The following is a 271,950-nucleotide window of genomic DNA, read 5'->3' on the forward strand; positions in this document are numbered from 1 at the left end:
ACAGGCTCCCCTTTGTCCCCTGGGAGTCACCACTTGGGCCAGGGAGCTCCACTCAGGGCTTGTTTCAGCACAGCCTGTGCCACGAATTTCAGAGATAAAGCAGCCGTTTCTTGGATGCTGTTTCCTAAGGAAAAGCCAACAAGACCTTGCCGTTCTCAGCGACTGCATTCTGCTGTTTGGTCTGTGAGTGAAGTCAGATATGTTCTTCCCATTTGGTGCTTTTCCTTCCCCTAATTTCTCTCTTAGCAGTCTCCTAAACTCAGTGGGATATCAGACAGAGATGGGAGGAACAATCCAGTTGTCAGGGCATTGCTCTGGTTCAACAGCATGATTCAAACTGCTCCTCTGCCAAACCTCACCTGTATGTTCCTGGAAAAGTCACTTGATCTCTCTGTCCTTCTGCTCCTCATCTGTAAAGCTGGGTTAAGTATCTATCCCAAAGACACTGTGTTCTCATAAAAGCGGTGGTCCAGACTCTGCAATAACACTGGAGCACTGGAAGTATCCTGGAGAAGGAGTCTCAGCCTGGCAGGATATTAGACTGACTAGCAAGATGTTTTGGGATTAAATGGGAGAAGGATGTCACTGCAGCCTCTCATGGCACCATGGCACGGGGTGAGACTGACTGGTTGTGGCAAATTGAATTGAAACTGCTGTAAAGTAAAGCCTGTATCCCATGGCAGGAGGGTCCTGCTTGTTTCTGCCTGTAATATCCAGTAAAGGGTGAAGCTCACAGTGAAAAAAAATGCTGCTCCTCTTTTTTTAAAATCCCCAAACTTTGTGTTCTCTGCACCTGTCATCTCACACCCTGTTTACTAACATTTAAAGAACAAAGCAGTTGTTTTTCAAAAGCCTTGGTATCCCTAGCAATGCCACAGGTTTTTTTGTACAGAGGTTCTTTGTCTTCTGGGCATCAGGAAGAACGAAAAGTACTGGAGGGATTTCCTACACTAAATGACAGAGGTGAGAATAGCAAGGGCTTTCAGTGGGAAAAGTAAGGATTCTAAAAATCAGCAAGGTGGGCCCTGCAGACTGGCTGGTGCATGTCTCATCTCTGCTTCCCTTGGTTATCATCTCCTTGTCCAGGTACTTGTCAGGCTCTCGGCTGGTGCCTTTGACAGCTGGGATTGAGATCAACCTTTTTAGCTGTGGGCAAGGTAGCCCCTTCTTCAGATAAGGGTCACATTCACAGTCTGTTTTAAAAATGCAACCAAAACATGAAACTGCTGCTTCATCTTTTCTTTCTTAGCTTCAACTCCTTGAGCCAGACTGTCTCATTTCTCCCAGCAGCACTGAGTCCATGCTGATGCCTGGAGAGATTTCTTTCTGCTGATGGCACATGGCTCTGACTCTGTGTGTCTCTTGCTCCTCATAGGTTTGTGGCAACAGTTTGTAGGTCACAGAAAACTTTCTCTTCTTCTTCAGAGTCCAGGGATATCCTCAGATTTATTGCCTCTTGCTTCTGGCTGGATCCATGATGGGAGCACTTGGCATGAAGGTGCTGCAGCAGCAAGAAGCAGCTCACCCTCACCTGGGAGGCTTCAACCTCTTTTCAGGAGAAGCCCAAAGGAGACTTCCCCTGGGACTGCTCTGGGTTTGCCTCAGTCCACACTCGGATTTCAAAAAAAGGACAAAATCCCTCAAAAAAGCTTGGGAAGGAGGAGAGGAATTGCACTTCTCTCTGTCCACACAGTGTGTCACCCTTACTCTGTGCCGTTGTGCACTCATATAACATTCCTGCAGGATCATAACTGACTTTTAGAGGAGCAAACTCACAGTCCGTAAGCTGGCACTGTGCAGGTGAAATGGGGATTTCACTGGTGACATCCTCAGCCTGCAGAAGGATTGAACCAGCAGCTCTTTCTGAAGTAATTGAGCCTTGAGTAATGAGCCCTTGAGGATTCCTGCCAGCACCAGTGGGTTGATGAGGGTGTTGCAAGGCCAAGAACTGCCTCTTCCTTCCCGGCATTATCCCAGAGCACTAAGGAAACCAGTTGTCCTTTCAGCCTTTCCTACAGGAAAGCTTCCTATTTCCACCTGTTACTTTTGGGAGCCAACGGTCCGGAACACCAACACTGACAGCAGAGGCTCTGCAAGGTTTGGCTGTGGCTTTCACATGTGTACTTCTGGGAACAATATCACTCCACTTTCCTGATGAAATGGTGGTGACAGTTCATGTGGATAACAGCAAGGTGCGGGATTTGAAAATTTCCAGGTCTCCCTTCCAAGGAGACAGGTAATTTTGTTGGAGGTGTACCTGTGGGGAGGTGATTCAGCACATCTCTCTGTTCCCCAGCTACGTTGGCTTTATTACTCCATTTCAGTAGGGTTTTGTTACTCTATTAGAGGCACACTGCAGTGGTCTGAGAAACTCCCTCACTTTCCCTGGGACTATTTCAGGGTGTAAGGGTCTGTTCAAAATGCATAAAGGTAGCAGAATCTGGTAGATGGAAACGGATGCAGAGATGTAACAAAGGGCATTTCAGAAGGTACTTTCTGCCAATTTTATGTGCTGTATTAAAATCTAATAGGCATGAAAACACTGAAGTTACATATAAATCTAACTCTGTTTTATAGAAATTTTTTTAAAAAGTATAAGCATTTTCTGTATTTTCTGTTAGTGCATATTGGCACAAACGTTAGATCTATGCTGCTCTACACTGTCTGTCTTTCTGTGCTGTAGAATGGAATAACAGAGGAGTTGTCTGCCATGGACTGCTGGAGTATGGCCACAAATTGTAGACTGAAATTTTTAGCCTGGGTTGAAACATTTAGCATTCTTCTAGAAGAGTTTTTCTTTTAACCTCATGAACATCAAAATAATGCTACAGTTTGGTGGCTGAATACTCACAGAATCATAAATTCACTGAATTGTCCAGGTTGGAAAAGACCTCTGGGCCCGTGGAGTCCAACTCTTCCCCAGCACTGCCCAACCACTAACCCGTGTCCCCAGCTGCCACATCCACACATCTTTTAAATCTCTCCAGGGGTGAGGACTCCACCCCTGCGCTGGGCAGCTGTGCCAGGGCTGGAAGGCCCTTTCCATAAAGAAATGTTACCAGTATCCAACCTGAACCTTCCCCAGTACAATCGGAGGCCATTTACTGGGAGCAGAGCCTGACCCCCCCCAGCTCCCTCCTCCTGTCAGGGAGTTGCAGAGCCAGAAGGTCCCCCCTGAGCCTCCTTTTCTCCAGGCTGAGCCCCCCCAGCTCCCTCAGCTGCTCCTGCTGCTCCAGCCCCCTCCCCAGCTCTGTTCCCTTCCCTGCACATGCTCCAGCCCCTCAGTGTCTGTCTTGGAATGAGGGGCCTAGAACTGACTCTTCCCTGCTGGCCACACTATTGCTGATACAAAATAACATAATGAAATAATAGCATCCTTAGGAAAATAATAGCAACCTTCAAATCCTTCACCTAGCCCTGGAAACCCAAGCTGAAGTTTAGATCTCCCTTTGACAAGTAATGTCATGACATTCTTACAGCTCAGATACTCAGTTCTGTGTGATTTGACTGTTTCTTCCTTATATCAAGAAAGTGACGCCCCTGGATGACAAGGAAAATATTCCAGGGTCAGCTGTTAATTCTTGCTTTTTGCCATCCAGTTTGGCAGTAGCTCATTACAAGTGTTGGCCTGAACAGCAATAGAGATTTTCCAATGGTTTGCAGTGTCATGGTGATAAGGAATTATTTATTGCTTCAATCTCAGAGCAGTGTTGATCTCACTCCTTCACCCCCTCCAAACAAAAAACAAGACAAGGGAAATGGTCTAGAAAAGGAGAGAAAGAATGGATCTCAGTTTAATAGTGAGTGTGCACTGAACACTTCCCCTGGGTGAGTCTCTTGGCTTCCTCCTTTCCACATCCCTCTGGCAGCCGCGATAGTTGCTTACACTGAAAATTCCTGTTGTTCAGTTATACTCTCAGCTTCTTTTAGTGCAATTTAGCAGCTGGAGATGAGGAGGAGAGCCAGGAGCAGGGGAGCAGCCAGCTCCCCATGTGCCTCCAGCATGGGGCTGCCACCATGGCTGCTCCGAGCACAAAGGCAGCAAATCCTCTCTTTGGCTGCCACATTCCTCCTACTTTTTGCACAGGAGGGGAAGAGAAGGAGGTTTAAGACCTGCTGGGTGCTTGCCTGCAGATGCTTGTGGAGAGAGGCAGGGCACATCTAAGGACACTAGTAAGGAATAAGACTCGGTCAGGAGCAGCACAAAGGAATGGGTGAGGGAGAAGCAGCTTCCAGTAATGTTCCCCATTTAGCACAAAAACATTTAAAAACATAAGATCATCCATAATATATCATGCCAAAGATTCATCTACTCCATCGTCCTGTCTGACAGTGGCTTAGATTGAAGACAGTTAAGAAGGCAGTGAAGAAATAGTCTTTTCCAGGATTAGTTTCCCAGCCTGGGACCATCTGGGCACATGCTGGCAGAGAGCTGCTGTATTTTTGCTTAATAATTCCTGGTGCCTTTGCTCTGACCTTACCACGCTCATCCTGAGGGCATGTGTATCTTTAATACCCACAGCAGTGTTTTCCATAGCCTGTCTGCAAGGTGCACACAGAAACGTCTCCTTTGGTTTTTCTCACCATGCCACCTGCTAGTTTCATTTGCTGCTCCCCAAGTTCCTTGGTGCAGCTCTTGTTGCCTCTTCACCTCCTTCAGTTTAAAGACCTAAATAATTCCCTGCCTCAGGTACCTATTTTTCAGATTGGAAACCCATAGTTTGCTTAGCCACTGTTGGCACTGAAGCTGTTCCACATCACCTTTTTTTTTAAAACTTTTTCCAATGGATCTGTTTCTAACGATGTTAATGAAAGAAGCAATAACTTCCTCTGCACCTATGGAACAAAAAACCCCAAGGAGTGATATGGAGAAGGTTTTGGCCCCTATAATATATTCCAGGTGAACTGCAGAGAGTTCCCCATGAGTCAAGAAAAAAATGGAAGCAGAGCAGAAAGCACTCTTGAAACTATTTGGGAAAAGTAGGGATTCATTCTGAGACAAATTTCCCAAGTGCTTGAGTCTATTTCTGTGCTCAGTTCTGGGTTTATTTTCACTCACACTCACGCTTTGTTCTGGCTTCTCACCAGGATACTTGGGGAAGGCCCCTGTGCATGACAGCCCCAAGCAAAGACCATAAACCCCTCATTCAGAACCACTATCTCCCCCAGCCCTGTGGAATTTCGTCTTCTTTCCTTTCCCTTCTTACAACTGACCTGGGCGACTTTTTGCCCCAATGGCAGTGATTTTAGGGTCCCTCTGTGCTCAGAAGCTCAACCTGAAGTGCCTTAGAGGGCAGTTAAAGAGAAAGGAACTGTTTATATCTTTCTTCTACACAGTCTCAAGATGAGCATGTAAATTCCCACAGGTAAATCCCAGCCACAGACTGGGATGAGCCTACAATCCTGATATGGGAATCATGAAGGATATCTGATAGTGCACTTGGCTGTGCTTTCTCTCTGTTTAATCCTATCACTGTTACCAAGGGCTATCTTGCCCTTTATTCTTGCATGATATGAGGGTTAAAAGGAATACTCCAAATGATTTGATCATTTCTCTTTTCAGCTGCCTGTGGTCTATTGCCACGTGTTGTCTCTGATGTGACAGAGGCCCCAAGAGCCATTATATAGGAAACTCCAGGGAAAATGGGAAAGCTGCATATTTTTCTTGGCATAAGGATGATTGTTCTGGCCAAACTGAGTCCAGTGTTGTGTGTGTTTATGTCACACATTATTATTTGCATGGCCAGTCCTGGGTTTCAGGGGCCGGTGGTTTTGTAATTTGTGCAGCCCTTGCTGCCTGCCTTTACTGTCCTCTGCTGGAGTTGGGGCTGTTTCCTTTTTTATTACCACTTCCTCCTGAGGGAGCAGTAATTTATGGTCAGAGGTTAACCTCATTTGCTGAAGTATCCAACTCCTATGCCAACAGATCTATAAAAATGGAGAACAGGGATGAAAAGATGGGAAATAAATAAAATAGATGTTCTTCAAATGACACATACAGCCATTCCTGTGGAGACACAGAAACAGAGGAATTTCTGTGATGGCTGAGATCAAGCTCAAATCCAGTGTTCTGCCTTTGTTGGTGGATTTGCTTCCCAAGCTAAGCGTGGTGGACACCTCAGAGCAAAACATCCCCTAATCATGACAGGTTTTTACCTGGTTCTGTGCAGCCCTGGGCCCTCCCCTTGTGCCTACAGCACTGCTGAGCTCTTGACTTGGATGACATTTTGTGGTAACGAGTTCCACAGATTACCTGGGCATAAAGATGTTTTTTTCCTTTGCACATCAATGGCAACTCAAACTTTCCCACTGTGATCTGTACCCACGGTTTCAAAAGGACCTGGGAAAAATGTGCTGTGGGACAGAAGCTGCTGTGAGGCTTCACACCAGTGTGAGGGAGAGGCCAGGGCTGGATGTGTTTGTGCTGTGAGACCTAGAGTCTCCTGGATCTGTCTGGGCAGCTCACACCAGCATGTGAGAGCTGAGCTGACTTCAGGGGTTACTGATTCTGGCAACTACCATGTGTTTCCTGTAAATGCCAAGCTCTTGGAATTAAGTGGATGTGCCAGGTGCTGATGCCAGGCTTTTGGATTTTTCCCAAGGTAGAGTCTTACTCTTATGTGTGTGTCTGTGCCTGTATGTCTGTGTGGGCCAAGAGAGTGCAAAACCAGAAGGCAAGTAATGAGATGTGGGGAATGGGATTCCTTTTCCTTCAAAAACATACTAGACTTTTATCACTGATATGGAAGGAGGTGGAATAAACACTTAATTCTTCCAGCTGTGATAGCAGCCACAGACTTTTTGGCCTTGCTTAAAATGAGATTTCGGTCTGTTGTACACAATACTCTGTCTCCTAGTTGGGAGGGGGACTGCTCCAGAGCATGGCCCCTGTGCAGGGTCTGTGTTACTGAAGGTGGACGGAGACCCATTAGTACTGAACCAACCACAGGCCTGGCCATGAAAAACTGCAGCACATCTGTGGAGGCCATAGGGTGTACTTTCTTTATTATTTAGTATTTTTAGATATTTATGTGTTATGTTTCTACTATATTTCTATAGTTGTTCTTTTTTATGTTTGTTTGTAGACATGAAACATGTCTGCAACACTCACTCAGTGCACACATGACTTCCAAGGCCTGTATTAAGCAAAAAAATACCAGCCTTTGACAGGATACTACAGGATTCATTTCCATTTACATGTTCTACCCTCCCTTTCCTGCCCCACAGTTATTTTTCATGACATTCCGCATTAATCATAAGCATGCAATGTTGGTGATGAAGCAATTACCCAAAAGCTCATCGAGTGCTGTCACTGGTTCCAGTGCAGGGTCTGTGTGCTGACTGACAGCTGTCAGAAGTGGTCTGTCCTGGGAGGTCCCTCACCCCTCACCCACCAACCCGCTCTGCTGTTTGGTCCTACTGCTCCCCATCAGCATTGTTCCCTCAGTTGTGGTCCTTCCCCAAGAGCAGGTGATCACCTTCCCTGCTGGTGGCTATTGCTTGTTGATTAGCAGATCAATTCCTGGAGTTAACTCAGGTGCACCAAACCAGCAGAAGGCTGCTCAGGCAGGGTGAGCAGAGCAGGGATAGCTCAGTTCCTTCACAGAATGGTGGCACTTGGGTGTCTCACTGACCCTCCTTCCCTTTTCCCATGGGGGTTCTCGGCCCCCGTGTGTCTCAGCCACCCCAGGCCTCAGCTCCCCTGGGGGTAACAAAGCTCCTTCTTTTTGGGGCAGCTCTGTCCTAATTTTAACCTCAGTGTAGATGATTCTGTTAGCACTTGCTACACTGAGCAGCTTATCAGCCCGGGCTGAGAGCTGGCCAGTTCTGCAATGTATAAATCACTCCATATGTCCCTAATTCTGTCCCCCAGAAATGAGCTGGAAGTGACAAGGCAGTAATTTTAGGTTGCAGGAGTCATGTTTGGCTAAGACGAGTTGGCAGCTTTTCTGAGACTGAAAGAAAATATTTAAATACAATAATGAGCACTATAAAGCCTGGCTTTAAATAAATATTAGGCTTTGACACGGACTGGAAGAAGCCAAATTTCCTGCTGCTGATAGGTTGCCCAGCTCCCAGGAATGTAATCTGAGGTATTTGACTCACTTCATCTCAGCAATTTAAAAATCATTTGAGCTGAAAAAGCCACAAAGTGTTGTCCATCAGAGTGATTTTGAACATAAGTTGGAATTGCCCAGGAAACTCCTCTAAGGCCGCGGACTAACCCGAGGCTGTTCTTTGCTGCACGGCCTGTGAATACCCTCACCCAGGCACCTTCTCCATCCTGCTCCAAACACGGCCCTGCCCTGTCTCAAGAGGCTCCCTAGGTCCTGGAATGGAGGGGGGACTGCAGACCATGAACACAGTCCTGTGCAAAATTGCCATGAAAAGCCTGTTTGGAGTTTACTCATGGCTGTGGTTGTTTTTTGGCAGGCCCTGTTTGGTAAACTGCCCTGTGTTCCGTGTTTACTGGTGGGAAGAGGGTGGGGATCACTGTTGCCCTGAGAGATTATAAATATATGCCTTTATATCCTTTCAGCAACGGATAAAGCAACTCCCCTGGTTTGAACTAAGGGACTTCAGCTCAACTTTCAGAGCACCCAAACTGCATCATCCATGGCCTGCAAGATTCCTTGGTGGCAGACAGAACATCCTGGAACAAAAAAAACAAAGCCTAAACAAAACAGCCTCCTGTGAAATAAATACAGGAAAAGCTTTTAATCTTGGATAGACAGTCGTAATTGTCCTGTCTTCCTCTCCCCTAAAAAAAAAAAAAAGAGAATCCTATAAAACACGTTTTACTACCCAAGACACTGCCTGATAATGGGAGAGGGGAAGTGGGAGAGGAGGGAGCACCCTGTGAAAGAATGAAATCCTAGGCTTGGATCTGGGACATTAATACAAAATATACCTCCTGCTTCCAGGATAAATTCCTCCAGGAAAAATGTAGATGAACAGCATAAATATTGCATTTAATTTTCTTTCCTCTGTTCCAGATAGTTGTTTTCCCAGAGATCAATGAACACTTTGGCTACTAGAAATCCCACCTCTGGCAGGAGAACAATGAACAGCATTAAAAATGTAAATCCCACTGAACTAAATGCACTGAGAAACGCCAGTTCAGCTCTACAGAGACCAGAGGGGGAAGCTCTGGGGCTCGTGTCCATGTGGAAGTTGTGCTCAGGCTACAGGTTATCCCTGGGGCATTTGGAAGATACTGGGTTCTTTTTGCTTCTCCATTCAGATCCCAGGCTGAGTAGAGCCTGGCCAACCTTGAGCCCTGAAGAGAAGTATCCAGCATCCTGTGGCATCTAATGTTATGTCCCAAATGTTTGTGTCATCCTTTCACACAGCCAGGCTTGTCCTGAGCCTCCTTCTCTGACCACCTGATGTAAGTCAGCTTATGACAATAAGCGAAAACCTCTTTATCCTGAATCCATCCCTGCTTAAGGAACAGGCAGGGGATTTAGTGGGGAGACTGTGTGGAGAGGAGAGCAGAGAGAAGACAGACCCCAAGTAAAAGCCTTATCATATTAATCTGTTATCATATGTTATCATATTAATCTGCTCTGTTATGGAAGAGTGTGAGTGTACCAATGACAGGAGCCCCGCACCACAGATTGGGAGAGACCCCCAGGAAAAGTCAGGGCTGTGTAGGAATAGGAGACACCCTAAACCTGCTGCTGTGCATGGGAGAACCCCCTGAGCAGCTGAACTGGCCCACCCTGCTGTGTCTGGGGAACTGGAGCAGTGGGGAGGGGTTGAGTTTGCCAAGCAGGTTGGTTTGTGCCAGATCCAAGGTGTGGTCAGGGTTGAACACTGGCTGTATTCAAAGAGCCAACAAAAAAGTCCTGTCAGCTTTCCTGTGGTTGGCATTCCTCTCCATGCCGATGGGACTGCTGGGCTCTGAGCTACAAGTCTGACTTGAGTGTCAGTTCCTGTGTGCTATAACAGCAAAATCCCCACTGAGGTCTACAGGAATAAACTCCATATTTTAGGAGTGTCTTTTTCCCCCTGTGAAATGTTTCCAGAGCAGCTTCACCAAGTGTCTGTGCATTACATTTCTTTCCAGGGCTTGCAGGGAATACCTGTGTGGCCTTTGATCTTGAATTTCAGGGCTTTTATTTGATCACACAACATTTCATTTCATTCTCAGGTTAAAACCTGGCTCTTGGGGTTGCCTCTCTCAGCTTCCTCCAGGTGTGTTTTGTGCACACAAGTCAAAGTGTCACACCCAGATCCTGATCTTAGTAACACTCACACATCCCTAAATGAATTTCTAGTGGCAACAGCAATGCCTCATTCTAGGACAAATGGAAGCAGATGTGGATGAACCTGAAGGAGAGTGTTTTGTGCCCCTTTTCCCAGCATGCTGAGCTGCCTCAAAGATGGAGCAGCAGAGCCATGCCATAAAGGAAATGCGTAAATACATGTGAGCTCTGCTCTGATGTACAAGAGCTGAATTACATCCTCTGTACCTCCAGTCTGCTTTCTGTCCCCATCCTTCCCTCTTGAAGTATTAATAGCTTTATGGTGAGATAGTTTCAGCTGTAAAAGGAGAAGAAAAAAAGAAAAAGTAGAACAAAACCCGGAGTTGGATCCTCACTTGAGGCAGCCCTCACAAAAGGAACCAAACCCACGTGTGCCCCAGAGTCTTTGTGTCTGTTTATCACCAAGGCAAAAGCTGCTATCACAGTGTTAAAACTTCTACAAGCAGAGACAGGCAACTGCTTTTTTGTCAGCTCCGTTGCTCCTTCATCCTAAATAAGTGCAGCACGTTCAGGACAGTTCTCACATCTAAATCTGAAGACAGAGTGTGAATCTTTATAAGCTTCAGGAGGGGTTTAAGCTTTCCCTTGATTTCTATTTTACCTCTTGTTACGTGTTCCATGGCAGCGTGGCAGGAACGACGCATCGGCCTTTTGCAATGCCTTTTATTTAATGACTTCAAAATGCTTTGAAACCATTTGGCATGTAATAAGAACTGGGTCAGTTCTGCCTTCCTCATTTTAGAGATGAGGACAAACAGGTAGAGAGGTTAAATGGTTTGCCCTGCAAAGAGGAAATGGATGTATAGTCGGTTCGGAAGAGCACCTAAAACTTTTGGCTCTGTTACCTCTGTACTTACCACAGGAATGGATTTCCTCCTTCTGGGACAATTACTTCCTCTGTGATCATTGGCAGTGAGGCTGCCAGCCAGAAAATTACAATTAAAGGCACCCCAAAGAAGATCAGCAGCCCAAAGCCGAGTTTGTCCCTCTACAACAAGCTGGAAGGACGAGTTAGGGGGAACTTTTAGAAGAGAACGGGACTGGCTCATGGGTGAAGTAATTGTAAAAAGTGTCAGGGCCTCCCAAAGCAGGTGCTGCCAAACAGCCCAGCCCAGTACCCTGGGAATGTGGGGCAGAACTGGGGCAAGACATCAAATTGCAGGGTATTTGCCCCATCAAATGCCTCTAGGAAACTGCAGAGCCAGGGAATAATCTGGCTGGCCAACAGGGCTTTATGTCTTCTCTCCATTTTCTGTTTGCTTTCATTGCTAACCCGACCCTGAGTATGGAACTCACTGGGAAGCACGTTGCTCTTGAGGCTCCCTTTTATGTAGGGTCTCCTGGTCGTTCCTGTTTTGCTGGCAGTGACAGTTCCTGCAGAGATGAGGTTCAGGAGGGTCTCAGTTTTCATGTAAGGGTGAAGTTTCCAGCCATCACAGTTGCAGGGAAAGCCCAGGTGACAGCTCGCAGAATACATACAGGCTTGAAAGGTCGATAGCAGGCCATCTACATCAAATCACCCTGAAACAGAATTGTCAGGGACTTCGGGGTGTTGTTTTATCACCTCCCAGAGGAATCGCAGGCTTAGGAAGCAGGAGCTGCTCTGGAGCAATGTAAGTGTCAGATTTATTCCCAATTTATGTGACGATAGAGTGGCAGGAGGTCAGATGCAACTGAATAGCATTTTAATAAATCTCAACAAAGTATCTCAGGAAGCTTAAAAAGAGAAAGATGTTGTGCTACAACATCTTAGAATTACAGAAGGAATAATTTGCATTTGTCTGCTTCCTATCCAAGGCTAATGTAGTCCCATGTAAACGGGAATGCCCTTCACAACCCCTGTCACGAAGTACCTGAGGATTTCCTGAGTGGAAAAGTTGCTTACTAAAAAGAATTCTATGGCAGTTCCTTGAGCAACCTCCCCCTTTGGCTTGAAATCTGCTTGTATTTACTTCCAGTTGTGTCTTTATCACATTTGCTTTTAATAACCAGGTTTTGACTTATGAAGGAAAATTTCCCAATCTAGTGATTCCCGTGGGACCATCTCAGTGCTCCTGCAATCAGCACAAAGTGCTCTTGATGGCAATACAAAATGTGCCATTCGGGCCTTCGATGAGAGTCCTCTGGCAGCTCAAGCACTCTCAGACTGAAGAGGAGCAAATCCAGCCCCCAGATATGTTGGGTTTGCCCCTGCAGGTTTTCTCCTTGCACATTTAAGCTGTGCCAAAGCTCCCAGTGGGACGACAAGGTCTGGTCAAGAGGGTGGTAAAAGGAGGGATCCATGAGCACTGGGTCAGCAGTGCTGGTCCTGGGGATCCTGAAGCTTCCCTAGATGAGAACCAACCTTCATCTTGTCACCAGCTGTGACCTCCAGCAAGGAGATGTCCCTGCTCCAACTGCATCTGCACATCTTGCTGCAGCCCAGCTGGATTATGTGCCCCTGGTGCTTCTCAAAGTGTTCCTTTTGGTAGGAAACATCCACATCACTGTGTTTGTTCTGTAGCAAGGCACAAAAACCTCAAACAGACCTGGCTCCAGGCTGTTATCTGAATTTTAAAGTATAACCCCTATGTGCATGAAACCCCAATTTCATTGTCCTGACAACTCTTCCTTCCTTCTTCATGGATCCTCACAGAGGAAGGGAGAAGACGAGGTCTCCAAAGACACAACAGAATTTCCAGCAGGAAGGGCAGCATGTTCTTATCTAAGACACTTACTGGAAGGGGAAGGATGGGAAATTCATCAGTTACTTTTGTGGAACAAATATTTTAAAAATTGCTACATTTGTGTGTTGTTTATAAATAATTGTATTTTTAAAAGCCATGTCAAGAGTAGGACTGTGCTGGGAATCACTGACAGGATCCTGGACAATCTGGAGACTTTGTGTGAAAACCAGCACCTTTTTTTAGTTATCTACAGAAATAAAGAGGGTGTGGGAGCACCTGGAGCCAAACAGATCAGGGACCAAGGAGTTATTTAGAGAAAGGGAATGGAAAACATTCATATATGAGCAGGGACCACAAGGTGTCCAGGGCTAGAAAAGCCAGCATGGCCAAAAGCAAGGACAGTCCCTTCTCACTCACTTGAAATATGGCAGGAGCTGATAGCAGCTGCAGGAATGATCTTTTCAAACAGAAATTGATTTTCCCAAGATTGCCAGTGGAGAAGAACAGCGCTTTGGCATTAACAGAGCACGTCCAAAACTCAGTGTTTGCGCCCCCTTCAAACAGACAAAGCATCAAGAATTTTGACAGTGAAGGACCTGAGCCTCTGAAAAGTAATTTTCGGTGAACCTGCAGATTCTCTTCCTGCAGGCTGAAGGACAAAAATAAGGATTCTTTCCCCTGTGACAGTTTACCAGATCCAGAGGACGGATCATGCCAGGTCAGCAGCTCAGGATGGATTCATTTCCCTGTGTTCAGTCACTAAATGCCCCCTGCAATGTTCTGGAGCTTTGCTTTGGGCCATATAATGATTATTTAAGGGCAATAACCATGTTTATTTAAAACTGCTGCATCTAAAACAGCAGCAGAAGATAGATTATATCTTTAAATCCCAATCTGGGCACAATTACTGTTGAATTAGCTCAGTATGTGTCAGCAAGACACAGCTCTTTGCTTCTTCCATTCTTTTCCTGTTACCAGGGATGGCAGAAGACGCTTTGCCTTTGCTCCTTGAGGCAAGTCCTTCCACAGCTTTACTTTTTAGGCTGTTGATGATTTTCGTGTCAAAAGCAACGAGATTTCAGGAGTCAAGCAGGGCTTGTCAGATGGTTCAGGATCTGGGCATTGAGAGACTGAATGCAAAATAATCCCTCACTTTGGGGGAGGTGGAAGGCAACGGAGAATCAGACAGAGCCCAAAATGATGTATTTCCCTGCTGACGCATCTGAGAGAACCCTGGGATGTCAAAATCAGAAAAAATTGTCCCCAGAGCTTCTGAAGTGCTGGCAAGTGTTCCAGCCAAGCACCCTGGGGTGCTGAAGCACAAGCAAGTGTGAGTGGAGATGGGCAGGGTGCACCCAGCCCCACGGCGGGTGGGCTCTGTCCCACGGACACAGAGGGGCTTTTTGGGGTGGAACTGGTCATTGAACAGCAGAATTTAGGCTGGGAGGGAGCTCAGCCAGGAGGTCATCTGGTTCAACCCTCCAAGGGCCAGCCCAGCTCCAGGGGAAATGTAATCATTTATTTTACAGAACTTTGACGAGTCCTCTTCTGGCAGTGAGTTGAAATCTGTCCTGCTGCACATCACCTGAGCCCCATCTGCTTGGGGGCTGCTTCTTTCTTTGTTTGGTAAATATTTTCTCCTTCCTTTTTTAAATAAACAAGAAATATTTCCTGGTTCAAAATGCGGGGGTGGATGTGGGGAGAAGAGCATGGGGAGGAGGAGGAAACCAGGAGCGTGGAGAGCAGGGAATCCTCTCCCCATCTGTGAAGAGAAGAGAGAGAAGGTGGAAAGACCACCAACATAAAATTCTTTAACAGGGCTGAGAATGTGTTATTTTACTTGCAATAACCAATGAAACCAGCTAATAAAAGAAAATTATATTTTTTAAGGCATATGAGAGGTAGTCAAGGAAACACAATATCTCCCCTTCTCTGCTGTCTAGCCTCAGGAAAAATACATCTCTGATACTGATGCCATCATGATAAAATCACATTTTAAAAGTATCTGTACCTGTGCTGCTAGTAGTGCCAGATTATTAAAATGATGAGAACTGTTCCCATTTGTCTGGCAATTTCCATCCCTGTGCCACTATTAAGTAGTGCCTCTCTGTCCACCGCCACAGGGGCAGCCTTGTCTGAAGGAACTGAGTGCTTAAGGACCACAGATTTCATTTAACAGCTGAGGCAATGACCTGAAGCACCATCAGAGATGGGAATAAATGGCAATATCTGTGCTGCTTTTGGAGGGGAGGACTGCATCTGTGCTGAAGTTCAGCTCCTGTGGTGAGAGAGGAGTGGTGGTGGGGAAACAGGAGCCTGGTGTGGACCTCTTCAGCTTTGGTGCTCCTTTTCCCAGCAGTGATATAGGATGGACCTGGCATTACATGCTGGCGGATGTGATGGTGGCTACAGCTGGCTGAGCTGTGGCCAAGAGCTGCCAACAGAACACTGGCACAGGCTCTGGGGATGAACTTAAGATCTAGGGATGAATTTAAGATCTGAGATTAGCTCAGCTGGTTAGAGCATGGTCACAGGTTTGGTCCCTGTAAGGGCCATTCACTTAAAAGTTAGACTCATCAAGAGAGGATCCCTGTGGATCCCTTCCAACTCAGAATGCTTTGTGACTCTACCTAGGTATGAATTTAAGATCTAGGTGTGCATTTAAGATCTAGGTATGACTCAGATCTAGGTATGAATTTAAGATCTAGGTATGACTCAGGTCTAGGTATGAATTTAAGATCTGACTCACCTTTGTTTCACCAACCAACATTTTCCTAATTTCTTCGTGGCTGAAGAAAGCACCTGGCCAGGGGGGCTTTGTTAGGCTTGTGCCTTACACACAGTTTTGGCTTGTGAGGGAAAATGCCCCTCACAAGCTGACAGCCCCAAAATCACGTCTGGATTGACTCAGAGAAGGTGAGGGAGGCAGTGTGGTCCCAAGCGTGGTGTGGGAACTGATCTCAGGTCATGTTTTAAGAGCAGTATTTACATGTCCGGGTCTGATAAAGGTTCCTTGTGACGCTGCCAGTTTCCTTCCAAGGGCTGAGGGACGGCTCCATCCCGGCTCCTGAGGAAACGGGGACGAGGTGGAGACGCCCAAAAATGTGTGGAATATTTTACAGATGAACTCGGGAGAATGTGGCGGGAAGCAAGGGCTGGGCAGGGTGGGAAGGGGAGTCTGCAGCACGCAGGCACAGGGCTCAGTCCTGGCTGACACTGCAGGGCAGCTGACCCTGCCAGGGAAGGGCAAAGGCAGGGATAACCGGGCAGGGAGGTGGATGGAGAGCACTCAGCAATAAAAGGCCAAGTTTCCTGAGCCTTTAAAGAGGAACAGAAAGGTCATCACCACCTCCCCCCTGAGCTGGGACTGCTCTTTGATGCCCTGCTGCCTTCACCCACCCTGCCCTGGCAGCACCACCACCCCCAGAGCACCTCCTCCCACAGACCAAGCAGCCAACGGAGGCTGAAGGGCAGGGTGTGCAAATCCAGGAGTGGCAGAGGCCTTGTGTTTCCACTGATAACGCACTTAGGCAGAGCCAGAGGCCTCGAGGCAGTTTTGTAATTTTTTCCTGACACTTATTAATGATTTTCTCCACTTTGAAGAGCTGTGTGAATGTTCACCCAGAGGATGACGACAACAGTGTGGGAACTCGGAGGAAGAGAGCAATAATGAGTGATTCTCAGTTATAATTACTCACGCTGAGCTCTGCAGACAGAGCTGTTTTCATTCCAAGTGATTCTCCTGCACTTGAGGCGCTGGCTGGGATGGTCCCTGTTCATGTGCTGCAGGAGCTGGGGCTGCAGCAGCAGAACTGATCCCTTCTCTGCACTTGCCTCTCGCTCTTGCACAGCCATTCTGTGCTAGGGAGGACCATTGGGAAACTGCTTGGAGCTCATCTTTCCCTCCTCAGCATCTGCCCTGCTCTCTCCTGACTGATGCCGGTCGTTGATAGTCCATCACAGTGCCTCGGAAATGACCCAGCCAGCAGGACATGGATCCAGCTATCCACAGTCAGCCGGGAGACCCCGCAGGGCTGGAGCCTCCGGTGCCTCCGTTTCCCCACCCCCGGGGGTAGAACACTGGGAATTACCCTGGAAGTGCTGTAGGGAAGCTGAGGTTTGCTGGGCAGCCACCAGCAGGACACAGCACTCTGGGGCTGAGCAGCTGGAATAAATCCCAGAACCTTCCTGTGCCAGGTGGTTCCTCAAAGCACCTGGTCCCACCTGCAAACCAGGCCCTGCTCAAGAGGAGCAAAGCAGACTGGAAAATACATCCGTCTCCGAGTGAGAAATGTGGGATTGCTGCCTGTCCCCTGCCATTGAATATTAATGATCCCTCCTGGGGAGCACAGAGGAGAGGGGGAGGAGAAATTGCAGTGTAAAAATGAGTTGCTGGAGGCAGTTTCTTGGCATTCTTTTTGGTTAGTTTTTCCAACCTAAACAAACAAATGTTAAAAAAAAAAAAAAAAGAGAGAGAAATAGAGAAAATGATGCTATTTCTTTTTTTTTTTTTAAATTTTAAATAATCAAATCAAATCACTAATGAAATCAGGCTTGATCATAAGCCATGTGACGTTGGATAAATGACACAGAAATTCTATTCCCAGTAACTCCAGGTGGGCAGTTTACAGGGAGTGCTTTAAATGAAATAGGGATTTTACTGGGGAATACTTGAATCTCAACCAGCTTTCTTGGGTCCCTCTTCCTTCCAGGGCTTTATCCCATGGGACTCCATGAAGCAAATCCAGGATAGAGAGCTTGCTGTGTGTCCTCCACCATTTCATGGTCACTTCATTTCCAGATAAAGTGGAATAGAAAATTGATGTGATAAAAGGAGAGATTAGTGACATGAACATTTTTTATGTGCCACACGGAAATAAACTGTATTTCATTAAATTATTCCTCCAGCTGAAGGAATAACATTTAAGCTCAATAAGATTAGGAATTTAAAAGACTTCATGAGAGCTTCATTTCTCAGAAAGCACATTCAGGGACATTCTGACATTTAATTCCTGAGGAGACTGTAAAGTGAAGCTACAAAATTGGCCACAGTTAACATTTGCTTAAAACGTGGACACAGTTTTGCACAGACTCAAACAACGCAACCGGAGTCAAATGAATCGTTTGCTCAGTGACTTTGCCTCTTTATTCCTGCTTACAAATGCTTTGTGAACAGCTTGTAGTTTTCTCAAACACACCCATTCTCTTCTGGGAGGTACAAGGTATTCATCAGATAAGTTTTATGAGTAATTCTCAGTCTTTCCTTGCTGGGGTCTATATTTAGATTTGTGCTGCAGTGGCTAATATTGAGGGGAGGCTTAGGTCACCCATTACTATTTCTATTCTCTGACTGAGTGCAAATACACAGAATTCTGAGCTCAGACTTCACTTCAAATGTCCTCTAATTTCAGTTAATAGACTCGTCCTCTCCAGCACTGGCCAGAAATGAATTTAAAAGGAAAGTGTACAAATATTAATCGACCTCAGCACCACTTTGAGCTGCTGTGGCAGATATTTGATGTGCTACTTTCTCGGTTCCAATTTCAAAAACATAGAACACAAGAAACTGAAGCAACATTCAGTAGAGGTGGTTGGAAACTGCTCTCAACCTGAACTTTGCTTTGCTATTGCCCTCTCTAGAGAGCAAGCTTAGATGACCAGCCTAGACCGAAAACCTCTTTTTTGAGATATCCAAATCTCTGTGAAATGAGTCCTGTTTGAAGTAAAAAAATACCCCAAAAATCTCAGCATTTTATGGAAGAAACAGCTTCTTATCAGAAAAAAAATAAAATCATTTTAGCAGACACATTTCTGTCTCTGGTATCTATTTTTGTGTCCCTGAAAACACACACTGACCCTCTATACTTTATATGGGCTCAACTGTACAATTTTGCTTAGAAGGTTTGCTCCCATTCCTCCTCTTTCAGCATGGGCCACAATGAGAGACACAAATATCCATTTATATTCTGATGAACCCAAATCAGACCCTCAGTGCACCCTTGCCTTTCTGTGGGCTACTAAAGAGCATCACTGCTGGATCTCCCTGCTGCTGCCACCCCCTTTTACAGCCAGTTTTGCTACAAATTATTAGGGGATGAATGGTGCATCATTTGAAGTGAAGATATTACTGCTCAGGAGGTTTGCTGATGCTATTCAGGGCTCCACGTGGAATGCCAGATCCATTCACACCATACTGGCAACGTCAGGTGCTGTGTGTCTCCACAGAGGTCCTCTGAATCTTCCCTTCTCTTACCCAGTTTCAATGCTTAAGTGTTTGATTCAAAAGTTAGCAAATAACGAGCACTCGGTACAGTTCTACACTGCATTAAAAAAGAAACCTCCTTTGAGCTGCAAAAAACAAAATAGTCTACAATTTTACCTTGGATTCTGCACCTGAAGGGAGATTTTGGTGAAGGATCTAGGCTATTTTTTTTGCAAGATGGTTGTGAGCAGACATTCAAATTGGCCTTGGCTGCAGGTTCTTTTACTCAGGGCCAGATCAGGCACCTACAGTTATGGTTTAGGTGCGTGTTTGACTAACTTGCAGGATGTGTTTTTGTCTGGGCTGTGCCATGTTTTTCTACAGAACTTAAAAGTTTTGAGACTCGTGGTTCCCTTTGTGCTGAGGCAGTGTGCTCAAAGCCCCGCTGGAGGGTGTTTCCAGCTCACTGCAGGGCTGTTCACCTGCACTGTGCTTGCTGTCCTGCTGTTTGTCTTTCTTTCCTCTTTTCTTGTAGCTTCCTCTAGTAGACCAAACCAGAGGTTTTTGCAAAAACTGTTTAAAGTGGCTGTGCTGTGGTTGTGTCAGAAAACCTGTGCGGGTGTTCCTGCGAAACAGTGGTTTTAGCTTTCTGAGCTGCCTGGCTGCTCAGTTTGGGCTTTAAGTTGTTCACTCTTTACAAGGAAGTTTCTTAACTCCCTGTTAGATAAAGATATGGAAATGTGAACAAATATCAGAGCATATCACAAAATCTCTCAGTATTCTGTAGGTTTAACTGCTCTGGACCATCTATTTTTATTGTGGTTATATGCTGGAAACTTTCAGAACAGGCCATGGTTATATGTTTGAGAATTTTGTCCAAGCAATATGGGGTGAGGTGAGTTCAGAAAAGAACAAACAAGCCTGAGATTAATGGATGGATTTAAAGGATGAGTAGGAGAACTAATGGTCGTGACTCACTGGCTAGGCCTGTTTTCCAGAGTATTTCTAAATCCAAGATGTGCAGGCTGAAGGAAGGTGATAACCAGCTCTGACCTCTGAACCACACTGTTAAATGACACACTTTAGAATCCCCACAGTTATCTCAGCAGGAGAACTGAATCCAGCTGCTGCTTCCAGGTCCTGCTCCCCAATTCAGACTCAAATCCAGAGCCTGGTCCATCTTTTCCAAGCTTTTTAGAAAAGAACAGGTGATGATGAGAAATGCAATGGCAACAGAATATGGTGCCACTTGTCAGCGGTGGATCAGAGCATAGGCCAAGGAGGAGAAAAGAGTTTCCTTTCCTTAAACAGAGAAACCAAGGGAGGTGCTGTTGGAACTGGAAAGCTGTGCTGGTTCGGAGGAAGGGAATTGCAGCTCACAATCATAACCTGAAATGACCATTGCCATAGAGCTGTAACCATGACTACCCCTCTTTGAAAAGCAGTGCAGTGAGATGTATAAAGCCAACTTTATTAGTGCCAAGCTGAATGACTGTCATACCCACTTGGAGCAAAACAACCCAGCCTCTAACATAGCTCTGGGGACAGCTCTGTTCCTGTTTTGCTGAGGAAATGCAGAGGGAAGGTGAGACCATGAAAAAAATGAAAAGACCTGCCATGATTCTAAGTTATATTTTAAGCTGATCCACATATGAGGGAAATACTAAAAAAAATGTGGCTAATATTAAAAAGAAATTCAGTCTGTTGCTACACTAAATAAACTGCAGAGTGGACTGTGTATAAACACACATAGGCAGCATGTGACCAAAAGAATTTTCAATTAGAGATGAGATTGCCTCATGGGCCACTCAGGTGTTCCAAGGAGAATGCAGAATTACCATTTTAAACCACTTTCTGCCCATAATTAAAATACTGTAAATCAGAACCAACCTTGCTGACTGGTTTCTCTTCACATGCCTTTGGGAATAAAAGTTTATTTATTTACCAGTCCATGGCAAGAAGTCCTCGTGTCCTGTTCTGAGAAATAAAGTGTGCTGAGAGCTTGAGAATTCCCAAGGGAATAGGCAATACATGCCTATAGAAAGGCAGGTCTTTCAATAAGTGAGTAAACCTTTGTAAGCTTCAAATGGATGTGAACAGAACAAAAAGATTTAGGTAGAAAGAAGGGGGCTTTTAGGAGCACAGTTATATATTTTGGGGTGTGTCCTTAAGCAAACTGAACTTAACACTTTTCAGAGGTCAGATATAAAGAGATTTACTTTCCCCCACACACACTGCTTTTGAGTCCTACATTTGTTTGCTGCAGGAGGTTGGTTGTTTCAGTGGCTGATTTGTATAATCAGCTGTTATGACGGGCAACCAAGGATGGAGAAAATAGTTAATAGTGCTCATTTTAATACAAAGTGGAGATGTGTGCTGCATGTCAGAGCCTGAGGTATTTGCTTTTTAATGCAGTACTGTCCACCCCAAACTTGTCCAGATCAGCTGTTTCACTTTCCTCCTCTCCAAAAATCGCGAAAGTGGCTTAAAAAAAGGAAGGTGAGCTCTTCACTAACAGGACAGTGAGCTGAAGGGCTCTGTGCTTTGTGGGTGATGTTGAAGGGAAGCTGCCTCAACGTGTGCGAAAGGCTGGAGCCCCAAACATGGCTTTACAGCCACCTCCCTACACGATGTGTCCCTTGCAGGGACAGGAGAGGATAGTGCCTTGGTCCTGTGTGCTGCATGAGAAGGGACCTACCAGGGATTGTTCTTTGCAGGCACTGCCATCTGGTTTTAGAAAATGTTGTGCTTTGGCTCTCACATTCAGTTGTCCCCAGGTCCAGCTTGCTGGGGTAAATCCTGCTGGCTGTGAGGTGGCCACTCAGGCACCTTGTGCATCTCCTGGCCCTTTTAGTTTCTCAGAAGTCAGTACAGCTTCCCTCAGAAACTGTCTGCGGCCAGTCTTCAGGCTTCTTTTTTTTTTTTTTCTTTTCTTCCCCTTTCTCTGTGGAACTGATTGAATCTGGGTTATGGCAAGTGGTGGAGACCCAATCTGCACCACCAAACTGAATCCCTGTTCAGTCCTTCTCCTTTGCCAGGTACATTTTTCAGTACTCACACAAGTGATCAAAACCTGTTGCTCTGGGTTGCTTTATTGCATGTGACTTTTCTTGCAATCCACGTGTTCTACACTTTGGCATAAACTGTGTGGCACAGTTCTCCTTCCAAGAAGAACCCAAAGGCTGACCAGCAGCTGCTTGTGAGGATGTCCTGGGTGAACCCAGCCTCGTTTGGTCCATCTTTTCCAAGGGGCAGATCCCTGCAGTTCCCCATGTCCAGGGGTCCCATGGGAGACAACCCTTTGCTCCTCTTTCAGCTGTGCAGGGCCACTTATGGGAACTACTTGACTGTTTTCATGATTTGAGGCACTGGTGACTAGAGGAAAAGGAGTCCTTCCAACCACATGTGTAATTATTCACTGTGATGAAAGAAAAGTGAGTAAATTCTCTGCAATGCATTAACTTTTGTCCTAATAATGAGTATCACTTGATTTGTCACTAATTCCTGGAAAACAGTGCTGCTACATCACAAAATCAATCTACATCTCTTGTTTTCACAATCGAATCTCTTTTCCTTGTATTATGCCCCACTTACTTTCTCTAGTAGATACATTGTCAGGTTTTATATTTTCTCAGCAGTTAAGAGTGAAAAAACTGAAGATCTTTCTTCAGAGAAGTTATGCTAGAACTCCTCTTGTGATCCATGCTGTGCTGTCTTATGCCTGACATGTACCATGAGTAATTGAGGAAATTCTTCTGCACCAATGACAGTAAATATTGGTGTCTGTCCTCTTCCACAGAAAATGATTTCTGTGCTTGTTTCTGAAACTGAAATGACTCTTGTTTCTTTGAAAGGAATTATCTTAAATTGCTGATGTAGCTGCATCACTTCTGTTGTCAGAATCACATTCAAGGACAGGATGTGTTTGGGTTTCTTTTAACAATTTAATAATACAGAGTTGTTTGGCTTTGACCTACAATAAAAATTGTGTGAACTGTTCTGCAGCACATTTGATCCCAAATAAGGTGGCTCAGGGCAGCTAAACAGTCTGCAGCAAATTAAGTTCATATGCAGCCACTCATAATCCTTCTCCCAGTAGTTCCCATTTACTTTGACTCACAGGTACTGTGGTGGAAGATATTGTGTGGGCTCAGAGTGACAAGTCTCCATCCCAGCTCTCCACTGCACTGCCTGAGGGAATCCTTTCGTCAGGGTCAGAGTCTTTATTTTTGTCCCAGACCCACAGCTGAGACCTGTCTCGAGCACAGGGGGATACTGGAGGTGCTGCTGCAGTGGGGGCTGCTGCAATGGAGCCTGGGATGGGCTCCATCCCTCATTTTCCAGACACTCCGTTACAACATCTCCAAAGGACGGTGATGCAGCAGTTCCCTCTCTCTGATGGCAGGAACATCTCTTCTCACAGAGAGGAGATTAAGCAGACAAAGTGCTTGGAAACAACATTCCAGAATTCTTGCTGTGACCACTAAGGCAGAGAAGAAGAACATGGAGCAAGCACAACATCTTGAAGTAGCAAAAGACCAAGTTTCCAACAGCCTCTCCAGGTAACTGAGTGTTGCCAGGCTGGAAGGGGCCTCTGAAGCTTGTCTTCTGTATCCTGCTGTTCAAAGCAGGACTGGCTTTAGCCACAGACTGGATTGCTCTGGGACATGAAGCCTCCGTGCATCTTGGTTTCTACTGCTGCCTATTGTTTGGAGTACCTCCAGCCTGGTGGGAAACTTTGGCTGCGGATATTGAAGATGACTTGCATTTTTTGCTTTCATAAATTCTTCTGTGACTTGGATTCTTTGAGGAAATAGTTCTTATGGACAGGTGTTTTAAAATGGCAAAGTTAAGGCATCTGCTGCTGTTGTGGCTGTTGTTGGTCTGAAGTGTCTATGCTGTACCTTTCACTTACCGTGGTCAGTAAAAATAGATGATCATTATATTTGGGTTCAACTTCTTCCTGTTCTTATCCATGTTCTCCATCAGACTCCCTCAGTGGCTCCCTGAAAAGTCTGAGGCCACAAACTCTTCCTCCCTGCCTCCATGGAATGGCTCATGGTTTTAGTGCTGTCACCAAAAGTGTGGGTTTTGTTATTGAAATCTGCTGTGCTGTAATGCTCCTTTAAAAGGGACTTTAGCTGCAGTCTCTGGCCAAACCTTAAATACTTATAGGCTGCATAAAGAGGGGTGCTCTGCATGACAGCTCATCTCTTAAAGACTAAAGACCTGAAAATTCCCAGCAGGCAGGATTTTGGTCTGCTGAGGGCTGGGTGTTGGGATGAAAGGGCACTGAGGGGTGTCTCCAGCTCTGTGTTGAGGTGCCTGTCTGGGCACAGCCCTGCACTACCCATGCTGTGCTGAGAACGTAGCGTGCGTTCTTCAGACATAGTGTGAGCCTCAGCTTATCCCTAATGGAGCTGCAGGGATGCAGGGAACTCTGCACTGCACAAGGTGGAAAGTCAAGTCTCTAAGAAGGAGGCAGCTCAGCTCCTGGTGTGGAGAGTAACACAGGGACAACACGGGTGCCCTGCCCAGCCCTGTGTGTGCTGGAAGTGCTGAGGGAGGGTTTCCCCACTGACTGCATGGGTTGGTATCTCCAAAGCCTGTATGAAGTCTTTAGTGCTCCACAGCAGGCCTGGTCCTAAAGGAAAACACCCCAAACTAAAGCAGTCAGAGTGGAGGGAGCAGAGCGGGAGCAGCTCCTCGGAGTCGAGCGCCGCGTCCTCTAAATGTTATGGGAACGTCTCAGGGAGATGCTCAACACACTCAAAAGGTCACCACTGCCCAGGCTTTCAGTAGAACAAAGGCCAACTATTTTTAACTTAATTTCAAGTGGGAAGCCTAAAGCCATAAGCTGGCCTGATTGCAGGAGGCCTTGGCTTCTCTGCTAATCAGAACTCAATGTATAACGTGTGCCTGCGTCTGACTATGCTGCATCCAAAATCTGCTCTGATCCTGCCCAGTGCCTGACACAGATGGGGCCCAGCCTCATGAAGTCCTGCAAGCACTGCACTAAAAATCCATTCCTCTTGGAGAGTTACTGTAAGAGACAGCCAGTTCATGAACCAAAGCTGAGGTTAACAGAGACATAACAGACAATTTGCATTATTTAGAAGTGGCCCCATCTGCAGCTGTTCACTACAAGAGAGTGAAAAAGCGGGAGGGATTGCCAGGCACATGGGACAGACACCATAAGATCCATAGCAAAGGGATCTTGTGTTCTGTTTGGAGAATCCAGGGCTCCTTAGGTGTGTCCTCTACAGGACACAAAGCTTTGACTCCAAGGCTACTTTTAAAAATTAATACATATATTTTCTTTTGAAGATCTGCAGAGATCCTGTTAATGTGCCTGCCAGCAGGAGTATAAGCATTGACAGGAGAAGGTCTGCATCTGTTTTGTATGGCTTTCTTCACCCTGGTGATAGAGCCAAGAGAAGCCAGGTTCTGGTCCCCAGTCACTTCCTAAAGTGCTGCTTCTGTGGGTCTCTGCTCATAGCTGTTTCTGGTATCAAACAAAAGCTACTGAGACTTCTCGGTGAACTTTATGAACCCAGCAGGATCTGAACATCATCTCGGATGGGTAAGCTGGGCCAGAGTTGCACTGCGCTTCCTGACAGTTCAGCCTGTCTTTCTGGTATGACAAAGCTGTGTCAAGAAGACAAAAAAGCAAGTTTAGGCCAGCCTTATTCCTCTTGAAACAGTATTTGCAGCAGGGCCTTTCTCAAATTTACAGCATACTTTTCTGGTTTCTGACCTGTCTGGGAGGGCAGGCCCTGTGCCCAGCGAGGCACATTTTCCACTGCAGTGACAGGTAAGACTGCACAGCTGGTTTTCCATGTGCTGGGAAACGGGATCACTCTCTGATTGTGGCACTCTGGGGGACCTGGGCAATGGGAAGAGCTTGTTTCTTAAGAATAAGCTTGAAAAGCTTTTAAGCAGAGGACCCGTTTGTTTCCTTGGTGGTGGCCACGGGCTGGGGACAGAGCAGGGCTGTGGTCCTGGAGCACCACCCTTGTCTTGGAGCACCTCTCTGGTCCTGGGGCTGGTCCTGGAGCACGGCTCTGGTCCTGAGGCTGGGCTTTGATCCTGAAGCTGATTCTGGAGCACAGCTCTGATCCCGGAGCTGGTCCCTTGGATTGACAGTTTGCAAACGAAGCTGGTCTGTGCCTTGGTGCTGCTGAGTGCACCCATGAGGGCACTGCCTGCACAGTGATGTAGATGAGGCTGGGAAGGTTTTGTAGCCAGATGTATAAATGCAGTGCAGCCCAGGCCTGCTCTTGGCTGTGTCTCCAGCAGCTCTGAGGGAGCAGTGACCAGCCTGACAGCCCCTCTGCAGCGTGGCGGTGTCACAGCAAATGGTGCCCATTCCCCAAAGAGTTTGATCCTATGGCTCCCATACCTCAGCTGCTGATCAAACACCTGCTCTTGCTTGTGCAGGTGATCCCACAGCTCAGTGCTCGAGTTGCCCTGGTATTTCAAGGGGAAGCTCTGCTGTTGCCGTGGTGGCTCTTTCCAAGGAGGTTTTTCCTGCCCTGAGCACAGGCAGGGATCATGCAAGGCTGCTGCTGTTTCTGGAGGCTTTGGTACCGTCAACCTGTTCCCTTTCCCAAGCAGCACAGAATGGTTTTCTACAGCACTGTGAGAGTTTGGAGCTGTGCTCAGTGTAAATCCCAGCTGTTGTTGTTCATCCCTTTGGATCTGATGAGTGTTCCAGACCTGAACATCTCCAGTGTAGTTCTCTCTTTAGTGCTCTGCACTGCCTCGTGCTTTTGAGGAAACCAGCATGTCCCCAGGATGTTAAAGTGCACTGAGAGCATGGATACACGTTCATCTTATTTGTAGGACTTCTCTGTGCTCCAGCTATCCCAAGTGCTGTGGAGGTCAATGAGTTTGGAGATCCCAAACTGCACCACATATGAGGCATTGCCCTCATTTTTCTATTGAGAGATAAAGATGTTGTGGGGTTTGTTAAGGTCATTATGGAGCTCTCAGCATGGGAGGTTCCTGCTCTCACTCTTCCAGAACTGAGACCTACCTGTGGCTCTCCCCTTGTGTGGAGCCTTTCCTGCATTTCCCCCATCCATCAGAAAGCACCACACTTGCTGTTTGTGCCCAACAGCCTCTCTCTGCTCTTTGGGAGAAGGGGAACAGCCTCACAAACCAAATCCAGGCTGCATCTCCATTGTGTCCTGCAGTGCCCCCTCGCTGGGCACTTCCCAGGGTTGGCCATGACAATTAGTAACAATTAAGAGCAGTGCAGAGCAGCAGGGCAGAGATGCCTGTCTCAGTTTCAAAGCTCTCACAGATTGCACGCCCCAGATCACAGGAGGGAGTTGATGCCATGGGTAAGGAGCACTGGTTAAAACAGCCCTGGCTGCTCCCCAGAGAGCTGAAGGACTAATTAGGGCCACAGAGAGTCAGCTAATTCAGACCTTAATGAGCCCTGAGGGTCTGTGAGATAACAAAAGCTCAGATGAGCACAGCCCTGGAGCAGTGCTGGGTTAGTAACAGGAGCCCTGACAAAAGACGGGCATCCTCCATGCCACTGGGAGGAAACTGTAGAAAAGGATTCTAAGGAATCTGGAGGCAGATCCTCCCTTCTCTAATGGCAGATTTCACCCCAAAAAAACCAAGATTTGAGTTGTCTGTTGTGAAAGCTGCAAAATGGGCTTGTTAGTTCTTGGGTTGCAAAGAGAAACTAAACCTGCCCAAAGACGAGACCAAAGTCTTCCTCTTGTTTTGAGGACTTGGATTGGATCTTAAATTTCTTCTCTAGGCAGTTATTTTTGGGGTTATTTTGGAAAAAAACTCCAAGAAAACCCATGGTACTTTTCCTCTCCTTCATTTTCTTGGGAAACACCTTTTGTAGGGTGCTTTTGTAGATCCTCCCCAATGAGGATCTTTGTGTGTGCAGGAGCAGGGCTGTGATCTGCCCTTGTCCCACCTGTGTGGAAACAGGGCTAACACCTCATGGGACATTTCTGTGCCCCTCAGGTATAAAACAGATGCAACGCAAAAAAAAAACAACAACAAAAAACCTCCCAACTGACATTGCAACCTCCCCCCAGAGGGTCCCCTGTACCTTTAATCCCTGCAGTCACTGGTACCTGGAGCCTTTGTGGTTCATGTCGTTCTGCGGTGACTTTTGTGGAGAGGTGGATTGGTAAAAGCAGCCTCCAGAACAGGTTCTTCATAATTTTCTGACAAGTATGAAACTATTTCATCTCTAGGGTCCGTGGTGTGACTTGGGGTATAGTGTGTGTCACTCCTCATTATTTCAGGCAGGGTTTTCTCACCTCCTCCACCCTGTTTTTCCATGGCTGCTCCCGCTGTGCCTCTGTGTGTGTGTGAAGGCATTTCTACCCCAGCCTTCCCACTGGGAGTGAAGGGCAGGATCTGGCCTTGACTCCCAGGTTTCCATGAGGGCTTGTGCCTGGCTGGCTGTAGCACCAATGATCTCTGCTTTTAGCCCACTGAGAAGTTTGGGACAATGGACACGATTTTGCTTCACAGCTCATTTTTCATGAATTAAATTTCAATTTAATTAACTGTTTCTCACACTTCTATACTTCTCCTCAGTAAGCTAAAATGCTGATTGTGGAGCAGACGAGCATGATGTCAAGTTTTCAAAGAGGGTTATGGAGAGGAGGAAATTTCTGCACACGTGATGGAACTTCCCCACCAAAGGAGCACCTGGGTTTGTTTCCCTTCACATTGGTCCAATTTTGTATACATGTATGACACTGTATGTGTCTGGGAATCCTCCTGGGGGGGTTGTAATTCTTTCTGTAAAAAAAAAAAAAAAAAAAAAAAAATGGTCTTTTTGACAGATTGCTTCAAACCTGATCTTACTGGGAGCTTGGCAATGCCTTCCCTGATGTGTTGCTCCCTCACCCCTGTGGTTCTAAGCCCATCCCACCATCCCATGTATCACTAATCCTTTCAAAATACGGATTAAAATACTGAAAAATATAATAATAATACTGATAAAAACTGATTAAATAATAATAATTATATTAATTTAAAATAAAACAGAAAAATAATACTAAACATAAATAATAATACTGATATTAAATAATAAAATAATACTGATATTAAATGAAAATAATACTGGAAAATAACACTAAAATAAATAATAATTATATTAAATAATAATGATATAAAATAATAATTATATTGAATAATAATATTAAATAAAAATAATACTGAAATAATACTAAAAAATGAATAATAATACTGAGAATATATACTGAGAATAATAATAATAATACTGAGAAAAGCTAATTTAAATATGGATTAAATGGTTTTATTTTTATTTTCTATTACATGTGTCAAAGCAGGCCTGTGCTAAACCTTAGAGTGTCAGCCCCGTTGAGAGACAGAGGCTGGGTGGGAGGTCACCTGGAATGGTCAGCTAGGCCAACGGTGAGAAAGACCAGGTCTGTTTCCCTGTAAAACAAAGGATGGTGCCTTGTTCCTTTGCCTTGTTTACCCAGCTCAGGAACAGCTCCTCGCTTTGCAAGGCAGGAACCGTACCCAGCTCGCTTTGTAAGGCGGGATCACGCCCTTCCTCTGCTGTCCCAGCGCGTTTCCTGACAAAGTACAACCTGTCTCCTCCATCTGCCACTGCGACCGAAATAGCCGGGGGAGCCGAGCCCTCCACCGGGGGAGGTGTCACTGCAGACACCGGCCCCTGGTGCTGCCCGACGGCCCCGAACACGGGGCTGCAGCTTCCCGAGGGCCCGGGCTGTGCTGCTGCGGGATAACGCTCTGCTGGGCACGGCCGCACAGAGCTGGGAGGGGGCGTGCGACACGGGCTGGGAGAGAGGGGACAGGAGTCAGTGCGGGATGGGCTGGGATAGGGGGGACAGGAGTGGGTGTGTGACAGGGGCTGGGTTGGATGGGATGGGAGTCAGTGTGTGACACAGGCTGGGTTGGATGGAGCAGGAGTGGGTGTGTGACAAGGGATGGAATAGATGGGATGGGAGTCACTGTGGGGCACAGGATGGGATGGATGGGATGGGGGTTGGCATGTGACACAGAGTGGGTTGGATGGGATGGGAGTCGGTGTGTGACATGGGCTGGGATAGATGGGAGAGGAGTTGGTGTGGGACGGGCTGGGTTGGATGGGATGGGAGTTGATGTGTGACACACTTGTGTCAGATGCTCCATGAAGGTTCCAGGCAGCCCCAAAAGCTGGTGCACAGTGTGTCCAAAGCACTGAGCACAGTCCTGTTGTGACTGCAGGTGGTCAGCACTTCCCCCTGTCTGTCCCACAGCCTCTCTTTTGCATCCTGACTGTGTGATATCCTCGTTGTACTACATTTTACTATTCATAGCTGTGGCTATGTGCTGCCTTTTGCATCATGCCAGTATTAACAGCTTGCACCCCTTAAATATCCCAGCCAGGCAGATGTGTTGTCTGTGACCACCCTCCTCTTCCTGTGCTGCCAAGGGCAGTATGTGTCCCCCACCCACAGCTCCCCTCCCTTTACCATATGGGCAGTGATTTTCTGGTGCTCTGGCTTTTCATACTACTGCAAATAGAAATGGCTGCAGCATGAACAAGGAAAAAGTCTTTATTTTTGGCCTTCTGAACTTAGTACCACAAAATAATGGGATATGTTGCAAATTGTGACCTTTTAAGCATTATTTCTGGCATGAAATCCTGATGTTCTTTTTGCTAATATTCTTGATATATGAACCTTTGAGGTTTTGTTTTGCAGTCTAAGATCCCAAGAAGAACGTAAAACAGTGCAAGGTTGGCAAGAGCTGGAGGATTTAGAAGACAATTGCAGGCGTTTTCCTTGTCATGGAGTGAGTTTGTCTCATTTGCTTTTCTTTAGGAAGCATTTTAGAGCAGGTATGTTCTTGCTAACCCTTGTGCTACAATAACATGAGGGTATTTGATTTTCTTCTTGTTATTTTATGTGAAACCCACTATGCAGATTTTTCAATCAAAATTCCCCAGTGACACTTCATCTGAGTCATCATCTTTTAGGAAGCAGCTACTGGAAGTCTCATCTCCCCCCTTCCCAGCTTCCAAACCACTTAAAAGAACTGTGATAGAAATGGGAAAAGCCTTAATCAGCGATGGAGAAATTAAGCACCGCTGAACTCTGCTCATCCCCCTTTTCCCTTCCCCGTAGCCACTCCCACACCCTTCTGCTCTGCCTCCTACCTCTCCCAGATCAGCTCCTGGCTCCCTCTGGGTTTGGCACTCAGCAAAAGTGGAGACCTGAGGGCAATTCCTGGATGGAGAAGGGAATTCCTACACTTTTATCCTTGGGGATAGTCTGATCCTCGACTCTGGGATGGACAAAGGTGGTGTGTTGTTGCTGCGAAGGTTATGTGTATATTCTGAGGGTCTCTGCAGCTGCCACTGACTCTTGGGAGTGTCTCACTCAAGGCCCCAGAGAGAATGCCCTTCCTGTCTGTGTGGGAACAGATACGATGTGTGTCCTCTGAAGTGAACACAATGGCACGCAGTGAAATCCTCTGCATTCCTTGCATCTTACTTCCAGCTGAGATACATTTGTGGATGCTCCACTGGGTGAGTTCGATCAGGGCATCTAGATGGAAACAGCTCTCTTCTAAGCATTTAAATATTTTTTATTTATTTATTTTAAATCATAACTATGGGAAGAAAAATCTCCCTGCTCCCAGCAAACCCTGAACCCACATGAATGTAAGAACCACAAAGCAACAACCTCCTGTCTGAGTCTGATTTCCTGGTCCCACTGCTCACCCCAGCAGGGAAATACATGGAGAATCAAATGGAAAGTGAAGAGAAATATGATTCACCAGATATTTTGCAGCCCTGTCATTAGAAAACTGAATAGGTGGAAGAGTTGGCTTGGATTAGGAATTCCTCAGCCCGCCTTGTGCTCTTTTCCCTTCTCCTTGTTCACCTTTGGCTTACTCAATGTAGAATTCATTAATATGGCAATGATATTTTAGGAGAGCACTGGGCAGATACTTTGCCTCTGCTCCCAAGTCAATCCTCCTTCCTTGCCTCCTGCTCCTCGGTTGCTTTCTTCAACAGCATCTATGATCCCACATTTTGGGCAATAACAGGGCCCAGAAGGGCTCTGGTTTATTGGTTCCCATCTGGAATCCCTTTTCCCTGGGTTTTGCCAAGTGTCTCATACACATGGGGAATAAGCCCTATGTGGTACTTTCCCTCGTCACTGGCTGGTGACATTTCCTGGGACAGCAACATAGGAAAAATAATTAGCAAAGCTCCCAGCAATAACAAACCGTGAAAATCTTTGCCCTTCAATGTGGTTGTTTGGCATTATCAAGGAGAAGAAATGTGAAATGGTAACACTCTTTAATTCATTAATGTGTTAATTGATTTCACAAAATTAGTTTGCAGGCACTAAAAGCAGTCTCTCTTATCTGCTTTTTATGAACTGCAAGTACAAAGCCAAAGCAGGGAAGGCAAGGCTGCCACTTGCACAAATAAATAGAAATGCTGATATACCACAAGTTGCCTGAAAGCAAAAAGCAAATTCTCTCCTGCTGAATTTGGTATGCATCAAAAATACAAACTTCCTGCATTTCCAGTACTCTGGAGAAGAAAAGGGCAATGTTTTGTTCCCCATTAAGAACAAGGGGCAATCAGAACAAAGTAACAGGGAGCAACTCAATTCAGTGAATTTATTTTATTGTCAAGAAACCCCTCATCAATCTATTGCCACAGATCACTGCTTGTGAGAGAACTGGGGCATAGAAGTGAAATGGAGTTGTCGTCATACCAAGTGTGTCTCCCTTCAAAAACACACTTCCAGTAGTATTTATTTTCTGTGTTGATTTCAAGAGGCTCTGGCTACAATACAGCTCCTCCTCCGGTGTAAATCCTCCTCTGGAGAATGTCTTCCAGGTGTTTTTTCTGAACACAGATGTATAGTTGAGAAATCAAATCAGCAATGCAGCAGACAAAGGGAATGGCTTCAAAGGTTAACCTTGGAGTGGTTAATGGTTTGGCATCACTTTCTCAGCATCTTTGCCTGGACATCTTAAGCCTCCATTGCTGTCAGGGGAGAAGAGCTCTTCTCTCCCTGCTTTCTCTCTAGAAGTTTAACCCACATCCAGAAGTTAAAAATGACTCTCTTAGAAAGAGAAAAAAAAAAAAAAAGCAGATTTCTCACTTTGAAAGAAAACAATTTTTTTTCTTCCCATTTTAAGTGAAGATGGGCTTTAGTGAAAAAGAGTTGCTGGGTAGGAAGGGATGTGTCCTGATGGATGAGTAGGCCCAGCACTGACAGGAAACAGGTGTTGCCCTCACTGCAATGAAATCTAAATTTACCTTGCATGGGTGTTCTCCCCACTGCATCCCCAGGGATGTTTTCTGGACACCTGTCAACTCCCTGGCCAGTTTGGGTCACCTCCATGTCAAGCTTGGATTTTGGAAATCAGTTTGAGGCTGAAATGGGGCTGCATTCAGGGTGTTAAAGGTCTGAGCATAATGAAAATGGTTGCCATGAACCCTGGCCCAGGGTTGTTTCTTCCCATGGCTTTCCAACCTGTGTTTCTGTGAGTGCTGTTGGAGAACAACCTGCACTGGTGAGGGCGGAAGGACTGAAGGGCTGGCACTTGTGAGTAGTGCTACTGTGAAGCTTCCAACTGCTTGGGGTTTAGGAAAAGTTCAGGCATCTGAAAGTGCATTATCCCAACATTTGGCACGATGAAAATCTGGAGGAGAGAGTATTAGAAATGTAGTGTTCATTAACACGAGCTAATCAAATCATTTAGCCAGCACTCTCCGTACTGAAGCAACCACGTTCTATTTTGAGCTTTCACTTTTTCTGCCAAGTTCTGGTCTCCAGACCAGCTTTATTTTTGAGTGGGAACTAAGGACTTTTGCACAATGTCAAGCATCGTGCACTGGATCTGCTCATTTGTGGCTGGATTGTGCAATTCTTACCCAGCCAGTGGGACTAATTTTGGATGTGCCTCGAGTATGGGATGGCTTTGGTTAAGGACAGGCTGGAGGAACAGCCTTGAGCTCAGAGTTCAATTGTATAAGAACCCAGCACAACCATGAGTAAGACTCATATGATGGAGCCCTTTCTTTCAATTCTCAGCTTTGTTGTAGTCAAGAGTTTCCTAAGAATATTATTTATAATACACTCAGTTCCTAACAGCCTTTTATTTCTCAGTAACAGAACCTCACCCCTTCTGTGGTTTCAGCCCACAGTCTGGAAAAAGGGAGTTTCTCCTGTTTTGTTGTGGATTCATCTCTTTGCCGTTATCCTTCTCACATCTTTGTTGGGTGTAGACTTCGTTTTCCTTTAATAAACTTATTTTTAGCTCAGGAAAGTGCACTTGAGATACCATCCTTCCTGAGCCATGCTGCTGCCTAAGCAACCTTGTTCTTTCTGGAGCATTTAGTGTAAGGTATGTTTCCCCCCTAGGATTTAGTAAAGCTGCACTGAAGTACCTGTGGTGCTTGAACAGGAGTTTTATTTCCTGGGAAAGGCTGAAGTCCTGAAAGTCAAGAGTGAAACCCTGATTGACTCCAAAGAAGTGAGGATGAAGGGGGAGTAGCTGATATATCACCTTGATAAAACTGGGAATATGTGGATGTCCAGCAAGGACAAAACCCTGGCACAGTTCTACTTCTCAACAGCCTCAGGAGCCCAACCAGTGCTCTACTTTCCAGCTCTGAGGGAAGGATGGGCTGCCCAGAGGTGAGAGTTGGTCTGTCCCTTTGTACCCCAGGGTTTGCAGACACTGAAGAGAGCCTGGTGAAAGGAAAATCTGCAGTGAAATCTGAGAAGAGACTTAGTGCTGGGATGACTCGTGCAGACGAGTCAAAAAATTGAAAGCGGAGTTCAGAATGTGGACAAAAGTACTGAGATTACATCCTGATGTTGACCTGATTAACTCATTCATTCCCATGTAATTCAGTGGGCTTTGGAGAAGGCTCTTCCTGTGCTGCTGCTGCAGATTTGGCTCAGTTCAGCTTCACTGGGGTTTGCCTGGTGGGAATAAAGCTCCAGCAGCTTCCCCAAAGGTGTGACTGGGCCCTCCCTCCTGTGGCCAGCCAGGGATCCTGTTTAATGCACAGCATTTCCCTCGGGCCACAGGACCTGCAGCTGGCTGTGCACTGCTGCTGACAGGCACCTTCCATGGAAGAAACGGGGGGAAACCATTGCTGCAGGCCAGGGAACGAGGAGAGATGGGCCAGGGCCACGAGTTTGCTCTTAAAGGTCTCTTCCAACCCAAGTGATTCTGACTGCTGATTTGTGTCTGTCTGGTTCTCAACAGCTCATGGAGGAGGTTTGCTCAGTCTCTTCCCTTCCATTAAAATAGTTTTCCTCTGGGGATTCCTCCTTGCTGTCTAGTTTGAGATCCACCTTTTTCTCTCTCTGCTGTAATTTTGTTTTCATCACTCCTACCTGGTTGTTCACTCACTGCACCAGAACTCAGGTTTTATTTATTTTAGATATTATTTAAATAATTATTTTATTTTATGATCAGGAGCTTACGAGTGTCTTTTGCCAAGTGCCACATGCATGAGCAGCTCGGCACCACCAGGGTCTGGAAAAGGTGCCTTTTCCCACCACCAGCAATAGCAGCTTTAACCTTGTGCCTGGTTCACTGCTAATTTGCAGTGCTCAGAACACAACTATGCCTGCCTGGGACTGCTTAATGGAAACTTGGGAGAGGAAGAGAGAGAGAGAAAATGCTCAGGAGGCAAAGCAGGAGAGATAACGGCCTCTGTATCATGGCTAGAGATGGTTTTTAAGGAGGGAACTTTGCAGATGTTAATGGAAACCTGCCCCATGTGCACAGGCAAATGCTTGAGAACTGGATGCTGGGGATGCACCAGTTGGAAATGGAGAAGGACAATGATTAATGCAGAATCCAAGATGATATCCAGCAGGGAGTGGGCTGGAAAGGAGTTTGCAGGTGAAAGCCAAGAGCCCTGCAAGCCAAAGGGCCCCTTATCTCCCAAATTTCTGCAGCGAGAGAGGGGGAAATGAGGAGTCTGTGGAGCAGGCCTGGCACTGCCTGGCCAGGTGATGAGGTGCTCCCTGCACCTGCCCTGGCTGCTGGCAGGAGAATGAAAGCAGTGGAAGAAACAAATTATTAAATGCAAACAGAAATTATTAAACCCAACAGAAGTGGAGAAAGGGCTGCTGTGCTCTTGGCTTGGCCCTTGCTCCCAAGGCATTTCAGAATGCCCTGGCTAACTGGGATCTGGGCTCCAGCAGAGACTAATTCTGGATTTATAAGAGTTACAATTATGCCCTTTACTGCTGTTTGAATTGAAACATTAGACCCAAATAACTGAATTTAGGGGTGTCCTTAATCCAGTCTTCAGGTACAACCTCAACAGCTCCTAATCCAGCACTGGGCAGTGGGTGAGGAGAGGTAAGGGGGGAAGTAAGAAGGGAATTAAGTTGCAGTCGCTGTGCCAGGCAGGGTCAGGACACCCCTCAGCCACTGGGGTGCTGATTTTTCTCATTACCAGAATGAAAGAGGGGTGTGTGTGTGTGTGCAACTCAAGCAGTGCTTTCCCAGTCTGTGCTGGGCTTTAGGCACCGCTACCCGAATAACAAGAAATAATGTCAATTGGAAGAAATGCTACAGTTTAAACGACTCACTCATGGTTTGTTTGAGCTGCTACATCGCAGAACTAATGGCCAATCACCAACATTACAGCACCCTCCTTGTCACAAATGAATGCACACAATGAGCCTTGTTTCTGTAATGTCACCGCCTGGCAAGTAATGAGAAAGAAGAATTTTTGCCTGTAAATTGGAGCACATGTTAAAAACCAGAAGTAGAAAGCAGAGGAGCTTGTGAACCACCTCAGTAATCAAGAATTTACAACCCTCAGTGCTGGTCATAGCAGGGAAACATGGGGTGATGACAGAACAAGGGTGTTTTCTGAACAAGCTGTACAAGCAGGATGTATCTGGGAAGCAAGAAAGCCGTGAATTAAATGCAAAAGGAAATTTTATAAAAGCAGAGGTGAAAGGAAAGGAAGAAAGGAAGGGAAATGAGAGAGGGGGAAAAGAAAGGAATTAAAGGAATAAATAGAAAGAAGGCAAATAAGAAAGGAAGGGGGCTTGGATGAGTCCGCTCAGGCACGGGGTGACCAGCAGGAGGGAGCAGGTGGAGGGGTGTGAGACAAGGAAGGAAAGCAGGTGGAGAACATGGATCTAGCCTCTCCCCAGCCTGTGGGGCAGGAGGAGTGAGCTGGCAGCCCAGGGGACAGGCTGGCTGGGGACACATGGTTGGGCTCTTTGGGGCTGTCTGCGTGTGTCTCTCTCCAGGACCATGTGGCTGGGAATGTTTATTGCTGCTTCAGAGAGGGCTGTGTCCTTACAAATGTCCTGTGGGCAGTTTGACCTGGCCCTTAGGGACACCCAGGGGGTAATGAGGCATAAAGGGGCTTTCCCCTATGCTGTGGGGGGTCCCCAGGTGCCCTCCCTGGCTGCAGAGGACACTGATCTGTGCACAGGCTCCCTTTGATCACTGTCTGTGTTCGTTTCATAAGCCCCGGACCTCTCTGTTCCTTTACATTTTCCTGAAATGCCTGACACCAGCACACCTGAAATGATGTCCCCTGATACACCACCCTCTTCCCACCACCTCAGTCTCCCACTGTATCCTTCACTAATCCCAGTACTGAGCTCTGTTCTTAGGAGCCAAAGAGAAACAACACTTCAAGAGCAGCTTTTAATTCGTTATGAGCCACCAGTCAAGAGGGGGGAAAAGAAATCTATATATTTTACCTAGACAAGTGTTACCATGTCATTAATAGTGCCTTCATTGCTAAGCCTCTTTACAGTCCACTTGTCCTGCCATCTGCCTGGTTTGCTCTGAGTGCTCTGCTGGACCAGGCTGGGACAGAACCACGGCTGGCTTTGTTGCTGGTTCCTTACGCTCAGTTCCACTTGAAGGATCTCTGCTGCACTATTTGGATGGAAACACTGCAGAGATGTTGTTATTTATCTAAACCATCTGTTTCCGTTGGCACAAAGGGAGCCCATCACAGTGTTTCTGTTGGTTTCAAGCTCTTTGCACACCTGGCAGAGGCCATGCACGTGAGCAGGTCCAAGTGAACAGGGTTGTCACCAACAGGTCATGATAGTTTGGGGTGGGTATAAATAATGCCTGACACTGAAGACAATGCTCTTTTTCTGCTGCCCTCTTGGAATTTCTCATCCTCCAGCCCGGGAATAGTAGAGGAATAACTTGGGGGGGGGGGGGGGGAAGGGGGTGTTGGAATTCAAACTGGCATTTCTGCAGCACTTTCTATCAGCTTTTCTCTTCCAGCAAAAGCTTTTGTTTGTGTTTGGTACATGACTGGCTATTACTAATATGCCTTTTCATGAAAAACCCAAAGAATTACAGAGTTAGGACAAAAACCAGCACTGAGCAGGTTTTCGCCCTCTCCCAGGGATGTTATCTCTGGATTTCAGGGGACTGGTTATTCCTTAAGTGTAAATTAGCTCTGCTTCCAGTGTCTAACTCAAACTGGATCTGGCTGGGGAGTGTGAATGAACTGGCTCTGCCTCTTGGGTGCATGCTCCGATTTCTTTTTCACTCCCCAGGAGACTACATGAACACAGCCCCTGCCACCTCAAGTTACACAGTCTGGTTTCTCATGCACTGGTAAATCAGCAAGGTCAGTGTGCCCAAGGTGCAAGAAGTGGGTGTGAGAACACAACCACCCATTTCCCTTTGCCAGGTAAGTGTTGTTACCACCTGTTCCAGCATAAAACCACCTTGTATCCACACACAACCACCACCTTGCTGCTCCCTGTCCAGGGGTGTCTTTAGCGGAGCCCCTAAATGATGTGTGAGGCTGAAACCACTCTGTAATCAGGCAGCAAAATCAAACTTGTTTAATGGTACATCCAGACAGTAAAACTCAGGCCCGTGTGGCTGTGCTGACAGCACCAGGAAGGACAGCAGGACACGTCCTGGATGGCAGTGGCAGCCCCAGGCCTTGTGCCATCACACGTTCCTTGCTTCTCTCCATCCATTTCCTTCTGCCCCCCCATGATCCTGCCCACTTGTGAGTCCCAGAGCTGGAATTCTGGCCGGGGCAGGTGCAGCAGGTGGGATACATACCTTGGTGTCACAGCCCCTGTGCAGTCACTTCACTGTCCACAGCAAGCAGCAGGTGCCTTCAGGTGGTGATTTGGTGGCTTTGTGTGGAACCTGCATACTCCGAGTCCTCAGGGAAGGGGCACAAACCATCCTGGGAGCAGAACCAGAGACCACGACACCCGTCTGGGCTCCCACCACAGCTACGGGTATTTATTGTATTTGCTGCTATTTTCTTTTCGTGGTCCAAAGATTCGGGATTTCCTTTGTATAGCATGAAACCACCGCAGCAGCAGGGCTGGCCAGGGACTCCTCTCTTGCTGCCCTGGATCTGTGGGGGAGTGAAACTTTGAGGAAATCAGTGCGTTGGTCACAGATTCCCTGAAAAACCAGCCTGTGGGATAAGGGTTTGTTATGGCAGGTGACAACATGGTTACAGCTCCCCTTGACATGATGAGAGAAAAACCCTCCCAGTTCCTGACCCACCTTGGGTGTCCACACAGCCCCACCTGTGTAACGGTACCAGTGTCTCTGGTGGAGCAGGGAGGGCTCTTGGTGGCTCTCCCAGGCTTTTGTGTTACCTGGGTGATCCTTGGGAATGTGAGGGCCCTCCACAGCTGGAGGACATGGACATCATGGACACCAACACAACAGAGCCTTGGCTCCAGCCAAAGCAAAAAAATAAATCACAGAATACGAATGATGTGGTTTGGGTTGGATAAGGCAGCAAGTGACAGTTTTTTACAATGGCACCATTAGTGCAATTTGCCCATTTCATCCTTTGCTGGTTTTGGGTCCGCGAGACGGTCAAAACCACACACTTCCATGTCACCTGAGCTTTGGAGGGGGAGCTATGGGAGTGTGCTGAAAGGCTGCTCTTTTTTTGGCTCAGTCAAAGCACTAGTCTGGCTGCTGAGGAATTAAAATACAGGAAATGGCACTTCTTTGCATTTATCCAGCTTCCAAACAGGCAACAAAGAACCAGTGAGATGGCTCAAATAGGTGGAAAACAATTCCACTTTCATACATGCTAACATACCTTTGACTCAACACTCCCTGTGGTCTGGGCTGCACAGGAGTGACTGATGATGGAAAAGCCATCAAATATCCAGGTCAGCAAGAATAAAATGAATATTAAAATGACCTGGGCAATCCAGCTCAACAGAGCTCTGCTCAGACCATTCATCTGGAGAGGGCAGCTCTTGCTGGGATGAAGAAACAGCCAGTGACAAAGGAGTTTCTGAGATAACAGCAGTGACTTCACTTCTGTAAATGACTTATTTGTTCAGACCTGCTGCTCTCTTCACACGTCTGCAGTGTTCTGAATGTGACAGAGCATCAGCCCAGCCTGTATAAAACCTGCCTTTAAAATCACTGTCTTTAGGAGGAGGAGATGCTTCCTCTTCAGTCTCTGAGCTAAACCATTTCCACCCAGGGCAGACTGTGCTGTGTGCAAGGGGCAGCTGCTCTCTGTTTTCCTACGAACCTGCAAAGGCTTGAATGCACAGACACACCCTCCTTCATGAATAAAAGCTTCACAGCCTTTGTAAAGGTGAGCTAAGAAGAGAAGCAAATTTACCAATAGATCTTCTTATTGCTTCTCCAGATGAAAAAAAGAATGAAACTTCTCTTCTGAAGCCAACTTCGCTCACTTCCAGGGCCAGCCAGGAAGACAGCACCGACTCTCTTGGAGCCTGAATTCTCAGATGTTATTTATAAGCCAATTTAGTGCCATGATTTATTGTGAAAAACCCAGATCCTGGCAAAAATGTGTCCCTGCTCCAATGCAGATGTACAAGGGGTGCAAGAGTCAGGCAGGCTCTAGCTGTGTATTTTGTGGCTCTCTGCTCTCACAGGCAGTGTATGTGTCCAGATCTGTGTGTGCCCAGCCCCATCTCCACCCAAAAGGGGATGGCCAGCTCCCCGGGACTGCAGAGGCAGCCAGAGGTAAAACGCACTCTACAAGATGCCCCAGACCCGAGCACTGCTTCAAGCACTGACGTTTTCTTCATGAGACAAGTGTTTCTGCAAGGGTTTAACTTTTTAACACACTCTGCTAAACAAAAAATAAGCCCTCACACTGTTCCCATCTTGCAGAGGTTTTGTTGCTGCAGTGACCAGAACGGAAAGAAGAGGAAAGTGCTCCATGTCCCCCAGACAATGCACTGGCCACCACTGTCTTTGGCTGGGAGTGGAGAGAGGTGCTGGAGGGAGGTCTGGAGATGGGCCCTTCTGGAACAGGGAAACACTTTGGAGCCATCGCTGCTGCACGGCCCAACCTGTGGAAAAGGCTGAGCACAGAGACCCTGTCTGACCTGACAGAGGTGACAAACTACTGTGGCTCTGAAATGAGTAGGTGCAAGTCTTCACCAGGAGGCATTTTGCCTTGACAGAGCTGGAAGAAAAAAGGATGTGAACATTACAAGCATTTAAGAAATACCTTGTATCTCTTTTCCATAGCAAAGATAAGAGATGTAGACAGTTTTACAATTTGTTCCTGCAGTTTGGGATTACATTTGCAGTTTAACAGCTCCTGTCCTTCCTTAGCTGAGAAACCCTCAGTGGACAGGTCTTACAAACACTCTCAAAGTGCCAGTTATTCCTGCTGCATCCCCAGCAACATGCAATTCCAGTTGTTCTTTATGAACCTGCACAGATAGAGCATTACATGCCTCGGAGGATGCAGACCTGCCAGTGGATTTAGTGCAGAACCCAGTGCTGCTTCTTAGCTACAGAATAACAAGACAATGTATTGTTTGGGGTGGATTGAGATGTGCAATCCCTGCACCATCATTCCGATTGGAAGTCTGATTCCTTAAAAAGCAAAAGCTCTTCTGTAATTCCATGGATATACACACACAGATAAACCAGAGATGGCTTTGACGTGCAAAGTCATTCATACAACATTCCTGGCATGTCACAAACATATCAGCCTAAGAGCTTCACCCATTCCATTCCATTCCCAAGCAGAGTCCATGGAGGCTGACAGCTCTACACAATGTCCCTGTGCCTTCGGGTGGGGCAGCACAACAGACCACGGGGTGTCCTAGGAACACGGCCCAACCCCCCCAGCCCCCAGCAAGGGAAAGGGATTTCAAACGGGTTTCTTTGGTTTTTGTTTTTGTTTCATGCAAGCAGAGTTCACAGTAGCTGGCTGGATGCTGGGTGGGTGGAGAAAGCTAAAAACAAACAAATCCTGTCACCAAATAAAATTCAGAAGTCGACTACCAGCTACAGGCTGCAGCAGCATTCCCAGTCATGGAGTGCTCTTCTCAGTGCCAGGAAAGCAAGCCAGGGTGGGAGCAGGCTACAGGGCATGGAGGTCCTTTGTTTAAAGCTCCCAGTGCACAGGCTGGGTGACCGGGTTTCCTCCCCACTCCCCCTTTGTCAGGGATTTTTTGGGTACATTACAGACCTTGAGCACCGCATCCGGCTCATGCCCTCCCTGAGCACCCCCTCCTTCCCCACAGCTCCCACCTGCCAACTCGGACCGCAAAATCCTGGCAAACAACTCTTTTGGCCGGCAAAGGCAGTGGCGAGGGTACGAGAGGAGTTCTCCGAGAGGAGGTTTGATCTGTAACTGCACTTTGGGTCTGCTCTCCCCTGCAGAACTCCCTGGGAACAGCGCTGTGCCTCTGCTCCCGAGAGCTCCAGCTACGAACGAAACAGGATCATCTGGAGAGCTGAACCCCAGCACAGCACCAACGGCCTCTTCATTGCAAGCAATAATGGAAGCAAGAGAAAAAAAGCTTGGCTGGAAGCAGGAGGCAGATGTGAAGCTGTGATGTTTGAGTTCTGGGTGAGCCTGCTCCTGAACCTGCTCAAACGCTGGCCCCGCAGCCTTGCCTCTCTTTCTCTCAGAGCAGAGCTCCTTGCTTCTTGCATTTTTGGAACCTTGTCTGACTGGTTTCCTCATCTGTGTGGGCTGAGATGTGGTTGGTCTGTGTGCCAGCACCTTGGCCATCCCTCACCCCGACAGGGCAGAGGAAAGAGCAGAAAATCAGTGCAAATTGACTGCAAAGGCAGCAACTGGGCTGCAGTTCTTTACAGCACCGAGGTCCTTGTGCCTGAGTGCTTCTCCCCGTGACAACAGACACCACTTGCTACCACAACTGGGCCATGCTGTGATAACCCTGCTTTGTTTGGTTAGAATTGTATTTTTAGGCTATCTAGACGTACATGACTCAACTGTCTTACCTGCAAAATGCCACTGAGTGTCTGGAGAGAGCACTTGGCCTTTCAGGGATAAAGTTCCTTCTCCCAGGGCAGGAACCTGCTCATTGCCTGTGTCCAGCCCTCTGCAGCAGGGCAGTGCAGGGCCAGGCTCCTTCCCTTGGAAAACCCACCCCCTGTTCTACTTCCACACGCTCCAAAATGGTTCTTGGGTTGCTCACAGCATATTTTGCTGATATCTGTCCGGAGAGCTCGGCTGTCTTCATATCTCGGCTGGAGCTGAGCAAAGTGCAGGAACAAAAAGCATTTTAAACCCATGTCTTGCAGACTCGATCCCAGCTCCACTCGGAGCAGCCCCTGCCAGTGCTGGCAGGGCGGGATGCTGGCAGTGCTCAACCTCCAGCTACTCATTAATCACTTCACTCAGTTCACAGGGAGGACACAGAGCAAGGGGAGGTTGGATATTTCCAGAACATTCCTACTTTTTGGTGGCATATGACTGTCTCAGTGTCCACTTTGCTGCCAGGCTGGGGCCCCACCCCAGCGACTCGTGCTCAGCCTTGGGGGAAGGTGAGACCGCTCTGAGGAAAATGAGTTAAAATGCCTTCAGATGCCTTTTCACTTCTTTTTATTTAATTCCATAAATATTTTCATAAGGCTCAGTGTCTTTACAACACTTTTTTTAAACACTTTTTTTGTTTTATACACACAACTTTGACACTTGTTTGACAGGGTCAAACAGTCCAATATAAACAAAATAATAAAACTGGCAAGTGCGGATCAGCTGGGTTACCAAAATCCTTTTTTTTTCTTTTTTTTTTTCTTTTTTTTTTTCTTTTTTTTTTCTCTTACTTTTAAAACCCCAAAAGCACTAAAATATCAGTATTTGGCTTCAAACTAGAATTTTAAAAACCTTTTTTTTTTTTTTTTTTTTAATTCTCTGCTACAAGTCCCTGTCGTCATAGTGCCTTTAAACTCCTACAGACTCTTCTTTTCTTCTTAAGGAAAAATAAGCTTGGTGATGCCATGCAGAACTTACAATAGCTACTAAATATACATGTTCCCTGAAATGTAGCTGCAATGAAAAGATGACAGAGCATAAAGAGAACAAAACCAGAAACCCAAAGCACCACAGTGTACTATCAATAACATTGCAATGGATGGCTGGTGCCCATCCAGAAACTGAAACAAATTTCAAATATATTTCTCTATGTATTATTTTCTATTTACAACTGTTAGATGCACCTAGGTTGGTTCTTGTTTGACTTTTTGGAGAGGGTGGGGAGGCGAAAGTCTTGAATTTAGATCCTCTGTTCTAGTGTCTAGGTCAAGGGGTAATGCATGTCATTTACCTAGGGAAGAAGGTATCTTTATTTTATATATATATATATATGTATAGATTCAGCCAGAGAAATACCGTAAACATTTAAGTTTGTTACAACTCTCTTGTTTCTGCACATGGAATGGTAAGTGGGTTCCTCCTGTCTGGCATTGAAATGAAAGTCTGTTATCAGATGCTCAGTCAAATCACCCAATCTGTATCCGTGCCGCTCCCGCCGCGCGCGGCAGCCCAGCCCTGCTCCCTACTGGGAAAGCCACAGGAGGTGGGAAAGTGGGACCCAGTGCTGGTTCTTCTTTGTGCCAATGCTCCATCTCCTGCAGCACCTCTGGCAATTTATGGAGGGGAAGAGCTTTCCCGGATGCCATTGCCTGAGAGCCAAGCCCCTCTTCCCTCTGGAACACGCGCCTGCAGCTGCTCTGCTCGGGCAGTGCTGGCTCGGGTGGGCTTCCCACTTAAGAAAGAAGCTGCGAGTCCAACAAGTGGCCTTGTCAGATCAAGCGAGTCTTGACTTATGATGCAAATAATGGTGTGGCGGTGGTGTTTCTTTTTTCCTAGTGCTGAATATTTAGGAAGCATCTTCTCATAAAAATTATGGATGTCTCATTCTCACTCTCTGAGGCACAAAACAGTAAATGAACAGGCTTAACTAATGTGTTTGTTACTTTTTTTTTCCCCTAAGCAATTAAAAAGGCAAAGGAATAAGTGAAATTTTCATCATGTTGACAACATTTTGGAATCTCTCTCTCTCTCTTTCTCTCTCTCTCTCTCTCTGCATCTCTCCAGCCATTCAGAAAGAGTAAAACATTCCAGTTAACTGCTGAGAACCCATCTCATTCACTTCGTTAAATACCCATTCTGTTAAAGAAACAAAATAATATTTGCTACGTATCCCGTATTAAAATCTGACCATAAAAATGCAAAGATACAAAAGAGCATAAAAATAATTTCTGATATAAAATTGGGTTGCTTCCTATTTGGGATTCCTGGTGTTTGGCTGCTGCCTGTCACAGAGGGGCCACTTTTCCACTCTAAAACACTAATCTGGCTTTGCTGGTTATTGATAGTTTCTAGATTAGTCAAAAGTATACGAGAGATTATTTTTTGACTTAGATAAAAATAATGCCACCCTTGCAATATGCCCTGAAATAAAACAGGCTCCATGGAAATAATGAAATCACGCTCTCTGCTCTTCCCATTGTATTTCTTAGAGGCAAAAAAAAAAAAAAATGTATCTCCACACTCGCTGGCCCGGGGTGCTTATGTGGTGTATCAGATTCAAAGGAAAATGACAAATACCGTGATCAATCACTTTATCCCACATTTTCAAAGGAGTTTGCAGAATGGCTCTGAAAAGGTTTTAAATTCATCTTCTAAATCTGGTTAAACAGTCTCATTTGCCCTAGGAAAAAAAAAATCATCCTCGTCCACAATGGTTTGTTTTACAAGCTTAACATAAGCTTTTGCACTTGCAAACAAATGTACTTAAGGTTGAAATTGTAGGACGTGTCTAAAAACAGAGCTGTGAATCTCCAGAGGGAGAAAAAGAGAGAGAAAGAGACCTGGAGTTTAGCTGAATGACTCCAGAGCCCGCGGACACTGATACACCTCTGCGAGCCACAGATGGCCTGGGGGGTGAGCTGAGCACTGCTCTGGATCGGGACACACAACCATGGCTACACCTCTCAGGGCACATCCAGATCTGTCCTGAAAGGCAGCTCTCAGCTCCTCTGCAGCTCGGGGGCTTTACCCAGTAGGTGAACCCCTCTAGGGATCCTTCCACTAACGGGTCACTACCGGCAGCTCATGGGTGTTGGGAGCCAGGGATCTGGGATGCCCGGAGTGGAGCAGGCAGTGAGTGCAGTAAGTCCCCACTTTTGGGACCACTGCTCCTGCAAATGGCAATTAGTGGTTCATTAACCAGGACTGTGCAGGCTGAGTGTGGTCAAGGATGGGACCTTAGTTCCTGAAGATGGAAAACTGGCCATTTGTCAGAGCCTCGTAGCCAATTTTCCTCCAGTTGTGATGGAGGCATGAAGCCATCAGTTTTTAAGCTTTTATCTTTGCACGGAACACAAAGATAGGAGTGGGCTTTTCAGAGTTGTGTCTCAGCTTGAAAAGCAAATAAAATCAAAGATAACCCCAGAGAAACAAAGCTCAATGAGAAAGAAAGAAAAGCCCCTGATATTCTTTTCTCAGTCTTACTCCTAGTGTGAACAAATCACACTGAATTGAGAAAAAGACAGTGCTTAAAAATATGCAAAAAAATTAACTGAGGAAAACCCATCTCTCACTTCCTAAATAGCTGCTTCCCCTTCTGCTGGGTTTCACCTGCCCACAACAAAACAGTTAAAGCCAGAGAAATACTGCGCAGCGGAGCGGGAGCACAGGGAGCACATCCAAACAGGCACAAGTCAGACCAGGGAATGCAGGACAGGGAATGGGGCCATGTCTTCAGTGGGATGGGGACTCTGGGGACAGTCAAGGGAGGGACGGAGAGGGCGGGAGAGGGAGCAGAGACCTCCCAGCACTCCAAAAAACAAACAACCCCCCCATAAATAAAATCAAAGAAAATATACACCAATGTAGTCCATGAGGAACTTCCATGACGGAGTCACACAAGCGAGAAAGCATTCTGGGATGCCAAGGACGACCAGGATGAAAATGAAGAAAAACAGGAAAAAAACCAAACAAACAGATGTCCGACCAATGGAATAAAATAAAACAGGTCACATGGTTAGAAATCATTGGTGCTTCCTAGTATCTAGTAGCAGATTACTTCCCAAAAACAACAAAAAAAGTTTTTGGTCCTTCTATATATATACATATATGTATATATTATTATTTTTTAAATGTGTGTATACATATATATATGTATATATATTTAGTTGCAACAGTGCTTCTCCGAAAAAAGGTCCATCTATAAATATAATTTTATTTATTTTTATTTTTAAATTTTAGTTCTTTTAAGTTAAAATTCTCCATCTCTCTAGGTATTATTTTTTGAATGGTGTTAACCTGCTGAAGTTTTGCCAGAATGGTGCCTGGCTGCGTCTGGGTTCGGTGAACTCGAAGACCTGGGACTGGGATATGCCATCTGTCACCATGTATTGTCCCTGATTTAATGGATCCTGGGGTGGTGGGTAGGCTGGAGGAACCGACTTGGAGTAGCTCACACCTGCATCGATGATTGGGGGGAAAAAGAAACAGATCAGTCAAAGAGCAATTGGGTCAGTCGTCTTTCTTTGTCACGCTATCGCCTCTTATCACTCATAACCAGGGTCCCAAACACCGGGGAGACGTGCGAGAGACACAAATCTACGGAGCAACCAGCGCTGCCTGACCTCTCAGCTCCGAGGCTGCCTGTGCTGCACCAAGGCCTGAAGATTTGGGAAAGATCCATTACTTTTGTATCGGCAGAGTTCTGCCCGCCCTCATGGAAAAGTCCTTTGTGACCGAAGGAGCACGGCCACGTGCACTGTCCTGCTCAGATGGAGCCCAATGACCACAGCGTTCAACCCACTCCACTTCAACACCTGCTGCTTCCAAGCTCGTTTTTCCCCTCCCTCCCAGCTTGACCTGGAACACAGCTGTGCCCACACGCCCTGCTGACCAGCCCCGAGCAGCGCGACCCCCCCGGGGACTGCCCGCACAGCTCCCATGCCGGGGCGGAGCAGAGCTGCTCTGCAGGAAGGCTGTGCTCATCTGCCTACCAAAGGGAGCTCGTTATCTTCTCTAGGAAGGTTTTAGGACTTTTCCATAGGGTTCTTTTTGAATTCACCAGTCTGGTTTCAGCCCAAAACAGCTGCACACAATGCAGAAAAAGCTGACTCTGCTCAAGCCAAACTGGTAGCAATGGATACACTGGGAAGCCTATACTTTGGGATCTGGATGTCTGATTCCCACACAGGTGAGCCACAGCTCCTGTGCAGGAATAGGGTGAGGGGATGCTGCCCTTACAGCTTTCCCATGGAAAGGGGGGGCTTCAGCAAGCTGGGGCCTGTTGTAAAGGATGGTGTGGAAAGTACGGCTCTGGGTGACTGGAAGTGAAACAGAAGGGATGTGTATCACCACCAAAGCACAGACTACAGGGCACAGTGACACAGTCTGCATGTCCTTCCCCTCAACACCGCTGATGAGGGATAACCCCTCCTTCAGCCTCAGGGCAGCGTGACTGTGACCGGCTGGAAACCACAACTCCAGAGAAGGGCAGGAAGGAGAGAGGAGCAGGGCTCTGGAGCAGGCTGCTGTAAGCTCTGGCCATCTCTGGATCCCCTCTGCTGCATGCAGAACTGCTCTTCCTTCTGCGGGGTGTAGGCATCACGAGGGCCATCCCGAGGCCGCCGCCTGCCCCGGTTTTAACCGCAGGAGCCAAGGTGACTCTGCCCAAGCAGCTCAGGGTCCTCATCTGGAAAAGCGGGATGGCAGCACCCACCTACCTCACAGGAGGGATGTGAAGCTAAATTAATTAATGTTTGTAAAACACTTTGAGATCCTCGGCTGGGAAGGTGCTAGAGAAGGCAAAATACGGTGATTAGCACCCAGGTACCACAGCAAGGTGTGCACAAGAAATGCGTTCGCAGTCCTACCCACACACAGACACACCGGGGCCGGGCTGGCCGGGCACAGGACGGCTGCACACGGGTGGCACTTACACACAGGGGAGAAGCCTCACAAGGGGCACTCACGGAGCTCACCACACAACTTTTGACATGGTGCTGCACTGTCCTTTTGGATACAAGCTAAGGCTTTAGTGTGTCTTTAGGAAAGAGGATCAATTCGCTTCCCCTTGCTATAGAATTTAGGAATCAAGGGTTAAAATCCTCAAAAGGCTCAGACCGAAAGATGTCATCTTGACTATGTTTAACTCATTTCTCCTTCTTTACTATCTCTGTCCACTGCAGGGAGTAACCAAGATCTATTCTTGCAGTGAACAAAAACTGCTCCATGATTCATCCTTATGAACCTTTAACAAATTCATCACAGTTAGTATTTCAAACTTATTTGAAAAGATCAACCTGGAGATGTTCTGCATTTGTATCTACATGATGGAATAGTTACTCATCGGGGAGTTTTCTACTCTGTCTTCCCAAGCTCCTGTTTCCCACAGAAAGCCTGCAGAGCAGAGGGCAGCCCCAGAGCCCTTGCTGTCCTGGGGTCACAGCTGGGCAGGGGCAGTTCTGGGATACCTGACACAACTTCTGTACCATGCTGGTTGGCAGGTCCCAAACAGCAGTTTGAATTTCTCACACCATGTGACTGAAGCAGATGATGTCCCACAGGGGCAGAGCACGAGCTTGAGCTCATTTCTACCATTCCATCTCTTCTTCTGCCACTGTCCTGCTTGGAGCTGCCTTGCTCCAGGCAGGTCAATGTGGGGACAGTGAGACCAACTGCAGAGTCTGCTCTGGAGGACAAACTCTAACCCTGAACCCACACAGTGTCGACATCCTCCTGGAGTGTCGACATCCTCCTGGAGGCCACCAGCCCTTGGTGCCTTGGCCAATTTTCCCAGCAGAGACTGGTGAGGGATTTTAGGGTCTGTGGGAAGGTTAGGATTTGCTACAGGTCCCTTACATGGCTAGAGCTGGAAAATAAATCTTCTGGTTTGGTCGACCCAGGGGACCAGGAATTACTTCAAAGGCAAATAGTCCTTGTGCCACCAAAATTAACGTTCTACAACAGAACAGAGCTACTAAGGGGGATTCAGCACTTGTTTTTAGCTTTGGAAGACATTAACCCCACATTAATGACATGGCCCAATGGCTTTGGCATCCTGTGGCTGCAGAGTAGCAGTCAGCCCTGTGCTGCAGCCGAGCTGGGCTGAGCTCTTTACTGTCCCTAAACCAATTTGTGGAGGATGAACTAATGTATTTTAATGATCATACAGAAATGCTAAAAAATGTCCTGGATCAGCAGAATGTTATGCACTTGGAAGGCTGAAGAAGAAGAGAAAGGACAGTCTGGCTGACATCCTCTGACATTGATGGAGTTACACTGCAAAGAATGGAATCCATAGTCCGTCTTCTCTAAGAGAAAAAAGGCAGACTCCCCTGGCCAGATCACTAGCAAACCCCATTCAGTTCTTTCCCAAAACAGCCTTTTTGGTCAAAACTCCTGAAAAACGTCTATCCTTGCTTGAAACAGACCCATGCACACACTGCCACTTCCCTCAGTAAAGCAGCTCAGACTCCTCTCCTCACAGTTGTATGTGTGGCCCTGTGTGAGGATCTGGGCTACTGGCATTAACATCTGGGCTGGGTGAATGCCAAAAGCTCCTGGTTGGTTCTACTTGCATAAGCAGCTGAAGGTTTGCATATTTATCATATTTATCAAGTGGCCTAAACAATCAAAGCTGTGGATCTCAATGACATGCATCATCACTGGGGGGGGGGGGGGTGCAGATAAAACCACTGTGCTCTGGCAAATCAGGCTGATAATTCCAGAATGCACTTCCTTGTGCAACTGTGAGACAGCACTTTGCAATAGCTTGAGGTGCCCCAAGAATGGCTTTTAAATATTTTTTTGAACAAACCCATGTTCTTGACAATGTGGAACACAGAAATTGGGGGCTGGGAGGCAGAAAGATCCATCTAATCTGCACATCTTCAAATACTGAGAAAGAGCACTAGCAATTCTGGGAAAAAGGCAGGTAGGTATTTTTCTCTTCTGCTCTAAAATGGTTTGTTCCCTCATCAGAACTTGGGGCTGTTGTGCAAAACTGTCTCTTGAGGGATATCTTTTTAATATTCGAAGCCATAACTCCACTGCAATTGAACAGAAAGAAATGAGCAAAGCTCTTTTCCAAGACAATTTTGGGCTGTGTGGCAGACAGAATTCAAAGCACAAAGGGAAAGAATCGATAGATAAGTAATGATTTCTAGGCACAGCTGTGTCAGAACGCAGCTCTGCCCCCATGACCAGACCTGGAGCTCCTTCTGCTGGCTCATGCATAATTCTGCACTGTGGCTGCAGCTGCACAGCAGGGTTGTGGGGAGCTGCTCAGAATGAGAACAAGAAAACTCCCAGATTTATAATTTGGCTAGACAAAACTGGTAAGAGAGACGCTGCTCTGTCAGTTGAAATCATGTCTTTTTTTAGCACTAGGCAGCGTCTCTTGGAGTCTTTCGGATTTCTCAGCTCAGAAGAAGACAATTAAAAAGACTTAAAACTGTCTCTTTTTTTCCCTTCTAGGTTTTGTTTTGTTTTTGTTTTCCAAAGTGTCTCTTCTACTTGAGGTTACAACATGATTTCAGTAGCACTTGAAGATTGAGGAGCATGCTGTTAACTCACAGGCAATGCACGGACACGTGCAGACGGATCATACAGCAGGACACGACACGGCACCCTCCCAGAGCTCACACAAACATACACAGAGTGCACACAGATCTCCTCCACATAACCATGGAAATAGCCTTACAAGCTGCTTATTCCATCCTCAACCTGTAAGATTTTAGCTTACACTTCGATAAGGAGCTGTTTCACTTTTCCTCTACCCAGCTGTCCAGGTGTCACACTGTCCATTAGCCAGAGTGGGGGACAATGCCATGATCAACACTTGGGTTCTGCACTGCCTGAGGGGGGGCTGCTGGGAGGAAAGGGAGCAGTGCTGCACTGAGGAACCTTCCAGCTCCCTCTGAGCTCAAGGGCAGCTCAGCCAACTTGCATCTTTCAGAAGCCATGCTCAAAGATCCCATAAATTCTGTTTTCTCCTGAAGAGTGTAACATGGGGAAGCCAGGGACATGCCTCAAGAGCACTAATTGTTGTGTTAATTAATCCTGCAATAGCAACAAGTTTAAGGTAAAGAAACAAGCAGTACTGGCCGAGTGGGTACAGCCCTTTGTCCTTCTGCAGCACATTTCAACAGAGGATCTCAAAGCACGATTCACCAGGTCCCTGTTAGGTTTAGGGCTGGTAAACTGTGATGTGTCTGTTATTAGTTCTCCCTGATTGCAGCCCTACAGAAGGAGGGTTGGGTGGCAGCTGTGAACAGGATCTATCCTGAGCAGCTGTGGACTGGTTTACACCTCCTGCTGAACCACCCAACTCACTTTTCGACATATCTGCCCATCTCAAGAGGAATTTGGGTGGTGCCTTAGCCATGGCTCTTCACACAGCTGGGGATTTTACTTAACAGTCTGGCCCAGGCAGGTATTAATGGGATGGTACCAGTGAGGAGAACATGCCTCAGCTCCCTTTTCTAACCACTGACCTCACGTCTCTGTTCAGGAGGAAGAGGGAGGGAAAAGGACTGACTGCAGCTTGAGAAATCCAACAGAGGAAACAGTCATCTCGTGTCCTGGATATTCCCGAGCCAACCACAGTATCTACCTACACACACTGAGGTAACTCGACCTCCTGAGTCTATTTATCCAGTCTGTTACTGCAGCCTGATGTCATTAGAGCAGACAGTAAGATAATGATTCCTCATGTGATAAGAAAAGCTAATCGAGGCAAGACAAGAATGATATGGGGGCTTTATCAATCAAAGCCAGGTGAAAACTAATTTATCCCATCCTGTGTTTATACAGCCTCCCTCTCCTGCAGCACTCTGCAGGCTGATCACAAAGATCACCCCATGGGTTTCACTGACAGGAGGAAATCAGTTCAGCCAGGAAAATCCTGAAAAGCTGCCTCTTCTGGGAAGCATCACTGCCCCTCCCCTGAAACCCTCACCAAGGTGAAGTGCAGGAGTACTTGGGCTGACAAACTTATTTCAGTTGGAACCTCAACGTGTCATTGATGTTGACACCTGGTCTCTTCAAACAAGTACCACTAACACCTCACCAAAAATCTGCCCTGCAGCATGTGCTCAGCAGAGTCACTGGACCATACTCAGAGGTCTACCAGCCAAGAATTTACTCTCAATTTGCCTTAGCTTGTAGATCTGATGTTCTCAGAAGATATTACTGCCTCCAGACTGGGTTCCTGATGCCTGCAGCAAGCAACACACTCTCTGTACTGCTGTGAGATGGTGCTTGTGGACCCACAACATGAGCACTGCAGTGAGCAGGGTCTGGGTTTTACAAGAAATGGGGTAAACTCTGAGATTCCCCTGAATCTGTGGGGAAATCCCACTGAGAACACGATTAGCTCCATTCTTTCACCTACTGTGCTGTAAAAACTGGAAGTGACCCTGATTATCCGAAAATGCAAATGCCCCTCTTTGTTTCCAAGGGTTATTCTGTGCTTGCTCAGGCTCCTGTAATCCCCCGAGGCTGTGCCTATGTGCGTGAATAGGATGGGGAAACATGGCAGGGCCATGTCAATCTTGTCAGCAAGATGCAGTAAAACAGGTTTCAACACTCCAGAGAACCACGGGAGGCACCAGCAGTTCCTGTTCCCTGGTCAGCCCTGCCCCTGCCAGCTGGCACAGGAGCACTGACGGGCAGCCCCTGCTCTGCTGGGTGCACATGCTGGGAGAGCTTCAGGTGCTGAAGGATGAGAAGTCAGAAAGAAGCTGTTGCATGTTTTCATGACATAGTTTGCTGTGAGCTCAAGTGATCGGGCAGGAATAAATTAGCAGGAAAATCCAGTGATTCAGAGGGTGTTTCATGACAGGCCAAAGCAGCTCATGCTGGCTGATGATTTAACCCCTGCTGGGCGTGCACAGCTGAGTATTCATGGCCATGTTTGGTGCCAGCACCCTTCTCAGCTCAGGGACGGGGTGATCCTGAGTAAATCTATGCGTCCCTCCTTCTAAAGGCTTGTCTGGGCTGAAGGCATCTGCTTTGGGGAAGCTATGCACAGTGCAGAGGGGAATACACAGGGCAGGGAGAAGGGCATGAAGGAGCTGGCTCACAGTGTGGGGCTGAAGAGCTCTCCTGGAGTGGGAAATCCTCCCAGCTCACACTAAGGTCACTTCTCTAAATCTGAGCAGATATTTTATTTTCCAAAGTGAAAACATCACTGGGAAATGGTGCATTAAGAATGGAGTCTCCTTCCTGGGAGAACCTCTCATTCCCTGACACCCCTGGCTGGCAGTTTCTAGGAATATAAGCAAATATCCCTGTCCTGCATGGGACCAGATCTGGACAGAACTGGGGATCAGGAAGGTATCAGGAAGGGAACTGAATGTTCCTGCAGGCTGCAAACACTAATTCTTGGGGGGAGACGACAAGTGGCCTAATGGAGAGAGGCACTCCAGGAGCCATCTGTTTCTACATGCTTAGAAATGGAAAAAGTACCCTGGATTAACCTGTGGCTAAGGATGGACTGGAGATCCACAAGAGACCTGTTTTCAAGGGAACTTTAGACCTGTTTCCACTGCTCTAATCGATAACAAGCACAGTGCTGGAAGCACAACCCAATGCCATCATCCCTCTGCCGTGTCAGCATAGGCAGTGGAAGTTCTCAGTGGGACCTGGACTATCTGCAAAGATCCTGCACACTTGGCTGCCTGTGGCCTGCAAAGGGCTGCGGGGGTTTGTGTTGTTTTTGTTAAGTCAAGACAAATAAAATTCTCTTGTTACTTTACTACTTCTAGGACACACCACACTGAATTCTATTCCCAGTTCCCACACTGACACTGAAGGAAGCTAAAGGGCAACAACCAAGAGGCAAAATCTTGAACAATCAATGAAAAAGGAAAACAACAGCAACCAGCCCTTTTCTGTCTGTGAGGTGCAGAGCCAGCGGTACCCATTTACTGTATAGCTAATGGACTTAAAGAAGGCCAGAAATTGGTTTAATGCTGTCTTAAGGCACCTGATCTAATGACATTATGTTTTGCCCAATCCAATAAGTAGTGCAAATCCTGGGCTGTTGCTGAAATCTGCCCTCGTGCACCATTAACTGGGTCTGGCAGGGAGTCTGGCCCTGCACACATCGTGTGCAGCCATGAGGGTCAGGAGGGGCTGCTGCCAGGGGACCCCACAGAGGACCCTCAGGTGCGGATCAAAAACTTCTCAAAAGGTTGTGCTCTCAGTCACCTGGATAAAGGTTCTGTTAGTTTAAAAAGCAGAGTTTTAAGGCTCCTGCTGCTGCTCTCAGCTACCCCCAGTGCCTCTCCCTCGCCTGCTGCAGCCAGCAGCGGTTTAAATGCCTCCTCTTCAAACACATGCCAGCCAGCTCGAGAGCAATACTTCTGGGAGGTATGGTACAACAGTGCATGAAATAAGCAGCAGTTTATACTATTTGAAAAATGTTTTTCTGCTTCACCTCTAACAAAGTTGATTGCATTTTCCATTTCACCTCCTTCACGGCTTTTCTCTCTTCCTTAAGTGTTCTGTGACAGGGGAATTACCATGGTTTCCCATTTAAGAGGTGGAGGAAACAGCTGAGATAATCCAGGAACAAGTCGGTAATAGGCACCCACTGACACGGGAGCAGAGCTCGCGACACGTCGGGCCAGGCTGTGGAGCTGTCAAGCCCTGCCGTAGCCACTGAGACCATCCTGCAAAGCCTGCATTTAAGTGAATTAATAGTTCCATTGAAGTATTCCCTCTCCTGAAGGGCTTCACTGCTTTCCAGGTATAACTGATGCTCCAAAACCCACCTAAAGCTCTTTCTGATGCTTCTGTCATGCCGTGGGAGGGCAGAGGCAGCAACCCCTGGCACAGGCACACCTCTCTGCCTGCTCCCAAGCCTGAGCCCTAAGTGTCTGCCAAGGTCTTGGCAAAAAAAATGTTGTCAATATCTGTAAAATGCGTATGGCAAGATTCAAAAAATCAGTCACTAAAAGCCAGCTCTCAGGTATTTCCTCCTACCTCCCCCTTCTGAGCAGTGCCAGCAGCTCCCTGCTCCAGCAGCCTCTAGGCCTGGGCACAAGACAAATCACAGAGTAACAAAACGAAGGGTTTTCAGCAAAACCTTCAGTGTCAATACTTAATTAATCTGAGTGAGACTGGGCTACGATCACCACAGTGCAGGACAAAGCAAACAGAGCTACTGTTTTAACGACCCTATTTCTTGTTTTTTAGATTCTGTGTCTTAAAAACAACCAGGCTGTGCTTAACTTGGTGCTGGGATGTGACTGAACTTCTGTCTGACTCGAGGACTTAATCTCATAAAAAGAACTGCCAGTGCTACAGCCTAAGCTCGTTCTTCACTAAAGAAATGCTGACTGGTGCTTTAGGAGCTAATGAGTTTTATAGTCCAAGAAGCCTAAGATAACAACCCCTCTTTTTTCATCTCAGAGAGAAAGAGAGAGAAAGACAAAGAGAGAAGACAGAGAGCAATTGCTGTGTAAGACATAAGTCCTGTTGGGCATATTGTATTTGTCAGGATGCAAGTCCAGTGATTTACGTGGGAGTAACGAAAGGCATGCTCAGGCACCTCTGAACTGTGTTCCTTAATGGCTGATCAGTACAATTATTAATTAATACCTTAATTAATTAATAATATAATTAACTGAACAGCAAGTAATAATTTAAACTGGTTTTGTCATGGCAATCATACAAGTCTGATTCTCTAATTTCCCAGTTGCCACAACCCCTGTGATTGGTTCCGTGCTGAGGGATGAACATGCAGGTGGTGAGGGGGACTCTGTGACCACGAGCTGGTGACAATGGCCACTCCTGCCTGAAGCACAGGTACCCTGTGTGACGTACCTGGGCCTGGTTTTGGGGTGTGCACACTCTGAGCTCAGAAAATCTGGCCAGGAGAGTTTTTAGAGAACATCTTAGAAGACGACATAGAAAGTTAGTAGAGAGGAGAAGACTAATGACAATGGAGAGACACAGCAAACCAAGGAGTTTACAGCTGGCCTGGCAAACCACTCCTGGACCAGCAAAGCCAGTACACAACAACAGGTGAGGCAGAAAGCAAAGAGCTCCTTCAACTTCTGAAAAAAAATCCCACTGCCTGCGCACAGTGGGGACAAACCTGCCTGGGGCTGACTCGAGCCCAAGCAGTGACAAGTTCTCTCAACACGCATTTATAGGCCTAGTTGTGCCATGGAACTTTAGTACTGAATCGATATGTCTATGACATAGTGAAGCTTTGGAGAACTTGAAAGATGACCTCTCTGACTTTCCCTCTGTGTTCAGTATTTCCAAACCTGTAGCTGCAAGAGTTATTGCCAGAGATAATAAACGCTGGCCTTTGCCAGTTGTGATTCTGCCTAATGCCTGGCATGGCATTGATTAGTTGGCTGTACCCTGCCTGGGTGGGGAAATGAATCTGACACTCAAGAAATATAATGTCTTTACTAAAACACTTTATTTCCTAGAGCTGATACTACTGTGCTGTCCTTAAAAAGTTACAGGCAGCCCCAGGAAACAAGAGTGTCCCCTTTCCAGAAGCAGGAAAGGGGTAGCTCCCTCCCCAGTTCCAGCATTTTAGTCATCCTTCTTTTTTTGCTTAATGAGAGACTTTGGGAATTAGCAGAACCCCTACACACCTCCGCACTCACTCTCGTTTCCGCCTGAGATAAAACAACTGAGATAGATTTCTGCCCCCAGGGACAGCTTCTGGACATCAGACTGGAGACACGAGATCAAATTCATCTCTGGTGCCATTCCACTGGCTTCAAGCACATTCGACCAGAGATTAATTTGGCCCACAGATACATTAAGAAAGGATACAAAGCACAAACGGTATTTTATAAAAAAAGAGCAGGGGAGGGGGAAGTTCAAGGGGACGCTGGATCCTAACCCAGCAGGATTCAGCCCAGCCCGCTCCACCCTCACATCACCAGGCACAGAGCATGTTGCCGGTTACCTTTTTGCTTACTGACTTTCTTTACTGTCATTGCCGCTTGCCGCTTTTGATTTTCAGAAATTTCAAAGCCTGGAAAAGGGAACACGGCAAACACAATTCAGAAGGTTGCTTACAAAGCCTCAGGGGTTTTTTTGGGGGTGGGGGGATGCCCTGCACTGTTGGGCAAACACAGAATGCCCCAAGCGGGCAAGGATGGCCCGGTGAACTGAGGGTACGGGTGTGTTCTACTGAAAAGCAGCTCTTCCTTGAAGGACAGGCCTCTTTATAATCTCACTTGTGCAGGGGCTGTATGAAAAGTAAGATTAGACCCATTATTATTTATACAGTAGCATAAATATGCCCAGTGCTTTACAGCTGAGCACCAAACTGAGCCTGAACTGTCACTGGTTACAGTCAATGGACGGGCTGATGAGAGGGGAGGGCACGGCTGGGAAGTCACTGACTCTGCTGCCCCCCCACACTGCACGAGATATAATCAGAGCAGAATGGTGCAGCCAGGAGACACTGAAGTCAGATGGCCAAAGACTTCCTTCTCCCATATACTTATGGAGGTCCAGGCTTGAAGCTATGGGCAGAATTTATTTATTGAGGGCCAAAAATAACAGTAGCTGAATTGGAAAGAGACCTGTTTATGACTATGAGAGCAACCAAGGACATTTGAGTAAGACTGAACTGTAATTCTACTACATAAAAATGTCAGCTTCTCCACCCATTGGGGCTAAGTTAAACATCACCAACAATCTCCTTTCAGATTCATTTCCATATTCCTCACCTATCTTTTCATCTTCTTTTACCATCTTCCTTTCTTCTCTGAAAGCTCTAAGCCATCGTAACTTCTCCTCCAGTTTCTTGGCAAAGAATAAGTGCATTTCCTCAGTCTCCTTGTTATGAAGTTTGAAGGCATTCTTCATGCTGACATTGAAGTCATCATCTCTCCCATCGTCTATATCCACCACTTCATATTTATCCATGTCTATGCGCCCTTTGTAATACAGAATATCTCTTCTTATCAGATCCTACAGAGACAAAAGGAGAAAGGGTTGATTGTAGGATGCTTATAGAGCCTGAGCTCAGCAGGAAATTCCTGGGAGAGCTGAAGAAAACAAAGAAATAATGGTGCAACCTGGCCAGGTTCTTCAAGCCTCACCTGTTGTGAACACATTTCTTGCAAACAGGGTAGATCACAGGCAGAGAAGAACAAACTACACCTCCTTGTGCTGCAAAATTCAGCTTGTGGGCATGAAGAAATGCCTCTGAGTAGGAAACACGCTTCCATCATTTCCCATGATGGGAGGCTCTGTTCCATGGGACGAGAACCATAAGACACAGGCCACTGGCCTGACGGAATTCCTGTGCTGCCAGCCAGGTGTACAAACAGAATGCAGCCATGTTTGGCAGTGCAGACTGGGTAGTTTTCCAAACACATTCCCAGAGCCAGGGGAGACAGGTCTCAGCCCTTTCTCCTTGGAACCTATTTCCCATTCGCACACAGCTCACTGGTGAGAAATCAACCCGATCCTCAGGCCAAAGCACTCCTAACCTATCTCTGTCTCATTACACCTTGGATTTAACCTCTTGATCCAGCTTAATATTTTCTTTTTCCCTCCTTGATATTTATAACCTTTTCAACCAAACCTGTTCATGTTCATCTCCTTCCTCAGTTGGCTACTCCTTTTTGTTGAGCAGCAGCTTATTTCTCTATGTCAGGAAGGGAAAAGTAAATTTTGTACTGCCTTTACTAGAACTACTCTTGATTTACACTGATTTAAGAGGAGAATTGGCCCCACATCTCTATGTCTTTACAGGAGAAGATAACAAAAGATGATCCTCAGAAAAAAATGTTAATTCTATAGTCATGACCACACAAAGTCATTCAAGTTTCAAGGCACACATATTTAGAACACCAAACTCAGCAACACACAATCAAGATTTCCCTCCTCTAACCACTCTCAAAAGCCAATATTTAACCTAAGTACCTTTGGATTTTTGAGATAAAGATAAATATAAAGATGAAAGTATGTCAAAGGATTCATTTAAGAAGAAAAATTAAATCAATGTACAGCATTTATTTACTCAATATTTAGCAGCGAGGTTTTTTAAAGATAGGCAGTAGGTATAACTTTAAAAAAATTAATCTTGAAAAATAAACTCTACACCATAATTTATTTAGCAAACTTGCACCTTGCTCATGGATCTGCCAGACAGTATTAATTCTCATTAGACAGGGCACTGGCGAGAAGCTTTAGATCCTGACTCCTTCCCCTGGAATGTTCTGGGCAGGGGGGAAATTCCATTAACAAATCTCTAGTAGAAACACCTTCCTCTAGTGCAGGCTCTGAGCAGTGATGCTGTCCAATACACAAAAAAAGGTATTTCAGGCTGAATAGGCAACAGAATATCTTTTCTGTTTTGTCCTAACTTGGGAAATTGCTTCTTTCCCTCTGTGCCTGGGAAAGGCTGTAAGCGTCACACAGGACCTGATCAATCCAATCGATACCACACACTGTGTTTAATGTGAGTCTGGGGCTCATCTGTAGAAATAACATTTATCTCCACCACACTCTCAAAAAAACCTGATCCCAAATCTCACAGGAACCAAGATGTGCTCCTTAAATTAGCTGTACAACAGCCACTCTCCTTCCCACTGATCCTGAGGACTTGCAGAACACCACCTGAACAGACCATGCTCGTGATGGCACGGGTGAAGAGGAATCCACAGAACTTTTCCAGGCAACTCTCATGATTGTGTAGATTTGTTCATGAAGGTATTACAAGAATAAAGAATCACAATCTTCCTTCTCATCAGGCTCTGTGTGTTGGCCTTTTCCCTACACACACTCAATACATTTTTCCCCTTTTATCTCTCTGATTTTGACTCAGAAAACATTATGAGCTATTTTTAACAGCTAATGCCAAGTGAATGCTTTAACAGCTTTGCGCAGAGGACAGTCCCTGGGTTTGGAGGTGTCTGCCTGAGCTGCTCCATACGTTTCCTCTCCCAGGCTGAGGCTCTTGCAGAGCATCTCCAAGGCTCCTGAGCTCCGCAGGTGCTGCTGAGCACTGGATGTGAAGGTAACGGCGCTGCCTGGGAGGTACTGCAGGAGCAGTGAGGAGATACCGGAATCCTGCAAGGGCTTCTGGAAAAAAAATGGCCCCACAGAATATTATGGTTGGTGAAATGCAATAGTTCAGCTGCTGAGCCTGCAGAGACCGCGAGGAAGAAACGCTGTGGTTTGCCCTTGAGCGCTGAGCAAGCACAGGGGAAAGGAGGGAAAGACAACAAGCACAAAGCTCTTGTCTGCCACTTTACTGCCATTGGAGGAGAAGGCTCAATAATGACTCTAGAAGAAATGGATCATCTCTTCTCCCATCACCCTCCCGATACCCCACAGCGCATTTTCTTCCTACTTCCACAAAGAAGGACATTCCTCACTCACTGACCACAAACTCCAGCAGTGGTACCCTGAATTTATAAGAGACCCTTTACTTCTCCCTGAGTGGTGGAGCACATAATCATCTCCGTGAGCAGCACATGCCTGCTCATGGAAGACACTTTGTACATACCTGGTTCCAGAAAGTTCAGTCCATAGAGCAGATTAACAACTGTAACTGGATAATGTAATTTTTAATATCTGGGCATTTCTATTATCACTTCTCCTTCTCCTTGCCACTCGATAAATGGATATTATTTCCCAACTGACTAAATTTTAATACCCATAGTACGGGATGCATAATAATTATTTGATCCATGGATATTTTACCACTTATGTTCCTACAGCTCTTAAAGAATAACAGATATTACTTAGCTCCTTAGTGAACCATGAGCCTCTTCAAATGGCTTACACTGTAATTGAGTTCAATAAAATTTAGGTATTCATCTGGGCTATGTGAGAGACAGCAAACAAGGCCAAAGACTTGTTTTAAGGAGCTTTTTATGCATGTACACAAGAGAATAGGAATTCAGGGAACACACAGGCCATGAAATGATGCTGCTTGTGTGCTCTCTGCCATGTGCAGCCAGGAACCTGGAGCAGTGCTGAGAAATGATCCCGGTGCTCCTCACACTGTTTTGTCCAGCACAGGACTATCCTTTCTCCCAGCACGTCCGTGGAGACAAACAAGCAAACAGAAGATAAAGGAAAGTAGCTGTGTGGCCGAGGAGCAAAATGGATCGTTCAACCAGCCCAGTGTAAGAGCTGCATGGCAGGAGAACAGAGCAGACAGTACACACAAAATGAGATTCATCTGCTATGGAAGCAGCCACACTGTGGAAAGGAGCTCTGGCTTTGTGGGGCATAGAAATGGCAGCTGGGCAGGCTGCTGCTCCTGCTCCTGATTATACCAGGGATAACATATTAAGAAGAAATAATTAAGCTCTAAAATGTACCTTCATGTACATGCTGGCTGTATTAGTATGGTATTGCCTGTTATCCTGCCCACAGTTCAGTCAGCATGACGACTGGCTGGTTTGCACTGCCCAGTTCTGAATGTCACACGAAATTATTTCTTGTAGTTAAATCAGGCAAGAGCAAGAAAACATAAAAAGACAAAAAAAGACCAAAAAAAGGACTCTCAACACCTCATCAGTGGGGAAAGGACACAGAAATGGAGTTGTTTAATCTAGAAAGATAATAACTAATAACTAAAAAGGAATGTGCTGTTAGTATTCCAGTAGGTGAAAGCTGCTGCTCTTCTACGGAGCCTGGTGATCAATTATTCTCCATTTTGATTGTGGTTTGGCTCAATTTACCACCAGGGAGAACAGCATTAGAATCTTGGGACAAAAATCTTTCTAGCTATAAGAGTAGTTAAACTCTAGAACAGACAAAATAGGGAAGTCTTGGGATGGCATTCCTGGGGGATTTTCAAAAGAAGGTTAGAAAAACATCCATCAGAGATGATCTGAGTATACTTAATCCTGCGAAGGGAATAGCTGATCTCTTGGGGTCCTTCCCAGCTCTGCATTTTGATGGTGTCTGAGAGGAAGGTGACAGATGGAGGAGGGATGGGTGAGAGCAGGTGGGATTACACGGACTGGAGGGGCGGTGTGGGAGAGCCCCAAGGCAGCAGGAGCTGCAGCGACACAGACCTGCAGTCTCTGCAGAGCATCCAGACTGCCTTGCCTGGCTCTGAAGGCAATTGATGCATTTGGGTCATTTGCACTTATTTGTCTAAATATGATCTGTTTTTACCCTACAGCTTCTATGATTTCCTTTTCTTTCCCTCACTGAGGTTAATTAAGCTCTACTGAATAATGCTCTGCAGTCTGTTCACGTAATCTGTACTAAGGATTCACAAGGAAAAGATGAAGCCAAAAAAAGTGGTGTTTGATGGGAGCACAAAACAAAGTTCTGACATATTATGTAAGCTCCCCCCCCCCCTCAGTTCTGCTCTCCGAGGGCTGTGTTGGTGTTTGCAGCTCGAGCAGCTTGTGCTGAGCTCGGGGCTGGACCTGCCTGTGGGACCTGCCTGGGCCATTCCCTCCTGCTCCCACACCCTGCCCCTCTCTGAAGGGGGGGAGGTCACTTCAGAAGAAAAAAATCTGCTTTGTGACCATCAGAAGGAAACCAAGGTGGAGCTCTGCTGGAAAACTTGGAGATCTGAATCTGGGATGTGGCTTCCACAATGAATTACACACTTATTGAAGTGGATATAGGTACCTGCAGAAAGGACTGCACCCGTAAATCAGAGTGTTCAGTGGCTCTTACTATTGCATTGACTTCTACTTGTCTTCAGTACTGCTTCCTCCTGCTCTCTAGCTTTAGTCCATCACATTTTTCTGCCACAGCTGCCCAAGCCAGGCACAGCCTTTGCACGCTGTGGGTGTGCAAGACCCCGTACGAGTCACACCTCTGCAGGAGAAAGAACATTCATCACAAAGAGAGCAACCTGCAGTCACTTGTGCAATGTGACATCAGAGCTGAAAGCTATTAAAGGGTTTAAGTAGCACAGGGCACATAAGGAGGAAATTACCCCCTGTCAGAGGGCACAGGCGAGGCCCTGCCCTGGTCCCAGTCACTCTTTCCCACGAGCTCCGCATGCAGCATCCATTCCTCCTATTAATTGCTTGGTGCAAGGGTGGATGGGGAGGCCTTAAGCAAGGGCTGTGATTTTAGGATGGTGCATTTTTTCAAGGGCTGTGGTTTATTCTGTGCTGGGTCACACTCGACTTCTCACGCGTAAAACAAATCATTTGAGAAACACAAATGGAGGGAGAGCCATTTGCAGCCGTGAGTCATTAGATCCCTCTTATGAGCTGACAGGCGAGGAGATGCCAACCACAGAATAATCCATGACAAGGTTCTCATTGCATATGTAGGTTATTGGTCCTCCTGGTTACCAAACCCCTGCATATTCCAATGGCAAAGGAGGTTCAAACTGACCTGGGGAGGGGTGATGTGCTCTGAGCACAGGGATCAGCCAGGCTGTGTGAGTGCAGCCCCCAGGGCTGGCAGGGGTTGGCTGGGGGCCTCGGGGTGAAGTGACATTTCTCCCTCAGCCCTTCCCCAGCTCTACCAGGGGATAATGACATTTGCTTATTGTACAGAGCAACAAGGAGCTGTAAGTAATTGGTGAGAGACACACTGGCAGCCTCTGATGGTGGATCTCTAACAGCTCAGAGCCACGTAAGAACAGCTCAGCCTTATCCACGCTTCGGGATCAGAGCTGGCAGAGCCCAGCGAGGCAGAGAGACCACTGGAGAATGGGCAGCCGAGGATGAGGCTGGAGAGATGCCACTACAGCCAAGTGCCACCCCTTGGTGAACAGCTGACACTGGAAGAGTTGATGAACAGTGAACGGTTGATGCTGAAATTGGGCAAAGACTAAACCAGGGTCCATAACAACTGCACCCAAACACGAACCCACGATTTGGGAAAGGCAGAAGTTTGGAAAAGGCTGAGTTGCCTTTTGCACTGAGGTGTGGGGCTCAGACCCCTCTCTGATGATTTCTTGCTGGCCTGGGCAGTGCCTGTAGAGCAGAGGGAGTGAGCAGGGTTTTTTAGTGTACTCTTGAAATTTGTCCTGATTTTCCTGCCTGCTTGCTCTCTATCTTCACTCTGCCCAGCCTGCCGTAAGCAATGAGAGCATGGCACACTGCCACTTCGCCATGTCTTTGGGTATCTTTAGTCATAAGGGCTTTCAACGTCCTTTGGCTTTTTAAAAAAGTATTTGGAGCCTACATTTTTAAAATCTAATTTACCTTAAGGACACCCTTTGATGAAAGCAGCCCAGTCTGCTTTTCATGAATACCAAGGGGGCAGCTTTCTGTAGCATTTGTTCATGTACCTTAACCCTCCTGTGGGCTGAGTTTGAGATGAGGCAGTGACACACGGATCTCATCGACCAGCCCAGAGCTGTGAGTGCATCATCCAACCAGGCCCTTCCTCGGTCCAAATGAGAACCAAAGACTCAATGAACCCTTGTGAATGGTTTTGTCCTAAATATTCTTGATACCAGAAAACAAATCTAAGCCCTGCTAAGTGTTTGGAGGCCAGAGGCTGTGAGCCCTGGTATCAGCTTGTCAGACACAGCAGCTGGGACTGAGCCAGCCTGTAGGAGCAGGGAGATGGGGCCTGCACAGCACAGCCTGAAATGTGGTGAGGGATGGACTGTATTAGGAACAGGGGGATGTAACACCACCTCCCCAACACCACCCCCAACAAACCTCCTGGGACGGGCCAAAGAGCCTCCCAGGGGAGCCTAAACCTCTCTCAGTTTACATAACTCCTCTTGCACAAGGACAGCTGTGCTGGGGAGGTCGGCAGACTCCAGCCAAATTATTCAGCACTGTCTGTCTCCTGAGTTTGGGAAGAGACGTTTGATTCATCCTCGCCAGCTCCATGGAGCTGCAGTGTGGGATCCGAGAGGGGGAGGATTGGAGCTGAAAGCATTTATGTGGAAATGCTGTTTTGGTTCCATGTATTTAGTGGAACATCAGTGGCATTTTGATGCCTTGTTCCACCCTGAGCCCAATCACTTTGGCTGCGAAGCTGCGGGGTGAGGGCGAGTGCCTTTCCAAAGAACCAATAGCAGGAAGAGATGGGAAACCCTTCTGCACCCACATCACTCGGCTCTTCTGGTCTTTCCAACTTGCTCTCAGGGGCTTCAAATTGTGCTGATGAAAAGCCACAGCAGGAAGAGGGGTAGATTTTCAGCTCTGGAGGTTTTGTTTGTGGACCAAATTTACACCCACTGCAATTATGGGAGTGAAAAATTAGGCACAGAGTATATTGCAGAGCATCCTGCAAATCTGTATGACCACAGGAGAGACACCTGATCCCTGTCCAGCCAAGCAACACAGACTGTGAAGGACTCTTAATTCAGCCCTTTTTGGATTTTAACACTGAATTAGCAACTAACAACTTAAAGCCTTCCCTTGCCCTCCTCCCACTGTCTCCTCTGGATCCCTCTGGCTCCCACTCTTCCCTCTCTGCTCCCTCAGAGCCAGTGGATCACCAGCAAGTGTGGCAGGTGCTGGCTCAGGTCAGTGCAGCCCCTCAGCACGAACCCTCCTGTGCAGCCGTGCGAGGGCACGTGGCTGGCACCTGTACAGCCCTGCCCGAGGGTCACCGGGCACTCCGGGCTCTGGGCTGTCAAAAGGAATGTTTTCTTTCCCTGAGCACACCGGTCTGAAAGCTGAAGGACTGTTTCATAACTGATTTTAAACTATATCCCATCAATTGCTGGACTTGCCTTCATGTCCAGCTCTCTGCTGGAAATAGGAGGATGTCTAGCTCTCTGCTGGACAGGAGGATCCAACTTCCCTGCTATGCTCTAAGGACCCACAAAAACCTCTTGCCTGCAGACAGCACTGACTGATCATCTGGGCATGAGCACAGGGGTCTGGCAGTGGGGCTGTGGAAACATTGGTCTCTAAAAACTTCATTTCACACTTTGTTCTGGGGCTGTGACCAAGCCAGTGTGTTCTCTTTGGTCACCTCCATGCCTATCTCATAGAATCATAAAATATCTTGAGTTGGAAGGGACCCACAGGATCATCGAGGTCCAGCTCCTGGCCCTGCTCAGGACAGCCCCAGGAATCACCAGCAATCTCACCAGGTCCAGCAGCAGCAGGCCCTGCCTGTCAGGGCAGCACCGAGTCTCTCCTGAGCTGCTGGTTTCAGCAGCTCTCCTGAGCCTGACCCATTTGCCCACTCTGCTGCAGGCTGGGCCCAGGCCTGACCCAAAACAGGGCATTTTGGGGAGATCTGTGTTACTGGGAGAAAAAGAGAAGGGATGGGTGGTGCTGCAGAAGTCAAAGAGTGCTCTTTGTGGGTCAGAAAACCACTTCAGAGTAGTAAGAATTGTCCCAGGGCTGCTCTGTGTTTGCAAACAAGATTTTGGGCTGGTCCTGTGAGACCTGGTTAGCCTGTAATAAAAGCAGGGCCGTTGTTTTGGTGCAGAGATTACTTCAGTGATTCCAGCAGAAGTGATATGGGAACTAGACCTTCTTACACTAAAAGGGCTCAGCAATGTCTCTTTTATCTTACCACTTGGAAACCTGAACTGCAATGGAGGCTGACAGGATTATTTTATTTACTCCATCTCCTGTAGCACAGCTATTTCTGGCTGGCTGTCTGGCTACTGCTATTAAACTGGTCTCATTTTGCTTCTCATCCAACCTGCTTTGCTCAGGGAGCTTAAGGGAAGACAGCAATAGCAATAAACCACAAGCTGGAGCCTGCGTTGCCTCTTGATTACAAGAGACACATAAAAAGCACAAATGAAAACTAAATGTGTTTCATGCAGTCACTGATCTTTCTGCACTGTCAGAAAACACCAACCACGGAGCCCCATCAAGGACTGCTTGGCTATTGAGGAAGGAGAAGTGGAATTTGGTGCAGAAACTCAGTTAACCCTTCACACTTCATGCTGTCATTCCCAGCCCAATGCCACAGCGCCCTGGAGCCCATTGGGGGAATCCAAACTATCAGCCAGAACAGATAAGGGAAGATCCTCCTCTACTGAGTGCCTCCAGCATCCCCAACGTAACAGGCTGTGATCACAATTAATGCTGTGTGTCACAGGCCTGGATGTTAAGTACCATGATTTGCAAATCTAAAGCATCTCTGTGTCAAACTCTCTCAACTTCAGGGTGATGAGGAAAGTGGACCCTGTGCCTTTAAGGCAACATCTTTTAATGCTGCCATCATCCAGGATTGCCTTCATTTCTTGGTAATTATGGTCAGCATGCTGGAATATGCATTCCTCTCCTATTATACACATAGGGCAAGGCGCAGTGAGGCCAGTGCTTGCTTCCTGCTCAGTGTATTCCCTTCTGCCTTCCCAAAAGGCAACTCTGCATTAGGGCATCCAATCAACAGTCGCTTCGGAGAAGCCACCACTTTGTCCTCAGGCACATGGCAATGTCCCACCCTCTGGTTCAGGAGACAGGGACAGAAAATTCATTGGGAGACTTTGACATTAATCCAACAGCTGAAAGTTACCTGGCTTTGCAAAGAAAACCTGAATCCTGAGTTCTCCCAGAGGCTCTGGATCAGAAACTGTGGCATACAAACTGGTATTTCAGCATTCAGTTTATTGAAGACTGAAATAGTTGACATGGCCATTTCATCTAATTAAACTCCTCACTTCCTGGCACCAGGAAATAATCCAGTGGTGATGTTAGGAAGTGACCAGCGCTGTCTCTGATGGCCAAATCTAAACCAAAGAGATTTATCTGTAAAGCTCAGAAACAGCTTTTGTTAAAATTATCCCACACAAGTTGCTTTGCAAGATGTTTGCCAGCAGTGAGAGCTGCCTGCCACGGTGCATGCTGCATGCAGCCCTTAGAAATCTTAGTGCAGGTTTCCTGCTTGGAAGAAAGACCTAAAGATACCCCCACTGGTGGAAATAACACCTACCAAGCACAGTTGAATGCAGCCCTTGGTAATTACACATCTTCACAACCCAGGTCTCTGAAGACCTATGCTCATGGTGCTCATGGAAATGTGTTTGGGAATTCTGCCAGACGCAGTAGATCTTAGGCAGCCAGGGAAGGGGCTGAGCTTGGCCACTGGATCCCACCAGTGCCACTACTCCTCTCCTGACAGCTGAACTATATTAATGACCAGTTTATGACAGTCACATTGACACAGAGAGTTCAACACAGTCACGTCAATGACCACACCAATACCTGGATCTTCACACCCAAACAAACTGTCACCAACTGCTTTGAAAGGACAAACCTTGGATCAGCTCACACTGCAAAAGCCCTTGGAAAACTCCTAGGACACACAGCCAGTGGGAAGACAACAAGGACGTTCAGGTTCAAGGAGCTGCTCCCACCGGCAGCTCTCAGCCCAATCCACCCACCTGTATGAGACCAGAGAGCAGTGGGATACAAGGCATGGTCCCAACCTGCAGGGATCTGTGGACAACCACGATTTCCAAAGGCCAGGCAGATGCTGAAGCCTTGCTTGAAATATTTGGGAACAACCAATAAACACAATGAATGCTGATCAGCAAGCTCCTGGCTGTCAGAGGGCTGAGTTGGCACTACTGATGGGCTTGCAGGTGTATCAGGCAGGGAACAACCAGGTGACAATGTCAGGAAGAATCACATGAGAGTTATCCTCCCTCACAGAATGTCTTGGCCAAGTGTCCAACAAAAAAAAGGCTCCATAACCTTGAAACATTCTTAGACAACAGCAGAAAGGGATGGCAAAGTCTCTGGAAAGCAGGGCATGAGCAAAGCAGATGGGGTTATTTGGAAATATGTTACCTGCTGCTGAAAGCAGTAGCTGGACGCTGGAAATACCTCCACAGCCAACAGACCATGTCCCTTAGACACAGGCAACAGTGGACGGATCAGTGGGAAAAGAAACATGGTAAATTCTGGTAGCACACAACAGGAGATGAAACCTTCCTGGGCCAGCTGCCGCTGGAGCCGCTGGACCAAACCCAAGCCAGCAGGAGAATGGTACAAACAAGATGGTTTTTGAGAATGTGTACTGTGCCTTGTCCATGTAGCCACAGAGAGGACACCAAGAGGTTGAACCAGAGCAATCTTTGCTGTTCACTGACAGCAAAACTGCTGTGAAGAAACCCAAACTTCCATGAGGGTGGGGGACACGTCACTTTGCACAGAGCACCCACCTGAAATAAGGGGCACAGAATGAGTTGTTACCTTGGCTACAGAAAGAATTTTTTATCACTCTGCTTGAGTGCAGCAGCAATCCAGCAGTGCAGAGCAGTACAGCCACCCAGGGGACCAGCAGCAGTAGAAACACAGCGAGAGTCACAGTGGGTTCTCCTGGGACTGACACCCAGCACTCTGGAGGGCTGGGACCAGAATGCTGCCCAAATTTCTGCAGCAAAAGAAAAACTGACTTTCACTGGCTCTCTTCCATATAGTGCAGGAATTCATATTCCATCTTCCTGGACTACTGGTATATCAGCAAACACCAACACCTCACCCTGGCCTACAGGAGGGACGCTGATTCCAGCCAGGTTTGCCACGTAAGATTTCCTCATCTTCCACTGCACAAACCGTGAGCAGGAACCTGCCAGCCTGTGCACTATGAGCCCACTGTGGAACCACGTTCGGAGATAATGGAGTTCAAAGGGAAGGACAGAGAATACCAACATCCAAAACTGTCACAGAGCTTAGGATACAGAACTGTGTTCCATCAGGAACTCATGAATCACTCTTTGCAACCATGGGATCCATGTGCATTCCCAGGGGATGCAAGAGCACAGAGCTGTTGCAGCTGCAAACATCTGCCAAGGAGACCATAGGTAATGAAGGTGAGGATGATGTGCAGGTAACTGCAAGGAAGATCTGGAGGAGTGGGGGATCTTATTGAAATATGTGCTTGTCTTCTAGAGCCTCTCAGGATATCTAGCAAACCTCATCAAACTGAAGCATCTGTGGCATATTTAAATAAGGAATTAGTTTTAGTTCCTTATTTCTATTAAAAATCTCTTTTGACCGATAAAGAGATAAAATTCAACCACTATAATTTAAAAAAAAGTATTCTCATATAGATTGTGTCATGATGAAGGATGTATCATACCTACTGATTTATTATATCTGAAAAAAACCACAAATGCAGAAAATCTTCTGAAGAGGAAGATTCACTGAGATGTGCCGTCCTAAGTGGTACCAAAGCTGCTCTGGAGGATGTGGGTCATATTTCATATCCCTCAGAGGATAATTTCAAAGCTCCAACTTCCCACACCATGAGGTAAATGGTGCCTCATTAAAAAAGCCCCAAGACACAGTGCTCTGGCTCTAAAGCAGAGGTCATCCTGCCTGTTGGGATCTGTGCAGCAAAGCCTGACACAAGGGTGAAGGCAACATAGGCTACAAATCATTCAGATTTATTTTATATGGGATTCATGATCCCAAAATGTGAGCTAACACTCCTCTGGACCCATACGGACAATTATTCTCAATAAAGTTCAAGGAAAGCATTATCACGGGGGAGTACAGCTGTAACCTTATCTCCCCTCCTGCCCCAACACTGAAAAGTGACTGCAGTTTGCTGCTGGAAAAAAGGGATGCAGAAGAAGAACCTACAGCGAGGTCTGAGCTCCGTGCCCATGACATCGGGGTCACCACAGGAGTTCCCACCCTCTGCCCTGTCACCCCAAAGCTCAGGGCACACACACTGTCCCAAAGACCTTGGCTGGTGGCAGCAGGGCTGCCAGATCCTGGCACAGTCTCTCTTCCAGGAAGGCCCAGGCCCCACGTTCTAATCTGCCGGGTGTTTCCCTGTGCAGCACCTCCTGCAGCACCACGTCCCTCAAAGGGCCTTCTGCGTGCAGAAAGGAGGAGGGCAGTGTCCCACTAGTGCTGTTTGCATACTGCTGGAACCTGCCAGGCTCCCACAGCCCACTGCGAATTGCTGAACACTCTCCACACATGCTGATGACCACGGAAATCCCAGCCATGGTTTTCCCGGAGTTACAGGAGCGCTCGATACCTCTCTGGACCAGATCCAGTGTCTGGATGCCAAGCTGGATGCTGCCTTGTGAATTGGCAATTCGGGTCACAATCAAAGTGTGGGAGGTCAAGATTAAAACTGAAACCAGCTGTGCACCTCCAGACTCATTATGCCAGCTCTGACCCTCGGACCTGGTTATTGTTGCTCTGTGGTTATTTTTGTGCAGAGCCAGGCCAGGAGTAAAAGGCACAGCGGTGAGGAGGGGAAAAACAAGCACATGCATTCCAGAAGGCAAAATTTCAGTCAACCATGACTCAGGAGAAGAAAGTGCCACCCACTGCACTGCACAGGCCGCGAGCAGGCAGTGATGCCGCGGTGAGTCAGGAGCCTCCCACGCCTCCTCCCTCGCTGCTTCCTGCAGTGCCAGGGCCCTGGCACATGGAGTGGGGCTGGCTCAGCCTGTCCTGAGCCCTGAGGCTGTAACAGGAGCACAGCTCCCTGTCTGCACTTCCCACTGAAGCCAGACGTGGGGACTCCCCCTGCACAGTTCTCTGTGTGGCTGCACTGAATGTCACTGAATCCCAGGCTGTCACACACGAGACTGATGTGCTCTGTCCCTTCACGTAGCACAGCTGGGATGGCAGTGAGCTGGGATCACCTTAGTGGGATACAGCAGTACAGCTGTGATGCTGCTGCTGCTGCATAGAGCTGCTCTGAAACACAGTTCACCTGCTGCTATTAACACTTCAGCACATCAACACCAGCATCCTGCACTGCCTTCCTACCTTCTTGATGGGTTTCATGGCAGAGACGTGCCCTGTAAAACCCAGCACAGCAGAGACATCAGGATGAGGCTTAAAATGCCTCTGCCCAAGTGCCAGCATAGACACCCCGCACAGACTGAGCTGCTGATCATTGTCTCAATGCAGCCACTGAGCTGCCAGCCCAAGTGCCAGGCTCTGCAGTTCATGCAGGAATTCTAGGGCTATCTAATCCCAGATCATATGCTGCAGCCAAAACCTAAAAGGAGAAATGAGGCAACAAGCCAAACAAGGGGCACATGAGAAAAAGGCATTAAGTGAAAAAGTGGAGGCTGGATTTGCTATGAGCATAAAAATCCCTCTATCCCAGTATGCTCACTATCCCACAAATCAGTATTCTGAGCATGTGGATTGCCCCTCCTCAAGTGCTATCCACATCCTCTTCTGCACGTGCAGCAAAGAGCCACCTTGCCCTAAAAACCACTTTGGACTGGCAAGCCTGTCTGCAGCATGCCCTTAGCCATGTCCTTACCTTCTTGCAGAGAACCATCTGGTGATCAAAGAGAAAGAAAACTCGCTGCTGGTTCCGTCCATAAGGCTGGTAAATCCAGGACATTTCCCCCGTGTAGATCAGCTCCGAGCTGCGATCCAAGATATCGTCTCCCTGGAGGGCAGAGAGAACGAGGTCGAGTGAGCCACTGCTCCCAGCCAGGGCAGTGGACACGTCTGTCTTTGCAGGATGGGGAGAGGCAATCATTAAGTAAGATTTTGGCCTTCCAGCAGCTCCCAAAGCCACCCCATCTGACTTTGGACCAGAAACTGGGGTTAGGGAATAATTTTGAAGGAAGGAGAATAAATGAAGTAAGTGTGGGCACTCAAAGCACAGTCACTGCAGTTCACATTGCAACGGGGAAAGAGCTGCTCCAAACACTTTACCCACTCCTCTCTCCAGGTACCCCCAGACCCTAATCTCGCTGCAGGTGCTGGTGGCATCAGGCAACCAAAGCCCTTTCCTGCTGCCCAGCACAGCCACTTCGTATTCAGGGTAACCAATCCCCTGCACCTTCCCCCTTTAAAACAGCATCCCAAAGCCTTTTTGGTCCTGAAATGTCAGGCCAGCCATCTCAAATCTCAAAGCCATCAACACTGAGCTATCAGTTCCCCACCCATGACGCTGCCAGAACTCACCCCTCTGGAGTGTTGCTTCTCTTCCCACTCACCCAGGCAATGACAGTCCTTTCTCCCATAGCTCATTAGAGCTCCCCATCTCCAAAAACCTGTCAGGACCACCCCAGCCCCTCTGGCAGCCTCGGGCCCTCCCAGCTGGCCAGGCCTCCCTGGCTGGCTGCTGGAGTGCCCTCACCCTTCCCTGCCTCCGGCTAACGCTTGTTTTCCTCTCTGGTTTTTTTTTAAGGATTCACGAGCAGATGGTCTTGAAAACACAGAGCTCTCTCTCCCACTCTCTGAGAGAACAAATGCAGTCACCCTCCACTAATTGGAATGAGCTGGACTTTTTAAAAAAGTTAATTAAAATCTATTTATTAAAAATGGGTGAATTCACCACCACCTGCCCTATGGGCATCTCGGTGGAACACCGCAGAAGGAAGCGGGATGACTCCAGCTGAAAGGTAAGGAGCAGAATTCAGGAGCAAGTAAAAGAAGAGCTTTTTTTTTGTCTTTTTGGCTCTTAAACTACTGCAGTTCTGGCTTTGACGCCAAACTGGAACCGATTTCTGGGACAAGACCATCCCAAAATCTCAGCAAACAGCTTGTAAAGGTTCAGCCAGCTATGGGGGGGATCTAGATAGACACATGCTTCTGGTGCTGCTCACAGCTGCAGGTGCCAAAGCAGCCAAGAGTCACCCCCACTCCTCCTTTCTTGGTGAGGATTTCAGACTGCTGCTCAGGTAAATGTGTAATTAACCTCTCAGCATTGATTGGAAGCGACCGCCTGTGTCCCTGGGCCCTGTGACAACAGCAACTTCATTAAGTCACTGCATCACCATCCTGCAGCACAGACTAGCCAGGGGTTTATCCTCCTCTCAGTCTCACTTCTCTGGCTGTGGTATCCCAAGGTTTAATGAGGGTTAACTTCCCAGGGACACAGAGGGTCACTCCCCGGAGGGATGGGCTGTGCATCACATCACATGTGCATCACATGGTGTCTCAGCAGGATGCTGACACCTCCTGCCCAGAACCCAGGGACCCGTGTGCTGCTGCCACAGCTCAGGTGGGCACAAGCCCTCGAACAAGAAGTCTCTGAAGAATACACACTGGCTCCAGAAATTATGGGCTTTCCTGGCTAAACACGAGCTTCTATGAAGAAGATTCCCACAAGCCTATGGATGGGAGCTTTAGGAGAGGGGGCGAGCTTAGGAGAGGCTGGCTGCTAAAAATAGAAAGCCAGTTTTGTCTTTTACTCCTGTGGTAGCATCTGAAGCCTGAGGACACACAGAGGACTCTGTAAGCACTTCTACTTGACTAGCTGAATCCAAACTGGGTAGTCCCTGCAAGCTACATAACCCCAAAACATTCGGATCTGAAATGATGGGATTTGTATACCATTTCTTATGTTGGGAAAACAATTTATATATACAGTCTATAGGCTAGAAATAGCTGATTTCCCATGCTGGGTTAGCAAATTGGAAAATACATATTGCAAATACTTTGGGACTAGCACATGGCTGGCCACGAGCAGCATGTCCAGAGCCCTGCCTGCTCCTCCAGCCCCGGCTGCTGTGCCAATTCACCAGCCAGAGCCTCCCAGCAGAACCACTGAACCTTGAAAGGCTGTTCTTTTCCTGACAGTTCTACACCTCTGAACAGCACCAACTGTCCCCTTCAGGGGGGGTGTCCCTTCTGGGGGCTCAGGTGTCAGTTGCAGGATGGGAGCAAGAAGGGACATGTTGGTTTTTCAGCTCTACTGCCACTGTGGCTCCCCCAGCACACCTTCATCCATGGGCCTGACTCCAGGCAGGCTTTCCCAAATGCCTCTCCCAGTCCCAGCCCTGGATCCCTCCAATCCTGTACTGAACTAGGAAAAAATTTCCTTTTTCTTTTCAATTTTCTTCCAACTCCTAGAGAAGCTGGATCATCAATATCCTTATGTAAATTAGGAGAAACCCTGCAAAAAAAGGAAGAGGCTGAACTTTTAGTTCCACTGAACAGGCAGATTTCTACTGACTTCAGCCGAGCACAGCAGCAGAATGGCCAAGAGGAGAGTGGCTGACTTCCTGAGGCCTTGTCCAACCTGAGTTATGTCCCATAAGCCTCTAACGAAACCCTCAGCCCTCCCCAGCTGCACCAAGGGTTTTCAGTGCACATCCTGACACATCCTCCCTGCACATCCTGCTGCATCCAAAGGGCAGCCGACAGAAAGCTGACTCCTCTCTTCTCCGTGCAGTCACAGCAGAGCTCCTTTGTGAGCAGTAATGGGAGCAGAAGGTCACCCAGATCTGGGTTGGATGAGTGTTTCATGCTCCCTCGAGCCTGCAGTTGACACACACAGTCCCAGGGCTACTCCTGACTGTGACAGCACAGGGTCAGCTCTGCTGCTGCTGCGTCGGAAAGACGTGGATCCCCAACTCCCCAGTTGTGCTGCAGCGACCACCACGCTCTGCAAGGAGCAACTAGCAGGGACCAGAAGGGTTGGAACAGTGCCATGGAATAAAGGATGTTGGGAGCACCCACGCAGCGAGGATGGGCAGGGCACTGTGAGCTGTTCCACCTCTCACAAGCCAGCCCTGAGCAGACACTTCCCTGGGCTTGGGAATGCTCAGGAATGCTCAGGAGCCCACCAGACCCACCCCCTAGCGCCCAAGCCCACCCTGACATAGCCCTTTTGCTGCCACTGCTGGGCACAGTGAGGAGATTCTGTGCCCTTGCCCAGCTCCCAGGCAGTTAGCAGGGCTCTCTCCTGCCTGACACTGCTGTTCTGCAATTAGAGACTGACAGGTTGATTAGCACCTGGGGCTACACAGAGATCAGAAAAGGAACATGAGGGAGATGTTGTCCTTTTCAACAGGCTCAGTTTTGATACCTTCTGTTGGGGGGGGGGGGGGGGCAAGAAGAAGAAGAAAAAAGAAGGCTGTATTTCAGTCCCTGACATGATTTTTCTCCCAGAAGGATTTCTCATCAGGCTGTCCCTGCTTGCCAAGCAGCACATTGGTTACATGCAGCTTTCTTTCATGTCACTCTTGGTTTCACTAACATAATATTAGGCTGAGGCCAACAATTATGGATTACATAATTAAGGGCAGCAACTCTTGATTTAAAGGACCCGTAAATAACAAGAATGGGAAGACATTTAAAAGGACAGTGCTCATTATATGTCTCAATTACATATATTTTTCCCTTCATGTAAATTTAACACTCTTGAAACCTGCCATAGTGGCAATCCATGGGAATCTTCGGTAGAAATATCCAGACAGCTGCATAAAGTAATCTGTTTAAATAGCAAGTTAAAACCAATCCAGGCTGATCAGCAAGGCTCTGTCCTGTGCCAAACATCCTGCCAGTGGCTCAGGGACTCCACAGATTCATCAGATTCCCTCCTAGGGAATGGGAGCCACATCATATCCCTATTCTGAGAGAAACCTGGGCTGAAAGGGAGGAAAGGGTTGCTGGAAGCTGCCATGAGGGCAGGGACTGCTGCAGGATTGCTGCTTCATTTTGTTTTGATGTGGTTCAAGAGCTGTTCAAAAGGCATGAAAAGGAGCAATTCTGAGGTGTGTTGAAGCATAGACCTGTTTTCCACCTCCACAAGGCACTCTGTGAGGGTGCAGTGGCCCCTGAGGCTGTGGTGGGCACGGGGCTCATGCCAATGGAAATGGCAAATCCTGCCCAGCAGCAGAGCCAGAGGGAGCTGGGCAGAGTGGCACACAGGTCTCCACGGCTCCACAGGCTCATAGGATCCACAGAGAGGGCAGGAGAGAGGTGAACATGCTCCTGCCACGGCACAGGAGAAGAGAGGAAGCAAGGCAGGGATGTACCATTGCCTCAGCTTTGTGGTGTAAATACAGCCCTGCCCAAACTGGGACTGGCAAGGACTTGGACATGATGACGGGCTTTGTGGAAATGTCTTTCTGACATTGCTGTGTGTGTATCTCTCCAGCTATAGCCCACTAAACTGGGAGATGTGCAGCTCTCAGAGGGCAGGAGCAGCAGAAAGGACCGAGCAGGAAAGGCTACCCAGGATGGGCCCTATTTGAAGTCTGCTCTGAACCTGCTCCACCACCTTGTGTGCTGTTTTGCCTCACTGCTTTTAAATGCCACTGTTTTGATCTGAGGGTATTTAACTACGAACAAGGGGATGATGCTGAGTGCAGGGAAACAGAGGCTGAGCATCAGGAAACACTTCATAACACCGAGAGCTCTCAGGCAGCAAAAGGGCTCGGCAGGAGGTGGTGGAAACCCCACATTCTGCACCATTAACAGCTCAAAGCACAAAAGGCACGGCAGGACTGGTGTAGGCAGGGGCAGCACCTCTCTGTGTCTGTTCATATCCTGGAAATTCAGGCTACAAAATAAAGCAGTGAGTCATACGTGGCAACAGACCAAGCTGGGCTTTTCGGTCAAGCCCACATTCCCACAAATTTTACAGGAACACATTTCAAAGTGATTGGGATTATTTCTAATTTATAGCAGTCAGTGAGATCAGAATCTTCCCTTAAGATTTTGCTCAGTCATTACTTGTCTAAAGCTGCCAAAGCTGCCAATAATTCCTTAAGACTTCAGGCCTTGGCTGCCAAAGCTTATTGACTGCCCCTCACATCAGGCCACCCTTTCCTGATCCCAATGGCAATTTAAACCATCAGATCCTGCTTGCATGATTTCTTGGGAAAAACCTCTGCCCTTGGTTAACTCAAGGATATTTGCAGTTTCCAAATGCTCATCCCGAAATTCACTTTCCCAGGACATGTAAAAAGTCTTGAGGGATAAAAGTGATTCCTGAAACACACAGGCACAACTCCATGGGATTCAGTAAAATCCCTCTGCTTAAATCAGCTTGGATATGCCCCTACTCTACCCGTTTGCTTTAGGATCAGCAATATGTATGCATTCCCAAACACACCCTCTCCTTGCAAGAAAACACGTACACACACTTGGTACACAAGAACATTTCAAATATTCACTCGCTAAATATTTGTGGTTTGGTTTGGATTTTTTCTTCTTTTTAAAAAAACACTTTTTTCTATCTCATCACAAAACATGAGTAAATTTAGACAAGAAAAAGCACTTTCAAATCAGATAATCAACCTCGTTAGTCTCCAGATATTGAGGAAAACCAGACATTTCTCCAAATGAGAGATTTCAACGTGCTGAGACATTTAAGCCACTGAAATAAATCACCAGGTGCCACATGCAGTGGGAATTCAGGATTAGCTCTGTCTTGTGCCTGGCTGGATATTTGGGGAAAAAAAGTCTGAACTGATAATTTTTTCTCCTGATTGTTTTCTTGTTTCCCTGCTTTTTTTTGAGTGCTGTTTTCATGTGTCTCAGGAAGGCTGAGCTGTGCACCCCGGGTGATGCTCCACTGCTCGCTCTGTGTGACACCATGAGGGACAGAAAGCTTTGGTTTGGGGTACAGTCACTAATCAGAGCAGGAACAGGGCCTCGGAAAGCTGGGGAGTGTTTTGTGGGTTTCTCTTCCTGCCTCAGGGAGCACTTCCCACAGTGGGGAAGTGGGAGCACAGCACTGACAGTGGGGCCCTCCCTTGGCTGAGGGTCCTCCAGCAAAGACCAGCTGGAGTTGTGGTCTCCTCAGACTGGAAATGCCCACTGCCCACAGCCTGGCAGGGGCTGGGGACACACACCAGGAGGTCCCTTAAGTGGCCAAGCACAGAGGATGAGTGAATCCTCATGGACTGGGTAAGGAACCAGCCCCAATGTCCTGAGTCCTGGGGGACGTGCCCCACAGCTGAGTGGGGCTTGCGGTTTGCAGTGGGGGCTGCAGTGCCCAAGGAGAGCATCTGCACAGATCTAGGGTGGATCCAAGCATCTGGTACCGCTTTTGATTTCTCCCACTCCCTTCCTGCATTGCACAATGGTTCACTTCTGGGTATTTTGGGTTTCTGTGCATCCTTCTGGCCATTCCGTGGACAGCTGGGAAGTGGGGGCTGGATCCGGTGATTCAGAATTACTTCAGAGGGAAGAATCAAGCCGTGAAATCCTCTGCTGGGTCCAGCTCTCATCCTCTACTGTTCTCATCAAAACTCTATGCCTCCTCTTAATCCAAAAGACAGACTGAAAAAGGCAAGAAGGGTGTTTTCCTTTGACCTGGGGCAGCACTGTATTCCCAGAGGATCTCTCAGCAGTACCAACTGCAGGCTTTGCTATATTATGAGAAGTTGAAGGATGGTGCTGCAATAATGTGCTCAAAATTTGGACTAGTTGAAAAAAGCCTGGAAGAATGAGTTGGCAAATTCCTGAGGATAGGATGGAGATAAAGAATGGGTACTGCTAAGCAGGAATGAATTATCAAGGATATGGCTAAATAAAAATGAATTATCAACTGAGCTAATGGAAGAGAAAAAGAAACTGCTATTCCATAGATCCTATGTGGGGTCACCTTGGCTTTCCACTCACACATGAATATTCACTGACTTGGAATTCATCTGCCCTTAATCGAGATTTATTTGCAGAGAGGGGCTCCACATTTCTTACAAAAGACTCCCATCAGCTCATCCCATGGCACACTCTGAAGGCTGAAGATGGAGCTGATGGTCCTGTGCCTCCTTGAGAGCAGTTTTCCTCATTCTCAAAATGAGCATGTGTGTCAGTGAGAGCTGTGAGAGATGTTCCTCCACAGTAAACAACAGTAAAACAATCAAACACATCGTCTGCGCTCTCTGCTCTCCCAGCCAGCCACAATCCCATACCCAGCTCTGACTGCTGCATTTATGTGCTTTATCACGAGATCCAGGGTTGAACCCAACCTTCATTACAGCAATGAAACTTAATTCAGTCAGGGAGGACACGCAGTCAGAAGGTGATGCACCTGTATTTCTCTCCCTCTCTCCCCAGCCTTCACAGATCTTTTCCAGGAAAAAAAAATAAAATTAAAGGATTAACACCTCTTCCCATACACTAATTTACATAGCATGATCCCAATGACTGGAATGTGGAGTTATTTCAGATCTTCCCAACTGTGAGGAAAAAGAAAGGCTGCTCCATCACTCTATCAACTTGCTGAACACATGGACCAATGACAACGTTGGGAGGAATTACAGCAACATTTGCCCTCCATCTGCTTCCAAACCCTATTTACAGATTACTTGCATACAATGACTTAAAAAAACCCCAGGGACAAAAGGAAAAGGAGAACATAATTTTAGTTGTTTTTTTTTTTTTTTTTTTTTAAAACACATGGTACAAATGTAGAGACTGAAGGCCTGCTGGTGAGGAATCCTTCTGCTGACTCTGCCTTCCCTGTGCCTCTCAGCTCTCTAATTACACCATCACTACACCTGGGGCTGGTTCAGAAATATCTTTAAGTGTAAAGTCATTTATAAAATTCAAATACCATCTCTAACTCCAGCTTAACAGTTTGGCTTGCAATCACAAGGCAACCACTAGAAGGATTTTCTCCATTTTCTTAACCTGTCACAATTTCCAGGGCTCTTTCCCGACTTCCTCCCCAGTGACACAGCATAGAGCCAGAATGCACACGGGGTTTGATCCAAACCTCACCTACTACCAGCACTGCAATCACAACAGTTACTCCAGGTTTCTACTGATGAAATTGGAACTGGACCCTAGATTTTCTTTAGGGTCATTAATGTTTAAGTCCCACTCAGAAGTCTGTGGATGTGTCTTCCTTGTCCCAGGAATCCCAAGACTGGGCTGCGTGATATGAACTATAGGGTGTTAGATAATGCAACAACTGCGTGGAATTTGCTTTTCCCAGGTTCCCAGCACCATGTTACTGTACCTCCCAGTCCAAGACAGAGGCCTGCCACTGAGCTATCTTGTCAATGTTCTCCAACCTCCGCTTCCGCTCGTTGATCTGGAGAGTCACGTTCCTCATGACGGCGAGGGCAGCGGCCACATACCTGTAGTCACTGCAGAGAACATACACGGGGAGGCCATGAAACAGGCACAGGAGTCTATCAACCCCCAGTAGCAGCACAATCCCACCATTCCCCACAAGGACACACGGGAAGGGTTTGCCACTCAGCGCTGTGACGGCATATTTTGTATTTTTTCCACTGGCAATGTCTGGAGCATCACAACGGAGCAGCTTCATTGGAATTGGAACTGGGAGCCAGCCCAGCTCCTCAGCTGCTTCCATGGGTGCAGTGAGCACAGCCTGGCCTCTACCAACCCAACAGCTCAGCTAAAGGGCATCACCCTAAAAGACAGTCTGAACATTTATACAGCCTGGGCCTTTGGGTCTGGATTTTTCCATTTTTAAAATGAACATCAGAAAATATTTTTCGTTTGGACAGTGAACGAAGCACCTCCCAAGCCATAAGGCGGCTCCAAGACTGCCCCAGAGCACTTATCCCATGGAATTCACTCTTACTGCAGATTTCAGGCGAGCAAATCAAGGCAAAATCTTCCTTTTTCCTCATATGGGCCTATGAATGCAGCAACACAGAGTGAGAATAGGCTCCTGCCACGGCCAGCGAGGATGATGATCAGTCTTTTCAAAAAGTGATGCTGAAATCAATGCTATTGATTTCTGCCCTGTGCCTCCTTTTCCATTCCAAGGAGCTGTAATGTTCATTTCAATTGGGAAGACAGGCAAGGCCAGCTACCACAATGCCACCATAATGTATTATTAACTTAAGGGCTGCTATTGATTGCTGACTAATGAGAAAAACTGCCATCTTGGGCAGCTGCAGGGGGAATGGCTGTATTGATTATTGCTAAGGATTGCACTGGTGACAGCTAAAATGGGGGTGAATGCTGGGAATTAGATGCCTTCTCCATGTGATCCCAACAGGATAAATATTAAGAAGCAATCACACTGTGACAGACAATAGAAGATTACTTGCTGTTTTGCTTGGATGAAAACTTGGGATGAGTTTTTAATTTTTCTTCAGTTCTAATGTCAAAATTCTAGCTGAGGTTAAAAAAAATCTCACAAATTCCAGAACAGCAGGACTGGTCCTTCAGTAAAGGAGAACAGAGGATGGGCTGCCTGACATATCCATTGCAGAATGCCAGGATGCTTTGGGTTGGAAGGGACCTTAAAGCCCATCTCATTCCATGCCCTGCCCTGGGCAGGGACACCTTCCAGATTGCTCCAAGCCCCGTCCAATGTGGCCTTGGACACTTCCAGGGATGGCAATGGTCATGATACACAATGAACTTCTTGTGCCTCCCTTTGTGGGCCATCTGTGTGAAGGGAGCATTGGTTGTGCATGGGAGGAATGAAGCTACGTCAGGGTGATCTGCAAAATGCCCATGAGCCCTTGCAGGGAAACAGGAAAATCACTATGGCCAGAAAGGATGTGTAGAGGCAGGCAGAGGTGCAGGGTTTACAGACAGTCACTCATAATCTCCTAGCAATTATGCCCAGGCAAGGAAGGGAGGGTAATGACAGTGACTCCTCAGCAGAGTCTCCTCACAGAACACGTTCCTACACTCTTAACTTCAGCTCAGTTCTGCAGTGGGAATGCTCAGGACACCAGCAAGCTGCACTTAGGACCTTCATATATTTAATTCATATTAAGCTGGAGTAAATCTTTAAGAGGTGAACAGATGTGGCTTTGTGAAAAATTCAAATGAATCAGTCTCAAAAGAAGAAGCAACTGAAGGGAGCCAGGCTCTGAGCACCCCTGTCCCGCCTCCACACGGAGTGGGCCGGTGCCAGCCAAGCCAGGTTTATCCTGGGAACGCTAATTCCCTAATTCCGATGAGAAAACCCCATGCACGTTTTTCTTTCACGCTGTAATGAAGAAAGAGTCAGGACTGCACTTTTTGGGCTTCCAGCCCATGTCTGTGGCAGAGCTGGCAAAAACTTAAAAGAAAAAATAACAGAAGCAAAGCATTTGGCCAGTGAATTAATAATAATATACCGTTAACTACGAAATGAAGGTAAATAAGTGGTTTGTCAATTCCACTGGGGCTGCAGTGACCATTTTCCAGTGCTCAATCTGAATGCAAGTCTAGATTCTTGCCAGATATCATGTGCAAACTCGGGGGAGAATGGTCAGGTTTCTCATTTAGGTGCTACTGTCCTGACCTGGTGCAGGGAAGATCCACAGCTCTGCAGGTACAGTGTCAGGGAAAAGGAAGAAAAAAAAAAGAAAGAGACTGCACGTCTCTCTGTTAGGTGAAGCTCCCGGGGAATCCTGGGCCTCTGTGAGTTTTGCCTTCCTCCAGGGTAGGGATCCAGCACAGGGCTCTGTGCAGCCTGGGGTTTCATACCTGTGCTGTCTTACAGCTTCAGGGGGGGGTTACTCCTTCTAATCAAGGGGAGCAAACATCACCCTGCTTTCCCTTTTCAGAACACGGAGAAACAAGAAAGGAAATGTCAATGGCTGTGTCCTGTCATGGACACAATCCACTGAAATAGAGCTCTCGGTCTAAATCAACTGACTGCTGCTTAACCACAAGGGAGCCCCAAGTCTCCTCAGAATGTGACTGTATGTGATGACATAACAAGATGGTGAATTTAAAACATCCCAAAGGGAACGGGAATGCACTCCCAAAATAATCCAACCCTTGTGTGATCACACTGTCCACATCCCCTTTGGTATGGCCACCAAATAACTCAAACACAGAGCTCCCCTCTCTGAGGTTGCTCGTGTCCTCCCATTGTGAAGCCACTTCTGAGCTCCCAGCAGTGCTGTGGGTCATCACATGGCTGCTGAGGAAAAAACCCACAACCTCTGGGACCCCAGAGCTGCTTTCTGATACCCTAAGGTTCCCACGACTCCACTCCAAGTTTGTTTTGGTCTCGTTATGAAGTGAAAACCAGGAATTGTATCAGGAGCCAAAGGCATGACCAAACTGGTGATTCAGCGAGCCTGAATCACTCAGACTCATGGATGCAAGTCAACACATCTCTGCTCATATCACATCTCCGCTCTTCTAGAGATGTGTTTGGGGAAAAACAAAGAGGTGTTTCTGAAACATTTGTGGTCTTTTTTTCAGAAGCACCTACTTTTAAATGAGTTTTGGAAAAAGAAAGAAAATTGGCAAGGTGGGAGTAAATCTACTCTTAGAGGGCCTGATTCTTCTTTCACCTTATTTTTACAGCAGTAAGTCACAAATGATATCACAGGTACTATTCCTGATTTACGCTGTCAGGGAGTCAGGCTGATTGCCCTCAGCAGCAGCAAAAGAGATCCTGGAAATTTTGGGAAGTAATCAAACTGCAGCTGCTCCTCTGAGCCCAAACCCCAGGGTAAAATGAGAGATGGGATCAGGCTGAAAAGCAAAGCAGGTTTTGAGTTCTGCCCAAATCTGAGCATGTTCAGGCTGGAGTTGCAGATCCTGGCCCTCCACTTGCTGTGTGCTAAGGTCCTCCTTGGGAGAAGGGAATGAGCCTTTTGGACCACTGAATGCTAATTAGGTAATTTTTCTAGTGTAACTGGTAGCATCAGAAAAGTACATCCAAGGGTAATTAGTTCATGTCTGATTATAACAGAGATGAGTCTTGCTCCATCGAGAATTGGTGCTTTGAGAAGCTTTAACTGTCTGCTGAACCTTTGCCCTGCTTCCATTTATAAAGGATGTCACCGAGAGAGGAGCTGGGCAGAAAACCCCAAGCCCTGTGTGTGGAAAGGAGCACTGGCAGCCCCCCGGTGCCCTGGGCTGGTGTTACCTGTGCTCCTGGGCCGTGTACTTGAGCAGCTCTGCCAGCTGCAGGGGGTACTTGCAGATCTTCTGCACGGGCGTGAGCAGGAAGCCGTCGATGGCAATGTCGATCATCTGCTGCAGCAGGCGACACGCCTCGAAGAAGTGCTGGTACCTGCTGTCCTTCATCAGCTTGGAGAGCTCCATGCACGCATCCAGATGGTTGTTACAGTACTCTGAATAGATCCAGAATCCATCTTGCTGTGGAGGAACAGGGACACATCAGGCAGGTGACCCAGCTGGCCAACAACACATCCCAGCTAGAGAAGGGCAGGGTGAGATGGGAGACTGGGGAGAAATCCTTCCCTGTGAGGGTGGGGAGGCCCTGGCACAGGTTGCCCAGAGAAGCTGTGGCTGCCCCATCCCCGGAAGTGTCCAAGGCCAGGTTGGACGGGGTTTGGAGCAACATGCGATAGTGGAAGGTGTCCCTGCCCATGGCAGGGGGTGGAACGAGATGAGCTTTAAGGTCCCTTCCAACCCAAACCATTCTGGGACTCTAAGAAAGCACACCCCACACAGGAGGAAGGACAGATCCCAGAGTACTTTTCCTGCTTAGAGGAGGTGCTGATTGCTGTGGGGGAAAAGGGAGGCAGAGAGGGCCCTGCACGCTGACACATGGCTGAGATCCTGTAGGTGCAGGTGTGTTAATGTGAACCCTGTAGCTGTTCTCAGTTTCAAATTGTGCCGTGGGGTTTTCATTAGAAAAGGTAAAGGCAGAACCAAGATCTCTAGACTTTGCTAAGACAAGATGACAACCTTTCTAGAGCTCTTTTCCTGAAAGATCACGAAGCATCTGGCAAGTGTTTTAGGAGCTGGGTATGTTTGAAATTCTCTTTACCAACAGGGACCCTGAGGCACCAACCACTGTGGAGATTTCCTCAGGGCCAGAGAGCCAGAAAACACCAAAGAATGGAAAAACAAAGAAAAAACCCACTCATGCATGTGCCCCCCTCCACCTTTTGCACTGGTCTAACAACTCTTTTGGTGCCAATTTTGTTGGAATTTCCTTTTTCTGCCATCACTGACCACAGATCTGCCATCACCCTTAACTCAGGCTTGATTCATCCGGGCCACACAGACAAGGCAATGGAAGGTCAAAGAAAGATTTCACTGGAAGAGAGATGGACACAACCTGACTGCCTGGCATCCCAAATTAAAGTGCAGTTGAGACAGCCCAGCTAAAGCCCAGGTGTTGTAGGCCAGCCTGAGATGCTCCATCTGGTTGTGGCTAATGCCCTACAAACTACAGAAAGGACAGACTGAACAGGGATAATTTATCAGGAGTTTATCAGCCAGCTTTCAGCCCCTGTCTGGTGACAGGCAAGTCTCAGATCTTCCTCCAAATAACAGCAGCAATTCTTACTATTGTCACTATCAATGACTTGACAGCACAGCCTCAAGTCATGACGTTTTAGCTACTGATTCTCACCAAGATTTTGTACATCTTCTCGGCACAGAGGCGGAATGTGATGCTGCTTTGGAAGGAGCAGCAGAGATTGCAGCCACGTTAACGCCTCATGCACCTGGCTCAGAAGGAAACTTGCCTTCAGCGAGAGGACCAGTGATGCCTAAGAGGCACTCTGAACCTCTTTAGGGATGCCCTGCTGAAGTTTCAGGAATGTCTGTCAGGAATTTCTCTAGTAGGAAATGAACTGCTGCCAGCTCAGCCCTGACCCAGCACAGGACCTGCAGCCCAGGAGCACCTGTGAGCTCTGATACCACCCTTCATTCTGCCTCAAGGAAAGCAGGGCTGTCATTTTCTTGACATTTCCTGACATATTTCCAACACTGGCCAATTTATCAGCTTCTGCAGTAGGTGGCTATGGAACGGGATGATGGGCTGGGCCACTGAAGATGTGTGGGTGTTTCATACCTTCCAAGTGCATCTGAGTGCCCCAGAAAACAGCCCAGGCACCTGCTCTCCTCTACTTTTCTTGTGTAATGCATAATTAAGGCCTCTTTTTACCTCTCTGGACGTTCTTACCTCCTCCAACCTTCTGCTCACCCATGACCTGACTAGGAGGCCTATGAGTGGGTTTAAGACACATTCTAAAGGTGGGGAGCAGGTGAGACATCACACCTATATAATATGATTAAGGGTAGATGTGAAAAAGTGCTAGGATTCAGATGTACTGGAGGCTATCCAACTGTATGCTCCAAGTTCTCCCTCCTCTGTATCTCACAAGGTAGAACCATGGAGTAGTCCCTGATATGTTACTAAAACACTACGACTCACAAAAATTACCCTGAGTGGTTCCTGCCTCCTGACTTTTTCTCCTCCCGCCCCGACACACAGCCCCCCATTCCCTAACCAACCCCAAAAGTCCCAAACAAAAATGCCAAAAGCACTCACGTGTTCCAGGAAGCATGGTCCAATCTCACTGAGATGGGGGTCCTCATTGTTGTACTGTTTCTCCAAGTCCCGGACAAAGCCCATCTGAAATCTGTAGATGTCTTCGATGTTCCCAAAGATGATTTTTAGCTGTTCATCACTGAACATGTCCCTCCTCTTCCGGCACTGCTTTAAGTAACCCTGCAAGGAGCAAGAAAGAACAATTTGCGGAGAACAGCAAAATCTGGCTGACAGCTCCAAAGAGGTGTGTTCCAGTGTTGTAGGCCTCTTCCTTCCAAACCCACTGTCTTCCAACACCTTATATCCAGGACAGCTCCTACACACATTGCTGCTTCCACGTCCTCTTCAGTGGCACATGGTGTTACAGAGAAAGCTGCAAGGGGCTGTTTGAGCACGCACCCAACTCTGATTTCTCCTTTTAGCCACAGTAATCAGGACAAGGAAGCTGTTTAATATCTTTATCAAGTTCTGTTTAATATCTTTACAACGATCTGGATGAGGGGATTCAGTGCACCCTCAGTAAGTTTGCAGAACACCAAGCTGGGCAGGAGAGTTGATGTGCTGGAGGGTGGGAAGGTTCTACAGACACTGAGCAAATCACTTCATCCTCCTGTGCTTCACCTGTGTGGATGACTAACATGGAATCATAGAATTGTTAAGACCGGAAACAGCTTCTAAGACCATCAAGTCCCACCACAATGATTTAGACCAGAAACTTTGCAAGGCCAAGCCTCATGTGCTGTAACTGGCCTGGTCCGTTCTGCGGCCTCTTGACTGAAAAGAAGTAACATGGGGGTCATCAGGAGATGACTTTGCTTACTTTGCTTGCCTTTATTATATAGGAAGGGAAAAAAAAAGGAAAGGAAAGGAAGAAACTGCCAGCAGCTCCAGCGGAATGGCTATATTTGGGAAGTCAGGATGCTTAGTCACACAGCCACACTGCCAGCTGGTGACACGCAGCTGCTGGGCCACAATGAACCATTGGAACACTGTAATAAACTGTCCCTCAGCCTCACCATGTGGTTCTTGGGAGGGAGAACTTCAAACACATGAATGAGAAATGCAACTTTGGCTGACCTGGTCAGGACCCAACCTCTGTGATATCCAGCTTAGCTCGGAGGATGCCGCTACCCTGAGCTTCCTGGCTTTTTCAGCTTGGGTTACAGAATACCTTCTGCATTTCCTAATCCAGGTCTCTCTTCCTGCAGGAGCTCCTTGATGAGTCATTTCCCTGGGCTTCCCTCTCTCATTTTTCCAGGCCAGGAGGAATGGGAGCAGGCTGGTTCCTATGTTGCCGGACAGTCGCGGGGCAAACTAGAACTCAAAACTCAGGAGAAACGATGCAGAGCAGCTCTCCGTGCTGCTGCTCATGCTTACCTGCTTATCTCAGAAGAGCTTTGCAAACACCCAAGGAAAAAGCTGTGCCCTGCCACGAGGCCAGGCTGTCCCTGGCAGGGCTCCAGTGCCAGCGGTGCCGGCAATGCCCATGAGCCGCCTATGCCGGGACTTGTGCCTGCTCCGGGCTGCCTGCAGGCAGCAGCCTCCCCTCCCACTCTGCTCGGTGACATCCCTCCCTGCCTGATTCCTGAGAACATCTCTCAGCCTTGCGGTTGTCACCGGCTGTGACTCCTGTCCTGACTATTCCCATCCTTCCCTGACTATTCCCATACTTCCCTATTCCCATCATCCTCGCACTGGTTCATCACTTTGCTGGAGTCACGTGTTTGCACATTTCTGCACAGGCATCTATAAAAGCACAGGGAAAATACAGGAACATGTGGAGTTCCCAAGCCTTATTCCCTCTATCCAGCCAGTGCCTTTGGATGGGTGGTTTCCAGCACAAGCAGGAAAAGGGAGACTGAAGATTAATACGTAACACGCAGTAAGAGGCAGCTAGAAGGCTGCTGCAGAGTTTTTCCACTAAATTTACTTCTGTTACATAAAACAGTGTCATCTTCCTTCTGCTCATCCCATCAGGTTTGCTCAGAGAAGGGATAGCTGACTGATGAGCAGATGTTGGAGAGTGTTTTGCTCAATGAATACCTAAAAATAGCTGCCAAACTGTCTCTCTTTAAAGTACTTTTCCATGTAGTCCCTGAAGTATAGGCCAAAGTTGGAAAGTATTTGCAGGAGGTTAAGTGCTAAGTTTTCTTCACCCAAAAGTGGATTTAGAGACAGTCAGGAGAGCTGGACCATCCATCCATCCATCCATCCATCCATGCTGCCTGCCTGAGAGCAGGGTGAAGGAGAGAATGAGGAGGTAACAGCCACTGCAGGCTGTAACTTCAAAGGCAGCTCTGATGATATTCCAGTTTCTTTCTTCTCTGAGCTGTTTTGGGGCTGTCTACAGCATTGTAAGCATGCTGTAAGCATTCCTCAGCTTGGCCCAGTACCATTTGGGCTATAAAACACTGTGCAGGTGAGTGTGGTACTGATATGCACATACCCAGAATAAGCATAAGAGCAAAGCTGAAACTGTTTGAACTGAAGAGGCAAACCAGAGCCACGTTTGGTGGCAGGATTCTACAGCACTTACTCAAATACCTGTTACAGCCACCACTGAATGTCGGGCACTGTGATTGCACTAAAATATAGAACAAGTCTTGGAGGAACACAAGCCTGCTCCTCAACAGGGCAACGATCAGCCAGCTCCAAAGCAGAAAAACAAGGTGTGCACAAGCAGGATGTGAAAGACAGCTACAGGCTGCAGAGATATGCAGTACAGACCCAAAGAGCTCTCTGCAGTCACTCTGCAGTCTGGTATCCATGGAGGACAGACTGGGCACACCAAGGAAGCAGCTCCTCAGTCCTGGGCCTCTGAAGGAGGGCACCACTGCTGCCAAGCAGGTTTTATGCTGCTTCGCTATGAGGCAGCACAAGAAAGTGCTTTTCATCCATCTCTGAGGATGAGTCAGGCTAAAGGACTCAGACCACGTGGGGACTTGCCTCGTCAGCTCTGCACAGCGGCCCCGGCCTGACATGCTGAGCTGCAACCAGGATGTTTTCCATGCGGCACTCAGAGCTGTCCTGGCACCAAGGCAAGGCTTAGGTGGAATCCAGTTGACTTTATTAAAAAATAAATTCAAAGTGAAATTACTTGGAAAAGAGTAGAATGCAGCACTGGAAGTTGGCTGCCCTTTCCCACCTCCCACCTCCCAGTGGCTTGTAACATGGAGGATTCCTTTGATCTCTCAATTGCCTTGCTGTTCCCATCCAAGCCCTGTCACTTCTGCCTCTAACGCCTCCTTAAATTGAGCTGTGTCTTCCTAATTCCTCTGCTGGTCCAAATCCCGCCCATTTCTCAAAGCCTGGCACCCTGCTCTTTCTTCTGCCTCTGGTTCTTCCACCTGCGCTCCCCAAACCAAACCCCCTCCCTGCCCCTCTGCTCCCCCTGAGGCTCCTGTCCTGCCCTGGACAGACCCTGTGCCCTCCCGGGATCAAACCCCAGGGGCAGCAGGTTTCTTTTCAAGCCCAGAGATGGTCATGCATCCAGAAAATCATGGAATCACAGAACCACTAAGGTTGGAAAAGCCCTCTAGGATCATCAAGTCCAGCACCACCACCTTGTTCACCACCTTGTTCACTGCTAAAACACGTCCTCAAGTGCCACATCCAGGTGTTTGTTTAACGTTTCCAGAGATGGTGACTCCACTACTGCCCTGGTCAGTCTGTTCCAAGGCTTTACAGCCCTTTCCATGAAGAAATTTTTCCTAATATCCAACCTAACCCTCCCCTGGCACAACTTGAGGCCATTTCCTCTCGTCCTGTCACCTGTTACCTGGGAGGAGGATGTGGTGCTTCACAGTACAGGGCTGAGCAGCACTGCCTGACAGTAAGGCTGGCTACTGCTACCCATCCTAAAAACCTAGTTTTCAGTACTTTATTACTTTTCTAAGCATTAAGTGCTAACCCTGACATTCCTATTTCCTTAAGGCTCAAGTCTTTATTCTTTCTTTTCATGGAATCATCATGGAATCACAGAATGGTTTGGGTTGCAAAGGACCTTAAAGATCATCCAGTCCCACCCCCTGCCATGGGTAGAGACACCTCCTACCAGCCCAGGTTGCTCCAAGCCCCATCCAACCTGGCCTTGGACACTTCCAGGGATGGGGCAGCCACAGCTTTTCTGGGCAGCCTGTGCCAGGGCCTCCCCACCCTCACAGGGAAGGATTTCTTCCCAATATCCCATCTAACCCTGCTCCCTCTCAGTTTCTTGCAGGCTCCCTTCAGGTCCTGGAAGGCCCCAGTTAGGTCACTCCAAAGTTTCTCTTCTCCAGGCTGAACGATCCCAATTTTTCCCTTTGGTGATATTTCAGAATAATGATCCATCCACTCCTGATAATGCAATCCAAGCAAAACTCCACATTTTACCCCCAGTACAAATCTCCACAGGAGTGTTTCTCCCAGCAGCAGTTCAGTCTTTCATGCCCTAAGTGAGGGCACAGCACCACCCATGGGGGCAGTGGGGCTTTGCTGGGATGGGCAATTCCCTTCAGGCAGCTGCTTCCCACAGGCCTTGGCTTGCACAGGTTATTTCCACCCTAGTATTTGCCAGCTCCTGAGCTCCTGGCTTGGCCAGACTCATGCCAGGGGTGTTATGAGTAATAACATGGTGTATAATAATACAGCATGATGCTCCAAAGGGCCACAGCAGACCTCGAGGATCAGGACGGGATCTACATCCGATACCGTACTGATGGAAGCCTTTTCAACCTAAGGCGACTGAAGGCCCACACCAAGACCTTAAACCATCTTGTCCGGGAGCTGCTTTATGCTGATGATGCTGCCCTTGTCGCTCACACAGAAGCAGCTCTGCAGCGTTTAACATCCTGCTGTGCTGAGGCTGCTGAGCTCTTTGGGCTGGAAGTCAGCTTAAAGAAGACAGAAGTTCTCCATCAACCGGCACCTCAGGAAGCCCCCCATCATCCCCACATCACCATTGGCAATCAGAGCTCAAATCAGTCCAGCAGTTTAATTACCTAGGCAGCCTCATCTCCTCAGGTGGTAAGATTGATGGGGAGATAGACAACAGGTTAGCAGAGGCATATAGTGCCTTCAGAAAACTCCATAAAAGACTATGGCGTAATAAACACTTGAAGAAAAGTACCAAGATCAGTGTTTACAGAGCCATAGTGCTGTCTACACTCTCATATGGATCTGAATCATGGGTCATCCACCGCCACCACCTGCGACTCCTGGAGCGCTTCCATCAACGCTGCCAACGTACAATCCTAAACATCCCCTGGTCAGATTACGTGACCAATCCATCTGTTCTAGAACAGGCAGCAGTCACAAGCATTGAGGCCATGTTGCTGAGAACACAGCTGGGCTGGGCAGGGCACGTCTCCAGGATGAAGGACCAACCACCGCCTCCCTGAGATCCTGCTTTATGGTGAACTTGCCACCGGCTGCTGCAAGAGAGGAGCCCCAAAGAGGAGACACAAGGACTCCCTGAAACAACATCTCAGCCTCGGCCATATTGATCACCATAACTGGTCTACTCTGGCCTCCAATCGGGAGGCCTGGAGACACACCATCTATAACGCTGCTGATGCCTTTGAGAACGCAGCAGGATCACCCTTGAGGAGAAAAGACAATGCAGAAAGAATCGTGCCTTGCAGAATATACCACCTAAGGAGTCTTTCTGCTGTGCCTTTTGCAATCAGACATGTCTATCTCGTATTGGCCTCATAAGCCACCAGTGTGCTTGTAACAAACGTGAGTAGAGCCCTCCTAAATCTTCGTTCGCGAAGCCCGGCCATGATGAGGTATTGGAAATACATTGTGAAGCAGAAGAGAGAAATGGAAAGGCTCTTAATCACTGTTCTCAGTAACAACCACATATCCTAAAGTGCCTCCCTGGTATTAGGATTTGTTATTCATTACAGCTCAGCAACAAAGACTATGACCACACACTGCTAAATTCAGCACTAAATCAGGCTCAAGCTTTGCCACCCAGCCAGAGCCCCTCTGCCACCCCCCTCCAGTGCCTCACATCGCTGCCGTTCCGCCTGACACCCTAAAACAAGGAGCCAAGGGAAGCAGGGAATTTGCCACTGTCAGAGCACTCGTGCAGCTCATGGGGGTTTGTGCTCATCCTGAGGCACAAATCACACCTCTGTTATCCATCAGGGGCACTGGGAGCTCCAGTCAGCCACTCTCTCCATCTCCAGTCATGCTGTGCCCAAATGCCCAAACCTTCTCCAGGCAGAGAGATTGCTCTGATTAAACTGAGCACAATGAGGCTCTCTCCAGCAAGGCACAGCCCATCATTTCACAGATGAGAATGCCCATCTCAGTCCTCCTCCTTCCTCAGCAGAAGCAGCTGAATCATTTCCTGGTGCTCTACCTGGAGGTAAGATTTATCCCCTCAATACCATTTTGTATCACACAGAGCAAAGAAAGAGTTTTCCAGATCTCTCTCCTATCTGGGACATAGCATTGGGTGCAGTAAATCCATGTCACCCCATGGATGTCAATGCAGCTGTATCTGGCTGTACCTCCTGAGAATCCCACTTGGCAGAAGCACAGTGACATGGCTGGAGGTGCAAGTTAAGGTTTATTTAATTTTTCAATGGAAAAGTGCAAATGCAGAAAAAGAAACAGTATGTGGAAAAGTGCCTGCAGTTCTTCCCTTCTCCAATGCAAAGCTCTCTGACCAAAATAGCACAGTGAAATTAAGCTCATTTGTTTGCAAATTGAAATCCCAAGACTCTTCCATATTTGAAAAGCGTCATAGATGCTTTTTGGATGGCTGCTCTGCCTCAAGAGACAAGCAGCAAGTAGGAAGGGAGGAAGACATTCTTCTAAGCAGAATCCACAAGGGGCTTCACCACATTGACTGGGCACAGGCTCACTAAATCCTAAACATTCCAAGGGATGAGCTGAAAGGCATCCATGGGCTTTGATTTCAGTGCTAGCAAACTTCTGCCTCTCAGAGATAAGTACATGCTCTACACAGAATGCCCAAGCTGTCCTGCTGCCCTCTCCAGTGCAACTCTGCACTCCCCTTCCTACATGCTCTGCACGCCAGGCTCAGCTCAGGGCACTAATCCTGTGTGTAAGGGGTTGTAGAGGTTAATTGTAACATCATGAAGAAGAATCAAATTGGGGATAAGTGGGGTCATTTGTTTGCTGGTTTCCTTCCACTGGATAAACCTAATGTACTTCATTTCTCACGGTGCAAACATTTTTCCATCAGTCTCACCATAAGCAAAGGCAACTGGGGGCCATCCTGAGCCAGGGGAAATTGTGAACCGGATATGAAAGGCACAGATGACATGGGTAACTGATTGGTTTAATTACAACCTCATTTCCTCAATCACAAGTTCAAAAGTAGATGGCACTGGGTTTTAATTAAGAGGACTGCTTGAAGGTTCTCAACCTCATCATGTTTCAGTCAAAGAGGTATGGAATAAAGGGCCGGAAACTGTACTTTTAGTTAATACAAACTGAAGGAATTATAAGATCCAGCAGAAAATTCTCAGAACTATCAATACTTATCAACAGATGCTGCTCCTCTATAGACACACCACTCAAACACACTGTGGCTTTTTCACAAATAACTCATGGACAAACCTCTCCTGACAGCCCACTGTGTCCTGCTGAGTTCCCAGGGTCACAGCCCATGGACAAACCTCAGCTTATGGACAAACCCTCAACCCATGGACAAACCCTCAGCTCTGGACAGCCCACCATGTCCTGCTGAGCCCCAGGGTCACAGCCCATGGACGAACCCTCAGCTCTGGACAGCCCACCATGTCCTGCTGAGCCACAGGGTCACAGCCCATGGACGAACCCTCAGCTCTGGACAGCCCACCATGTCCTGCTGAGCCACAGGGTCCCAGCCCATGGACGAACCCTCCCTGTGGACAGCCCCCAGGGTCCCAGCCCCATACCTCGCAGATGTCCTTGAGGTGTTTGATGTAGTGGCGCTCGGTGCTCATGATCTCGTTGATGACGTTGGCTCTCATCTGGTCGCGGTTCTGCACGGTCCTACCCAGGCACAGGCAGTCGGCGCTGGGATCCAAGTGGCCGTTCTGCACATCGCTGGTCCCCTCCTCTACCCCATCCTCCTGGTTTACCCACAGCTGTGAGGAGCAGAGGGGAGAGCAAAGGGCTTATTCACAGCAGCATCAGGAGCCAACGAGTCAGGATTGCCTGGTTTTTGGGAGATCCACTCCCTCCTCACACCCACAGAGGTCACCGGGGTGTCCACATGGCTCACAGCCCACACAGTCCATTTCTGTGGTTGCCCAAAGGTTGCCCACACACTGCCCAGCTCTGCCCATAAGTGAGGAGTTGCAAGTGTTGTCTGTTTTGATCCCAAATACAAAATAATCACGTGAAAGGGTGACCGAGTCCTGGATGCTACCAAGTGCTCCGAACCATGGACAAGTATAAAACAGACCAATCTAAGGAGAACTGCAGGTACTGGTGCAAAGCACTGCTGTGCCAGTTCCTGCCCACCTCCAGCTGGGGTCTGTCTGAACAGGAAGATCCTATGGAAGGAGGGATAAGCCCCTTCCAGGTGACTGATTTAAGGTCAAGATGCGCCTGGTTCAGAGATGTGAATGAATGCGCACATGGGCACTGGGCTGTGTTCCTGGGGTTTCTGTAACAGCCCAGGCCAGAGTTTGTGAGTGAGCATTGATTTCATTTCACAGCAGATTTCCTCATCAGTTCACATGAACAGCCTTTCTGACTCAGGCAAATCCCCCATCTCAGCATCCCGAGATTGCGATCCCCAACCCACAGGGACAGCACTGAGTAAGTCTCCTAAAACCTGGGGGCTGAGGGCAGCTCGGAATGGGGTGACAAGCACTGGGCACTGAATACTCTACACTGGAATAATTACAAAAAGCAATGAAAAAGTACCACTCTGTTTTCAGCACACTGAAGTTTCTTTCCATCATCAAATAAAAAACCTACACTGAAATTGCAAACTAAAAGATTATACTCTCTCTAATCTGTGTCTGAACAAGCCTGCACTCTGCACGCAACATACGGATCAAGGGCCTCCTTCTGTCACCTTTTCCCCCAAATAAAACCTGCCTAAAATAACTCTGATTGACTCAAACTGGGCTCAGGGTAGTTTGTAAACAAGCATTAAATAACACTTAAAGCTGACAGAAACATCCCCATCTTACACAGATCACCTCAGCTATGATGGAAATCAAGCAACTTCTCTCCTCAGCATTTAAAGCCCAAATACTGAGGACTTTCAGACCTAAAAATTCATGTACCTGTGAGCAGTGGAAGAGTCCACACACATAGCACATGGGGAACTAACGGCATCATTAACCCGATCTTCAGGCTTCCCTTCAGTGGTAATAGTTTTTCATACATTCCTATTATTCAGCTTATATTAGGCTTTAAACAGATTGTAAAGGGCAGTGTTCCTGTAAATTAGTGAAGTAAAAACCCCCAAACTTGCTCGGGCTCCTTCCCTGCTTTCCCAACCAACATCGTGTTCTGCTAAACCACCTCCTGCAGCTCCCACATTTTGCCATCCTACTGTGAGTTCTAAAGGCCATAAAACCCCCGAACCCATCTCTTCTCTAGCAGAATGTTACTGCTGCTGCAAACTTGGGGGATAAAACAACCCCAAAACAATAAAAAGCCAAACTTGTCACCCTGCTCCCAAGTGGGCCCAGGGTCTGAAGCTGTCAGGGATTGGACAGGAGGGTGTAGGGCAGCAGTGCCCATTTAAATACCAAGATGCCTCTTCCCTGGGCCACCAGCCCTACCTTGAGCTGCTGCCCCTGGGCTGTGCTCAAGCAGTGCCAGGTACATCCCAGGGCAGCCCATGTGCCCGAGTGAGCCAGTGGCAGAGCTGGGATGGATCCAGCATCCTGCCTGCTCTGCCCACATGGAGCCCTGCCTGTCCCCCCCCGCCCCTGCCCTGGTATGTGAAACCTCCTTTGGCACATCAGGAGACCGGACGGATATGTCAAAGCCTTCACAGAGGCCAAACCAGGGCTGGAGCTGAGGAAGAGAGCAGGTCAGTGACCCCAGCCAGGCCCAGCTGTGCCAGTTTGGAGACACGGAACCCCTGGGAGCTGCAGCACCCCTGGGAGCAGCTCTGTGGGCCTTTCCCCAGGACCTTCCCTCAGGATGGGCTTCTCCATCGTGGCATCTGCTGCAAAGACAGACTAGGTCCTGCTGTCTCCCAGTTATGGGGCTACACATGGATCTCTGAAAGGGGTTTTGTACAATTTCTATCAGCACTGGAAGGCCTGGCTGAGCCACTGAAAGGGAAGGCACGGATCTAATCCCACTCAAATATAGGGGGATCCAGCATGGAAAACCTCTCCTGGCACACTGAAACAAATGTCAGAAGTATGTCTCTTGTTCAGAGAAACAACCCAAAAGCTGGTTAGGAAACATGGCTCTTCCCAGCAACCCCTCTCTGCTCTGGAAGAGGTTTTGGGTACACCGAGGCAGAGCAACACTCCCTGTGTGGGTTATGCTGAAAAATAAATGCCCAAGTGCTGCTGCTGAGTTCTGGCCACGTTGATGTAAGTGACCTCAGGGGACAATCTACTGGTATCAGTGACACCTACTGCTCTGCTGAGAAAACCTGGGGGCACCCTGGGGGCACCAGAAGGGAAAATGGGACCTGGAAGGACAGAATGCCATGGGATGCCATGAGGGGTATGTCCTCATGGCGCTTCACTGGCATTCCAAACCAAACAAATGTTGAAAATCAAGCAGGACTAATGTAGGTATTAATTCCTGTTGGTTGAAGTTTAAAATAACTTCCCACCCTACCCTCCTGCTCCTATGAAAAGGAATTTTGCAGCTTTCCCAAACCCAACTGGAACAGCCTGTCACCAAGTTTTACGACACTGCTGCCAGTCTGGCAACAGAGCACACTTCTAAAGCTCTACTTCCTCGAGTCAGGTGAGCATGAGAAAAAATTCAATTTTTATTTAAAACATAAAGGAGGAAAGATCTAATCATAACAACTATGTGCATGTAAGCTTGAATCATGAATCCTAAGACTTTGAAACTCCAAGGCAAACAGCAAGCTTGCAAACTTCCATGATTTCTCAGATTCTGTCTGCCTTTTGTGAATGGCAGGAACACTCCCTCCTTCCTCATTTGGGAACCTCAGGAGTCCTGATTTTTTCCTTAATGAAATTTTTGCTCCTTCCTGCCAGGATTCATGTTCCCAAAAGGACAGAAACCACAGTTCTAGTCTAGACGACTTCTGCCTTAGATTAAAAACAAATGCAACAGTTTTATCGGGCCCAGAGGAAGCTGAAGGTGCCTCCTACCCTATGCTCTCCAGCCTCAGCTGCTGGAAGGATGAATCCCACTGTGCTGCTCAAACACTCCTGCTTTCTGCCTTAGCCTCTAAAGCTCTCTGAAATTCCAGTCTGGGTCATTCTTCCAGGGTATCGTTTGAAGTTTGGACCATGACTCACCAAAGCTGAGGCACACTGGCAGCTCTGCCACTGACCTTGGGCCAGTCACTGAAACTAGAGGAGGCTTTCCCCACCTAAAACCAGGGATAATCACAGACAAACCCAGGCAGACATTAAATATGGACTTAAATGCATCTTGTGGGCTCCCCAAGCTCTTGTACTTATCCATGAGCATCAACCTGGTTAGACAGACCTGGGGTCTGATACTGGTTTCGCACCTCCAGCCCTCAAATCCTGGGGAGAAGTTGGGACATGCAGGGATATGAGGAGGTGGCACTTAAAGAGTTAACTGTGTCTTGTGTCCCAGAGCCACCACCCCAAGCTGGATCCTCTCTGCTTCACTGACCCGCTCGCTCCGACCGAAGCGCCGGCACTGCCGGTGACAGCCAGCTGGAACAGCAAACGGGGGTGATGCTGGCTTTGCCCAGAAACTTATTAAATGTCATATTTAGTTGATTTAGAAAGCGCTGCAGCATTCCTATTTTAGCCCAGTCACCTGTAAGGAGGGTGTTCACTATGTTTCAGACACATGTGACTCTCCCAAAAATGCTCTCCTGCCTGAAATGCCAGACCTCCTTCCTGTGGAGAACAGCTGAGATCCCACTGATGGGAAAAGGTCCATCTCCTCCCCATCTTTCCAATGTGCACTGGACACAAACACACAGATGTACCCTCTTCCCAGTGCAAATACCCCTATTTTTTATAAAAGAAACTTCATAACTCTAGTTTTCTCCCAGTTTCACACCATCTCCCCAGCCTTTCCAGCTCAGGATGGGTGGCTGCCACTCCTGGGAAGCTCCTGTGGGGCTTTCCACGGAGCAGAGATGGGATGTCAGTTCCCTGGCAGCTCGTCAGCTCTGCTGCTCACTTGGATTTCAAGAAGCCTCTCCAGGCTCCTGTCCTGTCCTCCTCAGCACTCCAGGGCTGTGGCTTGGCACAGACAGGGGGTTAGGACACCAGACTAAATTACTGCATCCATTGCCACTGGGTTTTTAAAAATAAATAACAACAGCTGTTCACCAACCATCAACAACCCTACAACAATAAATCAGCCTTCAGTGTCCCTTTAAACACCTCTGCAATGCAAGACATCCCAGGCTGTGAAATAACACAGCACTGTGTGGGTTCCCCCCATGCCATGAAAAACGCTTGGCATCAAAACAACAAAAGTCTGCCCCAAGAGCCATTTCAAACGCTTTGTGTCAAGAATTAATTAAAAGAAACCAACAAAAACTACAGAGGGAAAAAATTCAAGTTGCATAATGCTCATCCTATGTGATGTTTCCCATCGAAAGGCCACAGTACACATGGAGAGGAACAGGTTTATCATGAGGCTCCCAGTCCTATTTCAAAATTCAACCCTAATTGGGAAGTCATGACCAGCTCCTGCGTAATGGAATAACTTGCAGAGGCAGATGAAAGGAAAACAGTGACATAAAAAAGCCCCTTTTCCCTAAGGACCAGCTCTGGGAGCCAGGGACAGCTGATCATTGCATTGTGCTAGTTTATGCTCTGTGTGATTGATATCCTAAAAAGGGAAAAAAGGAAGACCCAGGGAGCTACAGGCCAGTCAGGCTCACCTCGGTGCCCAGCAAGATCATGGAGCAGATCCTCTTGGAAAACAAGCTAAGGCACATGGAAAACAAGAAGGTGACTCATGAGAGTCAACGTGGCTGCACTGAGGGAAAATTGTGCCTGGTAAATTTAGTGATCTTTGACAAGGTGGTTACAGAACTGAGAGCCCCTTCCAGGGCCTAAAGGGGCTTCAGGAGAGCCTGAGAGGGATCTGGGACAAGGGCCTGGAGGGACAGGACAAGGGGGAATGGTTTCCCACTGCCAGAGGGCAGGGTTAGATGGGATATTGGGAAGGATTTTTTCCCTGTGAGGGTGGGGAGGCCCTGGCCCAGAGAAGCTGTGGCTGCCCCATCCCTGGAAGTGTCCAAGGCCAGGTTGGATGGGGCTTGGAGCAACCTGGGCTAGTGAGAGGTGGCCCTGCCCATGGCAGGGGCTGGGACTGGATGATCTTTAAGGTCCCTTCCAACCCAAACCATTCTGTGATTCTATGATATAAAATTCTATAAATCTGATTCATCAATTTGCAGCTATACCCAATGGTGCATAAATTCACCCAAGGGCACTGGTCCAGCATGAGCTGACCTGCAATTATTGCATATTGAACCTGCTGAGTGCATGCACTGTATGTAGAGGACATTTTACTTGAATAGGCACTGAGGACTGATCATCTCATGCTAATCAGAAACCACAATAAAACAAACATTTTACCAGCCATCTGGATTATTAATCTCCATTCAGTGGATACTCACAAGGACAAAACTAGCAGATAATGTGCCATTCCGGATCCCAGCTCACAATTAAATAACGTGGCAGATTAATGACACATGGAGATCTTTCCAGAGAGCTGTTGCCATTCCAGGGAATCTGCTCACCAGTGATTTTATAACCAGCACCAGTGTGAGCAGCCCAGCCTTCACCAACACCTGGTACCGACAGTGGATTACAGTGTCACTGGCCCTACAACTGCTCAGCAGTGTCAGAGGCTCCAATACCCTCCAGGAATCTGCTGCACCACAGGACTATTTCCCACCTGGCCACGCTGCCCTGCTCGGCAGGATTTGCCCCTTTCCCTCCCCCCCCGAGCTGGTTGTTGCTGGTGCTGTGCCTCGTTTGCAGCCATGGGCCCTGTGTCACATTCCCGCTCCGCTGGACTGACACTGGATTAAGAAGATCACTTACTTATTTGCAATCAAGGAGGGCTCACGGTGCAGAGCTTTGCATAAGTAAAGCATCATCAGTCTCCTGGTGTCACTCCAGTGGTCCAGGCACAGCCTCTCCCTGCCCTCAGGAGGGAGCACAGCCTGGCCTGGGCTCTGCAGAGGTGTTTCCCCTTCCCTGCCTCCAGAGAGGAGTGAGGACCTGAGTGTCCTCCCCTGGCCAGCCCTAGCCCCCTGCCCTGCTGCAGGACTGTGGGTGGGATGCTGTTTGCTGGAAAACTAGCCCACCTCCCTGTATCCTCTTCCAGGACAAGGAACAGGACGTCTGTCAGTAGAAGGAAAAGTAGTTGAAGCAAGTTGCTCTTTTTCCTCCCGTGGTCCCACCACTATTTTCTTCTGCAGCCTGAATTTCTCCCTGTGTAATCTGCCTCCAGCCTCACCATCCTTCGCTTTCCTCCAGTTCACAGGCTCCTGGATATCCTCTCTTTCCTTCCTGCAAAACCACTTCCAGTTCTTGCTCTCCCCTCTAAAACTCTCTGTTCCCAGCCTCAGAAATTCCCTTTACCCAAGGTGCGAAATACCCTTATTTCTGGAAGAGGAAAGAGTAGGGGATTCTATAGGGCCAGCTTCAGGCTCTGCATCCATGAAAGGTGAACAAAAATAGCTCCAAGGAACTGGCCCTGTGCTTACTCCCTGTTTCCTGCATTCCAAATGCACAGACTCCCGGGGGTTGGAGCTCCACCATGTAGCAAAAATGTCTTGGACACTGCAATAAAGTGGATGTGCTTTGTTTTATCCATCGTAATACTGGGAATTAGGGCTCAGCCCTCCCCATTTCCCCAAAACCAAAAGCCCCTACTGTGTGATGGTACAAGGGACAGGAATGAAAGCTCTGAGCTCACTGCAGACCCCTGCGAAGGGGAAGGCTCTTCCCTCATGACCCCCTTGGCAGGGGACAGGGAAGGCAGGCTGTGAAGATTTGTGCGTGGTTTGCCTGACTCAAAGAATGGCCTCAAAACTCTGGTTTTGCACCCGCAAGGCAGCTTGTAGAGGGCAAAGTGCCAGTGCCTGCCCTTGTGGGGACCCGAGGGATGGGACCTGTCTGGGTGGCACGAGCTGTGCGGTCCCGGTGGCTGCAGCAGCACAGGCAGCACTTGGGGCTCAAATGCTGCTTGACTTTAAAAAACCCCAAACTTCTTCAGCCCATCCTGTCTCTGTGCTGTGCCCAGACCTCCACCAGAGCTATTTTTACGCTGGATTTGCCACGGGAGAATAAAATCTCCTTTAGAAGGCAGTGACTGCAGCAGGCACTGCAGCACATCCCACTCTGCATGTCCAACAGGTGATGCCACCTCAGCACCACCCTCTTTCCTCTGCAAATCTCATCTTGGTGCCACTGCCACCTATGCTAAGGGAATGCTAATGCAGGGACTGCAGCAAAGAGAAGAGCAGGTGAGTGATGAGCTGCTGTATCAAGATATAATCAGATTTTAAAGGCAAAAAGCAGCAGATGTGGCTGGCTCTTGGAATTACACCTGCAGTACAGAGCAGTCACAACTCCTACAATAAAAACGAAAACCACGTACCCAATAAAGATACGAGCTGCCAGGCCCTGGGACAAGGCTCTGAGTTTAGAGTCTCCTCCTCCACAGCACCTTAAAAGCTCATTCCAATTTATCCAGCACTTCTCCTTTAGCAGCAGAAAATAAAGTGGGTCAAAGGCAGCTTTTCGGCAGGAAAATCAATCTAAAATTACAACACTTGAGGGAACCAAGGCAATGGTGAGAGAGAACATGGTGCTGCCCTCCTCCACCCCTGCATCTTCTCTTGGAAGAGGTACAGCACACAAAGAATTCAGACATCCTCCCTGCTCAGGCCTTGGGAGGACCCTTCATTTCTGCACAACAACTCAGGCACTGCATGAAGCTGCAGTAAAACCTCCTCAGCTCCAGCTTTGCTCTTTACCTTGGCTTCCTAACATAAGGAAGGTAGACTCACTGCTGATGAGTTGAGAAGAAATACATTCTGGAAACTCAGTCTGCCTCTTGGATCCAAGAAGACTAAAGAGAGCTTTACAGAGGAATAAATCCCCCCCTCTGCCCAGGACAGGTACACTCTGCCACATCTCTGCAGGAAGATTCCACTGCACTAAACGTTCATGAGCTTCACTTGTTTTATTTCTTTTTCAGTGGAAATATATCAGAGCCCAAACACAAAGCCATTTGACTTCCTGTGCTTGGAGTGCCTCACCTGGGCCCTTTGGGATGATGATGTGGGGCTCTGCAAGCAAAATTTTGGTTTGAGACTTACTGTGTTTTCTAAAGAAGACCTCAAGGTACAACAATGGATCCATGTGCAGCACTGTTACTCTGTACTGTAAATCCCTCCCTACCAACACTAAGCCTATTTTTTTGAGCACATGTCAATGCTGGATGTGCTGCTATGCAAATATATATATATATATATATATATATAATACTTGTATTAACAATTTTAAGAATCCTGTGCTTCCCAGAAATAGGAGTTTTAGTTGGTACACTGTATGTAAGTGATATCAACCCAGTTAGTTACCTTAATGAATTAGTGATGAATCAAGTTTAACTTCATTTCTAATCTTTTCAGAGGGTACAGACCAGTAAATTCAACTCTACAACTTAGGATATGGGGGTTTTGTCCTCCACAGTTTTAAACGGGAAGTTTAAAATTCCTGTTTAAAATTCCTGCTGGTTTTTCCAGTTGCACCTCCCAACCTTCCAGACCACTTGAAGTTCACAGGACGTTCAAATACAACATGCAGTAATCATGGGGTTGACGGCTGCACCCTGTGGGTGCCCAGGATCCCTGGATAATGTGCACTAAAATACACACAGATACCTTCACTTGTCCTAAACAGCTCATTACTGAGCCTTAAATTTAGTTCTGGAGTTCTTATCCCCCTTTCTGACTCATGGGTTTTCATAACCTTCTCCTTGAGTGCAGCAGTTCCCTGCAGAAACCAATGACCATTCCCTACTAACTCCAAATTTTGCTTCTCCTATGTTGTGCTTTTTCTTTTCCCCAAAAAGCACTGCTTTATCATCCACTTTCTCCTTGAGAGTTGTTGTGCTCCCAAAACTCTATGGTTTTCCTCTCTCCCCCTTTCTTCCAGCCAAGTCTCAAGCTACGAGAGGATTACTGCAGGTGTGAGCATGGAGACAACAACTCCTGCATGCGCAGGGAATTTTTGTGTGCCACCCCCTGACTCTGTGTGGAAAGAAGGCCAAGGGAATCAGCAGGTTCCTGTTTTCCTCTCCACTTCCAAATGTGAAGTTTCCTGCTATGAGATTTCGTGAGTGCCAAGTGCTTTGCCAAAGGTTTTCAGATGATCTGGCTGGAGAGCAAGAAGCGTCAGACATCTCATTGCAAACTAGGTTTGCGGCCCAGTTTTGTCCTCAGAAGTGATCCAAAGGACTTTCAGAGGAACCCAACTGGGCAGTGATCTTCTGCTGCAGTCACTGTTAGTACTTACAAGAGTCCTGAAGTCTAAAATATCCTAAAATTATTCCTATTTGTTTTTATACCTGCCTAGTCTGTCTGACATCCTTCACTTGTATGCTATTCCTATTCTGCTATTCAACATGCTGTTGTTCTCTTTTCCTCCTGGTACTTGCATAAGAGAAATATAAAGAAAAGCAATTATTTTGCAAGTAAAACTAGAACCACCCAGGCTAAATCAGGCAGTTTTCTGGCATCATGGCTCAAAATAAAACAGAGAAAAACCCAGCCTCCTCATGATGAAAGAGAGATCAGCTGCTCTTCTCTCAGTTCTTTTAGTTCTTATTCAGCTGCTTTGGAAACCCGGGGGGCAAATCTTCCCCTCCAGCCTCCCTTGAAGACCTGTGGACAAAATGGGCCAAAGCTCTTATTTTTAAATATTATTCTCACTCAGGGCAGCAGAGCCAGGCAGTGCTCCCCTTCAGGGGTGCATCAGTCTGTCTCAGGGCAGCGGCTGGTCCCAGACCACCCTCAGCAAGTGTCTCCTACATGGAATAGCCAAGCCAGCCCCTGGCAGAGCTGACGGAAGGATTGATCTCACTGGAGAAAAGTGAAGCCACAGGGTTGTGACTTTAGACAGAAGGAGCAAGAAACCTGCCTGGCAAGGCCACCGTGATGCTCAGCACCAAGGGTTGCTCCAGGACGTCGATCATACACTTGTATACAACAGTCTGAGATTCACTCATTCGTCTCCTTTGTTTTTCTCAGTTTCTAAACCCATCCTCCCAGCCTTTGAAAAGTGTAGGGAGAGATGGAGAGTTCAGCCAAGTCGAATGATCCATGGGTTTGGGACTTGCTCATTCAGCTGCTCATTCAATATTCAAAATAATTTTGGGACTTGCTCATTCAGTGTGGTGTTTTCAGAAAACAGGGCAGTGCAAAAGCAGACTATTCTCAAACCTCCTGCGAACAGGATGTTTATGACATCACACAAAAAGGCGGGGTAAATCTTCTCCCCAGAATCACAAAGAAAACAGCAATGGTCAATGCACTGAGAAGTTAAACTGGCCCAGAACATTTAGTCTCTAAATCAAGCAAAAATAATGAGACAGATTGTTCTTGTTCAGCCTTTCCAGTTGCAGCAGAGGAGATGTGTTAGGGACACAGGTGGGAGTGTTTCTGCAGGAAGGTTTTCACCTCCATCACACCTGATACAAATCCATTTTCCAGACTTGTTGCCTCCACTGGCTGCAGGGCCAGACTCACAAAATTGTTATTATTCTGGGAAAGAATAACAGCATAAACTTTTTCAGGCAGCCCAGGCTCCAGTTCCAGCCACTGATCTCTTGCTCTTGGCACTGGCCGGTCCTGGGAGAGACCCAAGAGCTGCACCCTGACTATCACAGGGGACAAAATTGTGTGCTGGGGAGGCAGCAGCAAGCAAAGGTCTGAGTTCCTCGTTGGTGGTCACTGTAACACCAGAGGAAAAACCACATTATACATTTTTACCCAATTTTCCTAATCCCCGCGGCTATTTCCCAGGTGAAGTGATCAATGACACAGAGATGCTGACGATTCAGGGATGCCCAGAAGAGGGAGGGTTCAGAGAAGAAGGTGAGACAGGCAGAGAACCAAAGCAAACACAGAATCTCCTTGGGATGCAGAATGTCTTCAGTGCATGTTTGAGGGAGAACAGTCCTCCCCTTGCCACTACCAAGCTCGTCAAATGGCCTGGAAGGGTGGGAAAGAGTCACATCTCACACAATCTTACAAGGCAAAAGAAATCTTTGTGATTTCTTAGCCACCCCTGGAGTGCTGTGTCCAGCTCTGGGCCCTCAGCTCAGGAAGGACATGGAGGGGCTGTAGCAGCTCTAGAGAAGAGTAGCGAGGTTGGGGAAGGGAGTGGAGCACAAGTGCTGTGAGGAGAGGCTGAGGGAGCTGGGGTTGTTGAGCCTGGAGAAGAGGAGGTTCAGGGGAGACCTCCTCACTCTCTGCAACTCCCTGACAGGAGGGGGGAGCCAGGTGGGGGTCGGGCTCTTCTCCCAGGAAGCAGCAGTAGGCCAAGAGGGCTGGGTCTTCAGCTGTGCCAGAGGAGGTTTAGGTTGGATATTGTGAAGGAATTTTTTATGGAGAGAGGGATCAGACACTGGAATGGGCTGCCCAGGGAGGGAGTGGAGCCACCGTCCCTGGAGGTGTTTAAGTTGAGACTGGATGTGGCATCAGTGCCATGGGCTGGGAACCACGGCGGGGTTGGATCAAGGGTTGGACTGGATGATCTCAGGGGTCTTTTCCAACCCGGCTGATTCTGTGATTCATTTTTTGGACCGTATTTCCTAAGCTTCTAAAGGAATTAAATCTCTGATCCTGCCTCTTGAACCCTCGGCAGAAGAGAGAGGACAGAGAACTGCAGTAGGTCAAAGGTGACATCTTGACTCCCTGAGGAAGGCTCAGGAGCACCCAAATAAATGTGATAGGAGCTGACTATAGCAGAAAGGGCATCTTCTTAACCCTTTGCACTTTTATCACATAGTGAGCAAAAAAAACCCATTAAATGCTCAAATCCTCCTTATTTCTAAAAGGTTGGATCATCACTGGGGATGGCTGGGACAGAAAACCTACTACAGCAGAAAAACAGAGACAAAATGGTTATCTCCTTAAAAAAATAACCAGAGCTGGTCACAGACTAACTGGTGAAGTAATTTTACATCCAAAACTGCTGAAGAGTCAAAATGCAGCAGCGCTTTGGAAAAGGGGAGGGCTGACACCTCCCTGTGCCACACAAAGCTCATCTAGATGACAGAATCATGGAATGGTTTGGGTTTAAAGGGACTTTAAAGCTCACCTTGTTCCACCCCCTGCCGTGAGCAGGGACATGTTCTACTAGACCAGGTTGCTCCAAGTCCAGCCTGGCCCTGAACATTTCCAAGGGCATCCCCTGTAGCCTGGTGAACTTCTAAGCCCCACCAAACCATATACTTGCAGGCACCACAAAACTGAACTGGTTTTACAAAGAACTGCTTAAGAAGAAAGGCTACAATAGACACATAGCAAAGGCCACTTCATATCCCAAGAGCATAGAAAACCAGAGCCAACACCTATTCCAGCCTCCCTCTACCCCTCTAATTTCTTTTGAAACCTTCCTTGCTCCCCATTTTTTGACAGAAGACAGACACAGTGGAATTAAGCAGAACAAACACAGCAACAACTCAGTTCCTTGATGCTCTAATCAGCAGTGATTCATTACAGCAGGAAAAAGAGGAAAGTCACTCACCCTCACGAAGCTGGCTGGAAACCATCCTTCTTCATCATCGATCTGACCCCACCACCAGTCCTTGTTGGAAGCATCCAGGACCTTGATAACGTCTCCTGCTTTAAACGCCAACTCCCGGTTGGCCATGGTGACGTGATCCCATACTGCCTCAGCACTTACAATGGAACCACCACTGATCAGCTTGGGAAACAGAAAACCATAGTCAATGCATGCCCTGATCCCCAGCACTCTCACGTGCACAGCACAGACACAGCAAAGCACTCAGCAAAACGGCAAACAGTTGCCCTCATCCCAATCCATGGTAATGCCACCCTCACACCGTGTGCTCCACAGCCCACCATCCTGCTCCCCACCGGGCAATGTCCCAGCTCCTGGGACAGCAGCACCACCTCCTTCCCACCACCACGCTGTGTTAGGAGCATGCACATCTGGCAGGGACATGGCTTCCAGGGACAGTTCCACCAGCAGAATACACAGTTCCCAAAAATGGAACAAAACCAAGCGATAGTGTCCTCCTGCAAAGGAATTCTCACTTCAGAGCAAGTTTGCTCGGTCGGAATGTCAGAGGCTCAGGAGGCTTTCCATGCAAATCCAAGGAAAGGCAGCACATGTAACTAGAAGAACACTTTTTTTTTAAAGTGGAAGTTCCCCATTTTAGTGCTGGTGATGTACTGACATCCCTTGTTTTTGACATCCTCCAGCTCTCCAGCAGCTCAGAAGAGCACAGTGGCACCTCGATGACCTGCTCCAGACCTGGCCTGGGGCACAGCCAGCTCAGGGAAACCTGCTGGCACTGGCTGTGCTGACAGTGCAGAGACCTGCCCGCTGGAAACTGTACTGAGCCCACCTTGGTGTCTGACAGAACCTACGGAACACCCCTCCATGTCGAGCCTCAGAGCTGGGCCAGCACCATGGCACTGAGAGCCACCGAGTTTCACAGAATCACACGCAACCACAGAACGTGCTGAGCTGGAAGGGCCCCACAAGGGTCATCGAGTCCAGCCCTCAGCCCTGCACAGGACCATCCCCAAGAGTCACACTGTGCCCCAGAGTATCACCCAAACCCTTCTTGAGCTCTGTCAGCCTCAGTGCTGTGATAGATATGAAACTCCTGCTGAATGCTGGCAGGAGGGACTGATCCGAACGCTGCTGCTTGTGCTTCCACAGAAACCATCCATCCATGCCCGGGACACCCACTGCTCCTCTGAATGGCAGTTGAGTATTTTTTAACAGAATAGTAAATTGTGTTTGTGTTTTGCCCACTGCAGGAACTCTGCACTGAGCAGTGAGGCTGCCTCAGCAAACACACACTTCACCCATATGCTTATTAGCCTGTCAGGGCCATCCTGAACCTCGCTCATTAATTCTGCCACTGAGACGCCCTGAACACGGACTTGGGTTTGCCTCCAAGTCACAGTTTCAGCTCACAGGGACAGAGCTCAGCACTGGACTATTACAGACCATTATAGACCTTCCACGTGGTGAAGTTTTTCCAGCCACAGTGTCCTGTCAGCTCAGGCAGGGAACACAAAGCACACAAGCCCATCACAGAGGTTATGCAACTGTAGAAGCAACGGTTACAGAGCTCTTAATGGCTTTTTCCTAAGTCTGGCTTTCCAAAACACCTGCTAATCACTACCTGCACACTGAGAGCTTGCTAGAAAGGAACCTTCTAGCACTGCTTGAGGGTTCTTGGCATAAAAAGAGAAGGACATTCGTGTCCTACAGGCAATCCAGTCAACAGATTAAAAGACCTGATTTACCATTTGCCTTGAACTGGCTTTCCTTTAAGAAATCAAGCTCCTTGGGTTTGGGACAATCAGAGCTGCACTTCCAGCTCTTCAGTTATTAGTCAGTTGTACATAATGCAGCAAGATCTACAAGGCTTAACTTTCGTCCTCAAAACCCAGACAGACCTAGGCAGTGGGCCCCTCTTGTTCCTGTAGCAAAGTAAAATAATATTCCTCCAACTTCCATTTTGACAAATCATCCTTTTTTAATTCAAAATCAGCTGTAAAAGAAACATGGCTGTATCACACAGGGGACTTGTACACCTGAGCCTCACAAGATCTCCTGACATCAGACAGCAAACACACACACAGGTCAGTGACAAGCTCTCACTGAAGAGTCAAGCAATGGACCCAGCTCACGGTTGAAGTCATGGCAGAGGCATCTCCTGCTTTAGCATGGGGTTATCCTGTGCCTGGGCTTTGGACACAGAGCTGGAAACAGCTGGGCACCAGAGGGTCCCATCCCAATGAGCGGCACCTGGAGTCAGATGGTGATGGACCCCCAGTTCCCCCCGTGCTGGGCCCTGGCTCAGCAAAGCAGGGTAACTACACCTGGAGAAACAACAGTTATAGAGATTGATTTCTGATTCCAGTGCTACATCTGAGTGCTCAGATCAAGGTAGTGCCATGTTTCTGTGCTTCCTCACCACCCCTTGCTCTGCTCTAGATCGAGGGTTCTGTATTTATGGACCCTGTCCAAGTGTGGTTATCCAGGTTAAGCAAGTTTTGCCCTTCCAGCCCTGTCCTGGTCCAGAGCTCTTCCTTCCCCACTGGCATTCCACCAGCCCTTTCAGGCATCCAGGTACTTTCCCTGCATCTTCCCTGAACACAGATGACCAGAACTGTAAATACTATTCCCAAAGAGACCTTACCAGAGATCTGTGAAACAGCATGAAAAATTTATTCCAGCGTCACAGAAATCCTGCAGTAATACCTCACATGTCCCCCTTTGCCCTTGGCCACCTTCCACCCGTGGCTCACTGGGATCTTGTATTCAGCTTATCTAAGTAAATGCAGCAGGGTACATTCTCTTTGGCTGGAAAATCAGTTTTCTTGTCAAAAAATGACTCGGGTTGGCCTGACACTTGCTCCTTTTGTTAATGCCATTGGGTATTTTAGTCCGTTTTGCAGTGATGAGGAACCAGGAATGGAGCTGTTATGCAGGAGCCCTGTTCCTGCTGTTTCTGCTTCAGCTGACATAGACTTTGCTGTCACTTCACACACAGGCAGTTCTGGGCACAAACTGCCACAGAAACGTCACCGAAACCAAACTTCAGAGGGACTGTGTTTTAAACCCTCCTTGCCTACTCGGCAAAAACGCATTTCCGAGCCCGAGGCACAAAATCCCAGCTCTGAGGGCTGGCAGGGACTGCAGAGGGACAGACAGGGATGAGGGGGTGACACCTCGGCCTTTTTCTGCTGTCAACACAGAGCTCTGAAAGGTGCTTTCAGGGGATGTCAGAAGCTGGGGTGGCTTTGCAAGGTGCTTCTTGATCTCAAGGAGGAAGGCTCTAAGGCCTTGGTTCTCAGTGCCTCGTGCCAGCCACAGAAGAAAGGTCCCTCTGGCTGTTCCCTCCTAGCCCCTGGTCCTTATTGTTGGCCCAAGGAGGGATCCACGTGCCAGGAATCCTGCAAGCAAGCCTGAGCCTTTCAGAATGGAAACACAGCTCAGCCTGTAAAAAAAGGATGGTGGTGGGATGGCAGAACTGGAGTTCCAGCCCTCACGTGCTAAGTCCATTGAGAGAATCCAGTTTAATTTATCTTGCCAGACATCTTGCTGCATCTGTGGAGCTGTCCAGCTCTCTCAGGGCAGGGATATGGAGACAGGACCTGACATCTGCAGCAGCAGGAGATGATGAACTGGAGAAAGGTCAGAATGAAATATTATTTTCTGAGAGAATTCAACACAGGAGCTCTTCACTCCAAAAAGTTCACGTCTCTCGGTTTCAAAGCCAGGTCTTAGTGCTGCGGTCAGAGCCAAAAGACCTTGAAAGGAACTTTTCTCCCACAGTGTTACCACACAGCAGGTCAGACCACTCATCTGGACTCCTTTTTAACCAGTGAAGAGACACGTACGGAGTGGGATTCATCTGGGCTATCTCAGCCATCCGCCTTCCAGTCAGGTGAATCATGCCCTAGAAATTACAATTCTCTGTGTTTAACTGGCTGATGCAGAAGTTTGCACTTCCAACATCTTACATTCGTCCCAGCTACAATTTGTCCATTGCTAAAACGGGGTAACAAAGACCTGCATTTAACCATAATAATCACAACAGGAATAGTCAAATATTAAACAGCACTCTTCCAGACCCAGCAGTTTTCTGTGTGGTGAAGGTTGCTGTAAATAGAGTTATGTTCTCTGTGGCCACCAGGACAATTCACAAAATCTCAGCCTTGAAAATTTACAATGAGGACACAGATACTTGGGCAAAGTGTCCTACCCAGGAGAAGAGGGAGGCACTGAGAAGAAATGCAGGAGGTGACAAGTACATTCAGTCTGACATACCCTGAACACGGTTTGTCTTCCAGGTGAAAGTCCTAGCTCCTATTAAAATCAATTATTCTTGTCAGTTGGTTGTTCAAACCAAAGAGCCCAAGGAGAAAATTCCTTGGCACTTTCACCATGTAACATCAGTGCAGAAACGGCCAGGAGCATTTTGGAACAACAGACCTGAGAATAATGTTGCCAGTTTTACAGGAGACACCAGAGCACTTTCTGGGGTGGAGAAAAAACTTTCTCAGTGGGCGGAAAACCAGATTAACTACTGAGAAAGTCACTGCTTACCTTGGGCCCTTCCTCACCTCCCAGCAAACACCTGGGAATGGGTAAAGGTAAGTTCCAGGACAGACAGGAGAGGGGCCACTTCCATGTCCCAGCACCACAAATGAATTGACTTAATGAGGAAAAGAAAAAAGGGAAAAGGGACAATGTTCCCTTTAATTATGGCACATTTCTGGAACACACTAAGAACAAGGGGTGTTATCCCTGTATCACCAGGATGACACACACTTCAACCTTCCCAGGGAATTTCCCCACAGGTTTCCAAAGCCCCCTGCAAACCTCCAACAATTCAGTCACAAACCCTTCCTCTAGAGATGCTTATTTAAGACACTCCCACCACTCAGCTACAACAGGTGAGTGCTTTACAACAGTGAGCAAAGTCAGTGGGAAGGAATTAAATCATTCCTACTTCAGGTCCATGAGGATTTTGCTTTCTCTTCTAGTCTAGTGTCATTTCCAGGATGGAACGTGGCCACTGGAAATACTGAATTACATTAAGGGGTGCTGCCAAAATAAAATGACAACAACAACAAACAGTAAATAAAGTGTCTCAGAGGACTCCGCAAGTCGCGGGCAGTGCCAGCCCAGCCCAGCAGGGCAGGTCATGGGAGGGATACTGCAGAGTGTCCCCACCAGCACCGGGAAAGTTCAGAAAGGCCCATCTGGTTGATGATCCCAACTGTTTCCTTCTTCCCTCGCGCTTTCCAAAGCCAAAGGAGAAAGATTGTCATTAATGCCTCAGGGGGAGCTTCCAAGGAATATAAGGAAGGAGTTCAAAAGTGGTAGTTTGACTCAGGATTTTGCATTTTCTCTTCTGGTCATGCCTTGGTGGCACTGCTATCAAGATAAAATAACTCCCTGTTGAAGTTAAGCAGGAAAATAAAAACTAGAAGGAATAACTGGAACAACTCCCTGTTACAGGACCTGGTGGAATCACTCTGCCTAACCCTGTTACTAGAGCAGGTCTGGAGCCAAAGGAGAGGAGGACAAGGGGGGTGCCTGGAAAGACCCACCTGCAGCAGCAGATCCCCCACACCACGTCCCCTCCTATCTCACAGTCCATATCCATAGCACATCCGGATCAAAAAAGCCCAGGATCCCTACCCAGGATGGTTTCCTAAAGCACATTTACAAAGGGACCTCTGAACTAAGGGTTACAACTCCCAGGCAGGGTTTAAATCTGTGAGCCACGAACCCACTGTGACCCTGCAAAAGGACTTTGCTCCAGCTCTTCAAGATGGGACCAACTGTAAGACTATTTTGGGGGATGGTTGAGCCTCTACCTCCGATGCATCTGGTGCATTTTCCCTGACTTTGCCCACTTCCCAAGCCAGGACACACAGTTGGAGGAGAACAGCTGCTCCCCCTCACAGCCCCTGCCTACAGTGAGGTAGCCGAGAATTAAACACGTTTGAGTGAAATCAGCCACTACTGCAAAATTTTGCTAAATGTTTTCAACTAATCAGCACTTACTGGCTTCTTATGGGCCAACTTGAAAAAGGAATCGGAGACTTAGTGGTCCCTGGAGACTGAAGGGAGCACAAACTGGTCACTTAAACCACTCTTACCTGTCCATACTCTTCCAGGGATAAATGATCATCGTTAGCCCACGAGATTCTGCACTGAGTTTCCAGTACAGAGTTTCCCACTAGTCCAAAATGCATTTAATGAAGAGCTACCTTCCCAAAAAAACCCCCAAAAGATATCTACCATCAGTTACTATCTCCTTAGGAAATTTTAGGTACCTCAAAGTTTTCAGGACTATGGCCTCTAGAAATATGAATAATCTTAAGACAGGGAAATATCTCTCTGTTACATCATTTATTTCCACATCAATAGAGTTCTAACATTAGAAAGTAAAAGCTCTGGGTAGTTCCCTTTCAAATCAACGTTATATAAACTGTGTACTCCTCCACAGGAGAGGGATGCAGGAACAGGAGCAGGCTGTGAGGGGAGATGGAGAAACATGGTGAGTCGATGCCATTTGTTCACACCGTTCTTGTACAGACATGCCCTTTATTCAGCCAACATAAAAGCACCGTAAAATAACAATAGAATTTCCCACTGTATTCACCAGGCCCTTCCAGAACCAAAACATCTTCAAACAAGGATATACAAAGAGCTGGTGTTCAAAGAAATGAGCGCTCAGAGGAACCCCAGCAGGACAGGGAGCAAGGAGGGGAGTGGAGTAGTGGGTTCTGTACCTTGTGTTTCAGTCCAACACCTCACTGTGGTTTTCCCCACAGGGTCACTCAGCTGAAGGAGCAGACAAAAGGAAGTGTACAAGAAAACATCCCCCCACCCCATCACGTTGCACTTCGCTCTTGCATAATCTCCTAACAGTCCCTCTGATTGTGGATCTATTTTTAAACCTCTCTTCAGAAATTATACAAAGTGAATAATGCCAAATCTTAGTGGGTCTCTGCATGGCTCATTCACCAAACAAATGGTAGTTCCACTTGATTTGCTTATTCTCTGAAGAGGTGCAATCACCCAAAGGTTAAGCACAAGTAAAAGAATTTCCCTTTCTGCTTTCAAGCCCTTTGATGAATTTAACCAATGGCTGGATTTCAGCTGAAAGAGGCTGATTGGAGCAAGAGCCTGTGATAGCCCCATATTCTGGGAAGGCTGTCACACTTGGTTGGAAGCTTTATATAGATTAAAGGTAGAGAGTTGGTACAGATGTAAAGGTTCATTAGGACTGGGTTGTTCTGTTTTTCATTGGTTCACATTTTCTTGAAGAGGTATCACCTGGCAGGCAGGAGATCACCTGGCCTCAGACAGGGCACAGCAGCAGACCCCAGGGGATGGGATTAGTCTGATTTTCCACCTTATTATGGTTATTGCCCATGTCATTCCTATTAATAACAACAGCTGGAACGCAGATCCACTGGAGAGCTGAAAGTGCCTATAAAGCCATGGCAGCATTGAGGAGAAGGCCTGGTACCAAGGCAGAGTGTCCCCAGTAAAGCACTGGCCATGCAGGTTTGAGTTGGCTTTGGAGCACCAGCGAGCCCTGGCTCTGATGGCACATATGTTCCCGTAACTGCTTCCCAATCCCTTCTGTGTGCAGGGCACATCAAGCCTCCTCTTGCCTCATGGCATATCTTTCACGTAGAGTAATTACAAATAACCACTAACCATAATCTTTTAGCTCAGATAAATAATGAGGTTGGGTCTGGAATTCAAAATTTAAACTGCTTGGGGGGAAAACAGCACCTTTGTCCTGCAGAGCCAGAGCAGCTTCTGGCGCCTTGGACTCGGGGCCAACAGCACAGATCCCTCATTACAGCACAGCACACAAATGCCTAAACACTCTTCAAGATCCAAACCTAAAATACCCATGCAAATCCCAGTCTCCCGCTCCCAGAAGGGACTCCTCACATTCTGTACCTGCCTCAAAGACCTGCAGTTGTGCTGAAATCCTTCCTGACCAGAGGGCCAGAGCTGGGCTTTGATTTACACCCAGTTCAGTCTCCCTGGCTGAGCCTGCACTGTGCTATGGGGGTGGGAAAGCAGTCAAGCTTCCTAAGCTGTGTTCCCAGGGTCCACAAAGCCCCAGTCCAGTCTGCTGCTCAGCACGCACCGGGCCCTATAACATCAGGGCATTGTGTACAGCCCACGGGGCACGAGGGACACAGCTGTCTCTCAGTTATCCAAGGAGCAGAAAAATGCAGAGAAGCAAACTGGATATTACAAAATGTATATAAACTAGGCTCTGAGAATGTACAGTGAGGGGCAAGAGGCTGCTGGGGAGCCCTGAGCCCTGGACTAAGGGACCCAGTGCAGAGGCACAGCACAGAGATAATCCAGAGCATCCCCATGCCTGTGGCGCCGTGATGCACAACATCACGGATTTTCACCATAGATAAGTAAGACTTGACTGGAAATGTCAGCAATGCCACATCTAGATTCATTTTACTCAAAAGCCTGTCCTTACTGAAAGTGGAAAGCAAAAGACTTGTCTCTCGCAGAGCACACTGTAGGCAAAGTGAGTTCATCTGAGCAACTGAATGGTTTTTGCAGGGAGAGGAGACAAAATTGTCCTTGCTCTGAGGAAGGCAAGAGTGCTCGATGCTTTAGAGGGTATTTATTTTAAAATGTACATCACCTGTTACTCTGGGGCATGGGCGTTTCCAAAGCAAAAAGGAATTAAGGAGAAAATCACACAAATGACTCCCAGTGGATTGCATTATTTAACACAGCACAGCTCCTCACAAAGGGAAAAGCACACGGATCTGCTCATCCCAGACGTGGGGTGTGCATCCCTGAAGCTGCAGAACTGCCACCAGCCACCCCAAAGCTGGTGACACACAGATGAAGGGACGCGGACACACGGCTGCACCCGGGCACACCCACCAGTGACTTCCCTCACCCAGAACCAGGAATTCACAGGGAAATTAGTAAATTGACAGGACTAGAACCCATGAAAGTCTGTCCTAAAAAAGCTGACACAGTTGACCAGGGTTTAAAAATCATGAAAGGAAATTATTTCAAATATAGGGCTATTAATACAAACCAGAAACATTACTCCTGGATGGCCAAGTACAAGGAACCCTTTCTGACTGAGGCACTGCAAAGTGTTCTGAAACACCTTTTAAAAAGGAAGCACAACCCTGGACTGTGTCATGTTAGACCACAATCTGTTAAACACATCTTCAGGAATAGACTCAATAACGCATAACTCTCATTTATCAGTATCGTGGTAAGAGGCCAAAATTGTATTTAAAAAGAAGGTATTTTCAGTGCTGAGAGCTTGGAACTTCAAACATGGCGGCTGTTATTATTGCAAATCAATGCCCTGGCTGGATTAATGTCCAGATTAATGTATTATAAATTCACCACTCAGGCTCCTTATTTGCTGTTCTGATCTCCTGATTTCTCAAGGTAAGTCGGCAACCACATCTCACACTCACATCTCACCTTCCATCCACATCAACTCCTGACAGGGCAGACAGGCAGCACTCAAAGGAGATAAAGCCCAGAGTAAGAGTAAAGCAACTTCTCTCCTTGAGATGCTTGTTGAGCCAAAGCCTGTGGTATTCCCTGGCTCTCTGAGCTCACTGCCTATGGTACTCAGAGCCCTGGCTTGGCCCAAGATCATCTTGCCTTCTGCACTGCATCACCACAAACCTGGCAAGCACTGCACACTGGTGGTGCCAACCCTGCCTGCCTGCACTTGGCGAGGCCGTGCCTGGGGCAGGGCAAGGCAGAGAAGTGGCACCGTGGGGCTGCACCACAGCACCCACCTCTGCCCCCCTGGGTTTCACCACTGAGGTACCAGGGGGTATCTGGATTGCTGCTCTTATTCCCATCCGATTGATTTGTGTTACCATGGCTTTTCCCCACTCAAAACCCAGGGACAGGCTGGATGGACAGGCTGTCTCATCAGGAAGGTAATGAATGGATGCTCGTTAAATGCACAGAACTCTCCCCAGATTGCCATCAGAGCCTGTAAGCCTATTACAGGGATTGGCCAGATCAGCACAGGGATATGCAGCCTTCCACTCCTAAGCTGCTTTTCTCAAGTCAGACCAGGAATGACTGAGAGTCACTGCCTGATGGCTTCTCAGATTTTATGGAAAATTGCCACAGCCGAAATGTTTCCTTTAACAGGAGTAATTCAAGGCAGACACTTGCTACAATCTTCTCCCTCAGCTGGACCGCAGCTTGGACCAACGCCCCTCAGCTCCAGTTAAACAGGGTGGAAAGGCTGCAACATCAGGTCTTTTTTCAAGCCATCACCAGCTGTTGTGAAACAGGAGTTACCCCAGCAGCACTCAGGGGCACAGGGAGAGCAGCCATGAGCATCCACGTGGTCCTGCTCCCATCTCCATCCCCTCAGCTGCTGCACTGCCCCTACACCCGAGAGCTCAGAGCCCTGGCAGGAGCTCCAAAAGCCCGGAGCAGGTAACATGAGCTCCACCCAAGCACCTGCTAAGAGTGAGCCAAGCTGGCTGTGTTGTTTCTCACCTCAGCTTGAGCAAACTGCTGCTGCCTGAGGGCAGGGAAGGGTAGAGTGGGATGAGGGAAGGCTCCACCACTGTTACCTCATCCATTGTGTAACTGTCCCCTTCCCCCCTCTCCAGGTCATGCTGCACAGAACACACGCAAGCACCGTCCCCGTCCCTCTGTCCCACTTCTCCTGCTCATGGGGCCACATTTCCTGCCTAGTATAAGGAAATTATCACCTGGGTGGTGCTGGAGAAAACAGTTACACACCAAGATAATTCTATTCGAAGTCTAGAGGGCAAAGCTGTCACAAATGAAGTATCTTTGTCTATTATCTGTTGGGAAACACGGGACAGAATGGCAGCCACTCAGCTTAATGCCTGGCATTCCAGCTCCTTCAAATGAGCCCATGCCGCTGTATGTAATCACAGGATATATTTAAAAGCATAATTTCCATCCAAAAGGACCATAGCTGGGGCAGTATGACTCATACAACTCCCTGTGCATCAGAAAACATGTCAGGAAGACTGGGAATTTGTGAGCACGCTGCCATCTGTGTACAAATTTGGCTGTGGACACGATTCCTCAAAGCAGTCCATGGCAAATTCCTCTCACATCAATGGCAGTTTGGAGGCCGCTGAGTCCCAAAAGTCAGGTCCTTTGCCTCTGCACTTAAGGGATCAAGAACACTTCCTGAAGCTGCACAGGAAGTAAAGGGATACAAATACTACAGAGAAAGGCAACGGAATTAAAAGGCATCTCTCCCCATATACCTATTCCAGCACTCCGGAGCTCAGCAGTTAGAGCTGCAAACTCAGCTTCATTCCTGCCATAACAAAACCATCTCCACAGCATAATTAGTGTGTTCTTGTTAAAATGGGTCCAAGCGCATGGAAAGAGGCATCCAAATATGAATTGTTTTTCAAGACAACATGATGTTTTCCCTGTCTAATAGATTCAATTCATTAAGGAACACCAAGAGCCAAGCAAACCACTTGCAGCAAACCTTGCTGATTTTAGCAGCCTTTCATCCTCGGTGAATTCTCCATCAGCAGACTGGTTTGCACATTATTATTTTTTACCTGCTATGAACTTGACAAGCTTTTTTAGTCTGACTTGCCTACACATGGCTTACAAACTATCTGTTCTGTAACTACTGCTCAAAATAGTGCTTATTCCTAATTTCCTTAATGGGTCAATTAAGTCCCCTGGCATTGTTCTGCTCCAGGACTTGGTGACTGTCACATCCACACACAATTTTCAAGATAGCTGGGTCGAACGTTTGTGTGAGCAGATATTTTCACGAGGATTTGCAACACTATCTCAGGGCAAACATCTGAGTTGTCTGAAGGGGTTTTGAATGAATATTTTTCTGCGTTGTTCACCTACCTCTAGAAATAACGCTCCATCTGTTCATGGAACACTTCCCTTCTCTTCCTTAGGTGGAGTGAAGGTCACACAAGGGAAAGAAAAATTTGCATATCCCCAACGTCCTACAACTCCACCACGCACGCACCTGGCCAAGGTCACCAACCAGTCAAGGGAAGAAATACAGCTGTCAGGTTAAGGGTGGTGAGTAATCACCTAGTGCATCATTGCTGCGACAAGCACCCCAGGACACAGGCCAGAGTCACAACATGTCCTTTGCAATTAATCACTAATCAGGACGTGCTACAACAAGGAAGTCAAATGGCAACTCTAAAGGTGAACCAAAATGTTACTTTTAAAACACCTACGCTTAAAAAAGCCAAACAAAACCAACCAGGAAAAACTCAGCTCTCCATTCTGAGGGGAAAGGCAAATGGAAGGTGGACAAAATCTCTACCAGCTTCTGGGTGAAAAACAGCCAGCTCCTACTGGGACTGATTCACCCCAGGAGAACTGGCAGCAGGAGAGCTCATGTGAATCTGGTTTGGGAGACCTTTCCCTCACCTGTCCCATGTCCCTGGAGGGAGCACTACCTGATTTCTATGAAAATAACAGGACTTGTCCTCCCTGGATCCCCACACTGAGCTCCTGCCGGGTATCTCTCTTACCTATGTGTTTGGGACAGCCATGGGCAACCCAGTCCTCTACAGCAGTACGATAACCCTCAAGCCTTGTACTGAGCACTTACAATCACGCAGTCACAGAATCGTTAAGGTTGGCAAAGATCTCCAAGATCATCAAGTCCAACCTTTGAGTGAACACCACCATTCCCAGTAAACTGTATAACAAAGTGCCATGAAGGAGCAGGTTAAATGCTCCGGCTTCAGCTCAGAAATGATCCTCCAGAGGACAGACACCTGGACTCGTACGCTGAAAAAATGCAAACAACTTCCCTCTCTGTCAGACCTCCAAACCATCTAAACTCTTCCTCTAGTGGAAGGATGCATCCAGGAACAGCACTGGGATGGGCAGCTGTAGCTCTTGGATGGAGATGATGCATTTTAGGGCGGGAGCAGCATGGATCTGATCCATTCCCAGGACTGCCAAAACTGCAAGAGGTTCTTGCTGCTCCCTGTGTGGCCGGGACTGGAAAAGGCTGGGATTGCCCTGCAATCCTATTCCCCCCACCTGAGCACAGCCAATGTGGGGCCCTGTCCTTAGTGAGCAGTGACACCAAAGTCCATGGGAACACCTACAGGCTAGGATTTCAATGCTGCTTTCCATCTGTAGAGCAAAACCAATGTAAAATCTGACTGACAGTCCGGGGAGGTTGGTACACCCAGATTTGAGAGCTCACAGTGACAGCCCAACTTGGGTCTGGATTGAATCTTGTCCAAATAGATGGACTCAGCCCAGAGGAATTCTCATCCAAGGACCCACTCAGGCTCAGCTTCAGCCATACTATATGTTGTTTACCTGGCATGCAGTCCACACTCAGTTATATCCAGGAAATAAATACTGCTCATTTTGGAAATAGGGTTTCCCTACTCAGAACGTTTAAAGGATGCCTTAAAGGACTGGTACTTCCGGAATAAGAATTTTCAGAAAAGAGACCATATAGTGAAGGTGGGAGATTCTGACCTAAAGGGAAATCTCCAACTTCTCTCACAGTGGTTTGTTTTCAGCTAAAAAGCAGAAGTTGAGTGTGTGGCCTTCCCTCGGACGTACCACCTGTCCAATCCACTACGGATTGGACAAGCATGGCAAGATCCACCCAGGGAATTCACAGGGATTTTGCAATGAATGGTGCCACAAGAGATAACATTAATTGATAGTGAAATATGCCCAAATCTCTGAAATAAAACTTCAGTTAGAGCTGTTTTGACTAATTGCTGAAAACCAGAGCACGTACCCTCGCTGCTCTGCACCTCTTCCATTTCTCTTTCCATCACAGGACCAATTTCCAAATATTCCCAAGGCTTTAAGAATGCTGTGCCAAGCCCTGTCCCACTATCTAATCTACCATCATTAAGAATTGATACTGTTTTTTGAAAGCATCCAAGATGGTACTTGGATAAGTACCCTCCTGAAGACATCTGTAAGGAATTTTTACTACTGGCCTAGATATTTACTCCACCTGGAAGAATTAAGTGGCTCTAAGGAGCTTTTAGTTGAAGTAAATCCTCATTTAAACAAGCCCTAAGAAAATGGATAGGAGCTCCAATTGTCTCATTCACTTTTTTTTTATGACCCACTCAGAAGAAAAAGAACCAGGCAGGATGTAATGTGATCTGTCTCTCCCAGGTTTCCCTTGTTACTCCATGCTTCACTCCTCAGTGCTTTTCCCTCCTACAGCACTGCCATGGAAACAATAAATTATCCTACTCACAAATTTTCACAATAATTTTTATAGCCAGAGTTGCTCAAGAAGGAGCTGCCTTCCTTCAAAACTGCCCCAGCTGGAGCAGCCAGGAAGCATATCCAAAGGGAAGGAGTATGGAAAAGAACTGCCACAGTGCAGAAATCTGCTCACAGTGGCCAAAGACATGGCCAAAGGGTGAGATGAGCAACACTGCAAGTGGCACCGTGGTCAGGTACGATGGGAAAACAACCCTTCTCCTTGTTATTTCATCTGTGATAGGAATCAGGGAGAACCTGGACATCTCAAACCCATGGAGAGATTTTTCCTTGCGTTTATGTTTGGACAAAGTGTGCTGGGGTGGTTTCACAGCTCAAGTCCTGTTTTTTTCCAGAGCTAACATCAATAGAAGAGGCTGTCCCAAATCTTCTGCTGCCTCGCAGTAGATGGTGTCATTTCCACACTAACATGATGGAAAAAAGGATAATCTCCCCTCCAATTCAGCTGCAGTCTTTGATCAGTTAGCCCCTGGATCACAGACTGAGTCTGCTGTCACACAGTTTTCGGGATCCCACGATGTAGCACAAAGCAAGAAAAAACAAGGGCAACAAACCAGCCCCAGCATTTCTTGTGGTCTTTGACACCTTTACATCTCCCCTGCAATGTGGAAGAGGTGATGTCATTCACTAACATTCTCTGAGGAAAACCTTGGGAATGTATCAGAGAACGGAGAAATAGAGCTAATGAACGGGAAGCAAACTCATTCCAAACCCATGTTCAATGGGAGAGATGTCACAGGGCAAGGAATGGCAGGAGCGATGGTGGCAGGGAATCAGAGGAGTCTGAAATGCACTGAAATGAAAGCAAGATCCATGAGAGGCTGTAACAGTCCCTCCTTCATGGCTTGTTCTGCACGAAGCAACTCATTCCAGACAGATATCGACAGCGTGGGAGGGATTCAGAGAAAAGCAACAAATTTTATCAGAGGTTCTGGAAGGATTAATACCCAGAAAGAGATTAAACCTGTTAAAAGCTCAGCTAAACTACCATTTCAGAGCCTGCTAACACAGTTTAAATAGTTACAGAGAGGTATTAGTTATGTATAATGGGGAGAGCTGGGAGTCTGAAATGGAGAAAGGCTCCATTTTACCTATCTAAAAGGAAAACACTGACAAAGGATTTAAAACAGAGGATCTACAAGGTGAGGAACAAAAACAAAACGAAGCACTTTTCCCAAGGCAGCCCAGGAAGGCAGGAGGGAGCAGAGACCGGGCACGAGCACGTGAAGCTGTGGCCAAGAGCCTGGTGGGATGGGACAGAGCCTTCCCTCTGCAGCAGCAACCAGCCCTGAACCTCTCAAACCATGACCAGCTCGGGGGTGGATGTCTATCATCTGGAAAAAGTTTCTCCAAGGCCAGACTGGCAGGAGCAGACTGTGGATGTAGCCTAATGCAGTTACACCAGGTGAGCTGGGCTGAGCACATTAACAGGCTCTTTGATGGCTTTGCAGTCCAAGGATAGGCCAGTGAAAGTCTCCTTGGTGATGCAACGCAAGGACCAACCCACCCGTGGTGTTTACAGTGGGCGCCAGGATGGCCTAAAGAACACTGATGTACTTGGGAGTGTGTCCATTGCACAGGCACTGCCATGAGCTGAGCTGGGACAGTAAGAGGATCATGTCACTGCAGCACAACAGCAGTGCTGCCACGGCACTGACGTCTGCTCACAGATTTCAAACAAGAAAGCACTCTGACAGTGCCTCGTTCTCCAGACCTGCTCTTAAACTCATCTCTTTTTGGAGAACTCAAATGGTCCTCCCTTCTAAACTGCAGCACAGGGAGTGGGGCAGGGGGGTCTCTGTTCCCAGGCTATAGTTGCAGAGGAGATGCCACGATCCTGGAGCCCCACACCTGCCCCCAGCAGCCCCAGTCTCCTTGCTGCAAGTAACACAGGTCTGCCAAAATCTCCTGGCAATGTGCCACAAGAATTCCCTTGAATTCTTCCACCTTGCTGTGCCAAAGGGCCTGTGGCTCTTTGGGTGTGCAGCCTCACCTTTTCCTCACCATTCTGAGGACTTACTTGTCCCAGAAGGCCTGTAAATACTTGGAGACATCCTCTTTCTCCTCTTAAAAAGGCAAAAATAATAATCCCATCTCTGTTATTATTTACATTCCTCAGAAATGCAGTTCCTCAAACAACTTCTAACAACTCAAGTCAGCAGCCAGTAAAGGTCGAGAGGAGATTTGTGGATATTCCAAAACAGGTCATTTCAGTGCCCCAAACAGCCTTAATTAAGTAAGAATATATATAAATACTACAAAACATCTCCATAAAAGTGTCTGAACTATCACTAGTGGCAACATACAGCATTGTTTGCACCGTACAAAGCTCCCCAGGCCCTTCTTCCTGGGGTCACTCAGTGCTAGAGGGGGAACTGGGGATATTTTTTCTGCACTTTAACTGAGCTGGAGGAATTAAACCCCAGATTGGATGTTGGCATCAGGTTTTTTCAGGTAGCGGCAGCTATCCAGGGGAAAGGAAGGTGTTCCTGGATGCAACATGGCTGTTTCACAGGGCAGTCATGGAAAGGGAAAACACACACAGTAACTATTCTGTGAGCTTTGGACACTGGAGACACATTTTCAAGGCATTCATGTGTCCACCTGAAGCCGCTGTCTCAGCACCGGACCAAAGGGTGCTGTCACCTGGCAAAGGTACCTAAGGACAGTTTTCCCCAGGGAGCACAGATTTGTCACAAGGAAAGGCACAGCCTCGTAGTGCCCAGTGCTGCCAGAAAGCAGGAGAAGCTGAAATCTCACAGGAGAATCTCCTCTAGTCTCTCAGCCTATCTGCCCTTTCGCAAGCGAGGGGAAAGGCGGATGCCTTGGGATGGCAGGATCCCAGGGCTCCCCAGCCACTATTCCCACTCAGTCGCTGCTCTCCAGCCAAGGGCATGCATCACAGCAGCCAAAACTGTACACACTCTGAAAAATCTGATCCTCCTGATGGCAGCCCAAGTGCTGCTGTGACAGCCCCAGTTCCAGTGCCACAACTGCTCTGTCCTGGAGCCACGTGCTCTGCACAGTCCCAGGGGAGACCTCTCATTCCCCACTTGGAAGTGGTTTAACCCTCCCAGCAGACTGAGACCCCGGGCCTCCTGGTGCTGAAGGCAGAAGAAAGTTTGGGTGTGGCTGGGCAGACCGGCCCAGCAGTTCCCCACAGCAGCCATACCCTCTGGACCTCACAGCTGCCTCCATCCACGGCTGCTCCCAAGAGGACAGAGGGACCAAGAGCAGCAGGACTGTACAACCTCCCATCTCTCTGCTCCCTTCTGCAACAACACAGCCATGACAGCAGCATTTCAGTGCTCCCCCAGCCCTACAGGACCCCGGGAGGGGGATCCAGACTCTGCCAGTTTAAAGGCTCTGTCCGGGGTACAGTGGGTTCACAGGGCAGCTCACTGGCAGTTCTGCAGACCCAGCTCCCAGCATGGAACCCTCACTTCCAAAGGGAAATCACAGAATCACACCATCAACAAGGCTGGAAAAGACCTCTGAGATCATCGAGTCCAACCTCTGACCCGACCCCACCTTGTCACCCAGCCCATGGCACTGATGCCACATCCAGTCTCAACTTCAACACCTCCAGGGACGGTGACTCCACTCCCTCCCTGGGCAGCCCATTCCAATGCTCAATCACTCTCTCTATGAAAAATTTCTTCCTAATATCCAAACTAAACCTCCTCTGGCACAGCTGAAGACCCAGCCCTCTTGGCCTACTGCTGCTTCCTGGGAGAAGAGCCCGACCCCCACCTGGCTCCCCCCTCCTGTCAGGGAGTTGCAGAGAGTGAGGAGGTCTCCCCTGAGCCTCCTCTTCTCCAGGCTGAGCCCCCCCAGCTCCCTCAGCCTCTCCTCACAGCACTTGTGCTCCACTCCCTTCCCCAGCCCCGCTGCTCTTCTCTAGAGCTGCTACAGCCCCTCCATGTCCTTCCTGAGCTGAGGGCCCAGAGCTGGACACAGCACTCCAGGGGTGGCCTCACCAGTGCTGATGCAGGGGCAGAATCACTTCCCTGGTCCTGCTTCCACACTATTCCTGATCCAGGAATAAATAGCCCTAAACTATGGTCATTATTTCCCTAACATTCCTCTCCATGTAGGTAATTGCTGCAGTCCCAACAGGATGGGGGCAGTCCCAGCATCACTCCCAGGATGACCAGTCTCTACCAAACTCCTGGTAGGTTGTGGTCACCACCACACAGAAGCTGGTGAGCCACAGCTCAGGGGGTGGAGGACTCAGGAAGGCTGAGGACAATCACCCAAGGAAGAATTCAGCCAGGACACTGTGACTTGACCTCCTGCCTTGTGCACAAAGTGCTGAAGGAGTTTAATTGATGGGAATCCACACCCTGAGTCACACCCAGCACCCAGCACAGAGGGGATGCTTTTCCCACTCCTGATTTGCTCCAGGATAATGCCATTGCTCTGGCATCAGAGCCACGCTGGGAAGGGGCAGTTGGTTCTCTTCTGAATTTCAAAACACCAAATTGGATCCATGGTTTCCATTTGGGCCCATATCTAACAGCTACTGCTGGTTCCAAGGTGTACTGCCAAGGGAACCAGAGCAAGAGGGTGGAATCTGGGAGGAGTCATCAGGAATTGTTTTGTTTATGACACAAAATAGTGCAGTTTTTAAATGTGAATTTTCTGATTCTTTCATGCATTTAACTTCTCAAATTGACCTGGGTTTTATTTAATCTTTTAAACACCAAAAAAAAAGTGAGTTAAAATGTTGTACGAGGAAAAAAAAAAAGGAACAAAAGAGCATAACCATTTCAGTTATGCTCTTAGACATTTGTCAGGATAATTTCATTCCTTCTGAAACACAAACTCTTTCCAAACTGTGAGCAAGGTTTCAGGTTGAATGCTGCAAGGTCAGAACAACACAGATTTTCCCTTTCTGGAGCAACACATGCTCCCATCCCCACGTTCAACCTTCAGAGTGGCTATTCAGGACTCTTCTTCCTGTAACAATCTTGTCAAATTAATTCACCATTAAGGACAGATTTTTTTCCCTCACTACTGTGTGTTAATTAGCGAAAGGGTTGCCATGGAAACCCAGCAACACTCGTTAACACCACAGAATTCACCATGTTGGCAAAACGTGGGCTTAGAGCCCCGCAACAGGCGCAACGACAGGCACCAGTGCTGGGGACGTGTTGGAGCCAGATTGGCTCCCTTCATGGAGGCTTTGACATCTTTTACTCAATAAAAGTTGGAAAAACTTCTAAAAACCTGGATATTGCAAGGATCTGTAGTGACAGAACAAGGGGGAACAGCATTAAGCTAAAGAAGGGTAGAGTTAGATTGGATATTAGGAAGAAATTCCTCCCTGTGAGGGTGGTGAGGCCCTGGCACAGGTTGCAGAGAGAAGCTGTGGCTGCCCCAGCCCTGGAAGTGTCCAAGGCCAGGTTGGACGGGGCTTGGAGCAACCTGGGCAAGTGGAAGGTGTCCCTTCCCATGGCAGGGGGTGGACTGGGTGGGCTTTAAGGTCCCTTCCAACCCAAACCAGTCTGGGATTCTATGACATCAGGACTGTCATATCACTGTTATTCTGTGGATCGATCTGAGGGCAGGCTCCCATTTTCCTGATGTTTTAGTAAATACAATAGAGAACACTGACAGGAACCAAAATAAAGCAAAAGAGGTTGAGCTGAGTGTGTATGAACAAAGTTCAGGCATGTGCTCAGCCCCAGGCACTCACCGCCAGTAATTACCCATGGCCAGCTTAGAGCCTGTGGCCACCAACTGCTGACACCACAGTGGTGGTGAAGGTGCACTGGAGGGGTCCCCAACGCCCCCTCCAGCTGCCATGACTGCCTGGAGGGATCTCTGCTCTCAAGCCTCGAGGGTTTGCAGCCCTATAACACCCTAAGGGAGGTTTCCCCACCACCACGCTCCTGCCTGATCAGAAACTGCCTCCTGAGAGCCTGTATTTGCTGTGATCATCCAATAACTGCTCCTTCTATCACCTGAGGCAGTTCTACTCAGCAGCTCTTCGTCCTCAGAGCATTTGGAGAGCAGCTCCTGCTTTGTCGCTGCTCTGCCAGGCCAGCCAAGGCACTCTGCAGCTCACCTTCATGGACAGATCCTCCATCCCCTCAGCCCTTGTCCCTGTTCCAGCTCAAATACATTCCTGTTGAGTACTGGCAATCCAACAGTCTGCTCTAGCCCAAGTGAGCTCCACTCTCTGGTACAGCAGCATTAATCTCTACTGGAAATTCATCTCCTAATCCATCCTTGGATCATACCTTGCTTTTTTATGGCCATGTCACACTGTGAGCTCTCCATCAGCCTCTGATCACCCTGATGGAGCCCAGCCTTTGTCCTGCATGCACAGTGGAAGCTGCAGCAGGCACTGCTCTCCCAGGGAGCCACACGCTGCTCTCCGCTGCCGTGTGCTGCCAGTGACCTCAGCCCTCTGCCTGGTTATCTGGTTACCCTGGCAATATTCCATCTCCTCCTTTGCAGAAAAAGTCAAGGCTTCAACCACCTCTTTAAACAGTCAGTTCTCACTATCTGTGTAAAATGAGATGCAAGTCTCAGCACCAGATTAATGCAGGTATTTCAGGACCAGAACAAAATCCCAGGTTCCCCCAGCAAACAAAACCTCGAATAAGGCAGGGATTTGTCCATCCCTCGCTGAGCCAGCTCCTGAGGAACACAACGCCCAGTGCTCACCAGCAGGTCGCCTCAGTGTATCAGACCAAGGGAAGTACCCCTCTCCTACGCTTACTGGAAGAGAAACAATTTTGGCTCTTCCATCCTGTGAAACACCAGCAAACTCAGGTAGAGCCCCCCACCCTGAGCACCCTGCTGGGGATACCCACCTGTCCACTGCCCCTGCAAATGCTTCATAAGAAGGAGGAGCCAGGTAGGACTTTTTTAACCCTTCTCCCCTTCTTGCTCTTCCGAGGGATACACATGGCTCACATCAAAAGCCAACCCAGGAAACAGGGAGCCAGCCCTGACCCTGCCTGTGCAGAAGGTCACAACAACCTCTCTTCCAAACACCTCCTCCTGCTCCAGGACAGGGTTGCTTCCCACTCCAGCAGATCCTCCCCTACTCACACCACAGCTCAGCACAGCTGTGTGAGGAGAACCAACTTACACACCTCTTGCATTTTAAGGAGAAGACATTCAGGTTCACAAGAGCAGGATATATGAGGAAGTTCAGCTTCTCCACAAGTATCCACATTAAGACAATTTAATTTGACAAAACCATTAAAGAAATCAAGCTAAAAAAGATCCCTGCTGCCAAGTTTCTCCAGCCCTTTACATCATTCCAGCAATCCACCCAAAGGAATTTTTCTCATCTCAAATAAATAGTTATTTTTGCACTTAAGGAAAGATGAAAACATTTTCTATACTTTCAAACTTTCTCTGGCATCCCCATCAAGCTCAAATCCCTCCTCAAAATACCCTCCAAACTCTGGGGAAAAACATTTGCGGCTTTTGCTAAAAGCTCCAGAAAGTTTCTTTCACAGGCTGATGTTTCTGCAGTGACTCGCTTTCCTGTTACATAATTCAAGGGCCCAAAAAAGACATAAAGGAACAGAAATACTAAACCAAGGCTGGTCTCCAAATGGGAAATCTGAAACACGAAAGAGCTTCTGGGAAAACAACCTTTTGACAGTCCAGAGCATCTCCCACGCCTCAGTGCCTGTTGCTCTACCTCAGGTCAGACGAACACGAAGCTTTCATGTTGTGCAGTCCAAGTGGAGAGAGCCTTCCTCAAAACTGGGGCACTAATTATATTAATCAAGGCTTTGGGTCAGTACATCCCATCAAGCCCAAATTGCTGTTTCCTGAATTAATAGTTCTCAGACCAGTTTCAAGCAGACAGGAATCCAGCAGAATTGGGAAATCAATGTCAATACACTGAATCCAATAGATTTTATTTTTAGTTTCTGTTAGCATGAATGAGAGCAGGATTGGGTCTTCTTGTACCAGAGTAGGATTAGGTTACCTACTCCTGCAAAATTTCTGGTAAAGGGAAGAATATTAGGGCATATCAAAAATTAAGGGAAATGAAGAAAGTAGACAGGTCACCCAAAATTGAGGAAAGGTACGGTTATACTTGGATAATTCTCAGGCATTTCTGTGAGTATCCAAGTCAAATTTGATAATAAAAGAAGAAAATTCATGTGTAGTATTCCACACTGAAAAAAACCCAGCAATAAATAATAATCATGCACAAACAGCCCAAGGGCCACAGACATGCACTACCAAACCTGTAGAGCCCCATGAAAAGGTACTGGAACACTCCACACAAAGACACCCAAACACTGCCTGTATCCAGGTGCTTCAGACCATATAATTCCTCACACAAAGTAGGGCTTATGGACTTCCTAGTACGTCTGTCATACGGAGAGTACCGACAAACTTTTACAAAACTGCTCAGTGGTCCCTGTGCGTGTGTGGTTCTGCCTCTCAAAGCCAACCCTGGATTAACCCAGGGGCCAATAAAACTCTGCTCTGGACACACTCCACCGCCATCCTTGGAGCCAATCCTTTGTCTCATCCACAGAGCAGTTAGCCCAGATGTAACTGCTGTGACTGAGGGCAGGACCTGGCCCTAAGGAAGGGACAGGGAAAGGCAGGCAAAGGTTAAAACAGAGACACAACATGTGAGGAGGACGGCAGGAGCTAGAGGGGCCTTCAGTTTTGATTCACCAGTCGCTGGGATCAAGTGACCTGACACTGCACAGCTGCTCTGGGTCCTCAGCAGAGATCTGAGGATCTGCATCTGAACACAAACCTTCCTCCCTTCTGCAACCCACTGAATAGCTGGTGAGTGCCTTTGTTTCCAGGCCAGCTTGGGCTCCTGCAGCTCTGGAACACATGGGAATTGGGGGAAGCCCTGTGACCTGCCATTCACTTCTACGGGAGTGATTTTTGCTCCTGTGTCTAACCTGAAAACACAAAATTATCACCAAAACTAAGCAACCCTAGGGGAGACAAGGGACATGCTTGGGGAGAGAGCACTGAAAAGCAGCACAGCAAACCCAGCCACATGGCCTGAATCCCTTCCCTGCAGCCCTTCCCAGCACTGCCTCAACCATTACTGCGGCTTCCGTGTCTCTCTGGGGTTACTGAGCGTGTCTATCAACTTCCACGTGCCTCCACTGCAAACCTCCTAGATAAGAACAGAAAAATGCTCCTGATCCTTCCCTCCAGGATTTAACCCCCTTTATTTGCCCAGATTGGATGCTGTGCCAGTTATTCCCTCCCCACAAGCCCCCCATCTCGGGCAGGTGCAGCCATGAGACCCCTCAAGCTGGGACCACGGTTCAGATACTCTCCTTATCTCCCCTCTCTGCTCACAGCTCTTCCTATGTTTTTTCTCCAGCAGCTTTAATTCCAGCACTGCCTTGCACTAGGAGCTGCAGTGCTCCTGTTGTCAGAGCTTTACAGGGAAACTCAGATTTATCCTGATGCATGCAAATGATCCAGGCGGGCAGGAACTTGCTTCGGACAGAGCCGGAAGTTTGCTGTGGGAGGCTGCTCTGGAAATGTCACTGTGGAGGATCTAAACTTGGCTGGAATATTCACTTTCCCGCCTCCTGGAGGTCCTCACTCCCAAAGCCACCAAGGTGTGTGCAATACTACCTTCACCTGGATGAAAAGACTCAACAAAAGAATCCATCCATCTATCCATCCATCCACTCATCTATCCATCCACCCATCCCTCAGATCTTACAGGCTCACAGTGAACGTCCCAGACACGAGGCTATGTCTGGCCTCCCCCAGGGCTGCAAAGCATCACTCAGCATCACTGGTCTATGGTTTCCCCCCCAAATTTCTCCAAGTGCTGCAGAGGTGGGTGCACAGCTCTCCAGCTCGCACATGTAAGAACTGCTACCAACCCTGCATTTTCAGCTTCTGGGTATCTTACAGCCTCTCCTCCCAAATTCCTTGCTTCAACCAGGACAGAAACTCCTTTTTTTCTAGCAGCTTGGATTTTTAACTGAAATTATCTCAACACAATATAACCCCTCTAAACTTGCGTTTTTCACACTACAACCCCAGTGCGAGAAGGGCTTATGAGCACAAGACAAGCCTAAGAATATGAACAAAAAATCCTGAAACTGAATTCAAACTAAAGAAAAATGAAACTGAAAACTGGGTTCCCCCAGCTGGACACCAAGGAAAGCACCTGTTGTTCATGGGGAAAGCTGCCATGCCTATGCAATTCCCTCCCTGCAGTGCCAGAGGAAGGACCAGGAGTTTTTAAATCACTGTTATCTCAACCATCCTCTTTTGCAGAGGGGAGGTTTCTTCCTGTTATTTTTAAACTCTGCTGCCCGGTACCTTACAGATGACAACCTTTGCAGAGCAGCTGGCAGCCCCTCAGCTCCCCACCAACGGGCTGGTGCCCGTGAGAAGGCGCCAGAGCCGTTCCCGGAGCCATCACGATGCTGGGCCTCCTGCGGCAGAGCTCAGCAGCTCCAGATGAAAAGGTGCTTTATTTGCTGTGGCTCTGCTTCCCATCCTCAGTGCTGGAAATAATTCCAGACTGAGAGGGACCCAAGGGATATTTTGCAGAGAAAACCGTGGGCAGCTGAGACATTGGAGTAATTCTGGAACTGAAACCTGGAGGGACTTCCCTTCATTTTTGCTTTTTTGAGTGTTTTTTTTAGTGTCCTGCACGAAATTCTCTCTTTCAGTGGTGATTCCGGAAAATTAGCAACATAGCTTTGCTCTGAGTTTTTAAGCTTCTGTCTGCGTTAATTTGCAAACACTGATATGTTTTTTTGCCTGTGTGTGCGTGCCTTTGTTCTGAACGACCACGAGTGGGATGAAGGTACCGCGACAGCGATTCCTCAGTCCTCATCCATCCACTGTTTAGGAGTTTCACATGGAAGGGCCCAAAGAAAGGGTGCACACACCTCCAAAATCTCTCCCCCACCCAGATCTACCACCTCAGAGTTTTCTTGCTTCTGTGTTGATGACACAGAAAGGAATCACCTTCTTTCTGCAGCAGCCACAGACAACAGCCACACGCCTGGTGAGGGGACTAGGGCAGCCTCCCAGAGGACTAACATATTAATGACCTCAGAGCACACCAAGCTCAAACCTGGGAGGAGGAAGGACAAGCAGATAGTCAGGGTGGATGGCTGGTCTCCTTGCCTGTCAGAAATGCTGGTGTTGTGGCGGTTGTGGTGAGGGCCAGGCCAGGCTGAGAGACACATCCTCCACCAAAGGAAGAGCATGGGGCCTGGCCAGGGCTCACTGCAAGCTCGCATTGATCTTTCTCAGCCTCCATCACCCACAGGATCTCACAGTGTGGTTACAACACTGATGGGAAGAGCAACTCACCTCAGTCAGGCCCCTCTGCCCCCAAACAACCTGGGCAGTAGGTTCTGCTTGGTTGTTTGGGTTTATAAAAAATGTCATTTAATCCCTGTTTCCAAACCAAAGCACAGCTCCCTGGGATTGTGTTGCTGACTCTGAAGCACATGGATAAATGCCAGGGCCTGCACGGATGAGTCCAGCTGTGAGCAAGGAAGACACTGGGGTTTGCAAGAGCATCAGCATCCACCCCCTCTCGGCCTGGCAGATCCCTTCCTCTCAGGAAGGCAATCCTGCCCTAACAAGCTTCAGACCAAGCCACTTCCTTTGCCACTGCCTTCTAAACCTTGATACCCAGGATCATGGATGTCAACACCATCTTTGATGGGTAAGGTGAGCGGTGCCACTGCATTTCCTACCCATGTCCTTCTGTGGGCAGCCCCACAGCATTCCAGGGAATACCAGTACCTGGCCAAGCAGCTTTCAGATAATCACATACCTGACCTGAGGTGGAAATCACTCTCCCTTCTTCCATGTATCAAGATACCTCTTGAATTCCTTTGGTTTAAACACTCACCAGTCCTGAGTAGTAACTATTAGAGTCCGAAGCCACTCTGTGGCTTTGCAAGGGACCAGCCTCAGGGGCAGAGGGTTTGGAGGAAGAAAGCATTATAGTAATGAATTCTCAGCTCAGACTCTACTCATCAGTCAGGAAACACTGAAAAGAGGGAGGTGCCATGGGATCCCTAAAGGAACTCGCCATCTGCATCAAACAGCAAAGAATTATTCATCAATTAGAGAAAGGTTAAAGACCAAAAGCCCCCATGGCACGTGGAAAGCTCCTGTGGCACACTGTCCTCCAGCCTCTGAAAGCTCACTGGAGCCTCCTGCAGAAGGGCAGCCACATCCTTATTCCACCTTAGGGAATACTATGTATCAAGGAAATGCAGAAGTATTTATTCTGCCTACTCTTCCAAAGTGCCACTGTCAGATACGAGGAAGGAAATGGAGCCACAGTACCTGCATCCTCTGACTGGTGCAGCAAACTGGGCAAAGTTAATTTAGACATGAAGAAAAAACAAGATAAAAGACAGACCTGGCATCCCAGAGGAGATAAAATCACAGTGCCACAGAATTCTGAAGTGCACCACCTCTTAGCTTAAACAGGTGCTTCGGATTTTCAGGCATACAGGATTCAAAATTCCAGCTACAAACATCTGTGCTGCTGGATTTCAGGCCTGGAGCTGGCATGGGCTTGGGTCTTCCCTTTGGGCCTGGTGCAAACACACTGCCACCCCTGAGACATCAGGGAACATCAGCTGCCAACAACTGGTAAGTCTCCTCTTTATCCGCTGGGGTTTGTACTCCCTGAAACTCCCAAATAACAGTATATCTTGTTATAATGGCCAAAAATAACCTTGAAAATATGCAAAGACTGACGATGTCTGACATTCAAAATAATGTAGTTGTGACATTTCACTTTGTTATTCCAGCCATGGACAAATGGTTCTGCTGAAATATCTGTCACAAGCTAGTCCCTTATGCCCAGACTACAACAATCTTTTTTAGCAACTAAAAGGTTCTGTTAAACCATTATGAACTTAACTCCAGTCAGGAAAGAAATGGAAGAGCTGGAGCACCAAGGTAGCAGCTATTCTTGTTAAATTGGTCTCAATTTTTCAAGGATCCTGTTGAACATTATAGAGGTCATACCCTGCGCTGCTGTGGAAACCTAAGAAGTCTCTAAAACCCATGGAGTTTAATAAGAAATGCTATATTCCCAAATTGCCTCAAATGTTTTACAGGGTATTATGACTTTCAGCTTTATAGGTCCAAACCACTAACCAAATAAAAAGTCTATTTCTTCCAGATTTTCAAGGTTCAATTTTTAAAAGGCCAGAGGCACAGACTGTTTCTGTGAACCAGGGAGGTCTCAGCCATCAGTTCCTATCAGAGATCCAACCGTCCTTCCCAGCTCCCAGGGTTTGTGCTCCCTGTGCACAAGGGTTCATCTGTTCCCATATTAACCTGGTGCCATTTACTTTTTTCAGCTTTCCTAATCATAGAATCCCAGAATGGTTTGGGCTGGGAGCAACCTTAAAGCCCATCCAGTCCCACCCCTGCCATGGGCAGGGACACCTTCCAGTATGCCAGGTTGCTCCAAGCCTTGAACACTTCCAGGGCTGGGGCAGCCACAGCTCCTCTGGGTAACACTGCTCTAAGCTCTAATGTTCTAAGCTCTTTTTGTATTCTTGAGATAAAACTTCTCCTGAAAAGCCAAAATAACCTGTCATAGGACACTTCAGGCTGAGCAGCATCAGAGGATAAACCTCAGCATCCTGTGGGATCACGCTGCCAACATCCTTGGCTGTACATTTTCCATAAATCTCCTACATCTAGGTTCCTATTTCCCATGAAGCATGGTCTGAATGGACCGAAGTGGTTTATCGTGCCTTTTTCTCCCTCCTCCTGCCCTCGCAGACACACTGTTGTTCTGCTGACAGGACTGAAGCCCTGACCAAGGCTGTGCCACTCCAATTTACTGATGGATACCACAGTGTTCCTGGGGCTCCAGGCAGCTCAGTCTGTGGCCTTGGCAACTGTGTCTTCAAGCAGGGACATGAATTATGGCAGTGGTGGTGCTGGTGGGGTCTGTCCAGCTGGACTGAAGCCGCGACTTTCCTTGGGGTCACAGTGGCTTTCCAGGCACTGCCAACTGGGGCTGGATTTACACTTTTCATTTACTGTATGTTGGGGTTGTAAAATTTCATCTTTCTTTCCATGCTGCCCTTCCCTTCTAGATTAATTTTATTACCAGCTCTTTTTACGGGCACTATAAACCACTGTTCCACATTTGGGCCTCGTTTAAGAAGATAAATTTCTATACAGACCATCTGGTATCTGAGGGCAACTCTTGAAGCACGCTCCTTGTTTCCCTTGTTTTCCTCACTGGACTCACATCCTCTTTATCCCCTTCAGAGGAGGTCAAACCAATAACACAACTAGTCAAGTACTGAAATATCGCAGCTGGTTTCTCTGGGGGGCAGATATTGCACATTCGCACTCCCAAAACACAAGCAAGGACACTGAGGACACTTCAGGTCCCTTGGGTCAGCTCAAATCGGCTGCTGGGAAACATAAGCAAATGCTGCTTTTTTTGGGATTTACCCTTTACTTTCCCCACTCATGTTTCACAAATAAAAACCAACATCTTGTTTCTCACTGAATGACAACACTGCAGTTCAGCAAATTAATAAACTCATTCACAGCTCTGTGCCTTGATTACTCCCTCTCTTTTATTACGAAGGAAAATGTCAAATCCTTTAATTTGAGTCTTTCAGGAGCATTTTAGCAGCTGATCAGCAGTTCCTCACCTCTGAAAAAACTGGCTCACAGGGGCTGCTCCACGCACAGCCTCAAATCTGATTTCTGATCCCACCCCTGCAATCCAAATCCTGCCAGGCTGACTCCCAGTTTACAGCAGTGAGGCCGAATCTCCACTGCCTGGAACTGGAATTGCTATCAGATAGGGAGACTTTAGGCTGGATTTTCATTTTGATGCTGAACTGCAAACACCAGCCTGGCTAAGCTGAGCACAGGGCCATCATCCAGAGCCATCCACCCAGCTCAGGTGGTCAGGGGGTATCGGTCACTGCCGGCCCAGGTGCCACAGCCTGCAGCTCAGATTAACATGTCAGCACAGGGCAGCCCTAAGCACCTGCCTCTCTGCTAATATTATAGTCTCCCTACATGTTTTGCTCTCTCTGATCCAGCCTGGCCCACCCTGCTCCTCTCCCTGGTGTTCCCAGAAGGCTGCGGGCTGCTCTGTGTCTCCAGCTGAGCATATTCATGAACTTTTGATGGAGTGCTCCACTCCTGCCAAGCCCCAGAGGATGTTTCACAGCGAGCAAGCGAGCCCACGCTGGGGGCTGGGGGCTGCAGCCCAGACCTGGTGCTTCGCCCTGCACTCACAGCCGTGCCAAGAACCCAGAGCTGGCAGCACCGTCCTGGCAGCGCCACTGCCTCCATCCAGTGATCCTCAGATTCTCCAGTGATCTTTTATATGGATGAAGTGCTGCTCCTCTCCTTGCTCCCCAAGCACTGTTTCACTGAGGCATTGCGTGTTTGCTCCCTAACACATCCATGTACGCCGATAAATGTTGAGCGTCTCGCTCTCTCCTCCTCCTCTCCCTCGGAATTTTTCCTCCCTTGTTTCAGCCAATCACGCAGGGGAAAATTCCAGCCTGAGCTTCATTAGTATAGGATGTAAAAATAGAAGTACGTTATCTTTTGTAGTTCCCTCAGTTGATTCAACAGTGGCACGAAGGTAAAATAATTAAATGTTTGTCTAGTGAAAAAACAAGCCCACGAGAGAGACTGGGTTGGGCTTTTCTGGAACCCGAGTGTGGAGATTTGGGGGTTCTTGTGCTGCACAGACTTCACCCTCCCCACTCTCCATAGCTACCAAAATGATGATGATTCCTCCTTCCCTCCTTTCCTCCTCCTCAGCTCAAAAATAAACACATGATGGAAACTTCAGGAGAAGCTGGCAAATGTCTCTGCTGCAAAGCACAGACCTCCAGCAAGAACTTTCACTGAAATTTCCCCAAATGCTGCCTGGCAATTCCCTCGGCACCTTCAGGAGCTCTCCCAGAGACAAGAGAGCCAGAGGAGCGGGCGGGTGTCTGCGTGGACCAAGGTCAACACAGGAGAGGTTCAAAAAATATTAGTGAGTTGACTTGATCCTTCATCAAAATACTTTTTGCTTTTCCTTCCTAACACTTCACTGCCCACGACGTGCCAGGCTGAGCCGATGTGACAAACTGTCGAAACACATTTTTTTAACAGAAAAAAATTAAACCTAGACTTTAAAGGTAAAACTGGCCTCTCTGAGTCCCTCTATCATATGTGACATTCCTGCTGGAAAAAAAACCCAACAAGGGCTCTGAGAGCAACTTGCTGGGAAAAGGCTACAACGAGTGGTTAGAGCTCCAGTCTGCAGTGATCTCCTGGGCTTCACCTTGTTTTTTAAGCTCACCTTAGTTAATAAAATAACCACAGAGGTGCAAAATCACCTGAGCATTTATCAATCCCCAGACATAAAACCTATAAGAAGATGCTGTTCACTGATTCCATAAAGTAACAAGCAAAAGTATCCCCTAGATAATTCTGCTGGCTAATAATATCAGCTACCAAAGGGAAAGGACCACAAACACCACTGTTTCTCACTCTCTGAACTCCCATTTCGTGGTTTGTTACTGCTGTTGCATTGGTAATGACCTATTTACCACAAGGCTTTGGAGGGTGTCAAATCTTAACCACCTTCGTGTTCCCTGCTGGAGTCTGAGATTCCTATTGATGAGCTCCGTGGCTTGATGTAAAGGAAATGAGCTGAGTTTAAGGGTTGCTGGCACTCTCTCTGGAGAAATGCCAGGGAATTTTTAGACAGAGTCCTCAGCACAACAATAAAATGCCATGGCTGTGAGTCACAGTGGGCAGCACCTCCGTGTGAGTCCAGGAGCAGCAGAGCTCTGTCTGTACATGTGAGAAAATAATAAAAAAACCAATAACCCAGAAGAGCCCCACATGTCCAAATTCACATGCAGGAATGGGCACTTATTCGGGTCTCTGAAGCTCCACGCAAATCAACATTCCTTGCAAGCACAGAGGGTCACCTTTCCACTGCTCTGGGATTCCACAGAGTCACACCAGCTCTGCAGGTAATTCCTGATGTGTGGAGCTGCAAATCAATGTCTTGCTGCACACTGTGTGTGTCTGAGTGTGCAACAGCCTATAGACTTTTTATATTCTGCGCTTATAAATACATTAGGTATTAAAAAACAGTCTTTCCTTGGGGTTAGATGGGCAGTGAGTTTGTAAAAAGCACCTTACAAATGTCTGGCCATATTCATTAATACAGACTCCAAAGAGACTTTATGTTTCTCTCCAAAAACTGGTTGCATATTTACTGTTATTTCAAAATTATTCTCCTGGAAGTGAGGTGGACAGGTTTGAATTACTGACATATTATGTCAATGCATGATAGTCTAGGACAAAAAAAAAATTAAAGCCTGAGAGCTACAAAAAATCTTGTGATTTCCTATCAAATTGGAAAGCTCTGAAGCCTTAGCTGACCAGGAATGTGGTTCATTGTTTTGGAGGTCTTGGACTCATGTCCAAACTCTCAGAATCCCACCCCAGCATTCTCCCCATTAGGTCCATCAGGATGAGCAAGATCCCTGGAGTTCCAGCCCATAGACATTTTAAAATGGCTGGAGCTACTGCAGGAAAAGAAAATGGGGGTAAATGTTCTATATTTATGCATCAATGTAAAGTGGGGAGAGTTTCTGAGTAAACAGCACAGGATGGAACAGAATTATTTAAGAATTAAGGCTTTTTTGTATGTTAGAAGAACTCAGTGCTCTTGGTAATGAATACAGGAGCCTTTTTAAAAATAAGACATTGAAGCTGCTGGACACAGATAAGACTCCACGGCTTTGTCTCTGCAGCACCCCAGCTCACCAAACACTGCTTGTGCTTTCTAAGGTCACCCATAAATCCAGAGGACTTCTGGCTACAGAGATCAGGGAGGTCTGGAATAGGCTATTGAACTGCCAAGATAAATCCTGTTCTTGCAGCCAACTCCACCTCTATCAATCTTCCAAAAGCAGGAATCAAAACACTGATTCCAGCATTTGCAATATCTCACTTACTTGCTGCTGCTACTGCTTCTTCTTTAGGATCAGTGCCAAAACCAAGACTTACTTGCAGCTCCTGGCACCTGTAAGCACAGTCTACACCAAATCACCACCTAATCAAACCTGGACCTTTCCATCCAGCAGTCCTTCCAGGTTCCCAAAGCACTGGTGGACGGGCTGACTGGCTCACACGTCTCCACCTCCCAGCTTTCCAGCACAGGCAAACTGGCAAATCCTCCCCCCTGTTAAAGGCTTGAATCCACTCCAGGTAATAAGAGTAAAACACTCCCTTCCTCTGCTCCAGCTTTACCAACTGCCCATTTCTAGAGCCCTCCTACTCCTGAATCCATCTGTCCTGGGGAGCTCTGCTGCTCCTCTCTGCACTTACCATCACAATAAACTCTATTTTAGGCAGATCCTGCTGGCGCTGCCCCTCCATTAAGTTGTGCCCAGAGGTGCCTGCATGTGAGGAAACACCATGCTCCTTGTAATTTGGGGGGTTCGGGGTTCCAAAAACCAGCTTTTAATCACCTATTCTGCCCAGATCCAAAAGAATACTGTCCCCTTGAGATCCCATTCTGGTATTTTCTCTAATCCCAGGAGAACTGCCCCACGCGAAGGTACATCAGCTGTTTTCCAGAAATACAAACCATGGCCTAGTGGAACACATTTTCTGCATGTTCTACTTTGTCCTGATCTCCAGTCCCAGATTTCCCTTTATAACACACTCCTCTATTCTTAGTTTTACCTCCTGCATCGTATCCTTCTCCCTCTTTTATCTGCACTCTCTGGATTTGAAAAAGCCTGCATCTTCCCTTTCCTTGCCTCCATCCCAGACCACAGATGATTCCTCTGCGATGCTACCTCTCCAGATTCATCCCAATTTGAAGGATGAATCTCATCCTAACCTACTGCAAGCTCTGTTCCCATTTCTCTCTGTTGCTTTAAGCCAATTATCTAAATGTGAATGCATTTAACACCCTGCAGTGACAGTCTGAGACATGGGGAGGGGACAGGCTTGGAAGAGAGGAGGGAGGTCAGAGGAGATATTGCAAACTTGGAGCTGACTGCTCGTGTTCTGGTCCATTCTGCTGGGAATCTCAGTGTCTGGCTGTCAGCAAAGGCAGACATTTCCTTGGATTCCTGTCTCAAACCCTCACCTGTCTGCAAATGTGATGTCTGATCTTTGAGGAGCCTGCCTGGCCTCCTGGGTTACCTTCTTCTCGCCTCACTGCTTCAGTCCATCTCCCAGGACTGCATCCAGGCAGGACAAGGGGCAGGAGGAGACCAAGGGACACTCTGGAAGCAGTGAGTGGGCAGCTCCTCGAGCCCCCAGTGCGCCCAGCAGAGACACTCAGTCAGCAGCCACACAATGCAGAGCGTGTGCTGGGAAAGCAACAACTCCTGCAAGGCCAAGGCAGCAGAGCCTCCACCCTCCCAGGAGCAGAGGGATGCTCATCCAGCACTTAGCTCTGCCCATGCACATCCTCTGCCTGGCACTTGCCAAGAACTGGATTCAACACAAGGCACTGTCAGCAGCCCTGAATGCTGAGGATGGACAAGGAACAAGAAACCTCCTTCACAAATGCCACCAAATACAAGAGAAATGTCACACTGGCCTTTCAGGAGACTGCTGGGAATGACACTGATGACATCTGTTAGATTCAGGACTTAATTCTGCCAAGTCAAAATAGCAGAAGCCTTGAACACTGATGGACTTCACCCAGTCTCTTAAACAGGCTGAGGACATGTCCGGGGAGAGGGAACTTCCAGGTGATCAGGCAGCTCTAATGCCTGTGCTGCACAACCTGATCTCCGGATTAAAAAGATCAGAGTAAATAGCACAGTATGGTCCCAGCTCTGCCACTCACACAGGATTATTGACTAAGGAAAATTCCCCGTGTGTGGACAACAGCCCACCCTGACCACCTCAGCCCAGCCTGGGAGACAGAGCATGGTCCTCTCCAAAGAGGGGTGATCCTACAGAAACCCTGCGGCTTCCACCTTCCAATTCCCTGTGCTCACCACCACAGCCACCTCATGCTGTTCCTCTAGAGATAACAAGAGGGAAATGCAGAGCAGAATACCCCAGGACATCCCACTTACTGCCCACCTGCCACACATCCAGCGGGGAACCTCTCCATGGCCACTGCAAGGAAGGAGGGATTCAAATGAACTGTGGGAGGAAGCTGAAAATAAAAATCCAGAAAGCTCAAACATCTGCAAGACCAATGCTTTGCTCTACAATTCTGCATTGATTTCTTGCCTCAAATAGATTTCTAGATGGATTGCAATTTAAATGAGTTACACAATGCTGTAAAAACGTTACTCATTTCCGTTTCAGATTTTATTTTTGCATCTTTGCTTTCTAGATCCTTTTGCATTTCAACAGCCACCCCATGGATCTTAACTATCTTTTTCTTTCCACTCTTCTTCTGGCCAAACTGCTCTGCATCCATTTTTCCCTTTCCTTACTCCAAGGATGATGCTCGTGGTGGCTGACACAGCCTTGTAACAGCGCCCTGGGAAGGGCTGGTCAATGGTGAAAATCCCCACTGTGAGCTCTGACTGCAGCTGCTGAGAAAGCCCCCGAAACCTCTGAGCATTTACCAGAGCTAATTCTTCTGTGAGCCACCCTGAACCCTCGGGATACCCTTGTCACATGCCTCCAGGACAGCAATTTCCATCTCTTGTCCTGACTCTTCCTCAGAAGCCACAGGGAGGGAGGATAACAGTGAGGAAGGCTGGACTACAGGAAAAGAGATCTACTTTTCTGAAAACCTTGTAAAGCCAGCCCAGCTACCACTGAAAAGGGCACTGCTGCCATTAGCCCCGTTCCAGACCTTTGCTGCACCAGGATGGACATGAAAACATGATAAAACACGGAATTTCCAGCCAGGCCAGCAGTAGGAATGTCAGACACCAAGCCCAGCCCTCCAGAGCATCAGGGTTGAGTTTTACAGATGAATGGGGCTCTTACAAGAGCCTAGAGAGAGACACAAGGTTTGGATGAGATACTGAGGAGAAACTTTGGGCTGTGAGGGTGGGAAGGCCCTGGCACAGGTTGCCCAGAGAAGCTGTGGCTGCCCCTGGATCCCTGGAAGTGTCCAAGGCCAAGTTGGACGGGGCTTGGAACAACCTGGGCTAGTGGAAGGTGTCCCTGCCCATGGCAGGGGGTGGAGTGAGGTGATCTGTAAGGTCCCTTCCAACCCAAACCATTCCATGATTCTGGGATTCCATGATTACGAGTACAGCAGTCCCTTTGCACTGACCCAATACAACCTCAGTCTTGAGCTGCTGTGGATAATACAGAAGACTGCTGGTATTCCCAACCCTTTGATCTTCCTTTGACTTCTGAGGGTTTTCAGGCACCGTCTTCATTTTAAAATAAAAAAGTACTCAAGTATTTATGTAGCACAAAAGCTTTAAAGGCTTTAAAACTTCAGAAAAGATTTTTAAGATGCCAGAATGAAAAATGTCACGTACTATTATTGCTTAAATTTCAACCTGAGTTGGAAAAACCCTGCAAAGTTAAAACCATAGAAACAGAAAGGGCAGTAAAACCTAAACCCACTGGAGTGATGGAGAGATGTTTTCAGCTGTGGGAGACCTGTTCACAGGAAAGAGGGGAAGTCTTCCATGGCCAGCTGAGAATAACCACTACAGACATCTACCACCAGGTTTGACAAAACAGGAGGGAACATGCCCCAGGCAACAACCTTTCTTTTGGGGAGAGGATGGACAAACACAGGAGCTCTGAAAGGAATGAACTGGGAAGTAAGATGTGAGCTTGTGTCACTCAGCCAGAGACAGCACGTCTCTAGGAGACAGCATTTCCAGGCAATCCCAGCATCCAGAGCAGGGCTGGGCTGCCTTGGATGGTTTTTGTGCCCCTCAAGCCTCTCCTGGCCCTCACTGCTGGCTCAGAGACCAGGATTATGGTTACCTGGTTATGGTTCTGCCCTGGAACTTGTGCCATGAAAGGCTGAACAGCTACTACTCCAAAGCTACTATTTTTACTTAGGTATTTCTACTTAATGCAGATTAATTTCTTAACATCACAGAAATACCACAAAAGGCTTAGAGAAACAAAAAAGCCTCATTCGGATCAATTAATAACGCAGAGCAAGTATATTATTAATGAGTAACAATTGAAGGCTCTAAGGAGGTGCAGAGCCCTTCTCTAGCTGAGTGCTGGAAGAACAGGGGCAATAATAAGGCTGTGATCTGGTGCTGCACATGCAAAATATTTGAGGCCAAATTAATCTTTGGTGGAGCCCTGCTGACATCACTGTTGGGATCTCGGGTGGAATGCAAGATGTTGTTTTATACTGAAGGAGGGAGCAGCCTGGGTGGGAGCTCAGCTCTGCCAGGGACCCTGGCAAAGCCCCTGTCCCCCCTCCCCTTTGCCACAGAGAGGGAGAGGCATTTTCCAGAGTCTGTTGCAATCCCACCTGCCTTCAGTACAGCTCTTTCCACCCTCAGCTGTCAAACCCTTGAACACAAAAGGGCAATTTCCTTCCATGTGTTTTACAGAAAGAGAAATAAAGATGTACGAAGATGAAACAGCCTCTGCAGCATCACCCACGGGGCTGTTGAGAGGTGGGAATGGGGGGCAGCTCCCCAAATCCCAGCCCTGGGAGCATCCCATCATTCCCCAACTGCTCCAAACTCTGGGCAGACACACAGCTCAAACCAGGCTTTCAAATAAAACATGGAGAGCCCTGATGGATGGTGGATGGAAGAGCACACCCCCTGTGCTGAGCTCATGAGAATTTCTGGTTACAACAGAGATTTCTGTGGTTTTAAAAATACAGAGGATTTAAATTCTCTTGTCTCCAAACATCAGAAATTCGAGAGCTAATGGAGGTGAACACAGAGTGCTCTGGATAAACAGGTTATTCTGTCACCATCAATTATTGCGTCTCTCTCCATTTGCTCTCCAGCGTGTGCCTCAGACACCATCCCAGACAGGGCACAGAGCTGCCTGCACTCCTGCTTTCAGCCAGCATGGCAATTTACTGCCTCCTTGGGAAGGTTTTGATATTGGAAAACCACAACAGAGCTTTCTCTTCACTTGAAAGGCACCCATGGGCTCAGGCACAGCAGAAGTGTTTGCAGTGCCCTAGGAGATGAAAGCAGTTCAGAACCTTTCGCTTTTATTGGGCAAATTAAAAACAAACAAGTCCTTTCCTTTCTTTCTTTTCACTCTGCTAATGCCCATTGCCCTCCTAGGCTTTTGAGGCATCCTGCTGAAATACAGGGATTCAGAACAGCCTGGAATTCAGTCTGGCATTGGAGATGGAGACACAGAGAGCACTGTACAGAGGATAGGAACACCCAGCACTGCACAGGGCTCCGTGCCCACTGCTCCCCGGCCCTACGTGGATGTGGGGTGGAGCTCAGGGTGGAGGATTCAACCCCCTGATGTTACTGCTGTCTGACTTCCAGATCCATCTTCCTTAGCTTTTCGTTTGCACTCCTCTGTCTCTCCATAATTCATGCTGCTCCCCCCTCCCTCCTCCGTGCATACGGAGCGTGTCCGCCCTCACCCCTGATGTGAAGGCACATGATACCCCGGGCACCGACTGCACCAGACAAGGGCTCATCCAGCTGCAGAAGCCTTAAAATGGTGTTGAACCCCCTCCAAATGTCCCCCTGTGTGGGTACAGCTGGCACAGCGAGGGAGGGGGCGAGCAGAGGAGCAGGAGCCCAGGGCTAAAAGTGGCTGTTGACTTCACTCTCCCAGTTGGGTGTAGGTGGGGGAGGTGGGTGGCTGTGAGCAGCGGGAGGCGGAGGGGGCAGCAGCTATTTCCAGCTGCACTCATGTGCCATTTCTCTCCATGCTGAGATTTTATAGAAAACAGCAGGAGGTGGGAAGTGGGGGGAACCAAAAAGGAAAATCACAGAGTCTTTGCAGGAAAAACATGTTAAGGAACAGGGGAAAAGTTGTTACCATCATCACAGCCCTGAGATTCTGCTCTTGAAACAGAGGGGTTTAAAAATATAACAGAACCCAAGGCTACTGGGACTACTTTCCTGCAATGGACACAACAGCGTAGGATGGGAAATGAGGCCACTCGACCAAGGGGCACTGAAATGATGGTAAAAGCTGCTGTTTGCAGAAAGCCTCCTTCCTAATAAACTGCAAGGTTTTCTTCACTCCCAGAGATTATGTAATGTGTTCTTGCCTGCTGCTGACTCATATTTTCCAAAATATATCTGGGAAGGAAAACATATGCACGTGTTTTAATGCATAGGTTTCCCTGCCCGTGTAAAAAGAAGAGAGGAAGGTGCAGCCCTGCACACGCATGTGCACGTTGCCGTGTGCAAGGATGAGAGAGAGGGACAGTCGGGAATCTGCTCGACAAACACAGAGATTAAAGCAACACCGTTTTCTGGAGCAAAACACAGCAATTCTGGAACACAGTGTAGGAGGGGAACAAGGAACTGGGAAGCTACGGGGGGAGATGGCAAAGTAAGAAGCACCGAGCACGTGCTACGGACAACCTCCAGCCAAACCTGGGCTCTGGGCATGAAACACAGTCTCGTCCTGAGCTTCAAATCCAGCTGGGAAAATGGGGTTTGTGGCACTTGGAGCCACTGTGGCAATATGCAAATAGCAGTGGGCTGAGAGCACCACGGGGGTGGCCCAGCAGTGGCTCAGCAGCGCCCACCCCTGCAGAGGGGTGCTGGGGCAGCAGCACCAGCACTTCCCCAACTCCGTAAATCCACAGTCTCACTCCTGTGAATGCCTGTGAATACACGCCGGGTATGCACCGAAGAAGCCAGGCTTCTCCAGATTGAAGATTCATAATTCTAAGGCAGCCAGTAAGTCTTAAGCATATTTGTTCCCAGTCTGCAGGTTTGGGAGGTTTAGTTTCTTTGCTCTGTGTGTGTGTGCAGTTTTAATTCTTTAGGAAAGGCTTTCTGACACTTCTGCAAAACCCTCAGTACCCAGGAGATGGGATCGATCTGCTGCCGGGCATCAGATGAGAGATCCAGCTCCCCTGGACCAGAGGAGACTGAAAATCTATCCAGATGTCAACTCCTGATCATGAAATCAAGGCAGACAGTCTCCACCGACGACAGCTGAGTTTCCTTGCACTGCCTCCTCCTTGTGCCTGTGTGTTTGGGCAAAAGCAGGACACAATTCCCCAGTGCAGCTCCTTGTGCAGCAGAGACAGGCCCTCTCCTTCAGCATCAGTACACATATACACACATCCCAATACATGGGCACTATTGACATTCCCTGGCTTATTCATCCAGCTTTCCATATGTACAGCACCAGGGTAAGACAATTCAATTTTAACACCTAAAACCTCATCAGAGCCAACTGCCAGTTAAAGGATGCTCTTTCTTGTTTCACAACAACTTTAAAACGTTTCATCTGGATTCAAAACCTGTTCTGTAATTGCTACTTTTTAACTAAATTCATCTAGAACTTCACAAAAGACCAAAGAACATCCAGCCTGCCTAAAAGGCTTTGGAATAAAGCTTAAAAACAAACATTAAGGATTGATCGCGCTTTTCCAAGATTGTACTAAAACTGACTGAAGCTCAACTAGATAAGGAAAGAGAGTTGCATTAAATTAATCAGCACCTTATCAAGCCAGGAAGAAAGAACTGCAGATAACAAGCCTTCCCTAAATTTGGTATGAGAACAGGAACTTCAGCGCACGACGTACTGAGCAAACCTTGTCAGATATCCTGAATACAATGCAGGGGAGTGGAGCAGCAGAAATAGCAGGGGAATGTGGTCCAAAGAAATCCTTTGAAAAAATCTGTTTTCTGATAATGCCAGCAAGAGCCTGATGCTTTTGTCAAACGGAACAATTTTACTTGACTAAACTTTTCTACAGATATGCCCAGCAAATTAACCCACTGCTTATTGGGGTAAAAGACTGATCCTTAGGGGTTTGCTCTCAATTTCTACTTGTGTAGTTGAGGTCACATTGCATTTTGTCGATAACAAGAAAACAGTTCTGGACACAGTTCGGATCTTTGTTGCTTTGAAAGCCCTTAGAGTTTGACCAATTCCTCTCCTGGAATCCTTCAGGGTGAGCTGCAGCCACTCTCACCACTCTGAGCTCCCTTGTAGGGCCTTAAAAATCCAAAAGCTGGCACCAGGAGCAGCTTAGCCCTTGGAAAACAGACACTTCGGGGCAAACATCCCAACTCTGGAGAGGGAACTGATGTGAACAAACCCAGTTGGCAACATACAGGGATTTTTAGGGCCTGCCCGTGAGGCTGTGGGTTCTGTGGCACAGGGCACAGCCCAGATGCTCACGTCCCCATCACTCCAGGGAGGTCACCAGAGGAGGCAGGTGGGGAGCAGGGCTGGGGACAGCGGCCACTGCCTTGGGAGGCCATGGGATAGCTAGGCATGCTGCCTTCCCACCAGGAGCAGTGGGAAGGACACTCCAGCTTCAGTTCCCCCCTGGCAAAAGCACAGTCCCCCCAGGCATGCCCAGGCAGGGTGGTGACAGCACAGCAGCTTTCCCAGAGAAGGACAGGACGCCAGAGCACAGAGCTGTGCTGGGGCAGGGAGGTAATCAAACAAAAAATGAGCAGTCTAGAAATCAACTTTGGGCTTCAGCCAAAAAAAAATAAAAGGGAAAACAAAGGGCCAGGCTGCCTCACCCTGTGCCATGGCAATGGGGTGACTGCTCTGCCTTCGTGGCCGTGGCCCCCGGGCGGGGCTGCTGGCTGTCCCCGGCACCGGGGGGGTCGAGCTCTGTGCCCTGCCCGCCCTGGGCGGTCCCGGAGGGGGACAGCACCTCCTGGACCGGACCCGGCCGGCCGAGCAGAGCGCTTCGCAGTGCGGCCCCAGCCCCGCTCAGCCGCGGCTGCTGCCGAAAATAGCCCCGCGCTCGCTGCCAGCAGCCCATACTTGTGTTATATATGTCTCAGCTGATGCAAAGGAAGGGGCAGGCGCTGAACCACATGGGCCCTTCACATGGGCACGGGCACGCTGGGCTGCTCCCGGTGCCTGCTATGCCTGGGGCTCCCAAATCCTCCAGGGCAGATCCCCCACGACACCGGAGCAGCTCAGCCCACGGCCCCAGTGCCAGCCTGTCCCTCTGACACTGCCACACGGCAAGCTCTGGGTAAAACTGTACAAGCCAGAATGCAAACATCATGGCATGCCTTCCCTGCCTCCCCCACAGCCCCTGTGCCCTGCTCCTGCTCCCAGCCCCACAAACCCGTCTCACCACACATCTCTCCAACCTCCCGGCACTGTGAGGGCAGCAGGAGTAGCTCTCAAAGTAGCACATTTCTGTGAAATTTTCTGTAGGGATAAACCAGAGTCGGTTGAAATCCAGACCTATTTCTTTAAATACCTTCCTGCACATGCTCCCTTTGCCCCCTAAAACTCTTTAGTTCAGGTGGTGAAGCTTTTAGGCCTGCCCAATGTGTTCATTAACAGCAGAGCTCTGGGGGCTTCCTGCCCTGAGCTCAGATGCCGTTGTGAACACACCATCTGAAAATAAGGGAGTAATACTCTACGAAAACTGGGAATAAGGAGTGAAGGCTGCATGGCCCTTTGGTGGTGAGGAGGCCAGCAGGGTTAGAGCCAACCTGGCCCTCTGTGGGTACTTGCAGATTAAAACTCATTTCCACTCAGGAAAGAAATCCAACCACAACTAATGAAATAAAGAAAATAAATCATGGTTCCTCCAGCAGCTCTTCCTCCAGGAGCATCTATTTTTAGTGAGAAGCATCAATCACTACAGTTTGCTGTCTACGACAGCTCCAACAGGCAAAATCTAGCTAGGCTGGGCCAACGTGGGCACACACACGTTGCCCACCTGTCCTGCCATTCCCCCACCGACCAGCCAGAACACCACCACAGAAAGGGGAGAAACAGGAGTCCATTGGTCTTGGCTGCTCCAAGGTACTGGATGATGTTCCTTTTCCCCATGTGGGAAAGAGGAGGCACAAGGCAACAAAGGAACGTGCCCAAGGCCATACAGTAAGTCAGTGGCAAAGCCAGGACCAGGCAGAATTATCCTCTGTAACCCCTGAACAAGCGCTCTCTTCAAACAGGCCAATTCTTACACAACTATTAACATGTGGGAGTTTTCCTCAAGCTTCCCAACTTCTGGTCACTGGAGACTCCGCAGCTAAGAGACAAATCGCTGTGTTCTACCAAAATAGCTCTGCCAGCATTTCACTGGGAGAAACGGATTGAACACGATTATCACACCCAGCTAAGAAAATACACATTGCAAATACAAAATCCAGGACCCCCCTCCCCGACAGACAGAGATGCATCATCACAGCACAGAGCACAAGGATACAACACAGCATTGCACACACACACATGCACCAGGCTCCACGGAGCACAACCAGCATTCCCTGAACGCACAAACCAAGGACCACAACGAAATGAAATGACAATACAGAGAGGAGTTCTAGTCACAAATTAAAATAAAACCAACCAAAAAAAAAAAAAACCAAAACAAAAACACCAACAAACTTACATGGATTTTTGGCAATTTTCCTTCAGACATTATACACAGCAGCTGGGCTGTGTACTGAATACCTGATCCGAAAAGAAATATAACCACATTATGCAAACAGATGGGGGTAGAAGTCAGGTGAACATGCAGCTCAACAACACTCATCTATGGGCTGAGAAAGCACCTCTGCATTCCCACAGAAGGGCTCAGATCGGGGCAGATCTTCATTCACTACAAAGCAAGTGCTGTGCTGCTGCCATCCTGGGGAAAATCCAAATGGCAGGACACAGCAGAGCCATCGCGTCAGAGACCTCTGAGCGGTCCCGTCCCCTTTAACTTGTCATGCGAGCTTTAACACAGAGGTGGGAAATATCCAGGGTGGGGGAGGAAGCCTTTAGAAACCCAAAAGGAAGCCCTTTATCAGCCCTAAAGAAAGAGCATTAAAATCACTGTGCAGGCAGGACCAGCCGAGATCATCCCAACACGTCAGCTTGCCGGGAAGCACCCAAAGAGGGGGACATCACCCACATCACCCTTTCCCCGTGGTGAGGGGGGTGTTTGAACCTTTAAGACGGTGGACTGCCGTTCAGGAGGAACGGACTTTTTATGGACTGTGGGAAACAGGGTTGCTATGATACAGGCAGAGGCGTTTTCATGAATCCTGTGGCAAATAACATTGAATCCTGCTTAAGCAGACAAACAGCAAGGCAGGTCTCCCCTCACCCAGTCTCAGCAAACACACAGCAGCAAGCACTGAAAGAGATTTTATGCATTATAAATATGCTATTTGCAGACAAATGATTATTTTTTTTCTTTGGGGCCACATTTTCCAGAGGGTCAGTGCTTTGGTTCCTTAAAGGGAACGATCCTTCTTCCTCATCCCTGGGCTTGAGTGTCCTCACAAATGGGAAGAACTCAGTGTTCACAAACCCAGGGGGAGTCACAGGGGTAAACTACTTCCAGGAACCCGACTGTGACCAGCCACGGGCATGACCCGGATTGTCCCACAGAGCTCAGGGAGAAGGGAAGCTCCACTGCATGGAGATGTTTCACAGCGTGCAAATGACACCCTGAATTTTGCAAGCACAGTCACTTACGAGCACGGGGGATCTACCACAAGCCACTGGGACTGCTGTCACCCCAAAAAGCTCCTAACGCAGGATGTCACAGACGGAGCTGCTCCTGAAAAGCATGGCAAGACGGAGTTGTTTCAGTGGCTCCTCGCTCCTGCAAAGCCAGTGCTCCCAGGCTCCGCTGCAGCCCCGGGAAACGCCAGGCTGCAGGGGCAACACCACCCAGTGGGGCTGGGGCACGTGGCTCAAGGCCCACTTGAGGAGGTAGTCACTGAGGCCTGGGGTGGGAAACGGAGATCAAACCAAACAAGCACCAAGCTCAGCCCTTGCTCGCTCTTTAATTTCCTCTCTTTCCCTCAAAATTCCAACGGGAAGCCTGAAATGACAGGAACGGTGCTGCTACAACAGCAAAGTTTTGCTGCGCCCAACTTTCACATTGCTCTACATTAACTTTTGTTCTTTAACTCCACCAGCCTTTGGGAGAATAAAAGGCAAAAAGTTGTAATAAAATTAATAAGTTGTAATAAATTAATTCTCTCAAGCATGTTCCACAACGGGAAAAACTCGTCTCGCAGCGATCCCTCCCCAGCAGCTGAGCATGCACGGCCCCTCGTCCTCCCCATGCACCCCACAGATCCCACACAACTCCATGATGGAACCAGAGGGGTTGGCAGGGATGAGCCGCTGGACACGGCAGTCCCAGCACATCCACACACTTCCCAAAGATCTCCCCACAAGTACAAGCTCTGGATCAAGGAATGCACTGGGCACTAGGAAACCGTGCCAGGTATGGAGCATTCCTTGTAGAAATCATATTGAAAGGTAAACCTTCATGCCAGAGAGCCAGCCCTGAGAAAATAAACATTCAGGCACAGCCACAGCCCATTGGAACTCACTCGTTAGTTTTGGGGTTGGTTTGTTTCTCTCATTTTTCCAAACTTACTCCTCAAATTCCTATGTCACTTAAAGCTGTTCCCCTGAAAGGATGTTTTTGGCGGCTGTTTGATCGATTCCCTCTCCATGGCGATCTCAGCTCATTTATTACATTTCTAGGAGATTCTGCAACCTATAAAACTAATGACAGAGGATGGCTAACAGGCAAATAAAGCAAATTTGAGCTGTTTAATGACCCAAACCATCCTCAGCATCAATTTTATTTATTTTGTTTTTTTTTTAAAGAAGATTGACTCAGTCTCCTGTGAAGTGCTTGAAGCCAGTACCTCTTGCAGACAGCTACAAGTGAAGAGGGGGAAACGGAGCCAGCAGGCACCAGAGCATCTTCCTGGGCTTGTATCCCTGGATCCTAGTTTTTCTCCCCATTAAAATGGGCTACTGCCCCTGAACACTTCTGGTCATCTTTGGGGGCCAGTTGTTACCACCCCAGGACCCAGGGAAAAATTTTTTTCTCTTTTATTTACAACTAAAACCACTTTGAAATTGCCAGATTTGGAGGATTTAACTCAATTTTCCAGCCAGTCAAAAAGCAATTGGCTCCCGAGCCCAGCTCAGCATTTAACTCACAGCAGACAGACCCTCACAGGGAAATAACTCCACATCTCCATCTACTAGCTCCAGCTTTGTCTTTATGGATCAGTTACATGATTTTTTTTTTTCCTCCCAATTAGTAGAGGACATCAGATAAATAACAGACAGCTGGAATTAGCACAAACTAGTTAAATTATCAAGGCAGTAAAATTTCAGTGATCATCAGCAAGAGATGAAAACATTTTCAAACTGATTTTTTTTATTTGTTTGTTTTGAGAAATTCTGATTTTTCTGGAGGGGAAAGTAATATATAGAAAAAATCCTTAACACTTCTAACAGAAGCACGGTACAGAGACATATTTTCAAGAGGAAAAGACGTTACTCTTTTCAGACATCTCTTTCATATTCTCTCCAAACTTCACATGCTGTCACTGGAGCCTCCAGCCAGCCCTGCTTCCAAGCTGTAAACATTGCAATTTTGGTCTAGAAGCACCTCTAACTAGTGGACACCTCTCCAGCAAGCCTATAATATACAACTTAACACTTCATTTTCAAGAAAAATCAATGTAAATAAAGTCACGCACAACAACCCATCTCAAAAGCTCGTTATCCTGGAGGTGCTCAAAGATTTTTCTTACATACATTCCCAAAAATTATATATAAATATATATATATACATATATATACAGTCACACATGAAAGAAAAGAAAGGCAAAATCAGATTTCTAGAAAATCAAAGCCAAATCCAACCCTTCCGTATCTGTTGCTTTAGCAAAGAATAACACAGCTTGCATTCCCCTTTTCCCCTTTGATCCCTCCTTCCCAATTTGCAGAGACAGAAACCACATACAACCAAAATAAAAACCCAGCAGGTTATGTTTTGGTCCCTCTCACATCTTTAAAGAAAGGAGCTGGGTTACATCAGTGTGGATGTAGAATTTGGAGGCTTTAGGGCTGAATACTGAGAAATCAAGTCAGATCATCAAGGCAACGCAGATAAATACAGTAAGTAGAATTTCTCTTTTTTTTTTTTTTTTTTTTTTTTTTTTTTTTTGTGGCTGAATTTTTTTTAAGCAAAGATTTAATCCTTTAATAGGATTTCTCACCCCACCCCCCCCCCCCCCCCCCTTTAAAAATGTCCAGAGCTCAATTCCATTGCACACACCACCATCTCTCACCTGGCACCTACACGGTTACTCTCACAGACATTGCACATTAACTGCTTGCTAGAAATTGCACACAAAATGACTTATTATTAACTTGAGCCTCTATTTCAAAGAAAGCAAAACAACACAGCCATTGCTCACCACAGACAGATATTTCCACTCTGCTTCTACCTAAATAAGTAGAGCCCTATCTCACCAGCACAGCACCAGAGCAGAATGGATCACTGTTATTATTTATCACATTTAAAACCCAGGCAAAAGCAGCTACACTTACAGGCATACTTAAAAGACAAGACATGACAAAAGATTTAGGGAGAGATAATATACCAACGTCATACATATCACAGCGAGGCCATGTTGAAGCTCAACGCGTTTCCCCCCTCAGTAAGAAATCTCTCTCTCTCTTTCTGTCTCTCTCGTCTTTCTCTCTCTCTCTCTCCCGCTCGTGCTCTCTTGTTGAATTGCTAGTGGTAGTAGTAGCCCCCAACAGCTCAGGAGAAAAAATCCATTTAACGAGTGCCCAGGAAGAACATGAGTATGACATTCACAAGCAATAGCACCACAATCACTGCAAAAACGACCACCGTTTGAACATCCAAGGTCATGGTGCAATGCAGAACACTGTAGTGTTCGAGGTGTGGGGCTGGCAGATTTGGAGAAGTCAACCTCTGCTCTGTAAGACTGTCCATACATCCACCATGCTAGAATAGAGGAGAAAACTGTTCCTGGTTTTGGGTTGGCTCGTAATGCTTTGTGCTCTGCCTTAATTTCTCCCCTATCTGCTGTCTCTAGCTCATTCTGAGCCCGCTAAGTGAAGCATCATCACAACCAGTGAGCACTTGGGATGTAAAAATCCTTCCTTTAGGAAAAGAGCGAGCGCTGTCTGCAAGCTTCTCTGTCTGTCTCGTCCCCCCTGTCTCTCCCGGTCTCTCTCTCGCTGGCTGGCTGGCTTTTTAATTCAAGCCAGTGCAGATACGGCGCCCGTGTGAGTGTGACAGCTCCGCGAGCGGCTGCGGCTGCATCCCTCGGAGCGAGGCGGACCCTGGCGCATACTAATCAGCTCCAGTGACCAGGCAGCGAAGGGATCCTGGCTGTCACTCAAACGCAGGAGGAAGCGCTGGCTCCATAAATACGCGAGGCTTCCGCCCGCCGTGCCAGCGAGCGCCACGCAGACATGTCTCTGTCTCTGTCTCTGTCTCTGTCTCTGCCCTGCGCTGCGGGCGGGCAGCGCCGCGCGGGGCCGATGCGGAGCTCCGGGAAGGCGCTCCCAGCTTCCCGTGCCGCGCACAGCCCGCTCCTCGCCGCCTTTGTACGGCGGGGCCGCGGCCGCACCGCCTGCGCCGAGCTTCCGATGGGAAACTTGAACACCCGAGCTGCTGGGAGCCTGCTCAGAGCGGGGAGGGGAGCGAGAGCGGGGAGAAAAGCAGCCAATGTAACAAATAGGCAACCCTTGGTAACCTGGAAATTCAGTGTGAGCCTGAAATGCGGGGATTTGGTAGGGGGAATCACGTTTTAGCTCTGTACAGAATCACTGAATCTCAGAGTCAACCAGGCTGGAAAAGACCTCTGAGATCATTGAGTCCAACCTGTGACCCAACCCCACCTTGTCACCCAGACCATGGCACTGATGCCACATCCAGTCTGCCCTTAAACAACTCCAGGGATGGTGACTCCACCATGGACAGCCCATTCCAGCTGGGCAGCCCATTCCAATTCCCAATCACACTCTCTGTAAAGAATTTCTTCCTAATATCTAACCTAAACCTCCCCTGGTGCAGCTTAAGTCTGTGCCCTCTTGTCCTACTGCTGGTTGCCTGGGAGAAGAAACTGAATCCCCCAGCTACAATCTCCTGTCAGGGAGCTGTAGAAAGTGAGAAGGTCTCCCCTGAGCCTCCTCTTCTCCAGGCTTAGCCCCCCCAGCTCCCTCAGCCTCTCCTCACAGGGCTCCAGAACAGTACTACGCACATCACCCCATCACAAATCCATACAGTCTCTCCCCTCAGCACTGCACTGGGTGTCTCCACGCTAAGAGTTAAACTGAATTCGGAGATCTATAAAAGGGGGGAGGACAGATGGAGGATCTTTATTCCTTCTATAGCAGCCAGAAAAGCTCATTCCTACATTACAATCACACACACTCAGTTTATAGTCCAGGTGCCAGGTGCTATCCCAAACCTCAGTCTTAGATCCCAGCACCAGCAGTTACCTTGGAGAGGCATCACAATACACACAAAACAGATACATTCAGCTGGAAAAAGCAAATGATTTTCCAGACAAAGACAAATATAGAAATGCTGCCAATGCATATGCATAAAGCACTAAAATGCGCAGCCGGGGGTTGAGCACAGCACCTTCCAGGAAACCTGCGCCTCCCAACTCCCTGGCACTTCACACACAGACACGGGGCCAATGTGCACCAAACAGCCACTGAACTTGTTCTCCAGCAGCAAACTAAAGTCTGGAAGGACTTTAATGTTTAAACGTGGACAGGGAATGGGGTCGGCTCCAACGAGAGGCAGCCTGTCCTTCCAGGGCACCAGCATTCGGGGAAGGGACAGGGAGGTTATGCTCATACCCCACCTCACCACTCAAACCAACACTAAATCCATCTGTTCACTGCAAGGCTTAGCTTTATTTTATTTCCTTTGCTAGTTGGGTTGCCGGAGGGCTCACTTAAAAGGAGGAGGCTCCTATATCCACCTCAAACACCATGGAGGGAGAGCATGTCATGTGGGCGAGGACTGGGCCTCCATGGAGCCTCCCTCCTCGGCCTCCACTCAGACCTGTGCAAGACCTACACTCCTCAGCCCCATTCTCCTCTTCTCTGACCAGCTCTGTAGCACACGTGGGCCATGATGTGTTCACAGATGCTGAAGGTGAGCTGTGTTGAGCACAGTGGAAATAAGAACACTTTGGTTCCATCAGATGGTTTCTTCTCCTCTCTTTTTTATTTTGTGGGAGAAGTACCAGCCAGAGGTTGTCTCGAGCACCTGAGCCCCCTGCTCTGTTCAAGCAGAGAGTTTCTTATTCAGGAGGACAGTTAAAGGTCATTTTTCACCTGCATATTTACAAAGAAGTTACTTTAAAGCTGCCCTGTTAGCACATGTGCCAGGCTGTATCCAGGTCACCAGCTTCCAGACCTGCATTCCCTATCAAGTATCCAGTTTTAGGACAGTCACTCTGTCTGATGCAATTTTAGACTAACCAGAATAGCAAACAGAGAATCACAGAATGGTTTGCGTTGGAAGGGACTCTGGAGATCATTTAGTTACAACATGTAACAGATATGGAATATTTACTATTGCTACCATCCTTTCCCAAAACAATATATGCAATTTTCCGAAACCCAAACCTGAACTCACCCTAACATCCAGAAAATTCCAGTTTCTGTCTCAGAAATAAGTGACCTCTCCAAAACATACAACCAGCCCAGATTTAGAGGCATCTTTACAGCCAGTTAATGTTTTCCTCTAAACTGTGATGAGAGCAGAGGGAGCCTGGGTCTGGAACCCAGCTCAGGCTCAGCCTTACTGTTAGAGGAAGCCCAGTGGAGATGTTCTACTGATCCACACAGCCCCGAGGGCTTGCAGACCCTCTGCAGATACAGCCCATCCTTTGCTCTGTGTGTCCTCTCATTGCCCAGAACGGGAGGCAACGAGTGCAGTTCCAAGGCAGACTCCTCTGAGCCTTTGCACACAGCTAGGGGAGCAGAATCGGGGCAGGTACGAGCACGGAGGCCTAAGAAATATCCAGAACAAAGGTGCAGCGATCACACATGCTCACAAGCTACTTCCGTAGCTGAAAGGGAGGGTTTCATTGCGAGCACTGCCAGGCAGGGCTCGGGCAGTCCCTCAGCACGAGCTGAGCCACTCACAGCGCATGGGAGGGCAGAGATGCTAAAGACAGGCTTTACAAAGCCAGCCCCTCCTGGGGCCGTCTACCAGCCGCGGGCAGGGGGTCCCCAAAACCCCCTCCCCAGTACAGCCTGAGCATCGCGAGCAGCTGCAGGTGAGGGGCGAGCTCAGTGCTGGGCTCCTGCCTGCAGGGGCTGGGGGGCTGCTCCAACCACAGCATCCCTGTTCCCCAGGTCACACTCCAGAGCAAACACCCCAGCAGATCAGGCAGGAAAGCACCAGGTGCCTCACCTCACACAGGTACAGATACTGGGCTCCAGTGGAAGCTATGTGTGTAACAACCACTGAGAGTGAGCAGCACAAACAGATTTACTGCAGAGAAGCTTCTACTTAAATGATATTCACAGTATTCCCAATAGTACTTGCTGCTTTATATAATTTCCTATGCCTCCTGCGTGCACTAAATGTTAATTTTACTACAAAAGTGGATGATACCGTCTCTTGGAAGCCTCTCTGAAAAAGAACACCTACACAGCAGGGGTTTATATAAAACCACCGCAGAGTTTAACTTCATGTAATGCTTTCTGGGAAGTTTAGTCTAACCTCCTGCACAGAGTGAAACCGAGGAACGAGATGATAAGATCTGTACTAGTTATACAAAACACCACGTCCCTCACAGTACAGCACATGCCCTGACACTACAGGAGATTTGGGGAGCACAATTTGTAATGCAAGTTGAGCGAGGGCTCTGCTGTAAGAGAAAGGAGATTTTAACTTCAGCACCTCTCCAGCGGGATAGCGATCGGGGAGGAGGCACGGCTCCCACTCACACATCACACCCGCACATCTCTACGTAAGCATAAATCACAAATCTGATAGACAAATATGTAGGGATAGCGCATTCTGGACACCCAAATAACAGACAGATCAGAGGGGCCCTCCACTAACATTAATTACAATATGGTAATTTTGGGGCAAGCCTATGAAGCAGATGATGCCAAATCCTTCCGAGCGTAACACATCGGGCTCAGCCTTGTGACCACGTCTCCCTCCAATGGATGTCTCCGGCAATTAGCACATCCCACTCCTTCCAGCTCAATAAATACAGCTCTAACTCAGCAGCCAGGATTTGCAACTGGAATGCTGACAGGTCCTGCATCCCACTCCCAATGACAGCTACATGATCTGGCAGGGCAGTCCAGGGGCGTGTGGCAGTCCAGGGTTTCAGTTCCTGTGCAGATAAACAACCTTCAGTTTTGGACATGCAGAGGCATCTATGTTTTCCCAACACATCAGCTCCACCTTCCATTAACTTCAAAAATGAGCCACTCAATGAAGATCCAGAGTATTCCAAGCATACCGCCGTAGGAAGTGGTGTGGCCAAGCTCCGGGATTTGGCATGAGGACCCCAACTCTGCCCATCACTTGGCCAAGTCTCTTGGTGAATTTGGGAGAATTTCAAACAAATCACAGGGTGGTTCATGATTCTGAGTGGGTCTGGACAGATGAAACCCGTGGACATAGGGAAAACAGCTGCCATCAATCATCAGTCCAGAACTGCATCGGCTTGTTTATGTTCCCTCTTGGAGCAAAAGCCTCACCCCAGACCTATATGGCAACATGAAGGAAGTTTAAACTTTTAATTTGAATTAATACTGCCCCCAAAAAGGAACAGACAGCAACAGTACTCAGGGATATGTGGGCAGGAGACAGGCTCCTCCATTCCCAGTCTCCTGTGCTGGGCACTCATGGCCTGCGGCCGTGACATCAATGGGGGTGTGAGTGCTGGCCTCCATTAGAGATTATGAGAAGACCATTAAATTAAGTTGGTTTCTTTCTAAATCTAGGCAGGAATTAAGCTGGGGGGTTGAGAGATTAAAGGCCAGTGAGATTATGATTTGCTGCTTCCAAAAAGGAGGATTTCCTTAAGCTGGGAGTTGCCTCTTTTTCCCTTCTCTTCACAGTGAGTGTGACAGAGCCCCCTTCTCCATCCTTTGCCAGAATCTCCATAATCTTGTACGTTTATGGAATGGCTTCCTGGGAAGCTTTAAAAAGTTCCAAATGCCTAAAATTCCTTATCCAAACTGCAAAATGGGAGGAATATCTGTAAAGACTTGGACTCAGGGATTGGATTTTTGTGGTTAAAAATTACCTTTCCCGTCACCCCAGTTCCTTGCCTGTCCACTCCATCCCTCAAATGGAAAGCTTCCTCACTGTACGTGAACTTGGAACTTTTTCCAATAACTTCCTCCTTCTAAACTGCCTAAGAAAAGGCTGAGTTGAGAGCCAGCAAAGCAGTGAAATGGGAGAGAAGGTGGATGTGGGAGAGAGCAGAGTAAGACCCCTTAAGCAAGCTGGGAGTAGCAAGGTTGGGAGTGCTGGCAAAGAGAATAAGTTAATTTTCTAAGCCCACTTCTGTTTGGGGAACACAAGGCACTGCCAGAGGTTGAGTTTGCCACATGGCTTAACCTGCATGACCACCTGGCCAAGAGCTCAAAGACCACGGGGACAGACCTGAACATTTCCCTGTCACTGCTCTAAGTATTCCATGAAAAAGAAAAACAAGGATTTCACCAAAAGATGGGAAGCATCACATTGATCTCCACAGCTTGACCCTTGAAAGACACACCATTTAGAGACACATGGAGCTCAGGCAAGTTGTCATAGGTGAACCCTTTCCCATTCTTCACCAGTTCGAATTTTATCTCAGAAAACAAGAAGTGATACACAACAGAATTATGTCCCCAGTGTAGAGATTGATTTATTTATAACAGTTTCATTTCATACTAACAGCCAGACACCAACCAAGTCAGGGGGGTTGTGATGTACTAGTGCACCAGCCCCATAACAACCCTCTATAAAAGTAACCACGTGCCAGATGAACAGGTCTTTGAATGTAAGGCAGTAGTGACACAGAATCATCACAGAATCCCAGAATGGTTTGTCTTAGAAAGGAGCTTAAAGCTCATCTTGGTCCATGGGCAAGGACACTTTCCACTAGACCAGGTTGCTCCAAGGCCATCCAGTCTGGCTTTGGACACTTCCCGGGATGGGGCAATGTCAGATACTAACCAAGGCTGGTTACAGTCACATCTGAAGACCTCAGTTAATCCTGGTTCCTCCTCCAAACAGAGCCAGCACCTGAGCAGATGTTGCTCTTCCTTCAGGTGAAGAACTAAAGCACTTGCGTGGTGCAGGGAGGGGGGAGATAGAACCAAAGCCTTGTCACTGTTGTCTTATGAGGTGCCCAGGTGCTTCTTCCAGAGCACCCTGGCCAGTTGTCACCTGCATTCTAGGACAGTTCACTGTGTCCCTGCCAACATCCTGCCCTCACCTGCAGGGCTGCACCAGCTTGGGCTGTGCTACATGTCCCAATGGAATCAGTGCTCAGAGCTCTTGTAACACTATTTAAAACATGTTGAAACAGCCCTGAGAGTCTGTCTGGGGGGAAGGGGGGGGTGTCCATTGTGCTTCTCTGGATTGCAGTGAGAACAACACATATTCTATTTTTAAGTTTATTTGAACTTAAAGCATTAAGACAGACTAAAATCTCCTGCCCCTGGCAATCGTGTTGCAAGTGCTTTCTCTTCTCCTTGCATCTGCTCCATACCCCAGACTGTAGTCTAGAAGCATCCTCAGATTCCCAGTGTTGAAAAAGAAAAGAAAAACCCCTCAAATCCAACAGAAATCTGATGTGGTAACACCAATTACCCTGGTCACAGAGAAAGACTTGAGGGGCTGAGAAAGTTCAGTTTAAAAGGACCTATCCAATTCAGATGCTCATTTCAGCCTTACGTAAGATGTCCTCGTCTGCAATAAAAAAATCCCACTGGCATAAAAGAACACACAGAACTTTACTCCTTAATTTTACTTCTCAGGCTTCTGGGCTCGCAGCTGACCCTGGAAACAAAGCAGAGAAGGCAAAGCCCAAACCGCAGAAAAATCCAAGCCAAATCCCTTTCTTGGGGGAATATAAGTGCTCCCTCCAGGCACTGACAGGAGCTCCAGTGCTCCTGCTCTCACTTCTGACATTAAATAGCAGAATCTTCATATCAACACATGGCAGGACAAAGTGGTAAATGGGAAAAAAAAATTGTCACCCTCTAGAAACTACAACAAACCCCTACTAAATCCAGGGTCAGTGTCCCCAGAGGGGGTCCCTGCGAAATTCAGCTGCACAGGCACAGAGAAACTCTTCGTCATGAATATCAAAGGGTGCATTTCAGCTTTGCCACAACACAGGAAGGTCCTTTGAAATCCAAGGCACCACAATTCCTATGCAGTAAAAAAGGTAATCTAACAGAGTATTTCCCTCTGCCCAAGCTGGTGGAGGTCTGGCAATAGTAGTGCGAGGTGCTGGGCAGAAGAGGAACAGTGTGATCCATGATGCACACACCAAACAGTAACGTTAGGAACCAGAGAGAAACCAGAGGAAGAGGAGAAGTTTTGGTTTTGCTTTGTGCCTTTATTGCCTGGCCCTGCAGAAGATATGGGTTAAGGAGCAGCTCTCCTGCAACAGGATGCTCCCCCTGAACAGGTCACCATCATCTCTGCTTGTGGGCAAGGCTGAGTCAGGCCCTGCCCAGGGCACCAGGAAAAGACAAAGGCTCTTGGATTTCCAAGTCCTGATGCTTGTTATTCAACACTTCACTGCTGCCCTGCGACCCGAGCTCACTCTGGGGGAATCTGGAATCCCCCACCATGTACATATCAGGCAGGCTGAGCCAGGCACAGCCCCTGACTCAGTGAGAGCCGTGGCACAGGAGCAGGAGCCACAGCCCTGCTTGGAATACGGGAATGAGGATGAAAAGAGCCCTCCCCACATCCCTCCTGTGACACTTGGCTCCAGCTTCCCTGGGTTTCTCCTCATCAAGACACTGAGTAAAGAAAAAACTATCTCATTAAGAAGTTGACCCAGGGGTCTCATGTTCTTCACACAGATTAACCCAGAGAATTAGATTTGCTTCATAGAAATAATTTTCTCCCCCTCTCTCTGCCTCCCAAAAAAAGAAGAGGGAAGAGCCTATTGAATCTGGCACTCTTTTAATGAAGGAAACGATGCAAGCCAAGCTAATGAAGTAGGAATTCCAGATGGATAGCAGTAGGTGTATGAATAGTACACGGAACGCTCGTTTTTATCAGCAATATAAGCATTAAAAAGGAAAAAGAAGTTTTTAGCTTTTTTCTTTCATTTTTTTTCCTTTCTCCAAATGAGGCCAGTAGGGTTTCATTCCCTGTCCCACCCTGGCCCAGCAGGATTGCTCACAGTGAGAGGGAGCAGAGGCTGCTGCCTTCCAGGAACAGGAAGCTCTGCCCTCCCCACTGCTCCTGACACTGTGTGAGTGCAGAGAGCCAAGGGGACCCCGGCTGTGTGAGATCACACAAACAAACTCCTCTGCTGTGGGACACAGCCACACACAGTGACCACAGGAAGGAGCCTGGGGTGGAACTGGCTTCTCCCAGAAGCACAAACTGCACTTCTGCATCATTCATCAGCAAGGACAACAAGTAAATCCAGTGGGATAGAGCTGAGGTTTGCTGTGCGCCCCAAAACACGGCACTGCAGGAGTTTTGGGAGCTTCGGCTTCGGCTGTGGCCTGGAAACAACTATGGCACAGAAGGTGTGGTGCCATTTACTGCAAGCCCAACATTATCTTGGGTTACCTCCAAGTAATTCTGCAGCATGGGGAGACAGAGGTTGGGATCCCCACAGAACAGGCACTTCTGTACACTGACACAGGAATTTGGGTTCAGGGGGAGTGACCAGAACTCCGGACAAGGAACTCTCTACTTCTCACCCATCCCCTCCTACCAGACTAAGTTGGAGATTTCACAGCCTGAAATTGGCTCCCAGATATGACACTCTGAGATACGACACTCCAGCCATTCCCTAACAAACCTCATCTCTCCCCTCCCTGCCCACATTACATAATAAGCATCTTTATTTATTCTTTTTTTCGTAAGTCATCTTTTCATAACAATAGAAACTACTGAAGACCGAGATAACTTGATGAATTTTTCCTATTATCTAAGAGCTTAGTCACTCAGGGAATTAGTCATGTTCAAAATAACAGCCAGGCTCAAAGAGATTCAGAGCAACCATTCTGGAGCAGAAGCAGCTAATGTCATAAATACATTAAGATGTCAGCTTGAAGCATTTCAGAGATTTTTCAAGAAGTGTTTAAAAAAAGAAAAACCGTTTGACTAGATATAAAGGAAATCAGGTTCTCAGCAGTTAGAACTGTGGTTTACAAAGCCCGTGGTGCTCAAACACTGAAAGCCTGAGCAGGAAGGACAGATGGACATGGTGACCACGTGGTGCATGTAGTTTCCCAGCGAGCACAGCCTGCTCGATGTTCCACATGGCACCCTCCCAGCACTGCTCTCACAGGGTTTTCCAGACATCCCTGATGCATCATGAAGACATGTCTCAGGAGACAGAGAAGTTATTGGCATGTCCAATATCCAGCAGGTAGGAACAGGGGTACAGAGCCACGGGACCAGAGCCAGGTCTCCCCCTAGCCACACGTGGGACTGACACAAGGGCAATCCTCAGCATATTTCAGGGGTTTATCCAAATATTTTTGTTTACCACAATGTCAACTCTTTCTTAACCAGGCCATTTATCATATACTCTTATAGTAGCACTAGTCAGAGGCTATAACTGAAAGATTAAAGGAGCCCCAAACTGTGAGTGAAATGAAAAACTGAACAGGTACTTTATGAGTAAGAAAAATCCCACAAAAACATGCATTTGGTAGGATGGGTTTCAGGCTCTGGGAGCTCCGTGGCACTGCAGCACACACGGAATTCTCCAGCACCTGCAGAGCTCAGTCAACCCAAGTATCAACCTCCAGCGACAGCAGATTCCAGGGTGAACAGGAACAAACGTCCAATAAGCCGCTGTGCTGTGGAAAAAGCCCTCCCTGCTGAGGTCCCAGGGTGTGGAGCGGTTGGACCTGACAGCATCCTCTGCAGGACACCCAAACTGCTCAGCACGTCACTGGGCTTCCTGGGAGCTTCACTGGAGCTGAGTGCTCCCTGTTCCCTTTGATCTCTGCAGGACTCTGAGAGCTCTGGGCCTCTTCAGTCCCATTTTCCCTAATGCCTGGATACTGCAAGATCCTTCTTCCATCCCATCCCGGCCTGGCTTCTCTCCACCAACTGCATTTGCTTATCCAAACTTTCAAAAATGAAAGTCAAACCAAAACTGCTTTTTTCCTCTTCTCTGTTCCTGACTTCACATTGAGCTTTTCAGGATTACAGACTGCAGAGAGTCTTTGTACTTTCAATATCCTGTGATCTGCAGACTGACAAGTGGAGAAGGATCACTAAGGAAAAATGTAAGCAAGATCCTGGCTGCTGACCTGCCCTGTTCATGGATATCTCCACCACTTGCAGTGTTTGGTCTTTTGATTCACTGAATTCCTTATCACCACACTTTTAAGCTGTGATGATTTACAAGAGCCTACTTTTTGTTTAGGAGAGAAATGGAAAATATCAAGCACAGCTTGATTTTAAGTATTTGAACAACTGGCATAGCAGCCTAGGGAAAAACATGACTGTATATGCCTGAAAAAGAGAAAAGACTGGGACTGTACCTATGGAAGGTAATGGCTGCACTCACTTGGACTGTCACAGGCACAATACTAAGCCCAGAAGGAGACTCTATGTGAGGAAATACCAAAGAAGATTCACACTTGTAATACAGTCAAAGGCCTGGGAAAAAAATGTGCCCTTGGCAGATAAAAAGCTATCCCAGAAAAGGCCTGATTTAATCCAACATTTGATTACCATGCTGGATCAATACTCTCTGAAGAATCCCAAACCAAATAATCATCATCCTCACACGCCAGTCAGAGGTGTAGATTGATCCTCATCACTACCAATGACAATTAGTTTCATCTTTCTGGGTTAGAAACAGATACCAGAGAGTTTAGCAACTTGGTACCAATGAAGCATGTAAAGCATCCCCGTGGGATGCCAGCATAATTGGCAAAAGATTAATTGTTTAAAAAATGGGAAGCAGCATATGCAAAGGAGGAAAAAAACAAGCCCCGACAGCTTAATATTATGGAATAATAGTGAGGTTTAAGGGGCTGATTTAGAAATAAAGAGCCACCTGCCATGAGAACAAAAGCTACTATCACTTGGAAAACATTAGTGACAGGCTTTCTAAAGATGAGTAACTCTGAAGGGAAGCGGGTCTGAGTCTTTAACCCAAGCTGAGAACAGAAAACAGCACTTTGAATAAATCAATGCTGTGCAGAACTTGGCAGAAATCAGTCTAAAATCTGGGTTTTGACCAACATGCCTGAGCAGAACCAAGTCAAGAGATGATGGCCAAAATAAATGTATATTGCTGTTCTTTAGTAGGTGCACAGAAAACAGTATCAGAGTAAAAAAGACAGCTGAAAAACCCTAACAGGGGCTCGGTGTTCATGAAAATTGGTCCAGTGATGCTCTGGGTGAAAGGCTGAGGTTCTCCACGGCATGGAAGGCAGTGAGAACAGGGCAGCCAGCCTTCACTCAGGAGTCAACAGAGCCATTTGATAGTTCTGTAGCACAGTTTAATCAGCAGACTGAGATAATAATATTCCCACTGACTTGCTGAAATGCAGCTCCTTCTGGTTTGGAACAACTCGTTTGTTTAGCAGCACACACCAATATGATCCACATCTGAAGTGCTAAAAATTAAATTAACTTACCAATGGGGGCAGCAGGCAAAATCTGCATTACAGGGAATATCACTATCTGCACTGGCACTTGGCCAGGACATCTGGACTAACATGCCTTGTCTTGCCAGAAGAGCAGAATTTGGAGGGCCCAAGCATCGGCAGGACCTTGGTTCCACAGCACAGCCAAGAGAGCACTCCCAGCATCCCTGGGATTCCAAGGGCAGGAGCCCACTGAACCCGTTGGACCACAGCCACCCATCCCCAGGGAAACAGGCTCCTCACTCACAGGGGACTGCAAAGATCCCTGCTGGATTTATCTTATTAGGGTCAGTTCTACTTTGTTGGTTTGTAATCATTTTTTATTTCTAGATACCTGGGGATATGTGGAATATCTCCAAATACTGCTGAGGCTGTTAAACTGCTGTATCAAATAAAGAAACCACAGTTCTCTCTTTCGTTTTTCCCTTTTGAGACAGGCGATACTGGGAAACTCCCTCTTCAAAATCAATCACTGGAGTTTTACTTTCCCCCAAAATATCACATATCACAGGCTATCCAGCAACCCCTATAATTCCTCTCAAAGAGAAGGCAAAGATTAGACTAATGAGAACAAAATAACAAAGTCTCCCTGGCCGCCGGCAGCAAGGAAGGAAGCTGGGAAGGTGAGAGGGTGAGAAAGTGTCAAGTCTTATGCTGTGTCAATTAAAAAAGCAGTTTGTCCTGCACCACATCCAGCCCCTCCCCACCCGAGCTCAGCAGTCACCTGGGAGGAGAGGAAAAAGGATGCAAGAGCCACGTCCAGCTTGCCAGCACCACTTTTCTGCACCGTACTTATCCCTGACAACGTAAACCGGCAAACGGCGATTTGCGTTGCTTGGACACCGGCGGAGAGCGGCAAAGTGATCCTCGGGCTGCGAGCGGGTCCAGGGGGCACAGGGAAGAAATCCCGCCCCCTCGGGATGCTCAGAGGGTGGGAGGTGGCAGCAAACCCCCCAAACCGCTGCGGGGTGGTAGACAAACCTTAAACAGGACCTAAACAAATGTGGAACCTAATGCAGGCTGCTGTCTACAGCCGCATCACACCGAGCCTTCCAGGAGCACAAAGCACTCCGCCCCAATCTGTGCGAGTATCCGAGAGGGGCCGAAGGGCAGAAGGAGCCGCACAAGGGCGGCACAGAGCTGGTGGCTGGGCACCAGGAGAGCGCGGGCAGTGATCTCTGCGCTGGCTCCAAAAGCCTCCTCACTGCCAGCGGCATCTGCCGGTGCCCCCGCGGAGCCGGAATGCGGAGGCTGAGCCAGGTGACGCCAGAGCCTGCTCGGCCCGAGCCAGCCAGACACCGGGAGCAGCCCGCAGGGATCCCCCGAGGCTCCCCGCAGGAGGGAGAACGCCCAGGGAAGGGCAAAACCCAAAACCACCTGCAAAGCCCAGCCCAGCACAGAGGGAAATTGCCGTTGCAAAGCCAAGCTGTGCAAGGAGGGAGAGATGGGGGGGAGGAGGATCTCAATAACAACCGCATCGCTTCACGGGGAAGTTTCTGAATGAGGCAGAGGGACCCTGCTGAGCTGGGGGAACTTCCCCGCTTCCCCCCCCCCCGGCACACACAGCCCCTACGAGCCGCACTCCGGGCTCAGCGAGGGCATCTGCAAATCGGCAGGATTTTGTCTCACTGAGCAGAGCTGTCAGTGTTTAACCCGCTTTCCTGAAGCCTCTCCACTCCCGAGGAGTGTGACAGCCTGATGCAAGCGCAGGCAGGGACTCTTCAGCTCAGCAGCACATTCGGCTCCCCCCGCACCGCAACTCATCATCCGGCGGAGGGGCAGATCTGACAGGTCCCGGCGGCTGCCGCCAGCCAGCATCCTTGTGCCGGCACTCCTCTCCTCCCAGTCTCTCCCCCAGCTCGCACACCACACAACCCATCTTCGGGAACCGGGAAAACCCTCTGCTTCCCCCATAGTCCCCCCGGTTCACCCTACCGAAACCCCCTCTCCAGCCCTGCCGAGCGCCGCTCCCCCTCCCACGCCCCAATGCGTGCCCACCCTCCTTCCTCTCTTTTAATTTCTTCTTTCGCTCAGCAGTTTGGGAATGCAGAGTCCATAAAATGGCTACAGAGTGATCAATGGTTTCAAGGACAGGGAGTAAAGGAGGAGTCAGGAGATAGGACGGAGGTTCATTTCCCTGTCAAAGTACTGCAATAAGAGGAAAAGAGAAAGACATAGCTACCTGAACTCACCATTCCTGTTCCATCCCTTAGCCACTGCATCTTGCTTCTGATGATGTCCTTATTATCAGGGAGGGGAAGGAAAAAAAATCCCTACTGCCTGGCGAGAGCTGGCAGGAAAAAAAAGAAGCCCCCCACCCCCACCCTAGCCCAGAGCTTTCAGTCAGCCATCCCTCAGCCCGGCAATCCCGTGCCTGTCAGGAGCACGTTACTAGCAGCCTCCTCACTACCTGGGATTGTGCTTATTTATTTCAGTCACGGACCGAGGGATTTGAGGGGAGGGGGATGTCCTTTTTTTTTCCCTTGCCGTGCTTTGAAACTCTGCAGGAGGGGAGGGGAGGAGAGCAGAGGGGAGGGAGGGGGGACCTATACAAACTTGGGGAGGGTCCCCGCAGTCGCCCAGCAGCCCGGGCACCCCCTGCCCTCCTGCCCTGGCCGGTCACCCTCGCCCCCAGCGCTGCAGGACTCCGAAACTGCAGAGCCAGCACATGGCTCCACGCTCAGCAATGGGCTGGGGCTTTTGCTGACGTTCAAAGGGCAGTAGTTTCTCACTCCGCTTTCCACATGCAGGATAAGTCCCCTTCCCACTGAAACCAAAGCCCCCAGCCCAGCCAAGCGCTGCCCCTGCTGCCCGGGGTTATCCTCCTCACAGCACCCGCACCCCACTCCCCCCTCAGGCCTTTAATCCCCTGCTCGCTCCCCTTGTGAGGGAGCTTTATCCCGACTTTCTGGTCACGGCAAGGAAAGTACAGCCCGCTGCAGAGTTGAGAAGAGAATCCACTCGTTAAGCATTCCCCATTGCCACGGCCACCCACCACACCGAGGGAGAGGAGATCGCTCTGTCTGGCGCTGGAGAGGAGAGGCGGCGGCAGCATATGGGATGTGTAGAGCCAACTGGAGACAGGGCTGAATCCTCCCGAGTCCTCCAGCTGGGACACGCATGTTGACATGGTTCTCCCCATTTTTCAGAGAAGACATGGAGATCGCAGGAGTTGGCCAAGGCCATTCACAGAGGCGGCTACGCCATCCCAGGGCTCGCTGCCCACAGGAAGGGGCAGCCCGGAGCAGGGACTGACACACCCCTGAGAACAGGCAAAATGCCCCCCCAACACTCCCCAAATCTCCTCTCTGGCAACCAAGGTCTGCAGCTGGTTTCAGAGCCAGGAGGGCAGGTAGGAATTGTGGAGACAAAGTGGGAAATGGCTGACGTCCTGCTCAGATGGGCACAGACACCCACAGCCAGGATATACATGCACTGGGTACACTGGACATACTGGATCCTCATACAGGATATACTGCAAAACCTCTGGAGAAGCTACAGTCTCCTCAGTTACACTTGCAGAGGATTTAGGGTTGTGTTTGAGTGGGGTTTTATCCATGCACTCAAGGGCAGAAGGGCACTTGGATCTCCTGCTCCTGGCCTCCAGAGGAGTCAACGTTTTTCCTGTAGCTGAAGATTCTGAGTCAGGAAACAACATGCAGCTCCTCATGACTGCCACTTTGTGCTGGTCCTGTGCCACTCAGCAGGATCAGAGCCTAGGTGTCTTCACTTATTTGTTGAACTGGGACAGACCAGGAGAGCAAGCAGGAGCGAAGGGATGCTGCCCAGCATCTCTGCATCTTGTTGCGGCCCCACGTTAACCTGCTCCAGTTACATCAAGCCATATTCCATCACTTTTTCTACAGGCACTGACAGCCATCATTATTGCCAGAGATGGCTGACAAAAGAGTGAGTCAGGAGACAAATGCTTATAGCTGTCCAAACTCTGGAATTCTACCTAAGTTTCCTATGTTAAGTGACAGAAACTCCAGGTAAGTTATTTACATCCATAGGAGGACTCTGGTTGGAAAATCCCACCTCTGGCAACCATTCTGGTGTTGTCAATCAGGGTCTGCTCCTCATCAGGTACAAAACCTATTTGGGATGTCAGACAGATCCAGCACAACCTCACCAACTGATTTAAAAGCTGCAGGGATTGGGGAGAGCCAGGACAGCAGAACTGACAGACAGACGGACATCCTGAATGCATGGGCATTGCTCCTTCAGAAACCTGAACTAAAAAGAGAGCAATGATGAGGTTATCTGTAATTGAAGGTAAATGTTTTTCTACCGGGAAATATTGAATGAGATCTGCATTGTTGTCAGCACACACAGACAATACAAGAATGACCCTCTTAAGCACAAGATCATCTTTAAACCATACACTGCCTCATCCCAGTAACTCCACTCACTCCAGTCCAAGTTACACCCATCCTAACCTGGCAGTGCAAATGGAGTGGGTATTTGTCTGGCACATCCCACCCAACTGTTCCAATTGGTAATGTGGATCTGGAGAAGGAGGAGGACAATTGTTGTGGAAGTTTGTTGCACACGAGAAGAAATTATCCCTGTTTTGCTCCTCCTGTCAGCTGTTAATCAGACCTGTCAATAAGGCTCATATTCCCGTTTCACATTCTATCCCTTGTTTACACTAAACTGATCTGAGAAGCAAAGCAAGAGTTGCCAGGTTAATTCTTGCTCCCTGCAAAGGTAAGGAAAGGCAGGAAAGCCCAGAGATCAGCCAAACCCCTGAATGAGCATCAGCCTGCACACAAATCCCATCCTGCTCAGAGCAGTGGGGCAGCCATTCTCTTTGGCACATGCAACCACAGAGAGAACCCAGCTGCCTCTTCCCTGCCAAGAAAATGCACCTCTGCTGCCTCATTGTCTATGCAAAGCGTTCTGCAGGCAGCCAGCAGGCAGGGGACCAAACCCAGCATCCCTGCCAGAGCAGGGGGAGCAGGGAGGAGCTACCTGTGAGCTTCTGGTTGGTCCTGTGCTGGGCCAGGAGCTGGACTAGGATGATTTTTGTGGGTCCCTTCCAGCTCAGGATATTCTATGCTTCTGCTCTACGATTCTCCACCTTCCCACACTGGAGCAAAGCACCTGCCTTCCAGGAAAGGGCACCACATCTGGGCCCCTTTGCCAGGCATTCCAAGGGGATGTTACAGCCCACACATCTGAAGACACAATGGGTTGCCCACCCAGCACACCCCAGACATGGGGCATTTCAAACAACACACGCGAGCTGTGAGTCACAGAGCACCGTGGAGCAGTGCCAGGGCATTGCACTGGTAGGAAAACCCACAGTGCCCACAGGGAAAGGGAGCCAACTTTCAGTGTGGGGTGTCTGGGCAGAGTCTGCACTGCAGGCTCCTGCCCTGGGACTTAGCGTAGAAAAAATGGGATTTCTACTACCTGAGCACATCCCACTGGGGAGGCAGGGACGAGGTTTTGCCCAGGTGAGCAGGCAGAGTCCCTGGTTTGCCTGGGGGATTGCTCTGGAAGAACTCGTGTATTGCTCATCCATAACACAACGTCCCAGTAATTCTCAGCAGAGCTGTGCTCTGGTCACATTTTACCGGATGTCTCCTTCCCTCCAGAATGAGGAGGGAAGGAGAAAAACGAGCTGATGTGCTTCACCCTCAGATGGCCGCTGCCCTTCAAAGGCCAGTCCCGTTTGGGGTCTACTTCTGACTGCCAAGTGATATTCATAATGGGCAATAGCCTCACTGGTGAGCAGAGATGGGAAGGAAGGGACAGGGTTTACCTGGACACTGCTCTGTAGTAGCAGTTGTGACTAATAAAGGGACTATAATGATTAGATTTATGCCACTTTTCCATGTGTAATTTATTTTCTCCTAATTCCTTGCATCTGGAGAGCGACTCAGAAGCCAAGCAATTTGGTATCAGCAGGACAGTCACTATCGCATCACACTCTGAAACAGCAATAAGTAATCTCCATCCTTGTACCTCATCCAATACATCTGGAGCCATGGAAGTGACACACACGACTTTAACAACATTCCCACTGCAATCTGCTATCCAATCCAATACACACAGACACCCACCCTGCTCTCCCAGCCACTATTTGTGGTATCGCTGTGCAGCTTTTGGGTGCAGATCCCTCGTTTCAGACCTCCAAAACACAGCAGTGGGATTCCAAACATGATGGTTCATTTTCCTGCAACCTGTGAGAGCAGCAGAGCAGCAGAGCAGCACTGCAGGACTTCACCTGCCTCTCATCTCTTTTCTTTATTGTATTACCACATCACCACTGAAATCTCCTTTAGATCTCCAAAGCCTCCTTTCTTTAATCCCACCATAAGAATACTGCTATAAACCTCTCTCTGGATGTGGGAACTTTTTCCAAGGTGCTCCTCTCCCTGCCCTGCTGCTGCTGCCTTCACGCAGGGATTTCCCTTCCTCTGCTTTTCATCCACTCTTCCCTCCCCTACGATGCGAGAACATCCCCCAGCCAACACCTCCCTATTGAAATTCCAGCCCGGAATTGCCTCATCCAGGCAGAAGCCCGACAGTGCCCTTTGGAGAGCCCAGGCACATGACAGTATTTCACTGCTGCAGAAGGCAGATGTTCTTCATTCCATATCAGAGAGCACAAATATGTCCCTGCAGTCATTGTCTCTACTGAACTGCAAAGAACAGGCACCAAATCCTACAGGTTAATTAATGAGAAAGGAGGAGAATTTGTCTAACCTCTACTAGGAATTATCCAGCCTGGCTTTATAAACCAATCAGCCACGCTACACAGCTATGAAACACGTACCTTCCTGCAGGAAAAAAAACCCAAACCCCATGGAATACTTTCATAATGGCCCAGTGCCTCTCTGATTAGCACAGCAATAACACAGCGCTCCGGGCTCTTGCAAAGTATTATTATTATTTATGGTACATTACAAGAGAATTTGTTTGTTCTTTAATAGGAGATGACATATTCAGAAGCCCCAGATAGGAGTGTCCTCCTGAACTAACTCTGACACAAAGATAGTTTCAGTCATAAATTATAGAATCACAGAACCACAGGACTGGAACAAGTGCATAAACATCACTTGCTCTGATGGCTGTGGTTGGGATCTGGCTGTTTACCACAGGAAGGGAGAAAAATCATTACCTGCAAACCTGCACAGGGCACAGGGGCTTCCCCTGACTGCCCAAGGTTACACATCAAACACTGGCAGGGACAGACAGGGGAGCCCAAACCTGTCTCCCTCTGCTCCAAACCCCTTCTCCAATCCTCATTAGCTACTTGTACGTACACTCTGTATGCTGGTACAAACTAGAGTAATTTAATTCTAATCTAATTACATACATGAGGCATTGTTAATTATTTGGTATATTTATATTTAGCAGTCACAGTGCAAACAGACCCCAGTGTGGCTCCAAGCAGTGTCACACAGCCTGCTCCACGCTAAAGGAGGGAAGGGATGGAAAGGGCCACGGCCACACTCTCACAGACTTTCCCCAAAGGACTTTTTGGATTTTACTAACAAAATTACAGCTTCAGTTTTCGAGAGGACCAAAACAAACTGTAATTTTTATGCAACCCGAGTGGGAAACCACAGTTGGAAACCTGTTTTAAAAAGTAGGTTTTTTATTAAGTAAAAACTATTTTGTTGCCAGCACACGATCCCCCAGACACACAGAGGTTCCTGCTGCTCCTCTCCAGGCCATCCTGTGGGATAGATGGGGCCCTTGGGAAGGCAGGGAAACAGGCAAATCCCAGACCTGCCTCCTTCCAGAACTGATCCTTCAAGTTCCCTTCATGTTTTGCACCTTGTTTACTATTCCTTCTCCTTGCCATCCTCACCTGACTGACAAGACTCATGCCTCGGCCCATTTGATTTGCTAATATCTTTCAACTTTTTCCAACAGTGGCATTTTGAAGCCTCCCACTGCTGCTTTAATGAACCAAGGAGTCTGTTGCCAAGGAACACTCTCTGTTGCCAAGACCTCTGCTTTAGAGGTGAAAATTAAAAACCTGCAGGCAAATTAAACTCTTAGGGTGATGAGGAAAGCACCCCAGTTCAGATCCCCAAGCCCAGTAAAGGCTCTCCAGCATCCAAGTCTTCTTTATGTCCATCTGTCACTAGCACTGCCCTAGTTCTGCTTATTTAGGGAAAATCCTATGGAGATTAAAAAGAGGAATAAAACTAAATTTGAAACTGAAAGGGCTTTACAAGTAGCACAGTGCTTATATATAAATTCATTTCATTTGTGTACTAAGAGATCTGCAGTCAAAAAAGAGATTTTTTTTTTTTTTTTTTTTTTAAAGAAAACTAGAGCTTAGTATTGCTATTCACGAGAAGATCTGCGGGGAAACAATAAATGCTGCCCCAGGTCGTGTGTTTTGAGGTCAGAAGGGACTGACAAAGCCGTACATCCTGCAGGCATGATCCTCCCTCGTGCCTGGAGGGATGTTCCCATGCTGGAGCTGGGGAAGGAGCCTCCAAGGCCCACAGCATGGCCACATCTCATGGCGTGGGGGCTCTTGCAGCCCTCCTCTGTCACACCAACAGGCAGACTCACATCTGAGCTCCTGCCTGGCCCCTCTCCACCACCCAAACCCAGCAGAGATCCCACTGGAGCTGGGTGCCTTTGGAGGAGGCATCCCAACCTGGTCCTACACCCACAAATACGCACAAAACCCTGGGACAGAAATGCTTTCCCTGCCATGTTAATCCCTGCACCTGCAGAGAGCAGCACTGCAATGGTAGGGTGTGATCCACCTATGGCACAGCTCCCACCCACATCCACGGGATTCCTGCCTGAGTAACAGTGTCAGGGCTTGGCTCTTGGGAAGCAAAGCAGAAGGCAAGGAGATTGGTCCCCCAAGACCTCACATCTCTGTCAGGAGGTGAAGGCTTAACGAGCAGGTCATGTTTATGAGGTGATGGCCACAGTTCATCAGGATGCACAGAGCGATGTGGAGGAGCCTTTCAAACTCACTCGTCACTCTCCTCACTCTATTATTCAGTTCAAGCTGTGACCTGTGGCCCTGGAAGCTGAGCTTAAGCAGCTCAGCTCACAGCCCTGTTCTCATGGCCTCAGTTAGTCTGAGTTGCCACAGGACGTGTTAGGACAGCCTTGGCCAAGCCAGGCGTGCAGGGAGGAGCAACACACCGGAGCAGGGAGGGCTCTCGGAGCAGCCCAACCTCAGCCCTACAAGTATGGGGTGTCCAGTGATGGACACCCAGGACAACAAGGGATGTTTTGACCACCTTCCCCACAATGATGTATGTTTAGTCCTTACATGCATATTTTCCCAATGTAGTTGGGTAAAGTTAATCCCAAGGTTTCTAGTGCCTTCCTGCAGATTTCCCTCCCTGCTTATCTCATGCCTGCCATCAGCTGTGCCAACCAGGGTACATCTGGGAAAGAGAAACAGTTAGGGAAAGGAACAGCTGGGACCAGCCCCAGCCTCACCAGAACTTCCTGAGCTGGAGCGTCATCTGCAGCTCCCATCAGCCTAAGGAAACCTCTTTGCTGAGTCTCTCTATTAAGTGGAACTACCGACTTTCAGAGTGAGGAACATTTCCCAGAGAGATGCTCTCCTTCAGCACTTTGGGCTGCTAAAGCATCGTGAGGTTTCCCTTTTGAGAGAGCCCTACCTTGAGTCACCATCTGGAGCCCAAAGAAAGGCAGAAAGACTCTCTCTTCCCCATCCACCATCTGCAGAGGGATGTAAATTCTCCTGGTCAACAGCACTGCAGACTGAAGGCTGCAGCCCTCCAAACCCACTGAACATGCTGCTTTCATCCCCAGCTACTTTTCAAGATCCCTGCAAGTCCCACAGTCCCCTCATCAGGCTTCCAGGGGTCTTCCCCACTGAGCTCAATCTGCAAAGGAAAGTTTCAATCTTGTTTCACTTTCAAAAGTCTATCGAATTCCCTTTCTGACACTGTCTTCTCAAAGCTCCCACCCCAGTTCTCTCCTTTGAACCCATAACTCCTTGCTGGTGTCCTTTGAAATCGTTAAAACTCATCTGCCTACAATAATTACTAACTCAATGGTTTAATTTCAAATGAAATGAGATCCCTCTTGGGCTTGTTTTATTCTTGCAGAGGAAACAGGCCATGGGCTCCAGGAGTCTCTGGTTTATCAGGAAGGAAGTGTGGGGCGGGGGGGTCGGTGTCCCGCGGCGCCCACGCCGTCCACGCCCGCAGTGCCCGCTGTCCCTCCCGCTGCAGCACTGCACTGGGCTGTGCAGTAACACGAGCAGACAGGCACACCCAGCAGGAGCCACGCGTTTCCCCCCATGGAAGCCATTTCACAGCAGGGATGCTCGACAGCAAATACAGGGTGTAAAACATGGACAAGGATCATCTAACATCCTCCAGAACTGTTAGAATTTGAGGTCGTAAACCAACCGAGGTCTACAGGGGTCAAATCTCAGGAGCAGTTGTGAAACTGTGGCCAGATAAATAAAGGGGTTAAACCCAGCTATTGGACTGCCTGGCAAGCCTTGCTGCAGGAAAGCAATTCCCTTATTGAACACATCCCCACGCACAAATGGAGCCATAAATATGTGGCATTCTCTCCCTCTAGTGGCTGGAGGCTTGGAAATGAAGAGGATGGAACGTGACCCTGCAGTTTCTGGAAACAAATGGAGTTGTCCCAGTGTGCCTGTCCCCCAGAGCCCCAGGGAGACAGCAAGGACCCCAGCAGGTCCTGAGCCCAGAGAAGGGATCACACCCGTCAGTCCCCATCAGCAGGGGTAGAACAGGACACCACGAGCGGGGCTCTGAGGCTCACCTTGCGTTCACCAGAGCCTGGACTACTGCACCAGAGCCACTTCCCACATGCTCTGCCTTTGTGTGCTTTCCTGCTCTGCAGTGGTCCCCCTCACAAGACTGATCCTTATTAATGCACCACTGCCAAGAACATCCCTATTATTGTCAAGGTGTCACGCCACAGCAGTCAGGCTGCCGGGTCTGCTCACACCTTACAACGTGAGTATGCTTGTAATAAAGCACAAGACATAAAAAAATCCCCCTGAGGTGTTCTGACCTCACCAAGAGAGCACTATTGAGAGAAACCAAGTGTGTAACTTGAGATGACACAATAGGAAAAGCTCCTCAATTAACTGTTTCTGAATATACTGATCTTAGTCAGTATTGCTCAAGGATTTTAAAGATCATAAAACACTGAGCTCTGCACCACACTTCAGGTTCCCAGATGTGGTGACATGGTTTCTTCACTTACAGGAGTGCTGGGACTTGCTTCCACATAAGCCTCACTCATCCTCTAAGGACAACCAGCAGGGTCTATGATCTTCATTTTAAATAATGAGCACCGTTCAGGATGGCAGCATTCTTGGAAGGAAGACAACATGGTAAAACCAGTTCAACACAGCTCCCTTCCACTAACAACAATACAGCTCTACCATTGCATTTATTTTAGGTAAAAAAACCCAGACTCACTATCAGTAACAGGCATTGTTACATTACCACAAAATTTGTGTGTGGGTGTGAATTCTGGATGAGCATCCTCAACAACAGCAGAAATGTCCTTACAAAAGCCTAAGAAAAAGGGAAGAAAGAGGTGAGGGGTGCTATCCAAGTGGGTTGGTGGGTTTGTTTCAAAGACCACACTTGCAAATGTTCTTTGCAGTTTTTCCAGGCTTGCATGGCAATGAGCACACCTGAGTCTTTTCCACAGCCTTGGGGAAAATGGTGAGTTTGAAGTGGGAAGGTCTCAAGCTTGACCCAACCAGGAAAAAAATCCAGAAGGGAAAAAAACATACAGAAGGAAAACCTGTTTTGAACTCAGTTGGGAAAGGTTAACAGAGCTTCCCATGACCCCTCTGGCTCTCTGGCCGTGTCCCAGGCACCTCTCTCCCACTGCCCCACAGGGCTGAGCTGTGACAAGCCTGCAGGGACTTCTGCAACATCGACCTGCTTGTGTGACCACAGCCAGTCAAGTGTGATTTTTGAAGAAGTGGATGCAAACCTCAAACCATCCACCCAAGCAGCACCTGCATGAACCAGTGAGGCAGGCAGGCATTAAAAACACAATTATGCCCAGATCCCATTAAACCATTTTTAATCCAAATCCCATTAAACTGCGTCAGCCTTTTCCTGCACCACCTTCCCTGCTACTCATGATTCATAAGTCAGGTCCATCCTCTGCCTTCCAAAACCATCCTTCTCCATTTGGTACTTGGATTGGCAGTGGAGCTTGTAATTAGGTCCCAAATGTGCCACCACATCACTGCTGAGTACAAGGGATTATACAGAGGTAAAGACTTCAAGAGTCCATGTGATGTGAAGTCTGAACACCATCCATCGCCTTCTGGAGTGCTAAATATACCCATATTTTACTATTTACTTGCCTGCTAAACTATCTCAGGAGCAGTCTGTATCAGTCCCTAAAGAAGGCAGTTTGCTATTTATATGTAATGTGCTTAGCAATTTTTGTCACTGAAGTTGCACAGTTATATCCCACATGGAGCTTTTCATCCTTATGAACTTCAACATGAGAAAAATCTATGCTACGAACTAATCTTCCCAAGTTCTTAGAAAGGGATGTTGGCAGGCAGGATGAGTGTCCTGACACTTCCAAGACTGTAATTCCTGTAAACTGCCAATTTTAGCAATGTTAAGAATATGGCATGAGAAATAAGTAATACAGGCAGCCATCGAAAAATCTTCCTGTATTCCATCCATGAGAATAGAAGATTTTGTGCATTACCCTAAATTTTCACTAAATACAGGTGGACATCCTTCCTCAAGGAAGGAATCACCACGATTACTTGCATAAGCCAGCTGAGGCTGCAAGATCACGTTTTCAAAGTCTGCCCCAAATCTAAAGCTTTTGGAAACACAACAAGCTCGTCTGGCTGAAGACAATCCCCGAGACTCCTTAAAATCTCAGCTGTGAAAAAAAAACAAGACGGAACAAAGACACAGGGCTGAGATAAAAGCTGGAGGTGCAGCCCTTGCCTGCTCAGCTCTGTCAGATGGGCCCTAGAATGGCACTTGAAATACATGAAATGCACAACAAGGTTCAACCAAGCTGCACCCGAGGCTGTAAATGCAGCCAGAAAATTCCTCTGGCGGGTGCTGATCCAAGCACTCTGCTGCCATTTACCACCTGGATCTTGCTGGGGTGGGTTTATTTTGGAAGGGAGTGGGTTTGAAATGCATAGGATTGTTTATAAAACACAACTTGTCTTAATTAAGCCACGTTGGGAGGGTATAAAAATAGCCTGTTGGAGATAGCAGACTAACTGTAGAAGCCTCACAAAAATATCCTGTGGGAAGTGAAAGGTGTGAATACATATTCTTAAAAAGGAACATGTGGCTTATGCTTTACTCTGCTTCCACTATGCAGCCATATGTTGGCTGCTGGGTTCTATTAATAAACCCTGTGCTCTGTGTTATCCCACATGTGTCTGGATAAGCACAGTTTGGAGCACACAAATCCTTAATGCCAGTACCTCCAGCGGGCAGGAATGCTTGGGTGTCAGCTCTGCCAGAAAGGGAATTTGATTAGGTCTCCTGCAAACCGCTCTAAGAACACAATGATCCCACTCAATTCATGGATAGGAAGGAGAGATGGGCTTCCTCCGTGCCTCTAAATGACTCTAATCCCTCACTGATATATGGGCCTTTTCGTCATAAACACACATAAACCCCATACAGAATTTCCTCCAGCTTTGAATCGCAGCCTGGGTAGAACATCCCAGCTCCCAGTTGGCACAAAGCAACAGGAACACGGGAATTACCAGGACACCTGAGGGATGCATCCCATGGGCAAAGAGCAGCTGGCTCCCATGCCAGACACTGCATAATTACTCCGCCAAGTTCTTCTTCCAAAGGCAAACACCCCTGTTAGATGGCAGCTCACTACTCTCATTTCCAGCTGCCCCAAAACCACCGGCCAGGGGATCAACATCACACATGAACCCAGAAGACAAACAGGGTTGGCAAGATCTTCCTGTCTTGCTTGGGACTAACTGTATTTAAAAGATGCCTTTACAGCACTTGGTGACATAGCCAGGCTAGTCATGAACTCTCCAAGTGGGACGTGGAGATGCATCAGCAGGTTCTTCGCTGCCTGTCCACAGATGCAAAGTGGATTTTCATGTGGGAACTGCTCAAAACCACCAACCACAGGGGTTTGAAGTCTGAGCACATGCTGCAGTCCAAGGAAGGTGTTCTCCCAGGATGGCAAAACCTGCGTCTCTTTGGGTGTTTTCTCTTCACCCAAAGGCTGGAGCTGTGACCTAGTTTTACCTAAATCTATATATATTCTTTACATGGAGATAAAATGCTTGAAGGCATTACAAGGTGATATAAATTACTAGTTATTGGTTGATGATTTTTCCATGGTGGTAAAACAACCATCTCTCATGTTGGAGAGAATATGGCTTATTGCAAAAGGTGGGGAATTTAACAGAGATATTGATAAGCCACAAGAGTCCAGTGTGCACACTTAGTGTCAGAGACGCAAAGAGATGATGGATCCTTTCTTGGATGAAATATACTGAATAACTTTGATTTTCCTCCTAGAAATTACACACATTTGTCCCAAGCAGGACCAGCAAGGGCAGAATGCTGTCACAGCATCCTTCTAACCCCATTTCTCACGAACTAGAGACCAGAAATAAAACAGTTTTTTTCCGTAAGGAGAGAGATTTTGTTTAATCCAAAGAGGAAAGAGGGAATTAACTTTTCCAACTCAACTACAGTAGACAGTCTTCCAGCCACGTGCTGGTTCCACCAGCAGCTCCAACCCATGCTCAGTGTTATTTGGTTACACTTCGCAAGTGCTTTGAGCTTGTACAGCTTTCATGGAAATCAATGAAAAACTGGATTTTGGCAAAGATTCCCAGAATTGCTGCTTATTAGAGAATATTTTGTTAAATCATTTGCTTCGATACCTACAGTTCCAGCTGGAAATCAGAAAACCATTTTGCTGAGACCCAGCCCTGAAGAACTATTCATCGGGAATCTTCTCTTTTCTCCAAAGCACCCAGCAGTGATCCAGACTTACCCCTCTGACTTTAAGGTTTGAAAAGAAGAACAATGGGAAACCTCTTTAAAAAATCAATTAACTTCAAAAACAAAGAAACAAACAAAAACCAAAAAAACACCAACAAAAATATGGAATAAGCACTTCTTGCCCTGTATGCCTCACAGAATAGCAAGCCTGGATCTGACATATTTAAGCACCACAGTCTATCTGCCCAACCCTTCTGCTCTTCCAGTTGTTGTTCCATTCACAGCTCACACTCTTTCATTGCTTACTCGGTGCTCAGGCTCTATTTTCTGGTGATACATAACCCTCCCAGAATATTCTGGACTTGGTGGCTGCAGTAACTGCATGGAGAGAGAAAATGGCTCATTAGGATCCCCCCCCTCCAAATTTTTCCTTTTTTTTTTTTTTTTATTTTTCTTCGTTCCTTCATTTTTCTTGTATTTCAATGTTATTTTTACCATCATTAACAGCTCTGGTCCCCCTCCCTGATGGGGCCACCCCCTGGGTTACCCCAGGAGTTCTCTGCTCCCATTGACTTCACACCCACACAAACCAGCACAAGCAATGGGGCTGAGCTTCAGAGCTCTTGAGCATTCACTTCTCTGTACTATTCTTAATGCTCAATCCTGTAAGACCTAAAATTATTCCACACATTTACAGGAATTACAGACAATACTCCCTTTCTCTTTCACTGAAACAGAGCTAGTTGTTGGGCTGCCATTCTCTTGACAGCCCACAGAAATCCCTACAATAGATTAGGCCCCCAAGTAAAGAACACTCAAACACACATTGCAGCCCAGCCAGCACAGAGCTGAGCACAAAACTGTGGCTTCTGCACAAAACACAGATATTAAAGCTGGCTTTGGCTGTGGAGGGTTTATTGTGTTTTGGTTTTGTTTCTTTTTTTTAATGAGCTTTCTGAAGAAAATTTTCAGTTTCAGCTAAAACCTGAAAGTGAAGTTGATTTGATTACTGTTTGGAGCCGTAAAACTTTCTATCTTTCTGTTTGAGTCTTTGCCCTCAAAAAGAAGGGCAAAGAATGAAGGGCAGCAGAATGAACACAAAAATGGATTGTAAATCTAGATTTTCTGACCAAAACCCACAGTCTCCATGGAAAATATTCAAGCTGCCTTTCATGAAACCATTCAGCACAAGCCTGGGTGCCCACTGGTCTGTCACTGCTGTGTTAGTCGTGATGAATAAAGAGGAGAAAATGGGGAGATGTTTTCCTTGGAGATCACAGGAGGATGGTGGGTCTGACCTGCCTGGGTACCTGCAGAAGCTCCCTCAGACCCAGAGGAAGCTCCTATGAGCACGTTGGCCAGGAACAACAGGGCAATTTATCCCTGATGAAATTACTAATTTCTTTTTGTCCACTTGCTTTATTTGTTCCCTCAAGGAGATTAGTCTTTCTTGAGTTTAGAAAGACTATTAAAGCCTGAAAACTCAGAGTATGTGAAGCCTGCTGGAAAAGTACCTCTGGTATGTTCATACAGTGCACTACATTGATGCACGGGCTGGTAGCACATTAAATTGCTTCTCCGTGAAAGCTCTTCTCCCACTGAGTCTGCTAATTGTCTCTGCTTTTAAAAGTTATTAGTGAATTTAGAGTTGGCCATAGATGCTGATTTAATAACCCCAAGACTCCAAAACAGGTATTGGATAAGCACCAGCAACAAAAGCACTGTTCACTAAACATGACTTAGAGAGACCACCCCAAAAAAGAGGAAAGCACTGACCAGTCCATTCCTCACCCCCATGACACTTCCATAAGACCAACCTCTTCCTCAAGGTAGGACCCCATCCAGCTCCTCCTGAGAGCAAATCACCTCCTTACTGAGGACACCAAGCACAGCGTCCCTGGATGTGGAGATGTACAAGGCCGTGCCCTCAGAGCACCCCCAGTCCCCATCTGTGCGCAGATATTGATACGGGGGCATCTGGACAGGAGGCACTACCACCCTCCATCCCAGAGGAGCTGCCAGAAAGGCACAGTTCCCCACGGCCATGAGCCCCCCGAGCCATCTGTCCCATCTGTGCCACCCCACTTAGGTTTCCAAGAATAAACCACCATTTCTTTACCCTTTCAGAAGCACTTTTGTGTGTGACCCGCACTCCCCATTCCCACCTGCCCAAGGTGCAGCAGTGCTGTGACACCAAGCTGGGAGCTGCTGCTTCCACTTTACGGCGGGAAGACCTGAGTAGAATTCCTTGATTAGACTCCCTGCTCGCTCTCTCCAAAGCCATCCAGCAAAATCTCAACATTTAATATCAACTTGCAAGCTGAAAATACATCCCACAATATCACTTCCAGACTCTGAGTCGAGCTTTGGGAATCCTAGATCACCCCTAAACTCTCACTGCTTCTCCCACTCTTATCTGTCTTGTTGAGCTGCTCTCTCAGAGACAAGAGATGCTGTTCCCTTTAACAAGGCACATTCTAACAAACCAACAAACACTTTTCCTTCCACAAGGCTCCTGCTTTTACTCCCAGACGTGCGTTCATGTACATCTCCCGCCTGCTTTGGAAATCTCAGTTGGAACTGCATACCAGAACGTTTTTTTAAGACTCCTGAACTGATAAGGTGGGAGGGGGAAAAGCCTTTCTTTTTTCATAAAAGCTGCCTGAACATCTTTGAGACAATGAAACAGCGGGACAAATACCCCCAAATGTAAAAATTTCTCCAGTTTTGAGAAATTTGAGTGTTAAAAAACCATGTGGATTTGGCACTTGAAGACACGGGTTAGTGGTGAACATGATGGTGATTCTGGGTTGATGATTGGACTTGATGACCATAAAGTTCTTTCCCAACCTTAACGATTCTGTGAGTCCATGACTCTATCTGCACACTGTGTCCTCTCCACGTGGCACCCCAGGAGAGGGCACAGCACCCCCTGGCAGTGCTGAGCACCCAAACCAACAGGTGCCTTGGCAAGAGCAGGCCCGTGCCAGAGAAAGGAGCCTCCAACTGGCAAACACGAGCGAACCTCCCAATATTTGCAGTGAGAGGCGAAAAACAATTCTCAGATGTCTGCAGCCCATCCCCTCCCACCCCAAGAGGATTACAAACGTGTAAAATACCTCATTATTCTGGGGAAAATGCAAGAGAAGAAAGGTTTACATCCCTGGGAGTGTTCAGGGCCAGGCTGGATAGGGCTCTGAGCAACCTGGTCTAGTGGAAGGTGTCCCTTCCCATGGCAGGGGAGTAGAACTAGTTGATTTTTTTTAGGTCTCTTCCAACCCAAACCATTCTAAGATTCTATGAATCAGTCTCATGGAGAGGAAGTATACTGACACTTCCTTCATGCATAATATTAGCAGCCACCTCCCAAATAAACAAGGCACTGATACATCCTTACACAGAGAGGAAAGCAGGTAAACAAAGGAATGTGCAGTATCTTCCTCTGCCAGTCACGTCTTTCATCTGCCCACCCTGCGCTAAGTTCAACTCCTGTTTTTTAAACATCATATAATTAACTCAACAGCACTGACTAGAAGTTAAAACGACACACAAAACATGAAAGCCATAAAATGCTCTCCAAATATCCTTTTGCCCTCTCATTTTCCATTTCATTTAGTCTCTGGTGTATCAATTGAGCCCATCTCACCGAGTTCACTGTTGAAATTAGACTGGCAGCTCCTCAGAGCAAGAGCAGGGGCTGTTTTTAACAGCCAAGATGTTGTGGCATTTAGGTGGATGGTTTTGGTATTCACACCAGTGTGACCAACACAGCAAAGTGCTCACCACTACGAATCAAACACAGCCCTCAGAACTGCTGGGTTTGGGGCCCAGGTGGTAAACGTAACACAAATGCTGACAATATACTTCAATTACTGGTATGTGATGTTAAATTGCTAACATCAAGAGGGCCAATGCCAGCACAAGTGCAAAGAAATAATTAGCATTTAATATTTCATCAAAACGTTTAATTTTTAAACACTGAGGTTGTCAGGTTGGTTTTTTTTTTCATTATAATTATTATTAGTTTTAATTATTTAGCTGGTTTTGCAGCATCTTTGAGAATGTCTCCCAGTGCCTCAGGTGGCTCCAATGCCAACTGCTCACCAAGGGATGCCACATGTGTTGTTTTTCAAGATGGCAGCTACTGATGAGCTTTTTAATTAAAACCTCTGCTCCTGACTGCCACTCGTGGTTTATTCATGAGGAGAAGCATCTTCCCCTCAGCTCACACACTCCTGAGATCTCAGCCAACAGGTGGGAGTTACCTGGGCATTCCAGCCCTGCTGCCAGCAGAGAAGGATCCTTATGGATCCCACACCAGGCCGGAGGTGAGACGTGCCCAGCCTCCCAGTGCTGGTGCTCCTGTCCCACCAGTCCCTCTGCAACCAAGGGCAGCCCCAGGGCTCTGGGGAAGTCTGACATTGTGACAGAACCCAAGGGAATGGCCTGGAGCTGTGTCAGGGCAGGGTCAGGTTGGATCTCAGGGAAAGGTTCTTCCCCCAGAGGCTGGTTGGGCACTGACCAGGCTCCCCAGGGCAGTGGGCACAGCCCCAAGGCTGCCAGAGCTCCAGGAGGGTTTGGATGATCCTCTGGGGCACAGGGGGTGACTGTTGGGGATGGGCCTGTGCAGGGCTGAGGGTTGGACTCGATGATCCCTGTGGGTCCCTTCCAGCTCAGCATATTCTGGGATTCTGTGATCATGCCTTGCTTTCCTTCCCTTAACCCAAGGACAACCTGCCCCCCCCCCCCTTCCCCCGCCCCCCCCGCAGCATTTGACATGTCCTTCGCCCTCACCACGGCCAGAGGAAGGCAGAGGCAAAGCCCTGCTCGCCCCTGTCTCTCCCCAGTGACATCACAGCTCTGGGAGAACACAGCAAAGGTCACTCTGCCCCGTGTCTCGCTGACAAAAGCACCAGCTGGAGCTGTTCTTACCTGGTGACATTAATGTGCAGAAGGAGCACTGTCTGCCAGGTCCCACACAGAGCTTGGAGTGGCACTGAGAAAGATCATCCCTCCCCCGTAATCTGAGCAGCTCTGCCGTGGGTGTCACTCAGGGAACAAACGCGAACCTCTCCAATCCCTCTCTACACTCGCTTCATCGTCTCTAATCTGGCCTTTACCATCCGGAATACAATGGGATGGGAGCATCAGGACAAGACACACTGTCAAATCCTGGGCAAATATCCTGCCAAAATTCTGACTTTTAGCATCAACCCTCTACTTAAACATCTCAGGACCTGCTTCTTTACAGCAGAATGAAGCAAGCAGGTTCCATGACTATCTGTATCCTGACTGGGATGGCACTGGAAGTGCCTCCCAAACAAGATTAAATACACTGCTCAATATTTTTAATCCCTCTCATGCTGCCACTTCCACAACCACGGATTTCAATGCCTCCCCACACTGAGGGCTGGGGATGCAAGAGTTTATCAGGTTTTTCAGAGCCAACTGTACCAACCAGTCATCAGTTCACCTGGAAACCAGGACATTCAATCAGATCCTTGTTTTCCCAGCTTCTAAGAAATAGATGGGCGAGCTAATATTAGCTCTTCCAGGAATAGTCAGGTGGCTAAAAAGAGAACAAAGGTGATAAAACAGACTGTCTGCAGCAGCTGCAGGTTTTATTCCTCCAGCCTCTCTGCTGTTACCCCCAATAGCCTCTGCCTTCTGCTGTCACTTGACGGAAGACCTGGATAAACCCCTAGGGTCAGCTGCAACACCCACTGCCAGAGGGGCACAGGATTAATGCACATCAGCCAAAACCCATCACACTGGTGGTTTGGGCCTTCTGCAAGTATCTGTTGTGGATAAGGAAGGAGGAACCTCTGGCCAGCTCAAGTGGCTCTTCCTAACCCTCTTCCTTCCAGAGCAGACGTCACTGCGGGCCCGGGTGGGAGCAGTAGGGTGAAACACTTTACATTCCCCTGGAAGCCCTCACTGCAAAATCCCAAGAGCCTTCAGGGAACTGAATGTGGATTTGCAGATTGTCTGCTGGGGAGCTGCTACCCAGGGACAGAGGTGGGTTTGACGCAAATCCCAGCAGTCCACAGCCAGCGGCAGTGGGACCCTGAGCTCCTGTGCCATCTCTGTGCAACCAGGGTGTGCCTGTCACACAGCCAGACTCCTGCCATCTCCTCTTCCTCATTTCTGATCCCACCACACAGTAACGAATACAGGATAGCTGGGATCAGATCACTGCTACCCTTTCTGTGCATCAATATTCCCCATCTCTTTAGTTTTTAAATGATAAATCACCCAATGGCTCAGTGTTCACTCTTTGTCCAGCCTGGCCAGGAGAGAGAAACACCCAACTCCACAACAAATGGAAATGAAGTAGGTTAACTCCTGCCTTGCAAACGCCCTGCTACAACTAGGTTAGAGCATCAAAAGTCACAAGCTAAAATTCCTCCTGGATATTTCACTTTCAAGGAGCTGGTAACAGTGGGGAACTGCATAATTTGTTTCCATTTTCGTGACTGCATTCTGCCTTTTTGGGCCACCAGCAGGCCTGGCTTTAATGGTTTGCAAATTACACACGGAAACAGTCATAAACTGTACTGACGTATTGCAGGACTTTTCCTCCTCCTCAGAAACAAAGGTTGAACTTGATGACCTTGGAGGACTTTTCCAGCCTTAATGATTCTATGAAAGGCTTGACACACTGTGTCTTTATTAAGCCAATCATGGATGTACCTGCTTGGATGACTATAATTACTAGAATTTAGTAGGGTCTTTTGTTCTGTTTTATAAGCTAAAGAAACAGGGAGCCAGAGGAAACAAAAAATAAAAGAGCACTGGACACAAAAAGTTTTCCAGGAACCACATGAGAGTATGAGGAATTGATGTTTGTGGAAAGGCATATTCTGGATGACGTTAACAGTCATTAACCAAAGAACATCCGACAGGCAACAGGGCCACGAGGAAGATTCATGGGAATCACATTATATCCCGTGGCCTCTCCAATGGTGTCACTTGCTCTGAGCTCAAGGAAAGGTACCAACAGTCCCCAGAAAAAGCCCTAGACCACCCCTGGCCTGGGTTCCACCATTCCTACAGCGTGATTTTCAATGCCCCTCAGAGTCATCTTTGATTCCCAGCAAGTAACACCCTCCCAGTGCTCTGTGAGCCAAATCCGTGCTGGGTACAGGCAGAGGCTGGATGGAATTTTGCCTTTGGAAGCATTCCATAGACTGCTGTGTAAAGCCCAGCTTGGAGGTGTGCTCCTGGCTGTGCAGCTGGATCCCCGGGCAGGATGCATCCTCTTGTCTGCAGAGCCCAGCCATGGCCACGCTCCCACATATCTGTGCTCCCACAGGGAACCGTGAGAGGAAGTTCTACGACATTGTGAACAAGGTGCACTCACTCCACAGCACAGACTGAATTTCTGAAGGTCCTCCACAGGACACCTCAATGCTGTGTCCCTCATTCTCCCAGGCAACACCCCACAGCAGAACATGGATACCCACCTTCCAATAAACCCCAACAACCACAGCAGCAGCTTCCAGGGTTTCCCTGTTGATTTACTGAGCTTAACCAGCACCCCAGCTGTGTGATGCCGCCTTGACCTCAGCCACAGGAACAGCAGAGGCTGTGGCAGACAGTGCTGGCACCTGGGGAAAGGCAGGTTCGTGCCAGGAACACAAGTTTGGTTTCGCTCATTCTTTTATTCCTCCAAACTGCACAGTTCTGCAGTGGAAAGACACAGATATTCCCAGATGAGCCCCAAAAATTCAAAAGCCAGCTCCTGCCCTGATTCCTGTACAACCCTCCCATGCAGACAGGGAACACCTTCCTGCACAGGTATAAATACCCAGCGGCTATTACACCACAAAACAGCTTCTTTGGTTGGATTCTTTCCCTGCCAATTTGGACAGCTGAGAGACAATGAAGGCTTGTCACTGCTGCATTTTCCCTGCAACGGGAGCATGCCTGGGAATCCTACAAGGAACATGTGGATCTGATCCTGTGAGGAGTGCCTGCTTTGGATCAGCAATCAGCCAGGCACCTCAGAGCCCCGGTGCACACTGCTCCTCCTGACAACCCTCTGCATCCATTAGCAGCATCTGCTGCTAATAAACAAGGATAAGCCAAGCTACCAGCTCACTGCTATTTTTGGATGAGAAGCTTGTTTGAAAGCAAAGGAAATTTCCAGCTTTCACAAAGGCCTTTAACCTTCTTTATGTGGGAAACTACCTGCTGCATATTCCCACCAGGCATATACTCACATACAGAGTCTTTAAATTACCAGAAATGCTATTAGCTTAATTTCCAAATCAGAAGCTGAAGCATGCTGCCAGAGAGGGAAAGGAGGTTATAAATGAACATTAGCCACAAGTGGAACATAAACGCAAGCCAGTGCTGCCGAGCCTGTGAGAGACAGATGAGCTGTTCATGCAGAAGGGCACTGAGCAGTGAAGGAAGATCCCTTTTCCTGTGCCACTGGAGGCTCTCGGAGCTAAGCCAACGCGCTGTGGGATGTGGGCAAGAAGCATTTGCGCAGTCCCTGCCGTGACAGCCCTGTGAAAGCAATAAGCTCAGAAAAAAACAGTGCTAAGGGTCAAAAAAATCTGACAACTTCTGCCTTTATAGACAGTTTTGCAAGAAAACAATGAGCTCTCCTTTCCCTGCAAGATATCCCTCAGCCTAATACCAAAACAAGCACTTCTGTCATGCTCCTCAGGGTCAGAAAAGAAGTCAGTGCATATTCCAGCTGAAGGCAGGCAGTGGGACCACTCCTGTGATGAACACAGCACCTTGCCTTGTACTGCACCTAGCCCTGACACTTTTCTCTAACTAATCCATATAAAAGATATTAAGGGGCCTCAAGCAAACCCACAGATCCTTAGTAATTCTTTGCTTCAAAATCAAGATCCCAGTCTGGTTCCTCAAGCCTTTTTTCAGCACCAGGTGTTCCCAGCAGAATCCTGCCCGTGGGTGTGATGGGTTTTGAAGGCTGGCTCAGGTCACAGATCCCAAACCTCATATATCCATCAAATGTTAAGTTTTAATTCCTTTCTCTCCAGTGCCAGCAGTCTGCATGTCCCAGTGACAGTGAGACCAGAGGCAGAGGAGCACAGGACTGAGGCACATGAGTCAAACCCAGCACAACAGCTCCAGCCTGAAGGCCAGTTTAGATAAAGAACCCCAAACTAACATTTTCCCTTTATTTCTACCCAAAACAAAGACGCAATTTTTACCCTCGGTGGTATAATTTGGGGGTAGTTGGTGAGGACTGACTCAGGACTCATGAATGCTTTGGGCTGGCAGCGCTGCAAGGATGGGGAAACCACCATGAAATGTCCTTTTTCTCAACCCTGGAGAAAATTCCTGCATCCAGAGAATTGCAGGGCAGCAAGAGCAGCAAGGGACCAACCCAGAGGGGTCTCCAGGGGCATTCTGCTGCTCCCCACAGCACACACAAGCCCCAGCTCTCCTGCCCACTCCAGTGCTCCCCTTGCCCTCCCTCCTCCCGGTGTCTTTGCCGCAATGTGTACAACGTGGAGCCCTGAATCTTCACCCTATTGCAAAACTATCCGGACTGTGATTAGGGAATGAAACATGCGTCACTGTATCTGCACATCAAAGTCCTCACAGCCACAGCATCCACAGGGATGGAGAGGGAAGGAACACAGCAGAGGTGACACAGGGACTGCTTTGGTGTAGGGGGAGCTCCCCACTGAGAATTTTGTCAGAGTGTATGTAAGGATCTGGGATGCTGCAGTTCCTCAGAGCTTCCATAATTCCTGCTCAGCAAAACCCGGCTTCACCAACCCTCCTCCCTGCCCGTGCAACCCTCCTCAGTATCCAAAGTGTCAGCCTGAGACTGATGTCAGGCTGAAATCTGCTGGCAAAAGTGGTTGGTTTTGTGGTTTTGTTTTTCCACTTAAGTCTGCATTATCCAAGCAACTTGAATACTCCAGTGGCTCAGATAACAGAAACCGATGCCTCCCATATGTGCTGGAAGGGGACTGTCAGACAAGAGAAGCTCTTTCAAATACCCCGAGATGCTCACATCTTTTTTGCTCTTCCTGAACAAGTCCCTTCTCCCCCCTTCTGTGATAAAATTACAAAAAAGAAATAAATGAATTGGTCTTTGGATACTCATTTCACCACAGACACACTCAGTCTGAACAACCCTTGCAGTCACTGAAGGATTTTATGCAGCACTCCCTGAAAAGGTGCTGGAGTTGTCTCTTTCCTGATCCTGGTGAAAATCTCCCCCAAGTTCCACATTGCCAGAGGAGTGCAGCTGTTAGTTTAATTTTATCCAGATCTTTCCAGCTGACAGACTGCTCCACAATGGCCATGCCTGAGCAGGCAGCCTCAATTCCAGGTGCCTAACCTCGTGCTATCCAGCCAAATTGGCTTGTAGAGCACTAACAGATTTCCATGGAGAGAAGCACAGGGCAATAGATCACTCAGAGATGAATTTAAGCTGTCTGTTATGTAGACTCCCTTCTCTTGGTTGTTGTTCAGAGATCCTTCCAAGGCAGCACACGGAGCACAGCTCATGAACCACGGCTTTAACTGAGACATCTGAGGCACCCGTTCTTGGAGCTCCACAAGTTTCCACGGCTTGAGGGCTGCCCAGCAATCCTCAAATTCAGGAGAGAGAGAAAGAGAATGCCTGGGTGACAGAGACGGATGAAGTTTTAGGCTCTGACTTCCTTTTGAGGTGACACCCTAACTCTCAGGTCAGTTATGCTCTGAACACCTCTGAATGTGTTTGCTCCGGTGTATGTGAAAAAACTCTTTTTCCTTCTGTGCAAACCAGCACAGAACGTGCAAATTCTGAGATGCTGCAACTCCATGATGAAAAAGCAGTCCCACCTTCTTCAGACTTGTGCAGGAAACTTTCAGCCACTCATCTCAGTGGATCTGATGGATGTCTGGCTGCAGCAGTGCTGAGGGGAGGGTGCAGAGGTAATGCCCTGCCCAAGCAGCCAACAGCACATCTCCAGCCCCCCAACATCTCCTGTCAAAGCCTTCAGATCATGCCACAGGAGTGTGCTCTGTAACTAGATAATTTATAAGACTAACCAACACAGTGTGAGTTGTACCTGGCAGGCATTGCCACCTAAACCATTTCCCTGTGGGAGAATCCTCCTGCTTTAGAGGCTGATATTGATTCTTTAACGAACACATGACTACAGTATTCATGTGTACACGGGAACAGATCAGAGCAGGAGCGTGCACGCACTTTAACCATCACTTCAATCTGGCTTCTAATATTTGGCAGATTTTTCCTATCCTTTTCACAGCTCCAATAAAGAATAACCCATTAGTTGAACTCAAAAATAAACCCCAACAGCTTTGACCTATAAATAACCAAGTCAGATACACAGGATTCTGTAAACTCCTATTTTCACCCAGCAAGAAAACAGGAACGACAAGGAGAATGGGTGGAGTTAGATCCTTTTTGTGGTTTTTTAACAGCATACTACTGTAACAACAGAAAACACTTATGTACAAATGCTGTGCAGGCTGTCAGAGCCAAAGTGACACACGCAGGAGCTGCAGGATCACAAACCACACTCTGGCTGAGCCTGGAAAGATGTCTCTGCCAGCCCCCAGCCATGGACAGAGGAAGTAGGAACTCCAGGCTTGCAGTAGGAAAGCCACAACACACCTGGAGCGACAGGAAATATGACCCTGCCAGCTCCTCTCTTGCTTCAGGAAGGCCTGATTTCCCCCAACCATCTTTTCCAGCACTTGAAGAGGGCTGTGAAAGTGCAAAGGGCTGTGACTGGAGCATTAGCAGAGAGGGGAGCAAGGAGGGGAAATTTAAAAAGAAAATCCAGCACTGCAACATTGATGTGATCCCCTGTCTCCAAAAACCCCAGAATTATGCACCCCACTATGTTTGCCACGTCTGCACAAGTAGGGGATTACTGCCCTACCTGAACTCTTCCCATCATTTCTAACAGGCTGGCAAACCCCATGGGCCAGTGACTGCAGCCACTGCACAGCCACATCACTCCATCCTACTGGAAAGAGGGCACGGAAGTCCCTTGAGGATTTTTAGGTGTCCTCCTCAAAGGAAAACATCTCCATGACCAGTCTGGGTTGGAGTCATTTGGATGGGTGCAATGTGGTCACCCCCAGCACCACGAGCTGGTAGATGCTGAGGGTGCCCTACAATCAGGGATGCTCAGCTTCCTGGCCTGGCCTCTTAGCAGCAGTTCTCCGAGCTCAAATATCCCGTAGGATACCTTCAACTCAGTACCTTCCTCCTAATTCACCCTACCCCTGTTTCTTAATAAAAGCTTGCAAACCTCATTTTACAAATTATGGTTCTCAGCATATTCAGGCATAAGTATTTTTGTTTACGAATGGAGCAAAGAAATGGTATAAATTATGCTGAAGAAAACCCTTTGGCACTTTAACAGGAATTGGAAAGAACCAATTTCAGAAGAGTGTCTTATAATGGGTGTCTCCATGGATACCTCTTTGTCAGCACCTCATTAGATAAGAGCTGAGACATGTAAGAGTTCTTCTGCATTTCAGAAGGTACCTTGAAAACAGTAATTATGCAAATCTCCATCCTCCAACTGATGGATACTTCTAAGTTCAGATGACAAAGTGGATAAGCTGAGCCCTGTTAGGAAAGGAAGGAAAGATACTTCATTTAGCCTCTCTTCTTTATGATTGCTGATGCTTCAACAATTACCAGAGACTGGGGCCACAAAAGTACTCCCCTGACACCTCCCTTTTTCCTTTTAACAGCAAGAAAATAGAAAGGAAGAGACAAATGGAAATGGCCCACGTGTAGCGTTTGAAAGCAGGAGAATCTGTGTGGCAGAACATCACCAGGACTATTTAGGACCTGGTGGCTGGGGAAACACACCAGAGGAGTGAAGACGAGCTCCCTTTCTAGACACTTCACAGATTAGTGACTAACTAGTCTCCATAAGGACAAATACTTCAATTAAAACAAAAATCCAGCTCTGGTAGGAACATAGGAACCCCAAAGCTGGCTTGACTTTCAGGACAGGATCAGTGGCAGTAGAAAGACAGGGACAGCATCAAGAGATCCATGTGAGCTGTATACTTGACACAGCCAACAAAAACCTTGAAAAGATAGTGAATTGTGGGACATGGGTCCCATTGAAACCTCCCATTTGTTATTCCATTGCTGAGCACAGCAGGTTACAAACGGTGCAATCTCCTGCTCCTGGAGCAGCCCGGAGCCCACTCAGATCCTGGGAGGGCCTGAAGGGGAGGGAAGGGGTTTCTCTCTCCCTGAGCAGGCACTGTAAGTCAGCCTAATTCCCAGAAGAAATCCCTTGGACTGCTCTCAATTATGCTGATGTGCAGCAGCCCCGTGGGACTGTGTGCCCACTGGGACTGCTGGCACGCTCCCCCTTGGCTGCAGTCCCTCCCTGCTTCCCAGGTGGGAGCAGAGAAACAGGGAGCTCCCTATCAGGGGAAAACTGCCCCCATCAGCCAGTTGGGTGTGTGAGCCCCTTCCCACAGCACCATGACAAGGCTCAGGACTGAACCTGCAGGGATAACCTCCAAGGAGAACACCACCATCTTACCAAATCGTTAGGGGGATAATCCAAGACGAGATCTTCCTGTGACGTGTTTCTATTTTAGGCAAGCTACTTTGAAAGCTCGGGAATGAAGTGGAGCCCTGCCAGGTTTCTCACAGCCAGAGCAAAGATAACTCACCTGAGAAGCTGCCACTGCAGTGAGTTAAACAGAAATGAGGGTCCAGTCATAGGACTGGGAAGTTCAGATAAGGCAGAAAGTTGGATCTGCACAGGTCAAAGTCAGAGCCTGGCAGTGCTGCTGTGTCTCCAGTGCAGTTCTGACTGGGACCAGCTCAGATCCAGCACAAACTGGGTTCAGACTAAGAGAGGTGGATAGGAATACTGAGAACTGCCCAGGAAGGGTGCCAAGTTGGAAACAGGCACCCCCCAAACATCATCCTGCTGGCAACTCCCACAGATGGCTGGCTCACACCCTTCTCCAAAAGTTCACACAAAGTCCAGCTTACAAGTCTCAGCTTAAAACTTCAAGGTCAATCCGGAGCGTCCCCATTTTCCATGTCTACGATGAGGACACCAGCACTTCCCAATTCCCACAGAAAAGGTGGGGCAGCCCATGTCAGGAGCACCACCAGGAGACATCGCACACTGCCACGTCATCAGCTTATTATGCTTTACTTCTTGATGGCCATGCCATGGAAATTCCTCTGCTGCTCACCTGCAAAAACCTTCTTCAATCCCTGGGAAATTCAGAGCGTAGATAGGAGGCCAATCTCCCTGTTTTCTCTAAGCCAACACTCTCCATCACCGTGATCGCTGTGGCTACCCGACCCATGGCTCTCCTGCCTTCTACCCCTGCTGCTCCACATCCTCACCTGCTGCTCCACATCCACACCTGGCCGAAGCACCCTCAGTTCCCACTGCACCTCCTTTCACCCTCTGGCATGCCAGCACCGGGCACAAGAATTGCAAACTCTTCTTTCTCTTCTTGCCACGTGATTTTGGGGGAACGGCCTTAAACTGAAGGAGGGCAGGTGTAGATCAGATATTGGGAAGGAATTCTTGGCTGTGAGGGTGGGGAGGCCCTGGCACGGGTTGCCCAGAGAAGCTGTGGCTGCCCCATCCCTGGAAGTGTCCAAGGTCAGGTTGGACAGGGCTTGGAGCAACCCAGGGAGGTGTCCCTGCCCATGGCAGGGGGTGGCACTGGATGAGCTTTAAGGTCCCTTTGAACCCAACCCACTCTATGATTTCATGATTTTTGACTAAGCAGTGACTATATCCCCCTGAGCAGACAAAATATTTCTATTTTATGTGTCACACAAACAGCAGTGGGTTTAATTATGCCAGAACTGGCTCTCTTGTGGCCCATCTTCATTATCAGTCCTTTACCTGGGGCTGCATGAGCCAAAATATATTTTGAGCTTTTCTAATGACAATTGCATGTATCCATTTACTGCCTGTCATGCCAAGGAATCCCCCTGCACTGTGAAAGGGGGGAACCACTCTACTTATCCCTGAACTGTAACTACCTCAACAATGCAAAGTGGCAGCTCTTTAACACACACACCAGGAGGAAAGTTTCTCCAACCTGTGACAAGAAGGCGAAAGAAAACAACTTTACACAGCGAGTTTCTCAGCACTGAGACCTTTGGCACAGTCCTCCCCCATCAGGCAGTGCCTTTGGGACACTGCCATGCAGACACAGGAGTGACTCTTCCGAGGCACACAGAGCACAGAAGCTCTCGTGCTCTGAGTGTGCTGAGAACAGAGCTGTTTGGTCAGACTTTCAGGCTGGAGACAGTGCTGAGAGACATACAGATAATGCCACTGAGTCAGGGACCCTAAAGTAAACACTGATGTCCTGCAGCTTGAGGAGAGATCAGAGGAGGTGCAGGCTCTGCTCAAACACGGGAAGGAAACACTGTGATTTACAGAGAGCACTTCAGGATCTCCAACACCGCAAATTTTTTGAAGGGCAAACTTATGCAAACCTGAAGTTTGAGCATTTTCTCTCCCAGCTGTTTTCTCTAGGAATCCTTCTCCTAGAACAAAGCCTTGTTGTTAATGACGAAGATACATCCATTCCTGACAAAACCTTCTTTACGAAAGGAAAACTTGCTAAGAGGTTCTTGGCCCCCACCTCTGCTCCACTCTCCCAAGAGGGGCAAGCCAGGGCTCCCAGTTACCAACCAAGCACCATTAAACTATGACTCCCTGAAGATTTGATTGGAACAACGATAGGTGTGGGAGCAACTTCCAACTGAACATCTCCTTTGCAGCAGATGTGAAGAAGGTGAATGGCTGAGGTCAACCAAAGCCAGGTTCTCGATATTGAACATGACCTCAGAAACTTCAGCAGCTGAATATAAAGGCTCGTAACCTACACAGAGGTCAGGGAGTTAAGAAGTGATTCATTTCTCCACAGCCACCCTCCATGATCTGGAGGAAATCATCAGGCTTTTCTGAGCCTCTTGAGCCTCCTAGGAACGATGGCGCAGAGCTGCTGGGGTGATGGGAGCAAAGCTCTCTGATGGCAGACATGCCACATACCCTCCCCTTCTGTGATGTGACATCCTTTCTGTCAGAGGACTTCTTCTTAGTCTCCCTGAATTTCCTCAATAACCACAGCTTTCAGAATACATTTTAAGACAAAGACATGCTTGAATATTAATGCTATTGAAAAATGATGGGAGTTGAAAGTATGTCCTTGATCATGTCTAGACAGGATGAGATATAATGGATTTCTAGTATTTAGGTAGTAGACATAAATAGATTAATATTACTCAAAGACCTGGAACATCTCTGTGCATTATCCAGAGAGGTGTGACCCTATAGCACAAGTTTTTACCAAATATCTGCTAGCAGAGAGTGAATCACTACCTGAGAGACCGGGCTGGATGGAGCCCTGAGCAACCTGGTCTAGTAGAAGGTGTCTTTGCCCATGGCAGTGGTTTGGAACTGGATGATCTTTAAGGTTTCTTCCAACCCAAACCATTCTGTGATTCTATGATTCTATAAAAGCAGAAGAAAAGGGTCAAGGGGTGCTGGGTAGTTGCTCAGAGCCCACTTGCCAATCTCTTCTGCTCTGGTAAAGGCAGTAAAAACTGAAACTCAGTAAACTTTAAGGATCAGCAAACTGCATCCAAAGACTGCAGGCAAAGTGCCCTGTCAACCTCTGAGCTGAGAGGAGCATCAGTACTCAAGTCATATCACTGGCCAAAAACCCAGGAAAAGCAGATGTGAGGTCAAACCTGGGTCTGATCTCCATGACTGTATTTCAGAACCCTCAAAGACAGCAGGTGAATTCCCAACCCTGAGTTCCTAAGGAATTCACACTCCCATCCTGCTACAGCCAGCAGCCCAGCAAAGGCATGAACTGAGCTCCTCCAGTATCCTACACAGAGGCTGTTGTGGTCAGAGCCAGGCCCCTCGGAATGCTCGGCCTAGGTCCACGGACAGCACGGGGCCAAAGGGCGCATCAAAACCAGGAAGGGCAGAAACAGCACCAAAGCTTTGTGTGATTGCTGTACCTTGTGCTCTTTCACAGATAGCTTTGATTGTGGAACTCACACACACAGTGCGACTGTAATGCTATCCCTGAAGAGTATTCCTACTTCTTCCCTTGGGAAGGGACAATGTCACTCCCCTGAATGCACCCCAAATTCCTCCTGCATCCACTCCTCACAGCAGTTAGTGTGATCTCTGGCAGCTCTGCATCAAGCTCACTATGCTAAGCTCCCAGTTTCCACTTTCTCTGAGAAAAAGCCTCCATCAGGAACCAGCAGATGTTTTTGGGAAGGCCCAGCACTTGCTCCCTACCAAGGCTTGAGTTTGGGTACTGCTGAGAACCCAAATGTTAACTGTGCAGTAGCAAACAGGGAATCTCACCCAGACCTGGATGCTGAGGAGCAAAAGCACAGGAGTCCAGGATCCCTGCTGTGCTTCAGACGAACCCCGTTCCCACCGCTTATGGCCACAAGTCTGTCTCCCTAGGAGCAGCACAGGGATGTGCATCTGGACCCAGAGCTGGCTGGGGGAAAACAGCCGTGTTGGCTTAAGAAGCATTCACACTTAACCAGAGTTCAGGAACATGAAGACCTTTGTCAAGAAAGGGGAAAACATGAGAAAGGAAAAAGAAACAGAGCAAGCGCAGGAGCCGGTTCATCGATGAGTTAAGGCTGTTTTAGGTGTAGGCCTGGGGGAATTAGTTTAACACTCCATTTCAGCTTCTTTTTCCCCATTTTCTTTTGCACAAACTTGCATCTTTCTCCTGTCAAGACTTTGATGGCTTTATGTAACTGTTTAAAAATTGAACAAGCTTCTTAACTTAGATTTAGCAGAACACACTTTTTTTGCTCCTCTGTCTCGAATGCACATTAAGAATAAAGATTTCCGGAGAAAACAAGACCTTTTCCATCCTCTGACATCAGCCACTGGAGTACACAAAGCCAAGTCCTTGAGGACTCTACATTTTGTACATTCTGTTCCAGCACAAGCCGACGCATCTGCAGCCCCAGTGGGCTTTACAATTGGTAGCTGGAAAGAAAGACTCATCCCAGAGAAAATACACAAGTTCCCCATCACAGCAGCACCCTCAGTGCAACACTGCAATGGGGGGAGAATCCTAGAAAGCAGGAGTGAGGAAAGAAACCCAAAACCTTGGCAGGAAGGTATGGCAGCCACAGCCCCAAGTGGCAGGAGGGGTTTGCCTGAGAAACAGCCTTGGACCTGCTGCTACTGTGAGAATAATTCTTCTTTTTTTCTTTTTCTTAGTACAAGCTGAAAAAATTTCTGTTCCGTGCGACTAGATGCAAAAGCTCGAGAAGAGCCTCCCTCAAGGCTCAAAAAACAGAGGCAAATAACCCCCACCCTTTTCTATGTGTTTGCATTTTTTGATCACACCAGTTTCCAAGCCAGAACTGTATTTGTTGATGCTTCAGGTTGGCAGTGCTGATGGAACAGGTTTTCAGGAAACCCAGTAAAAACAGTCAACAATAAGATTTGTAATTAAAGCCTTTCTCCTCTTATGCTCTGCCTGTTAGCAGGTGTTTGCAGTGTGGGCTCTTCAGGGCAAACACTGCTCTTTGCTGTTTGCAAGAACCAAGAGACTGGATCCCAATGAGGGCCACGAGCCACATTCGACCACAACACACAGCACAGGCACCTCTCCCAGGAGCTGCTTTGCTTCCAGCTTGGAGCAGAACCACAGGGCTCACAGCAGCAGGCCAGGCCTGCAGAAGGCATCAACCACAGACTTTACCCAGCTCCAGTTAAGAAGACAAAGAGCAAAGTGCCCCCAGTTCACAGAATCACAGACCGAGTCAGGCTGGAAGGGCCCACAGTGGCTCCTCTGGTGCCACCTCCCTGATACAGCAGGGTCATCCCAGAGCATATGGCACAGAATTGTGTCCAGAGGGCTCTGAAATATCCTCAGTGAGGGAGACTCCACCCCCTTTCTGGTCTCTGTTCTTCCTCACATCTAGGAGGAACTTCCTGGGCATCAGTTCCTGCCCATTCCTCCTATGCCGTTGCTGGGCCCCCCTGAGCAGAGCCTGCTCCATCCTCTGCCCCCTCCCTGCAGACCCTGCTAAGATCCCCTCTCTTCTCAAGGCCAGTTCTGCTCCTGGTTGTGGCTGCACCAGCCCAGCTGCCATGGCGAGGTGTTCATCCTCTCCTCCCAGACCATCCTGCAGCAGCCTCTTCCTGCTCCTTAACCCTGAGCATCCCTGGCTCAACAATCCCAGCCAGCAAGCCCAGAGTTTGTGCTGCACAGACACCACTGGCCTTCCCAGCAGCGCTGTGCTTCCCTCAAGTTCCAGAAGAATCCCAAAGGACACAAATTGAGCACTGCAATCCCAGCAGCATGAAACAAATTAAACCTCTTGTACCTAACATCTGAAAAACTGGCATGCATGGAGGCCATGCTGTGCTGCCCCTGCTAGGGACGGCAGTGCCGAAGTATGGCAAAAGCTGGGAATTTTCCTGCATCCCACAGTGAGTCACAGCAAGATGATATTAAAAAATAGCACAATTTAGAGTGATTAGCTGCTGTTGATCTCGTGGCTGTGTGGAGGCTCTAACCATTCCTGCCCACACCCTGGCACCATGTGGGGTGGGCTGGTAAAGACCAAAAATGAGCTACTTAAAGCACTGTGGTGCTTCCCTCTCTGCTGCTTTTACCTGCCACCTTCCCATGCCAAGCTTCCCAAATCTCTTCAAGGATGGCCAACTCTGCAAGGACCCCATTCCCAGGGCTCATCCCTGCAAGGACCCCATTCCCAGGGCTCATCCCTGCAAGGACCCCGTTCCCAGGGCTCATCCCTGCAAGGACCCCATTCCCAGGGCTCATCCCTGCAAGGACCCCGTTCCCAGGGCTCATCCCTGCAAGGACCCTGCTCCCCAGGGCTCATCCCTGCAAGGACCCTGCTCCCCAGGGCTCATCCCTGCAAGGACCCTGCTCCCCAGCTTGGCACAGGCAGCTGCAAAGCCAAGTGGGACACCTGCCTTCCTGACTGGAGCTTCAAATTGCCCAGTTTTCAGCCCCCAAAGCAGGCTGACGTGCTCTCAGCCCCCACCCCTTGCCTACTCTGTACAAGGCCCTGAGGGTTCAGCACCATCCCTGTGACTGGCAGAGGTGGGTACATCATGCTCTGTGCCCTGCGGATGCCCAGGCCTGTGCTGCCCTATATCATCATGGCCAGGCTTCGCGAACGAAGATTTGGGAAAGGCTCTATCCACATTTGTTACAAGCATGTTGGTGGCTAATAAGGCCAATATAATGTGCTGCCCTATATACAGCACATTATATAAGCTATAGGGGAGGCAGCTCCTTTGGCACCCCCAGCAGTTACCTGGTTAGCCCCAAAATCTCAGCAGCCCCTACACCAGCCCTGCTCAGCTCGGCTGCTTCGTGTCAGGCAAGAGTTATCCAACTTCTGACCTACTTCTGGGTTGTGTTTCCCCCCCTCCCTGCTCCTGCCCTCAGTCCCCAATTAAATCTGTGTGAGATTTCCTCAATTATCCCCTTCCTGCTAATAGATATGGAAAGAGGATGCCATAACAATGTATTCCTCTGGCAATGGTTCAAAATACAGCTCAGAATTACTGTTGAGGAGTGCAGGATGTAGGAATATTTTAATTAAACATAAATGTATAGAAACAAGCAGTTACAGTTAAGAAAGCTGATCTTGTGCTGCCACCACAATACTTAATCTCCCAGCCATGCAGTGAGAATCCTCGTGCTCCTCTTTAATTGACAGGCCAATAAATCAGCACCAATCTCCCCTTCTGTGTAGCTGTGCATGCTGATGTTCAGCTGAGGTTCAGCTGGTTTGGAATACAGCAACACTCAACCGGCACAACCTGAGCAGCAACATGCACGGGAATCCTGCTTGGAAAACACTCCAGGCAAAGCATCCCAATGCTTGAAACAGACACAGACCTAGAACAGAACTTGGAAGGGGGACCTGAGCAATAAAAATCTGTGTTTGGGAATTTTTGCAGGAGAAGTTTATATGTATCTTTGGAAAAGGAGGAGCAGAAACAGAGAACTCCCCTTTGAAGGCATGAAGATATTCTGATAGGCAGTTGCAACTCTGGATGAATACAGAGGTAGTTTGAACACGATTTCTAAATGAGACAAGAACGGTCTGTGAGGAACAGGGAATGAGCAGTGCCTGGGAATTGCTTTGCCCATTACAGAAGGCATCAAGTTTTTATTCAACTCTATAGGCCCCTTTCAACTCATCCCAGAAAAGTATTGTGAGAAAAGAAATTGCAAGTCTTCATAAAGGGAGGCTTTAATCCAATGGAAACTACATCTGCACACCTACAACTACATTTCCCATACCTGAGTTCCTACTTTATCTCCTCTTCTTACCCAAAACTGTATCTGGGGCCAGAAATGCTACACAATCTGGCAATTAAACACACCACTGCAAAAGGAGCTCATGGTAGTGATATCGCAGAAGAAAGAAACAAGTTTATTTTAAGCCTGGTGGAGAGTAGCTTGTAGCACATTAAAGGAAGCCAGATCGCATCCCTGCATCAAACACCCAGTAAATTCACAGGCAGCGAGTCCCTAAATACACAGCAAATAACTAGTGGGAGATCTCCAAATTATTTAGGGCACTGCAGTGCTGGATGAGACTGAAATGAAAACAGATGGAGACTTAAGCCAAGATAGCATCTCTGTGTGAGATGTGAACCCATTTCTCGCAGCAAGGAACAGACAGGCTACCTCAGAATCCCGGGAGACCACAGGAATGACCAGGCTTCCTCCGTGCTGGAGATGGACTGAGGAGGGGAAGGAAAGAGAACATTTTTTAACTGTTCTCCATTACTTCTTCATGTTCTGTGTGGCACCTGCATGTTAAAAATTATCAACACCCCTGGGAACACAGTACCCTCTCTCAAAATCCCAGTCCCCTTTATCCACAAGGAAGGAAACTCCTGTCCCACTGAAATTACAAGCAGCAACACTCTGCTTGTCTCTGGAAAACACACTTCTTTTAAATATCTCTTGAGAGGCTCTAAACAAAAAGCTGCAGCTTCCCCTCTCACTGTTGTTTGCTGTATTTACACCAAAGGCCTTCGTTTCCACCTTACTGCACATGCACTGAAGCTATTTTTGGCCATGAGTGACGTGGCTTTGTTTGCATAACTGGGTTCCCACCTCATGATCTGCCGCTCTAATAGTTTGCAAAATAATAGCTGGAAAATGTCTGATTCCCAAAGAAATGCCTGTAAAGTTCAGTCTGCCTTTATCTTAAGTCTGAAATAAAGGGGGAAAAAAAGGAAGAAAAAAGCCTTTCTGCAGCATCACTTATTAAATGCTTCAGCAAGATGTAAAGCAAATTATGTAGTGACGACCAGCTGGGATGTAGGGATTTAATTCTGCTCTGGTTTGGGTAAAAGGGTATCAAACCAGAAATGACAACCCCAAATTCACACAGTGGAGCTTTAAACACTCCAGCCAGATCCACTGCAGCCCTGATTTGTAACAACTCACGTCAACCCAAAATATCATCCGCAGGAAATGCAAACTTATCACTGATGGTTAAAAACAAAAGCAGAGCTCAAAATAGCAGCATTTCAGATGAGGCAAATACTATTGCTATTCTCAACTGTCAGAGCTGAGCTGCAATCACAGATCTCTCTTGAGGAATACTTGGTGTTTGTCCAGGGTTAAAAATAAAAGTGAGATATTTCAGAAGAGAAAGAGATGGCCCTAATAAAGAATGTATGGAAATGAATTGTGGGTACAGAAAGATCCAACCACTGGTTCTTCTTGTCCAGTCCCCAGCTACTGGCAAAAGATGGACAAAATCCATTTCTACAGGAACTCTGTCACTGCAAAATGCTGTGGTGGGATGAACACTGTCCTAATCAGCACAGCTGACTGAGCCAGGAGAACTGGGCATTTTTGATTTAGCACACCTTCTTTTGAAAGTACCGGTGCTTCAGGTTCTCACTTCACTCCCAGGATGGTGCTGCCTGAACCAGAACTTCACATTTGGGCAGCATTATTGCTCTGTTTTACTGGTGACATCTCCCTTCACTATCTTCCTCCCTCATCCATTACCCTCACCCACCCCTGCACACAACCTTAGAAGGGCTTGAGGCATTTCCCTTTTCACCTCACATACTCACTGGCTCCAGGGAAGTCACAGATTAATGAACATGTGGACTCACATGCTCATGATTAACATGAAGCCACAAAAGACCTCGAGCAGCTCAATCCCCCACAAACCCTTGTTGCAGCAAAGAGCAGGGACAGAGGCTGTGGTGGGGAACAGCTCTCCCTCCTCATCTCTAGGAAGAAATTTCTCACCTGCAGGAATCACTGAGCTGCCAGAGAGGGGAGGAGAGTCGTTTCTAGACATCTTTCTTACCCTGCACTGGCAGAGCACATCCGGGGAGCTCCACTCATGGCCGGCTGTGCTGAGCTGGATTTCAGGAGGGAATCACAGAGCAAGCACCAAGCACTGCAATCACAGGGCACGCACCTGGCAGCACACTGTGCAGCAGGGCTGATGGAAACAAAACAACATACCTGTTCACTAAACACTGCATTACTGTCTGAACCATCCCATGGAGTCGCTGTGGGGCCGGGAGCCTTCCAGTGCCGAGCCCAGACCTGTCGTACTCAGACAGTGGGAAATCTCCAGAGGTGTTGGAGCCAGCAGTGGCACACACAGATGAACAACTGGGAGTCACCACTCCAAAGACAAAGGCAGTCCTACAAGACAGCTTCTGTCAGCATCACCCTGTGCTGTTCCAGGAACACACAGCACTGCCAAGGCACCTCAGTGCATCATTGCCACAGTGAAGTCTCGAAACACTTTAATTCACCTGTGTCTCTTTGTTTGCTTGCTTCCTAGAGGATGACACCTGACTGCAGCCTGTTTAGGTGCCTGAAAGACAACTGCAACAAGACAGCCCTGTCCCTGCTTGGCAGTGAGCTGCTCATTATTCAGCTCAGCCCCCTCCTCAGCACTACACTGACACTGATCTGACACATCCACATCTGAACATCTCAGAGACACCAAGTACCCCCCAGTACACAAGTCCCCTTCAGAAGACAGACAAATCACTGCCTGGCTGCCATGGGACTTGTTTGTTTCTCCAGGCAAGGCTAAACTCACCTAAAATTTTGGAAATGTGTCAAGAGGCAGAGCTGAGGAGCACCCATCACACAAAGGGCAGCGGTGGAGTTATTTCTGCTCTTAGATATAAGTCCTCGTATGAGGAGCAGTGTAAAGGGAAATCATTCCCCAGTGACTCATCTCTGTTGGAGGAACCTGCTTCCTGGGCATTCCACTCCAGCTGCAGTTTACAGCAGCCCTTTGCCGGCTTGCAGCAGTTGTTCTCTTTCCTTTCTCTCCAAATCATACACAGCATCCCTAGGGAGAAATCCTACATGGGACATCAGCACAAGGAGCAACAGCAGACAAGGAGAATTGCAAAGACAACTCTTTCTCAGATTGTAGATTTACAGGAAAACACAGATTGACCTGGGAAGGGACTGGTGCCCAAGCAGCTCTCCACATTCAGCAAAAGTTAAGCCAACTGCTGAGGGCAAGGGTGATTCGGGGCCAGTGGCCAAAGACCCTTCCAAAGGTGGTCCCTGATGGCCACAGGCTCCACGTCCCCAACAAGGGGGTGATGTCTCTGCTGCTGGCTCACAGTAGTTCAGTCCCTGCAGCCTTCCCACTGCATCCTGCTGATGCACAGGGTGACAAATGGGATTTCATACTGGTAACAGCAGCACTGCCACCAGTTGTTATTCCATCTCTCTCCCAGTTGCACAGGAGTGCCACCGCTGACCCCATCACAGCAGAGCTACCACAAAATCTCTATTCTTGCTCAGATAAGACTGATCTCTCAAGGATTTTGGACAACAGGATAATGTATTTCCTTAGATATTAGAGACTGAAAGAGATTTATTAGGGGAATTTTTCTCTATATTCTGTGCAGTCCATTAAGAGATGAAGTTTTCCCTGATTCACGAGGAGCTCATTGCAGGCCATGTGACTGCACTAATATAATACCCAAGTTCCCTTTGCAGCCTCTTATCCTCTTAATTCTATACTCCTCATTCTCCAAGTACAAGCACAGTGATGGGTCAACATCCCAAGTTTAATACAGGTATGAAAACCTCTGTAATTCTGCAGGACAAAAACAGGGACAAAATTAGACCCTTTATTCCTCCCTTTGGTACAAGAGGCAGCTTGTTACCAAACCCTACTTCGGCTTCTTCATTTCAAAGCACAGAGCAAAACCCAGCCAAAGCAGCTGCACCTTCCCTGCAAGCCCCATATTTTCACATGGCAGCATCACAGCAGTGGGGCCAAGTTTTTATGAACCTGTATCTGGGGTTTATGAACTTATCCCATCTCCACGTTGCACCAGGTTCATCAGATTAGTCCAGGCTGGGGAGAGCAGCACAGGGAATGGTCCTGGATGTTCCTTCCAGGTTGTCAATGGAAACAAATCAAGTGCTTTGCACACATGGGATCACACACAGCTCCAACACCACAGGAGCAGGACAGTCCTCCCACCTCTCCCCCACAGGATCTGTCAGGCTGACAGTGCAGTGAAGCACTCGGAGGACAGGGAGCCACACACACGGCAAACACTTCCCCTTCATCCCTCGATGCATTTCTGGATACATCCACCTACCCAGTGACCAGTGGCTTCAGCAACACTTTTGTGATGTATCTCAAACCTGATGCATCCCAGAACCACATCTCAGCAGAAGAGACTCTGAAGCCATGACCTGTGCTTTTGCCTTTCCCTCCCAAGTTTAGCTCCTTTTCAGCTAAATACTGGTGACACTGCAGTGGCCTTGAATCACAAACGCAGCCAGAGCTTAGGAAGCACCACAAAAGCATTTGTTCCAATATTTACTCAGAGATTTTTCATGCTACACCTACCACAAACTTTAGTTTATTGAGAACATAGTGCATTGGGGAAGGGCAAACCACAGAGTATATACTGCTGCCAAGCAAAATGTCATTAAGGTTTTAGCAATGCAACACAAATTGACTTTACATTAAAGCTTCTTTTGTATAAACCATATCCCAGAGTGAAACACAGTGACAGAGCTGAGTAATGAGTTGAAGCAGAGCAATCAAGGTGGAACTACTGAGCAATAGGAAAAAGGAGCCATTCCAAACTGCTATTTAAAGTTAGGTTGAGAGTTTCATTTGAACTACAGAAGAGGTGATTATGTACAGTCACCATCACACACATTTAATACCATGTAGGATGCAGTACCTACCACCTGCAGTTGCACAGAAGACACCCCAAGGTTCAATTGCACTATAAAAACCATCATGATCTGGAAGCTGAAATTCTTCTTGATACAGAATTAGACATAACTGCTGAAGAGCTGAAAACCTCTTCTAAGTCTGTAACTTCAAATCTCTGCCTTGTGCTACCCAGCACATGAACCCACAATTAAAGTTCACCATTTTGTCATTTCTAACCTCTCCTTCCTGTCAGGATCCACACTCCCCGTCTGGCCCCAGGAGTGCTGGAAAACACCTGTGTTATGGCACTGCTGGTGCAACTCCAAAGGAATCAAGGCTTCTGTGCCTCCAGCCCTGCTCTGCACAAAACCACAGCACTTTTAAACGCTATTTCTAAATAAGCAGAGCATGGTAGGTTTGGAAGCACCACTCAGTTCTGGTTCTAGGCATCCTTGCTTGGCATTAACAGCCATCCCAGCCCCTGGGGAGCAGGTTCAAGGCATGGCCCGTTCATGCGAAATGGATGCAAATGGGTTGAGGGCTGACCTGGAGTTTACACCCTCATTCACAGTGCTCTTCATGCTCTGACCAGCTCATAAATCAAATCAGATCAGACACATCACAGCTCAGGTGCTCGAAAGGCTGCAGTGCTGCAAACCCCCCCAGTTCGGGGACCCTTGCTGGGCTCTCCTCACGCAGACAGATGGGGCTGGATCACCGCACTGGAGAGCTCTGAGGCTTTGAGACAGGGCCGCCAGGACCTGTCAGCCTGCACTGAATCCCTGCCTCCTCCTCGAGTGAGCAAGCCAATTTTTATTTATTTTAACAACTGTGAACAGAAGACAGTTTTTCAGAACTTGCTAAAAACATTTATAAATGCCCAAGAGTGGCTTCAAGGAGGAAAAAAACTACATAAAGATTTCAGAGCACTGCTAAGTAGAGTAACGTAATAAGTTTATAAAGATATAAAACAACTCTCCCCAAAATACACAGCTCAGACATACCCTGCTAGCAGAAGCACTCAATGTTTAAGATGAGGGAAGAGAGATTCAAAGAGGATGTGTTTTCCTGGCAGCCCTCCATACATGCATATAAACCTCTCGTAGCAGCACACTGATATTTAAACTAATTAGCACCAGGAAAGCCATGGGACTGTGCTTTTCTCTCAGCCTATTCACAGGGACAGGAGGACTCCAAAATGCCTGTGATTACATCCCACTCACGTACCAGGATGCTGCAGTCCATGAGCCCCAGCACATCCCCTTCCTCCCCAAGTACAAGGCAAGAGAAACACGATGCAGGACACATTGCAAAGAGGAAAAAAAAATCACCCCACTACCCAAAATGCCCACTCAGCATTATGTGAGAGGATAAAAATAGCAAGCAGCAGAGCTGGCCCTGAATATCAAGCAGCATTCCCTGTTCATTGCAGCACAATGTGAGCAAGAGAGAACCCAAATCACTCTGTTCCCCTTCACTCTGTTCTCCTGGAGGCTGCACGTTGTCTGAATTTCCTATTCCTCATAAACACGCTGGTGGGGAATTAGCTCAGGAGAGCTGCAGACATACATCCACCATCATTGCAATGGCAACCCCCTACCAGCCTCTGGAAACAGTTCCTGACTTCCAGAGGAGAAAGGACAGGCTGGGGGGTGGGTTTAGTGAATATTCAACACCTCTGCACAGCAGGCCTGCCTATTATTAGTATAGGGGATGTCAAAGAAGCTGGCTCTCATGCAAAGTTTCCATTCTAGCTAATTAACAGTGGCTTCCTCCAGCATATCAGTTTGGGCTTTAGTCCCTTGTACAAGAGCACGCAGGGCGGGAAGGGAGGAAAGGAGCAGAGAACAGGAATGGCTGCAGTCATCTTTGGGAACTTAAAGGCTGAAAATTAAATCTCTCATCACAGAGCGAGAACCAATACACACCTCCACACATTGAGAGGATGGTTCCCATTTTAGGAAGGGCTGAGTCTCCTGGAGTACCATCCCCACCTGGAGTAGTGTCTGCCTATGGAGAGAGCTGAGACACCTTCGACTGGGAGCCACAAGTCCCTTCTTGATAGGAAGCAGCAGAGGCCAGTGATTTGGGTCAGTATGGAGCCAGTCCAGGATGGGACTGTCATCCTCTGCTTCTGCCACCCAGACCATAAAACATCTCCCAGCACTGCTCTGGGGCTGAAGAAGGTAACTCACTGCCCTTGTCCATGGTCCCCAGGGATCAGCCATGTCCCAGCTGGCAGGACCTGCCTGAGGGTAAATCAGAGGCATGATCGATTCTGAGGGCTCTGGCAGAGCCAGGGCTGCCTTCCAGTTTCCTCTGGGATCTCGGTGAAGTCTGCAGTTTGGGGTACCTTGAGGTCTCGTGCAAGATGCTTTTGATTGCGCCAAACTGCTCCCATAAAAGCAAAGGCTCTGAGTGACCTAAGTGCTAAACCAAAATGCTCTGCACATAAACCATTTCAACGCAGAGTTTTATCCAGGCTGAAAAGTGTACTCTGGAAAGAAAATAAAATACTGAAAGCTTTCAGAAGTCATGTCAGTTTGACCCTCTTTACTTTTTACCTGTTTTTTTAAATCAGGAGAGTAATAAAAAAATAATTGTATGGCTTTACATGTACCACCCTCTAGTGCTTCAGTTTTCTTATTCCTCCTACGAAGTGGGAACAATAAACCACACCTACTCCACAGAAAACTTCTCCAGGTTGTGCCCAGACTTGCAGACTCTTTGGTTAAGAGAACAGAGCCACAAGCAGCAAGAAAAAACACAGGTTTGTGCATGCACACATGCACTCCCAGGATAAAAATCAGATGGAGACATTTGCCCTTCTCTCCTCTCCTGCAACTGCATTTTGCCATCCCTGCTCTCTTTTAATATGCAGTCAGCTGTGAAATGATGAACGCCGATAACAGATGTGACAAACAATAAAGGGTGGTCTTGACAAGGGGATTCCTCCTTGGGCTTAGGATCAGCCCCTCAGCCCAGACTTCCGGGTTAGCAGGTAGTTAAGAGATGCCATTTCTAACTCACAAATACAACTCCACAATTAAAAAAAAAAAAAAAAAAAAAAAAAAAAGAAAGAAAAAAAGAAAGAAGAGGGGTATGTTCTTGCCAAAATCTGCACACTGTGCAGAGCAAAGAACAAGCAGCCTCTGAGGGTTCACAAAGTAGCTGCTCATCAACAGCTTCGGAGTTTTGAAAGCCATGCAGTGATATCAATGTACCAGTGCTCTTCTTGCACAACCACTCTCACCCCTCCAAGGGCCAGGATGGCCCTGGTGCCCCTAAGACAAGTCTGATGCTTTGCCAGTCTCCTCCTGCTGTCTCCCCAGCTCACACACTCCCATCCAAGAAGGAAATCAGGCACAGTTTCTGCAGAAGCCTGGCCTCTGCTTTGGAAGTATAAATCACTTTCTGCACTAGCTCTGTCACCTGACCAGTGTCAGCCGTCAGTGAAGGCATCTGACAAGCAACACAGCCAAGCCCACAAGTCTTACCTCAAATTTATAAATCTTGCCAGAGTACAAATTTCTTTCTGGCAAAGAGATGATTTACAGACCTGCAGATCTTCATTGAGCTTGGGGCAGAGGCAACAGATGAGTTTTCCAGCACTGCTGTTGTGAGCCACATTTAGAGATCCTGCTCTTGCAGCACTGGCACAGTACCCCTGATTTATAAACCCCAGCAGAGGTTTCACACCTGCCTGTTTGCCATAATTCAGGCTGAGCAACAAGCTGTCTAACGGTAGCTCTGAACAAGTCTCCCCAAGCCCAGTTCTCTGCCCCAGTGGTGCACAGATCTTTGGGATGGCCATGTCTGAGCCAAACACCACCCACAGATCTCTGTACTCGTGAGAAGCTCATGTCCCTTTCCAGCTCCACATCTTCCCTAGATACCACCACTGGAGAAGCAGAGTTTCTTAGCTAACCCTTCCCAAACTTCAGCAGGGCTTTTGGTTTGCAAAGGTTTCGGTTTTCCACTGGCTCTCTAAGGGTCTCTCATATCAGGCTCTGTATGCAACCAGAAACAGCTCAGGATGTGGACCATTCAGGAGCAATTCTGTGTCAAAACAGAACAGCACCTTGGCTTCCAGGAGGGCCTCAAGGACAGCTATGAAAGCTGCAAAGGCTCCTCTTCAGAGATTAATAAAGTGATCAAATATATCCATGCACTGGTCAGTACCAGATTCTGAACATGGAAACAGTTAATGAATAGCAGACCTGATGACATTCCAAGGTCAGACCAGCACGCTGTACAACAGGATACTTCACCTGCTGTACTGCTCTGCAGTCACCTGCCTCTGTCGTGGCCCCACGGACAAACAGCTTTATTGGATCTGGATCTATCTTCCAGGAACTTAGATGATCCAAGCTTTGGATGTTCAGCTTGTCTAAAACCAAAACAGCCTTCCTGAGTTGAAAGAAGCAGTTCATGTCTGGGAAGCAAGATAAGACCCAAAGGGAAGGGAGAGAAAAGGAATGGCTGAACTCCCTGTCTTATCTATCCCTCTGGCTTTTATCTCAGCCCACAAAAAAATCAGGAAAGAAAACAGCAGTGATGCAAGATGGCATCCCAGAAAGGCACAAGTGACCGAAAAACCAGCGGCCCATCCCTGCGTGTGTTCCCTGGAATCCAACACCCAACCCAAGGATGGAGAAGTCAGTCTCATTTACTGCCAACTTACTGCTTGTATGATGGAAAAACAGGCACAGAGGCCAGGTCCTCCCTGGAAATCACACTTCAGAAAGGCAGTTCATCAGATATCAAAGGGAAAATGAATACAATAAAGGTCTGGTAGGGAAGGACAGTAGTGGGGCAGGAAAGAGCCACAGAGACACAACCACAGGTCAGTCCCCCCCTCTCGATTCCAGCAGGGAAATTCCTGGCTCCCAGATCATCCTGTGTTTGTCTGTCCTAGAGGAACAACAAGGGCCAAAATTCTTCTGCCATACTCACTAGAAAACTCTCCTTGCACCACATTGCAAGCTAGAAAATCTGTTGGGTTTTGGACAACCCAGAGTGCGATATGTTGGGTACCAGTGAAACCAGACTCACAAATACTACAAATCCAAAACAAGACCATAGAATAGCCAAGGTCTCCAGACCTCAAATTCATGGCACAGCAAAAAAAAAACCAAGCCCCACCCAAGCAAGGCAACATATCAGACAAATTATACAATTGTTGCCATATTTTCTGAATTTTTCCCAGAGAAAGACGTGAACATCCCCAGGCCCACGACAGCTTTTACTTCCCCTGCTAGAAGCATCATTCACAGAAAAAGAACAAGGTGGATTGTGCCTCTATTTGCAAAACACTTTGGGAAAGAATCAATGACACGAATTTATCACTGAGATGGTGCTGGGGGCAGTACCAAACTCAAAGGACACATGACTAAAAAAGGAAGGGCAAAAATAAATCCATCAAAACCATGGAGCAGACCTAAAGGTGATGTGGAACATCACCTGCAAGGGACATTCAGCCACAGGAAATGGAGGCTCAGTGCCTCCATCAGACCAGAAAGCTTCCAATATACACTGAAGGAAAGCTAATTCAGGGGAAAGCACCTGTTCTTTTATTGTCACCAAATTACTCTAATAACAAAAAAATCCCCATGTATGGCTGGAGGAACCACGGCCTGAGGGAGCTGTTAGCAAAGCAGATTGTTAGTTTGCCAGGCTGAACACATAGCAGGTAAATCCCACCCCTGAGACAGGCATAGGCACGTTCCACACTGCACCTTACCCTACTGATCTGCAGCTTCTCAGCTCCAGGCTTGAAGAGGTTCCACCGACGGCCACCGTTCCTGCAGTTCCCGCGCACCTTCAGAGTCTTTGAAGCCTGTTCGTTCTCAGCTGCCAGGAGAAAATCCACAGGAAGGGAAAAAAAAAAAAAGGGAATGACAAAAGATAAACGCTGTGCTTTAGCTCAGGCTGGGGGCGGAGGCTGTTCTTTTAAATGAAAGAAACAAAATTGTTTGCAAGAGACTCATTCAACCTCTTCTTTATAAAAAGAGAGCAGAGGGTATATTTAGGTGCTTTATTTAGTGCTCTTGGGATACAAGAGAAATAGTGCAGCTTGGATACTACAAAGCACAGGCACAAGAGAGCAGAGCCTGGAGCCACATCCAGAGGTGGGGTCAGACAGGCTGGGTGTGGAGCCAGGATGCTCCCCCAGGAGCTCCAGGAAGCAGGAGACCCCCATCTGCACACACAGGGCAACAGCTCCCTGGCCATCACTGACACCAGCACCACTGTAGCAGGACCTGCAGAATTCCCAGCTGGACAGTCACTGTGGGCTGTATGATGCCAGGCCTTGGAGAAGAAACAGATCCTTGAATTTACAGAAAACAGAAACGGAAAAGGCAAAAAAAACTTGATTTTTTTTTTAAGGAAACTGGGCTAGTTCTCACCCCAAGAGTTTCAGGCCAGCCCCTCACAGATGCAGTTCTGCTCTAGCTTTAAGCAAGCAATACCACTTACACCAAACCTCAGCCTGGCCCTGCAGATGGCACATACCCAGGCACAAAGCAGCTTGCAAAGGAGAGGCAAATGAGCTCTATTTTTCCAATCAACCCAAATTTTCATCTCCCCATCCTATCCCACTCTCTTTTTGAGGTGAGGCTGCCATTCTGTGTGAGACTAGAGTCATTCCCTCCCACAATTAGCAAGCGATTTTAATCCCTTTTTCCATCAGGGTTCCATCTGGCCTGGAGGAACAGGCACTAGGAGGAAGGAAACAGGGCTGGGCACCGCACCTGTCCCCCAGCAGCTGCCATCACAGGTACGTGTGGGCCAGGCAGGGCACATGGATGTGTAACCACACCCCCATGACTGTTCCCAACCCCCGGAGCCTTGTCATCCCTCTCATGGAGAATGGCATCTACAGAAAACAGCCACATTCTGGAATTCTTCCCTAAAAGATGCACAGTGCTGAATTCCTATTTCCTCATGTGCCTCTAACCCAGTCAGAGCTTTCAGACTGTCAGTCATGAGGGGTTTGAAACCAGCACAAATGGTCCCAGGCTTTGGAAGAGTGGAGACCCCCAAACCAAACAGGTTAGGGCCCTGCTTTGCCCAGGACTGAGAGCAGCGGAGCAGGGGCCCTGCTGCAGGCTGGCTGGGCAGCAATCCTGATTTTCTTCCAGCGTTGCTGGGAGAGAGATTGCACTGAGACCTATTTCCTGAACGCTGATGCAGGCAGCCTGCTGCTATTTTTAGCAATACACACTTCACTTTGGAGGCTCAGGGAGAGCCAGGCTGCAGCACGATGCCAATTATAGCAGGAGGCTGCTCCCGGCTCCAGCGCCCACGGGCCATGGAGTAGCACCCGGGAGCAGCAGCGAACCTGGGAATGCTCCCGCTGAGACGTGGGTGACTCCCCATGTGCCAGCAACGTGTGCACCCCGAAAGCAGAGCCAGCAGTTCACAGAAGAGGCAGCCAATTTGCCTTGTCCTTCCTAGTTGTTCTCAACCCTGATGTGCTGCCACCATCCATCAACTGCTCGGATCCCCGGCGTGCTCCTGAGTGATGCCAGCACAGTCTGGCAGCACTCCCGTGCTTGCCCATTGCTAAATCACAGGATTCTTCATGCCAGCAGTATCCCTTCAGGAAATCATCTCCTTACTCTAATTATCAATCTTTTTAATTAGGAGGTTCAAAAATGATGTCATCTATTCAACCATCAGCCAATTTACCTGCCAACACAAGACCCTGCCAGCAAATACATTCCGTGGTGCTCTCTCTAGCATCGTGAGCAGGACAAATGCAGGACAGCTCACCCCAGTCTTTGGCTCATGAGATTCCCTTCTTGATGAAGAAAAGTACCCAAGCACAAGAGGAAAAACAACTCCTCACTTCTTCTTGTCTTTCCACACAAACACGAGACTTGAGTTGTGATCTCTGCATCCATCACCACTCACCACCTCCAAACGATGAGTACTCACAGCAGAGGATTCTAAGAGGACAGAGAAAACTACCAAATGTAAACTCACACAGAAGCTGCTGAACACCTCTTACACCTTATGTGCCTACCTGTTCATCTTCTCATAACCAAATTACAGGGACTGTGTTCAGACACACTAAAGAGAGAAAGCAGCCTTATTTCCTAAACACACTATACACAAAGAGACCTTATTAGCCAACAAGCAACTCCTCAGCATGGGGCTATCGGAGCTCCCTCACCTGGTGCCAGGGGTGTAACAAGCCACATTCCTCACTTTTGCACCTATCCCGCCCTTGGCTGGCTCTGCAGGAGGGGTGGCACCGAGACAGCTGGGGGAGGAAGATGCAAAGCTACTCACCACGCCGCCGCAGCAGGTGCTGCATGCGCCCGCCCAGCTGGTCCAGCCCCTGCGGGGTGCTCTGCGACAGCGGCTCCGAGCGGCACCTCTCCACCAGGACCTTGAAGGGTGGCGCTTGTGGGGACGGCTGAGGAGGATGGGACACTGGCTGCCAAGAGAAGGGTCAGAGAAGAATTTTACCAGTGAGTCAAACTTCAGGCAAAGCAATCACAGAACATATAACAACAACAGAATTTCCAGGACAGAGCACACCTCGGACTGCCCGCTGCAATCTGCCCCCTCTGCATGTCTGACTGCGAGATTGAGACCTGCTGGCTCTGCTGCTGGACCCCCCAGTGCCTCCATTGCAGGGGGCTTGTCCCTGGAACACAGCAGTATTTGAGTCCAACAACTCCCAGTGGCATTGAGCGACCAAGGCACTTCTGGGAGTAACACTATGGAGATATCTGCTTCCAGCGTTTAGGCTACTCTCACGTTCCCAGATACCAGCAGGAGCACACGCAGGAGGGAATTAGCTGGTGCTGAGGACACAGGACTAGCTAAAACATCTGGGGTTGGCTTCACAATGTGCAACGAGGGCTGGCTGCTTGCTAAGGGACAGCAAACAGCAGCCAAGGACTGGTTGGCAGGATGGGGCCTCACCCCCCAGACCCATCAGAGCAAAGGACCAGGCCAGGCCTGGAGATGGTGGACAGGGTCAGCCAGACTTCAGATCATCAGGCAGGTCCCCAGGTAAAGCTGGTGAGTCACTTACAGGTCAGGGGCAGGCCCACGAGGGGAATCTCTGCAGGTTCCTCTGACCATCCATTACAGGGGCCATCAACAACACACGCCTCTAACACCATTTTCTCTCTAATGTTTGTAGCAGCCACTACAGCAATTGGTTTTGTCCTTTTTTTCAGTTATTACAGTGTGCCTTATCTCCTGGGAGAACACATCTTACAGCCCTTGCCACGTTTCAGATGGTCCAAAAGCAAGGATGGGGCAAACCACAGCACTTATAAGAAAACTGGGACCTCCTTCTCTGAAAACACCCAGGTACATTTTTAGCAAAACTAGACCATTTTTCCTAAAAGATTCACAGAGGAAAGCAGGAATTATCACAGCAGTTTCTCTGGAGCTGACTGATGACATCAGCTAACAAGACATGTTACTGGTCTATCAAATATTACTTGCATGAATAAAATAGTTCCAGTTGATGGAAGCACCCATATAGCAGTCAAATACCCCAGTTACACCTTAACAGTTGGTAACCCAAAGAATTAGCATATGGAGAAAAATGTTGGAGGTTTCCTCACTCCAACTTTTATTTTTCTATTCCAGGAGGAAAAGTTCCTGAAAAAGACAACTGTGCTGTGACATTTTGCAGAATGAAATGTCCTTTGTAAAAACATCACAATTCAAACTCCTATTTTTCATTTTATTCTCTATGACATGTGACACCATGGAAGTCTTGTGTATAATCTTAGAGTCAAGAAATCAGAAGAAAAATCATTTGACAAAGGTCAGGAGAAGCAGACAGGAGGTGTTTCCTTCTGGGAGGCTTCTGCCCCCAATCAGAGATACATCTGTCACACTTCCAGGGCCCTGCTAATAGCTGGGTGCCTGGGATGGTTTGGTGGATCTGTCTAAGGACTCCAGAAGCCCGTTTTCACTGATGGGCTCTTATTTTCATTTAAAGCAGACAGGCTGTAATTACCCCAAAGGCACAGTGGGAAGCTGTGGATGAATTAAGGCTCCATCTCCCATTGCCTGCTCCCAGCACTGTATCCAGTGACCCAGGACACTCCTCTGGGCTGGGCAACAGCTGGGAGGAGGTAAAAGCCAAAGAAAACCTTCCATCCAGGGAAGTTTTGCACACACAGCCCCTTTAGCACACAGACCCAGAGGTTCCCATTCCTATCACTACTCTGATGGCACCACAGAGGTGGCCTGTTGTAACTTTTGAGCCTGGGAATGAGACACAACAAGTAAAACATGTGGAAATCTCAATTATCCATGTGTTCTGTGGCTGGTTATATATACATGCGAAGCCTATCAGCTTTGCACACTCAACCTACCTTTCCCCGACAATGCTAAAAATATGTTTCCCAAAAAAACCCTCTGCCCCACTATAGATAGCACTAAATATAGGCTTTAATTCAAGATTTTCCTAGCACCTCATGGTTATTACGAATACAAAAATCTGAACAGCTTGAAGATAGGCTTTAGAGATTTTGTCTTCTCTAAAAATAAGATGATTGTCAGACATAACCATATTAAAAGCCATAAATACCCCGAATCTTCATTCTGCAAGTAAATTGCACCTCGCTGCAGACAGGAATACAGCGCTCTTTTGGCAACAGCAGGATTTGGAAAGTAAAGCACTGTTTCTTAATTTGGAAGGACTATAAAGTCTTTTGTAAGCAGTAGACTGAGGAACTGAATAACCAGGAGATGAAGAGAGCTCTGAAGACCAACTCTCCGAGACACCATTTCCTGGTCAGTGCCATTCAAGAGTGGGAGGGAAGGAATAAATTGACTCAGCAATCCCATCTCTGCAGCTGCTCCCAACATGTTCTGCAGCAGAGAGACAATAAAACAATCTCAAGCTAAAGGTCACTATGAACTTGCTGGGCATCACCTGCAATTTCTCATCAAACACAGAAAAAAAAGTTGCTGTATCTTCCTCTCATGAAAAGACACTTGCAGCTGCACTAAAGCAAAACCCCAAACCTGTGGGAGGATCTGAGATATGCCCCAGCTATCAGACAGCAGATCTGCAAACCCATCCTCTGGCATGTGCACACTCAGGCAAATCAGTAATCCTGTGCTTCCAGTCGGACCCACCACACAGGGAGAGGCTTCCATTTTCCCACACAAAGCACACAGTGCAGGAACCACCAAACCTATTAATGCCCTGAAAGCACCAACCCTGCCCCAGCCCTCTGGGCCACTCAGAGCACCATCACACTCCACAGCAGGGAGCACTGGGACAGGTTGGCTCCTGAGAGGCAAAAACTCAACAGCTGCTCAAGAGAAGCATCTGCCATGATGCTGAGGAGTGAGTTTGATCACACTGCCCCTTACAGAGCCCTGAAACCAAACTGCCTGGAAAACCTGGGCATCCCACTGGCCTGGCACCTCATCCCATGGTTCACACCCCGCCTGCCCAGGTTGGCAAGCCTGTAGAAATGTCATTGTCGCACTTCTGGCAATCCTAATTGCCCCGGAGAATGGCCCCACAAACACAACTGGTGTCTGTGCGCAGCCACAACAGCCAGAAGCAAGCGGCAGGCTGCAAACTTTCTGGAGATAAAATCCAAAATCCTATGGAAAAAGGGAAAGCCTGCTGTTCCATAAAAATCACCTCTTATTTCACGAATAAGCCAGCAGAGGGCACAGAAAGACTGCGGTGAAACCCCTCTGCTCTGTGACTGCGAGGGTGACACGAGCCCGAAAGATTCACGGGGCTCAGTCCCAGTGGGTGGCCCTGGGATGAGCAGGGACGATCTCTCTGCCAGCAATAAATCTAACAGTTGTTTCTGGGCCCTAAAAACTCTAAACTGATACCTAAAATATGATCACAGATGCATATTCTTGCAACCTTTCCTCATGTCATTCCAAAGGAGGTATCAAATCCCCCACAAACCTTGTCCAAGGACACAACATGTAGTTTGAAACCCTGATGTGAAGCTGGAACTCCAAACTAATCTACGTCGTATCAAAGCTTCCTTACACCTCAATGTCATCTCAAGCTACTGCAAGTGGTCCAAGACAATTCATGGGGCTATGCCTGACTCCCTGCAGCAGCGGTCTTCCTACTGGGATGCTTTAGAGGCAGGATAATTCCCTTCAGTAGAGGCATGGAAAATGGAAATTTCTAGAGTTTGCAACTGTCCAAAACTTAGTAAAGCCTCCATCTCATCTTTTACTCCATTTCTCATCTCTCTCCAAACAAGGAAGGCACCTTCATTCCAGAGATGCAGCAGTGTGAATGAGTAATTCATTTCCCATTAGAATCTATTTGACCTTTATTGTTCTTCCAATTCTTCAAAACATTTTATCTCCACTGTTTCACAAGTTTCCAGAGCACAGGAGAACTTGGGATGGTGTCTGAAAGCAACTGTCAGGGGGACAGTTTAAGAAGTGGGTTCTACCTTTCTACAGCTGCTCTTATTAAATGCTGTTGCAATGCTATTTCCTTTACAGCACTAAGATCAAATCCTGTTGAGCTGTTACTTGCCCATAAAATCGGTCAGCTCCTGCCCAAAGACATTACAATTCTAAAAGGCAAGGCCAAGAAAGCAAGAAACAGGAGCATTAATTGCAGGAGAGTACAGCTAAACAGATTTACTTACTGCCAGAACCAACCTGCATGTCCCCCAAATGCCACTCCAGCATCCCTGGTACTACACCAGCCTCAGCCTCTCACACCAAATCCTCACGGATTTGGGCACGAGCCTCAGTGGGAACCAGTACTTTTGTGCTTTCTGTGGGACAATGTGGAAGTTGTTTGGAAAACACTTTCTTCCCTACACTGCTCACAAACTGTAAAACTGCTGGGGAACTTGCCTACAGCAGCTGGCCAAGCCAAGCCAAGCCAAGCCAAGCCAAGCCACCCTGGCCCGGCAGCATCTTCTCCCTGCTTGAGGTTGAGCATTTCCCTTGAAATACAAAGCCTTCAGTTAATCACAGCAGCCTGGAGGTGGCAGGGCCAACAACTGTCCTGGGGAACAGGTGCCAGCAAAGAGCTGAATTTAGCCCTAAAACAATAAGAGGCTGGAGTTTGCTGACACTGTCACGTTCAGGCTGAAGTTCCTCCTCTTCCATATTTATTTTTGGTCAAACATTTCCGAGTGCCGCTCCCTGATGAGAGATAGGCGAACAAATCCCTGGGGGATCTCAGGTCAGTTGTTACTGGAGCTGCTGGAGGACTTTCCAGGTCTGTTCCCATCCCAGAGCATCCTTCCATGAGCCTCACTTTGACTGCTCTGGGTTTGCTGCTGCTGCCAATCCATTTTCAAATCTGCAGGGCGAGTCTCTGTGATGCAGGAGGTGTTTACAACCCAGGAGGGGGGCTCTCTGCTCTCCCTCCCACCCTACAGCTGCTCCTGCTCAGGGAGGAAGCGACGGCAGCCTGGAGGTCCCGCTACTACTGCCACACTCAACGGGAACACAGGGGAGGTTTCCTGCCCAGTTGTCTCAAGCACCTTATTTAAGCTTCTTGGTAATGTTTGTAACCTGCAGCAGCTGAGCTGGGACTTACAGTATCTCCTGTTCACACAGCTGAGCTGGGATTCTGCCCTGGGATCACACATGCAGCCACTGCCTTCAGCCAGTGGAGATGTGGCTGCCCTGGGAAAAGGGGGACACTGTTCTCCTCTGCTCCACTCAATCCTTTTGTGCCTCTCTTATCTTGCTTAGTCCCCATGAAGGGATATCAAACCACAGCCCTCTCAAGCTCCTCCTAAAAACATTTCTTCCAGAGACCACAAGAAGTGAGCAACCACTACTCACCTCACCTCTGGAGTGCCTGGAATTACACAGTGAGCTGTCCGTAATTTGTTGTATTACACAAAACGGAGTAGAAAAACAAATCCAGGAATAACTAACAATGCTCCTGCCCGTTTTAGCTGGGAGTCAGAACTTCAGATTTTTTTCCCCCCATCATTTCTAATCTGCTGCCAATTTTCAAACACTTCCCCTCTTGGCTCAGAAGCTTCAGTGACCCCTTTTCCAACAGGGAACAGTGTCATCACCTCTGGAATATCTCTGGTCTCTCCAAGCCTGAAAGGAAAGGAGGAAGTTCCTTCACAAAATTGACCCAATTTCCCTACCTGGCACCTTAAAAAAAAAGTCATAATTGCAGCCTCATCTCATCAGCAGGCAACCAGCTGAGCTGATCACATTGGGTCCTGCCATGTTTTTCCACAATTCCACAACTGGCACAGAGTGACAGAGACTGGCACAGCTGATAGGATTGTCACTGCTCACACTTTCTGCTGCACAGATACACTTGTGCAGGTGATAAAGCGATGGGATGAGAGTTATGGGATAGTCTGTCAGCTTCAGGAGGCCTTTTCTCATGCCATACATCTCCCTCCCTTATCCACGGGACTTCTGAGGTTTCCTAGCATTAAGCTGGACAAGACAGGTTTGTAATACCCGGAACCTACTGCACAATACAACGTCCACTTAAATGTTTTGACAATTTTAAGGGCTTTGAAAGACTTGCTTGTACCAAACAGGAATGTCCTGCCCTGGATTAGAGCCACCACCACTGCCCACCTCTCATTCAGGGCTGGGTATTTAAAATCCCAAAAGGAAACATCTTTTTGTGTACAGAGAGATGCAGGGAAGTGCTGACCAGACCCCTCTTGGCATAGAGTCACATTAAGAAGTTATTTTGCTTATATTATGTACCCAGATCCTAAGCAAGGCATTCCACTACAGGCTCAGCACAAACTACTGATGCCACACAACTTCTGACATGTTTGGAGCAGGAACAAAGCTCAGTAGAGTAACAACTCAGTGAGCTCTTCAAGACGTGTTTTTATTTTTCTGTTCTTGCACTCCATGCCAGGACTCCGACAGCTGTTCTGGATGCTGTGTTGTGACCACCATCATTCAGTAAAAATCAAAACCTACCACCTCTACTGTCATTTTAGGTAAGAAAACAGAGGCCACAGTGCAATTGCTGAATGCTGTTTGTCCACAGCACACTTCAAAACTCTCCATTTGCCAAAACCACTCTTCTCGGGAGCTTCTACTTCAAATGCACTAAATGTAAAGAGGAAAAAAATTAAAAGTAGTGCCTACAACCAACTTCTGCTCCACCCTCTTCTAGAGGCACTGATACACACAAATGGTCAAAGGGCTGCAGGAGAAGCAGCTCTGGAGGTTTAACCAAGAGCTCAGGGATATGCCAGGTAACTCAGACTGATATGGTGTCTACTGCCACCATTCACAGAACGATCTACTGAACTGAAAAGTCCAATGAGAATGTATAAAAATGCTTTCACATACAAACCAGCTTCCTAGGATATACAACAGTGGGGTCTCATTGCAGATATTATAGTAAAAGTTACTCACATTACTCGAAGTTACTCCTACCTTTCCATTTTTGAGCCGCCCAGAGGAGACAATCCTGGAGACGTGCACTTGGAAAGGCCGGCACTCTGAGCTGCAGTTAAACTCTTCCACTCCTTCTGTGATCTCCACAGAGTTCTGTTCTACAAATGAAGTGATTCCCCGCTTCTTAAAGCAGCCATCAGTCTGCTCCAAAACGTGCCTTTTCACTGCTGAACACTTCAAGAAAGTCACTACAGAGAAGTCAACGTCAGCAACTGCAGAACAGCCCAGGTCTGCAGCATCCAGGCTATTCACAGGAAGATCTTGAGAAGGCGGCAGGTCCCTGCCCATGACCTGACTCTTCTCCAGAGCACTGACAGTATCTTCAATCTCCTCAGCTGGGGTTGTCTCTGGAAGGTGGATTAAAGTCTCAGTCACTACAGAGAAGTCGCCATTGGCAGCTGGAGAATGGCCCAAGTCCACAGTATCCAGCTTATTCACAGGAAAATCTTGAGAAGGTGGCACATCCCTGCCCACAGCCTGTGCCTTCTCTGGAGTACTGCCTGAGTCCTGAATCCCCAGCTTACCTCCAGACAAGTCTTGCAAAGGCAGCTCAGGATTTCTCAAGTCCAGATTATGCAGCTCTGCCTTTGAAAGCTCCTGAGCCACTGCTGGAGATGGATCCGTGTCTTTAGCAACCACTGGGGCACAAGCCACATCCTCAGTACCAAGTTTAGTCGGCGATGTCTGTGGAAGGTGGATCTGAGCCTCGGTCACTGTAGAAAAGTCACCATCAGCAGCTGGAGAACAGCCCAGGTCTGCAGCGTCCAGATTACTGACAGCATGATCCTGCGAAGGTGGCAGGTCCCTGCCCACGATCCTCTCCAGGGTACTGCCAGTGTCTTGAGTCCCCAGCTTACCTCCAGACAAGTCTTGCAAAGGCAGCTCAGGATTTCTCAAGCCCTGAATATCCAGTTCTGCCTTTGAAAGCTCCTGAGCCACTGCTGGAGATGGATCCATGTCTTTAGCAACCACTGGAGCACAAGACACGTCCTCAGTATCAAGTTTAGTCGGCAATGCCAGTGGAAGGTGGATCTGAGCCTCAGTTTCTGCAGGAAAGTCACCACTGGCAGCTGGAGAATGGCCCAGGTCCACAGCATCCAGACTATTCATAGGAAGATCATGAGAAGGTGGCAGGTCCCTGCCCGTGACCTGTGTCTTTTCTGAAGTACTGCCCAAGTTCTGAATCGTGTCAGTCAGAGTCGTCTGGGGAAGTTCAATCAGATCCTCAGAGGCGTCTTTGCTATTTAGCTCAGTGAAAGAACCATCTGCAAGCTCTGGCAGGTGGGAGATGGATGGTTCTGGCCCAAAAGGAAAAAGTGATGTTCCATTAAGCCTGTCATTCCCGCTGCCCAGGGCAGAGGAACCAACCTCTTTGGACCCTTCCGTAGTTCTGCAATGCTGCACGGGCTCCTTCCCCACCAAACTCTCAAAGCTCAGGTTCTCCCACGTGCCTGAATCTGGAGACTGCAGACACGCTCCCACCGTGCAGAAGGCCTTTGCGTTCTCGTTCTCAATAACCAAGCCCTCTCTGTGGGAGGCAACATCCTGCCTCCAGCCTCGGAAACTCCGCTGAGGCCTCTTCTCATCGGGGGAAAACGCCCTTGAGGAGCCTCGCAGCCTCCGAGCTGCCTCGGCCACGCTGGTCAGGAACCTCACAACCCCCCCAAAGTGAGTGGCCTTGGCGGCACTGTTGGATTTTTTCCGCTGTCTGGGATTCTCCTCACATCTCGTATCAAAGTCAAAATAAGAAGAGGAATGATCAGTTGTATTTTCTAAGTTCTGGAAATTGGTTTCAGCCCTTTGATCTGGAAGCTTTGAATTATCTTTGCTAGTTAATGAAATTCCTTTCAGATAGCTCCAGACATCAGAGCTCCTTCCTCTCCGGCTCTCCTGTGGGAGCACAGCACACCTCTTTTGATTGCCCCCTTCTGCAACTGCAGGACTCTTAAGGTTTTCAAAATTCAAAGACTCGCTCTTTCTGGCTGGTATTCTGTGGCAGTTACCATCATTATCCTCACTGTGTAATCTGACACTAATATCCCTGAGACATTTACTTTCAGTGGCATCAAGTTCAGGAATGCTGATGTTCAGCTCTATGTCTTCAAAAGAGGAATCGAAATCCTCAATGTACCCCGCGTACGAGTGGCGGGAGGGCCTCCGACCGTCCCCCAGCTTCTTCACCCTGTAGACAGCTCTCTGCCCGCTGGCAGGAGGCTCCTCCTCGGGGTCACACGCCACCTGCACTCTGGATGCTCTCAAATCCACATTCTTGGGTGTCCTGGAGGATCTTCCCTTTTTCGACGACCGTACCCTCTCCATGAAGGATGGCTTTTTCAATTCCGAGACCTCAGAGGTAACTCCCAGCAGGATCATGGACTGAGGTCTGTCTTTACTCGTGGAGAGTCCTTTCCTTCGTCTGACGAAATTCCAGATCCGGTTGCCCTTGGTTGTCTTCTTATACCTGGGTGCTTCCTCCCGCTCACTCGGAATTGCGTCGCTGGAGGCGCAGTGCTCAGCACCGCAGGCCTCCAGCGCATCAGTGCTCCCTTCCTCCATGTTCGCTTGGAAAATCCTGTTTGCATATCCATTGGGAACTGTCGCGAGAGGAGTATGCTCTACAACTTCCATCGCCCTGACTCGCAAACTGGGATCAGGGGTCACGGATGCATTGTCTTCAGATTGTTTTCTTCACAAGACTGAGGGAAAAAAGAATAAAGGAACGCAATTAGGAGCGGAAAGCTTTTTTAGGAGGCACATTTGTTAAAGCACCACAAGTCAAATCTCATACCAGTGGCCACAGTGGTTTTGCCATTGATTCCAGGAAGGCTGAAATTTTGCTCCCAAACCACGATTAAATCTGATTTAAATGACTGAAGGTTTAGTGACCACAAATAAACTTCCTGCATTAATAAAGTTACCACAAAGTATGTGCAGAATACCATGAATCACGTCTTTGTTTTGCAAGTCTCTGGGACTCCAAATACATCAGAGTACATGATGGAGAGGGAAAGAGGAAATTCCAGTGAAGCGTCCCTGCACATGTCACTGTCATCTTCACCAGCCCTGTCTGCCAGGAATTGGCAACGCACTCCCAATGAGTTCAGTCTCTTCAGGGAGGCATTCAAAGTCACGACGAGCCTTTTCCTGGAAGCAATGCAATTCTGAAATACTACAACATCAGAAATCTCATGGAATATCCAAGCCAGATTTTTCCTACTTTAGTGATGGCACCAGCACAGGAATCCCTTGCTGGAACTGGACCACTGAATGAAAGCTGCTTGGCCACCGCTCAACGCTGCACAAAACGCATGTGATCCCCTCCAGTGAGCTCCAGTGAACAGGATTAAAAATACAGATACCCCACATAGAACAGCAATGGAAACCACTCCAAACCCTCTGTGGGAAAACATCTGAACTCCCACTCTTAAAAGCTTCCCTTCCCCTGAAAATACCTCTGCCCTGTCTCACTGCTACAACTTCCCAGGTCCTGAGTCTGGTCCTGGATTTGCTGTCTACCTTTGTAACATGCCAGGCACTAACTGGGATTAAATCCTCTCAATTCCCAACCTTTCTCTCAGGAGGAAGAAGGAAGCAAAAGCAGCAACAATAAGGGGTACAGCCCCAGAGACTCAGGTTTGACAATGGAAAACCTCTTTTCCAGTGAGCAGAGGGAGAGCAACACCCACATCAGCACTGTTCACGGTTCCCATATCTATAAAAAAAAAATTAAAGTTACTATATCTGTTAACGCAAAGGTTATTAATGCAGCACCTGTTGCCCTGGACACCTCTTGGCCAAGGAAAGGCTCACCCTTGCACTCAGTCAAATGTAGTTGCTTCTACCTTGCCACCACATCTGTCTTACACCCACGGATGGCAGAGACACCACAGAACCAGAGCACAGCCAAGGGAGGTCAGAAACCTTAAGAGAAACAACTTCTATCCCAGTTTTTTGTGAACAACAGTCATCTGGCTTTCCACGAGCCACACCGCAGGGGTTGTGCCAAGCATTTCTGGCACCAATAGTACTTAGGGTAGCAGAAATGAATGTTTGCTGCTGTGGTGGGCTGACCATGGCCAGCTGCCAGATGTCCACTCACTGTGCTGTCTCTCCCCTTCCCCACACAGGACAGGGGGGAAATAAGATGAAAAAGCTGATGGGCTGATATAAAAATATGGTGCTCCCTTACCAATCACTGTCGGAGGCAAGCAGACTGTGACTTGGAGAAAACTGGTTACAATTGATTTGGATAACGAGAAACAAAGACAAAACTAACACAACCCCTTACCCTCACCCACCCCTTTTTTTCCAGGGTTCAACTTCCCACCTTCACTCCTGATGGACCTACCTCCCCTCCAGGGGTGCAGGGGGATCGGGAATTGGGAGGGAGACAGTCAGGGCATTACATGTTTTCTCTCTCCTCCTCCTGCGGAGCCTCCACAGGCCACAGTTCCTGTCAGGAGAACCTGCTCCTGTGGGACCTCCACAGGCCACAGTTCCTATCAGGAGAACTTGCTTCTGTGAGACCTCCACAGGCTGCAATTCCTGACAGGAATCACCTCCACAGGTCACGATTCCTGTCAGGAGAATCTGCTCCTGTGTGGGGCCTCCACAGGCTGTGATTCCTGTCAAGAATATGGCCCTGTTCCTTCATTGGGTCTCTACAAGCCACAGTTCCTGTCAGGAGAACGTGCTTCAGTGTGGAGACTCCACAGGCCCCATTCCCATCAGGACAACCTGCTCCTGCGGGGTCTCCACAGGCCCCGTTCCCGTCAGGGATCCCCCCCCAGCTCCAGCACCTCCTCCCTGTCACCTTCACTGACCCAGGCACTCACAGTGCTGTTTCCTCACCTTTTTTTTATCCCCCCCCTCACTCCTTTTGGCCATTTCTGCCCTTTGTTAAACATGTTTCAGAGAGGCCCTGCCAGCCCTGCTGCCGGCTCTGCCACAGGATGTGGCGGGGCCGCTGTGGGAACAGCTGGGCCAAATACACCCCACAGTTAGATATCCTAAACGTACACTGCCAAATACACCCCAAAATCATATATCCCCAATGTACACTGCCAAATACACCCCAAAAATCATATATCCCAAATGGACACTGCCAAATACATCCCAAAATCATATATCCCAAATGGACACTGCCAAATACACTCCACGGTTAGCTATCCTAAATGTACACTGCCAAATACATCCCAAAATTATATATCCTAAATGTACACTGCCAAATACACCCCAAAATTATATATCCTAAATGCCATATACACCCCACAGTTAGACACCCTAAATGTACACTGCAAATATACTCCATAGTTACACATCCTAAACATACACTGCCAAGAACACCCCAAGGTAACACATCCTAAATGTACACTGCTACAAACACCCCACAATTACACAGCCTACATGTACACTGCCAAATACACCCCACAGTTACACAGCCTCACTGGATACCACCAAATACACCCCTCAGTTACATAGCCCCACGGAACACAGTGCTGACCCTCCACACATGCTGCCTCGCTCTGCTTTAGCCATCTATTTATTCAGCCTCTTGTACTCGCCACCATGGACATTTTAAGAGAGAATCTCCTTCCCCAAGCAGTTTTGGGGCCTCAGCACCACCTGTCACCATTTAAACCCTGGGGCACAAATTCACCCAGGCGCTGTGTTGTCCTGGGTCCCTGCAGAGACCACAGAAGCTTTTGTTCCCAAAAAAACAAGGGTTTAGCAGGACAGTTCCTCCATCCGATACTTGAGGAGACCAGCTCCTCATTCCTCAGGCTGTCGCTCTGGGATGCAAGTTATTCCCAGACATCCCTGCTGCAACTTAAAGACTAACATATTGGAATGGGTTGGAAGGAGTGAAAAAAACCAAAAAGAGGGTTTGAGTCGTTTCAAGTCGTGCAGGCAACTGGCAGCAAAAGACAGAAATCACAAATGGTCCCTTTTTTTTGTTTGTTTTCTCTTTTCAGTTTTATGTTTTATTGTTTTGGGTTGGGTGGATCCTGCATGAGGAAAGATTCAAAGGGAAGAGGCTTGTCTGTGAAGTCTTTGGAGGGATGTTAGCATGGAGAAGACAGGCTGTTCCTTATGTGTCAAGTAAAGAGATCCCACAACAAGGGACAGATCCTGCACAGCTCTCCCCAGAGAAGCAACAAAACCCAGAACAGGACGCAAAAGTGGTTTTAAAATTGAATTTTTTTAAATTTTTTTTTAAACAGCTTTAAGCCAGATGTAAATTAAAGCCATCACCACTAAGCCAGACCTGAGTGCTCTAAGCAGAAAGGAGACCCATTCTGTGACCAGTGGTCGGTGGCTCCTCTCCACCGAAGGGAAACCCTTCACCACAGCCTACCCTAAGCCTCTCCTCATCTTTGAAACCATCACCAAGACTTTGACAGAGATCTCCCTGAAGGATGAGTGGGATAGGAGGACATAAAATGGTGCTCAAAAGCCCTTTTGGTCAGCTGATAGCAAATACTGAGGTGAGGGAAGCACTTTATCGGTGTGTAATTCTCAGCAATCACAGGACTGCACACACTGAGATCACAGGTTGACCTTGGTAGGAGCCACAGCTTCGTTAGCACCCACAGTTCAAGCACTGTCCCTGAACCAGCTCCAGCCCAAGGACTGGCACTGCCTCACCCAGAGCAAAGCCTCCCACCACCAAGGCAAATTCTCTGCACATGAACAAATTCCAGCCAGCTTTGCTCAGTCCTTCCCTGAGCAGGTGCCAAGATCTGCTACGCTCCGCTGACTGACACAGCCTCCGAAATGAGCGTCTGCCACTGTGCAAACACCCCCAGCAGCATTCTGGTGGGAAACCTATGCTTCAAGTAAGCCAAACAGGGCAGAGGTGGTCTTACCAATCGAACCACGTGGGCTCGGGGGCATTAGGGTCCACAGTGACAAAATAAAACTTGACTATGGAGGAGAACAGCCATGAGAGTATCTGATGAACCATTACTCGCCTTTCTGGGGTGCAGGGGAAAGAGGTTTGGAAGAATCACTTCGAGAACACCTATTACCCAGAAAACTATACCACTTAGTCAACCATATGTTTATTTTTCCCCTCTGAGCTGGGACTACCATCACTGTATGAAGGGTTTTAACCACAGAAAACATGAGGTAACACAATTACCTTGTACCTCTTCCTAGTGGAATTCCTCGGAACTACCTGGAGCCCAAGGAGGAGGGTGGCTCAGCCAGCCTTGGAGGCTCCAAAACACACAGCACCTCATCCAGAGAGGAAGATGGTTTTATAAAACCCCAGCTATCAACCGAACACCACAAACAGCTCCAGTGTACAGGGGCTACTTTGCCCTCTGCATGAGACCCTGTTCTCACCACACAAGCAGCAGTCCTTCATTCTGAAAATCCACTTCCCTTTTCCAGGTAATGAAGGTGGACAAACAAGCTGGAATTGATGGAATCCGCAGCCAGTGGCACCAGGTGTGTTACACAAACATCTATATCTACGGCCACAATTCCCCCTCCAAATTCTTTCCATATTTTTTGTATTATCCAAATCTTTAAGAAAGAACTACGCACGCTGTATCTCACCCACGATTGCACAACATTTCCTTGGCAACAGGCTCTTCCTGCATGATACAGGTGGGAGTAATAGCAATTTTGCTCCTTTTCAGTGTGATTTAGCAGACAGACAAGCAGAAACATCACCACAGGCCCAGGGAACACCCACTGAAGTTAACAGTTCTCGCAGATTTAAAAGACACCAAATCAGGCCCAAGCAATCAGGGCTGTCACAAGCCATCACCCAGGGAATGATGCTTTTCTTGGGCAATCTCCTTCTTCTGAGCTCTTAGTAACCTACAGGAGTCATCCACAAACAGAGCAAAAACAGGGTCTAAAGGCAGCAGGGTAGAGAGACCAGGTAGAAAGGAAGCATCAATTAGAAAAGGTCTGATCCAGGATGAGTTTTCTCAAGAGATCTTAATGACGCAAAGAAACTGCTCATTTAACAATGCCCAGTTCAGGTTGATTGTCAGGCAGGCACCACACAATCCCTGAAATCTACTTCAGACCAAGCAGTTTTGGGGTAACTAGCAGAAGTATCTTTTTTCAAAAAATATTTAGTGCTGAGAAGCCCTGTGAGGGTGGGGAGGCCCCTGGCACAGGTTGCCCAGGGAAGCTGTGGCTGCCCCATCCCTGGAAGTGTCCAAGGCCAGGTTGGATGGGGCTTGGAGCAACCTGGGATAGTGGAAGGTATCCCTGCCCATGGCAAGGGTTGGAACGAGATGACATTAAAGGTTCCTTCCAACCCAAACCATTCTGTGATTCCATGATCCCTAGGCATTGTGGAATTCTGAAGAGTGCACATTCCATGTTACAGTCAAATTGTAAATCCCCTCTATCAAGTGACCCAACAGAAGAACTATTTTGACTGGAGCCCTGAGAAATAACAAGCCTTTGAAGGGAACAAAAAGGAAATTGGTGGGAAGTTGCCCTTGGGGCAGCCCAGACAGGATCACATGCCAGAAACATGCTCTCCACCACAGAGCTCCTGGCTGGAAGCACCTGGAGAGACCTGAGGTCATCCTACAGGGTTTTGGAGCCAGAGGTACAGAGGGTCTGAGGCTCAACCACACCCTGCCTGCAAAGCAGACATGGGGGGGTTCAAGCCATGTCACAAATAGTCGGTACAAAAGCCCAGCTCTTCTTGGCACCATGACCACCTGTGCTGTGCTGGGTGTTCATGGACAGGATCTGCACTTGCTGCGGAGCAGTGACTCCAGACACCCCGCTAAGGCTCTCCATCCCCCTTCTCTCAACTTTCAGTAGTGCCAGATTTGCTCCAAACCCCCCTGACCCCCCCGGCAGCGCGCAGGACATGGGAGCGGGAGGCCTGCGGATGGCGCAGCCTCGCAAGGAGCTGCCGGAGCTGGAATGTGCCGAGGGCCCCCAGGGACACGATCTTCCACTCGGCTCTTCCTCTGCAGGATCCAAAATAACAAACAAGAAGGAGCCCTTGGCCATTGTTTCTCGGGGAAGGGGGGTGACGGGGAGAGGGCACGCGGCGCAGCCTGCCAGAGGCACGGTTGAGCTTAGGAAGTCCTGCCTGGGCTTCGGCGTATCCGCTCCTCTCCAGGAGGGGCAGGGGGAGGCAGGAAGGAGAGAAAATAGAGAACAAATGATCATGTAGCCCTTGAGAGAAACCTGTCTGCTCTCAGAGAGCGTATTTAGCCCAAGCATGCAGCGCCTCTTGCTATACAAAAGAAAAAGAGGAAAGAAAACCCCGCCAGTTCTTCCGTTACCATGTTCTACTCCCGAAAAAAATGGGAGGAAACAGATGTTAAGCTCTCCAGCATCAGGAAATTATCTCTTTCATGAGGGTACAGTTACTTCAGTGTATTTAGGTCAAACAAATAGGGGGAGAATCATGACTTCTCCCCCTTTCAGTTTATGTCTCTGCAGACATTTCAAGCTCTCTGGGTTTTTGTTTTGTTCTTGAAGGACATCGAAGGACCAAGCACAGAGCTGTCTTTGCTCACAGAGCAGAACCAGAGGATGCAGCCTGATGAACAATCCCCTGCCCACCTGGCAGACCCCCAGCTCTCAGCCACCCACACCACAAACCACTGCAGCCCCTACAAAAATTTGGCACCTCCTGTTTATGGGTCAAGGAGGAAGATTTGCTGCTGGGCTTTGGCCAGACACGGCAGCACTGCAGCTTGCTTAATGATATTTTTTTTTTAAACAGAAAAGGAGGTTAAAGGAGCATGGAGGAGAGACTTGGGTGAAACATCTGCAAAAGGGATCTCCAGGCCATCAGCAGGCACAGTTACGACTTTCCGGTGCCGGCTCCCGAAGGAGCGCTGAGCCGGTGCCCGTAGGAAGTGACCATAGAACTGAACCAGCGTTTTACATGCTCTGCAAAATACGTTACACAGGAAGTTAAACCCCCGCATTAGGAGCAGGAGAGCAGTCTGAATCGCTTTTCAGTCAGGAGTGGACAGACCTTATCAAAACAATGAGTTTAAGAATCACAGAGTAGTTAAGACCTCCAAGATCATCAAGTCCAACAGTCAACCCAGCACCACCACCATGTTCGCCACTAAACCACGTCCTCAAGTGCCATATCCACACATTTTTTGAACACTACCAGGGATGGTGACAACACCACTGCCTAGTGGCTGAAGGGACCCTGCAGCAATGGCCTCCTCCATCACTGAGGGCAGACTACCAGACAAATTAACAGCAGGCAAACATGCTGCATTCCCTGTGGCAGCAGGCATCTGCCCCACACAGTTTACACTGGTTTAAGGCAAAGCTTTTACAGTCCTGGATCTGCATTTGTGCTCCTGTTAATTCAATCTCCAGTGGGCAGACGGATGGATGCACAGACAGACAGCTCCAGCCCTGTATTCACAAGGACGGAACTCAAAACTCCAGGCTGAGTAAATCAGTTCACTCATGTATAATTTAAACATTACTTCCTTCCCATTTCAGAGAGCTTTAGAGTTTGTGTGGTGGCTAAACACAATGAAATTAGAGCAGGAGAATCTTGCCTGAGGTCACGGGAGGGAGAGAGAGAGAGAGAGAGAGAGAGTTGCTTGACTGCATCTGTCAGACAACCTGGGCTTGTGCTGGTGCTGCCAGGGGAGGGACCAGCTCACAGCAAACACCAGCAGCTCCACGCTGGGGGCTTGGTGGGCCTGCTGAGATGGGGGGGCAGTGCAGAGGGGTGCCAGGCACCTCCAGGGTACCAGCCCTGGGCTCTGCAGCACACTGAGCTCTAGAATCTTCCACTAAGCCAGGAACAGCTTTATACACACAGTGCCTGCACAGGAAAGGGGAGAGAGCTCCTTGTGCCAAACTGAACAGAAGAAACTCAAGGAAAAAAAGTCCATGTTAACTGGAATCGAACAATGAACATACAACAGATTAGTTCCTGCTGATGGCGAATTTCAGAACAAGCCTCTCACAGAGCTCAGGCAGCTTTGGCACTGTACCTGTGCTAAATGTTCCTCCACCCTTGCAGAGCTGACCCAGGAACTGCAGATACACCTTCTGCCCACTGAACCGTGACAGCATCACCCCTTGCACACTTCCATTTCCCCTGCTTTGCAATTCTAAATTCTTCTGCTCTACAGAAAATAAAACTGAGGTAAGTATCAAAGAGGTCCAAAAGGATCTGTTCAATATTGACACCCAGGGACTCCCAACAAAATGAAGGAGCCTGAAAAAGTATCCTCTGCCAGAACAAGGTGATGTTCTGATGCACAACAGCTGTTTCCCCAACCTCCCCAGCTATTTGGCACCAACTGTGGTCACTGTAATACAGAAATATCTGCCATTACATGTAGATTATTTAAGCTGCTCAGGAATCAGTTGAAAGTAGTTAATTATACGTAAGAACACTTAATTACTATCCAGTAGCATATGTAGGTACTCTAATACCACAGTGATGAGCTAAACACAAGAGAACAGGCAGATTCAGGGGTCTACACCCATACACACCTCACTAATGCCAGCTCAACACCAAGCCATCCTTCAGGAGGATGCTGGGAGGCAACGGCTTCACGATGCTTGTGACTTACTCTGCATTCCCAGTTAGTCAATTTAGTGGAGATGCCTCAGGAACATTACAGATGTGATATGTCTTAAAAATCCTTTCCTTCTCCATAAATTCTTAAGCAAGAAAGCATGGCTGCCCGTGGGCTGAACATCAGGGCAGAAATCAGTAGCCAGCGCTTAATTGTTTATATCTTGAGACAAAGATAGTGTCTAAATAATTGTCTATTGTATCCCAGAGACAGTACAGGAAAGCTCTTCCCCTTGCTGGGAGCCTACAGGTCACACATGCTTCTGCCATAACATTTGCTATAAATAATCCTCAGTTGAGCAAAGGTCTGTGCTAGTTACAGAGCAAGGCAGCACTGTGCTCCTATCGGTTTCAGCCATTACCCCTCCCCAGAGAGTGCATATCCTACCCTATTGTTCCTGCTCAAATGTTTGAAAGAATTATTTTTTCCTTGTTTCTTTTGTTTGGAGAGTTTATTTATATTTCCTCTTTGACATGGAATTACTACTAGAAAAAAATAAGTGCCATCTTTACAAGGCAGCTTACCGATACCAACACTGAAACGAGGTGCAGAGGGTCACGCTTGTAGGATATTGCCATAGTTACAGACCTCCCAATCTGTGATTCTGTGTTAATGTATGTTCAGCACATTCAGATCAGGATTAGAAACAGAGAGCTGGGTGCCAACGCTGGCCCCAAATTCACAAGCAAAGACTGGGAGCACATGCAGCAACCCGTTCTGCTCAAGCATTTCAAAGAATTTTTTCAGCATGTTACTCAGCCACTCCCTTACATGGCCCTGGTGATGTCAAAGAGCATCTCACATGTACTTAACTGCCTCCCTCCAAGCCCTATTTCTACCTCCAGACCAAGTAACCCATTCCTTTTAGGCAGATACACATGTGGGATTTCCCCGCACTCCTTTCCCCCATGCCCTTTTTCCTTGGAGCGGTTTGACACAACCATACGAGCACAGGACTGGACAGTTGGGGCTCACCTTCCCAAGTACCACATTATGGAAAACCCAACTCATCAAGCAAAGCCTTCTGAATACAAGGTGAGGTATCTCCTTGCCATGCTCTGAAATTGCTGTCAAGTCTCACTTTAGAGCCCCAGGTGGAAGGTGTACAAGTGTCACAAGCAAACAATTCCTTTAGGAGTCTTGTGCACTGCTTTTGAGTAAAATCACCTCAGTTTCTGGGTGTTTGGAGGTTGGATGTTCCAAATAGGCCCAAGATACCCACTGTGCCTTCAGCCATTGCTACAGTCCAGGATATCCAGCTCAGGAAGACAGGCAGCCTCGAATAAAAATTGCCTTTAGGCACATAAAAAACCTAACCTCGTGTTTCCAGAAAAGCACGGTGATGCCTCGTGCCTGGCAGCTCTTGCACTGGGGCTTTTCACCCCAGAGAGGCACAGAGCTTTTGGGGGTCTGACACCTTACTTCTCCCTCACAAGGCTGGCACAGAAGTCTCAAAAGTCACAAGGTGCCTCCCAGACATGCAGACACCTTTCTCCTGCCTTCCTCCTCCACAGCAACACCAAAGTCCATCCTTATCTGCCTCCAGAGCAGTGACAACCCATCCAGGACTGCCCGGTCAGCCCAGGGAGACACACGGTGATGCTCTGCAGGAACTAGGGGCACATGGGTGATGTACAGAGCCCAGATTTGGTGGCTGTTGCAGGTGTTACTGTGTATTTGTGCAGTCCAGCTTGAGCAGAGCTGCTCCTCACATGCACAGCTCGTAACCCAAGGCTTCAAACCTACAGTCTGCCAGGGCCAGCCCGCTGTGAGGATCCAACACGGACACTAAACCAAACAAGCCGAGTTTGGGCGGACACTGGGAGCACATCCCTGTCTGGATTGCTGCACGGTCTCACTAGCATGGCTTTACCCTGCAAAAGGGGTTGTCAGCTCACATTCCTCACGCTCCAGGGCCCCACTCCAGCCAGCCACACTGCACTGGGTAAGGCAGCTCCGAGCACCGGGAACCAGCATCGGGTTCAATTACCATCACTGTTGAGGCGCTTTCTCACCTCCTGCCACACATCCTGGCCCCCAGGACGGGGCTGAGCACACACAGGTGTCTCCTCTGCCTTCCCACCCTGCCCTCCTCAAGGATCCACCCAGCCCTTTTTTTAGGGTTAAAAAACTCGGCAGAGCAGGAGCAGCTAAAGGTTCCCTTCATCATTATTTATGGAATAAAGCCTGAATCTTTTTTTTTTTTTACAAGGAGCTGGGGATTATATTCCAAAGTACTAGGCATCTTTCTATTTCACTCTCTTCTACATTCTGTATATTCTATAGTCTCTCCAACGAATCCTTTTCAAAAGCAAGTGAATTTATTGCTATGAGTGGCAAAGGACTAAAAAAAAGCCATGAGCAGGATAGGAGAGGACCGGTCACCCTGAAAGTGCCCACTGCATCCCCACTGCAACTCCAAGGATGAGCCCAGCACACCTGCATCTTCACCCGTGCTTTAAAAGCACAAACAGCCCAGGAACACGTGCAAGCAACATCTAGTTTTTGCAGGAAATTGCACTGCATGGATATCCAAACACTGCTATCGTGCCAAAAAAACAACATGCTGGATTGCCATCACACAGACCTGAATTCTTTCTAGGTTACAGTGTTCAGCAAATGCTGAGCAGCAGTGATACCTGCCCTTAGTTCTGGAGAGCCCTGGAACTCCACAGCAGCCAGGCACCAGGCTGCAAATCCAGCAGCACGCCTTGGAAAAGATAAATATATATGTTCTGCAAGGACATGCATCCTATGGAGGCACAGGACCAGCCCACAATGAGCTGTGGCACAGTGGCTTGTGTTTGCTCAGGGACTGGGTTCAAACCCTGTTCAGCTGGTGCAGGAGCTGCAGAAACTCCCACACAGCTCGACCTGCCTGCACAGGCAGGGCAGGACCAGCCCCAGCTCCCAGGGAGCTCCCCAGCACTGCCAGCCTTCACGAAAGCTCTCTGGATGTTACTCCAGCCCGGTGGTGTCTTGTATTTGGCTGGACCCAGCACTCAGCACCGAGGTTTACCGGCCATATGCTGTGTCTTTGCTTCGTGCTGACACGTTTCCTTCCCGTAGTAAAATGACTGGGCTCTCCCCTACATAGGCTATATGGGAATAAAAATCTTTAAGGAGTCAAGCCTTCCTGTCCATCCCACTCAAGAAGCATCAAAAGTGCACTCTGAGCCATGCTCATACCCAACCATTTGGCACAAGGGCTGAAGACATCAGGGTGAAGACAGCAAATACTTTGACAGGCTACTGGTCCCAGTGACAGCACCTTCCCACAACCACTGTGATTCACCACTCACGTCAGCAGTGGAAAAAGTGACCCTTCTTCCTTCAGAGGAAACAAGAGACGTGCTTAAAAAAAGGTTTTTTAAGAAAACTTGAGCAAAACTCAATTCCCACAGAACCAGAGGGATCTTCCATGGACTTTAATCGCTCCTTTTCTTGTGTGTCTTTAAATATTCTCCCTCCTCCAGCAGGCAAACAAGTGCCAATCCCAGCAATGGCACTTGCAGAACAGCCACTATTTCACAACTACCTGCAGCAAGAAAATCAAGAAACCTGACACAGCGCGTCAAAAATAATCTCCCTGAAAGAGGTGGCAACTGGGAAGAGTTGGAAAGAGCTACCCCTGGCACAGGGGCTTCGATCCTGCCTGTGGATACAGAAACACATCAGACAGTGACTGCTCTGCCCGTGGCTCTCAGTGGATGACAAAACAGGCCCAGGGAAGGCAGGAATGAGGCAGCAAGAGAAGCACCCAAAGAAAATCAATCTTTGTGATCCTCACACCAAAGGCATTCGCCCACGTTCAGTTTGTTTCCAATCCTGAAAGAAGCCTATGCTGAACTTCCCTCCCAAGCTGCACCTCCTCTGGCTCCCTCAACAAGGGATGGATGCAAGAGCAGAGAAGGAGCAAATGAAGAGATAAAATAATTAAGCATCTCATCTGTGAGCTGGGTTATATGCTCATTTTTGGGGTTGGCCTGTGTAGAGCCAGGAGCAGGACTTCAATGATGCTCGTGGGTCCCTTCCAACTCAAGACATTCTGATTCCATGAACACAAAGTTCTCACCCATCTCTACAGCAATGCAGCTCCACAGCCGCCAGTTCAAATCCAGTTGTTATTTAACCAGCTCAAAACATGATCTTCCCATACCCCAATAGCTAGAAATCACAATTTAAGCTGCACGAGGCTGAACTCCAGGTTACTACCATCAGCAAAAGAGCAGATTAACACAGGGCTCCAAAGGGTACTTTGCTGGACTCTTTGCAGAAGATCTTGTCCCAGATTGTAGCTTCTCTAGAAACCCTCCTGCACACTCAGGAAATGCTCACAATCCATCCATCCCAAAGACACCCCTAACCCAGCTCCCTCAACTCCTCTCCCACTGCCAGGGAGGAAAGCTGTGCCTTTAAGCATCAAAATCAGATTTCCCACTGACCTGCTCAAACACATACTTAGGTGCCTAAACTAAACTGCAATTAGGGGTCTCAATATTCATTCTTGCAGTGCGTTGTTACCCTCATGCAGCAGAGGGGATATAAAGAATCAGGGAAGTGCAGCACAGAGGGTTTCCTCCAACACCACCTAAACCCACGGCTCCTTCCTGCTTCCAGCAGAAGTTGCACCTCCTTTTTTGTGTGTTTGAGGGAAGACAGACAATGCTTTTGGTCTTCTGAACAGTGCCCCAAGGAGCATCCAGCAATCAGTCTTTGTCCCCTGGCCACAGCACTGCACAGATCCACAGAGTTGTCCTGCAGCATCCTGCAGTAAAGCTCTGCCCAAAAAACTTCTTTTTCCTGTTTTCATCTCTGTCTTGTTAAAAACATCTATGCTCCAGCTGAAAATAAAAGTTAAATTTTCCAGGAATCAAAGAACGGTGCCTAGAAAGATTATAGAGTAATTATTACTCAGAAAGTTCAAGTCTGAAGTCATAGGGATAGACCTCCTGTACTTCCTTTAGACCATTTTTGTGGCATTGCCCTCATCCTTTATGGGTACAAAACCCACTGACCACAGAGGAGCATTAAGGAGTACAAACATACCAGCCTGGATCACCCAGGGCTTCCATACAACCCACTGCTCCCTCCTGTGCTCTGGGCAAGGGCAAACGCTTCAGAGGAGGGAGGCAAGAACTTCATTAATGAGCAATTGTAGAATAATCTGCATCCTGGAGAAAACTGCTTCTAGCTCTGTCATACACAGGCTGGTTTTTGCCCTTAAATGCATTTATTTAGTTCCCTTTTAAACAAATATCTCTACCTAATGCAACTCATTATCTTCTTAAAAGTTTATTTAAATGCTTGGCTTTAACTTATTTTTGTCAAGAAGTCACAGGGACCAATTATAGACCAGAGAAAGGCTACAGAGGCAGTGCCTGCCCTTGGAGTATTTACAGAGTGAGAAAATATCAACCACTGAAGGGTGAGAAGCAAAGCCTTGGCTCTTCCTGCAGCAGATCCCTCCTGCAGAATCCCTGTTTGCAAGCACCAACTTATTCATGCAGTTCCCAACATCAGACCTGGCAGCAGGTCCCCTGGACAGTCCAACTGAGAAACTGAGCTCCCTTTGAAAGTAATGCTCAGATGTTTGCATCAGGCTTCTGAGGCCCCCGTTTCTCCTGCCCTCCCCACCTCCCTCTCCGTAGGTGAGGTGATGCCCTGCCCTGTCCGAGGGGCAGCACTCACCCTGGTGACTAACTGCCCTTTTTCCTGGTTTTCCTTGCTCTCAGCAGCCCCCTCTCAGGAACAGGAAGGCAGCCTATTCAATTCCATCAGACTGTTCAGCAGCAGCCAGAGCTCTCCCAGCTCTGGTGCTGGGTTTGCCACCAGGAAATCTGGAATGGTTCCTTTATCATAAGGAATCGCGGCCACTCCGGCACCGCCTGGAACCCAGCAAACCTTCTGGTGGAAGGTGCCCCTTCCCATGGCACAGGGTTGGAACAAAATGTTCCTTAAGGGCCCTTCCAACCAAAACCATTCTTTGGTTTCTGTGTTTCTGGTGGTTCTGCTTTAGATTCAGTTCGTTCACTCAAAAGGAATCAAAAATCAAGCAGAAGGGGGTTTAAAATCCACCTTCACTCCCATTAGAATATTTTAGGTCTGGCCTTCAAAATCTGCCTTTGCAGGAGTGGAAACAAAATGGTGTGACAACATGAACCATCAGCTGAACCCACTAGAGCTGAGACTTGGGATGTTCTCCCAACTCCAGTCCTGGTCCAGCAAAGCCCCGGGTTGTCTCATCTTTCATCTTGATGTATTTTAACACAAGCCTTGTCTGCAAGACCAAGGTCTTTGCCATCCATAACTTCCCTCCTGGGCAAATGACAAGATAATTCATGGGAAATATCACTCAAAACAAACCAGATCCATTTGGCTGTGGAGAGCCTCTACACAGACTATACTCAGACGTTCCTTACATCATTTACCTAAATCTAACTTTGAAATTTAGCAAAGTCACCCTGGGAACCCCTGTTCAAAGCTCCCAGCTCGGAGCAGGAGGAGCCCTTGGGAGAAACCAGCTCCCTGCAGAAGGTTCTTATCGCTTCGCTAAAACTCGAAGAGCAATAACAGGAAGGAATTGTTTTGGCAGGACTTACACCACACAAAGTAAACTCACCAGCCACTGGGGTGCAAAACCTCACTGGAAAGCACACGGAGACATTACCCCCTGTGGGTGTGGAGGGCATGCCCCGGGCTCAGGTGGGCTCCCATGCACTCACCCCAGCCATGCCCAGCCTGCCAGCATCACCCACACTATGGGACCACATTCAGCCACGTCCACACTATGTGGAAATGCTGACACCACCGCCCTGAGCCCTGCTGTTTCTCCCAGCTTTCCCTGTTATCCATAAGCAGGTGATCCAGGCGTCAGCTTGGGCCACCAAGAGACACAGGGTGTGCTGCTCGCCTGTTCTCACTGCTGTCAGTCTTTTCCGAGTTCCACTATACAGTGTGGAAACCAAGCTCAGGATGTGTTCTGCACCCAGGAATGTTGTCCAACTCCCTGTGGCTCCAGGGAGGGATGGGAAGTTGGTAACGGGCTCTGGGGTTGACGGGAAGTGCCCTTTCACTGCAAACCCAACTCCTTGAGCTGCTCAAAAACCTGGTGGATGGCCGCCTCCTCCTCCTCCTCACTCTCTGCTGTGCTGCCCGAGCTCAGGCAGGACCCTGGTGCCACCACCCAGCCAAGAGCACCCTGTGCTCCAGCGTGGGTGAAGGAGGCTGGGTGGTGCTGTGGGGAAGCCCAACTGCCCAGCTGAAGCTTCAGTCTGGCAGCTCCAGAGCCGCGTGACCTCACTTCACTGCAGCCACATGTCCCCCAGCTCAGGGCAGACACTGCCATTGTTGGACACACAATAGGCATCTTTTGTACCCAGGACTGAAACAGGGCAGCTTTAAACTGATTAATGGCTCTCTCACACAAGCCTCCGAGTGTGCAGGAGGCCCCGGGCAGACAGTGCCAGCCCAGTTCCAGCGGGGTGGCATCAGCCACTGCCCGATGCCAGCGTGGTGTGAGGGGCACAGCGAGAGCAGATGAGCTGCACCCGCTGCCAGGGTGGCTTGTTCAGCTGAGGGACACAGGCGGGCTGCTGCCAGGCTCCCCGTCCCTCTGCCAGGCACGTGGCGGCACAGGCGCCTCAGAGAGCCTGCCCAGTGCCCATTCTCATGCCAGCACACGGCTGCTCCGCCACCCTGTCCCACGAACACAGCAGAGCCCTCACACTGCAGCCTGTTCAAGTGAGGATCCCACCGGCTGGTGCAGCAGCAAAGGAGCTGCCAGGCAGCTCCTGCTGACACCCTCACCAGCCGGTGCTGGATCTGAGGGGCTCACACCTCCTCACCTGGATCGGGACAAGCCTCTAGCAGCAGATTCCCTCCCAGTGCAGAACAGGCTGCTGGCAGCTCTGTGTGTGTGGACTGGCTGCCTGTGCAGCCTCCCCAGGGCTCTACTGGGGCAGCAAAAGCTCAAGAAAAAGCCATGGGAAATTCAAAGCTTAATTCCGCCCCGGTGTGCAGAGGTGGAGGAATGTCACACGTGTGGCTTTGATCTTTACACCTGCCCCAGTTTGGTGCTTCCCCTCTTTTGGGATGGCAGCCAAAGGTGAACAAAAAACCCAGCGAGAGCCTGGGCAACTCAAGGTGTGAGTAGCCGGGGGGGGGGGGGGAAGTACAATTTGGACAGCAAAGCTTTCAGATTCTCCTGATGATTGCCAAGCTGTAGCCAAACATCACACACTGCTCTGTGTGAGAGGAGTTGCAGCTTCACACGGGTGAGGAGCAGCTTTGGCAACCTAGAGAGCACAGCCTGGGAAACGCAGCTATCGCTGCCAACCATCTAAGCCACAAAGATTAGTTAAGGGAAAAAAACAAGGTGGAAGCAAACACAGGTCGAGCAGCTCTCTCAGATAAGACACTGAGGCACGGACAGGTTAACAGGCAGCCTTGGTCACGCCACGAGGCTGCGGCGAGTGAAAACAGAGCCTGCCACGTGCTCTGCCTGCCCACCCACACCTGTGCCATCCAGGCCATGTGTTCTGGCATCCCAAAGGCAGGGTTTGGTGGGTTCTGCATCCCCCACACACCCTGACTTTGCATCACTCAACGTGTCTGCAACACACCACTCACCAGCCAGAGCAGGCTAAGCAACAAGGAGCTGCAAACTGCAATGAGGGCCATACCCTGACTTCGGCATCACTCTAAGTTTTCCTTAACCCTGAGGTTTCCTGTGAAAAACCCAAGGGGTGAGTTTGAGCAGAAACACAGGGATTTGGGCTAAGCATGAGCTGTGCACAACGTCAGCGCTGAGCTTCGCCCTGGATACTCCACAACATCCTTTTAACACAGCAAGACGTTTTAGGATGTGAGCAAGACCAAGTCCTGCCCTTGCTCCAAACAATAGACTCCGCAATAATGGTGCAACCAGAACTTCCTGTGCAGCGGCGTGCGCCAGCTTCCGGGAAAAACACCATGGGAAAGCACTGCCACAGGAACAGAGCACCAGGGCAGCTCCTCTAGCATCCTGGGGACCCTGTTTGGGCAGCAAGCAAAGCACCACAACCCAGCCCAGGCTGGGAAGCAGGGAAAACCACACTAGTGGCTCAGAACAGCCCGGGAATGGCTATGGATAATTCATTCTCACATCAGCCTTTTGCAACATCTGGACGTGGCTTTCTCCCATGGATGTCTCATTGTCCTGCAGGGCTTGTGACAGCGGTTGTGATTTGGGAGGCTCTGATCTCAGCTCAGCTGGGGTGAACCTGATCATCACTCTCTCCTGGTACAGGAGTTGGGCATCTCACAGGGAGATGGGACAGGTCCAGCAAGGACAGAGCAACCCATGGCATCAGACACCAGAGGTACCAATCGAATTCAAAGTGCTCCAGTGTTGACCTGTTGGAGCTTCTACCAAGAATGAGGGATCAACACAGCCTGCTACCCCAAACACGGAGAAAAGCCAATGGCAAACTCCTACAGCAAAACAGGAATTGAGTTTTCCACAGCTCTGCTGGTCTGGAGGATTTGGGGAGAGACAGGGAGAATTATTAATGAAATGGGAAAGGACTGAACCAGCACTCAACACAGACACCACCAGCTCCAAGCTCAGGAGTGTTTTCTCTTGCCAGCCAACAGCAGGACACAAGAGCTCCAGGCTGGAAGCTGCCAACATCACACACCTGGGCTCTGTGCCATCCCCTCCCTCCCTGGGCCGGGGACCCCTGAACCCTGGAAACTGCAGAGGACGCAATGCTCAGTGTGCACACGAGGCCACCCTCACACGCTCAGCATCCTTCTAACGTCACATCATTCCCATCTCTCCAGCTCTGCTGAGGACACTTGTCAAATGTTGACATTCATTTACCTATAATCTTTTTCAAACAGGGACAGAAAGTGTTTCTGTGAGTTTTCCTGGTCCTAAAGTGGAGCAGATATCCACCTGCAGCCCATGGATGATCCCATGCTGGAGCAGGGGAGGAGTGTGAGGAGTCCTCCCACTGAGGAGAGAAGAGAGGTAGAGACAAAGTGTGATGAGCTGACCGTAGCCACTGTTCTCCATCACCCTGAGCCACCGAGGGGGAGAAGATGGAGAAAACTGAGAGTGAAGTTGAACCCAGGAAGAAAGGAGGGGTGGGGGGAAGGTGTTTCTTTTATTTCTGCACACCTTCCCCATCAGCCCAGGAAGACTATTGCCATGGATGTGCAGAAAGCCCAGCATTTATTTCAAAAGGAAAAAGCTCACTAAACAGATGACTTGCACTTGAGCCTGGCTTGGCAGCAATCATTAAGGGTTTGGGATGCTCCAGGACCTCAATGAGACCTCCTGGAACAAACAGAACTAGCTAAATTAAGTCCCCTACTACTGGATTTAGCACATATAAAGCACAAACTCCTGTGAAGCACGTTCAGTACAGGCTGTGCAGAGACACAGCACTCCAGAGATACCCCAATACATGACAAAAAGGCCAATTTCCCAGGAAAAACTGTAAGCTAGCAGCTGGCATGTCAAAGAGGAAATAGTAAAGCAGAAACAAGGTTTTCACACCATTCCTTCCATCAGCTCGCCTAACTTGTCTCTGCCTTGCTCTCCCTGAGGATGTAGAGAGGATGAGGTGTCCCATCCACACAGCAGCTCCCACAGCCAAAGTTGTGGCCGAGCACCCCAAAGTACAGGACTGTCCCCACCAGCCTCTTCAAACAGTCACCTGCAGCAGGTCAATGTTTAAGGATAAAGAAAGCAAAGCCTCATTCCCAGGATTAAGGAAGGCCTCCTTAAGATGGGGAAGGAGAGATGAGGGCAGATATGGCAAGGCCGGAAAGCACACACTGACTGGGACACCAAGTCCAACACACACTCCACACAAGAACACCAACCCCCAGAGCCCCAGCACAGCTCCCTGCTGTTGCACAGTGGAGGACTGGGCTTTACCGGCCACGTGAGCCAGGCTTGGGTCAGGACAAGTAACAGGCAGCTTGGCAACACATTCCAACAGAGGGAGACGCAGAGCTGTGGGCTCCAGAACCGCTTTCCAGAGAGGAAGAGTGGAGAAACCACATGCAAGAACACCAGAACTCTCAGAGTCAACCAACAGCAAAAAACATTCACTGGGAGACAGCAGGAAAATGCATTTTAAAGTGGTTTCCTTGGGGGGAAAAAAAAAACCAAAAACAAAAAAAAAAATCCAAGGCTACTCCATAGTTTCTTATTTTAACGACTACTTGGTGCCCAGCAGGCTGCAGTGGGACAGGGAACTGGGCTTCCTTGTACTCAGCCCTCCACACACAACACCCCAAAATTCATTTGTTAGTGTTCAGGTGCACAATAATTTTGTTATATGAGGGAACTCTTCCCCAGAAGTCTGTGGTTCCCAGATGTGCATCACTGCCTAGTTATCCAGCAGAGCTCTCCCTGCCCAACTCCCCGTTACAAAATCCTTTATGATGTTTTCCAAAATGCCCCCTTCTGGCAAATTCTAACGCAGGTTTTCGGGTGTGCAGATGAAGAAAACTCCGATAAATCTGTCATTTAACGGAAAATTAATACTGTGTCCTAATGTTAGCACCAACAGAGAAACTACCTCCTTTCCACAGGTATTGCGTGTTGGGTGCAAGAAAGCCAAATACAACAAACCTTTAATAAAGAACACCCCACAAAAATCAAAGTTGGTGATGCTTATGCCCTGCAACACGGCTGGCAGGAGGCCACACGTGGTCACATATCCCTGGCTGGTGGTGCCAGCAGGAACCCGTCCCATTGGAGGAGCCCAGGGTGGAAGCAGCACCCGCCCATCTTCAGGCAGAGTAATTTTATTAAATCAGTTCATATTAGTGCAAAAATTGGGGAAGTGCTTGGGATCACAAGACATAAACAAAGCTGGGTGAACACAGACAGAAATAACTGCTGCGGGTGTCACCAGGTTGCAGTTATTAGCTGGGGAGTTTTCAGCTCCTGACCTCATGCCCTTGGGATTCCCAATACGATTTCTGAGAGGTCTTAATAAGGTAAGTTGAAAAGGAAACTCATTCTCATGCTTCACCTGGAAGTTTCACAGGAGCCTGCAAGCTGGAAAGAATAAAAACCCACTGAGCAGGATGGCTGCAAGGAATCAGTGCTCAGAAAAACGCGCAGTAACAGCACGCAGGAGACTCCGGTGCTCGGGAAGCCAGGGTGGAGAGAAATAACGTTTGCAACAGGTATGGGATAAACCAAAAGTGAACAAAAGGACCAGAAAATCAACCTGTTGCACCGGGGACTTGTAGTACACAGGATCAGGAACTGCAATTTTCAGACTCATCTTCCCAAAGCAGAGCTTTCCGCAGCACTTCCAGCTTAACTCATCAGGAGGCTGCCCCAAGGAGAGGATGCATTTTCCCTCCCCTGGTTTGCACACAAGTGTGAGGCACCTGCCTGTTTCTCCTCCCTTGAGCAGCCTGGACCACCAGGCTCATGTCCCACTTGGCCTGATAGCCACCACCCGAGAGCCCACCAGTAGCCAGCCAAGCTCTGGGACATGTCCCCCGGGGCAGGAGGAGAACAGCAGCGAGGTCCCTGCCAACCTCTCTGAACGACAGCGTCCACCCCGAGGCCACTCAGCGTCCCGTCCCTACCGCAGTGGGGACACGTCAGCCACTGGTGACACAGGGGACAGAGACTTTGCTCCGAGTGGCTCTCAGTCCATACTCTCCCTGGGTACCACGGATGCCGGGCAGTCAACATGCCCCTCTCCAGCCCGACACGACCACCCGCTCAGCTCTCCTTACAGCAACACACAGAAACCGTATTAATTCATTCCAGGAAAACCAGCTGGCAGAGCAGAAACGCGGCACTCCCCGTGCCTGTCTGGTAACTTGCTCAATCAGGGACTGAATGCCACTGGCATGAGCCGTCCTGCCAGCGCCGGGCACCCTCCGCACGCGAGTAGGACCCCCAAACCCTCTGCACAGGGGCTCCAGCAAACCATCCACCTGCCCCGGGACTGTCAACTGACTGTAACAGACGGAGATTGTGCACTTTTACTTTCCCCGAGCCAGTGAGTGACGATGCCGTGGAGGGAGTGAGCAGCATTCCATAAATATTTGATTTAAACGGTTACAGTACAGTTTGGATCCACCGAGGGTTTAATAACCTACTCCCACACGGCCCCGTGTGAGGTGTGACCGAAGTCTGGCACCGCAGCCTGGTGCCACTGGAACACGGAGCTGGTGCCGGTTTTGCCGTGATCCGTCCTCACTTGGGGGAAGGAGTCGTGCCTTGTTTTATAACAAAATACGAGGGAGGAGCAAGGAGGTGATCTCAGCCATTAATCCCTGTATTTTGAAACATCTCATCTCATAAACGTTCAGGTGTAAAACAAAACCACAGAGGTGGAGATGGGAACGGGAACTCTCCAGCGAGGCTCTTTAAACACCCGAGTAAGACTTTCTCACCGAGGTTGCCCCGTCGATTCCCCGAGACCACTAAAACCTGCAAGCAGCGAACCCTCCCAACCGAAAAAACTCCCACCACAGCCCACAGAGATGTTCTCCTGGACTCAAACACGCCCTGAATCAGCCCGGGTGAGCAATGACCCAGTTCTTCGGAGTTCACACGGGGGTAAACCGGTCTCAAACCGCTGGATTCTAACACACAGGGGAAAATAAACCCGGACCCGGGCCCGCGGCAGGATCTGCCCGGCTCGGCTTCGCGCTAGTGCTTCCTCAGCATCTCAAAGAAAAGATTCCCACATGATGTTATATAAAGGGGGTTTTGCGAAACCAATCTGAACTCCGCGGCTTTGCGATCACTGCGGGGCGCAGGAGGGTCTGTCCCGCAGGTACCTGCGAGGGGGCGACACGTATTTATGGGATCAGAACACAACGAGGAGTAATGCGACCCTTCACCCTGCGAGTCCCCGACACTGGGACGGGGGTCGGGGATCCCTATCCCAGTCCGAATCCTAGTTCCCGTTCTTACCTCGCCGCATGGCCTCGGCGCCGCACGCTCACGCGATCCCGGCAAATCAGGGCAACTCTTGAGCTAGCGTCGGGAAGTTGAAATGTTTAAAAAAAAAAAAAAAAAAATTAAAAAAAAATTAAAAATACGAAAAAAAAAACTGCAAAAAAAATTTTCAAAAATACACAAAAATTAAAAACACCCCCGAAAAATAAAACTATTAAAAAAAATTAAAAATACAAAAAAATTAAACCCACAAAAACAATAACAAAAAACAATAACAACAAAACAAAAAGAAGTTTTAAAACGCGGCTAAAGGTGCGAGATGCTCCAAGAGAAAGTGAAGTCAGCAAACAACACCAGCCGGCGGAGGGGGTGCCCGGCCGCCCCCAGACCTGCTCCCGCCGCGCTCCCCGCCGGCCCCGGGCCCGGCCCGGGCCCCCCGCAGCTCAGGGGGCCTCCCCGGAGAGGGCTCGGGCCGCCCGCGGGGCCGGCGGCCGCCCGCGGACAGCGGGGCGCGGGGGGCGCCCGCGGGGGCCCGGCTCGGGCCGCGCTGCTCCGCCGCCGCCGCTCCGCATCCCCCGCAGCCCCGGCCCGGCCCGCCCGGCGCCGGCCGCCGCTCGCCGCGCCCGCAGACACAGCCCCGACGGCCAGAAACGGGAGCTCAGGAGCGCTGCTCCCGGCCCGGAGCGCTCGGAGCCCGCGGAGCCGCCCGGGCCCGGCCTGGCCCCCCCGCCCGCCGCCTGCGCGGCACCGCCCGCCCCGAACGCGGGATAACAGCGGGGCGATGCCCCGAGCGGGGCTTTGGGGATGGAAGGTGCTTTTTGGGGGGGGTGGGGGGGGATGATGCGGCCCCCGCACACCGCAGCCCACGGGGGTCGGTGTCCCTGCTGTCCCTGCGTGTCCCCGGCGTGCCGCTCTCCGCCCGCCCCGCTGCCGGCGATAAGAACAATCGGAGGAAGCGCGGCCACAGCCCCGTCCCGTCCCACGCACTCTCCGGCCCTGGGGCAAGAGGAGAGTGAGGCGCCGGAGTGTGGCACGGAGGGCTCTGCCCCCAAAAAGGTGGCAGGCCCCTTCCAGGGGGGCTCACGACCCCCACCCCTACATCATCACTAAGGTCCCTTCCAACGCAACCGTTCCACGGTGGCAGAAAGACACTCTGCCTCAGGCACACCTAGACCAGCTCCTCCATCACTACTGAACAGCCCAAATGGGCAGGAATTAAAACTTACCTCGATTTTACCCAGGCTTCTTACTCCCAATTTGCCATCACAGGTTGGGCTCACTGTTTTCTTCTTTCCAGCTTCTCTTGCTCCCTCTCTCTGGAAGGAAGACCCCTTCTTTCTCCTGCCTGAAGAGAAGACTTTCTACACAGCCACAAACTCACATGGGCAAAACCAGATTGTTTGGGTTTGATCAGATGCTTCAAATTACTCCTTTGCCAACCACAAACACCTGGTGAAACAGGCACTGAGCTTTACCACCCCATTGCCCACAGAATCATGGAATCATTAGGGTTGGAAGAGCCCTCTAAGACCACCAAGTCCAACTGTTCCCTCAGCATTACCAAGCTCACCATTAAATCATGTCCCCAAGTGCCACATCCACGAAGTTTTTGGAAAAAGCTTATAACGACCAAGCAGAGCTCTCCTGCCCCAGCCATGCATCCCTCTCTCCAGAGATCCCTGCAAACCCAACAGTGCTTCCCATCAGTGCCCAATCTGGAGGTGTTACTGACGTGAAATAGGAGATCACAAGAATTGCTTTTGTTTTAAGAAAGAGCCTTTATAACATTAAAAACATTAGAGGGAAATTAAATAATTACTTAGGCAAGGCTTAGTGGATTTAATTGCTGCTTTTCCATTGCACGTAATTGGTGTTTTAAGTTATATTAGCAATGTTTCCTATGAGAGGCAGGTGTGTGCTTCAGAACTAGGCTGTTATTAATAGGATAACCACAATTAAGTGTAATTGGGATGATCATATCAATCACTCCATGGAACAGCACCAGCACAGAGTTTTCCACCTGTTTGTCTGATCATTTCAATGACACATCAAACCCAAAGAAAACACCTTTGGGCACAGGCAGCAAGAAGCTCCTTAACCTTCTATGCCATTGACCCAATCACGGGGAGTTACTCTGAGGGCCAAAATTCCACCCTAGTTCTTCCAAGGAGGAGATGGGTCACCCCCAATGTCTGATGGAGTGAACAGCAACGTGGCATGGTGGCACTGGAGGCTGTTTGCATCCTCCTGGTGGCTGATGCTTCTGCCAACGAAAAGCTCAGCCCTGCTGGTGCCACATCCAGCCCCCTCCCCATCCCATAAACACCTTGCATGAAGGAAAACACGCCCAGGCAGCCCCCACACAGGCTGTGCTGCCTGTCCTAGGGGGTCAGACACGTGGGACTGGGTTGTGAAAATGGGGGCTCTTCCCTGGGTTGGGTTTCCTATTCCCTCTTGGAACATTAAGCTGTGACATCTCCTGTTTTCCTCCTTGTGGAAAGCAGCTAAAGCTCACTTTTCCAGAAAAGGTGAAAGCCTGAGGAGATCACACAGTTTCAGAAGCTTGGTTTGAAGGAAACTTTCAGATGCATTAAAAAAAAAAAAAAAAAAAAAAAAAAAAAAAAAAAAAAAACAAACCACAACAAGCACAAAATCCAAGGGCAGCAATGCTGATGCGCCTGTGTGTGCATCTCCCAGGGACGAGGGTAACACCTCACACCCTCCAGCCCTTTTACCCCCCAAGCCCCGGCTCTGATGATGTATCAGCCCATAAATTTTAACAAACAACTCTCCACACAAGGCTTTCCTTCCCTCTCCTACATCAGCACCTGCCAATAGCCACCTTTACAAGCCAAAGGTGTGCTGCATGAGGTAATTCCTTTCCCCTCTTTCCTGGTCCTCCCAACAGTATTACTTCAATTGTCTTCAGCTAAAATCAATTTAGGTCAAAAATCTCTGAGATTTGGAGCAGGCCCTGAACTTGTGACTGATCAGAAACACCCCCTGCACTTACCTGCTGTACAGGAGGTGCTCCGGACCTCGTTGGCTGCTCCTGTAGTGGTGACCATGCTGCAGGAAGGCTCCAGGGAGACCTGAGAGCCCCTTCCGGTGGCCAGAGGGGCTTCAGAAGAGCTGGAGAGGGACTTGGGACAAGGGATGGGGGGACAGAACAAGGGGGAATGGCTTCCCACTTCCAGAGGGCGGGGTTAGATGGGATATTGGGAAGGAATTCTTCCCTGTGACAGTAGTGAGGCCCTGGCACAGGTTGCCCAGAGAAGCTGTGGCTGCCCCATCCCCGGAAGTGTCCAAGGCCAGGCTGGACGGGGCTTGGAGCAACCTGGGCTAGTGGAAGGTGTCCCTGCCATATGGCAGGGGGTGGAAGTAGATGAGCCTTAAGGTCCCTTCCAACCCAAACCAGTCTGTGATTCCATGGTTCTACCTGAGCCCCATCAGCAGATTACCAGCCCTAAGGGGCCACCAGGACTGATGAAGGTGAAGAAAGCCCAGTAGATGCTGAACTGGCTTATTGAATTATTTTTCCTGGTGTAGCAAAAGTTGGTTGCTTAAGGCAGCTCAGCTGGGGCCACAGGCAATGTGGTGCCCTCCCAGTCAGATGCCATCCAAGGACATAACTCCCCCAGGGCCACCTAAACAGGACTCCTTAGATATCTCTGAAGTGAGAAGAACACTGAACAAAAGTGATAAGGAACGAGCAGATTCTTGGAAACCCAAACAAAGTTTCTGCAGTGATGAAGGAGTCAGAAAATGTGCTTCTCTAATCAAGACATCCCAAGTGCTTCCTACTGGGATGCCTCTGGGGAGCTCAGCCCCACAGAACTGCAGCTGCCTTGTCAGGGAGACCTCAGGCTTCTACAGAGGTTCAGATTTACAGCTGGGTTGGGTCAGGAGTGGGTTGCAAAACCCACCCTTTGAGAAGAAATAGGTCATATCAACAGCCTCTTCTAGCGGGTGCCCAGTGGAGGGATGGCCAGTTGCCCCCATCCCATAACCTACAGTCCTTTCCACTCTCTGTAGCCAACCGTCAGTCTCATAGCTCTTCATACGTGGTGTGTGCACCGAAATCAAAGAAAACACACAGCATCACAGACCCTCATTTTTAATTCAGACCCCGTGACCAGGTGTTAAAGGCTCTTTCCTTCCTCCCAGAAGAGTTAAGTGCCTCCATACTCCTAGTTTATTCCTTATCTTTTACCTTTGTAAGGTTCCAGCAGTATCTGGTTTGTTGTCTGCTTTCATTTTCTATTACATTCAGCTCAAATAGTTTCAGCTGAGATAGGACACCTGCTCCCAGCATCCTCCCACCACAGCTGGAAAGCTGACGTGAGACTCTTCCCAGGCAGATTTTGCCTGGTTAGCACCTCACCCCTTGCCCTGATCCAGGACAGGGAATCCCAGGCACTTCCCAACTACTCAACCCCCCTCCAAGTCCCCCACCACAGCACACAGGGCTGCTCAGCTCCCTCAGCATCTCTACTCTCTTTTCCCTAATCCCTTGTGCAGCAGCTGGATATTCCCACCTGTGTGTTTGGGGGGAAAAACATCCAACCCCCCAACACTTGGGAGCCAAGCCCAAGTACAGATGCTCCTAAATCCAGGCAACTTCCCCACCTGGGTGTTTTCCTGGTGTTCCCTCGTGCTCCCAGGTTAGACAAACACCAGTAACAAGGCAGGGTGAAGCTCAAGTGATCTTGGTGTGTGGACTCAAAGGAGCCAGGCACTGGATGGCTTAGCCCAAAACTCACCTTTAGAGCCTACAATGAGTTCATGAAGTGACCCTTAGGCTGGGTGAGGTGGCCCTGGTGAGCTCGGGAACATGGGTTGGGACAGCTTCCCCTGAGCCACCACAGGTGTGATGCCAAGTGAAGGACAGTGGGCTGGGAGGCACAGCCCAGTGTGCCCAGCAGCAGCATTAATTGCACAACTTGAATAAGGCTCAGCCCTTCGGCTTCCCTCCCACCAGAGTGGGTGCAGAGGGAGGTGACCTGGGCAGGGGATGGACGCATGAGCACCCCATCACCCCAGGGTTTGGTTTCCTTTCAGGTTCCAGCTGCACATCCAAGATAAGGCAGGTCCACCCACAGCAGGAGAGCAGAGACTGTTTTCTCTCCCATTTAAAGTTTTAATGGCTGGAGTATGGGGTAGAGAAACATTCCGCCCCGGAGCACCAAACCACACTCATTAACTCCTGATTTGGGCTGTAATGAGGGTTCGTTGTCTCCTTGTCCCCTCGCACCAACCCACTGTTTTTTCAGGGGTGACTTCTAGTCTTGCCCCAGGCCTTGGTTATTCCTCTCCTCTGCAAGTGTAATTTTTTAGGGAGGGGAAAGAGCCTGGGAGTGAGTTCCTGGACCAACACAGGAGCCCTCACAGCATCACCCACACCCTCAGAGCCCGGGGGTGGCAAACCATAGGGGGAAGCAAATTAAGGATGGGAAATCTGGAGGAAAGGATAAATTCTTATAGCATCGAAGTTGTTCTGCAAGAGCTTCGGTATCTAATTATGTCTAAAGAAAATATGAAACTTCCTCAGCCACCTGAAGGACAATGTTACAGCAATTAATTAACAAAAACCCCCAAACCAACATGCCCTCCTTCTCCAATTTAAGGTGTCTTCATTTTCCACCATAGAAAATTTCTAAATGCATCTTGTAGATCTCAAAATACTGGAAAGGAAGTTACCATTCAAGGGAGGTTTTTCTTGAGATACTGTAAATGGTACTAATTTCTTTTCATTTGAAATATAAGTTGTGCCATAACAAATAATCCTGTCATGTAACCAGTGTCCACACAGCTGAACTTCTGCTATCAGAAAAAGTCTATTTAAGCTTAATACTATCAAGACCAGTGTGGCACATCCAACTTAACTGGGAAGGATCCATCCCACAGTCACCTTGCTGCGTGTCTGGCCTAGGTTGTTTTTTTCTTTCTCTGTCTTTTGCAATAAAACCAAAGCTACTGGCCCAAGCCCCCAAGGAAGCATCACCCAAGCAGCCTCCCCAGCTGGAAGGAGGGCCATGGGTCCACCTGGAGAAGGGCAGGATTGTTCAGGAATGGCACAGAGAGGTGGGAGAGGGAGTCTGGGGGGGGTTTGGCCATGCATCTGAGGACTGTGTGTGCCCGGAGAGGGCAGGGCAGGGCAGAACCTGCCCTTGGTGGCTGCAGGAAGGGACTTGCCAGCAGAGCCACGGCAGGGGAAGTGTGGCCAGGCTGAGTCACAGAGCATCACCCCGGCCCTGCAGAGCCTGTCCCCTGAGCGCAGGCTGGTTTCCCAGGCTCCATCTACCACACAGCTCCTGCAAGGAACTGGCAAAAATCCCCCAAATCCACAGGTAAAGGTGCCCTTTCCACCCCAAGGAACAGCTCCCTAAACCCCTCTCCCTCTTTCTAAGCAGCTCCAACGTGCCTTAACAGTCCTTTTTCCTCTGGTACCCCCAGAATCTCCATTCTTCAACGCTTTCTCCCAAACTCCTGGAACTACCATCCAGCCACTGAGCTCAGCCACAGCCTGGGCTGGGCAAGAAGGACAGGGAGCAACAGGCCAGCCCCAAGCAGCAAGTGGGAAAACAAGGAAACATTTCCATGTATTAACTTCATTTCCTTCGTTTCCTCTGGCCCAGCAGTCGCGCTGGGGGGGTTATTAATAGCACAGCCAGGGCTGGGGCTCCAGCGTCCCAGCACCCGCCCCAACAGCCACCAGGAGGGGATGGAACCAGGGGGATCCACTCACAAACACACAGAGAACCCCTGTCCCTTGCAGCTGGCACTGCAAATACCCCTCAGGAAAACAGCACTGAGGGAAGATCTGAGAAACACCCAAATTTCCCCAAGTTGGGATTCTGGAAACTGCGTTAAAAACGTTTAAAACAGTTTTAAACGTCATATCTCCTGCAATCTCATTGATTTCTCTCTGTGGAGGAAGCACAGAGGTCTCCTGTGTTTGTAAAGCAAATGCTGCTGGTACTCAGGGTGTCAGAGGGAGCAGAGGGGAGGCAGACAAAGTCACCCCTCACAGAGTGGGACCAAAAGCCCCATCTCCCAGCAGCTCCGAGATGAACCACCTTGTCCATCCTTGACTGTCCCTCCCTGCGAGGAGACATTGCCTCGGTGACAGTCTCCTCCCACTGCTGTCACTCAGCTCCACACAGCTCCAGGGAGGGGGCTGGCATTTGGGAGCCCACTACCCTCTGCCAGGCTGGGGATCAGAGCTGGAAGCAGGAGGGAGAGCCCGAGGCAGGGGGAAGGTGGGCAGGAGAGGAGTCCCCCAGGAGAGGAGCAATGCTCTCAGCCCAGCCCAGCTCCCCCAGCACTGGGGTACCAAACCATTAACCCAGTTAAACAACTCTGCTCAAACCAGTCCCAACGTGCACGTTGGAGATGGGCACGATCTCCAAAGGCAGGAGCGGCCCTGGGGAGATTTCTGCAGCGTGACTCACCCTGTCCCGCTCTGGAGCAGCTCAGGGATCCAGGCAGAGCCTCCTGCAGCCACCAGGCTGAGCCTGGCAGAGCTGCCAGCCCACCCTCCCTGCTGGGATGACTCCTGCTCAGCCATGGTCACACTGGTGGGCTCAGGACAAAGGCATAGCTAAGCTTTACTGATGCTGCAGGGAGGTGGAAAACAGAGGAATGCTGTCAGAGAGCCCTTTCATCTCCAGATCCTCTAGAAATATCCCCCAGGGATCCCACCATCTGCTCGGTGGGATCTGTGGTGGTGCTGCTTCAAGCAAGAAAAGTGGGGGAGAGTGGAGGGTCCCAGCACCCAGGAAAAGTACTGCAGTGGGGTTTAAGCCTAAAAGAAACATTTTATGTATTTATCCAGCCTGCTCCGAGTCCCCTGGGCCGTGGAGTTTCACCTACTGCTGCCAGAGGGAAAACCCTCCCCAAAGAAAACACTGGATTCCAAACAAAAGCCTTCAGAGCAATGGAGAGTCTCCCACCTGCCTTGGAAATTTTCCTCAGATGCCAAATACCCTCTGAAAATCCTGGACCTCCTGTTTTGCAGGAGGTTACTGACCCGCAGCTTCCAGCCCTGGCTCTCTCCAGAGCAGGCTTTTAAACTTCACAGCAGCAGCACAACCATCCCAAACAGACTTTGGAAGGGTTTTCTGGAGTCCCGCCAGCTCCTCCTGGAGTGGGAAGGTGGAGCCACAATCCCCAGGAAAGTCTTGTTGAGGAAGTGAACTGTTGAGCTGCTCTGGGACCATCGAGGGTGGCTGGAGGTGATGGATGGGAGTTCCTTCATCCAGCACCACAGTGGGACGGTTCCTGCTGTGCCATCCCTCCAGCTGCTCTCAAAGCCCAGCCAGGGGGGACCTCCAGCACCTCCAGTGCAGAGCTTCGGTGATTAACACACTCCAGCCCCTGTGGAACAAGTGATACCCTCAGCAATATTGGCTTCGTGATTCACTGTTGTGGGGTAATTTCTTGTAGTAAATAGGGAGGAGGAACATGCAGGATAATCAATACAGGATTAAAATAACAGGCAGAGTAGCAGTATGGGTGAAAAAACCATAAATATATGTATTTTTGGTTTATGTTTCATTATTTATATGTTTCTGTGTAGTTACTTCTGTAAATAATCCTCAGAGTGTTGCCCCCCACCCACATACTTTGGGGTGTGTTTTGACCCCTAATTCCTGACTGAGCTTTCAGTATTGAGGCTGATCAGACTTTCAAAGCCCTCGCTCTGGTGCTTGCCCAGCTGTCCCTTATCCCACACCCTTCCAAAACCCTGCTGCCATACCTTGCTGCTCAGTTTGGTTTTACCCTGGCTTCGGGCACCTGAGCAAACCCACCACCAAGAGTACAAAAGCACGTGTGCCTGAGGGCATTTTGCACCAGCAAAAGGAATCAAAATGGGTTGGTTTTTTTTTCTCCTTGGCACAGGAGTCTCGGGCAGGGCTGATCTGAGAGCTGTGCTCCTGGGGGGGGGGTGGCAGAGGCTGGAAGGTGACTTCACATGGCATTAGTGGCACCATCACTGTCCTGGTCACCCCTCAGGAAAGGATCTCAGCAGAGACAGGCTGGAGAAAGCTACAGTGAGGAAAGCCAGCTCTGCAACGAGGGAAAAGGCATTGGGATGAGATGATTTTTAAGGTCCCTTCCAACCCAAACCATTCCATTGTTCCATCAAAGGCATGTGGAGCCATCCTGGCAAAGGCTCAGACATACTTTGGCTGCAGGAGAGCAATTACCAGGGAGAGCAGCCAGGGAAGGATGGTGCAGGGAAAGTGCTCCAGGACTGTTGGTTCTTGTCCTGGAAAACCAGGATTTGAATTCAGAGTCACAGGAGGGTCAGTCAAACGGTGTCACAGGTCCCAGGGCTGGACTGGGGTGGGAATACTGCCTCCCTCCCGTCTCAGCTGGGACACCTGTGTCCCAGAATGGCTCTGGAAAGCTGCATATGTGACCAGGCAAGTCGTATGGAATTATATCAGCCTCACCTCAAACAAGCATCAATTCTGGGGCCAAAAGCTGGTGATTTTTCAGTCAGGCTGTTCTCATTCACCTGTCTCACTGTGGCAGCACTGAGCTGGCTCTGCTTCCTGCAGCTCCTGCTCGGCTGCCAAATCCATTGCCTCGGCTAAATCCTATTATTTGCTTTTTAAAACAATTTAAACAGTCCTTCCACACTCCTGGTTGCACTAGCAAGTGGGTTGTGCTCCTTCCTGGGAGAGGTCAGGGGATGCCCTGGCAGGGAACAGCCCTGCCCAAGGAAGAGCTCCAGCAGCGCCTGCGGCAAAACCAGACCCTGGTTTCAACTGGAAAAAACTCCCTGCCAATTTCTCGTGGGGAAGAAGCAGCAGCTTCACACATCTGGCCCTGAGGCCACAGCACAGATGCTGAGGTCACTCGGTCCCAGGTTTACAGCCAGTCCCCAAAAATTCCTGTTCATGGCCAGTTTTCCTCTGTCGTGTGGCCGCTGCAGCTCTCCTGCTCCAAGGAGCTTAGTGTCCCACCTAGATCCAGATCCCAGCCCCTCTCCCAGATGCTAGAAAATTGTAGGACCAGTTTTGTCATGTTTAATGGAAAACTAGAGGTGAACCTCCCCCTGGATGAGCCCAAGCTAAACAGATCCACCCAATCCTCTCATTCCAGGATCTGACTGTGTTCCCTTTCCCCCTTGGCACAGGTCTTGTGAACCTCAAAGCTCCCAAACCAAGGAGCTGTGTGACAACTAGAAATATTCCCAGGGTCGTCAGTGGTATTAGAGGATTCAAGAAGAGGGAGATGGGCCTCAAATAAGGGCTGGCAGGTGATGTGTCCCAGTAAAACGCTGAGTGCACAGTGCCCGAGCCTGCCCTGCTCCCCAATCCCTCCTCACCCATCAGCAAAGGGAGGTCACTGCAGACCAGCAGCTTCCTCCAGCCTTCAGAAGCACCTGAGCTGAAGCTGCTTGGGCTCAAAATTGTGGGATGTTCTAAAACAGAGCACAGCAAAATGCACCAGCCACCTCCCCAAAGTGACATGGAGCTGTGACGGGTGGGAACCCCAAGAAGCTGTGCTGTGCCATCCTCCCGTGAGGTGCCCAAGCAAGCAGCCACCCAGCAAAAACAACACATGGTGAGGTCAGGAGAGACATTTGGGGTGTAGAACAGGAGCAGCAAGACCCAACTTCGCTCCAGGCACTCGAACCTCAGCACTTCCTGGCACCGAGTGGCACATTAATGAAAATCTATAGGCACATGCCAGAGAGTCTTCTGGTTTAGGCTGGTTCTTGGGGTGTTTTTGGAAGAAACAATAGCAGAAAGCAGCACTCCTTCCTCCCTGGGTCTGGCTCACTTCCAGATTTCACTTTTCCTCCCTTAGTTTCACACCAAGAGGTACCTTATTACCACAAATAATTTAGCCAAAAAGGAATAGGGGTCGGTAGAAGGTAACACCACATCCTTGGCACGTTGTTAATATGCACATGGAATTAGCTTCCCTGTGTTGCAAAAAAAGCACAGGGAAAGCTGTAGCAGAGTGTGGCGGGGAGGAGAGAGATCAGATCAAACAGCTCAGATCAAACAGAGCAAAGCTCCCCATCAAAGCCAGCACGGCTCTGTGCGTCACCGCTCCATGGCAGGGAGCCGGGAGCAGGAGGAAGGTCCTCAGACGTGCTGGAAACACGTGTGGGCACCAACACAGGAGTTCCTGCCCTCCCTTACAGGCCTCGTGTGAGAAAACACCAGTTCTTCCCATTGCTGAGCCCTCTCCAGGCACAGAAAGGCGGGATTTGCCGTGGTGGGATGTGCCCCGACAGGGAGGCAGGAGCAGCACCTGCAGGGGCTGGGAAGGCTCCCACTGTCGGGGAGGGGGGATTCCAAAGCCTGGGTGTGCTGGGTGGGGTATTCCCGAGGAAAAAACAAAATCAGAGCAGAGCCAAGCGCGTGAAAATCGACTGAAGGAGAAATCCCCCAGGGAGCAGAGGGAGGGGGAGCAGCCCATCCCGCCTCCTTGCATGGCTGGAAGGGGATTCCCCAAGGAGCCCAGACGGCAGCACCAGAGCCAAAATGTGCTCAGGGACAGCCTGGATGGTCGAGGTGGAGCCGAGAAACCTCCTCAGCAGGTCTGGCTGAAGCGGCACAGCCTCGCTCCCTGCTCTGCATCCACCCTTTGGAGATGCCAAGTAACACCCTGGAAACCTTCCCGTGTGTTTCCAAAGTGTGGGGAAGAGGAGGGAGCCTTCCTCAGCTCTTGGCACAAGAACAGACAGGGTCAGGTATATGTGCCTTTAGAGAGGGTTGGTTTATTTACATGTTGGTGGCTCTCTGGCATCCTGCCCTCGTGACATCCCTTCTCCAGCCGTGGCAGCCCTTGCCTGCCCCCGGAGCACCCCTAAGGGACCTTTGGGGACATTTGAGGTTGGCAGTGATGACACCAAGGGTCATTTGAGGTCAGCAGTGATGACACCAACAGCAGTGGCCCCACGGTACCTGGGTAAGGTGAGCAGGAGAAGGGGGGTGGCCCAGTTGAACCAGGGCATGTCGATGAGGGAACTTCACAACAGGCTGGGAAGTCAACTCATCCCTCAGGATCTGGGGCCCAGGGAGGGCTAGAGAGCCAGGATTGGGCTTAAATGCACTCCTGGGTCTGCGCGTAGGGGTGAGGGTCCCAGGTGAGGCTGCTCAGGAATATTGAGGGCTGTTAGTGCCCTCAGGGCTCCAAAGCTGTGCTGGGGGAAAGCAGGAAAAGAAAGATGCCAAGGCCAAAAAGGACAAGTTGTCGCAGTGGAAGTTGGGGCTCAGAGACATCATTTGGGCCCTTGTGGGGGCTCCAGCCATTTCCCCACGCTGAGTGTGCAAGGAAGTCCCTCTCTTTATCCCATAGGATTTCTTGCCTCCAGTCCTGGTTTTTTTCCAACTCAGCCTTAATCACTTTTTAATCAGATTTGAGTCTCCTTTGCCTTTAGCATTCCTTAATCTTGGAGATGCTTCCTGTAAAAACTGCCTGTAATCCCTCCCAGGGCTCCACATGGAGGCCACAGCTCTCATCCAAACAAACGTGTCCTTCACGTCAGCGTGTTCTCCAGCCCCAGAAAGCCCAGGGAGATGTCCATCACTTCCTCCAGCCAAAGTCCCTCTCCAGCTCTCCTGGAGCCCCTTTAGGCCCTGGAAGGGGCTCTCAGGTCTCCCTGGAGCCTTCTCTTCTCCAGGTGAACCCCCTCAGCTCTCCCAGCCTGGCTCCAGAGCAGAGAGGCTCCGGCCCTCGGAGCAGCTCCGTGGCCTCCTCTGGATTTGCTCCAGCAGGTCCCTGAGTCAAGGCTGTTTCTTGAGGAACTCAGACCCCTATTTATTGGGATGGGTTTTTCTTGAAAATGCTGGAGCATCTACTCATCGTTGTGATTTTACAGCCCCCCGTGCTCCCCTCACGCCCCCCATCCATGCTGAGCCTGCCCTGCCACAGCCCCTCTGCGTCCCAGCCCACCCTGCTTCCAAAAATAGGGGTTTTTTCTTATGTGGCAACACAGAAACAGGAAGAAATCCCCGAAAAACTGGTGCCTGGGACACAGCAACGTCCCTCCTCCCCCCACTCTGCTCCAGTGGCACCTCCTGCTCCCTGGGCTGCCCAGGCACAGCCAGGGAAACCAAACCCTCCTGGGTGAAAGTTGGTTTATTGCCACATATTCCCACTTACAAACTGCTGGGACTGGAAGGAGAGAAGTGGGGGTCAGAGAGAAGTGGGGTACCCTGTCTGGAGAGTCGGGGCGGAGGCGGACGGCACCCTTTGTCCTCAGACCCTGCGCTCACGGTGCCACCAGGAGTGTCCAGCCTTCACCAGACTCAAAAGAGGAAAAAGCCATCATAAACAGACTGTTATCTGGGACAGGGAGCTGAAAAAATAACAGCGGTGTGGATGTCTTGAGGATGTGAAGCTGGGTTTTAAAAACAGGACCCGTTTTCAGGCTCTCCCGCCGCAGGGAATGGCCGAAAGCCCACTGCTCTCACTGGTGGCACTGGTCTCTGATGCCCTCTGGTGCCCGAGCTCGCTGCAACAGTGGCTTTGCCCACCCGTGGAGCCACAAAGATGTGGCACCCAGGGCCCCCCTCATGGAGTGTGGGAGCAGTGGGACCCTGCAAACCCCCAGCTGCTCCCAACACCTGGAGGCACCCCACACAGGGGTCCTGCAAATTCGGGGGGCACCAAAACCACCAAACCCCTCCACGGTCATGGAATCACAGGCTAGTTTGGGTTGAAAAGGACCTTAAAGCCCCTCCAGTCCCACCCCCTGCCGTGGGCAGGGACACCTCCCACTAGCCCAGGTTGCTCCAACCTGGCCATGGACACTTCCAGGGCTGGGGCAGCCACAGCTTCTCTGGGCAACCTGTGCTGCGGTCTCGCTGTCCTCCCAGCCCAGAATTCCTTCCCAATATCCCATCTAACCCTGCACTCTGGCAGCTCATGTCCTTCCAGCCTGGCTCCAGTGTGTTATGGGGTGCCCCACAGCTCACCTGGGGTTGTGACTTGGAGCTGCTGATGCTGAAGGCTCAGGGCACTGAGGGAGCCTGAAGCTCCAGTTTGTCTCCATGTTTCCCCCTGTCATGTCCCCAAAAAGTGCTCCAGGCCCCCAGACTGCCTCTTTGGGAAGATTTTGGGGAGACCCAGCTCAGCATCACTCCAGCCCAATAACTGTCTGTAATAATAGAACAAGGGGAACAGTTTTAAACTAAAAGAGGAGAGATTTAGATGCAATATTGTGAAGGAATTCTTCCTGTGAGGGTGGTGAGGGGCTGGGATGGAATTTCCAGAGAAGCTGTGGCTGCCCCAGCCCTGGAAGTGTCCATGGTCAGGCTGGACAGGGCTTGGAGCAACGTGGGATAGTGGAAGGTGTCCCTGCCCGTGGCAGGGGGTGGAATGAAACGAGCTTTAAGGTCCTTTCCAGTTCAAACCACCGCGTGATTCTGATTCCACGAGCTGCAGTGACTGAGCTCTCCCTTAGAGGTCAGCCTAGCACCAAAACTGGGCCAAAATGCCCCACAGACCGATGCGATTCCTGCAAAGACCTGGGGTTTGGTCACAAAGGCCCTTCGGTGCCGGCAGGGGATGGTCCCCAACGCTTACAGCCCCTCACTTTGCTGGTGCCGAACAGTATTCCCAAGAAATGAGCTTTCCCAGCCACGCTCCAGCTCCTTCCCACGCACTGACTGCTCCAAACTCCGTGTCTGCCCCTGCTCAGGGGACAGACTTGCTGTACCCCTGTTTGGGGAAAGCCTGACTGGCTCCACATTTTGGGGAGCAGGATGACCTGGTCTTGCTGCTGCTGTGAAATTTTCCATGCCCAGAGCAGCCAGAACACCCTCTCAGAGCCTTTCCTTTTGGCCTAATTCCCCCTTCCCTTTTCCCTTTTAACAGACAAATATGACTCAATAAAAAGACCCCCCCCCAAAACCCCCTCCAGCGGCAGCTCCTGCGTCAGAAAGAAAATTGCTCTTTTTTCTTTGGGTTTTTTTCCCCCACCCCAAATCCCTCCAGCATTAAACAGATTTCAGTATTGTTCTAAAAATAGAGGGATTATAAATAATCCTCCAGCATGGAGCAACCACGAGCAAGTGGCAGCCAGGGCTGGTGGCCTCCCTGGGGTGTTGGACCTTGGGGCTGAGCTCTGAGGAGGCACAGGAACCCTCAAACCCACTGGCTGAGGTGGTGAGAGGGAATTGCTCTGTTCCCAGGATGGGTATCCAGGATGGTCCCCAGGACAGGTATCCCAGACAGGTATCCTGGGACTGTCCCTGGCTGTGCTGACCCAGCAGGAACCACCAGTAAGGAACTGCAGTATCATGGCCCCATAACATCAGGCAGGATGGGATGGGATGGGATGGGATGGGGTGGGATGGGATGGGATGGGATGGGATGGGATAGGACAAGCTCCTCTTGAGCCAAATGGGTGAAGAGGCCATGGAAATAGGGAAGAAACTAATCCAGTTGTCCCAGGGGTAACAGCAAACCTCTGGAAGGACTTCAGGTGAACAGAAGATGGAGTTGGGTGCTGCCACTGAGCTGCAGGTGACACAAAGGCCACTACACCCTTCAGACCAGAGGGATGCAGAGCATCTCTCCTGGGCTGCTGCAAGGAACTGCTTCAGGCTCTCAGGGAGCATCCCCAGCTCTGTGCCAGGGAAGGAGGTGGTAGCCAGTGCTGTGTCCCTCCAGGCCCCCACAGCCTGTCCCCCCTATTTCTTCCTTACAGGAGCTCAAGTATGAAAGTCAAACCAGGCTGGACAGGGCTTGGAGCAACCTGGGATAGTGGAAGGCACCTGGCAAGGGGTGGAATGGGATGAACTTTAAGGCCCCTTCCAACCCAAACTATTCCATGGTTCTATAATTCTATGAGATAAAACCTGAAAATGCAAATTGAGGGGAATCTAAAACCAGCAGAAAGTAAATAAAAGCAACCCCACTTTTACCCTCTTTTATAAAAAGTCCCAAACCAACCAAATGAGCTGAGCACTGGTGAATGGGAGGGTTTGGCAGCTCTTTTTGGGATCCCTCTCTCAGCAGGGCCCATCTCCAGTTCCTCTGCTGGTGGAACAGGGAAGGGGATTTAAAAAGAAGGCAAATGTGTTGTGCTGCTACTGAGCCGGGGTGGGAGTTAAGGACTAGGATTATCCCAGCGAGATGTCAGAGGAGCTGATGAGGGGAAGCAGATGCTCATCCCGTCTGGCAGATCCATGTGCAGGAGAGGGACCATGGATATTGTTAAAGCTGGGCCTTAGGATCTTTGGAGGGAGGCACGAGCTGGTCAGAGATTCAGCACCTTTCCCAGTCCTCGGATTCAGGCTGGGATTCTCAGATCCAGGTTGGGATCCTCAGCTCTCACACCTTTACACAGCAGGACAGTTCCAGGAAGGGAGCGATGGGCAAAGCAGCTCTGCCCCACACAAGGGGTGCTCAGGGTGCATCCAGCCCTCTGTGATGAGACAGGAATTGATCCCTTCCTCTGTGATAAAACAGGAACTAAACACCAACTGCTTGTTTCCTGCAACAAGCCTGGAACATCCCAGAACTCCTAGCCCCGGCTCTCTGGCTCTGCCTGTTTCCGAGGCAAAACGTTATTTTCCCTTTTTTTTCTTCCATCTTTGAAGACTTCAGAGGGCATAAAGGGTCTTTCCTGCCCGAAATATTTTCCTCCATGGCTCTGATCACCTTAAACAAGTCCTGCCTGAGCCGTGGATCCCTCCTCTGCCTGACCCCATCGACTTTGTTCACCTTTGGACTGGGATTTATGTTGGCTCTTGCTCATCTGTGCCTTCACACCACTCACAGCAGAGAGGTCTGCTTTAAAGCCACGATTTGGAGAGCTGAAGGTGAAATTAAATATCCAGCAGAGCTTTCCAGGTCAGGTCCTGCAGCAGAAGTGGAGTCAGAAGAGCCTCATGGCCACAAACCCCTGGACAACTGCCTTGATTAACGGACTGACTGCTAATTATCACACTGGCATAAGAAACAGGCCAGGCTGGGCTTGGCATGATAGGCTGACCCTAGCTGGGATCCCGGGATGCCAGACCCTGGGAAGCTTCTTGGTTGGAAAAGGTCTCTAAGATCATCAAGTCCAACCCTTCCCCAGTGCTGCCAAGGTGTCATGGTTTGAGATAGCCCCAAAATCCAATTCCCTAGCTCCATTCCCCCTCCCACATCTCAACCTAATGTGAGATGGGCTTTTCCAGACAAAACACGCCAGACTCAAAGTGGGGGAAAGGGAATATATTACAATGACTGTGCAAATAAATACTATAACACATTATACACACCATCACAACTATCTCTACCATGACATAAAGTATTTACAATGGATCAGATCTCTTCTCCCCTCCAAATAAAAGTCCAGGAGGGAAAGAAGGACAGATCCCTTCCAGTCTCTGAACAGCAGGAGTATCTTCTAAGGCAGCAGGTTTCTTCTTCTCATGCATGCAGCAGCTGATAGCTGGATTTCTTTTCAATACGCACAAGGGGGTCTCCAAGTCCCTTGGCTCTCCTTCGGTCCAAGCGAAGGCCTCACCTGTGGGCTGCCAGCAGGGACAAGACTCGCGTCACCACAGGCATATCACGAAATGCAGGGGCATCTTCGTGAAAGTCCCTTCCTCAGGGGATTCACCCCTGAGTCAGAACATCTTGGGCAGCATTCAGTTGCAAGCCTTTGCCTCAAGAGTTCTACCAGAGCTCCTGTGCTCTGTCTCAGGCTGCCAGGCTTGTCAGCAGCAGCGAGGGGGGCCAAGGTCAACTCCCCCCGCATGCCATCTGGCCGTCCCGGTCCAGCTCCGGGACGTCTTTTCAGCTTCTTAGCTCCTCTCTCTCTCTCCAGTGCTGCATGTCTAAAACTCTTCTCCTTAATAGGAGTCCATCTCCCTCTTTTCTCAGAGGGATCTCAAAGGAGTTTTGGGGGGTCTGGTATCAGTCTTACCCCCAGAACTCTGTCTCTCAGCTGCTGGCTCTCTCTCTCCCTTTCCAGGAGTCTTCTCTGTGGTGCTGCATGTTGTTTCTGCTGCTCCTCCAGTTCAGGTCTTATCTGTCCTGGCTCTCTGCCACCGTTTCTCTGGTCAGTGCCGGCTGCTGCTCTGTGCCCATGGAGAAAAACATCTCCCAGCATAACTACAGGCACCTAGCTCAGCTTTATGCTGTTCCAGGTCCCCGCAGGCCCCCGCTGGGGGCTGGGGGGCCAAAGCCCCCACCTGTGGGGCTCTGAGCCCCTTCCTCGTGGCTCTACAACATGGCCACCACTCCTAACAACCAAAACTACAACTCATCTCTTCCGGTGAGCTTGTGGGATGTTGACATTTTTGCAGGAGCGCCCATTGGGCAAAACTTCAAAACTTCCAGGGGTTTCCACCCCTTGGGGTCTACCACTTTCCTTAGCCTCTGGGGGAAAACAAAGTCCAAACCACTACACAAGGCCACCACTGACCCATGTCCCCAAGTGCCACATCCATAGAGCTGTTAAATCCCTCCAGGAGTGGGGACTCCACCCTTGCCCTGGGCAGCTGTGACAGGGCTGGGCAGCCCTTTCCATGACGGAATTTTTCCCCAATATCCAACCTAAACCTCCTCTGGCACAGCCTGAGGCCGTTCCCTCTCCTGTCCCTTGTTCCCTGGCAGCAGAGCCCGACCCCCCTCTGGCTCCCCCCTCCTGTCAAGGAGTTGCAGAGCCAGAAGGTCCCTCCTGAGCTTCCTTTTCTCCAGGCTGAGCCCCCCCAACTCCCTCAGCTGCTCCTGCTGCTCCAGCCCCTTCCCCAGCTCCGTTCCCTTCCCTGGACACGCTCCAGCCCCTCCAAGTGTCTTGTAGGTGACACCAGAGCCACACTCAGCCCCACCCAGACCCATTTCTCTCCAGCCTCTGGAAAACAGGAGTCATGAGGAACCTGCCAGTCTCACACACTCCATGTTCCTTCATGGAGTGAAGTTGTTGTGTCAGTGCTTCTCAAATTACTTAGGAGAAAAAAGGGGGGAAAAAAGAAACACTTCAAAGTGTGAAATACATTTCCATGCTGACAACCAACTTCCAGCGTGTTTTTTTCAGTGGGAACTTGTTCACAGCAAATGAGTCGATTTGTGTTTACTAGGAGGCAATTAAAGCTGAAGGTTTGAAGCATTCCCAGTGGGATGGGTCATCCCAAGCACTCATCCCGTTATCATCATCAGCGCTCCCCTGCCATTGCTCAACACTTCTCCTGCCACAGGTGCAGGGAGAAGGAGAAAGCAACACAGGGACAAGGGGAAATCCATCTTCTGTAGCATCTCTTGGCCAATCTCCTGCTTCCAGCATCCCTTCTGGAACATGGTCACCTGTATCCATCAGGAGCTGCCACTTTAGGGCTGAAGCCAAGGGGAATATGCTAAAGGCACCACTGACGACGAGGTAGTAAACACCCACAGTCATGAGCATTGCCAAAATCCCCTGGATAACCCCAGTCCCTGCCAGGGACACCCAGATTTGCCATCACCCTGAAGAGAAAATGCCATGGCAGCTTTATCAGCCTCAGATCTCAAAACTGGGACGTGGAAGGTAATCCCAGTGCTTTGGGGAATGTAGTTCAAACCAAGAAGCTGCAGGATGCAGGAAGGATGCTTGGAATAACAGCCCAAGGGGGTTATTCTCTCCTCCAAGAGGGAGAGTTTGAAGACTGAATTTTGAGCTCATGACCCAGGCACCACCAGGCACAACCCTTCCCCCTGCCCAGCCTTTCCACAGCCCTTTTTGTCCTGTCTGGCTGAAGTTTCCACCCTTGGCAGCACTGACCCAGCCCCACATCCCATTTTTCCCAGCTGATTGCCTTCTGGTGCTTAAAATGAAGGAAAACAATGGGAGCTCATCCATCAGGGGCTGCCAGAGCCTGCCCTCTGTCCCTGCCCTGCCTGGGGTGTTTTTTTCCTCACTAAATTCAATTAGGGATGATCAGGAGCTTCTCCCAAGAGGAGCACTGGGCTGGTGGCCTCTCCTCCCGTGCTGGTCCCTCTGCTTGTTGCCAGAGGTGGCCTCAGCTCTGTCTTTGTCCCTTGGTGTCACCACAGAGGGGAGGTCACAGGAGTGGGTCCCATGGGATGGCTGCTGGGGACAGAGCAGGGATGGAGCTGCCCAAATCCTCCGCTCAACCCCTGCTCACCTCCTCCCCCAGCCCCTCTTTTGGGCAAAGCCCCCCAAAGCTGTGACCAGCACCATCCTCATGGGTGACAGAGTCAAACCTCCTGGGGTGAAGCAGCCAAAAGGCTCTTGTTTAACCCCAGAGGGGCACCCACAGCCTTATCCCCACCACACCAGGGTTTCCTGTGTTGCTGGAGGCTGCATCCCAGCTCCTTCCAACCTGGGGAAAGCCTTTCCAGTGGGATTTCCCTATTCCAGTGGGATAGCGGGGGTATTCCCTGCTGAATGCCCAGGAAAACAATATAAAGAAATAAATATTGGAAAATATTTTAAAAGCAGTGCATGCACAGGGGGAGACCTGGGTGTGGGGCAGCCCTGAGGCCCCCTTGCAGGGCCTCAGCAGGAGGATATTTGCACTGGGCTGTTGAAAAAGCTCTTTATGTCCCTAGAGAGCATCTAAAGGCACGGGGTGGCTTTTCCAACAGCCACATCTGGTGGTCCAGGAGCAAAACCAGCGGCTCTGATGGAGCCTGTTTGATTCTAAGAATTAAATACTGATGGATTCAGGCTTGGAACGGGAAAGTTCTCCACGATGCAACATTGGGGAAGGCAGGGACAGCAGAGAGGGAGCTCTGAGCCGAGTGTTAAATGAAAACTCCCCATTTTCAGAGAGGATGCTCCTGCCTAAGGAGGTTTGGGACAGTGAAAGAGCAGCATGAGGAGTAGGAGAGGCAACACACACCCCTGGCTGCTCATAAACACCAAGTCAGAGGTTTGCCCTTCCCTCTAGCATGATGGATAGCCAGGAATCTCCAATGGATGGAGATGGAAAAGACAAAGCCTCCCCAGGGTGCCCATGGCTCACTCTAGACTCATTAATGGAGCAGCTCATCAGGCTCCACACATAATTACAGAGTGTTACAAATTCAATTGCTGCCTGAGGAGAGCAGGATTCTCCTGGGCATTTTGAAACTCTGGGAGGTACCCAAGGAACACACAGGGCAAGATCCAAGTTCCTGCCTGGCTCACAGGTGGTGCCCAGAGTGGGAAGGCTGGGAAGGATGATCCCAGTGCCTGCCTGTCCTAGTTAGAACAGCTGGGACCAGTTCATCATTGTATGGGTGTAACCCAAAACTGTGTATTCTATAGCCTTCCATGCCATTTCCCAGAAATTGTTATCAATGAACCATTTACACCATCTGCCCATAGAGCTTGACTCCTCAGGCTATAAACTGGGTGTTAAGAGGCCTGCGAGACAGAAGGATGCTCTTGTCCTCACACTCTTTGTGGAGCTCCCCACCCTGAGGGAAGTGCTGGGCATTCCTGCCTGAACTGGAGAATATATAATCTTGGAGTCTTGGAACTTTTTTAACCACTCATGGGATCCAGAGGAAGACTGCAGACCACCACTCTCAACTGGACTGCAGACCACCACTTTTCAACCAGACTGCAACCATCACTCTCGACCGGACTGCAATCACCACTCTTGACCAGACTGCAACAGCACTCTCACCAACAGGTTTTTCCCCTCTCCTTTTCCTTTGGACTCAGGGG

The 271,950-nt window shown here is 48.6% G+C and overlaps 1 protein-coding gene and 1 long non-coding RNA gene across 13 annotated transcripts; both read right to left on the reverse strand.

The window, feature by feature from the left end:
• Positions 1-22,215: 22,215 nt before the first annotated feature.
• On the reverse strand, positions 22,216-23,623 carry LOC120323920. The gene is made up of 2 exons (XR_005564854.1): positions 23,260-23,623; positions 22,216-22,557 (listed from the first exon to the last, which is right to left on the reverse strand). It is a non-coding gene; the product is annotated as an uncharacterized LOC120323920 (long non-coding RNA).
• Positions 23,624-38,985: 15,362 nt separating this feature from the next.
• ARHGEF9 (Cdc42 guanine nucleotide exchange factor 9) lies at positions 38,986-225,373 on the reverse strand. 12 transcript variants are annotated; one of them, XM_039384798.1, is made up of 13 exons: positions 224,793-225,360; positions 217,698-217,845; positions 215,140-215,249; positions 109,122-109,301; positions 96,111-96,302; positions 88,213-88,392; positions 85,828-86,060; positions 81,979-82,108; positions 73,579-73,710; positions 59,166-59,409; positions 58,394-58,462; positions 47,749-47,908; positions 44,057-45,346 (listed from the first exon to the last, which is right to left on the reverse strand). In XM_039384798.1, the coding sequence occupies exons 1-13, from the start codon at positions 225,099-225,101 to the stop codon at positions 45,340-45,342; spliced, it is 2,094 nt and encodes a 697-aa protein (XP_039240732.1). In that variant the 5' UTR covers positions 225,102-225,360; the 3' UTR covers positions 44,057-45,339. The 12 variants fall into 12 exon arrangements, with proteins under 12 accessions (XP_039240733.1, XP_039240734.1, XP_039240732.1 ...); XM_039384801.1 differs by lacking the exon at positions 44,057-45,346 and adding an exon at positions 49,170-49,241 and having other exon boundaries at positions 47,823-47,908; positions 224,793-225,368; XM_039384799.1 differs by lacking the exons at positions 44,057-45,346; positions 47,749-47,908 and adding an exon at positions 38,986-39,549 and having other exon boundaries at positions 224,793-225,373.
• Between the last annotated feature and the right edge of the window lie 46,577 nt (positions 225,374-271,950).

Source organism: Pipra filicauda, unplaced genomic scaffold (assembly GCF_003945595.2).
Source record: "Pipra filicauda isolate LSUMZ 115617 unplaced genomic scaffold, ASM394559v2 scaffold377_size797966_pilon, whole genome shotgun sequence".
NCBI lineage: Eukaryota > Metazoa > Chordata > Aves > Passeriformes > Pipridae > Pipra > Pipra filicauda.

Bases quoted from the DNA above. Each gene is read 5' to 3' on its own strand.
- ARHGEF9 (XM_027738781.2), bottom strand. From the start codon at position 225,101: ATGGGCAGGGACCTGCCGCCTTCTCAAGATCTTCCTGTGAATAGCCTG. The intron at 215,250-217,697 runs GTGAGTAGCTTT...TTCTCCTGGCAG, and splicing joins GCACCTGCTGCGGCGGCGTG to CTGAGAACGAACAGGCTTCA. The intron at 73,711-81,978 runs GTACAGTAACAT...TCTGCCCTCCAG, and splicing joins CCTCTGTCTTGGACTGGGAG to GGAGACGATATCTTGGATCG.